Genomic DNA, 288,358 nt, shown 5'->3' with positions numbered 1-288,358 from the left:
GGACTCATTGCTGGCCACCTTAGAAGTCTCCAGTGCTTTCTCTCAAACCATTTTATAGTGATTTTGGAAGTGTGTTTTGGGTCATTGTCCTGCTGGAAGACCCATGACCTCTGAGGGAGACCCAGCTTTCTCACACTGGGCCCTACATTATGCTGCAAAATTTGTTGGTAGTCTTCAGACTTCATAATGCCATGCACACGGTCAAGCAGTCCAGTGCCAGAGGCAGCAAAGCAACCCCAAAACATCAGGGAACCTCCGCCATGTTTGACTGTAGGGACCGTGTTCTTTTCTTTGAATGCCTCTTTTTTTTCCTGTACACTCTATGTTGATGCTTTTTCCCAAAAAGCTCTACTTTTGTCTCATCTGACCAGAGAACATTCTTCCAAAACATTTTAGGCTTTCTCAGGTAAGTTTTGGCAAACTCCAGCCTGGCTTTTTTATGTCTCGGGGTAAGAAGTGGGGTCTTCCTGGGTATCATACCATACAGTCCCTTTTCATTCAGACGCTGACGGATAGTACGGGTTGACACTGCTGTACCCTCGGACTACAGGGCAGCTTGAACTTGTTTGGATGTTAGTCGAGGTTCTTTATCCACCATCCGCACAATCTTGCATTGAAATCTCTCGTCAATTTTTCTTTTCCGTCCACATCTAGGGAGGTTAGCCACAGTGCCATGGGCTTTAAACTTCTTGATGACACTGCCGCACGGAAGACACAGGAACATTCAGGTCTTTGGAGATGGACTTGTAGCCTTGAGATTGCTCATGCTTCCTCACAATTTGGTTTCTCAAGTCCTCAGACAGTTCTTTGGTCTTCTTTCTTTTCTCCATGCTCAATGTGGTACACACAAGGACACAGGACAGAGGTTGAGTCAACTTTAATCCATGTTAACTGGCTGCAAGTGTGATTTAGTTATTGCCAACACCTGTTAGGTGCCACAGGTAAGTTACAGGTGCTGTTAATTACACGAATTAGAGAAGCATCACATGATTTTTCAAAGGGTGCCAATACTTTTGTTCATCCCCTTTTTTAGGTTTGGTGTGGAATTATATCCAATTTGGCTTTAGGACAATTCTTTTTGTGTTTTTTTCATTGAAGACAAATTAAATGAAGATAATAATACCAAAGAATTTGTGATTGCAATCACAATCATTTTCAGGAAGAAACTGAGTATTATCTGACAGAATTGCAGGGGTGCCAATACTTTTGGCCAGCACTGTATATGCACTACTGGATCTATTATGAGTAAAGGATGACACTATGATCAATTTTGATGGTGCACTTATGTATACGTGTACTTGTGAAACCTTGATTAGGTCACCTACCATTTTTTTTTGTAGGTGTCTGTCTGTTTTTTGGTGTTTGCTTAAATTACTGTATATAGTTTTTAAAAAAAAATATGTAATAAAATAATTTTTTTAATCAAGACAATAGTTGTATTCTTTTTCTGGCAGGCTCCCCTCCTTTTTGGTCATGTATTTACCTCTGTGCCCTATGGGACATTGTAAATAACCTGGGCTATTTGAAATGTATTGGTAAAAGGTATGAATGGAAGACCAATGGGCGGGCTTTGCAAAGCCAATACCTGGTAATGGACAGCCCAGGACGCTCCCACTGCACAGGCGGAGTGAGACGTGACCCTGAGTTGGGCGTTCTCTGTCCGTTATCAGATAGGCTTCCAGAAAGGCCGAACTAAGCCAGCGAGTAATGGTAGATCTGGAAGCAGGGAGGCCTCTGCTATGATCCCGAGGAATTATAAAAAGTGAGTTCATCTGTCTGAAGGGTACTATCCTGGAGATGTAGAGACTTAAATCTCTCACCAGGTCCAGTTTCTTTAATGACCTATCCTGAAGATGAGAGGTAGACTGACAAAACGAAGGAAGTATGATGTCTTCATTGAGGTGAAACGAAGAAAACACCTTAACAAGAAAGGATGTGATCGGACACAGTACCACCTTGTCCTGGTGGACCCCCAGGTAGGGGGAACGGTAATAAAGAGCCGCAAGTTCGGACACTCGTCTGATTGAGGTGATGGCTACCAGGCAGGCAACTTTCCAGAAGAGGAAGGAGAGATTTCTTGCAGCGGATCGAATGGGGACTCCAGAAGGCTGTCCAGAACTAAGGCTCCACTCTGGGTTGATAAAGCGGAACAGAGGGTGTGACCCCTTGAAGGAAGGTTCTGATCTGCGGACGGAATGCCAGATTCTTCTGAAACAGAATGGAGAGTGCCAAGACCTGACCCATAAGATAACTGAGGGACAGGCCAGATTTAAGGCCAGACTGCAAAAATGCCAAAAGAGATGGCAGATCAAACACCATGGGGGCGGCTTGGTTGGCTTCGGAATCAGTGGAAGAAGTCAATCCATGTACGGTGGTAAATGCTAGATGAAGGCGGCTTCCTCGCCCTGATCATGGTCTGAATAACCTGATCGAAGAAACCAGCAGAATTCAGTACCGTGGCTTCAACAGCCATGCTGTTAAATTGAGCGACTGAGAATTCTGGTGGAAAAAGAGGGCCCTGCAAGTGGAGATCTGGAAGTTTCCACTGAGTCTGCAAGGAGATTGATTACTTCCGTGTACCAAGATCTTCTGGGCCAGTCTGGGGTGACGAGTATGACTGGCACTTCTTCCGCCTTGATCTTCTTGACCACTCTGGGAATTAGCAGCAGAGGAAGAAACAGGTATGGGAGAACTGGGACCAGGATATTGCCAGTGTTTCGGTGGTGACTGCTAGGGGATCGCGAGATCTGGATACAAACTGGGGAACCTTGTGGTTCAGTCTGGACGCCATCAGATCGATGTCTGGAGTTCCCTATTTGAGGCAGATGTTGTTGAAAACTGACAGGTTCAGGGACCATTCTAGTCACCTCTGACATCTCGACTGCGAGTTCCTCCTTGGTGGTTGATGTATGCCACCACCATGGCATTGTTGGATTGGACTCTTATCGGATGGCCAAAGAGAACGTTCTGACAGTGAAGAAAAGCAAGGAAGATTGCTCTGAGTTCCAGAATGTTGATGGAAAGGGACGATTCCTGAGCGTTCCATCAGACCTGGACTGTTGAGTCTTCAAAAACTGCTCCCCAACCGAGCAGACTGGCATCCATTGTTATGACATTCCAATGCACTGGCTGAAACAATCTTCCACGACGGGCGAGGGGGAGCATCTCCACCCATTCCAATGACTTCTTGATCTCGGAAGGAAGTGTGACAGCTGGACCAAGGGAGCGAGTGGAACCCAGCTGTAGAGAGCATGTGTGGGCCTGAGCAAATGGAACTGCTTCCATGGAGGCTACCATCTTGCCCAATATACATGTAGAACTGGAGAGAGCATGGGGAGGGACCTCTGAGAGCACGAATCACCCGCAGTAGGGCAGAAAGACACTTGCCTGTGCGGTATCGAACAGCATTACCAGGAAAACTCTATTGGGCCGGGATGAGAGATGACTTTGAGTTTTTGATGATCCAGCTGTGATGAGAGAGGGTGTCCAGAGGGATCTGTAGACTCTCCTGACATGCTGAGGGAGATGGAGCCTTGATCAGAATGTTATCCAAATAAGGATGATGAAAATACCTCTTCTTTGAAGAATGGCCATGACAGTCGCCATTATCTTCGTGAAAACCCTGGCTGCTGTGGCTAGGCCAAAAGGCATCGCTATGAACTGAAAGGGAGCTTCCTGAACTGAGAAGCGGAGGAACCTCTGGTGAGATGAGAAAATGGGTATGTGCAGATAGGCATCCTGAGTGTCCACCGGGCTTAGGAACTCCTTGGGCTGAATTGACGCAGACGAACAGGAACGGGAATGAGGATGCCTGCTTTGTAGAGAAAATCGATAGCCTTGAAGAGGCCGGGATTGAGAAAGGGGATCTTTGTAGGGACTCGAAAAAAAATAAAAGTGTGGGAGGGTGGAAAATTCTATTTTGTAGCCGTAGGAGACAATGTCCCGGACCCCAGCGTTGTCAACTACTGAGAACCACTCGTTCCGGACCTAAATAAGACAACCGTCCATGCTGAGAGGCTTCCCAGGTGGGTGCACCCAGTCATGCAGAAGAGAATCTGTTGGATCCAGGCCTGGAGGACCAACGCTGGTGGATTCTTCAACGCCAGGAGAGGGCTGACCTGAAGGAGGCTCCTGTCTTTTCCTGGTGGACCGGAGATTTGTCTTGGTTGCTGGTCTGGACTGAAAATTTCTGAAAGGAAACTGAACTGTGCGTCTCTTGGGAGTCAGGCTTATGGTCATCTGTTGCGGAAGCGAAGTACTCTTGCATCCAAAATCATTTTGTCTAGAGCTTCACCGAAAAGCCAGGAGCCCTGGAAAGGGAGACGGGTGAGGGACTTCTTGGATGTAGAGTCTGCGTTCCATGCCTTCAGCCATAAGACCCTGCGGATAGTGACGATGCCGCAAGGCCTGAACAGGCAGCTGCGTAGAAAGAAGCCTAAAGGAGGAACTTCCCTGCGTGTCCAATCTGATCAGCTAATTCAATAGCGGGAGCGCCAGACAGAATACCTTGGCGATGTAGTTTTGCCCATGCCAAACCGACTTGGATACCCACGTTGCTGCAAAGGACGGAATCTGCTACCTCGGAGGAAGATTTGACAAAAGCCTCTGTGTTCCTGTCGGAGGGATCCTTCAGTGAAGCCCTATCAGCAACGGGAAGGATGGTGTTAGTGGAGAGTCGGGAGACCGGGGGTCCACTGAGGGAGTATCTGCCCATTTCTGTAGCAGGTTGGACGCAAATGCATACAAGACCTCCATACGTTTTCTTCTCTGAAGACGCTTTTCCGGGTGCTACTATTCCCTGGTAAAGAATCCGTTGAATTCTTCATGGTTGGCAAAAGCCTGGGATAGGCACTTCATCTTCGTGAAGAATACAATCTGCTCAGAGGGTAAGGTCTACACGTCCTTTACGTTAAGGGTCTGATTAACAGCCTGAATCAGACTATACACCATGTTGCGTAGTTTTGAGATTTGTTCGGAGTCCAGATCGGAATCTGACTCTGAACAGGAGTCTAACTCCTGAGCCGCCGAAGCGTCAGAGGAGGGAGAGTGAGAGAGGGATGATATCCTAGAGGACGTTGGAGGTAATGGAGAACTGGAAGATGAGCTAGTGCAGACATGCTTTTTGGAACTTCTGTGTGATACATCATGGCGGATTTGGGAAAGCGGAGGGTTTGGAATGCCCAATGAAGCGGACGGGACCCCGTGGGGGTAGCAGGATTGGACAGTCATTCTACAGAGACAATGGTCTGGGACACCTTGGTTAGGTCGGCGACTGATTGAGAGAGAGCAGCAGCCAACTCGGAGGAGGCCGCACGCTCGTTGCGGGTTGTTGGAGAATAGCGTGGTGGGGAGGCTGCAATCTGGGCAGAGGGACGAGGTCTGACCAGAGGGAAACTTCCTGTTACAGGAAAAACATGCAAAGTGCAGGACAATAGCCCGAGGATGGAAGCGAGACTCCCTGGGATTAGGCATAGAGGTGAAGAAATGTGCAGAGAGAGCGTTGCTGAGGATAGAGAGCTGCCACCCGGTGACAGAGCGTTCTCGGGTCCGATGCCCTTGTGAAACTGGAGACAATGGTGGATCAGCGGTTCCAAGCGGTGAGCTGCTGGATTCATGGGAGGTGCAGAGCCTGCAGTGGTAGTGGAAGAGCCGGCGACCAGAAGATGGATCCGGGAAGAGGAAGAGGCAGCGTCAGAAAGCATGTGCAGAGCTTCCGTGTGTCCAAACGAGAGGCGCGTCCTGATAGGTTGAGACTGGTGGGCAGAGGGACGCAAGAGAGCCGACGTGTGCGATTGGCTAGGCTGCTGGGGGCATTTTCTGGTCACTGGAGAAGGTCCAGACCAAAGTCGGGAGCTAAATTTATAAGCGAGGCTGCCAGAGAACCAGGGTGACGCGGAGGCCGCAGCTGATCTGGGAGAGGAGACTGAATGGCGGAACGGATAGGAAAACCTTCCCAACAGACCATGCCAGGTAGAAAAATTTTTAAGGAAAGGGAAAACTAGGGACTTTTTCTTTTTTTTTGATAGGAGCCTCCCTAACTGCTGCTGATTAGACTGGGATGATCTCTGTTCGATACCTGTCCTGAAGATCACGAATCCTTCTTCACAGACCGGTAATGGAAGACGGACTTCAGACGTCCAGGACGCTGACTCGTGGGCGGCTGTAAGGTAATGAATCTATGTTCCCTTCTTGCTCCGTCTTGATCTGGGGAACGAGCGGGCAGGGGAATGGTGGCAAAGACCATTTGCTGGGGAGCATCACAGACTCTTGCTGTGTTAGAGTCCTGCCTCGTAGACCAGAGAGGATACAGTAGTGACAACGCCACACTGTGCTCTTGGTCTCTAGGTGGGAAATCAGTGACACAATTCCACTCTGTCGCTCTCACAATCCGTTTCTTTAAGAAAAAGGGAAATCATTAATTAAAACAGTAAAACATAAGGTAGAAACCTTACTGTGAACAGACCCGTGTCTGCCTCCTACTGACACTAAGCTAAAACTGATTAGCTCCCCATTGACTTTAATGGCAGAGTCAGAGCATGTCCTATTCTCAGAGAAACCAAGGAAAGGTATTCAAAAAGGGGCCACAACAAGAATTCCAAAATTATTCAAATATTTATTAAACAATAAGTCAAAACATAAAAATAACACAAGACAAAGACATATGAAAAGTGATAAAAAGAACAGCTCAGGAGGGGGGAGGGGTGTGCCCCCACAAAAATAGTAATTGATTCCTCTAATAAATAACTGTAATATTATACCACTTCAACGATGTGTGTGTAATGATGGCCACTCATTTTTTTTTACTTAGCTGCTTTTTTCTTGCCATAATACAAATTCTAAGTAAAGAAAAACGAGTGGCAATCATTACTTTAAGAAATGAAGGTCAGTCAGTCCGAAAAATTGGGCAAACTTTGAATGTGTCCCCAAGTGCAGTTGCAAAAGCCATCAAGCGCTACAAAGAAACTGGCTCACATGAGGACCGCCCCAGGAAAGGAAGACCAAGAGTCACCTCTGCTTCTGAGGATAAGTTTATCCGAGTCACCAGTCTCAGGAATCGCAGGTTAACAGCAGCTCAGATTAGAGACCAGGCCAATGCTACACAGAGTTCTAGCAGCAGACACATCTCTACAACAACTGTTAAGAGGAGACTTTGTGCAGCAGGCTTTCATGGTTAAATAGCTACTAGGAAACCACTTCTAAGGACAGGCAACAAGCAGAAGAGACTTGTTTGGGCTAAAGAACACAAGGAATGGACATTAAACCAGTGGAAATCTGTGCTTTGGTCTGATGAGTCCAAATTTGAGATCTTTGGTTCCAACCACCGTGTCTTTGTGCGACGCAGAAAAGGTGAACGGATGGACTCTACATGCCTGGTTCCCACCGTGAAGCATGGAAGAGGAGGTGTGATGGTGTGGCGGTGCTTTGCTGGTGACGCTGTTGGGGATTTATTCAAAATTTAAGGCATACTGGACCAGCATGGCTACCACAGCATCTTGCAGCGACATGCTATTCCATCCGGTTTGCGTTTAGTTGGACCATCATTTATTTTTCAACAGGACAATGAGTCCAAACACACCTCCAGGCTGTGTAAGGGCTATTTGACCAAGAAGGAGAGTGATGGGGTGCTACGCCAGGTGACCTGGCCTCCACAGTCACCATACCTGAACCCAATCGAGATGGTTTGGGGTGAGCTGGACCGCAGAGTGAAGGCAAAAGGGCCAACAAGTGCTAAGCATCTCTGGGAAGTCCTTCAAGATTGTTGGTAGACCATTTCCGGTGACTACCTCTTGAAGCTTATCAAGAGAATGCCAAGAGTGTGCAAAGCAGTCATCAAAGCAAAAGGTGGCTACTTTGAAGAACCTAGAATATAAGACATATTTTCAGTTGTTTCACACTTTTTTGTTAAGTATATAATTCCACATGTGTTAACTCATAGTTTTGATGCCTTCAGTGTGAATGTACAATTTTTATAGTCATGAAAATACAGAAACATCTTTAAATGAGGTGTGTCCAAACTTTTGGTCTGTACTGTATATATGTGTGTATGTATATATATGTGTGTATATATATATATGTGTGTATATATATATGTGTATATATATATATATATATATATATATATATATATATATACAGTTATATGAAAAAGTTTGGGCACCCCTATTAATCTTAATGTTTTATTAAAATTGGTGTTTTCGCAACAGCTATTTCAGTTTGATATATGTAATAACTGTTGGACACAGTAATGTTTCTACCTTGAAATGAGGTTTATTGTACTAACAGAAAATGTGCAATCTGCATTCAAACAAAATTTGACAGGTGCATAAGTATGGGCACCCTTATCATTTTCTTGTTTTAAATACTCCTACCTACTTTTTACTGACTTACTAAAGCTCTCTCAGAGATTTAACCTGTCATTTTCCACTGTGAGGAACATAGTAAGGAAATGGAAGAACACAGGGATTGTACTTGTTAAGGCCAGAAGTGGCAGGCCATGAAAAACATCAGAAAGGCAGAGAAGAAGAATGGTGAGATCAGTCAAGGACAATCCTCAGACCACCTCCAGAGAGCTGCAGCATCAACTTGCTGCAGATGGTGTCACTGTGCATCGGTCAACTATACAACTCACTTTGCACAAGGAGAAGCTGTATGGGAGAGTGATGCGAAAGAAGCCGTTTCTGCAAGCACGCCACAAACAGAGTCGGCTGAGGTATGCAAAAGCACATTTGGAGAAGCCAATTTCTTTTTGGAAGAAGGTCCTGTGGACTGATGAAACCAAGATTGAGTTGTTTGGTCATACAAAAAGGCGTTATGCATGGCGGCAAAAAAACACAGCATTCCAAGAAAAACACTTGCTACCCACAGTAAAATTTGGTGGAGGTTCCATCATGCTTTGGGGCTGTGTGGCCAATGCCGGCACCGGGAATCTTGTTAAAGTTGAGGGACGCATGGATTCCACTCAGTATCAGCAGATTCTTGACAATAATGTTCAAGAATCAGTGATAAAGTTGAAGTTACGCAGGGGATGGATCTTTCAGCAAGACAATGATCCAAAACACCGCTCCAAATCTACTCAGGCATTCATGCAGAGGAACAATTACAATGTTCTGGAATGGCCATCCCAGTCCCCAGACCTGAATATCATTGAACATCTGTGGGATCATTTAAAGAGGGCTGTCCATGCTCGGCGACCATCAAACTTAACTGAACTGGAATTGTTTTGTAAAGAGGAATGGTCAAAAATACCTTCATCCAGGATCCAGGAACTCATTAAAAGCTACAGGAAGCGACTAGAGGCTGTTATTTTTGCAAAAGGAGGATCTACTAAATATTAATGTCACTTTTCTGGTGAGGTGCCCATACTTATGCACCTGTCAAATTTTGTTTGAATGCAGATTGCACATTTTCTGTTAGTACAATAAACCTCATTTCAAGGCAGAAACATTACTGTGTCCAACAGTTATTACATATATCAAACTGAAATAGCTGTTGCAAAAACACCAATTTTTATAAAACATTAAGCTTAAGATTAATAGGGGTGCCCAAACTTTTTCATATAACTGTATGTGTGTGTATATATATATATATATATATATATATGTGTGTGTATATATATATATATATATATATATATATATATGTGTGTATATATATATGTGTGTATATAGATATATATATATATGTGTGTGTATATATGTGTATATACAGTACAGACCAAAAGTTTGGACACACCTTCTCATTTCAAGATTTTTCTGTATTTTCATGACTATGAAAATTGTACATTCACACTGAAGGCATCAAAACTATGAATTAACACATGTGGAATTATATACTTAACAAAAAAATGTGAAACAACTGAAAATATGTCTTATATTCTGGTTCTTCAAATTAGCCACCTTTTGCTTTGATGACTGCTTTGCACACTCTTGGCATTCTCTTGATGAGCTTCAAGAGGTAGTCACTGGAAATGGTTTTCACTTCACAGGTGTACCCTGTCAGGTTTAATAAGTGGGATTTATTGCCTTATAAATGGGGTTGGGACCATCAGTTGTGTTGTGCAGAAGTCAGGTGGATACACAGCTGATAGTCCTACTGAATAGACTGTTAGCTGATTTTTTCTTGCCATAATACAAATTCTAAGTAAAGAAAAACGAGTAGCCATCATTACTTTAAGAAATGAAGGTCAGTCAGTCCGAAAAATTGGGCAAACTTTAAAAGTGTCCCGAAGCGCTACGAAGAAGCTGTCTCAAATGTGGACCGCCCCAGGAAAGGAAGACCAATAGTCACCTCTGCTTCTGAGGATAAGTTTATCCGAGTCACCAGCCTCAGAAATTGCAGGTTAACAGCAGCTCAGATTAGAGACCAGGTCAATGCCACACAGAGTTCTAGCAGCAGACTAATCTCTACAACAACTGTTAAGAGGAGACTTTGTTCAGCAGGCCTTCATGGTAAAATTGCAGCTAGGAAACCACTGCTAAGGACAGGCAACAAGTAGAAGAGACTTGTTTGGGCTAAAGAACACAAGGAATGGACATTAGACCAGTGGAAATCTGTGCTTTGGTCTGATGAGTCCAAATTTGAGATCTTTGGTTCCAACCACCGTGTCTTTGTGCGATGCAGAAAAGCTGAACGGATGGACGCTATATTCCTGGCTCCCACTGTGAAGCATGGAGGAGGAGGTGTGATGTGTGGGGGTGCTTTGCTGGTGACACTGTTGGGGATTTATTCAAAATTGAAGGCATACTGAACCAGCATGGCTACCACAGCATCTTGCAGCAGCATGCTATTCCATCCGGTTTGCGTTTAGTTGGACCATCATTTATTTTTCAACAGGACAATGACCCCAAACACACCTCCAGGCTGTGTAAGGGCTATTTGACCAAGAAGGAGAGTGATGGGGTGCTGCGCCAGATGACCTTGCCTCCACAGTCACCAGACCTGAACCAAATCGAGAAGGTTTGGGGTGAGCTGGACCGCAGAGTGAAGGCAAAAGGGCCAACAAGTGCTAAGCATCTCTGGGAACTCCTTCAAGATTGTTGGAAGACCTTTTTCGGTTACTATCTCTTGAACTTCATCAAGAGAATGCCAAGAGTGTGCAAAGCAGTCATTAAAGCAAAAGGTGGCTAATTTGAAGAACCTAGAATATAAGACATATTTTCAGTTGTTTCACACTTTTTTGTTAAGTATATAATTCCACATGTGTTAATTCATAGTTTTGATGCCTTCAGTGTGAATGGACAGTTTTAATAGTCATGAAAATACAGAAAAAAAAGGTGTGTCCAAACTTTTGGTCTGTACTGTATGTGTGTATATATATATATATATATATGTGTATATATATATAGACGGATTTTGGTAAGACCTTACCTGTAAAATCCTTTTCAGCGAAGGAAGGAAGGGAGACACAGATCCATTACTAGTGGGTAGGGGGAGCCCCACAGGATAGTTCACCTCAGATTAGAAAAAGTGACGACCGGCCCCTCCAGCTTAGGCTCCTCCTACTCCCATGTCCTTCAGTCCGTACACAAGCTAAGGAAGAGCAGACCACACCAGCGGAACAACACAACCCCTTCCGAAAATTCAGAAATGCGAGAGAACAGGTTATGCATATAACAGAAAAAACACACAGTCCCAGGCACTACTCACTGGACCTGACAACTGCGATGAGCTGGCAATGCTGGAACAGAGCCCTAGCGCGCCGACCCCAGCCCAGATGACCGCCATCAGAGAGGAGTCGCGCCGCATCTGGAAAACAATAATACACTTCTGTCATGGGAGGGTGCTGTGTCTCCCTTCCTTCCTTCGCTGAAAAGGATTTTACAGGTAAGGTCTTACCAAAATCCGTCTTTCAGCAGCAGAAGGGAAGGAAGGGAGACACAGATCCATTACTAGTGGGACGTCCCAAAGCAGTCCAGAACTCAAGGGTGGGAAACAGTGGCAGAATCGCCAACACCCCAACAACTTAGGCAAGCGCGCAACAAGCGCCAAAAACGAGATAAAGAGATAACCTAAACCACCGCCGCCTGCAGGACCCTGCGTCCCAAGGAAGCATCGGCGGAAGCACTCACGTCCACTTTATAAAATTTAGTATAAGTGTGAACGGAGCGCCAGGTAGCCACCCGGCAGAGCTGCGCTGCCGAGGCCCCCTGACGAAAAGCCCACGACGAACCAACAGCTCTCGTGGAATGAGCTCGAACCTTAACCGGACAAGGCTCGCCCTTGAGCCGGTACGCCTCCAGGATAGCCGAACGTATCCACCAAGCTATAGTGTCCTTGGAAGCCCACTGACCACGCCGACGACCAGCAGGATTCACAAAAAGAGAGTCCGACTTCCGAAACCCTTGCATGATTGTAAGATAGAACTTGAAAGCCCGCACCACATCCAACGAGTGCAAGGCCCGCTCCTTTGGACTCTTCGGTTTCGGACAGAGGGAGGGCAACACGATGTCCTGATTGACGTGGAAACGCGACACCACTTTAGGCAGAAAATTGCAACGGGTACGAAGCACCACGCGATCCGAGTGGAACTCCAGAAAAGGGGGCGAGCAAGGCAGTGCCGCCAACTCAGAAACCCTTCTCAAGGAGGTGACCGCCACCAGGAAGGCCACCTTCCAAGAAAGCAAGTAAAGCGTAGCTGAATCCATAGGCTCAAACGGCCCATGCTGAAGAGCCTCCAAGAATAGATTGAGCCGCCAAGGAGCCACAAACGCCCTCTGAGGCGGAAACTGACGTGCAACCCCGCGAAAAAAAACGAACGCACATCCCTGCACGAGGCAATAGCCTTCCGAAAAAGCACGGATAGTGCAGATAAGCCAAGAAGTTGTGAATGGAAAAAACCCTCGGGTTCCTTGACGATCCAGAACACCATGAATAGAAGGCCTCCCAAGTTCTGTGATAAATCCTAGTCGTAGCTGGACCTCTGGCCGCCCGCAAGGTGGCAATGACCTCAGCCGAAAACCCACGACGGGTCAAGATCTCGGTCTCAAGTGCCACGCCGTCAAACGAAGTGACTTCAGGTCCGGATGGCGAATGGGCCCTTGGGTTAACAGGTCCGGGCGAAGAGGCAGTGGAAACGGAGGCGTCGCCAGAAGAGACACCAGCGTTGAATACCATGCCCTCCGCGGCCAATCCGGCGCCACCAAAATCGCCGAAATTCATTCGAGTTTGATCCGCCGGATCACCAGAGGAAGTAAGGATACCGGCGGAAACACGTAGATCAGCTCGAACTGGTCCCACGGGGCCACTAGAGCATCTACCGCCACAGCCTCCGGGTCCCTGTACCTGGACATGAACGTCGGAATCCTGGCGTTCAGCCTGGATGCCATCAAGTCCACTTGGGGAGTCCCCCAACGGGAGCACAGCAGTGCAAAAACTTCCGGATGAAGACTCCATTCTCCGGGATCCACCTGCTCGCGACTGAGGAAGTCTGCCGTGATATTCAGCACTCCTGGGATGTGAATCGCGGAGATGGCTGGAATCCTGGACTCGGCCCATACCAGGATCCGAGAGACCTCCATCATGAGTCTGGAACTCCTCGTCCCGCCCTGATGGTTGATATACGGACCGGCAGACCACTCAAAGGGACTGTCCAATGTCGGAGGCAGAGAAATATCGCTCTCAACTCCAGGATGTTGATCGGCAGAGACGACTCCTCTGACGACCAGACCCCCTGAACCCAGAGATCGTTCCAAACCCCCCCCCCCCAGCCAGTCAGGCTGGCATCGATGGTAATGACCGACTACCGTGGGAGGAGGAAGGATTTCCCCAGGGATAAAGCCTCCGGACGTAACCACCATCCAAGAGACTCTCGCACCCTGCGGGAGATACCGACACAGCGATCCAGCGAAGCCGGCGATCGATCCCAACGGGTCAGAATAAGATCTTGGAGACCCCGGGAATGAAATTGTGCAAACGGTACCGCTTCCGTTGCCGCCACCATCAGACCCAGAAGGCGCATACACTTCCGAAGGGACATCGCCATCACCGACCTCATAGCCTGGACATGGTGACGAAGGTTCGCTTGTTTTTCCGGAGGCAGGGACACCACTGCCCGTACCGTGTCGAAATGCATCCCCAAGAACAGGATTGACTGCGACAGCTCCAATGACGACTTCTTCCAATTGACCAGCCACCCGAAGACCTCCAGGTGCTGAAGGGAGAGATCGCGAGCTGTCACCGCCTCCTCCGCTGAGGGCGACACAATCAACAGGTCGTCCAGGTAGGGGAGAATCGTAACTCCTTGCCTTCGAAGGAGCGCCATGAGCGGCGCCAGAATCTTTGTAAAAACCCTGGGCGCCGAGGCCAACCCGAATGGAAGGGCCACAAACTGGTAATGGGCCTGACCTATGGCAAAACGCAGGAAGCGCTGGTGAGCCCTGCCGATAGGGACATGCAAATAGGCGTCGCGGATGTCGATCGACACCAAGAAATTGTACTGCGACAGGGCCGCCACAACAGAGCGAAGAGACTCCATACGGAATTTCCGGGTCCGGACATGAAAATTCAATTCTTTGAGGTTCAGAATGGGGCGAAACTTGTCCTCCTTTTTGGGGACCACAAAAAGGTTGGAGTAAAACCCCCTTCCCCGGTCCTCCGGCTGAACCGGAACCACCACACCCTGCTGCAGAAGAGAGTCGACCTCCCGCAGCAGTGCGGCAGCCAGCTTGGGCTCGGACGGGATGCGTGACTGACTAAACCTTTCCGGGGGTCGAGAATGAAACTCTATGAAATAGCCTGCCGACATAACCCGCGTCACCCAGGCGTCCGATACGTGGGACGCCCAAATCGACCCGAATTGTACCAGACGACCTCCCACCCGAGAGCCCTCGAGAGGGTTCCTGGCGTCAGTCCGCCTTAGCGGGCTTTTTGTCAACCTCCCGTTTGTCCTGACGGAAATGTTGTTTCCAGGGTGTACGGGATTTCTGGGTGGTCTTCTTTCCGGAAGACGAGGGACGACCCGATCTCCAAGAGGGCTGACCGAACCGCCCCCTGGGCCGAAAGGACCGACGACCACTACCGGCACTCGACTTGCCAGACGTAGAAGCCACTGCTTTCCGCTGCGGCAAAGCCGTATCCTTGGCCTTGGCCTTAGCAATCAGCTCCGTGAGGTCCGAACTAAAAAGCTGACCGCCCTTGTACGCCAGACTCAGCAAACCTTGTTTGGATACTGCGTCCCCAGTCCACTGTTTAAGCCACAGTGCTCTCCTGACTGTGACGGCCGAGGATTGAGCCCTGGACAGAACCGAAGTAGTATCCAGCACGGCGTCCCTGCCATATCGGGCCGCCTCTTCCAACAGCTGGAAGAGCCTTTCCACCCCAGACAGCGGAGTCCCATCTTGCCACGCCGTCCGCAGCTGATCCAACCACCGCAGAGAAGCCTCACCAGCCCACATGGCCCCCAAGGCCGCTCGGAATCCATGACCCGCGGCCTCGTAGATGGACTTCGCCGCTAACTCCGTCCTTCTGTCCAGCGGATTCTGTAGACTCGCCTTCCCTTTAACAGGAAGCAAAGAGGATTTGCTCAGCTGAGATAATGGCACGTCCACTTCAGGAGAGGGGACCCAATTAGCGATCGTCTCCGTGGAGCAGGGATACAGGGCATCAAAAAACCGCATCCCTTGGAAGCGTTTATCCGGACACAGGCGTACTTTCTCCACCGCCTCGTTAAGTTCATCGTGCGCCGGCAGCGTTGAACGAGCCCAACGCGACTCCTGATACAGCCGGGCCGACTTGCCAGGGCGCCTCGTCACCTCTTCAGACAGCTGTAACGCTTCCCGCATAGCCCCAATAAAAGCGTCCACACGGCCCGAAAGCGAATCAGATCGACCCTGCCGATCCTCTTCATCAGAATCGGAGATCTCACCAGCAGAATCTGTCGGTGATTCCGAAGCCTCCGACGCACTGCGCGGAGGAGACAGCGCCACCACAGGCCTGTGGCGCTTCTTGCCTCGTGACGCCGGTTGGGACTTAGCTGATACCCAATGACCCAGAAGATCAGACAGACTGTCAATGGAGCGTGTGAGCGCCCCCACTTTAACATCACTGAGACCCCCGACCGGTGTCGAACCTGACGCCGTCGAAGACCCCGGCATATCAGATGCGCGTGACCGATCCTGAAGCGGACCGGGAGAGAGGTCCGTGCCTGGTCCCTGAACCGACATGCCCTCACACAGTTCCCTACGATGGGTACAGTAACCGAGGATGTGTGATTCCGCTATCACAGCCTGTTCCTACGCAAAAAATCACCAAGCACTGAAGGGTTAAAGCTCCTCCTTAGAGGGAGAAGAGCTACCCCAGCTGCCTGCAGAGCAAAAGTTAACCTAACAGACTAGGGTGATGCACCCAGAAGCATTCACATCCAGAAAGGGTTAACTGCCCTGATGAGGCCAGACCCCGTTCAGAAGGGGTTAATGCTGCTGACCACTCAATACACCTTTGCCTTAAAAGGACAGAGGTGTGCGAGTCCCAGAGCCTCCTCAGCAGAGAGGTAGCATCGCCGGATATAGCACACCCTGTCTTCCTTAACAGGCCAGCAGTAAGGTGCTCTGCGCTGCAATAGTGAGAAAAAAGAATCTTCTGCCTTAAAAGGCAGAAGTGCCTCACCAGCTGGCTGCTGTGACTGCTCTTCCCGGTTCTGGTGGTGTAGAGAGCGGGGAGCAGGGAGCAGGAGGCGCTGCACGTGTAATGGACGCCGGCAGAAAGACCCGGAAGAAGAAGGGGCTGGGTCAGCTCCAGCGCGCGCTTTCCGGGCGCTTCCTGCCTGAGGCTAGGATGACAGGCAGCAGAGAGGCGCGAAGCCACGCCCCCCGCCGCCGCATACTAAAGGAGCCTGCGGCTCCCCCGTCCCTGCTCCCCTGCTAACACAAACGCCGTGTGCAGTGGGAATATCTCCTGCAAGGACAAAACAGCAGTCACCACTTGTACAGTAACAGTGCCGCCGCAGCCGCTGAAGCACTCAGACTTGAAAGCACTTACCCAGCTGAGCGCCACAGGGACCCCCAGGGATGTGTGGCGCCGTGGCCCTTTGCTCCCCCCAACGGCGGAGCGCGCAGGGACCCCACAGAAGCGGTGTGCGTCTCCGCCAGGGAGCGCCCTGTATCCCCCGGGGCCGGCAGGCTTCTGCGGGGACCTCCTTAGGGGGTACGCAGATCTGCCAGGGGAGGGTCAGGGGTCCCAGCAGTGCCGAGACCCCCTGAGACCTCTAGACCACGGGGGGTCCAGGTCTCCGGAAATGCTAAAATAAAAAAATCTTTCTGAGGAGCTGCAAAGGCAGCGACTATCCTCTGCGACCTCAAATTTTAGACTGAAGGACATGGGAGTAGGAGGAGCCTAAGCTGGAGGGGCCGGTCGTCACTTTTTCTAATCTGAGGTGAACTATCCTGTGGGGCTCCAACTACCCACTACTAATGGATCTGTGTCTCCCTTGCTTCCCTTCTGCTGCTGAAATATATATATATGTGTGTATATATATATATATATATATATATATATATATATATATATGTGTGTGTGTATATATATATATATATATATGTGTGTGTGTATATATATATATGTGTGTGTGTATATATATATATATATATATGTATGTGTGCGTGTGTGTGTGTGTATATATATATATATATGTGTGTATATATATATATGTGTGTATATATATGTGTGTGTATATATATGTGTATATATTATGTGTGTGTATATATATATATACAGTTATATGAAAAAGTTTGGGCACCCCTATTAATCTTAAGCTTAATGCTTTATAAAAATTGGTGTTTTTGCAACAGCTATTTCAGTTTGATATATGTAATAACTGTTGGACACAGTAATGTTTCTGCCTTGAAATGAGGTCTATTGTACTAACAGAAAATGTGCAATCTGCATTCAAACAAAATTTGACAGGTGCATAAGTATGGGCACCCTTATCATTTTCTTGTTTTAAATACTCCTACCTACTTTTTACTGACTTACTAAAGCACTTTTTTTGGTTTTGTAACCTCATTGAGCTTAGAACTTCAAAGCCAGGTGTATGCAATCATGAGAAGAGCTACTTAAAGTGGCCACTTGCAAGTTGTTCTCCTGTTTGAATCTCCTCTGAAGAGTGGCATCATGGGCTCCTCAAAACAACTGTCAAATGATCTGAAAACAAAGATTATTCAACATAGTTGTTCAGGGGAAGGATACAAAAAGCTGTCTCAGCGATTTAACCTGTCAGTTTCCACTGTGAGGAACATAGTAAGGAAATGGAAGAACACAGGGACAGTTCTTGTTAAGGCCAGAAGTGGCAGGCCAAGAAAAACATCAGAAAGGCAGAGAAGAAGAATGGTGAGATCAGTCAAGGACAATCCTCAGACCACCTCCAGAGAGCTGCAGCATCAACTTGCTGCAGATGGTGTCACTGTGCATCGGTCAACTATACAACGCACTTTGCACAAGGAGAAGTTGTATGGGAGAGTGATGCGAAAGAAGCCGTTTCTGCAAGCACGCCACAAACAGAGTTGGCTGAGGTATGCAAAAGCACATTTGGAGAAGCCAATTTCTTTTTGGAAGAAGGTCCTGTGGACTCATGAAACCAAGATTGAGTTGTTTGGTCATACAAAAAGGCGTTATGCATGGCGGCAAAAAAACACAGCATTCCAAGAAAAACACTTGCTACCCACAGTAAAATTTGGTGGAGGTTCCATCATGCTTTGGGGCTGTGTGGCCAATGCCGGCACCGGGAATCTTGTTAAAGTTGAGGGACGCATGGATTCCACTCAGTATCAGCAGATTCTTGACAATAATGTTCAAGAATCAGTGATAAAGCTGAAGTTACGCAGGGGATGGATCTTTCAGCAAGACAATGATCCAAAACACCGCTCCAAATCTACTCAGGCATTCATGGAGAGGAACAATTACAATGTTCTGGAATGGCCATCCCAGTCCCCAGACCTGAATATCATTGAACATCTGTAGGATCATTTGAAGAGGGCTGTCCATGCTCGGCGACCATCAAACTTAACTGAACTGGAATTGTTTTGTAAAGAGGAATGGTCAAAAATACCTTCATCCAGGATCCAGGAAATCATTAAAACCTACAGGAAGCGACTAGAGGCTGTTATTTTTGCAAAAGGAGGATCTACTAAATATTAATGTCACTTTTCTGGTGAGGTGCCCATACTTATGCACCTGTCAAATCTAAAACTGAAGATGGCTGACGCCGTCCAGGGGTGTATACTGCATGGGAGGAGCCAATGTTAATCTTTTTCAGATTAAGCATAGTGTCGCCTCCTAGTGGACAGCAGCATAACCCATGGTCCTGTGTCCCCCAATGAGGCGACAGAGTAATTACTGTGTCCAACAGTTATTACATATATCAAACTGAAATAGCTGTTGCAAAAACACCAATTTTTATAAAACATTAAGCTTAAGATTAATAGGGGTGCCCAAACTTTTTCATATAACTGTGTATATATATGTACATGTGTGTATATGTGTGTATATATATATATATATATATATATATATATATATGTATATATATATATATATATATGTATATATATATATATATATATATATATATGCACTGCTCAAAAAAATAAAGGGAACACTCAAATAACACATTCTAGATCTGAATGAATGAAATATTCTCATTGAATACTTTGTTCTGTACAAAGTTGAATGTGCTGACAACAAAATCACACAAAAATCATCAATGGAAATCAAATTTATTAACCAATGGAGGCCTGGATTTGGAGTCACCCCCAAAATTAAAGTGGAAAAACACACTACAGGCTGATCCGACTTTGATGTAATGTCCTTAAAACCAGTCAAAATGAGGCTTAGTATTGTGCGCGGCCTCCATGTGCCTGTATGACCTCCCTACAACGCCCGGGCATGCTCCTGATGAGGTTGCGGATGGTCTCCTGTGGGATCTCCTCCCAGACCTGGACTAAAGTATCCGCCAACTCCTGGACAGTCTGTGGTGCAACGTGATGTTGGAGGATGGAGCGAGACATGATGTCCCAGATGTGCTCAATCGGATTCAGGTCTGGGGAACGGGCGGGCCAGTCCATAGCTTCAATGCCTTCATCTTGCAGGAACTGCTGACACACTCCAGCCACATGAGGTCTGGCATTGGCCTGCATTAGGAGGAACCCAGGGCCAACCGCACCAGCATATGGTCTCACAAGGGGTCTGAGGATCTCATTTCGGTACCTAATGGCAGTCAGGCTACCTCTGGCGAGCACATGGAGGGCTGTGCGGCCCCCCAAAGAAATGCCACCCCACACCATTACTGACCCACTGCCAAACCGGTCATGCTGAAGGATGTTGCAGGCAGCAGATCACTCTCCACTGTGTCTCCTGACTCTGTCACGTCTGTCACATGTGCTCAGTGTGAATCTGCTTTCATCTGTGAAGAGCACAGGGCGCCAGTGGCGACTTTGCCAATCCTGGTGTTCTGTGGCAAATGCCAAGCATCCTGCACGGTGTTGGGCTGTGAGCACAACCCACATCTGTGGACGTCGGACCCTCATACCACCCTCATGGAGTCGGTTTTTAACTGTTTGTGCAGACACATGCACATTTGTGGCCTGCTGGAGGTCATTTTGCAGGGCTCTGGCAGTGCTCCTCCTGTTACATTTTGCACAAAGGCGGAGGTAGCGATCCTGCCTCTGGGTTGTTGCCCTCCTACGGCCCCCTCCATGTCTCCTGGTGTACTGGCCTGTCTCCTGGTAGCGCCTCCAGCCTCTGGACACTATTCTGACAGACACAGCAAACCTTCTTGCCACAGCTCGCATTGATGTTCCATCCTCGATGAGCTGCACTACTTGAGCAACTTCTGTGGGTTGTAGAGTCCGTCTCATGCTACCACGAGTGTGAAAGCACAACCAACATTCAAAAGTGACCAAAACATCAGGCAGAAAGCATTGGTACTGAGATGTGGTCTGTGGTCCCCACCTGCAGAACGACTCCTTAATTGAGGGTGTCTTGATAATTGCCAATAATTTCCATCTATTGTCTATTCCATTTGCACAACAGGATGTGAAATTGATTGTCAATCAGTGTTGCTTCCTAAGTGGACAGTTAGATTTCACAGAAGTTTGATTTACTTGGAGTTATATTCTGTTTAAGTGTTTCCTTTATTTTTTTGAGCAGTGTATATTATATATACACACATTGTAGTGCGGCGGTGTTCATACTGTGCGGTAATGGGGCAGTGACCCAAGGAAACTTCAACTTAAATGTCTTTTATTTGCAAAGCTCACAACTTAAATGCAAATGGTGTCCTCCGGATCGCAGCTGGGTGCTCCAGACAGTCCGTATAAACTGGGTGCCATGGGTGACAGCCGCAATGTCTTGCTCTAAGGTGCGTCAGTTGCTTTGTCTTCACAGGCCTGCATTATGACTTTACACAAGCTTGCTGTGCACAGAGCCTCCTGCTCTGAAGCTTGCAAACAAACCACTGATGCCCCCAAACCTTTGCTGCAGATTTTTAAATGAGTACTGTGGACATGAGCCACATGCAAGACCTGGGCTGGATGGTGTGGACCGCCCCACTGCCATCCTGTAGTCCACTCCAAAAATAAAAGTCCATGTCGGGTTTTACCAAATCTGCCTTGGTCAAATAGTTTGACCAAGTCCAAACTTACTTTTACTCTGCAATGCACTCCAGCGGGTTCAATATGCTTCTGTGCGCATTTTGGAGGATATACAACCCCTGGCAAAAATTATGGAATCACTGGGCTCGGAGGATGTTCATTCAGTTGTTTAATGTTGTTGAAAAAAAGCAGATCACAGACATGGCACAAAACTAAAGTCATTTCAAATGGCAACTTTAGGGCTTTAAGAAACACTAAAAGAAATCAAGATTAAAAATGTGGTACTCAGTAAGGGTAATATTTTTCAGACCAAGCAGAGGGAAAAAACTATGCAATCACTCAATTCTGAGGAAAAAATTATGGAATCATGAAAAACAAACACACAAAAGAACACTCCAATACATCACTAATATTTTGTCAGGCCCGCTACTCTAAGTGAATCCACTACTGCTTGTACCGGGGACAAGTGGGTCTGCCAATCAGTACTAAAGATGAGAATATTATCCAAATATGCGGATGCGTACTTCTGATGGGGCTCCAAAACTATGTCCATCAGCCTCTAGAATGTAGCCGGGGTTCCGTGTAACCCACAAGGCAAGACGACAGTGATAGAGGCCCTCCGGTGTTATAAAGGCTGTCTTTTCCTTCGCCGATTCTGTTAGAGGCACCTGCCAGTAACCCTTGGTGAGATCAAGCGTGGTGAGCCTGCCCCAGTCTCTCAATCAGCTCGTCCACCCGGGACATTGGATAAAGGTCAAATTTTGACACCTCATTCAATTTTCTGAAGTCGTTACAGAATCGTAACGATCCTTCTGGCTTCGGAATCAGCACAATGGGGCTAGCCCAGGGTTCCCCAACTCCAGTCCTCAAGGCCCACCAACAGGTCATGTTTTCAGGATTTCCTTAGTATTGCACAGGTATTGCACAGGTGATGGAATTATTGCCTATGCAGGTGATGCAATTATCATGAGAAATACTAAGGAAATCCTGAAAACATGGCCTGTTGCTGGGCCTTGAGGACTGGAGTTGGAGAACCCTGGGCTAGCCCACTCACTCCTGGATTCCTCGATTACTCCTAGTTTGAGCATTTGTTTTACCTCGGCTGCGATGGCTTGCCTCCGGGCCTCTGGCACACGGTACGGTTTCATTCGCACCCTCACCCGAGGCTCGGTGACAATGTCATGTTGGATGACAGAGGTGCGGCTGGGCAGTTCGGAGAATACGTCCGTACTGTGCTGCACTAATCTCAGAGTTTCCTGCTGCTGCTTAGTGAGAGCATCACTTAATTTTACCTCTCCTCCGGCCTCGTCCCTGGCCGGCGACAGAGGGTTCCCAGACGGTACGACCGGAGTCGCATCCGCAATCAAACATTCCCGGTCTTTCCAGGCTTTTAGCAGGTTCACATGATACAGTTGTTCCGGATTTCTCTTTCCGGGTTGGTACACTCTGTAATTTACCTCCCCAACCTTCTCCCAGACTTCATATGGCCCTTGCCACTTGGCCAAGAGCTTACTCTCTGTGGTGGGCACTAACACCAACACCCGATCCCCTTCTTTAAAGGACCCGACTGTGGCTTTTTTTATTATATGTGCGACTCTGTGCTGCCTGGGCATCCATTAGATCCTCTTTTACTATAGACATGACTGCCTCGATCCGGTCCTGGATACTAGCCACGTGCTCAATTATACTCTTACGTGGAGTCGACTCCTGTTCCCACGTCTGTATGGCTACGTCCAGCAGACCCCTAGGGTGCCTGCCGTACAATAGCTCAAAGGGTGAGAACCCCATGGAAGTCTATAGTACCTCGCGGACAGTGAACATCAAATAGGGCAGTAACATGTCCCAAACCCTCCCGTCCTTGGAAACCACCTTTTTTAACATGGACTTGAAGGTTTTATTGAACCGTTCGACTAAACCGTCAGTCTGTGGATGGTACACTGACGTGCACAACTGTTTTATTTTTAGCAGCTTGCACAGTTCCTTCGTCACCTTGGAACAGTGAAACCCCCACTGTTCCACTGTTTAGGCACATCAGGGGCTCTCCAAACGTGACATGGCGTCCGCTAATTATTCAAGAAAATTTTACATTCAAAAAGTCAAATGGCGCTCCTTCTCTTCCGAACCCTGCCATGCGCCCAAACAGTGGTTTCCCCCCCGTATGCAGTATCGGCGTGCTCAGGTCCATTTTTTCCTGTTACCCTTACAAAAATAAAAAAAATTAGGTCTAAAGTAACATTTTTGTGAAAAAAGTTAAATGTTAAATTTTTTTCTTCCACATTCCAAACGTTCCTGTGAAGCACCTGAAGGGTTAATAAACTTCTTGAATGTGGTTTTGAGCACCTTGAGGGGTGCAGTTTTTAGAATGGTGTCACTTTTGGGTATTTTCTGCTATAAAGACCCCTTAAAGTCACTTCAAAAGTGATGTGGTCCCTAAAAAAAAAAAAAAATGGTTTTGTAAATTTTGTTGGAAAAATGAGAAATCGCTGGTCAAGTTATCGCTGGTCAACCCTTACAACTTCCTAACAAAAAAAAAATGTTGGTTCCAAAATTGTGCTGATGTAAAGTAGACATGTGGGAAATGTTATTTATTAACTATTTTGGGTGACATATCTCTCTGATTTAAGGGCATAAAAATTCAAATTTTGAAAATTGCTAAATTTTCTAAATTTTTGCCAAATTTCCAATTTTTTCAGAAATAAACGCAAGTGATATCGAAGAAATTTTACCACAATCATGAAGTACAATATGTCACGAAAAAACAGTCTCAGAATCAGGGGGATCCGTTGAAGCGTTCCAGGGTAATTACCTCATAAAGTGACAGTGGTCAGAATTGTAAAAATTGGCCTGGTCATTAACGTGCAAACCACCCTCGGGGGATACAGGGGTTAAAGGTATTTGAGGGATCAATTACTATTTTTGTGGGGGCATACCCTCCCCCTCCTGAGCTATTATTTTATCACTTTTAATATGTCTTTGTCTTGTTTTTATGTTTGATTTATTGTTTAATAAAATATTGAATATTTTTTTTTAATTATTATTGTTTTTGAATACGTTTCCATGGGTTTCTCTTTGAATTTTTTGGTATTTAGGGCTTACTATTGCCATTTCCTTCTTTTTATAGGAATCATCATCATGTCTGATTCTCATCTGTTTTGTGGCTCAAAGTCTCCCTGACAAGAGACCCGGTCTATTTTTTAAAGTGATGCATGTTTTCCTCAATGAAAGTACGGGTCTGTCTGAAGTCTGGGCGTAAGGCTACATTCACACGTCCGCATTACACGCCCGTGTCTTCCCCAGGCTCGGAGCTTGACCTCTGCCATTTCTGTGTGATACCTGCTGGCCTCGTGTGTCTGCGCAGCACAGTGCAGCAAGTAATACTGGATCCAGACTGTCCCACCTCGTCTTGTGCCTTCTCTTGGCTCTTCTACTTTTGGGATTTAATAAAGTCTTGTATTTTATTTTCCTATTAGCCTTACATTTTGTGTTTTAGATTTATGTGTCACTAAAAAGCAATCCCCCTTTCGGTCTCATAAGTGGCCCCCCGTGTGTATTCACATTACATAATGCTTGTGAGACATCTGTGCCAACCAAAATCCCACTTTGCACTGATGAGGAGCAAAAACTCTGGAACCTTCCTTTATGCAGATAAGTGGTTTTGGTGACCGATATCCTAATGCCAGTAGGTAAATGTATTTAATTTTTATTTAAACAGATCCAAGCCCATGAAGCATGATCCCTTTGGGGGCAGATTGAGCACATAGATGCCATTTTAGTTGTACATCTTGGCATAGATTTTATTTGCTTTTACTCACGTTACACATTTGTGCAAATAACCGTATTTACAGAGCAGGCCCGGCATAGGCCACAGTTTCTGACTTATTACAATGACCGCTTTAATTATTAGAATATCCCTTGCCTTCAGCTCACAGTCCAGTAATCTGGCTCCCGGGCACGATCCTGAAGCCGGAGCGTGGCGCCCACCCTTGGAACGTCTGCTGCGTTACATGCAGTAAGTGTCTGTGGGTTACACATTTCTTCTGGTGTTGATAAGCAGGTCCCGCTGCAGTCCTGCATCCTTGGTTGCGGCCGTCCTCCCCCCGGGGGCATCCGTGATCAATGTCAGCTTATTGAATACACCGCGGCCAAAGTATTCCGCCACCACATTGAAGCCGTCATTGGCGCACTTTACCTTTAAAAGAAGAAAAAAAAATAAAAAATTACTCGTGAATCAGGTTTATAAAGATTCTTTCATCCCACATTTGTCTCCTGCACGTTAGATGAATGTTCTGCGGTCACGAGAGATCTTATATCCAAACACAAGATGCAAAAAAATAAAATAAAATACTCGGGGAATATTTCTTTAACTATTTTGCACCGTTTTGCTTTCTTTCACTGCACATTGATGGCTGCAGAATGATTTAACTGAGAATCTGTCAGTGAGCTTTTTCCGATAGCGAGTTGGTTACACCTCGTTAGGTGTTTAAGACCATAGACCACATGAAAGTTGCGCTGAACTTTGATTTGATCATACATCAATTAGGAGGTCCAAAAATACAGCTAAAAAGTCACAAACTCTCCCATCAGAATGAGCTCACTTACCGTTTCTCAGTTAACTCATGCAGTAAAGGAAGACAGAGAGGCTATTTAAATTAAAGGGGTATTCCCATCTCCAAGATCCTATCCCAATATGTAGTAGGTGTGATAATAGCAAATAAATCCAATTAGAAATGTAGTATAGTTCTTCTGATAAGCTATGTCGCTTTCCTCTTATGAAGCTTAGATATCCATGGATACGACTACTAACAACTGTCACTATAAGAGTGGTCGTAACCATGGATACCTAAGCTACTGCAATGCCCTGCACATGGAGTAAGTGACATAGCGAATCAGGAGAACTATACTACATTTCTAGTTGGAGGAAATTGCTAATATTATTATTATTATTACACCTACTACATATTGGGATGGGATTACCACTTTAAGTTAAACAAAATAAAGATTTTTTTTAAGGAGCCAGTGCAATTATTATTTGTATATGGGTTTTATTATTAAATTGTTGTTTTTTTTTTGGGGATGAAAAATTTCCAATTTTGCATTCACTCATGAACACAACCAACCATACACACAATTAGTAGTGCAGATTATATATAGCACATGGTAGTGACCCAACCTGGTGCTGGAAGTGGTCGTACAGGTCCTTCTTCTCTTCCTGAGCCCGGATCATATCGAGGACTTGCCGGTTTTCGGGCAGACAGGTGGGGCAGTCCGAGTCGCTCTCCGCGTAGCTCTCAAAGCAGTGTTGGTGGAAAGAGTGGCCGCACAAGAAGTGGACGGACGGCAGCTCCAGAGCGCTGCTACAGATGCTGCACTTGGTCTTCTGGAAGATCTTGGGGCTTAAAGACGGAGAAACACAAATATACACAGGTCCATCCGCTGCTCCAAAATTCCCATGAGGCCAACCCCAGGTCCAAAAATTCAAAGGCTGTAGAATATCTACTGCTTACTGAGCTGCACATAAGCCGGGGGGAGTTATTCACTTTCACCAAACTTTTGCTCACAGGCTCAGTCAGATGTAGAAAACCAAACGGAGCTTCACTGCTCCTCCAAGTCCAGCACGGAGTCTCCACCGCTGCCCTGGTATCATCACATCGACAGCACTGCAGCCAATCCTCAGTGATTAGCTGCAGCCGAAACATCAAAGACTGGGGCAGCGTCTTAAGAGGAGACTATGTAAAGCGCAGTTTGTTTTTCTACACCCTTTAAAAGGAAAAGGGTCTAAAAAATAAGTCAAGTTTCCACAGGTGATAAATCTATGATCTCTGGGGTTACACTGATCGTGAGGGTCTTATGTCTCCTGTGTAAATGAAGCTGCGATCTCTCATCCCTGTATGTGACTGACGGGGATAGTTCTGTGCTCGCCGTCTCCGTCAGTCCCATAGACATTGTATGGAGCGGCTTTGTGCATGTACGAGCATCGCTTCATTCACATAATGGACCTTCTCCGATCACACATTTAGGTTTTAAATAAATAAATAAATATATATAAATATATATAAATATATATATATATATATATATAATTTATTTTCATTGGGACAACCCCCTTTAAGAGAACGCTCCCAGCAGTCAGACCGCAGCCGATCAGACGGTGACAGCCCTCCACTCCTGCACTCAGATTTGGTTCTGACCTGTTGTGCAGCTCGTGGATCTCCTGCCGGATGCGAGCGGTGTCCTCCCGGTACTGCTGGACAATCCGCTCGTCCTCCTCTGACTGCTGGCTCAGTTTCTGCATTTTGTTGATCAGGTAGTCTCTGATCACAGACAGGGTGGCCGTTGAGTTATGTGCCAGGGTCTGTACCACTGCAAAAGAAGAAGCAGATTACTGCACGAGACGCATCTCCTGCTGCACCGACGTATACGGAGGGAAGAAACGTACCAGCGGGAACGAAGAGAGCAAGCTGCAGAATAAACCTGTGCCGAGGCTGAGAATCTGGATATCAAAGCCATACACCTTATATCTGCGGTGCTCAAGGCTCGGTACTGGCCGCACAGGGGGTACGCCGGGGCAAAACTAAGCTTCCCTGGCAACAGGCAGGTGGGGCAAGTGGAGTTTGGTCCAATCTTGCCTCCAGAGCCCAATGTATACAGAGGGTGATTACACATGCTGCACATAGCGGGATCAGGTCTGTGGCCACTACCTGTATTTAGTTAGGTCTGGGAGGAGAGCACGAGCGAGCAAGCAAGCAGGCAAAAGATAGCGAGCGAGAAAGCAAAAAGAACGAGCGAGCAAAAAGAACGAGCGAGCGAGCAAAAGAGCGAGCCAAAGAATTTCACCAAAATGAGAATTACCTGTGACTTACCCAGCAATGGAGGCATGAGGTTCTTGCTCTCGATGTGCCTCAATACTGTGGCAATGTGCTCCTTGCAGTCTTCCTCCTTGCGTGCAAAGTAACTGAGCGCCTGCTCCCACAAGCAGCTCTCCTGCTCCCCGTACTGCTTGCAGGCCTCTATTACCTCCTGGTACTGATCGTTTTGCATGTGGTAGTGCATGATCTGCTGGAAGCTAAGAAAATGGGGAGAAAAAAAAAAAAAAATCAGGGAAGTAGATGACGTGCGCTTTTGGTGACTCCAGCGACGTGGAGGGCAGCGCTGTGTGCGCATTATATACTCACAGCTTGCCCTGCTCGTACAGATACAGCACGCCTTTCTGAAAATTATGCATCTGGCACAGGACGAGCGCTTTATCAAACACGGTTTTAAAGCGCCCGCTCTTCAGGAGCGTCATAGCGTCGTTCTGGAGCTGCTGCTTTGCCTGCGCGAGAAAAAAACAGTGATTTACTTGTATCATGAAGATGAAAAGTACACAAGTGTGCGTACCGTTATGCGTTTCCAAAGATTTGCTGCCATTAAGTCTAAATGTCCGAAGGTCAGAATCCAGAGGATGCTGAGTTGCCAACATCTACAATACTCGCCCACAATACCAGCAGCCCCGGTGAGTTACCTGCGGGTCGCGCTCATGTGCCCAGTTCTGTAGACGCAGCTCCAGTAAAGTGTCATAAACTCCTTGGGGAGAGTCGCTCTGCACCTTCGTCATATGCTCCAAGAACGTCTTCAGTTCACAGGGATTGTTGGCAAATATTGGGATGAATTCTTCTGGGTTCGCCTACAAGACAACGGTACGGACTGCTGATTTTTTTTGTTACTCGTTTAGAAAATCCTCCTTTTCTCCCTTGTTTCATTGAAGGATGGAAACGACTACGATAATCCTGCCAAGATGCAGCAGGTGGTACATGGTTCACAGGGCTCTGGTCTGGTGGCCATGGACTACTCATGAGGCTGTTGGATAAGGGTCCTGCAAAACATTTTGCTTGGCTCTAACATCTGATCCCCAGCATCCTACAGAAACTTGTGAGCATGCGGATGAGCAGACGAGCGCATCAAGACCAAGTAGTGGATTTAAGCCGCAGAGGACGGATGACCACAAGACTAAGGGACCTGGAGTGATAGGGCATCAAGAGATCCACATGGCTGATCCATTGGAGACATGGCCTCCTTATAGTTCGTCCTTGAAGATGACAGACGAGTCGGACTGGTGGAAAAAAGACTGATACAGATAGACCCGAAAGACCTTCAGGGGGTGTGGGGGGTATCCACCTGGATGGGAAGGACCTTGGGCAGACCGCATGGAGAACAGTGGGAAGAACTGGCAATCTAGACCCTTGAAGGATAGAAGCGACCAGAAAACTAGGGGCTGTCGCCTACTAATAGGAAGCCAGAGAGAGACTTAAAGGAAGCAACTGCATGGCTCAAGGGCCAGGTCAAGATCTTAAGATATAACCCCCTAGAGCATACATGTCAAACTCTAGGTGGCTTTATTTGGCCCACGACACCAGAACCACCACCCCTATGTGGGCCCATTATACTGTACGGAGGACTATGGAGGGGGGGCATTATACAGTACGGAGGACTATGGAGGGGGGGGCCCCCATTATACAGTACGGAGGACTATGGGGGGGGGCCCCCATTATACAGTATATTGGTTGGCCCGCAACTTTGTCCACGTTTTTCATTTTGACCCTCTGTGTGTTTGAGTTAGAAGAAAAAGAAAAGTCCTGGGGAGACGATATATAAGAGAGATGATTATTTACTGAGATCAATTTATCCCAGAGAAGTAACTGCTTGCCTGGCTCCAACTGATCACTACAGATATATGGGCCGTAAAAACCTAGAACGTCGCTCTCAGGCCACAAGAGGGGCTGCTCTGCTTAACCTCCCCTGGTCCAGCGCCGTCTCTCCACCACTCCAGTCTGCAGCAATGAAGTCACGTCGATAGCGCTGCAGCAATTCACTAAGCTCATGCGACACAAGCTGCTGAGCTTTCTGATTAGCTGCAGTGCCGTCAACAAGAGGAAGCCGCTGCAACCGAAGAGATAGATCTGGGTGCGCCGAGTAATACCCAGTTTGCTCTCTTACACCTGACTATGCCTGTGGGCAGAAGATCGCTGAAAAAGGAAAACTCCTTTAACCGCTTCCCGACCGCCCACTGTAGATAAACGTCCGCGCTGCCTGGGCTCTGTGCAGCGCGGACGTTTAAAAACGGTGGGTGGTCTCGCAGTGCTCAGGACCCCCTGGGTCCTGCAAGCGCTGTGAGAGCGGTGCAGAGCGTTAGCTCTGACAGGGAACATCATCGGGACCTGATTAGATCAGGTCCCAGTGATGTTAACCCTTTGCTGTCTTCTATATGCTGTGATCTATAGTGATCGCGGCATATAGGAGACAGCAGGAGGAGAGGGGGTCGTCCACTTACCTCTCTGACGACCCCTTGATTGCTTTCAGGACCTGGCGTTGCTATGGCAGCTGGAGGTCACATGACCGCCTCCAGCTCTGCCATATATGGTGTCCTTCCTGTCTGACTTCAGCCTGTATGTAGCTGATGCCAGACAGGAAACTGACTGAAAGAGTCAGTGAAGATCTCATGTAATGTAATATATGTCTATTACATTACATGAGATCAGGGATCAGAAAAATAAAAATTAATGTCCCATACAGGGACTAAGTAAAAATGTAAAAAAAGTAAAAAAAAATATTTTGAAACTGTTAAAAAAAAAATACAAAATAAATAAAAATAAATAAATAAAATATTAAACCGATAAATCCATATAGTTATGCAAAAATAAAAAAAGTACACATATTTGGTATTGCCGCGTTCGAAACAACCCGAGCTATAAAACTGTCACACTAATTAACTCCTTATGTGTACATCGTAATAAAAATAAATAAAAAACGGAGCAAAAAACTATGCTTTTTCCTCATATCGCCAAACAAAAAGTGGAAAAGAATGCGATCAAAAAGCAAAATGGAAATAGAAATGGTACCGCTGAAAACGTCATCTTGTTCTGCAAAAATCAAGCCACTATACAGCTCCATCAGCCAAAAAATAAAAAAGTTATACCTCTCAGAATAAAGCAATGCAAAAAAAATATTTTTTCTTTAAAATTGTTTTATTGTGTAAAAGCGCCAAAACATAAAAAATATACAGTAAGTGTAGTATCGCTGTAAATGTACTGACCCGAAGAATAACGCTGCCTGATCACTTTTACCACACGCAGAACGGCATAAAAAAAAAACCTCAAAAAACAATTCCTGAATTGTTGGTTTTTGTTAATTTTACCTCCCAAAAAAACGGAATAGAAAGCGATCAAAAAATGTCACGTACCCACAAATGGTACCAATAAAAATGTCAACTCGTCCCGCAAAAAACAAGCCATCACATGACTCTGTCGGCCGAAATATGGAAAAATTATAGCTCTCAAAATATGGCGATGCAAAAACTAGATTTTGCAAAAAAAAAGCGTCTCTTAGTGTGTGACAGCTGTCAGTCATAAAAACCCGATATAAATCTGGTATCTCTGTAATCGCACCGACCCGAAGAATAAAGTAATCTAATCAGTTATATCACACTAGGAACGGCGTAAAAAAATAAATAAAACCAATTCTTCACCTGCTACTGATTTGTTTATTATGTCTCCCAAAGATCCCAGTAAGGCTCTGCCAACATTTATCCTGTGCTCTGCGCTGAGCACTTACGCCAGAGTTTCCATGTAAATCTCTGAAATATGTGATTCAGCCGGAACCCATGACGGAAGATTCCCTGTAATGAGGCAGATATAGGCCACTGTGGATGCCGTCTGGCCTGTGATCCCACGGTGTCGTTTGTTTTAGGCGTGCATAAAAGTGCGGTTGGCCACAGTTTTGTGCACTTCTGAAAAAAAGGACACCGCTAAACAGAGGCCAGATGGAGTCCAGAGTAACTCTGCTGCCTCATTACAGTGAATGGATCCCGCAGGGGTTTCATCTGAATTACATCACTTAGAAATTTAGATGGAAACCCCGATGTAAGTGCTCAGCCTAGAGCGCCGGATAAATGTTACGTAAAATGTTCCCAATAAAAGCTTCAACTCAGTCCTCAAAAAAAGCTAGTCCCCACTCAGGTCCGTCATCTGTTAAAAATATAAGGGACTTCCAAGTTACTGGTAGCAGAAAGGCTCTGGAAAAGCGAAATGGCCCTTGCCCCCCCAAAGAAATTCAGAAAATTTTGTGCTCCCAAATCCAAATGCCTATTCTACAATAATTTGTTCTCCAATTGTCAAATAGCACTCCGTCCCCCCCAGATCTCGCCGTATGGCTGAGCGGTACGATACAGCCACATATGGGGTATTGGCACTTTTAGAAGAAATTGTGTGACACATTTCGGCACCATTTTTACCCATTGCCCTGTGTGAAAATGTAAAATCTGAGGGTAAAACATTTTTTTGTGGTAAAAATATAATTATGCTTTTTTCACTGCCCAATGGTATAAATTTAAAAATTAAAAAATACTCACTACTTCCCTAGATGAATTCCTTGAGAGGTGTAGTTTACAAAATGGGGTCACTTGTGGGGGTTTCTGCTGTTTCTGCATGTCAGCGACTCTTCAAATGTGACATGGTGTCTGCTGCCTATCCCAGCCAACATAGCGCTCCTTTCTCTTCCGAACCCTGCCGTACACCAAAGCAGTGGTTTTCCCCCACATATGGGGTATCGGCGTACTCAGGAGAAATTGCACAACAAATTTCATGGTGCAATTTATCCTATTACCCTTATGATAATGCAAAATTAAGGGATGAAAAACGTTTTTGCGGGAAAAATGTGAAAATTTTATTTTTACAGCTGATTATTATAAACTTCTGTGAAGCACCTTGGGGTTCAAGGTGCTCACCACACATCTAGATAAGTTCCCTAAGGGGTCTAGTTTCCAAAATGGTGTCACTTGTGGGGGGTTTCCACTGTTTAGGAACATCAGGGGCTCTCCAAACGCAACATGGCGTCTGCTAATTATTCAGACAAATTTTACATTCAGAAAGTCAAATGGCGCTCCTTCCCTTCCAAACCCTGCCGTGCGCCCAAACCGTGGTTTTCCCCCACATATGGGGTATCGGCGTGTTCAGGAGAAATTGCACAACAAATTTAATGGTGCAATTTATCCTATTACCATTATGATAATGGAAAATTAAGGGATGAAAAACGTTTTTGTGGGAAAAATGTGAAAATTTTATTTTTACAGCTCAATATTATAAACTTCTGTGAAGCACCTTGGGGTTCAAGGTGCTCACCACACATCTAGATATGTTCCCTAAGGGGTCTAGTTTCCAAAATGGTGTCACTTGTGGGGGGTTTCCACTGTTTAGTCACATCAGGAGCTCTCCAAACGCAACATGGTGTCTGCTAATTATTCAGACAAATTTTACATTCAAAAAGTCTAATGGCGCTCCTTCCTTTCCGAGCCCTGCCGTGCGCCCAAACAGTGGTTTTCCCTCACATATGGGGTATCAGCACGCTCAAGAGAAATTGCACAAAAAATTTTGGGGTCTATTTTTTCCTGTTACCCCTGTGAAAATAAAAAAAATTGGGTCTAAAGTAACATTTTTGTGAAAAAAGTTAAATGTTAATTTTTTTCTTCCACATTCCAAAAATTTCTGTGAAGCACCTGAAGGGTTAATAAAGTTCTTGAATGTGGTTTTGAGCACCTTGAGGGGTGCAGTTTTTAGAACGGTGTCACTTTTGGGTATTTTCTGTCATAAAGACCCCTCAAAGTGACTTCAAATATGATGTGGTCCCTAAAAAAATGTTTTTGTAAATTTTGTTGGAAAAATGAGAAATCGCTGGTCAAATTTTAACCCTTATAGCTCCCTAACAAAAAAAAATTTTGGTTCCAAAATTGTGCTGATGTAAAGTAGACATGTGGGAAATGTTATTTATTAACTATTTTGTGTGACATATCTCTCTGATTTAAGGGCATGAAAATTCAAAGTTTGAAAATTGCAAAATTTTCAAAATTTTCGCCAAATTTCCGATTTTTTCACAAATAAACGCATGTGATATCAAAGAAATTTTACCACTATCATGAAGTACAATATGTCACGAAAAAACAATCTCAGAATCAGGGGGATCCGTTGAAGCGTTCCAGAGTAATTGCTTCATAAAGTGACAGTGGTCAGAATTGAAAAAATTGGCCTGGTCACGAAGGCAAAAACAGGCTCTGGTGCGAAGTGGTTAATGACAGCAGATATTTTACCCGACTTCCTCCGCCCGACTGGGGAAAGTCGGTGCAGAGCTCCTTCAGCATCTGGGTCGTCTCGTTGGGCACGTGGGACATGAGGATTTTCCCGTAACACTTCATATTGCTCTCCGCTTGAGGAAAGGGGAGACGTCCGATGTATCTCAGAGCTTCCTGAAAGTTCTGTAAGAGAAATGGAAAGCTATGTCAGGTCTTCCTGACCATAACCCACAGTATATGCTCCCTTTGCAGACAAGTCTATAGAGTCACCTTAATGTCCTCCAGCTGGATCTTCAAGTACCATTCATGATGGGCGTGCTTTTCTGCCAAATAAAGGGCATGCGAGTGGTAGCCAGCTTGCCGAAGAACTTTAATTGCTATTTCCACGTCAAAATGGACTTCCCCCTCGCTAGCCTGGCAGCAAAAATGGAAAAACACAATTATTTCACATCCTTACGTGCAGACGAGAAGCGGCCTGAAGCGACGGCGGCTTTACCTTGATAAATTTTTCTAAGCGGGCGCTGTCCTTCAGCTTCGTGTAGCAATTCAGCAGCAGCGTGGTGTGATCGGCGTTGGCCAGGGACTGTTGATGCAGGGCCTGCAGGTACGCCGTCAGGTTGTGAATGCGCTGGGCGTCGAGGAATTTCCGGATGACGTAGGAAGGCTCCAGCTTCCCGATCGTTCTAATGGAGAAGAAAGACAAGGGGTTAAGCAGCGGTAAATACTGGGTTTTTTTTCATCCCCTTCTTCCAAAAGTCATAACTTTTTTTTTTTATTATTATTATTATTTTCCAGAGACTTGTGCCACAGCAAAAGATCAGCTCCATGAAATTGCATCGTGGTGGTGGATGAACGCCGCCCAAATCAGCACCACACCCCAATCACGGCCAGCCTGAACGTCGCCCAAATCAGCAACGCACCACGACCACGGCCAGCCTGAACGTCGCCCAAATCAGCACCGCACCACGATCACGGCCAGCCTGAACACCGCCCAAATCAGCACCGCACCACGATCACGGCCAGCCTGAACACCGCCCAAATCAGCACCGCACCACGATCACGGCCAGCCTGAACACCGCCCAAATCAGCACCGCACCACGATCACGGCCAGCCTGAACACCGCCCAAATCAGCACCGCACCCCCATCACGGCCAGCCTGAACGCCGCCCAAATCAGCACCGCACCCCCATCACGGCCAGCCTGAACGCCGCCCAAATCAGCACCGCACCCCTATCACGGCCAGCCTGAACACCGCCCAAATCAGCACCGCACCCCCATCACGGCCAGCCTGAACGCCGCCCAAATCAGCACCGCACCCCCATCACGGCCAGCCTGAACGTCGCCCAAATCAGCACCGCACCACGATCACGGCCAGCCTGAACACCGCCCAAATCAGCACCGCACCACGATCACGGCCAGCCTGAACACCGCCCAAATCAGCACCGCACCACGATCACGGCCAGCCTGAACACCGCCCAAATCAGCACCGCACCCCCATCACGGCCACCCTGAACGCCGCCCAAATCAGCACCGCACCCCCATCACGGCCAGCCTGAACGCCGCCCAAATCAGCACCGCACCCCTATCACGGCCAGCCTGAACGCCGCCCAAATCAGCACCGCACCCCTATCACGGCCAGCCTGAACGCCGCCCAAATCAGCACCGCACCCTGATCACAGCCACCCTGAATGCGGCTGACATCTCTTAAGATGAGCGCCCTGTCTATATAAAGGAGATAGGATACCGTATATACTGCTGGATGGCTCCATCGTGGTCTCCTTTGCAGTACAGGTGGTCTCCATACTGCCGGAAGATCTCAGACAGCCCATCACTGTCCAAGTGTTGACCCTTCGCCAAAGAGATGGCCATAACATACAGATTCTTCTTGAACAGCATCTGAAGAAGCAAAAAAAAAATGTATCTGCAGCTCCGACTACAGTGCGACAACAGTTATCATGTATCCAGTCTTCAGAGAAGCTTCCAATAATGCTCCATAAATCTGACCGCTGCAATCAATCACATACCCCTGCGATCAGGTCACTGCAGAATGGGATGTAATCACTTTCAGCTTCAGCAGAGACTATAGGAGCAGCCTGCATACGGGGGACCACAGGGAAATGGGACTGATTTTTATGCCACCCATGCACCTTGTAGATTTTTTTTTAGAGACTGGACAACCCCTTTAAGACTCCCCAGAGAGATGATTGCACATCCCAGGAATATCACATCCTATTGGAAGGAGGCCGAGAAATTCAAGTCTAATCCATATGCACCGACAATCCATGTATACCAGGCACATTAAAGGGGTAGTCCCATAAACATATCACCTTCCACAGGAGGTGGGGGGGGTCTGACTGTCAGGACTCCAATAATCAAGAGAAAGGAGCCCCAGAACCCCTGTGTGAATGGAACGGTAGTGAGCACACGCTCTGCACCCTCTGGTCGCACCCGCGTCCCCCCCAGCCACCGTATGGTTGCATCCGCGCTCCCCAACACCAGCTGGTCACTCCCAGGCACCCACTAGTCGCACCCGCGCTCCCCAGGAACCGCATCCTACTGGTCACTCCTCGGCGCCCTCTGATCGGACCCGCGCTCCCCAACACCCGCTGGTCACTCCCCAGCACCCAGTAGTTGCACCCACGCTCCCCAGGAACCGCACCTACTGGTCATTCCCCAGCGCCCTCTGGTCGCACCCATGCTTCCCAGCAACCGTACCTGCTGGTCCCTCCCCAGCAACCGCACCCGCTTGCCCCTCCCCAGCACCCTCTGGTCACACCCACTCTCCCCAGCAACCACACCTACTGGTCACTCCCCAGCACCCACTGGTTGCACCCGCGCTCCCCAGCAACTGCACCCACTGGCCCCCTCCGGTCACACCCACGCTCCCCAGCAACCACACCCGCTGGTCCCTCCCGCGCTCCCCAGCACCCACTGGCCCCTCCCCAGCACCCTCTGGTCACACCCACGCTCCCCAGCAACCGCACCTACTGGTCACTCCCCAGCACCCACTGGTTGCACCCGCGCTCCCCAGCAACTGCACCCACTGGCCCCCTCCGGTCACACCCACGCTCCCCAGCAACCACACCCGCTGGTCCCTCCCGCGCTCCCCAGCACCCACTGGCCCCTCCCCAGCACCCTCTGGTCACACCCACGCTCCCCAGCAACCGCACCTACTGGTCACTCCCCAGCACCCACTGGTTGCACCCGCGCTCCCCAGCAACCGCACCCTCTGGTCACACCCATGCTCCCCACAGCAACCGTACCCACTGGCCCCTCCCCAGCACCCTCTGGTCACACCCAGCTCCCCAGCAACCGCACCTACTGGTCACTCCTCAGCACCCACTGGTTGCAGCTATGCTCCCCAGCGCCCGCCCCCACTCATCTCTCCCCAGAGCCCAGTAGACACTCCCTAGCAACCGCGCTCCCCAGCGCCCGCATCCACTGGTCGCACCCGTACCCCAGCGATCCATTCACACAGAACTTTGGGCTTTTCTTTTGGGAATCTCTGGGGGTCTCAGCAGCTGAAGCTCCGGCGATCACACATTTATCATCTATCCTGTCAGAGAACCACCTGGACTTTCCAATCTATTCCTCGTGTCCACACCAGCAACTGCTTATTATAATGGCTGCCGCAGTCAAAATAATGCAGCAGTTTCTAGTGGATTCTGTTCCAGGAAACAGTCTGCGCACCTCCAGCTTGGTCTGCGTGTCCTTCTCATGTAACGCCTGCAGAACTCCATCCCGTTTGAGGACATAGAGAGACCCCCACTCGGCCAGGACGTCCACCACATCATTGAGGACACAGCTGTACGCAATGAACTTGTTCCCCAGGTCATAGATGGTCAGCGTCTGCCTGTCGGGTGCATGGCTGTCTGTACGTCCAGCAAAATCCGATCTGTAACAAGGGGAAGGGTGCGACACAAGATCAGTGCAGCCGAACAATTCATTTTATTTTCATTTTTTGCATTTTAATGCACATAGACCCAAAATAAAACGGTGCATAATGCGGAGAGTTTTATCTTCATACCTTTCTCTGGAGACAATGACGAGATATCCGCGATACCAGTGCACGATCAGCTTCTGTCCTTCGAATGCAAAGCAGGGTCCCCTCTCGTCTGACTGGTAGAGATACACGCACTCATTGCCGGCCACCACAAACTGCATGTCCTGGGACGGGTCCGACAACGCGGAGCAGCGCAGGCCGCAGCCATGAGAGTCCAGCTCTGTGTACGGGTAATCCTTCTGACTGAGCTCGTAAGCCTGGAAAAGAAGGGTCCAGAGACACATACATGGGAGGCAGGAACTCTGCTCGCGCTGTGACCATGGCCGAAGCAAGCCAAGGACACTGGGCACGCAAGCCAGGGACAGAGAGAGAAATGCAAAACAAGACGGAAATCATTTTACCCTGACGCTTTCTGTGGTGACCACGAAGAGATGGGTGGTCTTGCCGCTTTGTCTGAAAGCCATGCCTGTGACTGGATAACTCCCCTCCTGCAGGACCTGCGTCTTACTATGTCTATCTCGGGTTATATCACCTTTGGTTAAGACGACGCTTCCATCTGTAAAACCTTCAGGCAAGAAAAAGACGAGAGACTGAGGAAATAGCGAAGCGAACGGTCAAATACCCAACACTAAGGGGCCGACTTGTAACGGGGCAGTAATGGCACATCCACAGAGTATTCCAGAAATGTCTAAGATGCGGCGGCCATCCTTCCCCCAAGCCAGGGCCACTACCTCTTCTCCCCAGCCGCCGCAGCCACCTCCCCCCACTCATCGGCTTCCTCTCCCACCCTGGCAGCCACCTCTCCCCCACTTCCCCGGCGGCCGCAGCACCACTCCCCCACCCTCCAGGCCGCAACACATTAGAAGCTGGGATTGAGGGACCCCTTGCTGAAGAGAGGTGTGGGTCCCAGAGGTAATAACCGCTTCTAGGTTCACAATAGAAGCCCCCCTAAAAAAAGATTCAGATGTGGTCCCCACCAATCCATAGACTTCAATTCTAGCGGAGTCCATTATTTAAGCCAGACACAATAGTGTAGACAAGTACGTCACTGCCAATGCAAGCAACGCAAAGTCTTCAGAGGAAAGGGGGAAATGGCGCCTTGCACAAAAGCATTCTTCCTTTCTACAACAGTCTCATGTTTGGTACTTACCGATGGCCATGAAGTTGAGGTTTTCGTGGACGGTGATGCACGACACGACTGTCGGCTTGTTACCGGGAATAGCAGGAAAGATCCTTGTGCACAGCGGGTTTCCTCCATCGCGCTTCTCCAGGTTCCAAACTTTGACCTGGGAAAAAGGAAGAAATTTTAAAACTGATATGAGGAAGAAAAAAAGACCTGTACTTATTACGTGTCTCTTATATAGCGCCATTAATTCCACAGATGCTTTACAGACATTATCATCACTGTCCCCATTGGGGCTCACAATCTAGATTCCCTATCAGTATGTCTTTGGAGTGTGGGAGGAAACCGGAAAACCCGGAGGAAACCCACGCAAACATGGGGAGAACATACAAACTCCTTGCAGATGTTATCCTTGGTGGGATTTAACTCCAGGGCTGCAAAGCAACAGTGCTAACCACTGAGCCACCGTATAGTACTAACCACTGAGCCACTGTACAGCCCTTAATATTCAGGTCCCGTATAAAAATCATATAATCTCTTTCTGTTCTAGTAAAACAAAGTCACTTCAAGCGTGCGGTAAATACTGTTGGTAAAAAAAAATAAAAAATCCAATGTAACAGAAGTGCAAAGGAAAAAATAAAAAATCCAATGTAACAGAAGTGCAAAGGAAAAAATAAAAAACTTTTTGGTCACCTACTTCCTGGAAACAGAAAAAGAATATAAAAGCATAAAACATAAAATACAATTTCTGCACTTACCACAGGGTTCACCCCATCCTCGTCCTCGCCTACAGAGACCAGGATGTTGTGCTGCTTCAGCTGGTGGAGGTGGGTGACGCGGAGCTTGTAAGCCTGGAAGGAGGAGAGCTGCAGGGAGCGCGGCAGGAACCAGATCTGGCCGGACATGTCTGATTCTCAGCTAAAGACACAAACCATAAAGAGACTGGAAACCGAAGCAGGAGCCTAAGTGCAGCGCCGACTTTATTGTTTATGTTTGGTCACCATTAGATATAGGCACGGTCGCACTTGCCACAGTGTTTATCACCATTAGTCCGGCCAGGATCTGGGGATTGTATGTTGTTTGCTCCCCGACCAGTTAAGTCCCTGCATTACTAATGAATAGGAGGGTGCATGTGTGGAGCCCCTGAGGGTTCGACCGCCACAGGAATGCTGCACTTCTTTAATGCAGTGTGGTGTTCCTCCTCTGAGGTAAGGCCAGTGTGATGGTTGTGACCTAGCCTTTTGCATCCAACACCACATTTCTCCACCAGAGGGAGCTAGTATGCACTAGGTGCTGCTCCCCTGGTTACAGGGAGACTGGGGAACACAAAGTGGTAGGAACCAGTTAGTGGGTGTGGGTGGAGGAACAACTAGTTGGTGACACTTCAAATCTAGTAGTTAATAGAATGCCATCTTTGATCTTGGTTCTTCTGTGGTCCATCAGTCTAGCCTTTGCTAGTCTGTCGGCTGTTACTGTGCTGTCAAACTACTGTGTGTAATGTGACTTCCCTCCGGGAGCGCAGATCCTGTGTGGGCCTGCACCGGCATGGGACACAGCTCTCGTACCCCGATCTTTGGGACGAGAGGTAGGTTGCAGACAAGGAATGTCTCAACCCGGCCGAGGACCAGGATCAAGAAGGCCCGGGAGCTTTAGAGTGTGGCTCCCTGGCAAATGGGTCCCGGGGAGGATGCAGACGGAGCGGAGCTCGCCACCTGTCCTCGCCTACCTGATCTATTCAGAGGGATTCCGGCTGCAAGAGGGGTACCGGCCCCTGACACCCGACCTCGTACGCTACGTCCAGGACGGGAAAGCCCGGTTAGGCCCTGAGGATCCCGCCGTGTGTCGGATGGAGAGGAATTGCCACCCGAGCCATACACCTGAGAGGAGCTCAGAGGGAGACCCGGCCTATCCACACACGCACAGACGGGAAAGGGTGAAGTCTGTAGTGCAGGAACACTCTGGTGTAGGGTCGCTACCGAACACTAGACTTCCTCGGAGGTAGTCGGACCCCCATCCCTGGTGGCCGCAGGACTCCGCGAGGAAAAGGGAGTCTCCTTCCCGCTAACATCTCTGAGTGAGTAAAGCCTTGGAAGTTCACCCCTATGGCCTCCGGACTGTTCATTATGCGCCATACCACGCGACACGGTGCCCGTACTCCCCGCGCTACTACCCCCCTTCCATCCTGTCCCTCTGCCCTGAGGCCTTGCTCCGCCTGTGGGGAGCAGTGAGAACTTTAGCCGCCATGACACCAGGCCTCAGCGGACTGTAGCGGCGCTGGTGGCCCTTCACCAGGCACCACAGGTGGCGTAGTCATTAATCAGCCACTCAACCCGGAATAGCCCACACCATCTCTTTCTAATGTGACGGCCCTGAGCACGGGTCGGGCCCGGGCCACGGCTGCATCCCATCTCTTCAACACGGGGCCCGACACAGAGTCCCCCAACACCCAGGGTAAAACACGGGCTTTCTGAGTAGAGGCGTCACACATGTGCAGCGGGCATTTGTGCCCCCGCCAATCAGAACTCCTCATCACAGCGGTTGTGACAGAAAGGGCAAGCGAGGTCCGGATCCCAGTGATCGCACATTTATAGGTGTAAAAAAGAAAAACCCTTTAAGCCCAACCAGGGTAAGGAACGGAGCTCACGCCATACAGCTCCGATCGCCCCAGAGACCCCTTTATAGCACCCGCTATATCACAGAAAGAACATCCCAGCAATGCCACAGTTTTGGTGCACTGCCCCCTTAAAAACATAAAAACATTGAATAACTCAGGAGCAGAATTTCGTTCTTTCTACAATTTCCCACATCTTAAATGTATTCCCGCTTATCAGCCCGTTATACGGTGGGATGAGTGCACGCTGGGAGCAGTAGTCCCCCCTCCCCCTGTGAAGCAGGAAACTACACAGACAAGGTAAAGGATACCCCCGAACAGCAGGCTGCCGCGGCCGGAGTCGCACACCGTCAGCCCCGGCGGCAGTGTCAGCGGTGTCCCGCCCTCCCCCGTCAGCCGCACCGGTTCTTTCTCAAAGAAAGCGAATCTCCTCCACTGCAGATACGCCGCCATCTCTCCGTTTTCGTTCACCCCGGTCACATGACATGGATAACTACATGCCACGTGACAGGATGAGCTGTCAGAGTGCCCATCAGGTCTCTTCCGGTCGCACTGCCGCCATCTTTACTGAGGGCAAGGTGCCCACAACCTGACTGGTTAAGGTGCAGATGGAAGGAACTTCAGTATGATCGCCAGTTTTTATTTTGCCACGCTCCCTGGCATGGCAACATTCAGCAATGTTTTCTCTTAGGCCCTGAGCCCATTAATGGCCTCCTTATGAGAATACTCCCGCTCTGATGAATGCCATACAGTGAGATCTGGAACCTATAGGCTCCCACATTGGAAAAAAAATGTATAATACAGTCTCATGGTTTATACTATAACATTATATGTTTGGAAGAAGTCAGGATTGGTACGGAGCGGGATCTCGTGCTGAACCCGATCCATACCCCGGTGCTGCTGCCTGTGTCACACAGCAGACACCCTCCAATAACTGCGGCCCGTGGAGCCAGGTCTGACCGCGGCATCTAAGTGGTCAGACGGGGGAAGGGGGTCTCAATCACCACCAGGGATACCAGGTATTAGCTTCTCATATGGGTTAGAGTGTTTTTGGGCCCTGGAGGCTCCAGTAGCCCCCACTACAATAACACCCCTAGGGCTGCAATCGCACCCAAGCCTTGAACGCTATAGGGGCCCAAAAAGTCCCTGAAAAAACTAATACTATTTAAAACTGGACTTTTTTTTTCTTAAAAGCATTTACTTTGGGCAAAAATCATTTTTGCAATTTGGTTTCATTACAAAAAAACAACAAAATGTTGCACCATCTGCCTTCTACAGCTGCTGTGTTACCCTATTTATTCCTGGCTGCAGAATGAGTTAACAGAGATTTGGTCAGTGAGCTCACTATGACTGTTTAATGGGGGAAGTCTGTCTATTTCTGAGTTCTACCCAGCGGATTTATGACAACATCAAAGATGAACTTCCAGCAAAACAAAGAGCCTGTAAAAGCCAAAATGGTGCAATTTTTTTTTTAATTAATCCAAAAGGATAAATGATTTTTACATGAATTTAAGGGGAAAATAAAATATTGTCCCCAAAGGTGGACAACACATTTAAAGACTGTGGGGTCCCTGACGGACATTTTACATTGTATTTAATAGGCACTTTCTTTTTTCTTTTTAAACGGCTTTCAGCTCGATCTCGAGTCATGGAGACTTGATGGATGTAGGAAGATGGATCTTGTGCAGCCTAGATAGGTCCACCAGAGTCTTCTCCGCCATTATCTTGATAGCATCAAGCTATCGGGTTACTGGTCTTCCTCTTTGCCTTGTTCCTTCCTGACCATGATGTCTTCTCCAGTGATCACTCTCTCCATATGATGTGTCCGCAGTAGACAAGCTGTAGCTTGGTGATCTTCGCTTCCAGTGACATGTCTGGCTTGACTTGTTCCAAAATTGATTTTGTTCTTCTTGCCATTCATGGTATTGATAACATCCTCCTCCAGCACATTTCAAAGATGTCGATTCTTCTTCAGTCTCACTTCTTTATCCTCCATGTTAAGACCAAACTACATAAGCCGCGTCGTCTTTGTCGTCAGTGAAATGTCCCTCGATTTGAAGTCCTTGTGCAGTGACTACATTGTTCATTAAATAAACACTTCTATTGCTACATTACATAGCAAAATGTAGGTCCAACTTTGACCATTTTTTTTAATAACCGGAATAAAATTACACTTGGTTGTTCAGGAGAGCCTGAAAGTATGTGGATAGGTATAAAAAAAATTGTATATATCTATATTAAAAAGATATATGTATTTAAAAAAATAAATATTTTTAAATACATACAGTACAGACCAAAAGTTTGGACACACCTTCTCATTTAAAGATTTTTCTGTATTTTCCTGACTGAAAATTGTACATTCACACTGAAGGCATCAAAACTATGAATTAACACATGTGGAATTATATACTTAACAAAAAATTGTGAAACAACTGAAAATATGTCTTATATTCTAGGTTCTTCAAAGTAGCCACCTTTTGCTTTGATGACTGCTTTGCACACTCTTGGCATTCTCTTGATGAGCTTCAAGAGGTAGTCACCGGAAATGGTCTTCCAACAATCTTGAAGGAGTTCCCAGAGATGCTTAGCACTTGTTGGCCCTTTTGCCTTCACTCTGCGGTCCAGCTCACCCCAAACCATCTCGATTGGGTTCAGGTCTGGTGATTGTGGAGGCCAGGTCATCTGGCGTAGCACCCCATCACTCTCCTTCTTGGTCAAATAGCCCTTACACAGCCTGGAGGTGTGTTTGGGGTCATTGTCCTGTTGAAAAATAAATGATGGTCCAACTAAACGCAAACCGGATGGAATAGCATGCTGCTGCAAGATGCTCTGGTAGCCATGCTGGTTCAGTATGCCTTCAATTTTGAATAAATCCCAGTGTCACCAGCAAAGCACCCCCACACCATCACACCTCCTCCTCCATGCTTCATAGTGGGAACCAGGCATGTAGAGTCCATCCGTTTACCTTTTCTGCGTCGCACAAAGACACAGTGGTTGGAACCAAAGATCTCAAATTTGGACTCATCAGACCAAAGAACAGATTTCCACTGGTCTAATATCCATGCCTTGTGTTCTTTAGCCCAAACAAGTCTCTTCTGCTTGTTGCCTGTCCTTAGCAGTGGTTTACTAGCAGCTATTTTACCATGAAGGCCTGCTGCACAAAGTCTTCTCTTAACAGTTGTTGTAGAGATGTCTGCTGCTAGAACTCTGTGTGGCATTGACCAGGTCTCTAATCTGAGCTGCTGTTAACCTGCGATTTCTAAGGCTGGTGACTCGGATAAACTTATCCTCAGAAGCAGAGGTGACTCTTGGTCTTCCTTTCCTGGGGCGGTCCTCATGTGAGCCAGTTTCTTTGTAGCGCTTGATGGTTTTTGCAACTGCACTTGGGGACACTTTCAAAGTTTGCCCAATTTTTCGGACTGACTGACCTTCATTTCTTAAAGTAATGATGGCCACTCGTTTTGCTTTACTTAGAATTTGTATTATGGCAAGAAAAAAGCAGCTAACAGTCTATTCAGTAGAACTATCAGCTGTGTATCCACCTGACTTCTGCACAACACAACTGATGGTCCCAACCCCATTTATAAGGCAAGAAATCCCACTTATTAAACCTGACAGGGCACACCTGTGAAGTGAAGACCATTTCCGGTGACTACCTCTTGAAGCCCATCAAGAGAATGCCAAGAGTGTGCAAAGCAGTCATCAAAGCAAAAGGTGGCTACTTTGAAGAACCTAGAATATAAGACATATTTTCAGTTGTTTCACACTTTTTTTGTTAAGTATATAATTCCACATGTGTTAATTCATAGTTTTGATGCCTTCAGTGTGAATGTACAATTTTCATAGGAAAATACAGAAATTTCTTTAAATGAGGTGTGTCCAAACTTTTGGTCTGTACTGTATATACATACATGTTTTTATAGATATTCTAATATATACATTTTTTTTACATCTATAAAGAAAAGGATTTAAAAAAATATATATTTTTTTAAATACATATACATTTTTTATAGATATTGAAATATATACAATTTTACATCTATATTTTTGTATATCTGAAAAAAAAGTGTATTTACAAAAAAAATTTTTTTTTTTATTTACAATTTTTTTCTTCTACCATTATATATATATTTTTTTCTCCAATAACCCCCCATGACAGCACCAAAGGAGGATGTCACCCCACCCTAATAGGGACAGGAAACACAAAGAGGTTAAATAGCCCCTCCCTCATCCTCCCTCCACTGTTTTTCCTGTCCCTATTGGGATGAAGAGGTCATCCAGGGTGCTCTGTGCCGGCGGCCGACACCCAGTATACCTTTAAGCCGGGCAGCTGGGACCGGGCAGTTTTTTCTCCTCCTCCCCTTATGCTGCTCCCGTCTCCTCCGGGACTCGGGACCCCTGTCCCCACAGAGTCCACGCCTGCGGGTAAGGTCCGGTGGGTGTAGGGCTGGAGGCCTCCTCGAGCTCTCCTGCCCCGCTCCTCCCCCCTCTCAAGGCGGCCTCCGGCAGTCTCCATAGCGGAGAGATGCGCGCTGGATCCCGGAAGTGACGCGGACCGCCAATAACGTCACTTCCGGTGTGCGTTCCACCCTGGAACGCAGTAACTTGGAAACGGCTGGAAAGTGACGTGGGACACCAGAAAAGGGTCCCTTAAGTCACTTCCGGTCTGTTTGGGCTCCCAAGAGAGAGAGAGAAAGAGGAAGGAAGAAGGAAAAGGAAAAAAAAAAAAAAAAAAGCGAATAATAAATAACCCCGCAGGTGATCGCAGGTGTTCCTCCTTCACCAATTAGACCAAGGGGGAGGAGCCTTACCACCCCCCTCCCCAGGGGAAGAGGGAGAGCGCTGAGTCCAGTCGCCTATATAAGAGCCCTGGACTGAAGACATCTAAGGTAGGACCTAATCCTTTTTGTATTGTTACATTGGATGGTCAGGAATCTATCTTCTCCATGTCTGCGGAGCCCAGCGCAATTCCAGTCCCAGTAAGTCTGGCATTGGGGGTCCTTTCCTAGGTGCAGGTTAGAATTGATACATCAATTACCCTTCTCCCTCTTTTGTAGGGGGACAAGGATCCTGCACCAGGAAATAAATCTAGCCGAAAATGTGCTATATGTTTAAAAAAAAAAAAAAAAAAAAAAAACTATCTTCTTCAAGCAAAAAATATTTATGCCAAAAATGCACAGAGAAGATTTTGAAAGAACAGCCGTCCCTCATAGATGAGATCAAAGGGATAGTCCGTCAGGAGGTTCAGTCTTCATTGGCCTCCTTTTCCCGATCCACTTCTGATTCGCCTCCAAAGGCAAAAAAAGAGGAAAATTTCCCTGGAAGTAAAAGAAGACTCGGACTCCCAGGACGAGATATTCCTTCCAGAAGACCCTATAGAGGAAGGTGAACTCAGTCCAGCAGAGGAAGGTCTGGAAGATAAGAAATATTATTTCTCAATGGAATTTATGGAAGACCTCCTCTCAGCAGTAAGAAGAACGATGGAAGTGGAAGAAGAGAAGCCCACTAGATCAGTCCAGGAAGAGATGTTCGGTGGTCTCCGCTCTAAGAAAAAGATGGTGTTCCCAATTCATAAAAACATTCAGGATCTAATCCTGGACGAATGGGAAAATCCTGAAAGACGACTGAATACCCCAGCGGAATTGAAAGACAGGTTTCCCGTAGGTGAAGAAACCTCAAAATGTTGGACCAAGATACCTAAGGTCGATATTCAGGTGGCAAGAGTTGCTAAAAAGACAGTATTGCCATTTGAAGACTCATCGTAACTAAAGGATCCTCTGGACCGCAAGATGGACAGCCTTCTCAGAAAATCCTGGGAGACATCAGCAGTCCTTCTGAACACAAACGTAGTCTCCACGTGTGTTGCACGGTCCATGTCAAGATGGCTGAACCAGCTTGAAGAGCACCTAGCTATGGGCACATCTAGAGAGGAGATACAAGCTTCCCAACCTTTACTGCAGAAAGCCACTGATTTCCTGGCGGATGCTTCAGCGGAATCTGTGAGGGTAACCGCCAGGGCAGCAGTCCTATTGAACTCCACAAGGCGAGCACTATGGCTGAAATCGTGGAGTGGTGACGTGGCTTCTAAAATAAAACTTTGTTCCATTCCCTTCAGGGGAGAATATATGTTTGGCCAGGCCCTTGATGACCTCCTGGAGAAGGCGGCTGATAAAAAGAAATCCCTGCCTGAACCCAGACACTACAAGAAGACCCCCTTTCGCCCCCCTCGGGAACAGAATCCCCAGTACAGGGGGAAAGGCAAGTCCAGTCGGTGGAGCTACCCCAAAGGGGGGAAAGATAGGAATATTTTTTTCCCAAAAGGACAGCCACAACAGAAGCGGTGACGCCAGAGCAGTGGGGGGACGAATCATGAAATACCTTCCCCAATGGCAAAAGATCTGCTCAAATCAATGGGTCTTGAAGGTAATTCAGGAAGGGGTAAAGATCGAATTCTCCTCATATCCTCCAAGAAAAGTAAGGATAACTCGTCTAACCTCCCCAAGATTAAGAACCGCACTGATGTCCGACCTAAAAGACCTACTATCCATGAGAGCTATTTTACCAGTCCCAAAAACAGAAAGACACACAGGCCACTATTCACACCTGTTTATGATAAAAAAAAAAAAAAAACGGCACCTACAGAATAATAATAAATCTGAAACCCTTAAACCAATACATCATCTACCGAAGATTCAAAATGGAGTCCATCAGATCAGCAGTTCCCTTGATAGGACAAGGATATGTGATGGCAACCAATGACTTACAGGACACATACTATCACGTCCCTATACATCCAACATACCAGAAATTTCTAAGGTTTGCGGTGGTTCAAGAGGATCAAACGTTGCATTTTCAATTCAACGTATTGCCGTTCGGGATATCCTCAGCACCAAGCATATTCACCAAAATTATGTCAGACGTAGTGACTTCAATCAGAAAAGAAAAAATCTGCATCATTCCCTACTTCGACGATTTCTTACTAGTAGGTCCCTCGGTGGAATCACTCCAGGAAGATCTGCAGAGAACAATCCAAATCCTGACCACCCTAGGGTGGTTGATAAATCATCAAAAGTCAGACCTGGTCCCTGCCACAGAAAAAACATTTCTGGGTGTTCTACTAGACTCCACCAGACAAACCTCCTTCCTACCGGAAGACAAACAGATACTCTTGAGATCCAAGATATCGAATCTGAAGGCCCTGAACAAGGTGTCCCTAAGGTCTGCCATGTCAACCCTCGGCTCCATGACAGCCTGCATCCAATCCATAGCCTGAGCTCAGGCTCACACCAGGGTGTTGCAAACCCATATTCTTGCACAGTGGGACGGATCCCCAGACTCCCTAAACAGAAAGATCATGATCCCTCATTATGTGAAGACATCCCTGTCATGGTGGCTCAGCCCAAAAAACCTAGAAACAGGGGTTCCATGGTCTCGGTTCCCTCTGATAACAGTCACGGTAGACGCCAGCAAGACGGGATGGGGAGCCGTCGTGGCTCAAACCCCCTTCCAAGGGGTCTGGACAGAAGAAACCAGCAGGAGATCCTCCAACTTCCAGTTAAAGGCAGTGGAGGAGGCACTCAAAATGTCGGCTCCAATCATTACGGGCAAACAAGTAAGAGTCTATTCAGACAACATCACTACCGTAGCTCACCTGTCCCATCAAGGGAGTACAAGGTACGATAATCTAAAAAGTATCTAGACAAGAATATTCTTCTGGGCAGAAGGACATCTTCGTTCCTTATCAGGTCTGCACATAAAAGGCTCAGACAACATCCAGGCCGATTTTCTGAGCAGAAGGAATATCCATCCTGGGGAATGGGAGCTGGACTCAGACATTTTTCACATGCTGACCAGACAATGGGGTCGTTCGGAGGTGGACCTCTTTGCAAGACGCCAGAACACCAAGGCAGAAAAATACTTCTCCCTAGATCCAGACGATGTATGCCTGGGGATAGACGCATTCGCTCACCCGTGGCGTTTCCATCTGGCTTACGCCTTTCCCCCAATTCCATTGCTAGCCAAGACCTTACAGAAAGTAAGGACCGAGGAGGTCAAGATAATTTTGATAGCCCCACTTTGGCCCAAAAGGAGCTGGTTCTGTGCACTAGACAGTTTAAGCATAGAGGGACCCCTCGTTCTGCCAGCAATCAAGAACCCTCTCCATCAGGGTCCAATACTCCATCCAGATCCGGAGAACTTCCATCTAGCGGCCTGGCTTCTGAGTTCACAATCCTGAAGGCCAAAGGACTCTCAGACCAAGTAATTCATACCCTACAAAAAGTAGGAAACAAATCACGAACTCCATATACAGCAAGATATGGAAGACCTTCCTAACATGGAAGAAACCAAATATACCAGATCTTCGGCATCCTGACATGCCCCAGCTCTTGGATTTTCTACAAGAAGGGCTGGAGAAGGGCCTTAGACCCAGCACCCTCAAGGTTCAGATCGTGGCGCTGAGTATTTATTTCGACCAGAGCCTAGCCGAACACAGATGGGTAAAAAGGTTCATGACAGCAGCTACTCGCCTGCATCCCAGAATAATTAACAACGTTCCATCCTGGGATCTTAATATCGTCCTTAAAGGTCTGACACTACCACCGTTTGAACCTTTGGCCTCAATAGAGCTGGATAAATTAGCCTGGAAAACAACATTTCTAGTAGCGATTACCACTGCCAGGAGAGTGGGAGAAATCCAAGCCTTCTCAGTGAATGATACATATCTGAGAATCCTGGATGATAGGATTATTTTACAACTGGACCCATCTTTCTTGCCAAAGGTAGTCTCAGACTTTCATAGGTCTCAAGAGATAATTCTTCCTTCCTTCTGTCAAGACCCAAAAAATAAAAGGGAAGAATACCATACTCTGGACATAAGGCGGGTTGTTCTTCACTACCTCCAAAAGACAGAAGCCTGGAGGAAGGATCAGAACCTCTTTATCCAGCCATTTGGTCAGAATAGAGGGAAGGTGGTCTCAAAGGCTATCATCGCCACTTGGATCAAGAAAGCAATTGTGGAATCATATCAGATCCAAAATCTCTCACCAGAGAAACTGAAAGCACACTTTACTAGAGCCATATCCGTCTCCTGGGCAGAGAAGGCTAGCGCTTCCCTCGAGCAGATATGTAGAGCAGCTACATGGTGCTCGGTCCATACCTTCACCAAGCATTACAAACTTAATTTAATGTCCATTAAAGACTTGGCCTTTGGGCGAAAAGTGCTTCAGGCCATTGTCCCTCCCTAAACATGAGTCTTTGGTACTCCTCCTTTGGTGCTGTCGTGGGGGGGTTATTGGAGAAAATAGAATTAGACTTACCGGTAATTCGGTTTCTAATAACCCACCACGACAGCACTGGTAATTCCCTCCCAGGCTTGGTTAGCCAATCATTTACTTTGAATAAATATAATTTGAAGCATCCATACTTGTGTGGTCCTTTTATAAAAACACTGGAGGGAGGATGAGAGAGGGGCTATTTAACCTCTGTGTTTCCTGTCCCTATTAGGGTGGGGTGACATCCTCCTTTGGTGCTGTCGTGGTGGGTTATTAGAAACCGAATTACCGGTAAGTCTAATTCTATTTTTTACTTAAAATGCAACATTTTTTCAATTGGATTACATGGCAACTTTTGCACCGTTTGACTTTCACCAGTTCTTTATTTCACGGCACGTGCACATTTCAGTTTGCAATCACATGAGAATCCATCAGTGAGTGTAAGGGTGCAGACAGACGTATTTCTTGTGTGACGGTAGTGCAGACTGGCCGACGGCTCTCCAGACCAGAGCGTGACGTATTTCTATGCAGCTGTCACGCTCAGGTCAGGGAGCCGACAGTCAGTCCGAGGATTGTGATCCTCTCACGAGAACTATGGCCGTCTGTCTGCCCCCTAACTCTTATCTTTCTCTGAACTTATCTGTGCTGATTTACAACCACATCAAAGTTCGGTTCATCTTTGATGTGGTCCTAACTGTAAAACCAGGAGGTACAGAAGAAGCCGCTGTACTCAAAGATGAAAAGGAACAAAACTGAGGCCAAGATACAAGTCAATAGAAACAGATTTATTCCACTCTGTACAGATCAGTACAACAAGGTCTACTATTACAACACTAATCACAAGTCTACATGGACGCCGTGTCATCTGCCTCCGAGGAATACTTGTAGTAAATGCTGGCTGATTGGAGGTGACGGTACGTGTGATACGAAGTGTAACTGCTCGCATGCACTACTGTACGGTAGAATACAGAATGGTCTAGAAATACTGAGGGTCTTCAGGACATGTGCACCACTAATATGTGGAATTTCTGCTGCAGATTTTTTTTTTTTTTTTTGGGGGGGGGGTTACAGAAAACTAATGCAAAGAGTAAAATACGCAGAGAACATCTGCAGCGAAAATGGACAGCAAATCGGATTTTCAACACAGCAGCGTGTGGCTGAGATCTCACCAAATCTAATCTGCAACGCGCCATTTATTTTCCTGCCTGGATAATCGCTGTGTATCCGACAGGTGTGAACGCGCCTTTACCATTAGATCTGACTGAATCTATCTTGTATGACATTCAGTTCACTGCAGATGTCACTCGACAGGAACGACTTTACGTTTCTTCGTCAATTTTACAAATTTAAAAAAAAAAAAACCCTGAGAGAAGAATTTACCCCCCCCCCCAAATAAAATATATATATAAAAAAAAAAGTACACTATTGTCACATCTACTATTAGAAACATGATTCATATAGAAGATGTTAATACTTACATAATAACAGATAAAGAAAAAGGGTTTAGATCATATTGTGCTTAAAACTGGACCAGATAGGACAGAGAAATTGTTTAGAAACTTTGGATTTTCTGCAGGCTCCACTCAGGTGTATGGGGAAATAAGCGTTTTGTTTTTTTAATTATACTTAAAAAAGGGAAAGTTCACATTTAACAAGTATGGATTTTCACATACACATTAGAGGGATCTTTGGCTCTAAGCCACTAGATGGGCACGTCCCCCCCCCCGTTCTGCTGCTCAGTGAGGATACCAGTAGGGGAACCCACCTACTGATCTAACAGCAATCACTTGTCAAGACTAGAAACCCCCTTTTAATTTAGGAGCATTAGGGCAGCCATGTCTGTAGATGGCTGAGTTTGCAGCTTTCAGGATGAGCCTTGACCTTTACATACAAAACTCATACTAAAAGCCATGATAAAAACCATCAGTTGTTACTAAAAAGGAAATTATTTTTTTTCTTTTATCCCCACCTAGTCCAATGGAGAAATGGTAGCGATAAAGTGAACTTCCCCTTCAAGTCAAACACTGGCGATCTACAGATATTCACAACGTGACTGGATTTTACACACTGCGTTACGGCTGCAATTTCCGTTTCGGACCGCTTGTCTACTGACCCATCCTTTATGTATGAGGCGGTTGGAATTGCTGCAGTAACACAGACTGTAAAATATGGCTGCCTTAACGTCACCATCTTACAAAAAAGTCCTAATTATAACCAATATGTAGCTACATGAATAGGCCACAACAATTTTTTTTTCCTTTAACAAATACAATATTTTGAATAAAATTATTTAAAAACCCCCATGTTTCTTAAAAAAATAGGTTATACAGGACAGGTTTAATGCAAGGTTTCATGTAACCTTGTATTAAACCCAAGGTAAGGACATTTTCTTTTAGATCCCAATTATAAGACCTGGTCACACAGATCAGCCCCCTCACAGGTGAACACGTTTAATAGTGAGAGTGGCGCCATCGCGGCTCTTTCCTCTGATGAGAGCTGCGACCGTCGTGGTAGTGCTCCTCCTGGCCGCCCCTGTAGTAAGAGTCTCTGCTGCTCTGGTAGTCGTCGCTTGGATAAGGATGAGAGGATTGGCTCCGGATTTTTCGGTGGCTGGAGGAGGAATCGTGACGTATTGGTGCAGAGTGAGAGGAGCTTTGATTATATGGACTGTAATAGGGTGGGTAGTTTGCTGTTGAGGAGGAGGAGGAATAAGACATTGTGTCTGTGCTGGAACCATGAGATGATCCTTGTCTGTAATAGCTATTCACCTAAGGGGGAAAAAAAAAATAGGGTAAAAAAAATTAAACTAGTATCAGGTTAGGTGTCTCAAGTGCAGTGCCCACTCCATTGTTTATATTTGGTCACCATTAGATATAGGCACGGTCGCACTTGCCACAGTGTTTATTGCCATTAGTCCGGCCAGGATCTGGGGATTGTATATTGCTTGCGCCACACAGTTGCTCCTCGACTAGTTAAATCTCTGCATTACTAATGAATAGGAGGGGTGCATGTGCAGCGGGCATTTGTGCCATCCTAATCCACTGTACCCGAGCATAACTCTGGCTGCAGTACTTGAGCTGTTGCAGTAAAGACACATTCTCCATGGAAAAAATGGAACGCTGCGTCAGCCATTATTACCATTCGGTGACTGTCACCAAACATGTCACACCATTGCTCCTTCCCACATCCAGGACAGGCGCCAGCAGTATTGATGTACTTACAAGGTGAATGGTCTTGTTACACTTCTATGTTGTCCCTTTAGAGTAATTTAAGTATAGCCTGCCATGAAAACTGAATGACTGGCATCTTTGTGTGAGAGTCTACCATCCCTGGAACAGGAGATCTCGGCAAGTAATGTAATGAGCGACAGTGAGTGCATCAGGCAACGCTCTTAACCTTCCACTGGACCAATCGGGAGAAGAAAAGTACCAAAATGTAACCGTCCCTTCATCAGCATCCTCTCCCATCCCCTGCTCGTACATTATAAGCTACGTTCCTTTAACATTACTATTAAACGAAAAACCAAACTAAACAATATCAATTATAATATTTCTCTCTCAGGTGTCTTGATGTCAAGCCATAAGTGGGGATAGCAATCGAAGAGTCACCCACCATTGCTTGTCTGTGAAGCCCATCTGGAGAAGAGTACGGTTTCTGATAGCTTTGAACAGGAGGAGAGTGGTCGTATCTCATATCGGAATTGTAGTCATATCTAGAAAAAAATATACAAATTAACATGTCAAACGTTCTCCAATTGTAGCCAACGGCACGGCTGTGTGTCAGAGGAAACAGGCCGGGAAGGAGGCGTTGTCTGAGGTCGGCCTTGGCCCATCCATCGGAGTTGGATCGCACTCGGACGGCTTCTCAAAGAAAGTTTTCTCTGAAACACCAGAGAGATTTACTGTAAAACAAACAGCTGCAATAACAGGAGCTGGCCTCTGATTCATGCCGCCTGTTTTCACTTTGAGTCTGAGCCAATTTGCTGACAATCATAGGACATATTATATGGGGGCATCACTCGTTCGCATAGTATCTGTCCCTGCTGGTAATGCCATGTTCTTATTGGTTCCTCTAACTTCATCTTACCTGTTGCCATTTGATGGTGAACCATTTCCAGAATAGTTACCGCTTCCTTGTGGGGAGGACGCTGCGCTATTTGCTTCTTGAGAGGCGTGACTGCTTCCTAAAAACACAAGATTAAAAATCGATTGCAATAGCAGATGTAGGGCATGATAGACACCTCACAGTCTGCGGTAGTTTGGAAGGTGCCACGAGATTGGCCAATGTGGCTCAAGATGTTGAGCAGGACGCCACAAGAGTATCGTGTCTGGTTAGCTCTAATTGCGGCAGCTTAACCCCTGAGATGCTGCAGTCTCTAGCTTCTAAGTGGTCAAACAGAAGGAGGCTATCGGTAACCTGATCAGCCCACCCGTATGGTTAGGTCAATGAAATACATACATGATATTTGTCTTGGAAGGAGGGGATTTAATTGGAACAACAACAATTGATCAAAAGAAAGGAAAGAGTAACTTCTTGTGAGACGACAGTCCACAAATCGCTGGCCGCGTACCTGATCTGAACTGGATTTTCAGAGGCCGTCCAAATAGTTTGACTCCATTTAACAGATTCATCCCATAGGGAACAGATTCTTCATGCTTAAATTGTACAAAAGCAAATAATTTTGGAGTGCCATCTTTGTCCTTGGGGATTTTTACATTTAATGCAGGACCAGCCTGGAAAAAGAAAACAAAATAATTACTCAGAGAAAGTTCACATAACGTAAGGCCGGTGCAGTGTGAAGCTCAGGCGCCGGCGAAACGGCTCCCCACAGCTCAGCGCCGGGCTGTCAATCACCACGACATCAGCAGTAAATCTTGGTCAATAAGCGAAAAAGAAGCCGCCGCTCTGTCGACATGACGCTAGCAGAAGCCGCCGCTCTGTCGACATGACGCTAGCAGAGGCCGCCGCTCTGTCGACATGACGCTAGCAGAGGCCGCCGCTCTGTCGACATGACGCTAGCAGAGGCCGCCGCTCTGTCGACATGACGCTAGCAGAGGCCGCCGCTCTGTCGACATGACGCTAGCAGAGGCCGCCGCTCTGTCGACATGACGCTAGCAGAGGCCGCCGCTCTGTCGACATGACGCTAGCAGAGGCCGCCGCTCTGTCGACATGACGCTAGCAGAGGCCGCCGCTCTGTCGACATGACGCTAGCAGAGGCCGCCGCTCTGTCGACATGACGCTAGCAGAGGCCGCCGCTCTGTCGACATGACGCTAGCAGAGGCCGCCGCTCTGTCGACATGACGCTAGCAGAGGCCGCCGCTCTGTCGACATGACGCTAGCAGAGGCCGCCGCTCTGTCGACATGACGCTAGCAGAGGCCGCCGCTCTGTCGACATGACGCTAGCAGAGGCCGCCGCTCTGTCGACATGACGCTAGCAGAGGCCGCCGCTCTGTCGACATGACGCTAGCAGAGGCCGCCGCTCTGTCGACATGACGCTAGCAGAGGCCGCCGCTCTGTCGACATGACGCTAGCAGAGGCCGCCGCTCTGTCGACATGACGCTAGCAGAGGCCGCCGCTCTGTCGACATGACGTTAGCAGAGGCCGCCGCTCTGTCGACATGACGTTAGCAGAAGCCGCCGCTCTGTCGACATGACGTTAGCAGAAGCCGCCGCTCTGTCGACATGACGTTAGCAGAAGCCGCCGCTCTGTCGACATGACGTTAGCAGAAGCCGCCGCTCTGTCGACATGACGTTAGCAGAAGCCGCCGCTCTGTCGACATGACGTTAGCAGAAGCCGCCGCTCTGTCGACATGACGTTAGCAGAAGCCGCCGCTCTGTCGACATGACGTTAGCAGAAGCCGCCGCTCTGTCGACATGACGTTAGCAGAAGCCGCCGCTCTGTCGACATGACGTTAGCAGAAGCCGCCGCTCTGTCGACATGACGTTAGCAGAAGCCGCCGCTCTGTCGACATGACGTTAGCAGAAGCCGCCGCTCTGTCGACATGACGTTAGCAGAAGCCGCCGCTCTGTCGACATGACGTTAGCAGAAGCCGCCGCTCTGTCGACATGACGTTAGCAGAAGCCGCCGCTCTGTCGACATGACGTTAGCAGAAGCCGCCGCTCTGTCGACATGACGTTAGCAGAAGCCGCCGCTCTGTCGACATGACGTTAGCAGAAGCCGCCGCTCTGTCGACATGACGTTAGCAGAAGCCGCTGAATCGCCGCCAGGCAGGTAGTAAAAGAAAAAAAATTATATACCACGTATTGGAAACACGGATATATGAAGGAGGCCTTAGGCTATGTTCACATGCTGCTTTTTTTTTTTTGCAGCCAAAGCCGTATCACTTAGTAAAAAAAAAAATGCAGGCTTTACAGACTTTTTCAGGATCCTAAAATTCAGCTTTGCTTCTACCTTGAAAGCATAATCAGTAGTGATGAGCACAAGAGCTCATTACTCCAGGGCGCACGAATATCATGTTCACGTCCCGGCGCACGCATGTTAGACAGCCACAAAATGCAGGGACTGCCTGTGTTTGGCAGGCAATCCCCGCATGTTTTTTTTTTTTTTACAGCAGTGAAACATGCGGCTGCGGGGACTTGAGCGTGTCACTCGAGCACCCGCGATACTCTGTGGATACTCAAGCAATGAGACACGAACTTTAAACACATTGCACTAATTTCATTAAACTGTACTTGGAGGCAGGAGAAAGAAAAGGATTTAATAGAATTTGCATAAAAAAAAAATGGATTAAATTTGGGGAAAAAGAAGTGTGTTTGCCGTCCTGCTATATCGGCATTTATTCACCAAAAACTGACGGCTGCACTCATTGCTTTCTATAGGTGAAAAGACGCTGCGAAAACAGTGGAAGAATGGACATGCTGCAGGAAAAAAAAAGATAAAAACAAGTGTGTGCATGAGATTTCAAGTTACATTAAAAAACGCAGTAAAAAAAGCAAGGTGTGAACATGGCCTAATTCCCTTGCAGTGCCTCAGCCATTGTGCTGTCCCCAGTGCTCACAGTACAGTACACTCTGCCATCTTGTGGACAGTAGGAGAACAGCCACGTTCTGCATATACTCGCATTAGTCAGAAGTTGGCAGCTCTCGGCGCACACGCCCGCCATCCTTACGGCACGTTACAGACAGCGCCGGAAACCGCAGCCATCCCTGCCCCGGTACAGTAAAGGCTTCCGGACCTGCAGGAACAGCTCGAACAGCAGCTCCTCCGTAGCTCTCGGGTCCAGATTCCCCACGAACAAGGTCCTGTCCGCCTCCGCAGCCCCCATCCTGGCCCGCCAACAACAGAATGACGACACCGCAATGCGCCGTTGACGGCCGAGAACCACGTCACTTCCTCATATAACCACGCCCTATGACGAAGGAGGGGGCGGAGAGCTCGTTGTGGGAGGAGTTTGGAACAGAGCGTGACGATTGTAGCTAGGCAACAAAGAAGCCAATCAGGTGGCTGCTTACATTTCCAAACATTTCCTGGTTTAAAGTAAGAGCTCGGTTCTGATTGGCTGCAGCCTGCTGCCCCCTTCTTCCTAATTTTTCATTTTTAGTGGTTGATATAGTTCTGAAACCCGTCCCTGTGTTACCTCCCTGCGGCTGGAGACAGTTTGATTTTTTTTTATCACCCTAGGGGTTAATTAATTTTATATTTTGATAGATCGGACTGTTACGATGTCAGATACGCTTATTTTTTTATTGTTTTAGTTTAGATTTGAGAAACTTTTACTTATTTTTTCGGTTATATTTTTATTTTTTTTCTATTTATCTTTACTTTATTATTGTTATTTTTCATCTTATACATTTTTTAGTCCCCTAAAGAGACTTTAATATATATATTTTTTACAATTAATATTATATAATAATTAATGTTTGATAATATTTTATATATTTTTTTACCATATTTTTTGGATTATAAGACGCACCAGACCATAAGGCGCACCTAGGTTTTAGAGGAAAATAGAAAAAAAATGTAAGCAAAAAATGTGGTCATGATGCCCTGTTAAGGGGGAGGGGGTCTGCTGCTGACACTGATATAGAGGTAATGTTCCCCAATTCTGTTAATATCCCCCATCTTGGTATCCTGTAATACGTGGCCCTCATCCCCATCCTGGTATGCATGGCACCCCAATCCACCATCCTGGTAAGCATTGCACCCCTCATCCCTCTTCCTGGTGTTTTGCACCCATCCTGGTATGTATGGTACCTTCATTCCTCATCCTGGTATGTATGGCCCCTTTCATCCCTGTAAGTATGGCCCCCCTCATCCTGGTATGTATGGCCCCCTTCATCCCTGTATGTATGGCCCCCTTCATCCTGGTATGTATGGCCCCTTTCATCCCTGTATGTATGGCCCCCCTCATCCTGGTATGTATGGCCCCCTTCATCCCTGTATGTATGGCCCCCTTTATCCCGGTATGTATGGCCCCCCTCATCCCGGTATGTATGGCCCTCCTCATCCCTGTATGTATGGCCCTCCTCATCCCTGTATGTATGGCCCTCCTCATCCCTGTATGTATGGCCCCCCTCATCCTTGTATGCATGGCCCCCCTCATCCTTGTGTGCATGGCCCCCCTCATCCCTGTATGCATGGCCCCCCTCATCCCGGTATGCATGGCCCCCCTCATCCCGGTATGCATGGCCCCCCTCATCCGGGCATGTATGGCCCCCCTCATCTGGATATGTATTGCCCGCCTCATCGCGGTATGTATGGCCCTCTTCATCCTTGTATGCATGACCCCCCTCATCCCTGTATGTATGGCCCCCCTCATCCCCATCACGCTTCACAGAAAAAAATAAACAATTATACTCAACTCCTCTCTCCTCCATCGCTGCGTCCTGCTCTGTTGCCGATAGGGTTCTCACTGTGTGACCCGCTCATGGCGAAACTGCCGTGCCCCCTCACATAGTGGGATGCTGTGCCAGAAAAGTCACTGCTCCCCACGCCAGGACTGCATGCGTGGGGAGCAGTGACCATTTATTCTCCCTAATAGTGCGCATAATGTACCCGCAGCGCGGCTCCGGCTGCAGCCGGCGGTCACATGTGCCCGCTATTAAAGACCATGAATATTCACCACACCCATGGGTGTGGTGAATATTCATGGCCTTTAATAGCGGGCACACTGACAGCCGAGCGCAGCAGGAGCCGCGCTGCGGGTACAGTATGCGCGCTATTAAGGAGAATGAATGGTCACAGCTCCCCACGCATGCAGTCCCGGCGTGGGGAGCAGTGACTATTTCGGCACAGAGCGGGACACAGCGCTGGAGGAAAAAGGATGTGAGTATGATTGTTTATTTTTTTCTGTGCAGCGTGATGGGGATAAGGGGGTGCCAAGCATTCCAGGATGAGGGGGGCCATACATACCAGGATGAAGGGTGCCATACATACCGGGATGAGGGGTGCCATACATACAGGGATGAAGGGTGCCTTACATACCAGGAGCTGTAGCCGATAGGGTTCCTTGCCGAGTCGATTGGCCGCATCGGCACCCTGCCGCTTCCTCCTATACACAGCGCTATCTTCCTCGCCGAGTCGCTTGGTCGTACCTGCACCCTGCCGCTTCCTCCTGGACACAGCACCGCACTCAGCTTCCTCTCCGTGCCGTAGATTTATAATGGAGCAGTTAGATGTACAACACCTATCCAAGTTCCTGGTATGGGAAGATCACATCCTCCATCCCAGCAATCAGTGGGGGGTCCGAGCACCAATCTAATAATTATCACCAGGCCTATAATCGTGCACAGGTTCATTCCCCCCTCACACCCCTGTACAGGAGCGGACATATCATAACCTGGAACCAAAAAGGCAAGAGGGCCACATCCGGCTCCAAAGCAGGTGAATTATGCATTGTGATGAGCTATTGGACTGCAAAGGGCTCATCTACTATTCTTGTACAGGGGCCCTTTTCTGTCTGTGTCACGGTCTTGATGTGTTTTTAATTCTAATATGGGTGTAGCAATAGGGTATTTTTTAGCGCGTTTCCACTGTAGAAACTTTGCCGGGAGATGAAGTGCGCTGACGCGAGATTTCCGGGGGCGCTCCCGACGTCACAGGGACAGAGTGCTGCTATGGGAGGTGATTCATAGGATAATGAAGTGCGGAGGCGGAGTGATCTTCAGGGCAGCGTACTCCCCAGAGCCTGGATGAGGTCATTTACATAATTGGATAAAAGCAGGTTTCTCAACAACAAGGCATCTGATATGAGCCAAACAGGGAGGATTTTTTTCATCGGTCTACAACCTGTATGCCCATATTAATAGGGTACATAGGGCAAATATGGTGACAGATTCCCTTTAAACAGACTTAAAAATCTTCTTTGTTCATTGTGACACTTATTATTGAGCTTTCCATAAAGTATCGATTTACTGTCACAGTAATGACCCGGGCAGAATGTGCAACAAATAAAGTAGTATGATGCATCGCAGATCTGATCGGCAGCCGTCAGTATGACTGCAGTCGGTAGGTACACCGGCGTGACTGCAGTTAGTAGGTACACCGGCTACCGGCGTGACTGCAGTTAGTAGGTACACCGGCTACCGGCGTGACTGCAGTCGGTAGGTACACAGGCTACCGGCGTGACTGCAGTCGGTAGGTACATCGGCTACCGGCGTGACTGCAGTCGGTAGGTACACCGGCTACCGGCGTGACTGCAGTCGGTAGGTACACCGGCTACCGGCGTGACTGCAGTCGGTAGATACACCGGCTACCGGCATGACTGCAGTCGGTAGGTACACCAGCATGACTGCAGTCGGTAGGTACACCGGCTACCAGCTGGACTTCCTGAAACTATGGGAAGTAAGGCATCTACCTTATGGATCCACGTGACGGCGTAGTGCAAACTACCATAAATTTACATGGCGCTATCTTTAAAGGGATCCCGCCAACGCCAGCTTATTCCCGATCCTAACAGCCCCCTTCTCTTGCATTTGGACTTTACAGTCATGTCCGAAAGTGTTGAAATTGTTCCAGAAATTGAAGTTTTTCTCCCAGAAAATCATTGCAATTACACAGGTTTTGTTAAACACATGTTTATTTTCTTTGTGTGTATTGGAACAATACAAAAAAAAAGAGAGAACAAGGCAAATTGGACATAATTTCACACAAAACCCCCAAAATGGGACGGACAAAATTATTGGTACCTTTCCAAAATTGTGGGTAAACTACTTTGTTTCAAGCATGTGATGCTCATTCAAATTCACCCATGGCAAGAAACAGGTGTGGGCAATATGAAAATCACACCCGAAACCAGATAAAAAGGGGAGAAGTTGACTTAATCTTTGCATTGTGTGTCTGTGTGTGCCACACTAAGCATGGAGAACAGAAAGAGAAGAGAACTGTCTGAGGACTTGAGAACCAAAATTGTTGAACAATATCAACAATCTCAAGGTTACAAGTCCATCTCCAGAGATCTTGATGTTTCTTTGTCCACGGTGTGCAATATAATCAAGAAGTTTACAACCCATGGCAGCGTAGCTATTCTCCCTGGATGTGGACGGCAGAGCATAATTGATGAAAGGTTGCAATGCAGGATAGTCTGGATGGTGGATAAGCAGCCCCAATCAATTTCCAAAGAAATTCATGCTGTCCTGCAGGCTCAGGGTGCATCAGTGTCAGCGCGAGCTATCCATCAACATTTCAATAAACTGAAACGCTATGGCAGGAGACCCAGGAGGACCTCACTAACACAGAGACATAAAAAAGCTAGATTGCGGTTTGCCAAAATGTACGTAAGCCAAAATCCTTCTGGGAAAGTGTCTTGTGGACAGATGAGACCAAGATGGAGCTTTTTGGAATGACACATCATTCTACTGTTTACCGAAAACAGAATGAAGCCTACACAGAAAAGAACACAGTACTTACAGTCAAATATGGTGGAGGTAGTTCAAAGATGTTTTTTGGTTGTTTTGCTGCCTCTGGCACTGGGTGCCTTGACTGTGTGCAAGGCATCAACAAATCTGCAGATTACCAAAGGATTTTGGGCGGCAGTGTAGTGCCCAGTGTCAGAAAGCTGGGTTTGCGTGCTAGGTCAAGGATTTTCCAGCAGCAGATGACCCCAAACATACTTCAAGAAGCCCCCAGAAATGGATGGAAACAAAGCGCTGGAGAGTACTGAAGTGGCAGCAACGAGTCCGGATCTAAATCCCATTGATCACCTGTGGAGAGATCTTAAAATTGCTGTTGTGAGAAGACGCCTTCAAATGTGAGAGACCTGGAGCAATTTGTAAGAAGAGTTCAAAATTCCAGGTGAGAGGTGGAAGACACTGATGGTTATAGGAAGCGATTGACTGCAGTTATTTATTCCAAAGGGGGCAACCAAATATTAAGTTGGTGCCAACAATTTTGTCCGGCCCATTTTTGGGGTTTTGTGTGGAATTGTCAAATTTGCCTTTTTTTCTCTGTTTTTTTTGTTGTTGTTTCAATACACACAAAGGAAATAAACATGTGTATAACAAAACATGTGTCATTGCAATCATTTTCTGGAACAATTTCAAGGGTGCCAACATATTTGACCAAGACTGTATATATATTTATCATTATTTGCAAGAGCACCGTCACCATCGGTTCCTTGCAACCCTCTCGCAGGTGTGCGCCCTCCCTGGCCATGCAGGTGTACTCCCATGTGCCTCCCTGGTCATGCAGGTGTACACTCCCCTGTGCCTCCCTGGTCATGCAGGTGTACACTCCCCTGTGCCTCCCCGGCCATGCAGGTGTACGCTCCCCTGTGCCTCCCCGGCCATGCAGGTGTACGCTCCCCTGTGCCTCCACGGCCATGCAGGTGTACGCTCTCCTGTGCCTCCCCGGCCATGCAGGTGTACGTTCCCCTGTGCCTCCCCGGCCATGCAGGTGTACGCTCCCCTGTGCCTCCCCGGCCATGCAGGTGTACGCTCCCCTGTGCCTCCCCGGCCATGCAGGTGTACGCTCCCTTGTGCCTCCGCGACCATGCAGGTGTACGCTCCCCTGTGCCTCCCCAGCCATGCAGGTGTACGCTCCCCTGTGCCTCCCCAGCCATGCAGGTGTACGCTCCCCTGTGCCTCCCCGGCCATGCAGGTGTACGCTCCCCTGTGCCTCCCCGGCCATGCAGGTGTACGCTCCCCTGTGCCTCCACGGCCATGCAGGTGTACGCTCCCCTGTGCCTCCACGGCCATGCAGGTGTACGCTCCCCTGTGCCTCCCCGGCCATGCAGGTGTACGCTCCCCTGTGCCTCCCCGGCCATGCAGGTGTACGCTCCCCTGTGCCTCCCCGGCCATGCAGGTGTACGCTCCCCTGTGCCTCCACGGCCATGCAGGTGTACGCTCCCCTGTGCCTCCACGGCCATGCAGGTGTACGCTCCCCTGTGCCTCCCCGGCCATGCAGGTGTACGCTCCCCTGTGCCTCCCCGGCCATGCAGGTGTACGCTCCCTTGTGCCTCCCCGGCCATGCAGGTGTACGCTCCCTTGTGCCTCCCCGGCCATGCAGGTGTACGCTCCCTTGTGCCTCCCCGGCCATGCAGGTGTACGCTCCCTTGTGCCTCCCCGGCCATGCAGGTGTACGCTCCCTTGTGCCTCCCCGGCCATGCAGGTGTACGCTCCCTTGTGCCTCCCCGGCCATGCAGGTGTACGCTCCCTTGTGCCTCCCCGGCCATGCAGGTGTACGCTCCCTTGTGCCTCCCCGGCCATGCAGGTGTACGCTCCCTTGTGCATGCTCGGGGAGGGAGACTGTTGCATGCATGAGACCTGCAAGGAGTTATCGTGCAGTTACAGTGTAGCGCCTCCATTCTCCTCAACACATATAATGTTCCTGGACGCTGACATACTTGGGGGCCAATAATCAAGCTCCATCTTCCTGTAGATCATTCATCCATAGGGTTGCTATGGCTCAAACTGGAGCCAAAGGCCATTAAAACAAATCCTTAAAGGGGCAGTCTGCTGAACCAAGTTGTCAGCCATCCCTCCCCTTATAGTGTGCGGTGCTGCCCTCACTGCTGTTCACTATGGAGCCGCCATTGCCGCACGCAGCGCACATGTTCCTTATTGCAGCACTGGCTCAGCCTGTTTCGCCCACGTTGCATCAGCCCCGTCCGGCAGATGCAGACACCTTACGAGTCACCCGGCAGCGCCACTTTAAAAGCCCCACCCATGTGTCAGACACTTCGTGACGTCACGGCATCGTGGACAAATCAGCTACTTTGATGGAACGTGGACCAATGGGAATGTGGGGGCCGGACAATTGTCTAAAGCCTGATTGGCTGGATGTCCGCGCTTGGTTGACGCTGTGGCTGCCGGTAAATCCACCAATCAGCGTGCGCCGCGTTCAGGCCTGTGCGCGACACTGTGCGGGCTCTGCAGGGTGACTGGTGGATATACAGCCCGGAGCGCCACAGACCGGACACAGTGCGCCGAGCCGGGGACACAGGTGAGGGGAGCGGCGGGGACAGAGGCCGCTGCATGCGGGATGGCCTGCACTGATGATGAGGGATCTCAGTCCTGTACACTGCACTGATGATGAGGGATCTCAGTCCTGTACACTGCACTGATGATGAGGGATCTCAGTCCTGTACACTGCACTGATGATGAGGGATCTCAGTCCTGTACACTGCACTGACGATGAGGGATCTCAGTCCTGTGCACTGCACTGACGATGAGGGATCTCAGTCCTGTGCACTGCACTGACGATGAGGGATCTCAGTCCTGTACACTGCACTGACGATGAGGGATCTCAGTCCTGTACACTGCACTGACGATGAGGGATCTCAGTCCTGTACACTGCACTGACGATGAGGGATCTCAGTCCTGTACACTGCACTGATGATGAGGGATCTCAGTCCTGTACACTGCACTGATGATGAGGGATCTCAGTCCTGTACACTGCACTGATGATGAGGGATCTCAGTCCTGTACACTGCACTGACGATGAGGGATCTCAGTCCTGTACACTGCACTGACGATGAGGGATCTCAGTCCTGTGCACTGCACTGACGATGAGGGATCTCAGTCCTGTGCACTGCACTGATGATGAGGGATCTCAGTCCTGTACACTGCACTGATGATGAGGGATCTCAGTCCTGTACACTGCACTGACGATGAGGGATCTCAGTCCTGTGCACTGCACTGACGATGAGGGATCTCAGTCCTGTACACTGCACTGACGATGAGGGATCTCAGTCCTGTGCACTGCACTGACGATGAGGGATCTCAGTCCTGTGCACTGCACTGACGATGAGGGATCTCAGTCCTGTACACTGCACTGACGATGAGGGATCTCAGTCCTGTACACTGCACTGACGATGAGGGATCTCAGTCCTGTACACTGCACTGACGATGAGGGATCTCAGTCCTGTACACTGCACTGACGATGAGGGATCTCAGTCCTGTACACTGCACTGACGATGAGGGATCTCAGTCCTGTACACTGCACTGACGATGAGGGATCTCAGTCCTGTACACTGCACTGACGATGAGGGATCTCAGTCCTGTACACTGCACTGACGATGAGGGATCTCAGTCCTGTACGCTGCGCACTGACGATGAGGGATCTCAGTCCTGTACGCTGCGCACTGACGATGAGGGATCTCAGTCCTGTACGCTGCGCACTGACGATGAGGGATCTCAGTCCTGTACGCTGCGCACTGACGATGAGGGATCTCAGTCCTGTACGCTGCGCACTGACGATGAGGGATCTCAGTCCTGTACGCTGCGCACTGACGATGAGGGATCTCAGTCCTGTACGCTGCGCACTGACGATGAGGGATCTCAGTCCTGTACGCTGCGCACTGACGATGAGGGATCTCAGTCCTGTACGCTGCGCACTGACGATGAGGGATCTCAGTCCTGTACGCTGCGCACTGACGATGAGGGATCTCAGTCCTGTACGCTGCGCACTGACGATGAGGGATCTCAGTCCTGTACGCTGCGCACTGACGATGAGGGATCTCAGTCCTGTACGCTGCGCACTGACGATGAGGGATCTCAGTCCTGTACGCTGCGCACTGACGATGAGGGATCTCAGTCCTGTACGCTGCGCACTGACGATGAGGGATCTCAGTCCTGTACGCTGCGCACTGACGATGAGGGATCTCAGTCCTGTACGCTGCGCACTGACGATGAGGGATCTCAGTCCTGTACGCTGCGCACTGACGATGAGGGATCTCAGTCCTGTACGCTGCGCACTGACGATGAGGGATCTCAGTCCTGTACGCTGCGCACTGACGATGAGGGATCTCAGTCCTGTACGCTGCGCACTGACGATGAGGGATCTCAGTCCTGTACGCTGCGCACTGACGATGAGGGATCTCAGTCCTGTACGCTGCGCACTGACGATGAGGGATCTCAGTCCTGTACGCTGCGCACTGACGATGAGGGATCTCAGTCCTGTACGCTGCGCACTGACGATGAGGGATCTCAGTCCTGTACGCTGCGCACTGACGATGAGGGATCTCAGTCCTGTACGCTGCGCACTGACGATGAGGGATCTCAGTCCTGTACGCTGCGCACTGACGATGAGGGATCTCAGTCCTGTACGCTGCGCACTGACGATGAGGGATCTCAGTCCTGTACGCTGCGCACTGACGATGAGGGATCTCAGTCCTGTACGCTGCGCACTGACGATGAGGGATCTCAGTCCTGTACGCTGCGCACTGACGATGAGGGATCTCAGTCCTGTACGCTGCGCACTGACGATGAGGGATCTCAGTCCTGTACGCTGCGCACTGACGATGAGGGATCTCAGTCCTGTACGCTGCGCACTGACGATGAGGGATCTCAGTCCTGTACGCTGCGCACTGACGATGAGGGATCTCAGTCCTGTACGCTGCGCACTGACGATGAGGGATCTCAGTCCTGTACGCTGCGCACTGACGATGAGGGATCTCAGTCCTGTACGCTGCGCACTGACGATGAGGGATCTCAGTCCTGTACGCTGCGCACTGACGATGAGGGATCTCAGTCCTGTACGCTGCGCACTGACGATGAGGGATCTCAGTCCTGTACGCTGCGCACTGACGATGAGGGATCTCAGTCCTGTACGCTGCGCACTGACGATGAGGGATCTCAGTCCTGTACGCTGCGCACTGACGATGAGGGATCTCAGTCCTGTACGCTGCGCACTGACGATGAGGGATCTCAGTCCTGTACGCTGCGCACTGACGATGAGGGATCTCAGTCCTGTACGCTGCGCACTGACGATGAGGGATCTCAGTCCTGTACGCTGCGCACTGACGATGAGGGATCTCAGTCCTGTACGCTGCGCACTGACGATGAGGGATCTCAGTCCTGTACGCTGCGCACTGACGATGAGGGATCTCAGTCCTGTACGCTGCGCACTGACGATGAGGGATCTCAGTCCTGTACGCTGCGCACTGACGATGAGGGATCTCAGTCCTGTACGCTGCGCACTGACGATGAGGGATCTCAGTCCTGTACGCTGCGCACTGACGATGAGGGATCTCAGTCCTGTACGCTGCGCACTGACGATGAGGGATCTCAGTCCTGTACGCTGCGCACTGACGATGAGGGATCTCAGTCCTGTACGCTGCGCACTGACGATGAGGGATCTCAGTCCTGTACGCTGCGCACTGACGATGAGGGATCTCAGTCCTGTACGCTGCGCACTGACGATGAGGGATCTCAGTCCTGTACGCTGCGCACTGACGATGAGGGATCTCAGTCCTGTACGCTGCGCACTGACGATGAGGGATCTCAGTCCTGTACGCTGCGCACTGACGATGAGGGATCTCAGTCCTGTACGCTGCGCACTGACGATGAGGGATCTCAGTCCTGTACGCTGCGCACTGACGATGAGGGATCTCAGTCCTGTACGCTGCGCACTGACGATGAGGGATCTCAGTCCTGTACGCTGCGCACTGACGATGAGGGATCTCAGTCCTGTACGCTGCGCACTGACGATGAGGGATCTCAGTCCTGTACACTGCACTGATGACGAGGGATCTCAGTCCTGTACGCTGCACTGATGACGAGGGATCACCAGTCCTGTACGCTGCACTGATGATGATGGGTGACAGTCCTGTACGCCGCACTGATGATGAGGGATCTCATGTCCTGTACGCCGCACTGATGACGGGGGATCACCAGTCCTGTGCGCCGCACTGATGACGGGGGATCACCAGTCCTGTGCGCCGCACTGATGACGGGGGATCACCAGTCCTGTGCGCCACACTGATGACGGGGGATCACCAGTCCTGTGCGCCACACTGATGACGGGGGATCACCAGTCCTGTGCGCCGCACTGAGGATCAGGCCTCAGTCACTAGGTGAAGATTGAAGTGTTTTGTGCCACTTTACAATAAGGTGGCCATCTTTTCCCCTGGAGACTGTCAGCACGTTCTTGCTGGCCTCTTGGGCCTCTTCCAGTCTGTGGTCTCAGGGACTTTGGATTTTCCGCTCATGTATACCATTTACATTGTGCAGGTGTATATAATTTGTGGCGTGACCCCTGCAAGATGGACCCTCGGACGTGGACGCTGTGTGCCCTCCTCTCAGTTTTCCTGGTGGTCCTGCTCCCCTCCACAACAGGTAAGAGAGTGTGGCGCCCATGTTATTGCTGCAGGTAATATCTCTGATGCTTTACCCATGTGATGTCGTAAAGGCTGACCATCTCCCCCATCCGCTGCAGCCAGACTCCTCCAGGCTTCTGCAGTGTCCTTGTACCAAAGATTGTATCCTGTGCTGATTTTTTATTTTTTATTTTTTTGATTCCTTAAAAATGTTGCACCATTTGGATTTTTTTTACAGGCTCTTTTGTTTCCTTGCTCATCGCTAACAGCGGACTGAGTTAACTGAGGATCCATCAGTGAGCTCTTTCTGGCGGAGAGTTTATTGTGTTTTTTTCCTTTAATCTGCTTTTCTGAGCTTCTCTTAGCAGATTTAAAGACCTGAGGAATGTTAAAGGTGTTCAGCCCCGGCTGCATTTTTTTAAAACTGGAACGCCCCCTTCAGAGCCGCTAAGCTCACTGGTTTGTTGCCACACTGTCAACGTGACGTTGCAGTGTTAGCCACGGACTGCACGTTGATGACATCCGTGTTCTGTCAGGAATTTTCTCGGACCCATTAACATCTTAATTTTGATGCAGATCTAAAACAGACAATTCTCCGTGATTTTTTTTGCATACACATAGTGAACAGCTCCATAGATTATAATGGGAATGTGCTCTATCTTTGAAAACCCTTCATACGTGGGAAACTGACTTCTGGATAAGGCGTAAGACGTCCAGGATGCTCACTGACAAATTCTCAGTTAACTCATTCTGCAGCCTGCAATGCACATGGAAACAAAGAGCCTGTAATAGCCAAATTAAGCAAACTTTTTAATGGATCCCAACTACAAAAATAACTTTTAGCCCCAAATTCATGCATTTAAGTACAATAAAATATCTCTGAAGGTGACCATATCCTTTAACCCCTTAACGACCTTGGGTTTTTCTGTTTTTGCGTTTTCATTTTTTGCTCCCCTTCTTGCCAGAGCCATAGCTTTTTTTATTCTTTGGTCAATATGGCCGTGTGAGGGCTTATTTTTTGCGGGACGAGTTGTACTTTTAAACGCCATCACTGATTTTACCATATCGTGTACTGGAAAACAGGAAAAAAAAAATCCATGTGCGGTGAAATTGCAAAACAAATGCAATTCCACGGTTTGTGTTTTTTGTGTTTTTTTTTTTTTAACCACGTTTATTGAATGCTAAAACTGACCTGCTATTCTTATTCTGCAGGTCATTACGAGTTCATATACACCAAACATGTATAGGTTCTTTTTTATTTAAGTGGTGAAAAAAATCCAAAGTTTGCTAAAAAAAAGAAAATGGCGCCATTTTTCGGGGTCTGGGGCCGGGTGAGGGCTTATTTCTTGCGCGTCAAGCTGGCGTTTTTATTGATATCATTTTGGGGTAGATTCAATGTTTTGATTGCGCGTTATTGCATTTTATTTCAGTGTTGCGATGACCAAAAAAAACGTAATTCTGGCGTTTAGAATTTTTTTTATCGTTACGCCGTTTACAGATCAGACTAATTATTTTTTTATATTGATGGATCGGGCGATTCTGAACCCAGCGATACCAAATATGTGTATGTGGGATTTTTTTTTTTATTATTTATTTTGAATGGGGCGAAAGGGGGGTGATTTAAACTTTTATTTTATTTTTTTTAAATATTTTTAAAAATATTTTTTTCCACTTTCTGCATGCTTCAATAATATCCATAGGAGACTAGAAGCTGCAGTTATCTGATTGGCTCTGCTACATAGAGGTGATGAGCAGATCGCCTCTGTGTAGCAGAAATGCTCACTTACTATGAGTGCCGACCACTGGGTGGCGCTCATAGCAAGCGCGACATGACAACCACAAGGGTCTGCTGCAGACTCCGTGTTGTCATGCCCACCCATCTGTGACCCGTGATCATGTGACGGGGTCACCGATGGCGGGGCTAATGCCGCGCTTCCATGGCGGCGGTGTTAAATGCAGCTGTCAAAGATTGACAGCAGCATTTAACTGGTTAACAGCCACTGGTGGATCGCGTTTCCACCCGCTGCTGTTGCGGGCACATGTCAGCTGACATGTGCCCGGTTCAGCACGGGCTCGGTGCCAGAGCCCGTGCTGAATCGGGGGTGATGGCCTAGGGTGTACTAATACACCCTAGGACATTAAGGGGTTAAAGGAGACCTGTAGACAGGTAAAAAGTGCCCAGTTTTTGCTACTATATTATTCCTGCAGATCCCCTGACTACTGTTTTTTTCTTTTTTTCAATCCGCCGTATGGTTCCAGAGATGTGAGCCTTTTTTATTTTGCTGCTACTAAGGGGGTGTGGCTTACAGGATCATATGGGGTGTGGCTTAGTAGTTTTACATAATTACTACGAGCCACGCCCCCTTAGTAAAGATCATAACAGTAGCACTAAATAAAAAGGTCCTTATCTCTGGAGCCGTATGGCGGATTTAAATAATACAAAAAACAGAAAACTCAGGGGATCAGTGGAAATAAAAGAGCAAACTCTGAGCACTTCTGATCCGGTGACAAGTCTCCTTTAATTAGTCAAGAGTAAGGGGAAGTGAATGGGGAAGCTGGTAGATACATGTAGGAACTACTTTTATTACGGAGACTCACTTTGAGACTTTTAAGGTTATTTCAGAGTGTAATTTCCACACCCGATAGGTCCCGTGTACCCAAAGCTAAACCTGTGTGTGTCAGATTAGGAGTCGTGTAGTCCTGCTGGCTCCAGTAGCAGCAGGTGTCCTGGTTTGGCAGTTTTCCCGCCTCTGATCACACAGGATGTCCGTGTTGCTCCTGTATAATTTGCAATCAGTGTTTGCAAAGCTCATGGAAACAATGCAGTGTGGTTTCCTGTCCTCGTGCTGTTACTGGCACAGTGATCACTAGCCTTAGAGCGCAATCAGACGGCCGTATAACGCGGACCACGATCGCTTCCTAGTGCACGGACTGGCCGGCGGCTCTGCTGACCCGAGCGTGACAGCTGCATAGAACTACATGCTCGGGTGAGCAGAGTCGCCGGCCAGTCCATGCACTGCGATGGGATCGTTGTCCCTGTTCCACCCTTATTCTGAGACTCTTGCGGAGAGCTGAATGATTCTTTTGGCCCGGAGAAGTAGTTGTGTTAATGAAGGGTTTGTGCACTCGTGTTCTCAGCAGTAATGGCGCCGAATAAAACGTTTCTATTTTCTGCAATCGCAGATTATTCCTGTTATAAAGTACTAGTAGAACTTCCCGACTTCACACAAGTCTTTTTAGTTTACCTGTTTGCAAAAAATATTTCTCTTCCGAAGTGCCTGAATTTGGTACAGATTGATTCAGACATTTGGCTGTGCATAAAGAATCTGAATGAATGAACTATTCTCATTGAATACTTTGTTCTGTACAAAGCTGAATGTGCTGACAACAAAATCACACAAAAATCATCAATGGAAATCAAATTTATTAACCAATGGAGGCCTGGATTTGGAGTCACCCCCAAAATTAAAGTGGAAAAACACACTACAGGCTGATCCAACTTTGATGTAATGTCCTTAAATCAAGTCAAAATGAGGCTCAGTATTGTGTGTGGCCTCCACGTGCCTGTATGACCTCCCTACAACGCCTGGGCATGCTCCTGATGAGGTTGCGGATGGCCTCCTGTGGGATCTCCTCCCAGACCTGGACTAAAGCATCCGCCAACTCCTGGACAGTCTGTGGTGCAACGTGACGTTGGTGGATGGAGCGAGACATGATGTCCCAGATGTGCTCAATCAGATTCAGGTCTGGGGAACGGGCGGGCCAGTCCATAGCGTCAATGCCTTCATCTTGCAGGAACTGCTGACACACTCCAGCCACATGAGGTCTGGCATTGTCCTGCATTAGGAGGAACCCAGGGCCTACCGCACCAGCATATGGACTCACAAGGGGTCTGAGGATCTCATCTCGGTACCTAATGGCAGTCAGGCTACCTCTGGCGAGCACATGGAGGGCTGTGCGGCCCTCCAAAGAAATGCCACCCCACACCATTACTGACCTACTGCCAAACCGGTCATGCTGAAGGATGTTGCAGGCAGCAGATCGCTCTCCACGGCGTCGCCAGACTGTCACGTCTGTCACATGTGCTCAGTGTGAACCTGCTTTCATCTGTGAGGAGCACAGGGCGCCAGTGGCGACTTTGCCAATCCTGGTGTTCTGTGGCAAATGCCAAGCATCCTGCACGGTGCTGGGCTGTGAGCACAACCCCCATCTGTGGACGTCGGACCCTCATACCACCCTAATGGAGTCAGTTTCTAACCGTTTGTGCAGACACATGCACATTTGTGGCCTGCTGGAGGTCATTTTGCAGGGCTCTGGCAGTGCTCCTCCTGTTCCTCCTTGCACAAAGGCGGAGGTAGCGGTCCTGCTGCTGGGTTGGTTCCCTCCTACGGCCCCCTCCACGTCTCCGGGTGTACTGGCCTGTCTCCTGGTAGTGCCTCCAGCCTCTGGACACTACGCTGACAGACACAGCAAACCTTCTTGCCACAGCTTGCATTGATGTGCCATCCTGGATGAGCTGCACTACCTGAGCAACTTCTGTGGGTTGTAGAGTCCGTCTCATGCTACCACGAGTGTGAAAGCACAACCAACATTCAAAAGTGACCAAAACATCAGCCAGAAAGCATTGGTACTGAGATGTGGTCTGTGGTCCCCACCTGCAGAACCACTCCTTTATTGAAGGTGTCTTGATAATTCCCAATAATTTCCATCTATTGTCTATTCCATTTGCACAACAGCATGTGAAATTGATTGTCAATCAGTGTTGCTTCCTAAGTGGACAGTTAGATTTCACAGAAGTTTGATTTACTTGGAGTTATATTCTGTTTAAGTGTTCCCTTTTATTTTTTTGAGCAGTGTATATTATATATACACACATTGTAGTGCGGCGGTGTTCACACTGTGCGGTAATGGGGCAGTGACCCAAGGAAACTTCAACTTAAATGTCTTTTATTTGCAAAGCTCACAACTTAAATGCAAATGGTGTCCTCCGGATCGCAGCCGGTTGCTCCAGACAGTCCGTATAAACTGGGTGCCATGGGTGACAGCCGCAATGTCTTGCTCTGAGGTGCGTCAGTTGCTTTGTCTTCACATGACTGTGTTATGACTTTACACAGGCTTACAGTGCACAGAGCCTCCTGCTCTGAAGCTTGCAAACAAACCACTGACACCCCCAAACCTTTGCTGCAGATTTTAAAACCTTTTTTTATTTATTTATTTATTTATTCTTTTCTTGACACTTTTGGGTTGAGAGGATGAAGCTTTTATTCTATCCTCTCCCCCATAATTGAAAAGTTGCTTGAAGTTCTCATATTGAGCTAAAGTTTTTAGTGCAAAGTCTCAGGCTGAAAGTTGTATCATTGGGCAGCGAGACGGCGCATCTTGGTGTAGAGGGACCATCAGGCAGCGTATCTCATGTTGAGGGGCGGCGAGGCTGAGAACTATAGTAGCGCCATACAAAATACTACAATGTGGGAAAAAAACATCGGATCGTGAGGGAGACCTTCTCCTTAACTTGTCGGCTTCTCCCCAGCATGAAATCTCCTCTTACCCTGAACAATGGCTGTCTCTCCTCTGCATTACTCGTGGAGATGTGATACTTCAGCTTTTTTCATTGCCCTACAATAGATGCTCCCCCGGGGCTCGGAAATCCATCCGCGTGGTGACCCCCTGATCACTGCACCGGCTTCAATAAAGAAAGGTTTATCTCAACAGGACAACCCCTATTTAAAGAGAACTTGTCAGGCTTTTTAAGGCCACCAAACTGAGGACACTTCTGGATAGGATAGAAAAATATAAGTTCACTTATTGTGTCCTGATTGCAAATGTAAATCCTGTTACTGAGAAAATCCACTTTGAATAGTTATGTAAATGAGGCTGAAGGTGCACTGGGGGCGGGATGATTCTGGCTCCTTCTCACTATTCCTCTGGTGCAGATTTTTGACAACCTGATGTTCTTCTCTCCAGACTCTGTGGCCGTCATGTCTGTGGATCTGGGCTCTGAATGGATGAAAATTGCAATAGTAAAACCCGGAGTCCCTATGGAAATTGTATTAAACAAGTAAGTCCTGTCGGCCAGAAAGGAGGGAGCGTTTAATTTAGTAGGACGTGGGGGAGATCTTGCTTGTACGTTTTTTACATTTTTGGCGTTATGTGCTGCAGTTCTGAAAAAAAAAATGGGGTCTGTTAGACTGTGCTCTAATCAAGAGCTGCATTCATAGTTCTGCAAGCTTCACAGCAGACTTCCAATTTAATGTTTTTGTTAACCTTTTATTTCTCAGGGAGTCGAGGAGAAAGACGCCTTGTGCCGTAGCTTTAAAAGATAATGAGCGTCTCTTTGGGGACAGTGCTGTAGGGCTGGTAAGTGACTTGTATCCGTCAGGCGCAAGGAAAATTATTCTTAAAGGGATGAGTGAAAAATAAAACTAGTGATGTTTACTCGCACAGATGCCATTATTGCTCCTATCATGCATTTTTGGATGGGGTCGTCCTCTGAAGTACAGACTAGCAGGGACCGACTAAGTTTTGTTGTGTCCTTTATTCTCCGCAGGCAGCTAAGAATCCCAAGGTGACGTTCCGTTACTTCCAAGACTTGATCGGAAAGCGGGCAGAAAACCCCCAAGTTGAGAGTTTTAGAAGCCGGTTCCCTGAGTACAGTGTTGTCAGGGAGGCCGAGCGGGGCACGGTTCTTTTCAAGCTGTCGGAGTACGTACTTTTTTTTTTTTTCTTCTGATAATAGAAGTATAATGGTGGTATATTTATGGGAGACTATAACTCTCAGCATGCTCTGACAGCCGCAGGCTCTCTTGCCTGTGTGCACTCACTTGCTTGCAGTTCTTCTGATCCTTCTTTGTATTTTATGCTTTCAGAGAACTGTTGTATTCTCCTGAAGAACTTCTAGCCATGACGCTCAACTACACCAGAACTCTTGCAGAAGAATTTGCAGGTAAATTGTAAATAAATTACTATAATATTTTTTTCCTGGAGTAAGCCTGTGAGCGTCCCCACCCTCCTCCATACTCCAGTGTATTACATATAAAATTGGATCTATTGCAAGGTATTTTATTAATGACTTTAACTCTTTAAGGACATGGGCAATTTTAATTTTTGCACTTTCATTTTGTTTTCCTCCTCTTCTTTCAAAAACCATAACTTTTTTTTTTTTTTTATCCTTTGTCATAACCATACAAGGGCTTGCTTTATCTGGGATGAGTTGTAGATTTGAATGACCGCATTGGTTTTCTCACCATTCAAAGCAACTCTCATCGGTGTTTGGGTTTCATTCGTACGGCGTTCATTGCTTGGTAAAAATTACTGGGTCATTTTTTTTTTTTTTAAACAAAAGTCTGTCTAGTTTTTGTAATTGGGTTTCTTTAGAAATATTGCAATTACTGGCTGCAGAATGAGTTAACTGAGAATATATAGGCAAGACAAATTAATTAGTTTTTTACCCCAGTTATGATTTTTTTTTTCAATCACTACATTTTTTTAACCAATAATACATGCAAAGTATTTATTATTAATCATAATAATTTATTAATTTATATTTTATTTTTTTTGTATGTACAGTACAGACCAAAAGTTTGGACACACCTTCTCATTTAAAGATTTTTCTGTATTTTCATGACTTTGAAAATTGTACATTCACACTGAAGGCATCAAAGCTATGAATTAACACATGTGGAATTATATACTTAACAAAAAAGTGTGAAACAGCTGAAAATATGTCTTATATTCTAGGTTCTTCAAAGTAGCCACCTTTTGCTTTGATGACTGCTTTGCACACTCTTGGCATTCTCTTGATGAGCTTCAAGAGGTAGTCACCGGAAATGGTCTTCCAACAATCTTGAAGGAGTTCCCAGAGATGCTTAGCACTTGTTGGCCCTTTTGCCTTCACTCTGCGGTCCAGCTCACCCCAAACCATCTCGATTGGGTTCAGGTCTGGTGACTGTGGTCATCTGACGTAGCACCCCATAACTCTCCTTCTTGGTCAAATAGCCCTTACACAGCCTGGAGGTGTGTTTGGGGTCATTGTCCTGTTTAAAAATAAATGATGGTCCAACTAAACGCAAACCGGATGGAATAGCATGCCGCTGCAAGATGCTGTGGTAGCCATGCTGGTTCAGTATGCCTTCAATTTTGAATAAATCCCCAACAGTGTCACCAGCAAAGCACCCCCACACCATCACACCTCCTCCTCCATGCTTCACGGTGGGAACCAGGCATGTAGAGTTCATCCGTTCACCTTTTCTGCATCGCACAAAGACACGGTGGTTGGAACCAAAGATCTCAAATTTGGACTCATCAGACCAAAGCACAGATTTCCACTGGTCTAATGTCCATTCCTTGTGTTCTTTAGCCCAAACAAGTCTCTTCTGCTTGTTGCCTGTCCTTAGCAGTGGTTTCCTAGCAGCTATTTTACCATGAAGGCCTGCTGCACAAAGTCTCCTCTTAACAGTTGTTGAAGAGATGTGTCTGCTGCTAGAACTCTGTGTGGCATTGACCTGGTCTCTAATCTGAGCTGCTGTTAACCTGCGATTTCTGAGGCTGGTAACTCGGATAAACTTATCCTCAGAAGCAGAGGTGACTCTTGGTCATCCTTTCCTGGGGCGGTCCTCATGTGAGCCAGTTTCTTTGTAGCGCTTGATGGTTTTTGCAACTGCACTTGGGGACACTTTCAAAGTTTTCCCAATTTTTCGCACTGACTGACCTTCATTTCTTAAAGTAATGATGGCCACTCGTTTTTCTTTACTTAGCTGCTTTTTTCTTGCCATAATACAAATTATTCAGTAGGACTGTCAGCTGTATATCCACCAGACTTCTGCACAACACAACTGATGGTCCCAATCCCATTTATAAGGCAAGAAATCCCACTTATTAAACCTGACAGGGCACACCTGTGAAGTGAAAACCATTTCCGGTGACTACCTCTTGAAGCTCATCAAGAGAATGCCAAGAGTGTGCAAAGCAGTCATCAAAGCAAAAGGTGGCTACTTTGAAGAACCTAGAATATAAAACATATTTTCAGTTGTTTCACACTTTTTTGTTAAGTATATAATTCCACATGTGTTAATTCATAGTTTTGATGCCTTCAGTGTGAATGTACAATTTTCAAACTCATGAAAATACAGAAAAATCTTTTAAATTACAGACCAAAAGTTTGGACACACCTTCTCATTTATTTTTGGTTAGAAATAGTTATTTAGTTGCAGTCGGGTTTCTTTAAAATTTTTGCACCCCTTGCCTTCTATGGCCTCTGTGCTGCACTTTCTATTACTGGCTGCAGAATGAGTTAACTGAGCCTCCGTGAGTGAGCTCTTTCTGATAGTCCAAAGGGAGAGTTTCTCTCTCTTTTCATTGTTTTTCATTGCGTTTTTGTGATCTCCGCTGATCTATGAACACAGACCACATTAAATTTGAATGTGTATGGAAATAAAGAGCCTGTTCAAGTCAAATAGTGTACCTCTTCTTTTTTTTTTTTCTTTTCTTATGAAACCGAACTGCAAAAATGATGCACAAAAAAAAAAAAAAAAAAAAAAGTTCCCAGAAGTGGACAATTCCCCTCATACACATACAAAATAATCTTGCCGCCACCAGTCTAATGTTCCGTATATACTCAAGTATAAGCCGAGGTTCCTAATTTAAAAAAAAAACGGGAAAACTTATTGAACAGAGTATGATCCTACGGTGGGAAATTCAGCAGCTACTGGTAAATTACCCGTCCTGGTACGCATTGCTCCCTCATCCCCCAATCTTGGTATGCATGGCGCCCCTCATCCCCCAATCCTGGTATGCATGGCGCCCCTCATCCCCCAATGCTGGTATGCATGGCGCCCCTCATCCCCCAATGCTGGTATGCATGGCGCCCCTCATCCCCCAATGCTGGTATGCATGGCGCCCCTCATCCCCCAATGCTGGTATGCATGGCGCCCCTCATCCCCCAATGCTGGTATGCACGGCGCCCCTCATCCCCCAATGCTGGTATGCACGGCGCCCCTCATCCCCCAATGCTGGTATGCACGGCGCCCCTCATCCCCCAATGCTGGTATGCATGGCCTCCCATCACTGCACACATAAAAAAATAAACACTTATACTCACCTTCCTTCCTCACCTCTGCTCCAGCGCTGCGTCCTGCTGCCAGCAGCTCATGTCAGCACCTGAGCAGCACATGGCGTCACAGCCATATGCTCTCACACGCTGATGTGAGCTGCCGGCATATTCACTCCTCTCCACGCCGGGGCCGTGGAAAAGAGTGAATATGCATTCTCTTTAGTAGCAGGCACTGTCAGCAGGAGCTGCGGCTCAGCGCTCCTCTGTGCCCGCTACTAAAGAAAATGAATATTCATTCTTATCCACGCCCATGGGAGTGGAGAAGAGGGAATATTCATTACCCTTTAGCAGCGGGCACACGTGGTAGCTGCAGCATCAACTGCTGCGTGTGCCCCGCTTCTCTGTCGCTGCAAACCCCCCCTTCACTATCCACCAACGGAACTTCTATATACTTGGGTATATACCCGAGCATAAGCCAGGGGGGGGGGGGCTTTTTCAGCACAAAAAATGTGCTGAACAACTCGGCTTATACTCGAGTATATACAGTACTCCAATTGTGGCCGGACAGCCATGTGGCTGTTGGATCTAGAACTCTGTATTTATCTACTGTCTTTTCTTTTTAACCATCGCAAACTTGAAATATTTCTATTCGGCCCGCTTTCTGTTACTCTAACCATTTCTGTCTCGTTGATTTTTAGAGCAGCCCATTAAGGACGTGGTGATTACGGTACCTGTCTTCTTTAACCAGGCGGAGCGCAGAGCCGTGCTCCAAGCCGCCAAGCTAGCCGGCCTTAAGGTGCTTCAGCTCATCAATGATAACACTGCAGTGGCTCTGAACTATGGCGTTTTCCGAAGGAAAGATATTAACGCCACTGCACAGGTTTGTTTGCACATTTTATGCTTTCAGGGTACATTCCCGTGGAAATTGCACGCTGCAAATCTGCTGAAACCCACAGTAGCCACATTTCCTGAATTCTCACTCATGTGACTTTTTTCAGCTCAAAGGGTCAAAAGCCTAGAAACTTTGCAGCCTGCAGCAGTTTTTGTAGCTGTGGATTTCACTGCAGAAAGTTTGATCTGTTAAAGGCACACTTACACTTTATGTATCAACGATTTGCATAAAGACAATGTATTTTGGTCCAAAATTGGGTTGGTTCCCATCAGAGGAATGCGTTGCTGATTTTCTTTTTGAGAGATTTGGTTCTGACTTTGTAACTCTACAGCCCTCATGGAGGTGTGACTGCATATTCCAAGGGAACTTGTCACATTAAATATCCAGTCATGGCTGTCGTCATCATGTTATAGAGCAGGAGGATAACATGATGATGGCAGGTAAGAGTCAGCTCTTCCTGCTCTATAACATGATGATGGCAGCTAAGAGTCAGCTCTTCCTGCTCTATAACATGATGATGGCAGCTAAGAGTCAGCTCTTCCTGCTCTATAACATGATGATGGCAGCTAAGAGTCAGCTCTTCCTGCTCTATAACCAGGTTTCTTATAATGGTAATGATTTACTGAATGTGTTGGAGGATTACAATTAAATGTGAAGGTCTTACTGTTAGAAATTGTTTGAACCCCCTTTCATTGTACATCTGCCTTGTGTTACAGAGCATTATGTTTTATGATATGGGATCAAGGAGTACAGCATGCACTATCGTGACTTATCAGACTACAAAGACCAAGGAGTCAGGCATTCAGCCACAGCTTCAAATCCGGGGTGTTGGGTAAGAAATGAGTTATCCTTTAAAGAAATTGTGTTGGAAACTTGACAAACAAAATAAATTGGTACATGCTGTATGCCAAATTCTTCTTTAAGACATTTGTTAGGCCTTAACATTTTGGAAAGATCTAGAAAAAAGGGGCAAGGCTAAGAGGATGAGTTGAATGCAGTGGCAGGTCGCTCCTGAATCTTGACCTTCCATTCTAAGTTTACTATGCTGAAGACATGGAGAAAACAGAGCCCACGCTACGTCTGTGCCTTAGACGACAGTGGCTGAGCGCTGGGCTATGTCTGTGCCTTAGACCACAGAGGCTGAGCGCAGCACTACGTCTGTGCCTTAGACCACAGTGGTTGGTCCCTGCACTGACAAGAGTCTCCATGTTTGACATGGGCGTTAACTTGCTTCGGATGGAAAACTTCTTTATCACCTATTGAATGGATAGGTGGTAACTGTTAGATTGGTGTGGGTCTCCTCATTGGGACCCCAATTGATTTCCAGAATGGGGAATTTTGTTCTCTTCTGCCCGCAAGACCACAGACTGGAAGAATTGACTGGAGCGCCTCCATTCAACTCCTCTTGGCACTGAAGTCCTCCATGTCTTCAGTGCCATAGAGAATGTGGGACACCACTTTCTTGGCAGGGAAGGACGTGGGACACAAGTCGTCATTTTCAGATATTCCCCTGGTGTGACCCATATTGATCTACAGGCCCCCATACACGTTGGGCAGCTATCGGCAGAATGGCTTCCTCTCCTGACTCCTCCATACACAAGAACGCTTAGCTTGGCCAAGCACTCTTATGTTCTCTGAGAGTTGCGGCCAGACTCCTCTAGCGGTGAGCTTATCTTCCAGAGAACAAAAGGATCAACCACCATAAATCCAACTCTAGTTAGGAGGCCCCCATACACAATTGGAGTGTTGGCCGATCCTTCTGAAATTAGCTGGTTTGGCTGACTTTTATCAAACCAGAAATTCGTTCCAAGCAAGTTACCACCTATCGATTGCATATCCGACCATTAGGCCACCCGCTGATCCAAGGACAGGGGACTTGTGTGCAGCCAGGCGTCGAATGGAGTAGTTATATTTAACTCTTCCTGGCTGTAGCCTTGTGTCCAGAGGAGAATGGGGAACACGCGTTACCCCACATTCTGGTGATTGCTGGGGGTCCCAAAGGTGGGACTCACACAGATCTAACAATTATGACGTATCCAGCGGTTACATGATGATTTATGTAGATTAGATTATCCCTGTAATGTATTCCCTATCTTTTTGGGGATAACATTTCTCTAAACCACTAGGTACTTGCACTGTTTGGTTTTCACTTTCAACAAAGTAGATTTTTCTTTTTTTTACCCAAATTACTTATAGGTTTGACCGATCTCTTGGTGGCATTGAGATAGATGTGAGGCTTCGAGCTCACTTAGCCAAGCTTTTCAATGAACAAAAGAAATCCAAGAAGGATGTTCGAGAGAATCCCCGGGCGATGGCCAAGCTCTTAAAAGAGGCTAATCGCGTGAAGACCATCCTAAGTGCCAACAATGATCACATGGCACAGGTACCATAGTGTAAACTTTGCAAAACAACCATATATTAGACGGTGAATTAACAGAATCCAAACCCTGGTCAAATGGCCATGTCAGCAATCTGAGGTCTTTGGATGAGAACCACTTCTTATATGACGGCATCTGCAGCTCTCCTTTTGATTAAACATCCTGGTGTGATGTCACACCATAACGATGACGTCACGCCTGTCACGGGTGTATCAAGTGTGACAGACAATCGCTGTGGATCCGGCTGTAGAAGGCCACTGCGCTTGGCATTGCAGATGCCTTCGTGATTCCCTCATCTCTGTAGTATAGGTATATCCTTCTTCCTTTAGGACCCAGCAGCGACCTCCACCTTCTGCTAATTGACACACCCTTGCTTGGTAGATAAAAACTCTGTGTCTCCAGAGAGTGGAGTGATAGCCGGTGATAGTTCTATGTTCCTCTGTAAATGTCTGGAGTGCTAGTAGTTGGCTAGTTTCTTCTTTGACTTCCATTGGAGGACAGTTGGTGTTCTCTCTGGTGTCTTCTCAAGCTAAGTGTATCCTCTTTGTTTGTTATCTTGATGTATTTAGTTTTGTAGTGGGGCCTGACTAGTGCTCACCCTGTCCTCTCCCTATCTAGGGCCAAGCTCTAGGGACATTCAGGGATTAGGTTCCTGCTCGGCGATGGGTGAGGAACCTGTATAGGGACAATAGGGTAGTCAGGGTGATATTAGATCTGCCTAGGGGTTTCCACTCCCCCTTTCCCTGTTTGTTGGGCCCCCTTCCCACTCTTCCCGTCGTTGTACACTTCCTTCCCTCACCTTGCGTGACAAAGCCAGGCCGGCTACTCAAAAGAAAAGCTGCAGATACTGTGAGGTAGGAGGCTGTCACAAATGACTGACATGACCGAAAGACCAGGTCCTGGGAATCGATTCGGACCACCTCTCATATTCACGCGTCAAATGTTTTTTTGGTGCACAGATCGAGGGTCTTATGGATGATATTGATTTTAAAGCCAAAGTAACGCGTCAAGATTTAGAGGAGCTGTGTGCAGATATCTTCGAAAGGGTTTCTTCTCCGGTGCAGAAAGCTTTGAGTAGTGCCGAGATGAACATGGTGAGGATAACGCATGAGCAATGTATTTCACATTCGTAATTTTGTATACGTATATTTTTTTTCCAGTGTTTGAGTCTGTTTTTGTGTTGATAGGATGAAATTGATCAGGTCATCATAGTGGGTGGTAGCACTCGTATTCCCAAAGTTCAAGAGCTGCTCCTTAAAGCCGTGGGCAAGTGAGTATGTCGCATCGAAATTGCCATTTTGATGACCTCTAAGTTGGTTATTTTTCCTTTTCTACAATGAAGGCCACCAGCTGGTGCCTGAGAATGAGGGTTTCAGAAACACTAGGTGATGGTGTCATTCAACACTGCAAAAATTAAGCTCTCATATGGCAATGTCAAGTTAGTTTCTAAAAGGGAGGGGAATAACAAAATTCCAAAAAATGAAAATTGGCCACTGGGGATAAAACTTAAAACCTATCCAATCATATTAATTGTCAATATAAATAACAATTTTGTCACAGGGAAGAGCTTGGGAAGAACATAAATGCGGATGAAGCTGCTGCTATGGGAGCCGTTTATCAGGCAGCCGCTCTGAGTAAAGCCTTTAAAGTGAAGCCGTTTGTAGTCCGAGACGCTGCTATTTTTCCAATACAGGTAAGACTTATAACTTTGATGGGTTACAGTGTGAGGAAATGTCTTTCAAAAGCTTATTCTTGCTGAGTCTTCACGAGTGCACGGCTCCTATGTCCCAGCTTCTTACTTGCTGGTGGCGGTGCACTCCCTCCTGCTGCTTCAGAGTAGCGCAGGGGCACTTAAGCTGTCCAGGTTGGCTGGCTTCAGAGCAGCGCTGGCAAACTTTATTGCACAGATCTTGACACTGCTGCACTCTTTGCTTAGGAATCTGGCCACCTCTGTTACACAGCAGCGGTGGCCAGTAACCTAGACAATGGGCTGTAAACTATAGAATTAAAAACTCCTCCATTCTTAAGACCAGGGAGGATTTTTAATAAAAGGCAAATTGCAAAGATTACCAATTTATGATGATGAGAAAACTCTTTTAAGTGATTTCTTCTATCAGGTGGAGTTTACTCGAGAAGTGGAGGAAGAAGATGTTAAAAGCTTGAAGCACAATAAGAGGATTCTCTTCCAGAGGCTGGCGCCCTACCCCCAGCGCAAAGTGATCACCTTTAATCGATACACCGATGATTTTGAATTTAACATTAATTACGGAGACCTGAGCTTCCTGGACGCCGAGGATCTGAAGTAAGACCTTGGATATGGAAATTCCTAATTGTTACTTGCATTTGCATTGCAAGAGCGCCATAGAAATGTCAGTCGTGATGAACGTGCCACTTTTTTTTAAATTGCAGAATTTTTGGATCACTGAACCTGACTACTGTTAAACTCAGTGGAGTTGGGGAAAGTTTTCAGAAGAAGGCCGACTATGAGTCAAAAGGTATCAAGGCTCACTTCAATATGGACGAAAGTGGAATACTCAGCCTGGACAGGGTAAGGCCAACGAAGGGAGAAACCTTTAAGAATGAGAGGTCTTTTCATGCACACATAGCGGATGTTTTTGGAAAATCTGCTGTGTAATGCAGAACAAGCGAAGTAGATGAGATATGAAGTCTCTTCTAGTCGTAGTGCGAATGTTTCCTCGCGGTCTTTGAATTCCATTTGTTCTGTGGATTTTCGTTATGGATTATAGATAAAATTAATTTTTGAATTTTTCTCCAATCTGTTTAGGTGGAAGCTGTGTTTGAGACGCTGGTAGAAGAGAAGCCAGAGCAGGAATCTACATTAACGAGTAAGTGACACTTCGCCTGCATGAACCAGATCATATTTCTCAGATTAATAAGACAAAATATGATGAGAAAGAAAAGGGTGGTCCAGGTGTAGGGGAAAATAATACTGGCTACAGAATGTCTGTTTGTTTGGGGTATTTTTTCATGGTCTTGTACATTTATATTCTTTTTTCATGTGCTGTGTATCTTTTACTTCTGCCTCTTCAGAACTAGGAAATACTATATCAAGTTTGTTCGGAGGAGGAAGTTCCACTACGGAGAGTAAGGAAAATGCCACAGAGAGTGTCCAGGTAAGACTTTATCACCCAAACATCATATTCAGATCTACTTATGTGGCATCTTATAAAACGACCAGCATATATCTGTATTTCTGGGCTGATTCCCATGAATGTCATTCTACGCTGTGTCTCTTTACTAAAGTTTATGAAGTTTGGCCTCGGACCATCCTGTTTCAAATTTTTTTAAATGTATTTTACAGGAAGAAGAAGAGGTGCCAACTGAGGCCACTAAAGAAGAAGATCAAGAGTCAACAACACAAGCGAGCAACCAAAAGGATTCAGACGCTAAAGCAGAGGACCAAAAATCAGAAGAGAAAAAGGAGAATGAAAAAGAGAACAAGGTGACCCACAAAATGCACTTAAATGGTTCATCCATGACTTTGATATTGAAAGCCTATATCAGATTGATGGGCGTCCGAAACCTGGCACCCTCATTGATCAGATTTCAGGGGGTCCGAAACCTGGTACCCCCATTGAGCAGATTTGAGGGGGTCCGAAACCTGGCACCCCCCAATGATCAGCTCTTTGCAGGTCCTATGGCGGTTGGATGTTCAGAGCCTGAAGATCACGGCGCTGTACATTGTGTGCAGCTCGGCTCCTATTCACGTCAAGAGGAGCTGAGTTGTAGTACCAGAGAATGGCCACTACACGTCGCTGTGGTGTCCGGGCATTTTACACTCTGTAACTTCAGTGGCTGCCAGACCAGATGACGACTGACTGTAGGAAGTGTTGCATGTCAGACCCCCACAAATCTCCTCTAAAGAATAGGCCATCACTTTCCAAAGTCCTGGACAACCCCCTTAATACTCGTTTACGGAGTTGATTTCCAAAACGATCAGCTGCTGGATTGTTACTAAAAGTCTATGGTCTATTGACTCTGGTAGGACACTAAGGAGAAAGAAGAAACGGCAAAAGATGCAGAATCTGCAAAGCCACCCGAAGAAGAGGCTAAAAAACCCGCTGCTCCCAAGAAGCAGAAACTTGTCGATGAGATCGGAGCCGATCAGACCATTAATGATATACCAGATCTTAATGAAGAAGACATGAAGAAATCGGTTAAAAAGTGAGTATATTATTAAGAAAAGATCTGAAGAGAGTGAAGTGCAGGGTTACTCTGTTATCTTCATACCCTCAGCCCCTTAGAATGGACACGTGATCGTTTACAGAGAACCGAAAACCCCTTTAAATGTTTCCATGATTTGTCCCTAAGTTGGTAAATTGGAAAGAAGTCTTAACTACCTGTCCTCTTAGAGTAATACTTGGGATGTAACATCCTCTGAATGTGACTATGAAGAGTAATCTGTCTCCTTGCCTCTAGGTTGCAGGAACTCACTGAACGAGACTTGGCGAAACACGAACGAGAAAAAGCTGCAAATAGCTTAGAAGCTTTTATTTTTGAGACGCAGGTATGAAACCTTTATTTACATGCGAGTGGGATTTAAAGGGGTTGTCTGAGCGTATATTATTGAAGACCTGTCCTTAGGATCGGTCATCAATGCCAGATTGGAGGAACCCCAACTGATCAGCTGTGTTTAGCTCTGTACTATTCTCAGGTACTGGGAGCTGTTCTGCAGCCCCTGGCAGAGCCTGCGACACATTGAACGGAGCTGCCTCTTCAGCCCCGTTCGTTTCTTACATTGTGAATATATGTTAATTTATGATCTTCCTATAATATGGTGTCCTCTTATTGCCTTAGGATAAACTAGATCAAAGTGAGTTCCGTAAAGTGTCTACAAAGGAGCAAAGGGAGGAGATCTCCAGCAAGCTTAGCCAAGCCTCAGCCTGGCTAGAAGATGAGGGATATACAGCAACTACTAAGGTACTTGATTAAAAACGGGGTGAAATGGAATATTCTGGTTGTGTCTTATTATTCTAAACATTTGAATCATTTTTTTGCAAGGGTTTCCTTAAAAAAAATAATGCTAGACCATTTTTGTTTTCTACAGCCTCTTTTCATCACAGTACATAGAATGAGTGAAGAGTGAAATTCCCCAGTAAGTGGCAGAATCTGTGACCCCCCCCCTACTTATTTAGGATCACTTAAATTAACTTTTAAATGGTCAATAAATCTTATTAGATATAAAAGATACAAATCTTCAGAAGAGCTCACTAGATTCACTGGTATCTCATTTTCCTGTCTGCTATGTACTGTGATACATAAAGGATGTAGAAGCCAAATGCTAAAGGAAACCCTTCTGTGAAAAAATGCTTTTTAGCCAAACAATATATGTGTTTAATTAAAAAATATCTTGCATAGCTTTTTTTTTTTTTTTTTCCCTTTAAGACCTGGAACTTCTAATATAATTTGAACCTCTTTATAGAGCATAAAGGGCATTCATGATTTGAATGTAGTTAGTCATTAGAAGAGGAAATTCCACACATCCATCTGTAGATAGTGTAAAAAAGTTATTTTGTTGTAGATCCATTAAAAAATGACAAAACACATACAAGGGGATATAAAAAAAAAAAACTGACGCGTTTCGAGTGGTTAACCGCTCTTAATCATAGCATAGTAGTTAGTCATATTAAAAGGGAATTTGCCCATTACACCCATCGAGTTGAAGCGAGCAGGTACAAGTCGCTCCAAAGCTACTCTGCACATTTTCTCAGTGTTCCCGACTCTTTTTAAAACTTAAAGTGCTGCAGTTTTTCAGATTCTGACGAGGACCTACTGTCACTGGTTCCTGCTGTCCACGGACCCAATATGACAGGTTCAGGTTAAGGTGGAATTTTCTTATGCAAATTATTTTCATCCATCGATCACATTTATTGCAGGAGTTGAAGGACAAGCTAAGTGAGCTGAAGAAGGCATGCAAGTCATTATTTTTCAAGGTTGAAGAGCGGAGAAAGTGGCCAGACAAACTGGCGACTCTGGATAGTTTGCTCAATCATTCTTCTATTTTTCTGAAGTAAGTGAACTGTATAGAAGTATATTTTACCAGTGGGTACTGAGAGCACTCACTATAATTTATTGGGGGCTTCATACTGCTGAAAAGGGCACTTGTCTGTGCTGATTGGCCAAGGAGCTTGGGCATACTGTAACCCCTCTACCAAAAAATCAGGGTCACATGTAGAGATGAGAGCATCAACTTTGTACAAACTATATATTAGGGTCTCACCCTCCCGTCCATTCGCCCTGCTCTCCACTGTGTACACAGGACCCCCCCATACTCTATACATTAGGGTCTCACCATCCCATTCATCCCACCAGCCCTTCACTGGGTAGACAGGACCCCATACTCTATATATTGGGATGTCACCGTCCCGTCCATCCCACCCCTGCCCTTCACCAAAAATTCAGATTTGCCAGGATCCCAATTTTTTTTTTGCTATGACTATTTGCACAAATTCCAGCAAAATGGCAGCAACAAAGTGGTTGAGAGTATGATTTTTTTATTTTTATTTAAATCTCTGCCGAATTTACACCCTCTGTAGTCACATTCCCACGGTGCGAAATCTCTTCTGATGTCTTATCTAATTTTTACATTTTTTTCCCCTTTCTCTTTAGGAGTGCTAGAATGCTCATGGATGAAGACCCCATATTCACAGACGTGGAGCTAAATACACTGGAAAAGCTGATTAATGACACCTGGGTAAGAAAAGAGAGATTTTCAGGGAATCCATGAAAGTTTGACTATAAATGGCATGAAATGACAAAATAACCGTTACTTCCCCCTGCCATTCTAGCACCACGACTCTGTTGCTCCCACCCGTCTCTTAAAAGGGCTGCCTGAATGAATCTATTGGTAACTTGCTGATCGCTGAAAGTTCCGCTGCTGCGAACACTGCTCTGAAATTTAGAGCAGAAGTTAGATGGTTGATAGCAGTTTGTATTGAATTTATTAACCTTTTTTCTACATAGATATGGAAAAATGAAACACTAGCAGAGCAAGCCAAATTACCAGCCACCGAAAAACCAGTCTTGTTGTCTAAAGATATTGAGCAAAAATTAGCGGCATTGGACAGGGAAATCCAGTACCTGCTAAACAAAGCAAAGTTTTCCAAACCTAAGCCTAAGCCCAAGCCGAAGAATAACACCACAAAATCGGATAATGGAGAAAACAATACAACAGAGACTGGCGAGAAAATTATAAAAGAAGGCACGGAAGGTAAGCGACTATAAAAACATTCTTTTTGCATTCTGTTAGGACTCTTTCTTTATTTCTTTCCACCTTTAGGCTCTGTTCATGTTGGTGCCATGGCTAATATAATGGATCTCATTAACTGCCTCTGACTTCTAGTGAATGTATAGACTTATATTTTATTTCTTTTACGCAGAGCCGCCCAGTGAACCTGAACCTGCAGCGGAGCCTCCAGCCGAAGAGAAGGTCCTAGAACTGGCCGGTTCTGAAGCAGGTAATCCGGGGCATGCACAAGAATTTTAATGCTCTGGTCACATTGTAAGTTTGTGAGTATGTAAGTTATGTATCAATGAATTTGCAGTGTATTGAGCAGGAGTAATGCAAGTAGACTCTTCCATAAGGAACAGGTGTTGTTTCAGGGGCTTGTACTGATTGTTTGTTTTATGGCATAACACGAATCTAAAAAACCTGAGACATTTGGAAAAGACGGTGAACTCTGGTGTAACAAGTCCGTTCATGAAATTGTTCCCCCATCACCTGTGAGTGATATTATTGAGAGGTGGAAGCAACCGCAGCAACTCGGCCACAAAGTGGAGACCCTGTATCATTACAGAGTGGGGGGCCGAGTGCTGAGGAGCAGAGGGCAAGAAAGTCACCACTGCTCTTCTGACCCCATAACTGCATAGTCCAGACCTCCTCTGGTATCAGTACAAACACTGCGCCCCCGCCAGGAGCTCCATGGCCGAGCGGCTGCATGCAGCCGTACATCACCAAGCACAATGCCGAGCGTCAGATGGAGTGGTGTAAAGCCGCCACCACTGGACTCTGGAGGAGACGTGTTTTGTGCAGTGACTGATCGCACTTCTCTATCTGCGTCTGATGGAGGAGTCTGGGTTTGGTGATTCCAGGAGGACGTTACCCCCTGACTGCATTGTGCCGCTGTACAGATGGTGGAGGAGGATAATGCTATGGGCTGTTATCAGGGGTCGGCATTGGGCCATTAGTTCCAGTGAAGGGAAATCTTAATTCTTCAGCACAAGACATTGTGGACAATTGTAGCTTCAGCTTTGTGGGAACAATTTGGGGATCTTCTGGATGAAGAGACAAAAATTTCCACAGACTTCCACAATCTTGTAGAAATCCTTCCCAGAAGAGTGGGAAATGTTATATCTGCAGAGGAGCGACGCCATATTAATGTCTATGCTGACATGCTGCAGATGTCTAATCCGCAGCACTGGTCAATATACGCTGTGGATATTCTCTGCCCCGTATGCATTAGTTGTCCAAAAATTCTTATGCACAAAACTGGTACCATAAAATGCAGTGAATGTTCTCTAAGGACTCCAGAAAACTGCATTGCCCTCTATTATGTGTCACATTGTTCCATTCATCCGTGGTCATTCCATTCTAATTGTTTTTCTTTCTCCATTTTCTTTGGTTCTTCGTTGTTCTAGAATCGACGACGCAGAAATCCCCAGAAGAGAACGAGAAGACTGAGTTATAACTCTGTGACATCCTCCATCTACGTTGGCACTCATATTTATTGACATTACTTTTTTTGTAATGGACCCTGAACGGATTCAGACAAACTGAACTTTTATTTTTGGTTACTTTTTTTTTTTTTTTCCAAAACTAAAAAAAAACCTTAAAAAAAAAAAAAAGACAACTGTTCTTCAGATGTATATTTCTGTCCTGTCAGAGCCATGTTAGAAAGTTTTTGTTACCTTTTTGTGTGTTTTGTGTTTTATTTAACTCTGGGTGTACACAGGAAGATGCAGCATTTTTTTGCTGGAAAAATTTAAGTCTCAATGATTTTTTGTGCTTCAAGATTGTTCAACTAACTTCTTCCCTTTTTAAGCAAAGGCCATAAAAAATTGTTCTGGTGTCACAGAGGAAACATAAAGTCTACCAATGAGACTGGCCTGATGTAATTACTAATGACATTACACCAAAAAGAAAAGGCTGCCATTATAAAGAATGTGTCTGTGTCTTAAACTTCTCTCTCCAGATGGTTAACGGTGATAAGAAATATTGCAATAACTTTCCGGTTAGTGTCTCCTCTCTTCAGCTGCTTTCTAGTATTACAGCCTTAGTTTCCTAAAAGTTCATCTGCAAGGATGGGATAAGTGGGGACTAGCGCATTGTCTGTTTGTCCAAGTTCTTTGGGTGACTTATTAAAGAGTTGATCAAACGGAAAACTTGGCAAAAAAAGCAACTAACGATGCCCATGAGTTCTGGTCACCTTTGCTTGCACATATTCACATTTTGCTTGCGGTGTCTATTTGGTGCGTGCGCTGAGAACGCTCTCTGTGCACTTGCCAAATGTTTCCATAGGGTCCCATGTTCTTTCGGTATTTGTGACGCTGGTAAATCTTTTCATCAGCTGTAGAGATGACAAAATAAATTCGCAGGACCCTGGTTCGGTGGTCAGGAGGGGACTCCTACCTGCCGATCCTTTTTTTTTTTTTAAAGTAAGTGGCTTGGCATAACGCACACACGACATTGCACCAAGCCACATAATTAAAGAGGTTGTCCACTACTTTTACATTGATAGGTCATCATTGTCTGATCGGCTGGGGTCCGACCCCCGGATCAGCTGTTATTGGATCCTGCATATTGATTCCCTCATCTCTGGTCAATTAATCTATGGGTGGGGGGAAATATCTGTATATCATGTGATCTACTTTTAACTTTTGGAAACTTTGGGCTGTGGATCTCTGGTATGCTTTAACTGTAACATCCATTGAAGGTATATGTTATATCCCTTGCAAACGACTTGTGAATAGACCCAAAGGAACCATCGTGCTATTAGCAGTTCCTGGACCCCTTTAGCTTCACTTAAGGATTTCTATTAAAGAATGTTGTCTAATAGTAGTAATAATAATACAAAAACATTCACCTACCTATGCATTAGATAACAGTAATCTATCAGAGTCCACCAATCCTAAGAACGGGGGGCCCGACGATCCCTCTGTGAATGGAGTGGTAGTGAGCATGTGCGACCGCACAGTGACTGGAGCAGCGGACGCAGATGCTCACTACCGATCCAGTCATACAAGGGACTTTAAGACCCCTGTTCTTGTGATGGGTGCGGTCACCGTGATAGGACGCCATATACACTTGCTGTGTCCTGGGTATGTTCTGGTGAAGATGCTGTAACTACAATTTAGGTGAGGCGTATTCTGCTTCTTGCATCAATCGCCTATTTTTTCTGCTACAAATCTAATATCCGGTCTATTTATATTCTGTTCATATTTGGTTTTGGCACTTAAATATCAGAACACACTTTGATTTTTTTTTCTCCCCTTACAATTAGATAAAACTTGGCTTGTGGTGAGCGATGTCCTTTCCAGTTCATACTTGTGCTACACGTGTACCCGTGACATAACCACTGTCATGTAACACATGGGTACAATGTTCGTCAAACTTCGTAGCCTCTTTCATAGAATCTGTGTACATTTTTTTTTCTTCTTAGATTTGCTGTGGATGTTTTTTTTTTCTCCTACACCAGTCACTTGCTGCCTAGATCTGTGGTACATGGCACTTTTTAGTTAGTTGTGATACAGCTCGATAGTCGAGCTTTCGTCCCAATAATGGCAAAGCTTGGAAAAAAAAACAAAAACTTCTCTAAAGTTTAGCAACGTTTTTGCTGTTTTGTCCTGACTGATCCAATTTCTTTTTGACCTCCTAAAGATGCCTTTTTGAGCTCCAAAATAGGTAGAGGGCTTTATATTCTGGCTGCTTTGGCTCCTTTCATCCCTATGAAATATCTCTGCTTCTACTTCTTTCTGTGTTTTTTCATCCTGCTCTGTTCCATAGTAACTTATCCTGCCTCATGTTTGTACTACAGGGTCACACTCATTTTGATGGTTGATCTTATTTTATTTTTTTGCATTCGGTAATTTGCTGATGTTATATTGTAATGAACAGGTTTTTAAAAACTCCCTTCTCTCAGTGGGGATGATTTACTTACACATGTGTCTTACACTGGTTTGTGCTACAATAATTTTAGTGCAAGTTTAAATAAATCTTTTGGGAGCGGTTGTGTCGCCTTCACACTCCCTCCAACCATTGCCACCCGCTTTTTCTGCCATTTTTTTGAAATTTTGTGAAAAACTAAACTAGTTGCAAGTTTAAAAAAAATCTTTTTTTTTTTCTTTTAATTAATATCTAAGCCGTTCTATGCAGGTTTTTTTTGTATTGTAGAAGCGGGGCAGCTTGTCGTAGATCCAAATTGGGAGATATATGAATGTATTTCTTGCCAAAGCAAAGCTGCATTGTAATCCGCAGCCACTTACTGCAATACAAGATGGTGTCCGTCCCCCCGTCCCCCCCCCCCCCTTGGCTGAGTGAAGTCTAGGAAGGTCTTAATTTTGGTTTGTTTCCTTTTGAGTGCATTGTAATAAAAATATAAAAATGACAGTCCTGGCTCCCAGACAGTGTAAGGTTCTCATCAAGTGTCCCGAGACGGTGGAGAAAGTTCTCGCTGAATAAGCCAGGATCCTCCTGTTAAATTGCGTCCAGGGTTTTTTTTTTTCTCCAGAACTGTGCTGTTTTACCATTTGCAGAATTTAGGAAAACAAAATAATAAAGTTCTTTATATTTCTGAAAGTGAGACTGTGTTATTAAGAATCTCTCTGACCCCTGTCTGTTTGCTGCTACCGGGGGACACTTTCTGTGGATTTTTTTTATTTTTATTTGAATGCATGTATTTTTGACTAAAGTATTTATTTTGCAATAAGTTTTTTTTATGTGATGCCACGAATGTCAGTTCCCTGCCCCTAGTCTTATACTTACCAGCCGCTGTCTACAGCTGTTCACGGTGTCGCTCCGGTTCTGCACCGCCATCTTCAGACCTCAACTTCTGACTGACCGAAAGTCTGAGGGGAACGGTCACGAGTTCTCAATGTAAGTCTATGAGGGTCTCGTTCTGGCTCTCATAGCCTTACATTGAGTTGTGATTTCTGGACCGCCCGGCAAACACTAGAGCAATCTGACCAGTCACAGACTTAGGGAACGGCATCGATAAAAGATGAAGATGGCGGCTAGTAAGTATAAGACTAGGGGCAGGGAACTTAGATTAGTAGTGCCATGATAAAAAAAAAAACAAAGTCGCTGGAGTGGTGCTTTAAAATATTAGCCTGTCTGGCTTCTACAGTCTCTATGTATCATAGTACATAGCCTAACTCATTCTGCAGTCTATATGAACAGTCTTTTGATGCAGAACATCCCAAGTTTTTGAGGGGGATTTAGACAGTTTCCTCTCAATTTCTGCACCAAAATAAAAGCCCACAAAAAAAAAAAAAACCCAGTGTGCACTGATACCATCCTGATAGGTATTGTGATACATAGAAGCTGTATGAAAGTACATGTATTTATGTAAAAACATTGCCTCTGAAAGATTTGGAAGCAACAAGCATTTTTTGTTGTAATATTTCTTCGTTTTTGGGGGGTTTTTTGGTCATCGGGGAAGAATCGCCAAGCTACGACTTTCCTACTTTTGGATACATCGTACTTAGAGAGCAATCATTGGAGAAGGATGTCATGGTCGGAAGAATAGAAGCAACAAGGTGAAGAGGAAGACCAGCAAGATAATGGCGAAGACCCTGGTGGACCGGTCTAGTCTCCATGGCTCGGGATGAAGACCGAGGCTGTTACATAATAATGGAAAATTGCAATGTTGAACAAGTGCTGCCTTTCCCACATTCTCTGGCCCATGAATATTAAGCAGTGCTTCCCTCAGAAATCTATTTATTTTTATTAATGTCTTCTTCAAATAGACAATTTTTTTTTCAGATTTCAGTCGGTATAAGCAGAAGTCGCAAATTGGACTGCCTACTGAGCCCGTTCTAGTCAATGGTCCGATTCAAATGAATAATTAAAAAAGGGGTTCAAAGGCAGGATCACCGAAAGTTTCAGTTGTCTGAACATAACCTTAGAGGGATTGTCCCATGAACAACATAGATCACCTCTCCACAGGGCAGGTTATAATTGTATAATCATTGGGTGTCTGACCACTGGGACCCCATCTACCACCAGAACTGGGTTTGTGAAGTCCTCTGTAAATGACGTTAGTGATTATGTGCGAACACTGCACCATCAACTGGCTACAGGAGTAATAAACAATCTGTAGGGCAGTGGTTGCACATGAACATCAACTTTTCATTCAACAGGACTTAAAGAGTCCTTTGTTCTCGGGATCAGTGGGCTCTCAGCAGCCGGATCTCCAGGGAACATATGTTTATCATATGGAGAGGCGATTTTTTTTTTTTTTTTTGTGGAACTACCCCTTTAAGATCTAGTCCAGCTAACAAGAAAAAGAGGCTCAGTGAAGGAACGATTTTCTGTGATTTAAAAGTACTCTAAAGCCTCCAATTGTCCCGATAAGATGTGTGTAATCTTCTGAGGTCTCCTAGGACTTTATCCAAACTCTTTCAAGCTTTTTAAGGCGAGCACAGCCTTGATAATGTCCAAGTGACTTCATCGTTTATGGGTTAACGGATGGAAACCATCCCACGCTACTATCTGTATGGTTTCTTCAGTGGTTTATGGATTTCTCGCCCTATCCCTGGTTAAGATGGGACTTCCTCTCATTATCCGGATTCACCACGTAATGGCTGCTGCATTTCCTGCCTTGGCTTTTATACAAGCTATGATAGGCTCTCCTGATTGGTTGTGGTATGTCATGTGATGTGATAGCTGTAAGGCATTATGGGGAAGCCTGGAAGTCATGTGATCCTTCTCTGGCTGATATAACCTTCTGCAATGTGTAAAATGGCGGTGGCTATTTTGGTTAATTCACGCCAAGTGTCCAATATTGTTTAAATTTGTTGGGTTCATTAAATTCCTAAAATGTAAAATTAGTTTCTCTGATCATTAGTGTATAAGGCACGCACGATAACATCCCGTTCCAGTTAATCGACTACGTTCTAGTGACCAAAGAATGGGACGTCGTCGCTTCCTGTACTGAAGCAGCAGCGGATCCTCTGCGGTTGAAGTGGTGTCTATTTTTGGGGGGTTTTAGCGTTTTTTTTTTTCTTTTTTTATTTGTGCCAAATTCAAAGTCAATTTTGATTCAAAGTCAATTTTGCCTTTTCTTGTTTGCTTTTTTTTTATTATGTTTGCATATATTTTTTTTTTTTTTCCCCAGATTTTTGTGGCTATCATCAATTGTCACTTTCTAAAAAGTTGAATTTTTTTTTTTTGCACAAATGTATTCCATTCCTCCCTTTTAAGTGATTTTTTTGCCTACCTGAAATTTTTGCGCGAAATAAAACTGGTTAAAAAGAAAAATAAATGACAAAATATGACTAAGGCTCATAGTGTAACGGGTGCTGGAGACTAACAGGGGCAAGGAACTAGATGGGGTTCATAGTGATTCCCAAAAAATGTCTATAGTGGTGTTGGAGACTGTGGGTCTTTGATAATTAGGATGGGGAGAGGTCTTGGGTAAGATGGCGCTGGAGACAGAGCGATGGCAGTGAGCTTAGACGTTAATAAACTTCTGAAGTTTTTTTTCATTTAACCATTAAATTATATATATAAAACATCTGGGTAACATCTCCGACCCTCAGAATCACATTACCGGGTAATTTTTACCTCACGATAAAAACAAAAGGCCAAAAAAAAAATGGCGGAATTGAATTTTTTTTTTTCTCGTTTTACCCCGCTTGTATTTTTTTCTCCCCGGTTTTCAGTATATTATATAGTAAAATGAACGGTGTTATACAGAGGTACAGCCCGTACCGTACATAATGATGGAAAAATGAAAAAAAAAAAAAAAGAAGGGAAGTCATGGAAAAAGGGGAGCGACAGACAAAAAAAAAAATGAAGGAAAGGGTTAAACTGGAAAATGTTTTTGTGTTTTTTTTTTAACAAGAACTGAAGTTTTTTCCAGTCAGTGCTAGTGTGGCAAATTCACTAGTGTTTTCTCACAGGCCCCCACAGAGAGGACCGTGGGCCCGGAGAGGCGGCACCGCTCTGTACACTGAGGACATAAGACGGAGGAAGCCGGGCAGGACGTGAGGAGAGGCTGGGGCACGGCTGCCGGTAAGCACCGAGTATAGGCTGGAATAACGGCCATGTACAGGGCTGGGGAGGAAGACTAGGCGGGACAGGACATGACAGGGCTGAGGCGACGCCCCGCTCTACAGTCCGGGTCACACGGTGTCTGCCGCAGTGTTCCCGGGCGACCAGGGAGCCGCCATGTTCTGTCGCAGCCGCTACGTGTAACTGCGAGACCCTGGCACAGCTGTCAGCACAGCACATGATGGGGGTCGCAGATCCCCCTCCCTGATCCCTGGAAGATTTCCCCCCTCCAGTTGCTGGCAGATCCCTCCCCCGGTCGCTGGCAGATCCCCGCAGTTTGCTGGCAGACCCCCCCCCTCCCCCTCCCGGTTGGTCGCTGTCAGAGATCCCCCGCAGGGGTGGCTGTCAGAGATCCCCCGCAGGGGTGGCTGTCAGAGATCCCCCGCAGGGGTGGCTTTCAGAGATCCCCCGCAGGGGTGGCTGTCAGAGATCCCCCGCAGGGGTGGCTGTCAGAGATCCCCCACAGGGGTGGCTTTCAGAGATCCCCCGCAGGGGTGGCTGTCAGAGATCCCCCGCAGAGGTGGCTGTCAGAGATCCCCCGCAGAGGTGGCTGTCAGAGATCCCCCGCAGGGGTGGCTGTCAGAGATCCCCGCAGAGGTGGCTGTCAGAGATCCCCCGCAGAGGTGGCTGTCAGAGATCCCCCGCAGAGGTGGCTGTCAGAGATCCCCCGCAGAGGTGGCTGTCAGAGATCCCCCGCAGAGGTGGCTGTCAGAGATCCCCCGCAGAGGTGGCTGTCAGAGTTCCCCCGCAGAGGTGGCTGTCAGAGATCCCCCGCAGAGGTGGCTGTCAGAGATCCCCCGCAGAGGTGGCTGTCAGAGATCCCCCGCAGAGGTGGCTGTCAGAGATCCCCCGCAGAGGTGGCTGTCAGAGATCCCCCGCAGAGGTGGCTGTCAGAGATCCCCCGCAGAGGTGGCTGTCAGAGATCCCCCGCAGAGGTGGCTGTCAGAGATCCCCGCAGAGGTGGCTGTCAGAGATCCCCGCTGCTGGACCAACTTTAATCATCTCATTTTTGATGGTATGCTAGAAAAAATGATCCCCAAAATCGTGAGACCATGAAAGCAACACCTTCTCTGTTTTCTTTTTTTTGTGTGCTTGGATGCCTTCTTAGGCCCCGCACACATCCCCGTGAGCAAGTGGGGAGAAGCCAAATGTCACTCCACTGAGACCTAAAAAGTGTCCCTCATTTTTTTTATTCTAAATACAGGTAATTTCATTATATCAGTTTGCAAATATTTTTGAAAATGGCGACTTATTGAAACATAACCTTTAAAACATAACGGACCCCCCTTTACCTCGCTGCACTTTTGCGCAGTCTCTACGGTCGGTCGTTCTGCAGAATTTCCCCATCAACCTTTATACAGATCAATACAAGTTCCCGCTGTCCACAAACAGGTTGGACAGAATGTGCCGTCCCCGCTGTCCTGCCAGAGGCGGCTCCTCTCCTTTTTCTACTTTTTACCTTGTTTTTAAGATTCTTACTTTTTTTTAGTCTTAAAAGGCACAATTTACAGAACTGTAATGGGGGTCCCGAGCCCACTATTCCTCCCCACCACAGTGATGAGAAGTTTGAGCAGAGCAAGGCAATATCTTAAGAGCTGCCAGCAATCCTCACTGCACCCCAAATGGGATATGTTCAGATATTTATCCCCTGTCCTGTGGGGAGATGGTAGATGTGGATCGAGGAAATCCTCTTTAATGGGTTACTCCCAAAATATCAAGTTACCCCCTATCTGTCTTATAGGAAATAACTTGCTGATCATCTGTATCCCCACCGATATCGAGACCATGGAGTCTGCAGCTTCTTTCTGAATGGAGCAGAGATGCACATGCTCAGCCAATGCGCCATTGTCTATTGGACTGTAGAGTACAGAGCTCCACTACTTCCGGCAGTACCATAGACAATGAATGGAGCAGAGATGCGCATGCTCAGCCACTGCACCATTGTCTACAGTGCTGTTGAGTACAGCACTCTACTTCTTGCTGCAGTCCCATAGACAATGAATGGAGCAGAGATGCGCATGCTCAGCCACCGCACCATTGTCTACAGTGCTGTTGAGTACAGCACTCTACTTCTTGCTGCAGTCCCATAGACAATGAATGGAGCAGAGATGCGCATGCTCGGTCACCTCACCATTGTCTATTGGACTGTCGAGTACAGTGCTCCACTATTTCCTGCAGTCCCATAGACAATAAATGGAGCAGATCCTGCACCACACGGGGCAGGTTCAACTCTAATTGCTGTCGTTTAACCACTTAAATGCCACTGTCAATCTCCTGAAGGCATGATTTAAGTATGATCCTGGTTGGACATTGGGACGACCTCACCCCTTCCCCAGCATTGTGATCACAAGTTGTTAAGGGTGTTGCAAGCCCCTTGGATGCCCCCATCGAAATCATCTTTGTGCTGCGCTTTATATAAGTTCATGATTTTTACCATATTCATTAATAACTGAAGTATTGCTATATATAATACAAGCGATCAAACGATCACAGGTTCAAGTTCCCTATAAGGGCTAACAAAAAAAGGGAAAATAGTAAAAACAAAAGTTTTAAAGATATTTAAAAAAAGTTAAAAGTTTAAATTAGCCCTTTTTTTCCCAATTCCAAAACTAAGAAGTTATATAATAAACATATTTGGGTATAACCGCATCTGTAAAAGTCCAATCTATCAAAATCTAAAATTATTTAACCCACAAATGTATATGCCATAAAGAAAAAAAAAAAATTGAAACGCCAGAATTGCCTCCTTTCGGTCACTGAATCTTCCCATAACATGACACAAAAAACTGATTTACCCCAAAATGATATAGAAAAAAAACCCACCAGCTCGCTGTGCAAAAATCACGCTCCATCAACAGAAAAATACCAGTTTTGGGTCTCAGAAAATAATGACGCAAATAAAAAAAATTTTTTTTTTTCTTTAAAATTTGGTGGCGGATTCATCAAGATTGGCGTTTCTTATTCCAGGCTCGAAAAATATACAATGCACCAAGTTCTAATAAATTTGACGTATCCAAGGCCAGAATCAGAAATGTGCAATAATTTACATCACTTTATAGCATGCAGCAAATATATAGTCAGCTGCAGTGTCCTGTGACCGGCAGGAGTTAATGATCCCAGCGGCCTCTCATTTTTGCCCTTTTGCTATTTGAGAAGGGCGGTGTTCCAGCCCCTGGTGCTGCACAGATCAGCAGCTTTTATATTTAGCTTGTGCAAGGCCACAAAAGTGATCTGCAATGTCTGAATGAATGGAGGGGTGTCAGGGGCAATGTGTGCAGGTGCCGAAACTTCAGCAATCCTGGGAATTTCTGTCTGATTATTCTACATCACAAAGAGACATTTTGTAGTACCCCTTGTAGCCAGAATGGAGCAAAAATCTTGTATCCTAAGTGCCCACGATGCAGAAATTCTGCATATTTTTTCCGCTTTTCCCTGGCAGGAAAAACGCATGCGGATTTTACATGCGTTTTTCCTGCCAGGTAGAAGCGTTTGTGAAGCGTTTTTGCATGCATTTCTGCATGCGGGTTATCAAGCGCTTTTCCAAACGATTTTAGCATCACTTGGAAAAGTGCTTGACAACTTGGTCACACTATATAAATCCATGCAACCGGCATATATAGTGTGACCAAGTAATAGTTAAAAAAAAAGAATAGAAATGGTAAGAAATAAAAAAATAAAGATTATACTTAACTTCCGATGGCCCCCGGTCTTTTCTCCGCTGCATCCGGTGTGTTGTATCGGTCGTGGTGGTGTGACCTGTCACATGACTCATTGACGTCGTGGCAGGTCCTTCACACCACAGCGACCCATACAACAGACCAGACGGAGCGGAGAAAACACTGGGGGCCATCGGAAGGTAAGTATAATCTTTATTTTTTATTTTAAATTCTTTCTTTTACAGGTACTATGGTACCCGTGTCTGGAGGAGAGTCTCCTCTTCTCCAGGCCTGGGTACCATCCGCACATTAAATCGCATAATATCCGTGCGTGCAAATGTGCTGACACGGATAATATGCGTTTCAATGCAAGTCAGTGGCGGCAATTAAGCTGAGTGTCCGCAAAATTAATGGACATGCTGTGTATTTTTCCGCAATGATAATCCGCAGTGAAAATTTCCCCAGCATGTGCAGAGCACATGCGGATTATCATTGGGGACCATGGGGCACTTATTACCAAACCTTTTTTAAGCATTTTCGCTGCGGAAATTCCGCGGCAAAAACGCTTGAAAAACGCATAGTGGGCACGCAGCCTAAGGCTATGTGCCCACGATGCAGAAATGCTCTGGATTTTTCCTGAGCATTTCCGCATCTCCCTGGCAGAAAAAAACGCATGCGGATTGTACATGCGGATTGTACATGCATTTTTCCTGCCAGGGACATGCGGATGTGAAGCGTTCTTCACATGCATTTCTGCATGTGGGTTGACAAGCACTTTTAGCATCACTAGGAAAGTGCTTGACAACTAGGTCACACTATATAAATCCATGCAACCGGCATGGATTTTATATAGTGTGACCAAGTTAGTTAACAAAAAGAATAAAAATGGTAAAAAAAACCAAACATTATACTCCCCTTCCGATGGCCCCCGGTCTCCTTCTCGGGTCTTCCCGGTGTGTCGCGGTGGTGTAAAAGGGCCTTCCATGACGTCATTTAGTCATGTGACAGGTCACACGACCGCTGGACCTGTCACATGACTGAATGACGTCATGGAAGGTCCTTTTACTCCATTGCGAGCCAGCAGGGAGCCAAGACGTACCAGATAGAAGACCGCGGGCCATCATAAGGTGAGTATAATGTTTTTTTCTTTATTTTAAATTCTTTGTTTTACAGGTACTATGGTACCCGGGTCTGGAGAAGAGTCTCCTTTTCTCCAGACACGGGTACCATCCGCACATTGAATCGCTTAATATCCGCATGTACAGATGTAGTCATGCCGATATTAAGCGATTCAATGCAAGTCAATGGCGGCCAAATTGCCGCGATTCCGCAAAATAATTGGTAGTGCTGTGGATTTTTCCGCAATGACAATCCGCAGCGGAAATTTCCGCAGCATGTGCATAGCACATGCAGATTATCATTGGGGAACATGGCAGACCTTCTGCCAAGCATTTTTTAAGCGTTTCTGCAGCGCAATTGCCGCTGCGGAAACGCATAAAAAACGCATAGTGGGCACACAGCCTTAAAGTTTTCACTTAGTTTTTTAAAGTAGAGATGAGCGAATAAATTCTATGGACCTGTATTCTGCAGCCGTCGGACAGGACCCCTTCCAAACCCATCCTATCTCCCTGGCTTTTCTTTGAGTAAGTCGGCCCGGTATGACCAAAGCCGTGCCAGCTATTCCAAAGAAGACGATTTTGTCAGGTCGGAGGCTATCCGAAGGACTTCCGTCTGACGACCACACAATACTGATGTGGCTGCTAGACCGATGTATTCACGATTGGTGCGAGTCTATACCTTGCAGGATCTCCCTGTGCGGCTTTTGATTAGCTGGTCTGGTGTGACGTCATCATTGCGGCATGACGCACAGATGACGTCACTCCAGCTCGGTTAATCAATAGCCGTGTCGGGGATCCTGTGAGATAAGAGATTTGCGAGCCTCATATCCAGCGGCCAGAGACTACTGACCTGGCCAGTGTCCTGTGAATCGATCCGCCCATCTCTACTCAGCAGCCTATTAATCACTGCAGAAATGAGCCTCATGAATACACTGGACTCCTAAGTTATGTGTCCTGTGTTTGCTTATAGCTCTCCAACTGGTCAGATTGCACTTTTTTTTTTGTCGCCAATTTGGCTACTTAGAGTACAGGCCTGTAGCTGTAATATGCTATCCTTGCATAAGAAGGCAAGGGAGGCTCACAGACTTGCTGTTCTTCTTCCAGTAATAGCGCCACCCATAGGCTGTGTCTTGTATTACACCTCATCCTTATAAATGGTGCAGAACTACAATACCAGACACAACCTAAGAACAAATGGAAAGCAAAATAACCAGCACGCAGATCAAAAACAGGCTGGCCCTGCAAGTTGGATCGGTCCTCCTGTGAACATTGCACCCCTAATTGTTTACACACGGAAATTAACTATTGCAGCTCGTCCCATTCATTTTTTTTACTAGTTTTAGATGTCAGGTTTTCGGCTCCTTACCTGAGGATCTGGTTCGGCCTGTCCTCATCGGTCAGAGTTCAGGCCTTGTAAATGGTGTTTTTCGGTTGCAGTATGTGTACAGAGGGTATAACGTCTGCCCGTAGGAAGAAAAACACCTCCTGGAATTTGTCCTTCTGCTCATTCACTTTTACAGCTCGGTTTACTCTTATGTTTTTGTTTGTGCCTTAGATAAAGTCAGGGAACGTTTCCCTGCTAAAGAAACCGTCCTCCTTTTTAATGGCGGACTTGTTAATGATAAATTCTCAGTTGCAAAGATCATCAAATATTTACACTGTTTTGCTTTATTTTTGTGTAAGAGGAGAGAACCTTCCTTGAATGCTTGTCCCGATGCTGCCTATGCAGAGCTCAGCGATGTATACGAGTTGGTCATCTGCTGGTGCGCTCTGCATAGGCAGCGACAGACTTGGCAAAGTTCTTGTTATATTAAAGTGAGCTTTGTCATCTCAGTCGCTACCACCGATGACAAATTAATTTCATCATCAGCACTCTGCATAGGCAGCAACCAAGATGAAAAATGATTTGAAACTCATGAGTCATGATTCAATGCTATCTTCATTCATTGCTAAGAGCTGTTTTATGGAGTTTTTTTTTCTAACCACCGTAACTAGGGATAGTGTAATAAAATGGATACCTTTAAAGTGTAATGAAAAAAATAAAAAAAATAAATAAAAAATAAAATAAATAAAAATATATATAACACACACACACACACACATATATATATATATATATATATTAATGTATATCGTTGTGTTAATAACGAGTTCAAGCGCAACCTCTAAGCTGATCTGACCGATTTCAACCTCAAATGTTAATTGTGCACTTATTTTTTCTTATTATAACACAATAATGTGTTATTTATTTATTTATTTTTATTTTATTACACTATCCCTAGTTACGGTGGTTAGAAAAAAACTCCATAGCTCTTAACAATGAATCTATCAATATAAAAATACCTTTTTTAAAAAATTTTTATGTAAGAATTCAGCAAAAAAAAAAAGAGGGTCAAGGGACAAACTAATTACATCAGTATTTTCTTAAAATACAATACATGTGCCTGTGGTATAAGCTGTTCAATGTCGTATCAATGAAAAGGATCTTCAGGCATTTGAACATTGCCCCCATGTCCCAGAGGTCAATTGAACCTCAGCAAGCCCGCAGGTATAAATATATCTGCGTATTTGACGGACTCCGTTCAAGTCAGTGAGTCAAATACGCTGCAAAAACGCACAAAAGAATGGTACCCCGGCTGGGGAAGAAGACTACTTCTCCCATCATCCGACCGCCGCTCCCGATGATAACAGCAAGAGAGGGGCAGATGAGGGGAGAAGTAGTCTCCTCAGCCGAGCTAGCATCTGTGCGTGGTGTAAAAAAAGAAAAAAGTAAAAATATACATTAAAATAACAAATACCATATTCTCACCTGTCTGGCATCCTCCCGATGTCCCCCAGCGACCTGATCACCTGACGGCCAGCAGTACACTGATGGGAGCACGCTCGCTCCTGGCAGTGTACATCGCTGTGCTGCCGGGACTGAGTTCACCGGAGTTCATCAGCTGGAGATCAGCTAATGAGCTCCAGGATCTCACTTTATGGCACTGGTGCTGTGTGGGAATTTTCCCACACAGCACTGATGCAGTAAATGAAGTCACTAGAGCTGATCAGCTGATGAATTCAGCCAGCAGGGCAGCAATGTACACTGGCAGGAGTGATTTATACTCCTGTAAGAAGTGTACAGTGCTGTCTTCTACAGCAGTCACTTCAGTGATTGATGTGACTCCTGTAGAAGTGACCCGGATCGCCGTGGGACACTGGGATTACGTCATGACGGCGGACAAGTGAGGGATATGGTTGTTTTTTATTAATTTATTTTCTTTACCGGAGATGAGGGATTTGGGTTTTAGACGAATAATAAATAAATTATTAAAACCGTGTGTAATTTAATTTCAATTAACTTCTTTATTCTGGCCATGTCTTTATTGAAAAAAGCCTAAAAAAACCTTGCTACGGGGTTAGTAATGGGGGCGTCTTACAGACGCCTCTCCATTACTAACCTGGGCTTCATGTCAGCCGCCAATACAAGGCTGACATGAACCCCAACCTTAAACTAGGGATTTGGGGGGAGGGTATTCATTTTATAGGTGGGGAAGATAGTGCAGATAGTGACCTGGGCACAAATAAAGATATTGGGGGTGGGGTAAGAACAGTCAATAAAGTAAGAAGGAATAGAGGTACAGAGAGATACATAAAATGCATGTACACTAATGCCAGAAGCCTCACCAACAAAATGGAGGAATTAGAATTAATTTTGTTGGAAAATAATTATGACATGGTAGGGATATCTGAGATATGGCTGGACGAGAGCCATGACTGGGCAGTTAATTTACAGGGCTATAGTCTGTTCAGAAATGACTGTACAAGCAAACGAGGGGGGGGGGGTGTTTATATGTAAAATCATCCTTAAAACCTGTCTTGCGGGCGGATATAAGTGAATCTAATGAAAATGTAGAGCCCCTGTGGGTGGAGATAAGGGGAGGGGGAAAAAATAATAAATTACTGATAGGGGTTTGTTATAAGTCTCCAAAAATAATGGAAGCGGTGGAGAATATCCTCGTAAAGCAAATAGATGAAGTAGCGACTCAAGGAGAAGTCATTATTATGGGGGACTTCAACTACCCTGAAATACATTGGGGGACAGAAACATGTAGTTCAAGCAAAGGTAATAGGTTTTTGACAACTATGAGAGACAATTACCTTTCACAACTGGTTCAGGACCCAACAAGAAGGGGGCACTGCTAGACCTAATATTAACCAATAGGCCAGACCGCATATCCAATATACGAGTTGGGGGTCACTTGGGTAATAGTTATCACAAAATAATACGTTTTCATGTAACCTTCAATAAGGTGTGTAGTAGAGGGGTTACAAGGACACTAAACTTCAGGAAGGCAAATTTCCAACGGTTGAGAGATGATCTTAGTGCAATAAACTGGGACGATATCCTGAGACATAAAGCTACACAAAGCAAATGGAAGACATTTATTAACATCCTGAATAGGACCTATGGGAATAAACATGCTAGAAATAGGAGGAAACCACTATGGCTAAATAGAGCTGTAAGGGGCGCAATAAGTGACAAAAAGAAAGCATTTAGAGAACTAAAGCAAGTAGGTAGTGATGAGGCATTAAATAAATATAGAAAATTAAATAAATTATGTAAAAAACAAATCAAGGCAGCAAAGATTGAGGCAGAGAGAATCATTGACAGAGAAAGTAAAAATAATCCCAAAATATTCTTTAACTACATAAATAGTAAAAAACTAAAAAATGATAGTGTTGGCCCCCTTTAAAATAGTCTGGGTGAAATGGTGGATGAGGATGAGGAAAAAGCCAATATGCTAAATGATTTTTTTTCAACCGTATTTACACAAGAAAAACACATGACAGAAAACATGATTAGTGATAACAAAAATTTTCCATTAAATGTCACTTGCTTAACCCGCAGGAAGTACGGCGGCGTCTAAAAATCACTAAAGTTGACAAATCCCCGGGCCCGGATGGGATACACCCGCGAGTACTGCAGGAATTAAGTAACGTCATAGATAGACCATTATTTTTAATCTTTAAAGATTCCATAATAACAGGGTCTGTACCACAGGACTGGCGTATAGCAAATGTGGTGCCAATATTCAAAAAGGGGACAAAAACCGAACTTGGAAATTATAGGCCGGTAAGCTTAACCTCTACTGTGGGTAAAATCCTGGAGGGTTTCCTAAGAGATGCTATACTAGAGTATCTGAAGAAGAATAACCTCATGACCCAATATCAACATGGGTTTACGAGGGACCGTTCCTGTCAAACAAATCTGATCAGTTTTTATGAGGAGGCCAGTTCTGGACTGGACCAAGGAAATGCAGTGGATGTTGTGTATATGGACTTTTCAAAAGCTTTTGATACGGTTCCACACAAAAGGTTGATACATAAAATGAGAACAATGGGGATAGGGGAAAATATATGTATGTGGGTTAAGAATTGGCTCAGTGATAGGAAGCAAAGGGTGGTTATTAATGGAAAACACTCAGACTGGGTCTCAGTTAACAGTGGGGTACCACAGGGGTCAATATTGGGCCCCCTTCTTTTTAACATATTTATTAATGACCTTGTAGGGGGCATACAGAGTAATATTTCAATATTTGCAGATGACACTAAACTCTGCAGGGTAATCAATACAGAGGAGGACAATTTTATATTACAGGAGGATCTATGTAAACTAGAAGCTTGGGCTGATAAATGGCAAATGAGCTTTAATAGGGATAAATGTAAGGTAATGCACTTGGGCAGAGGAAATAAAATGTATAATTATATGCTTAATTGTAAAACACTGGGCAAAACTGTAACTGAAAAAGACCTGGGTGTATTGGTGGACGACAAGCTCACGTTTGGTGGCCAGTGTCAGGCAGCTGCTGCAAAGGCAAATAAAATAATGGGATGCATTAAAAGAGGCATAGATGCTCATGAGGAGAACATAATTTTACCTCTATACAAGTCATTAGTGCAACCACACTTAGAATACTGTGTACAGTTCTGGTCTCCTGTGTATAAGAAAGACATAGCTGAACTAGAGCGGGTGCAGAGAAGAGCGACCAAGGTTATTAGAGGACTGGGGGGTCTGCAATACCAAGACAGGTTATTACACTTGGGGTTATTTACTGTGGAAAAAAGAAGGCTTAGGGGTGATCTTATTACTATGTACAAGTATATGAGGGGACAGTACAAAGACCTTTCTACTGATCTTTTTACTCTGAGGCCAGAGACTGGGACAAGGGGGCATCTTCTACTTCTGGAGGAAAGAAGGTTTAGTCATAATCACAGACGCGGATTCTTTACTGTAAGAGCAGTGAGACTATGGAACTCTCTGCCGCATGATGTTGTAATGAGTGATTCACTTCTAACATTTAAGAAGGGCATGGGTGCCTTTCTTGAAAAGTATAATATTACAGGTTATATATACTAGATTCCTTGATAGGGCGTTGATCCAGGGAACTAGTCTGATTGTCGTATGGAGTCGTGAAGGAATTTTTTCCCCAATGTGGAGCTTAGTGTTTGCCATATGGTTTTTTTTTTGCCTTCCTCTGGATCAACATGTTAGGCTATGGGTTGAACTAGATGGAATTAGTCTTCCTTCAACCTTAAAACTATGTTACTATGTTATTACCCCACTCGCCACCGCTACACGGCAGTGGGAAGAGCGGAGGCTAAGCTCCAGATTTGGCGCATCTTATAGATGAGAGGGGTGATATTAAGACCTGCGGAAGGGGCTAGTATCCATGGACAAAATACGCTGCGTCCAAAGCGCTGCTGGTTGCTGATTGTGAGGGTGTAGCGGCTAACGAAACAGCTGTGAGCTGTTATTAATAGCCAGGGAACATGTTTGCCTAATGGCACCTTCCTATGCTAAAAATAGCAGCTCTCAGCTGCCCCAGAAATTACATGAATGGGAATGCTAATGAGATTGGGTTTAGCTGACAACTAGCCCTTTTGTTTAGTGATAGCAAGGTGTCAATCAGACCCTTTCATTACTAAACCTAATTAAAGTAAATAGTTAAATAAACACAGACACAGAGTAAAACACTTTATTTGAAATACAACAAACACATTCTTTAATCATTTCAATTAACCAATATGCTCACCCTAGGTCTAATAGTAATCCAAGGGTTAAAGTGATGCCCCACTTTTCTTTTTTAAAATATTTTTATTTAGCTCCAAAAAGCATTCATTGATGTACAAAAACGAATAAAAAACGCATCAAAATCGCGGCAAAACGCACATTTTTTTCTGCAGTTTTTTTCCTGCTAAGGGAGGCAGAAACCTTAAAGGAGTTGTCCACTACTTTTTCATTGATGCCCTATCCATAGGATAGGGCATCAATGTTTGATTGGCTGGGGTCCCGCACCCGGCACACCCGCCGATCAGCTGTTATCAGTGTCGGCGGCCAGAAGTGCTTAGCTGCGGTGCTCAGCTGTCCATCTGTACTGGCCGCTGCGGGGTACTGCACATCCACCTCCCATTGAATTGAATAGGAGGCGGATGTGCAGTACCCCGCGCCGGCCACTACAACTTGACGGCCAAGCACCGCAGGTAAGCACTTCCGGTCGGGTGCGGGACCCCGGCTGATCAAACATTGATGCCCTATCCTATTGATATCCCTATCATGAATGTGAAAGTAGTGGACAACTCCTTTAAGGAATTTTCTGCATTCAAATCCTGAATGTGGGCACATAGGCTATATACTCAAGAGATTTAAACCCATCGGGAACTGTGGCTGACAGCTCTGCGTGTACACCTGTTTGCATATGAAATGTATATTGCCTATGGCACCATACATACTATTGTGTTTTTATTTCATTTGCATATACAAAAATCATTGGTTTCAAAATTGATGTTATGTACATTCGCTTATTGCATAGGATTTCTATTATCCATGAATTAATAAGCATTTATTTGACTTCCTTGTATTCTGGACCCTCTTTTTCTGGTGTGTTTTTTCATGCACATACTTCTAGCTTGTATATATTCAAGCAATTCAAACCCATTATGAACCTCTGTCTACATACTTGTTTGTTTTTACACACAGGCATTCAGCTTGTATATATACATTCAAGTGTTTTAAATGCACTGGGAACTGTGGCTGAAAGCTCTGTTTGCATATTTAATTAAATTTTCTCCTTAGTATTGTGATCTTATTGCCTGTGGTGTGTGTGTGTATATATAGATATAACCCCATTTTCCCTGTTTATTTGCTATGACTAAGGGCTCAACTATGCCGCCAGAAACGCGTTAGAACCGGTTAATCCTCTCCCCCCCCCCCTTTTTAATGAACTAATAAATTTGTTTTTTTTGCTATTTTACCTGTTGAAGTGCCTTTTTTCTTTTCCATCTCAGTATCTCATGGTTGTCTGTATTCTCAATTCATGGGTAAAATGTACAGGCTTTTTCCCATTACTGAGATAGGCGATGACAATTGGTGCTCATGAAGTTCTATGGAGAACTGCAGCAGGATGTCAGTGTCGGCCTCTAGCTCCTCCCCTCTCCATCGAACTTTTTAAGCACCGTGAAAATCTGTCTGCACTGAACACAAATGTTTACCCATGAATTGAGAATGAAAGAGGCAGATTTCTGTGATTAAGATATATTACAAAGTTTCTTATTTTCATGAAATAAAAAATAAAACAACGATAATTCTAGAAATCGTGGTAAACGTATAATTTTATTAATCTTTCGGTGGAGAGTCTGGGACCCCCGGCGTTATTCCATTGTATATGGGGAGCTATAGTCTTGCGTTCTTGTGCGCGGAGTTGCTTCCTTGTGCTCGGTTCATGGGCGATTGTTTTTGTCTTCTCTTTTGTTTCCCTGATTGTTACATACCCCTATTTCATATATATGTTAGTTACTATTGTAAAGCGATCTTTTTACATTTCTTCTACATGTCTGGCTAAATTCTCTCCTTTCTTCCTGTCCCTGCAGGGCAACTTGTGCACAACACCTGAGAGTTAATCATTGGCCCAGAACAGATAAAACAGCCTCCACCGACCTACCGGGAAGAGGACAAGGGAGCAAACTCACAGCTCAGCAGAGCGAGAGACTGGCGGCAGCTTTCCCCTCCTCCGACTGACTGTCTCGTTTTACCACCTTGGGGTCTTGAACTGCGGCTTGGCATATGTGAGCTGCGCTGATCTATATATATACAGTTCTGCAACAACGGGGCTCGCTCTGCCATCTGTCAATGAAGCCGTGCTTGTAAGTCTCTGAGATACGAGGCAAGATGGGAGCACAAGGGCAGGGATATGGCTACTACCGGACGGTCATCTTCGGGGCCATGTTCGTGGGCTACACACTATATTACTTCAATCGTAAGACCTTCTCTTTCGTCATGCCGTCTATAATGCAGGAAATAAAACTGGACAAGGATGATTTGGGTAAGTGGAATTGCAATACAATGTAAATCTCGCTGTATATGACCGCTCATGTACCTGCACTGTAAATACAGAGTGGGCAGGATTAACTGTAAGCATAAAGTGCAGAACTACACTTTTTCTGCTTTTCTGTCCATTTTAGAATAAAAAATTAGAATGAAGGATAAAGAGCCAATCTTTGGGAAAAGGGGGAGGCACATGTCCTTATGGCCCGCTCTGTCATATAGAAATGTGACTTTTGCAGCCGATGTTATTGCAGTGCTGCTGTACGATAAGAAACCATGCTGAAGAAGGAACTATGTGCGGATTCTCAATGAAAAGCTTTTTTGGCTAGATACATGTCCTCGAGCTGTATACAGCAACAAGGCCACACTTACATAAAAGTATTTTCTGGCGGTTGCTGTTTGTGTGTTCAACAGAGCGGACCCGGACCAGTGAAAGTCAATGTGCTATTGTGTACATGTAGTGTGTACATGACAACCAGTGGTCCATGAAAACATCACAGCTTGCACAAGTCTTGTGCTTTTCGCAGATGAGACAGTACTAGTTGCGGCTCTTGCATCCATCTGCTACCTGCATGAAGCTGTGAATGGACCCCGTCACGTCTGCAATTTGCCACATGAAGTCAGCAGCCAACACTCCACACTCTCCCAACGGCCCCATATACAAGAACATTTAGTGCAGCCAAGCGTTCATGTGTTTTCAATGGAGAGGGCGGAAAAAGCCGCTGCCAAACGTCTCTGGCAGAGAACAATAGGGTCAAGTGTTTAAGCACCAATTTGGCGATCCTTCTCTCTCTTTACGTCATCTGTTGGGAGAGTCTGGAGGCCCCCAGAACGCATTACACAGTTGACCGAAACCAGCGATGTTGGTGGTTCTGGCGGACTTTAGTCTGTTGTGCATGAGACCTTCCCTGGATAACAGTATTTTTAGAGTAGAATGTGTTAATGTATGTGGTAAGAAAGGGAAGGAAATGGTTACATCCTAACAATATATCATTATCGCAGTAGACAGTTCATGTAGAATATTTTTCATAACTAAATTTTACTAATACCCGGTATTACTTGCTTAGAAATTCATGTAACATACCTGCCATGGCCCCCGTGCTGTTCCTTTGATTCTTGCCTTGTGTCCAACTAGTGTGTCCATGCTCAGTCCCACTGCCTGGATCCTCTTGTCCATGCTCCATAGCTCAGTCCTAATGTCCGGATCCTTTATCCATGCTCAGTCCCACTGTCTGGATCATCTCGTCCATGCTATGTCCTGCTGTCCGGACCCTCTTGTCCATGCTCATTCTCACTGTCCGGATGTCTGGATGATCTTGTCAATGCTCTGTCCCACTGTCTGGATCCTCTTGTCCATGCTCCATAGCTCAGTCCTACTTTCCAGATCCTGTTGTCCATGCTCAGTCCTACTGTCCGGATCCTGTTATCCATGCTCAGTCCCACTGTCTGGATCATCTCGTCCATGCTCAGTAGCTCAGTCCCACTGTCTGGATCCTCTTGTCCATGCTCCATAGCTCAGTCCTACTGTCTGGATCATCTCATGCATGCTCAGTCCCACTGTCCGGATCCTCTTGTCCATACTCAGTCCCACTGTCTGGATTATATCGTCCATGCTCCGTCCCACTGCCTGGATCCTCTTGTCTGTGCTCAGTAGCTCAGTCCCACTGTCTGGATCCTATTATCCATGCTCAGTCCTACTGTCCGGGTCCTCTCGTCCATGCTCTGTTCCGCTGTCCGGATCCTCTTGTCATTCTCACTGTTCGGATGTCTGGATCATCTCGTCAATGCTGTGTCCCACTGTCTGGATCCTCTTGTCCGTGCTCCATAGCTCAGTCCTACTGTCCGTTTCCTCTTGTGCATGCTCATTAGATCAGTCCCAGTGTCCAGATCCTCTTCTCCAAGCTCAGTAGCTCAGTCCTACTGTCCGGATCCTCTTGTCCATGCTCAGTAGATCAGTCCCAGTGTTCAGATCCTCTTCTCCAAGCCGCACATGGAACAAATTTCCTTTACTCCGTCTCGAGCAACCAGCACATGATGAGGTCGAGGCAAGTGCTCCTGACTTCACTGCACGTTCTCCCACTCAGCAGATACTAGATTGGCTTCTGCTGACTGATACTGTAGTTACTGCCCGACCTATAGGGGGAAATTAACAATCCTTCATACAAACCCTCTAAAAATTAAAACACATTAGTAAATGAACGCCACTATACCTGCTATATCACCCCCTGCCATGGGCAATTTATTTGCCCGTATGTAAAAAAAAATAAATCTTAATGTCCCGAGCACAGATCCTCAGTATACTACTTGAATACTACTCTTTGGATACAGCCTTTTACTCTGCTTTCAATACAATAAAGAATTGCACTTTTAAGACCAGTGAACCATAACTTGCACAATACCGGTATCTGAGGGGTGATATGCTTCAGAAAAGTCCAAGTATTTTCCGTCTTTTGTCAGATTCGTACTCATTAGTGTAACCAGGAGCCAGGACACTATTACAGTTCAGTCTACGGTCACGCCTGCGTCTGTCGAGCTGACGGGTGCGCGAGATCTATCACAAAGCGGACACTAATGGGTCCTGACAGATCCTGCTGGTCCATCATTTCATAAAGTAATAGCGCCTCATTCATCACAACCTCCAATACTGATGCGAACACAACCTTATGCTAAAGTGTCCCTTGTCTGTGTGACATCCATGTGCCCCAATAGGGCATATCGACAGGTCTGTAAATGAAGATTTTTAGGATTAGTGGCCTACTTTCATATGCAAATTCTGTATTAAATTAAATATCTAGATTAATAAATGTGTAACCAGCAATGTATTGTCCGCAGGTCTCATCACCAGCAGCCAGTCCGCAGCCTACGCAATAAGCAAGTTTATCAGCGGGGTCCTATCTGACCAGATGAGCGCTCGATGGCTTTTTTCATCGGGACTCTGTTTGGTGGGTGTAGTAAACGTCCTTTTCTCCTGGAGTTCAAGTGTCTCTGTTTTTGCCATCCTCTGGTTTTTTAATGGTCTTGCACAAGGACTCGGCTGGCCGCCCTGTGGGAAGGTTCTTAGGAAGGTAAGACTGTGCGGATAATTAAAAAAAAATTGTAAAATTATTGTCAAGTCATTCGTTTATGATTGAGAATATGAGCAATATTCAAACGTCCGGCTGACGGCTCTGCAGGAAACTGAGTTAACAAATGAATGCCTTTAGGGCTATGGATACCATTATTGTTTGCAAATGTTTGAGCTTAAAGGGATTGTGCCACTATTTTTATTATTATTACAGCGCCATTTATTCCATGGCGCTTTTACGTGTGAAAGGGGTATACATAATAAAAAACAAGTATAATAATCTTAAACAATGCAAGTCACCGACTGGTACAGGAGGAGAGAGGACCCTGCCCGTGAGGGCTCACAGTCTACAAGGGATGGGTGAGGATACAGTAGGTGAGGGTAGAGCTGGTTGTGCAGCGGTATGGTGGAGCGAGGGTTACTGCAGGTTGTAGGCTTGTCAGAAGAGGTAGGTCTTCAGGTTCCTTTTGAAGGTTTCCACGGTAGGCGAGAGTCTGATATGTTGGGGTAGAGAGTTCCAGAGATGTGGGGATGCACTCGAGAAATCTTGTTTGCGATTGTGGGAAGAGGGGAGTAGAGAAGGAAATCTTGTGAGGATCGACGGCTACATGCAGGTAAGTACCGGGAGACTAGGTCACAGATGTATGGAGGAGATAGGTTGTGGATGGCTTTGTATGCTAGGGTTAGGGTTTTGAACTGGAGTCTCTGGGCAATGGGGAGCCAGTGAAGGGATTGGCAGAGAGGAGAGGCCGGGGAATAGCAAGGGGACAAGTGGATTAGTCGGGCAGCAGAGTTTAGGATAGATTGGAGGGGTGCGAGAGTGTTAGAGAGGTCACAGAGCAGGAGGTTGCAGTAGTCGAGGCGGGAGAAGATGAGAGCATGCACTAGTGTTTTTGCAGATTTTGCAGGGAAATATTTTTGAGTTGGAGTCGGCAGGAAGTGGAAAGCGCTTGGATATGTAGTTTGAAGGCGAGATGAAAGTCAAGGATTGCCCTGGTGCTGCGAGCTTGTGGGACTGTGGAGAGTGAGCAGCCATTGACTTTCATGGATAGGTCTGATGGGGGGGTGTTGAATAATACTCTTTTACATGAACTGCCAGGTAAAGTCAGTGTTAAGGGTTCAAAAAGATGGACAAAATAAATGCTCCAGAGGGCAGGATATCTAAAAAGAACCCCAAAGTGTTTATTAGATACAACAGCAGCCATGTTCAGACCAAGTATGTGTGCCACTAGCCCTATATTTCTGGCTAGATCAGCTGCTGCATCATTTCCAGCTTGGTCCTCTAGGGAAAAAATAGAATTTTTCTGTCACCCATGACGGCACAACGAGAGAGGGGATCCGCCCTTCAAGGACAGGAAACCTTCAAGATAAAAAGGGCGGCACCTCTCTCCCGCATCATTGGTTTCCTGTCCTTGATGGGGGACCTTCCTTCTCGGCGGCGACAGCAGCAAGTTCAGCCTACCTGGGCCGGGGCCGGTCGGTTGTGGCCGGGCACAGTCTCTGCTGCGGCCGCTCCCGTGGTTCCTGGAAGCGCCGCGGGGGGCGCCGACATGTGGTCTCCCCGCGTGCGGGCTGGGGTTTGCGGTACCTACACAGCATGGTAGCCGGCAAACCCTGCATCCCGGATGTGACGTCACGGGGCGCGACCGGAAGTGACGAAACCGGAAGTCCCGCCCCGATGACGCTCGCTGGGACCTCTGACCCCCGGATGTAATTTTCGGGGGAGGTACCAGAAGCTGCGGGGACACCGGCCGGTGATCTCCCTGGCACAATAAGGGTACTTAAGGGTAGATCACCGGCCAGGCACGGACGCAGTGCACTGTAATGGCCTCACAGCAGCCCTCCCCACCGCATCAGCAGCTGCAGCAGCAGTCCATGCTGCAGCTGCAGCAGCCCGTGGAGATGGAGCAGCCGCGGCAGCCTCTGCGCCAGAAGCGCACCCAGGAGCAGCGTCCACCGCAGAGCAGGAGCAGTGGGCGTTCTGGGACTCGCAGCACCAGGGATTCAAGATCCAGCCGGCATAGCTCCTGCAGGATCGATGATTCCGCGGTCTCCCGAGGAGAAGTGTCAGATACTGTCCTGCCTCCCGTTCCGGTACCCTGTCTTTATCTACTGGGTGGTGAGTGAGCTACGTGAAAGTCAACGTATTAATGTAGACTTTTTTCTGTTTTGTCTCTCTCTCTCCCTTTCCTTCCTCCTTTATATGGTCAGGATGTCCCTAAAAAATGTACAGAGTATGTGCTCTGTGTGAACGGGGTCTGACTAAAGACTGGCCCAAAAGATTATGCCAGCCATGTATTGAGGAAACTATTTCGGAGGGAACCCCGGATTTTTCTTCAAATGTAAAAGCCCTTATTAGGTCTGAGGTAGAAAAATTGTTTGTTGTTTTCCCAAGCATCCCAGGCCCATAGAGCAAAAACCCCACCCACCCTTTTAGACTCTGAATCTGACCAGGGAATGCTGGATGACTCCACTGACTCTTCCTCTTCGGATAGTGAGGCAGGCACAGGTCATTGTTTTCCCCTGGAAAGTGTGGATAGCTTAGTAAAACCCGTCAGGTCCACAATGGGGTTAGTTGACCAGAAGGCAAAAAAATCAGTACAGGATATTATGTTCGGCACCTTGGATCGGAAAAAACATAGAGTTTTCCCGATTAATGATAAGGTGCAGGGACTTATCAGGAAGGAGTGGGATAGGCCAGAGAAAAAGGGTCCCCTTCCATCCTCCTTCAAAAGGAAATATCCCTTTAATGAGGAAGATGCCGCCTCCTGGAATAAAGCCCCGAAGTTGGATGTTGCGGCATCCAAAGCTTCTAGAAGATCTTCTCTCCCTTTTGAAGACACAGGGATGCTGAATGACCCACTGGACCGAAAGGTAGATACCTTCCTTAAGGGTACTTGGGAGTCATCAGCAGGGGCATTGAAACCAGCCATAGCAGCAACCTGTACTGCAAGATCCCTTATGGTTTGGTTAGACAGGTTAGAAGACCAGGCTAAGAACGACAAGTCACAAGACTTCATTCTGGCCTCTCTACCAGTATTGAAAGGAGCAGCGGCCTTCTTATCTGACGCCTCTGTGGATTCCGCCAGATGAGCAGCAAGATCTGCGGCCCTGTCTAATGCCGGCCGTAGAGCAGTCTGGCTGAAATGTTGCCCGGGGGACATACAAACGAAGGGAAAGCCATGTTCTCTTCCGTGTGAAGGAGGTTTTCTTTTTGGTGCCTCTCTTGACACAATTCTGGAGAAAGCAGGTGACAACAAAAAAGGATTTCCTAAATCTTCCTTCTCAACTTTTAAGCAGGCCTTTCGGAGGATGAAATTTGGCCGCAGAAGGACATCCACAGAACAATCTAGATGGGAGGATCGTTCCAGGAAAGGGAAAGGGTTTTTGTTCGGCGGGCCCTCCCAGGATAGTCGCAAACCCCCAAAATGACACTCTATCCCAGGTGGGAGGGAGGCTCTCTCTCTTCCTTCCAGCCTGGGAAAGGATCCCTTCCAGCAAGTGGATCCTCAATTTAGTAAAATCAGGTTTAAAACTGGAATTTCTGAGGAACCCACTAGAGAAATTTATCCCGACTGCCTTAAGATCCTCTCTACCAGAACAGCGGGCACTGGAGGAAGAGATTTCAGGTCTCCTGCAAAAGAACGTCTTGCTGGAGGGTATCATCACAAGAAGAAAGAAGAGGGTTCTATTCCCCCTTGTTCCTTATAAAGAAGCCGGACAATTCATACAGAGTCATCCTCAACTTGAAAGGCCCAAACAAATTCCTGAATAATTTATCATTCAAGATGAAAACAATAACATCAACGATAAGCTTTCTATTTCCCGGCTGCTACATGGCAGTGTTGGACCTAAAGGATGCGTATTACCATGTGCCAGTCTATCATGACTTTCAAAAATACCTCAGAGTAGCCGTAACTCTACAGGGAGTTGTCAAGCACTTCCAGTACAGAGCTCTTCCCTTTGGCCTAGCAGTGGCGCCCCGCATATTCACAAAACTTATAGCGGAGGTTACGGCTCATCTCAGGGAGGAGAACAGATTGATCATTCTGTACCTGGACGACTTCCTAATAGTGGGCAAAACTTACGATCACTGCCTAGAAAAATCAAAATTGATCCCGCATACAACTCAGATCTTTTTAGGCCTTACTCTGAATTTGGTTCGACAGGAATGCCGCCTGCCAGAACAGAAAAGAGAGAAAATAAAAAATTTAGTCTGGACAGCCATAACAGACCCAGTAATGACTCTCAGGGGGGCCATGTCTCTGTTGGGGTCCCTCACTTCCTGCATCCCAGCAGTGTGCTGGGCCCAATTTTATTCAAGAGAATTACAATGGGACGTCCTAAAGAACAAAATCGCTGGAGGGCAAGTCCACACTCCTACAAAATGTAATTCAATCACTGTATTGGTGGTTAGAGACAAGCACATTCCAGACAGGCGTCCCCTGGTTTCCCCAATTTACCAGAGTGATTACTTTTGATGCCAGCCCCAGGGGGTGGGGGGCACACCTAGACAACCGCCCGATACAGGGGACTTAGCCAGAGGAGGAGAGTCTGGAGTCTTCCAACATGTGGGAACTACGAGCATTAGAGAAGACACTAATCAGCTTCTTACCCCTTCTACGAGGACATCACATAAAAATTCTGTCCGACAACCAGGTCACGGTGGCATATGTAAACCACCAGGGGGGAACTCGCTCAAAATCACTAATGCAGATTGTGGGGAGGATATTTTCTCTAGTGGAAGGAAAAGTTCTCTCTTTAAAGACCCTTCATATCAGAGGAGAGGACAACTCGAAGGCAGACTTTCTAAGTCGCAGGCCATTATTGCAGGGAGAATGGACTCTAAATCACTCAGTCTTCCGCCAGCTAGTGGCTATGTGGGGGTCTCCAGAGGTTGACCTGTTTGCGACTCGTCAGAACAGCAAGTTAAAAAAGTTCGGCTCACTGAATCCCACGGAAAACCCTTTAGTAGTAGACGCCTTCCAGTGCAGATGGGATTTCAGTCTGGCCTATGCCTTTCCCCCAACTTGCCTAATTCCAGCAGTGTTGAGGAAGATCCGGGAGGATCAGGCTCAAGTGGTCCTCATAGCCCCCTTCTGGCCCAAGAGACCGTGGTTCTTTTGGCTAAGGAGCATGTCAGTCACGAACCCCTGGATTCTTCCAGAGATTCCCGACCTTCTTGCTCAAGGTCCCATATTCCATCCTCAGGTGAAAAGATTGCACTTAGCGGCCTGGAACTTGAGAGGTCATTGCTAGAGGGTCGGGGTTTCTCATTGAATCTAGTTACTACTCTTCTATGTAGTAGGAAACCAATCACTACTAAAATTTACAGTAGAGTCTGAAAGAAGTTCTTGTCATTTCATGGATTCTCCCTGGGGTGGGGGGGGGGTTCCCATGACGGACATTTTGGAATTTCTTCAAAGAGGGCTGGAAAAAGGCCTAGCGGTTAGGACCTTAAAGGTCCAAATCTCTGCCTCAGGGGCCTTGTATAATTATAATCTGGCCAGTAACAAATGGATTTCCAAGTTCGTGAGGGCATGCAGTAGAGCCAATCCAGCCCCTATAATAAGGGTCCCTTCTTGGGATTTAAACATAGTGCTAAACACTTTAACAGGTTCTCCCTTTGAGCCCCTTAGCTCAGGGTCCATAAAATTACTCACCCTAAAAACAATACTTCTGGTGGCCTTAACAACAGCACGGAGGGTTAGTGAGTTACAAGCTTTGTCGGCAGATCCACCTTTTACCTTAGTGCTAGACTATAGGGTAGTTTTGAGACCAGACCCTGCTTTCCTTCCTAAGATTGTTTCTAAGTTTCATATGTCTCAGGAGATAGCCCTACCTTCCTTCTGTCCTGAACCTAAAAATAGCAAGGAGGAAAGATTTCATACCTTGGATGTCAGGAGATGCCTTATACATTATTTAGCATCCACAAGCTCATGGAGGAAGGATAGGGCTCTATTTGTCTCCTTTCAGGGCTCCCAAAAGGGATCAAAGGTCTCAAAAGGCACTCTATCAAGGTGGATCCGGGAAGCCATCATGATGGCCTATACGGGATCAGGCAAAGATCCTCCTAACAATCTGAAGATCCACTCTACACGGGGCATAGCTGCTTCCTGGGCAGAAAGAGTGGACGTGCCCATTGAGCAAATATGTAAGGCGGCCACATGGTCATCTCCGTCCACTTTCTATAATCACTATAGACTTGACCTTTCTGCCTCCTCTGATATCACATTTGGGAGTGTAACATACTTGGCGGCGTCCTTGCATGGTGGTCCATCTCCCACTGTGCAACAGCGCGCACTTGATCTCCAGTCCAGAATGTCTCTCTGGCTTCCCTCCTTGCTGTCTGTTTGTCTGTTTTGGCTGCATAGGGCGACGCCCGCTGAACTTCCTGTTTCTTGTACCTGCTGCGGACACGCCCCTGTTGCACCTTCAGCCTATTGCTGTCCATCTTTGGGTATTTATACCACCTTCTTCCTCAAGATGGCGCCTGAGCATTGTGTCCTGTCAGTCGGCTTTTTGTCTCTGACATGCCAGGTCCTATCCTGTTTTCCTGCCTGTTTTCCAGTTCTGTGTCTGAACTGTGGTCTGTTCTTGTGAACACGCTTCTTGCCTGTTCTTTTGCCTTCTAGGGGCCGTATTCCTAGATCTGCCTGTCTGTGCCTTGCGGTATCTGTTCCCGTCTGAACAGAGTCCTGTTTGTGTCTCTGTCTTGCAGTATCAGTTCCCGTGTCTGAACTGAGTCCTGTCTATGTCTCCTGCCTTGCGGTATCAGTTCCCGTGTCTGAACTGAGTCCTGTCTGTGTACTCTTGCCTGCTGCCTTTCCTGGAGGCTGTATTTCCAGGCCTGTCTGAACACGCTCCTTGCCTGTCCTCCCGCCTTCTAGGGGCCGATTACCTAGATCCGTTCCTGTATCTTGTCTGTCCTGTCTGAACACGCTCCTTGCCTGTTCGTCCTGCCTCTCTGGGGGCCGTATTCCCAGACCCGCTCCTGTATCCCGCTGCAGTGTCGGTCTCTTCCGTACACTCAGTTCCAGTCTGAACTCTCTCCTATCCTTTACCTGTTTTGCCTCTATGTCCGTTCCTTTCCTTTTTCTGCAGAGTCTGAACTCGTACCTAACTCCTGCTTGTTGTCTCTGTACTCCCGTTTGTGAGTTTGTGGTCCACTTGCTACTTCACTGCAAATACCCTGTGGGTATCTGGCTCTGCCTTTCCCTTCCTGTCTGTTCCGTGTGAACAGAGCCCTGTCCGTCCTGCTCTGACTCCTTGCTCACTGCTCCGGCAGCCTTGCTCTGCTCTGACCCTTTTGCTCACTGCTCCGGCAGCCTTGCTCCGCTCTGACCCTTTTGCTCACTGCTCCGGCAGTCCTGTCCTGCCCTGCTTCTGCCCGCTGCTCCGGCAGTCCTGTCCTGCCCTGCTTCTGCCCGCTGCTCCGGCAGTCCTGTCCTGCCCTGCTTCTGCCCGCTGCTCCGGCAGTCCTGTCCTGCCCTGCTTCTGCCCGCTGCTCCGGCAGTCCTGTCCTGCCCTGCTTCTGCCCGCTGCTCCGGCAGTCCTGTCCTGCCCTGCTTCTGCCCGCTGCTCCGGCAGTCCTGTCCTGCCCTGCTTCTGCCCGCTGCTCCGGCAGTCCTGTCCTGCCCTGCTTCTGCCCGCTGCTTCCGGCAGTCCTGTCCTGCCCTGCTTCTGCCCGCTGCTCCGGCAGTCCTGTCCTGCCCTGCTTCTGCCCGCTGCTCCGGCAGTCCTGTCCTGCCCTGCTTGTGCTCGCTGCTCCTGCAGCCCCGTCCTGCTCTGTTCTTGCCCACCGCTTCGGGCGTTCCCTCTCTGCTGTGGTTGTCTACCGCATCTGCGGTTCTGTGACCCAATCTGTACTGGGTCTTAACCTTTCTGTGCTCCAGCACGTCCTTTCGGCCAGTACCTCCCTGCCTGCATACTCGCCTGTATCCACCCATCTGCATACCTGCCGTGTTTGCTTACATCCACCAGTCTGTGCCAGCCTAACCTGCCTGTTCCAGTAATCCCAGTGTGGGTCAACCCCCGTGTCCGGAGTTTGACCTGGAGTAGCACCTGGTCCCTCTGCCCGGTTTCTCCCTGGTGCACTGGCGTCGTATGCCGTCGTGCCACCTTGGTCGGATCGGCCAGATACTTAGTCACGCCCCTCCAGGCACTCTCCGGTCCATGGTCCAGTGGAACCACAACACCCGCACACGCCAGTCAGTCCGGGCGTGTGCATAACAGCATGCTCAGGCCATGGTTCCCGTTGAGCCCCACGGCCTTCGCTCTCTGAGAAGTTTTCCAGCGAATACATGCATTAAAAATAAATAAATAAAATTTATTTTTTTTCTCAGCTGAGTTCCAGGCGAATTACGCACCCGTCCAGATGTATCTATCTGCTCTCGTTCCTGCGGATCCGCCACGTTACTATGGGGATCCAAGACAAAGTCGTGCATTTGTGGAGCAATGCATGCTACACTTCAAGTTCTACCCTCTATGTTTTCCCACCGATCGGGTTAAGGTGGCATTCATTATGTCTTACCTGGCGGGTGATGCCTTGGAATGGATCAACCCCCTATATGAAACACAGGATCCGATCCTCCTGGACCTAATGGCCTTCCTGGTGGCCTTTCTAATGGTCTTCGATGATCCTAACCCGGAGGCTCCTGCTGAAGCTTCACCTCCCAATATCCCGGAGCAGCCCCGATGGGTAATGTGTGTGGGTAGCGCAATAGTCCTCCAGCCCAATGAGACTACTGCCCACCCAGAATCCTCACAGGGTGACTACGCTTTCCGGAATACTTCTCCCAACCTCAAGAGGCAGTCCAGACGTGCTAGACGTAGAGGCAAGCCGTCACGCCAGGGTCTGTCCTCCCTGAGACCTCCTGACCCCAACCTTGAAGTCCCTACTGAAGCTTCATCTCCCTGTATCCCGGAGAAGCCCCAACGGGTAATGTGCGTGGGTAGTGCTCCGGTTCTCCTGCCCGAAGAGACTTCTGCCCATCCAGACTCCACACAGGAGAACTTCCTGCACCCGGCATCAGATGCTTCACCCACTTTAACCGGTGTGCATGTCCAAGGATGCTCCAAAGCTGTGGTTACCTCTGAGTCTGTGCACCTCTACTACCTGGCGGAGGACCCCCTGTTGCCTCCTGAATCCTCCGGGATACCACTCGATGACAAATGGAGAGAGACTTCTCTACACTCGGTACTCGATACTTTGTCCGCTTCGTCCTGTGAGCCTGACAATCGGTACCCCAAAGTGGTAGTTACCCCCGAGTCTCTACACCCCTCCGACCAGGCGGAGGACCTCCAGTTGTCTCCAGAACCCTTCGGGGTGCTACCTGGTAGCGAAAGGACAGAGACTCTCCTATACTCTGTACCTGATACCTCGCTCGCTTCGTCCAGTGAGTCCAACCTAGTGTACTCCGAAGCAGAGGTTACTCCCGAGTCTCTACACCCCTCCGACCAGGCGGAGGACCTCCAGTTGTCTCCAGAACCCTTCGGGGTGCTACCTGGTAGCGAAAGGACAGAGACTCTTTTTTACTCTGTACCTGATACCTCGCTCGCTTCGTCCAGTGAGTCCAACCTAGTGTACTCCGAAGCAGAGGTTACTCCCGAGTCTCTACACCCCTCCGACCAGGCGGAGGACCTCCAGTTGTCTCCAGAACCCTTTGGGGTGCCACCTGGTGGTGAATGGACAGAGACTTTCCTATATCCTGGATCTGATACCTCGCTTGCTTCGTCCAGTGAGTCCGACCTTGTGTACTCTGAAGCAGAGGTTACCCTTGAGTCTCTACACCCCTCTGACCAGGCGGAGGACCTCCAGTTGTCTCCAGAACCCTTCGGGGTGCCACCTGGTGGTGAATGGACAGAGACTTTCCTATACTCGGTACCCGATACTTCGCCTGCTTCCTCCAGTGAGTCCGACCTAGTGTACTCTGAAGCAGATGTTTTCTCTGAGCCTCTGCACCCTTCTGACCCGGCGGAGGACCTCCAGTTGTTTCCTGAATTCTCCGGGGTACCACCAGATAACAAAGAGACAGTGACTTTTCCTCATTATGTACCTGATAACCCGTCTATTTCTTCCTGTGAGCTTGACAAGATGTACCTCGAAGCAGAGATTACCCCCAAGTCTCTGTCCCCCTCCAACCCGGTGAAGGACTTCCAGTTGTCTCCTGTACCCTCTGGGGTGCCACCTGAAAATATGTGGAGAGAGACTTCCTTGTGTGCTGTTCCTGGTACTCCACCCGTTTCGTCTGTTGCTAAGGATGGCTGGATAGGAGGTAGCATCCTAGCTAACCAGATGAGATCAATTTTTCCTGTGGACAGTGGAAGTGATCTCCTTGAAGTGAACGACTGGTCCTCGAATTCCCTGCGGAAGATTCTGGCAGGCCTGAAGAAGAGGGGGCGTAAGGGGGGGGGTACTGTAACATACCTGGCGGCGTCCTTGCATGGTGGTCCATCTCCCACTGTGCAAGAGCGCGCACTTGATCTCCAGTCCAGAATGTCTCTCTGGCTTCCCTCCTTGCTGTCTGTTTGTCTGTTTTGGCTGCATAGGGCGACGCCCGCTGAACTTCCTGTTTCTTGTACCTGCTGCGGACACGCCCCTGTTGCACCTTCAGCCTATTGCTGTCCATCTTTGGGTATTTATACCACCTTCTTCCTCAAGATGGCGCCTGAGCATTGTGTCCTGTCAGTCGGCTTTTTGTCTCTGACATGCCAGGTCCTATCCTGTTTTCCTGCCTGTTTTCCAGTTCTGTGTCTGAACTGTGGTCTGTTCTTGTGAACACGCTTCTTGCCTGTTCTTTTGCCTTCTAGGGGCCGTATTCCTAGATCTGCCTGTCTGTGCCTTGCGGTATCTGTTCCCGTCTGAACAGAGTCCTGTTTGTGTCTCTGTCTTGCAGTATCAGTTCCCGTGTCTGAACTGAGTCCTGTCTATGTCTCCTGCCTTGCGGTATCAGTTCCCGTGTCTGAACTGAGTCCTGTCTGTGTACTCTTGCCTGCTGCCTTTCCTGGAGGCTGTATTTCCAGGCCTGTCTGAACACGCTCCTTGCCTGTTCCTCCCGCCTTCTAGGGGCCGATTACCTAGATCCGTTCCTCTATCTTGTCTGTCCTGTCTGAACACGCTCCTTGCCTGTTCCTCCCGCCTCTCTGGGGGCCGTATTCCCAGACCCGCTCCTGTATCCCGCTGCAGTGTCGGTCTCTTCCGTACACTCAGTTCCAGTCTGAACTCTCTCCTATCCTTTACCTGTTTTGCCTCTATGTCCGCTCCTTTCCTTTTTCTGCAGAGTCTGAACTCATACCTAACTCCTGCTTGTTGTCTCTGTACTCCCGTTTGTGAGTTTGTGGTCCACTTGCTACTTCACTGCAAATACCCTGTGGGTATCTGGCTCTGCCTTTCCCTTCCTGTCTGTTCCGTGTGAACAGAGCCCTGTCCGTCCTGCTCTGACACCTTGCTCACTGCTCCGGCAGCCTTGCTCCGCTCTGACCCTTTTGCTCACTGCTCCGGCAGCCTTGCTCCGCTCTGACCCTTTTGCCCGCTGCTCCGGCAGTCCTGTCCTGCCCTGCTTCTGCCCGCTGCTCCGGCAGTCCTGTCCTGCCCTGCTTCTGCCCGCTGCTCCGGCAGTCCTGTCCTGCCCTGCTTCTGCCCGCTGCTCCGGCAGTCCTGTCCTGCCCTGCTTCTGCCCGCTGCTCCGGCAGTCCTGTCCTGCCCTGCTTCTGCCCGCTGCTCCGGCAGTCCTGTCCTGCCCTGCTTCTGCCCGCTGCTCCGGCAGTCCTGTCCTGCCCTGCTTCTGCCCGCTGCTCCGGCAGTCCTGTCCTGCCCTGCTTGTGCTCGCTGCTCCTGCAGCCCCGTCCTGCTCTGTTCTTGCCCACCGCTTCGGGCGTTCCCTCTCTGCTGTGGTTGTCTACCGCATCTGCGGTTCTGTGACCCAATCTGTACTGGGTCTTAACCTTTCTGTGCTCCAGCACGTCCTTTCGGCCAGTACCTCCCTGCCTGCATACTTGCCTGTATCCACCCATCTGCATACCTGCCGTGTTTGCTTACATCCACCAGTCTGTGCCAGCCTAACCTGCCTGTTCCAGTAATCCCAGTGTGGGTCAACCCCCGTGTCCGGAGTTTGACCTGGAGTAGCACCTGGTCCCTCTGCCCGGTTTCTCCCTGGTGCACTGGCGTCGTATGCCGTCGTGCCACCTTGGTCGGATCGGCCAGATACTTAGTCACGCCCCTCCAGGCACTCTCCGGTCCATGGTCCAGTGGAACCACAACACCCGCACACGCCAGTCAGTCCGGGCGTGTGCATAACAGGGAGAAGGGTTCTGCAGGCTGTGGTCCCTCCCTTACATACCTAGTTCTCTGTAATTCTCTCTTTGTGCTGTCATGGGTGACAGAAAAACACGTATATTACTTACCGGTAATGTGTTTTTTCAGAACCCATGACAGCACCTTTACATTCCCTCCCGATCACTATAGTGATCATCTTCCAGTTGGTGGGTGTTGAGTATTCACATGGGTGAAATTCGTTTATGGTTAATAAAATTATGTGCTCTAACCGGAGAGTCCTCTCATGCTCTGTAATCCACTGAGGCGGAGAGAGGCGCCGCCCTTTTTATCTTGAAGGTTTCTTGTCCTTCAAGGGCGGATCCCCTCTCTCGTTGTGCCGTCATGGGTTCCGAAAAAACACATTACCGGTAAGTAATATACCTGTTTCCTCCATAAAGGCCCGCATACACACTAGACTAACGGTGGCCGAACCAGCCGATATTGACCTGATTGACCGACACTCTAATGTTTATGGGGGCACCAGCCGACTGATGGTCGAGGAAGATGTCGATCGGGCATGTCCGATTTTTAACAGAGATGTCTGTTGGCGGCTTTCTCATAGAGAGCACAGGAGAGCTCTGCCAAACAAGGGCTCCTGTGAATGGGAGAGACGACCTATAGAAAAGCTCTTGGAAGCGCTGCGATTCTCGCCTAGAAGACAGACCACCGCTGATGGACTGCAGAGGCTGCTGGTAATAACCTAGGCAACAAAAATTCTTGAGACCAGAGAGAATTTTTAGTAAGCGATAAATTGCAAAGTTGCTCGTTTTTACAAGTAATTTGCAATTTTGAATCGATTTAATAAGTTGAAGTTTAAATTCTTTTTAGGTTGTGCTTTTATCACGTTGCTTAAGGTGTACAAATACACTGCTCAAAAAAATAAAGGGAACACTGAAATAACACATCCTAGATCTGAATGAATGAAATATTCTCATTGAATACTTTGTTCTGTACAAAGTTGAATGTGCTGACAACAAAATCACGCAAAAATCGTAAATGGAAATCAAATTTATTAACCAATAAAGGCCTGGTTTTGGAGTCACCCCCAAAATTAAAGTGGAAAAACACACTACGGGCTGTGCTGCCCTCCAAAGAAATGCCACCCCACACCATTACTGACCCACTTGCCAAACCGGTCATGCTGTAGGATGTTGCAGGCAGCAGATCCATGTGCTCACCAGAGGTAGCCTGACTGCCATTAGGTACCAAGACGAGATCCTCAGACCCCTTGTGAGACCATATGCTGGTGCGGTTGGCCCTGGGTTCCTCCTAATGCAGGACAATGCCAGACCTCATGTGGCTGGAGTGTGTCAGCAGTTCCTGCAAGATGAAGGCATTGAAGCTATGGACTGGCCCCTCCGTTCCCCAGACCTGAATCCGATTGAGCACATCTGGGACATCATGTCTCGCTCCATCCACCAACGTCATGTTGCACCACAGACTGTCCAGGAGTTGGCGGATGCTTTAGTCCAGGTCTGGGAGGAGATCCCACAGGAGACCATCCACAACCTCATCAGGAGCATGCCCAGGCGTTGTAGGGAGGTCATACAGGCACGTGGAGGCCACACACAATACTGAGACTCATTTTGACTTGTTTTAAGGACATTTCATCTGAGTTGGATCAGCCTGTAGTGTGTTTTTCCACTTTAATTTTGGGGGTGACTCCAAATCCAGGCCTCCATTGGTTAATAAATTTGATTTCCATTGATGATTTTTGTGTGATTTTGTTGTCAGCACATTCAACTTTGTACAGAACAAAGTATTCAATGAGAATATTTCATTCATTCAGATCTAGGATGTGTTATTTGAGTGTTTTTTTGAGCAGTGTATGTACAAAGCAATGAAAGGTATAGTGTAATGCTCCAATGTTTCCTTCACCTTATTTTCCTCTTTACTCCCCAGTGGTTTGAGCCATCACAGTTCGGCACGTGGTGGGCCGTGCTGTCCTGCAGTATGAACCTCGCAGGGAGTCTCGGTCCTATCATCGCAACGCTAGTAGCCGCTAGTTACAGCTGGCGCAGCACCTTGTCCTTCTCTGGTGTCATCTGCGTCGGAGTTTCGGTCCTGTGCCTTTTACTCATCAAGAATGAACCATCCGACGTGGGGCTCAAGAACATTGATCTGGGGCCCAAGAAAGGGAAGAAAGGTGATCACATCTGAAGTTCTTTCCTGCTGTTTATAACCTATAGAAAGTCTGTATAACTTATTAGGCTGCGATCACATCGCTTTTTTAGTTTCCGTTTATCTTATACACTGGGAAACGCTCTATAGTTCTTCTGATTCGCTATGTTGCTTACCCCATGTGCAGGGCATTGCAGTAGCTTAGATACACAAGTGGTCAATATTGTTGGTATCCCTCGTTTAATGAAAGAAAAAAAAAACCACAATGGTCACAGAAATAATTTGAATCTGACCAAAGTAATAATAAATTAAAAATCTATGAAAATGAACAAATGAAGGTCAGACATTTCTTTTCTGCTTCCACCGAATTAAAAAAAAAAATGAAACTCCTGAAATAGGCCTGGACAGAAATGATGTTACCCCTGAAAATAATGTGACAAAAGCGACATGTTAAATCAAGTTGTGTCTACAATCTTGAAATCAGTCAGTGGGCCTGTATATAGGGCTACAGATACTCACTTTGCTGTTTGATGACAGTGGACTTCATGGGAGATGACCAAGGAGAACCCCATTGTTGAAAAAAAATCATAAAATAGCCAGAGTGGAATTTGCCAAACTACATGTTGACAAGTCACAAAGCTTCTGGGAGAATGTCTTATGGACAGATGAGACAAAAATGGAAGTTTTTGACAAGGCACATCAGCTTTATGTTCACAGATGGAAAATTGAAGCATATCAAGAAAAGAACACTGTCCCTACTGTGAAACATGGAGGAGGCTCTGTTATGTTCTGGAGCAGCTTTGCTGCATCTGGCACAGGGTGTCTTGAATCTGTGCAGGGTACAATGAAATCTCAAGACTATCAAGGGATTCTAGAGAGAAATGTGCTGCCCAGTGTCAGAAAGCTTGGTCTCAGTCACAGGTCATGGGTTTTGCAACAGGATAATGACCAAAACACACAGCTTATAACACCCAAGAACGGCTAAGAGGAAAACATTAGACTATTCTGAAGTGGCCTTCTATGAGCCCTGACCTAAATCCTATTGATTGAGCATCTTTGGAAAGAGCTGAAACATGCCGTCTGGAAAAAGCAACCTTCACACACGAGACAACTGGGGCAGTTTGCTCATGAGGAGTGGGCCAAAATACCTGTCGAGAGGTGCAGAAGTCTCATTGACAGTTACAGGAATCGTGTGATTGCAGTGATTGCTTCAGAAGGTTGTTCAACAAATTATTAAGTTAAGAAGAGCCATCATTTCTGTCCAGGCCGATTTCATGAGCTTAATTTTTTTTTTAAATTCTGTGGAAGCAGAAAAGCAATGTCTGACTTTCATTTGTTCATTTTCATAGATTTTTAATTTATTATCACTTTTGTCAGATTCAAGTTATTTCTGTGCCCATTGTGGGTTTTCTTTCATTAAACAAGGGGTACCAACAATTTTGACCACGTGGTATCCATGGTTACGACCATTTACAACTGTCACTATATGAGTGGTTGTAACCAAGGATACCTAAGCTGCTGCAATTCCCTGCACATGGGGTAAGTGACTTAGTGAATCAGAAGAATTCTACTACATTTGTAATTGGAGGTATTTCCTAATATTATCATTATTATTATTACACGTCTACTACATATTGGGATAGGATCTTGTTGATGGGAATACCCCTTTAAACCTACTTTGTGTGTGGGCAACATTCACTTAAGCTACAGAACCCCGTGGAGGTTACATCATAGGTCTTTATGAAAGAGTAGCTAAAGTACCTTTTGGTCATTAAATGTGTTTTTTTTGTTTCCCCAAACTTCAATTTATTACCTATCCATGTGAAAGGGGATCACTTCTGATTGCTGTGGGGTCCCAGAACAGGATCTGGATCCTTGAAACTGTGTTCATGTTCATCCACTGCTCTATTCATTGTCTGTGGGATTGCCTGAGAAAGCCCTTAGTTTCTAGCAGTTGCACTGACAATGAATAGAGTGGAGGCAGAGCATGTCCACCTCTCCGCTCAATTCACCTGGTAGGAAGTTTGTGTAACTTTTCATCATACAGTAATTGAGGACTCTCGTATTGATGTGCTGCCGTGAGCATAGGTCATCAACACCAGACTGGTTGGGCTCTAACACCCGACACCCTCACGTATCCGCTATTTGCCGCTCCTGCTGCGGCGTGCCATTCACCATGTACACTGTGTAGTGTTCATACTCTGGTAATGCAGCCCAGATCACATTCACTTTAATAGGAGCTGATCCGCATCATGGAGGATCAACCTCTGCACAGTGTACGGAGAGGTGGTGTTCTGGGTCCTGACCGATCTGATATTGATGACCTATCCTAAGAACAGACTATGTATACAAAAGTCCTGGACAACCCCTTTTAAGAAACAAATGCATGGGGAGAGTTTTGCACCTTTCCATTTTGGAGATGGATAGTGGTACTGGAGTGTTCAAAGTAATAGCAGTCCAATATGACTAACCAGATTAATCACAGTTTTTGGTATAAATTATATTACCACAAGTCAAACAATTTACCAGTTGGTCCAGTAGATTGTAAGAAAGCCACCAGACTCCACATTCATTATCTGCGGGTTTTTGAGTCTGTGTATTTAAATAATTAATTGTACGGGGTGTGTTCATAATAATAGCAGTGTGGAGTTCAATTAGTGAGGTCAATCATTCTGTGAAGAAACAGGTGTGAATCAGGTGGCCCTTATTTAAGGGTGAAGCCAGCACATGTTGTACATGCATTTCTCCTTAAAAGCCTGAGTAATATGGGTCGTTCGAGACATTGTTCAGAAGAACAGCGTACTTTGATTAAAAAGTTGATTGGAGAAGGTAAAACTTATAAAGAAGTGCAGACAATGATAGGCTGTTCAGCTAAAATGATCTCCAATACTTTATAATGGAAAGCAAAACCAGAGAGGCGTGGAAGAAAACTGAAGACTACCATTCAAAGGGATGGGAGAATAGCCAGAATGGCAAAGGCTCAGCCAATGATCAGCTCCAGGATGATCAAAGACAGCCTCAAGTTACCTGTGAGGACTGTGACAGTTAGACGCCTGTGTGAAGCTAATCTCTTAGCAAGAAGTCCCCGCAAAGTCCCACTGATTTAAAAAAAAAACAAACAAAAAAAAACGACATGTACTGAAGAGGATACAATTTGCAAAAGAAAACATCAACTGGCCTAAAGAGAAATGGAGAAACATTTTGTGGACTGATGAAAGTAAAATTATTCTTTTTGGGTCTAAGGGCCGCAGATAGTTTGTCAGATGACCCCCAAACTCTTTATTCAAGCCACAGTACACCCTGCAGACAGTGAAGCATGCTTGAAGCATGATATGGGCATGTTTCTCTTACTATGGTGCCGGACCTATTTACCACATACCAGGGATCATGGACCAATTTGCATATATTAAAATACTTGAAGAGGTCATGTTGCCTTTATGCTGAAAAAGATATTTTGTGCTTTAATTCATGGTTTTGAACACACTATTATTTTGAACACTACTGTAGATATGCCACAAATATAAGAGCTGGGATGACCTCCAATGTAATGTGTCATTCAGCCCTCATATCCGTTGTCTCCTGTTGCTTTTTCTTCTCGTTGGATGTTGCTTTTTCTTCTCGTTGGATGTAACTTCTGCCTTCTGATGCTGTTTTACACCAGGATCTGCAGACGAGACGACTCTGAAAGAGTTCCTGCTGTCTCCCTACCTCTGGCTGCTGTGCACTGGCTACTTGGTGGTATTTGGGGTGAAGACCTGCTGTACAGATTGGGGGCAGCTCTTCTTGATTCAGGACAAGGGGCAGTCCGCACTGATAGGTAAGTGATGGATATGTCCGTCAGTCTGCTGCATATATCAATGTTCTGAGGAGCACATGCACAAGGCACATTCATTCATCCCGCTCCATCCAGGAACGTGACAGAGGTATCCCCCACTAGACCTAGGCAGTCCATCCTCTGAGCGTTAAATACAGCAGCCTCACATACTGTATATATCATTTCTTCCCTAAGGTTTCTTATTAATTGCTCACAGGTTGCAAAACTGGAGCAATTTGAAGTCAGAATGGATTTTGATCCAATGATTGCAAATACGTCCAGATTAAGTTCTTGAAATGTCAGACACAGAAATACAAAATATATTAGAAAATTGCAGAACTGCTCATTAGACAGCGAGTAAGCTTCATCTACATTGGAGGGGAAAGATGTGAATCCTGCATTATCATTCACTCTGAAAACAGCTAACTTCTATTGTTGCTAAAAACAAGACAGACTGCCAGCTCACTGAGGGATCAGATTACTGTAGCCCATTGAAGTCTATGTAGGGGGAAAGCAGAGTGAGATGCAGAGTGAATGAGAGAGGCATGGAAACACAATAGACCTGCGCTACTGCTTTCTAGTAAGCGTTTATCTCACCGGTGCTGGATTCACAGCTACACTGCTCAGTATTGCTCTATAATTTCCTCCATGCTGCAGTACAGAGACAGGAGAGCATGAATCCCTCATGTCTGTGTGTGCAGTGTAAGGCTAGAAATATTATTCCTGATCAGTAGCTCTGTCCCGTCTCCTCTTGTACACGGACCGCGGAGTTATTTCTCTCGTTGTGCCGTACGGCTAACAAGAATCAGCGCAGTAAATACGTAATATTGAAATATTTCCAGGAAGAAGTCAATATTAATTAGATGATCTATTATTGTGTCATCATACGCCGGCTCCTTATTGACATTTTTCCATCTTGTCTTTTACAGGAAGCTCTTACATGAGCGCTCTAGAGGTCGGAGGTTTAATAGGAAGCATTGCCGCTGGATTGCTGTCTGATCGCGCTGTGGCAAAAGTAAGAACTGTGAATGCAGCCGTATCTGTTTTTCCTAAGCCTGGTGAACAAGTCTGATATACAGGTTCCAGAATACTTTGTATTGCCACAAAGTAATTTTTCTTTGTAGTGAAAATATTTTAATTAGACTGGAATTGCCATGTGGGACGGCCGCTACGTCCGGCATGACATGCGCTTCTATTTACGGGTGGGAAATAATAAGGCAGATCAATGTGTTTTTTTTTTAATTACTGACACTTGTATTAACTGGTTTATTTTATTTTTTTGGATGACGCTCTTTCTGCGGTCTCCGTTAGTCGGGTTTGAGGAACTATGGCAACCCCCGCCACGGTCTACTTCTATCTATGATGGCCGGGATGGTTGGGTCCTTGTTTCTGTTCCGTGTTACTGTCACTCCGGGATCGTCCAAGGTAACGTGAAACTTTTGCGGAACTTTTACAACTTCCAGATAAGTCGTCCCTCATTATCCTTCATACAATTCCTGCTCGTTCTTCTGTCTGTACCTTCATGCTTTCATCTTTTAATATCTGCTGTTCACATTCTCCCAGGTGGACGGGATCTTGTCTCTTGCTCTCCGGCCTCTCGCTGAGATGTCCAATCTGAATGAACAAGAGGTTTCTGTCTTTCTTTGAAATACTCTGTCTGTCCTTACTGATCTGACCAAAAGTTGTAAATGTTTGCTTCTTCCTTCCGGGCATTTAAGTTTGGCTCATAAATTGTGTTACACCTATTGCAGGGCCGGAGGGGGATTCTTTCTCTGGTGTTTTTGCAATCTCTTCATCATTCACCACCTCCTTGCAGACGTTTGTCCAGATTGTTCCTATAAAAAAATATTGAGACCCTTTTTTAGGGCATTTTTTTCACTCAAATGCATTTACTCGTTTTTTTGGTTGGGTCTTGATAAAACTTTTCTAGAGTCTGTCTTTTTCAGCCTCTATGTATCACATAAAATAGCAGGCTGTGAAATGAGCTACCAGTGAATCCATCAGTGAGCTCGTTCTGGAGGCAGGGTCTGTAAATACTTATTTTTCTTCTCTGAAACCATCTTCTAAGTTGATTTACGAGCAATTGAAATTTGGATTTTGACTTGATTTTAGAAGATCATTACAGGGTTGCTCGCAACTTGTCTTCAGGAGCGCGCTTCCTGCTTTGCGGAAGGGGCTATGATTGACAGTTCGGACCAGTGGCATGGTGGCCCAGCTGGTGTGCACTGTGCGCTCTCTCTTGCTGACAGCAGAGGCAGCTTTGCCTTTTCAAACATTGATAGAGCATGGAGGACTGAAGCCTGCAGGATTAAAAGAGCTTGTAAGTGCTGCGCTTGTAGAAGGAAAGAGCTTGTAAGTGCTGCGCTTGTAGAAGGAAAGAGCTTGTAAGTGCTGCGCTCATAGAAGGAAAGATCTTGTAAGTGCTGCGCTCGTAGCAGGAAAGAGCTTGTAATGGCTGCACTCGTAGAAGGCAAGAGCTTTTAAGCGCTGTGCTCATAGCAGGAAAGAGCTTGTAAGGGCTGCGCTCGTAGAAGGCAAGAGCTTGTAAGGGCTGCGATCGTAGCAGGAAAGAGCTTGTAAGGGCTTTGCTCGTAGAAGGCAAGAGCTTGTAAGCGCTGCGCTCCTTGCCTAGGAGACTGCAGAATGAGTTACCAGTAAACTTTGGTACAAATTGATGCACACGTCCCATTCCTTTGGCCACGATTTTGATCAGTCTGTGTTACGTCATGCCGCAGCGATGATGATCAAAAGAAGAGCAGGTAAGAGGCTGTACTTCCGCTCTTGCACAGTCGTGGCAGACGGAATGACACATGTGAATCGATTTGCACCAACTCTAGGTACCACAAATCTATGTACAGTGATACATAGAGGATGTAGAAACCAGACCGTTGAAGATATTGGGAAAAATTATGTAGCACATATGCAGATTTTGCCACAAGTAATGTCCCCTGTGTGTGAGCGTCTTCATGTTTGTGAAACGTCTTACACTCTATTATTCCCCATCAGTCTATTACTTGGCCTGACGCAGAGGACAGTACACCCCAGAGATATGGGGGTCGCGGTCTCAAGAGTCTCGTCACTTTATATGTTTTGTCTTCTCAATCGAAGATGTGATCTGTGGATTTATGTCACTAATCGCATAAATATTAACTCTTCCATCGTTTCATCGCCTTTGTATGATATTCTTAGGTGTGGATCCTGATTCTCGGAGCCATCTTTGGTTTTTCCTCTTATGGCCCCATTGCTCTGTTTGGAGTTATCGCTAATGAAAGCGCCCCTTCCAATTTCTGCGGCACTTCCCATGCAATTGTGGCGCTGTCCGCTAACAGTAAGTACAACAGGGTCACTGTTCATATACCATTAGAGTGTAAGATAAAATCTTACTCTGTTTTTATTATATTTTTCCATTTCATTAAAAGGGTATTCCCATCTCCAAGATCCTATCCCAATATGTTGTCAGTGTTCTAATAATAATATCATCAAATACCTCCAATTAGAAATGTAATGTAGTTCTTCTGATTCGCTATGCCTCTTACCCTATGTGCAGAGCATTGCAGTAGCTTAAGTAACCATGGTTACGACCACTCATAAAGTGACAGTTACTTGTTAGTGGTCATAACTATGGATACCTAAGCTTCATAAGGGATAAGAAGCGATATAGCGTATCAGAAGAACTATACAGCATTTATAATTGGAGGTATTTGCTAATATTATTATACCTACTACATATTGGGATGGGAATACCCCTTTAACTCATAAAATGAAAGGAGCTTTTATGTAAAGAGGGATTTTGGTGAGATATTCTGCACGGTTGGGGTAAGTCTTTGTTATTAAAAGGGGCCATGACCAAGGGCATAGATTTGAGGACAGCCTTAATCATTATTAAAGCAGTTTGGTTCTCTACCAGATGCCGTTCTTGCTGGTTATCAAAGGGGGCACCATGTTGCGTTTGTAGAGCCCCTGTGTGCCTAAACATTGGAGCTCCCCCACAAGTGACCCCATTTTGGAAACTAGACCCCCCAAGGCACCTATCTAGATGCATAGTGAGCACTTGGAACCCGCAGGGCTTCACAAATTGATTCGTAAAAATGAAAAAGTGGAAAAAAAAAATACTTTTTCATTTTTACGAATCAATTTGTGAAGCACCTAGGGGTTCCAAGTGCTCACTATGCATCTAGATAGGTGCCTTGGGGGGTCTAGTTTCCAAAATGGGGTCACTTGTGGGGGGTTTCCACTGTTTAGGCACATCAGGGGCTCTACAAACGCAACATGGCGTCTGCTAATTATTCAAGCAAATTTTACAATCAAAAAGTCAAATGGCGCTCCTTCCCTTCCGAGCCCTGCCGTGCGCCCAAACCGTGGTTTTTCCCCACATATGGGGTATCTGCGTGCCCAGGGTAAATTGCACAACAAATTTTGGGGTCCATTTTTTCCTGTTACCCCTGTGAAAATAAAAAAAATTAGGTCTAAAGTAACATTTTTGTGAAAAAAGTTAAATGTTCATTTTTTTCTTCCACATTCCAAAAATTCCTGTGAAGCACCTGAAGGGTTAATAAAGTTATTGAATGTGGTTTTGAGCACCTTGAGGGGTGCAGTTTTTAGAATGGTGTCACTTTTGGGTATTTTCTGTCATAAAGACCTCTCAAAGTGACTTCAAATGTGATGTGGTCCCTAAAAAAATGGTTTTGTAAATTTTGTTGGAAAAATGAGAAATCGCTGGTCAACTTTTAACCCTTTTAGCTCCCTAACAAAAAATTTTGGTTCCAAAATTGTGCTGATGTAAAGTAGACATGTGGGAAATGTTATTTATTAACTATTTTGTGTGACATATCTCTCTGATTTAAGGGCATAAAAATTCAAATTTTGAAAATTGCTAAATTTTCAAAATTTTCGCCAAATTTCCGTTTTTTTTCACAAATAAACGCAAGTGATATCGAAGAAATTTTACCACAATCATGAAGTACAATATGTCACGAAAAAACAATCTCAGAATCAGGGGGATCCGTTGAAGCATTCCAGAGTAATTACTTCATAAAGTGACAGTGGTCAGAATTGTAAAAATTGGCCTGGTCATTAACGTGCAAACCACCCTCGGGGGTTAAGGGGTTAAACTTTGCCACAACAGTATCTCGGACCTGCCTGGTGTGTTCCTTGGTCTTCATGATGCTCTCTGCACTTGAAACAGAACCCTGAGACTATCACAGAGTAGGTGCATTTATACGGAGACTTGATTACACACAGGTGGATTCTAGTTATCGTTACCAGTCATTTAGGACAACATTGGATCATTCAGAGATCCTCACTGAACTTCTGCACTGAAAGAAAAGGGGCTGAATAATACTGCACGCCCCACTTTTCAGTTTTTAATTTGTTAAAAAAGTTTAAAATATCCAATAAATTTCATTCCACTTCACGATTGTGTCCCACTTGTTGTTGATTCTTCCCAAAAAAATTAGAATTTTATATCTTTATGTTTGAAGCCAGAAATGTGGCAAAAGGTAGAAAAGTTCAAGGGGCCAAATACTTTCACAATGCACTGTATTAATAATAATAATAATAATAATAATAATAATAATAATAATATTATTACACCTTCTACATATTGTGATGATATCTTGGAGATGGAAATACTCCTTTTAACCCTCTACTTATTGCTGGTCCTGCATTCACAACTCTGCAGGCTCCCAATCAGAAAATTCTACTGGTCAGGAAGGGGAAATCACATGAAGGATTTGCTCATAAAGTCTCGGTTTCTCCGTTAGAAGCTTCCCTTGGGCTTCAATGCTCTGTAGACCTCCTCAAGAAGAAGAACTAATGTAGATGGAGAATATCTAATTTTTATACAACTGTATTTTTCTTCGCAGTCGGAGGATTTCTGGCCGGACTGCCTTTCAGCACAGTCGCCAAATATTACGGCTGGGACACAGCTTTCTGGGCGGCGGAGATGACCTGCTTAGCGGTGACCATTGTCTTCTTTCTGCTGCGGAACATCCAGACCAAGATGGGACGCCTGCCTAAGAAATCTGATTGAGACGCACTTCAAGAATCCTCCCCTAACTACCTGCAAGAACGCGGAAAGACTAATCCGGAGGAAGGAGGAGGGGATGACTCTGAGTTATCAGTAGCGCTCATTTCTGAGTACCGCAGGGTATTGGCCGAGTGCTGCGCCAAGCAAGTAATTTGGCCTTTCCAAATTCAGTCTCCTAAATCCTCCAATTCCTCTGTTCACGAAAGAAAAAGCGTCGCCTAGCATTTCAGATTAAGATACTACTACAAACACTTGGGACTTACTCCTGGAAATCTAATTTGCAATAATTAAAGGGGTTCTCCAATTTTTAGAAATCCTCAATCCTTTTGACAATTAGTGGATTCCCTCGAAACCTGTATAAGCATTTAATCTCCCTGCAGCTCCCCCGCAGGCATAATTAGGCATTACATGGGGTCCTCCAGGGAAGGAGACTCTCTTTTTTAACAAATCTCCTCTCTGGCCCTCTATTAACTCAGAAGTCCCTATTGGGAAAATGGATTTTCTAAAGTGGAAAACCCCTTTAACGTTTAATATTAATGTGAAATCGTGCAGTCCATCTACATTTCATGCAAGAAACGTTATCGGTCCGGTACTGACCTCGTCATAACACTGCGTGCAATATGGCATTTACGGACATGAAGAAAACCGTAGATCATCACCCATGAGGCTCATCTCCATAACACGGTCGTATTAATAGAGTTGCTCGTGAGACATCAGAAAATACTTTTGGGAAACGGCGGACAATTTATAGAAGGATTTAATTTATATCTTCAGCTCGCAGTTCTGCACTTTTTTTTGATTACTCCTGGACCTAATAGAAGGACATAGCAGGAACGTATTACTAAATGTCTGTATTATTACACTATTACTAGTCTCCAGACATTACATGTGAAGATTACCCGTACTGCCATACTAGTTTCATTTCTTAGAGAAGGTGTCATTGGAAAATTATCTATTGTTCAAATCAGTTTTTTATGTTAAATATATATATATATATATATATATATTTTTATTCTGGATATTTTTATTTATTTTTCCAATCCCTTTCTATATTTAAAATAGGAAAAACAAAATCTTGCAATTTTCTCACTGGCTACTAGACCTCACATCAAACTCCTATTCTCTTTTTTTTCACATGGACATAAGCAGCAATAGAAAGACGCAGGCCCTATTTGTTTGTGTAGAATCGTTATTTGAGCATGCTCAAATCTGGGGAAAGGTCATGGTGAAGGAAGGAGGAGGGGGTGAGCTGTGACATCACCTATTCTTTATGGTGGATCCTGTGTTATCTACTGTATATAGAGGTGTTATCAGTCATTGTATAGGAGGAGGAGGAGGTGAGCTGTGACATCACCTATTGTGAATGGTGGATCCTGTGTTAGCTACTGTATATAGAAGTGTTATCAGTCATAGTAATTCTGTCTGTGATGATAAAGAAACTGATGGAAAGTCTTTTGTGAAGAACAGGAAGTGTAAGTCTAGTATTAAACCTAGTGGCCAGTGTGAAAATTGCAAGATTTCTATTTTTTTTTCTTATATAATGTAATTTTTTTCCTTTTTGTAATTTAAAAATTATATATATATGTTTAATATGAAACATGATTTTAAAAAATGGGTCATTTTCTGATTTTTCTTTCCTTTTTTAACGTGTTCTGGTTTCAGCAACTACATATGTTTTATATAATGAAAATGTATTATACAATTTACAGATGTCCTCTAACCTCTGTATCAATTCCACAAGATTTTCAAGATTTGTGAGTGAAGCCATCCAGTAAAAAAAAATATAGTGAATGAAAATCTGTCCACGGACACAAGACAGCGCTCAGATCCGCATAGCGTAACAGTAATTGGCTACAGTGGAGATCTGGACACATGGGAGGCATTCATACAAGCTGCTTTTCTTTTCCCACCAATTTTACTAAAACCAACAAAAAAGCTACTTGTCCTTTCTACAAAAACTACTGTTTTCTCTGCAGCAGATCTAGCAGAGCTCTGAATGCTGAGCCCTGTATAACCCCGCCCACACACCTGATTGGCTGATTTCTGCTTATGCTGAGTGTACACAGAAAGCAGCCAATCGGTGGTGGGGACGTGGCTGGACTAGGAGGCACGAGACACCTAGTCCTATAGTGATAATCTCCTGCTGATAAAACACTGATTTTAATGAAACAGCAAAACACAGCCCAAGTGACACATCACTGGAATCAGAGTCTCTGCCCCTACATCATGCTGGTCTCAATTACCTAACAAAAAAAACACTGACTGATTCCCTTTAAGGGTATGTTCACACAGAGCTGATTTTTTTTTTTTTGTGTGTGGAATTTTCGCACTTTGCCTTCCACCACTCGGTGTACACGCCCTGTGGGAACATACCCTAAAGTATCATGTCTAATCGTATATTATGGTCTTACACCAGGGACTTTGTGTTTTGTTTGTTGTATTTAAGTAATACTGATGGACATGGGCAGAAGGCGCCTTCCTATATGAAGTGTTGGACTTTTTACAAACCTGAAAAAATACGATATTCTAATATAGTTTATTCCCTGGACTCTGCACATTGTGGAGGTGATAATTATGTAACTGGAGAACCAAGAGCCGACCGATAAATACTGAGTAAACTGCACATGGAAGATACTGGAGCGTGGGAGATGCCCCTTATATAGGGAGCGCTAAGTACATTAAGTCATGAAAATAACTTTTTTTTTTTTTGCTCTTGTTATAAATTCTGATAATAAAGAGTGCAGAAATGTGAAAACAAAGAGGAATTGATTGGTCATTAATGCCAGCAGATATCCATGAAAGTATTGGGACACCCATCTTATTCATTGCATTCTGGATTCGCTTTCAGTCCTGTTGCCCCCTGGTGTATAACCTCCGACCCCTCTCGCCCCCGGTGTATAACTTCCATCCCCCCGCCATGCTGTTTCCTTTACTAACATGTGACAGATCAGACGGTGGTGCAGAGATCACTGATACCAGCGCGGTCCTGTAATAGGAGCCACCGGGGTAACAAGTCCGTCCGTGACATTTCTTCCTCCTGAATCTTCCCCATCACCTGTGAGTGATATTACTGAGAAGTGGAAGGAACCGCAGTGACTCAGCCACGAAGTGGAGACCCCGTAACATTACAGAGCGGGGGGCCGAGTGCTGAGGAGCAGAGGTCAGAAAAGTCACCACCGCTCTGCTGACCCCATAACTGCAGAGTCCAGACCTCTGGTATCGGCACAAACACTGAGCCCCCGCAGGGAGCTTCATGTCCGAGCAGCTGCTTGCAGTCGTACGTCACCAAGCACAACGCTGAGGGTCGGTTGGAGTGGTGTAAAGCCGCCACCACTGGACTCTGGAGGAGACGTGTTCTGTGCAGTGACTGATCGCACTTCTCTATCTGCGTCTGATGGAGGAGTCTGGGTTTGGTTTATTCTAGGAGGACGTTACCCCCTGACTGCATTGTGCCGCTGTACAGAGGATGGAAGAGGATAATTCTATGGGCTGTTATCAGGGCTCAGCTTCAGTCCCTTAAGTTCCAGTACACAAAATCCATAGACATAATTGGGGGAGTGTAGTACTGCAATTAGACCACTAGATGGCAGCAAGGCTCTAGAGAAGTTGGTGAAAGTCCAATGCAGGAAAGTTGCTACATCTCTTCCCAGGAATTAACTAAACGCTCAAGTACCCGGCCGATTTCTGCCACAAACAAGCAGCCATCAACCATGTGCTAGTCAGTCAGCGCTTATTTAATGGCCTACAGAAGTGTATAAGGACAAAGCAATTGTTACTACGATCGTTCTGTCCCCATATAGTTTGCATGCTGTCAGGTGGCTTACAGCACAGATAGACACCAACCAGGAGGTCACTGAAAAATCAGCTTACAGCTCCAATTAAATGCTATGGATGGTGGAGGGTGAGTTACCAAGCAGACACAGACAGGCAGTGCTGCAGCTTGACAGCTGGATTCACAGCTACACTGCTCAGCACTGCTACATAATGATTCTACTACTTCTGAACATGTTCTACACAGAGACAGGAGAGCAGGAATCCCTCTTATCTGTGTGTGCTGTGTATGGCAGACATCATATCAGCTAGTCTCCCCCCACTAGCTCAGAAGGAAATTAAAATTAGAGATGGAGAATAGTAATATTCGTCAATTGCACACACAACAGATTATTATCAGTTATTAGTACATTAGTGTTATCAGTCATTGTACAGGAGGAGGAGGTGAGCTGTGATATCACCTATTGTGAATGGTGGATCCTGTGTTATCTACTGTATATAGAGGTGTTATCAGTCATTGTACAGGAGGAGGAGGTAAGCTGTGACATCACCTATTGTGAATGATGGATCCTGTGTTACCTACCGTATATAGAGGTGTTATCAGTCATTGTACAGGAGGTGGAGGAGGTGAGCTGTGACATCACCTATTGTGAATGGTGGATCCTGTGCTATCTACTGTATATAGAGGTGTTATCAGTCATTGTACAGGAGGAGGAGGTGAGCTGTGACATCACCTATTGTGAATGGTGGATCCTGTGTTATCTACTGTATATAGAGGCGTTATCAGTCATTGTACAGGAGGAGGAGGTAAGCTGTGACATCACCTATTGTGAATGGTGGATCCTGTGTTACCTACTGTATATAGAGGTGTTATCAGTCATTGTACAGGAGGAGATGGAGAATAGTAATATTCGTCAATTGCACACACAACAGATTATTATCAGTTATTAGTACATTGGTGTTATCAGACATTGTACAGGAGGAGGAGGTGAGCTGTGACATCACCTATTGTGCATGGTGGATCCTGTGTTATCTGTCATTGTACAGGAGGAGGAGGTGAGCTGTGACATTGCCTATTGTGAATGGTTGATCCTGTGTTCTCTACTGTATATAGAGGTGTTATCAGTCACTGTACTGGAGGAGGAGGAGGTGAGCTGTGACATCACCTATTGTGAATGGTGGATCCTGTATTATCTATTGTAAATATGTGATATCAATACACTTGGTAACATAATCATAAGAAGCCATATATCCTAAGATTCTTATAAGGGTTAAATTACTGTTGCATCATTTTGCTAAGTGACAGCCAAGGTTACGCAGGAATGGCGTGAAAACAGTGCAGAACGGCCAAGTTTCAGCCCAGTTTATGGCTGGGCGTCAAAATTGCTTTTTATTCACTGTGTACATGAAACCTGCTAAATGATGGCTTGGAAGACTAAGTAATTATGTTGGCTCTCTTTTCACACTCATTCTTCTATGTTAATCAGTAAAAACAAATCTGGGTCCTGACGATGAAGGATATGTGAGCGAGAGCACAATAGCACTACGACCCCTTTCTTCAGACAACCTTCTGCTAGAGACCCTGGATTATATTCCTTCTCTCCTATAATGGAGCAGAAACATCACTGTGGTGCAGAAATGATACATGGCAAAGTAAAGGTAAATTGCTGCAATCCTTCCTTTGCAACTTTATAACTTGTCTATTGAAAAACGGAGTATTTGCAAAGTCTGTAACCTTTATCTCTTCTGTACCATTTTTAAACTGATTTATCAAGTGCATAAAGTGAAAGGGGTTATCCGAAACTGTTATTTTTGCGTATAGGGCTAAGAAGAGGCAGGTACTTGCTAGCTACCTGCCTGTTCTGCCTGACGCTGCTCATGCTGGTGATTCAGTGCCTTCCGCTGACGTCATGTTGACAGAGCAGAGTCTTCTCTTCCCTCTCCTCTGTTGATGGAACGTCTCTGCCGATGTCATGCTTACTGACAGCCAGCTCCCTGCTGCCTAACTGCGGGGATCCAGTGTCATGCCAGTGACTCGCACAGGTGGAAAAGCTCCACCCTACTCACTGCGGTTACCGCTCTGCTTTCCCCAGTCATGGCCTGTCTCACTGAGCTGCCTCTTGTACAGCATTTCCAACACTGCTGCATCTTCCTGCTGTTGGTAAGTCTCCACCTGACTACAGGGAGGCGCAGTCACTTTCTGCAGGTATTTAACCCCAACGTGTCCTGCAGAGGTAAGATCCTCTGGCCTATCACCAAGCATCAGGGGATCTATTAGGCAGCTCTTCCCACCACTCCTTGCCTGATCTAAGATTCTAGTTCAGTTTCTATCTAGATTTCTGTAAGGTGCTTTCTTATATTGTCTCTCCTGTTTTCTGACGTGGCTTGCCTACCCATTTATCCTGACTTCTCCACTCCTGACCATGCTTTGTATATTGAACCCGTGCTGCCTGCCCTGACCCTCAGATTGTCTGACCACGTCTTTGCCTCCGTCCACCTGTACCTCGTACCCATGTCTCTGACCCTCCGATCAGCTGCTGCCCATGGAGTAGTACCTGCAGACTACCAAGCCTATCCTCACCATCAGAGGCTCTAGTGAATGCCTTGTAGTCACTTAGTCATGCCCCTCCAGGGTAAGCCCAGTCCGTGGCTCAGTGGGTCCACACCCACCAGCGTTACATCCAGCTGTCAAACAGCATGACGTCTCCATCGACAGAGCAAACCGGAAGAGGAAGAGCGGCTCTGTTGACGAGGATGAAGTAAAGAAAGGGAATGGTCGGCTGTGCCAGCAGAGATCGTCCTCGTGCAGAACAGGCAGGTATTTAGCAACTACTTGCCTGTTAGTTCTTATCCCCATACAAACCGCTCTATTCAATAACTCCTGGCTGCAACTAGGGAAAAGCGGACAAAAGTCCACCGTGCATGCACAAAATGTGGCTTGATATGATGTACCCGGCCAGAGGGACGTCAAGCAGACCCGGAGAGGGACCGGCCAGCATGATTTCTCTAAAGAACGGCTCTACCACTGCATCACTGGACGCCTATCACCGTCCTCATTTTACTAATTCCTGTTATCAATTAAAACAGAATATTATTTCTGCATTATCTTCATATTTTTTCTTTCATGTAACATTTTCTTAGATTTAGATATTTTTAACCGGATCAATAAAATAAATTTGTGGACAGACGGAGATCAGCTCAGGTTGACCGTAGACTCCATCGATATTGAAGGTATAAACACTTTTGATCAGAGACTGGTCCGCGCAACGCCGTTCTCTTCCATGATGGATGAAGACGGCAAAGGGTTAAAATCACGTCAGGCAAAGAAGGGGGCATGTTGATTTTCAGGAGATGAAGGGGGTATTTTATTTAATTTGTTTAGCGACATTTTCACCTTTATTTGCATTGACGTTAAGATTTTTTTTTTTAAACAAGTGAAAAACTTATGGTTTCATCAGAAGGAACTCGGCGCTTAAGTATCAACTTCTTTTCTTTGTTCCATGCCAGGTAACATCCTTTCTTTAATGATGACTCAAAACACATATTTCGATGCCCTTCTGAAAATTCCTGCATGTAGAAAACCAATCCGCTGGAGTCTGATGGGATTTCTTGTGGCAATTGACCCTCCTGTTATTAAAAAATTACTAAATCAGTAATCGTCATAAATAAAGACGCAAAGTGGCAAGATTTATAATATTAAATACGGCTGGATGATTGAGAAAATTAATGTAATTAATTCGATAATAATGTCTGTAAATTGTCTGAATTGTAAAGCGCTGCGGAATATGTTGGTGCTATATAAATAAAAAGATTATTATTATTAATTAAAGGGAATCTGTCAGCAAGTAACGTCATCACAATAAATTACCTGTAATTATGATTACTTCTAAACCTTTATATTACAAATCCGAGTCTCCGTTCTCTTATAATCCATCGGCAAAATCTTATGCAAATGAGATCACCCGTGGAGGGACTTGGTCCTGCTTCTCCAGCCTCTTCCTCCTCCCTGCGCCGGCCTCCTCCTGGTGATTGACAGGTCACTCTTCAGTTCGACATCCTTCGGCGGCCAAGATCTAGCACAGACACCGTCACTCCATGGGCAGCACATGTTCAGTAACATCCTGATGATGGTTAGAGAGCCGGAATATACATCTGCACGTGCGCCGCCCCTGGTAATAATGGTGCTTGCGTGGGATCTCAGTCTCTGTGACCTGCTTCTCCGCCTGAGATCTCGCGCAGGCGCCATCATTTCTGGCGACGGTGCATGCGCAGATGGATTTTCCAGCTCTTGCAACATCATTGGGACGTTACTGTGCCACCCGATGAGATGTTGGCAGGGGGGAGCAGGTCACAAATAAGAGTGACCTGTCAATCACTGATTGGAGGCTGGTGCCAGGAGGAGAAAGAGGCCGGAGAGCTGTAAGTGCAGACCTAGCTCCCTGCACTTGCGAGCTACTTTGTATAAGAAGTCGCTGAAGGATTACAAAACAAAGGAGACACAGAATTGTAATATAAAGGTGTGACGACACAGCATTTAATCTTAGTTATGCCATGCATATATTTTCAGTAGGCCAAGAGACATAGACTATTGTTCGTCTGAACTTTGACTCTTGATTTGATGTGTTTTTCTTCGGTGGGTCAAGAAACATTGACTGTTGTCTGAACGTTGACTCTTGAATTGATGTTTGTAAATTGCTGAATGGCTGTAAACTCTTTCTAAAGACAGCCGGGCCACAGGACGAGAACACCCACTGACCCTCGTGTCTTCACAAAGGGTATGAAAGTCATCATCATTACCGGTACTTTACTATGAAGACATTATTTTTGGGGGTATAAAAACCTGCTGACCGGTTCCCTTTAAGTGAAGTAGAATTCTGATAAAAATTGCAAAATTGATTATTGCATATCCGCTGTACTGGAAAAAGCCCCAACAAAGATCAGCAAAGCAGAAATTCGCGCAGACACTTCCTACCCCAGGTCTTGACCGCTTCCACAATTTATTTAACCCCTTAATGACATATGACATACAGGGTACGTCATATGCCATCTCCCTGACTATCTATCCTAGCCTGCATCTTTGCCGGCAGATGATGGCTGCTTTATTCAGCCATCATCTACCTATAACAGCTATGTGGCTGTTAACCTGTCAAATGCTGCTTTCAATCTGTGACAGCAGCAATGACAGCGTGCCACCAAGGGGGGCGCATTGTTTTATGTGCCCATGATGTAATCGCGGTACTACAATGGGTTGCCATGAAAGCCAGGGGTCTGCTGAAGACCCCTGTGCCTCTCATGACTGTTTTCCTGTGAAAGCTAGCCAGTGATTTTTAATATATACAACAATGCTGTGGTATTGCTGCATTTAGTGCAAGGTTCAAGTTCCCCAGGGGGACTAAGAAATACTATGAAAAGAAAAAAAATGTTTTAAAAAATATGAAAAAAAAATAATAATATAAAAGTTGAATTAACACACCTTTTCCTTCATAAAAAATAAATAAAATAAAATAAAAAAATACAAATATTTGCTGCATTCGTAAAAGCATCTCTCAAAATATCTCTCAAAATATAATTTTGCATCTCTCAAAATATCAAACAAATTGATCCGATCAGTAAACGATGTAATGGGAAAAAAGATCAAAAAATGCCCAAATTGCGTTTTTCTGGCCGCCGCAGCAACCCATAAATTGTAATAAGAGATGATCAAAACATTATATCTACCCCAAACTGATGTCAATAATAACATCGGTTTGGGGCGCAAAAAACAAGCCCTCACCAGCTCCAGATCCTGAAACATAGTGATGTGAAATGAGAATGAAGTAACACGTGTGCTCAGCTCTCACCGTAACTTTCACTGTGTCGCTTTCTGCGTTATTTGCTTCCAAGATGTAATTTCTATTTGCTATTTTGCAGCTGATGATCACCGGCAATCCACTAATATTTTCACCATCCTTTCTGTATTTGTGTATGTAAAATCTGCCCTGCTCCACTAAAACGGAAACATGATGTTAACAGACTTCACAACATTTTTCCAGTAAGACTGCGTTCACATTTTCTCTATATCGTATTGTTCCTAATGCCCATAGGCGGATTATAATGAGGGCAATCTGGGCTACCGCCCGGGGCTCCAGGGGGTCCGAGGCTCTGGGGGGTCAATGGCCAGATTGCCCTCATTATAAAATGTGCGGTGCCGTGGCACATACCGGCAGTCAGAGGCGGGGGGCCCCTGGACCACTCCCCCAGCAGCGGCGCATGGACGCTGCTTCTTTTTCGGCCGGGCCAGCACTGCACCTGTTAACTTCCCTGTGTGCTGGCCCGGCCGCATCACAGCTAGGAGACACGGCCCTGTGCGCGGCCGTGTCTGCTAGTGTGACGTCACGCAGTGCGCACCCTGCACTGCTACTTGTGTGTGTGTGAGTGTGTGTGTGAGAGTGTGTGTGAGAGTGTGTATGTGTGTATGTGTGCAGGCAGATATCATTGTGTGATGTCTGTTTATATGTATTTGTGTGTTTCAAATGTGTTTATGCGTGTATGTATATGTCTGTATATGTTTGTGTGTGTGCGTGACTGCGTGCGGCCTCCCGCTGTCTCTGGGAGGGCGCCGTGCGCCCTTCCGCTGTGTATTGATGGCACCGTGCAGCCTCCCGCTGTGTATAGATGGCTACGTGCGGCCTCCCGCTGTGTATAGATGGCTACGTGCGACCTCCCGCTGTGTATAGATGGCTATGTGCGACCTCCCGCTGTGTATAGATGGCTACGTGCGACCTCCCGCTGTGTATAGATGGCTACGTGCGACCTCCCGCTGTGTATAGATGGCACCGTGTGGCCTCCCGCTGTGTATATATGGCTACGTGCGACCTCCCGCTGTGTATAGATGGCACCGTGCGGCCTCCTGCTGTGTATAGATGGCTGCGTGCGGCCTCCTGCTGTGTATAGATGGCACCGTGCGGCCTCCCGCTGTGTATTTATGGCTATGTGCGGCCTCCCGCTGTGCATAGACGGCTACGTGCGGCCTCCTGCTGTGTATGGGAGGATTGTGGCAGCTCATATTGTGTGTATGGTCTCATACTGTATATAGGGGATGTCAGCATACTTAATTGTGCTCAATATTAAGTCATACAATTAATGTAAAAAAAAATATTATAATTAATATATTAATATTGTGCCAAATTAATTTCACGTGAACTATCACATGATCTATCACAGTGGATCATGTGACATGTCACGTGATACATCAGGTGTGTGTGTGTGGGGGGGCCCGCGCCTTCTAAACTGCTCAAAGCCCTTGCTACTCTTAATCCACCCCTGCTAATGCTTATTGATTACCTCGGTTATTTAGTCTTCTTCACTATTCTTTCTGGAAAAAATGGAACCCGACAAACCTATTTTATGTCAATAAGATCCATCAGGAGTCATCGGGATCTAAACATATTGGCTCCTTCCCCTGTAGATGGGAGGTGAGCTGCAATCTACTGTATATAGAGGTGTTATCAGTCATTGTACAGAAGGAGGAGGTTAGCTGTGACTTCACCTATTGTGAACGGTGGATCCTGTGTTATCTACTGTATATAGAGGTGTTATCAGTCATTGTACAGAAGGAGGAGGTTAGCTGTGACTTCACCTATTGTGAATGGTGGATCCTGTGTTATCTACTGTATATAGAGGTGTTATCAGTCATTGTACAGGAGGAGGAGGTGAGCTGTGACATCACCTACTGTGAATAGTGGCTCCTGTGTTATCTAATGTATATAGAGGTGTTATCAGTCATTATACAGGAGGAGGAGGAGGAGGTGAGCTGTGATATCACCTATTGTGAATAGTGGCTCCTGTGTTATCTACTGTATATAGAGGTGATATCAGTCATTGTACAGGAGGAGGTGAGCTGTGACATCACCTATTGTGAATGGTGGATCCTGTGTTATCTACTCTATGTAGTGGTGTTATCAGTCACTGTACAGGAGGAGGAGGTGAGCTGTGACATCACCTATTGTGAATGATCCTATGTTATCTACTGTGTATAGAGGTGTTATCAGTCATTGTACAGGAGGGGGGGGAGGTGAGCTGTGACATCACCTATTGTGAATGATCCTGTGTTATCTACTGTGTATAGAGGTGTTATCAGTCATTGTACAGGAGGAGGAGGTGGTGAGCTGTGACATCACCTATTGTGAATGGTGGATTCTGTGTTAACACCTCTATATACAGTAGATATCAGTCATCGTACCGAAGGAGTAGGAGGTGAGCTGTGACATCACCTATTGTGAATGGTGGATCCTGTGTTATCTACTGTATATAGAGGTGTTATCAGTCATTGTACAGTAGGAGGAGGAGGTGAGCTGTAACATCACCTATTGTGAATGGTGGATCCTGTATAATCTACTGTATATAGAGGTGTTATCAGTCATTGTACAGTAGGAGGAGGAGGTTAGCTGTAACATCACCTATTGTAAATGGTGGATCCTGTATAATCTACTGTATATAGAGGTGTTATCAGTCATTGTACAGGAGGAGGAGGAGGTGAGCTGTAATATCACCTATTGTGAATGATGGATCCTGTGTTATATGCTACTGTATATAGAGGTGTTATCAGTCATTGTACAGGAGGTGGAGGAGGTGAGCTGTGACATCACCTGTTGTGAATAGTTATACTGTACAATGATAATATTTCTATATACAGGTTTTACTTTTATCCTGAATTCCCAGAAACTTGAGCATTTTGTGGATGTGATTGTGTCCTTTTGTAGCTTATTTCTGCTCAACGCAGGACGTGCAGAAGGCTGATGGTGGTGCCAAATTCCCACTTATCTAATATGTCATCAGTATCTAAGTACATCACAACCCCAACCCCAACATTCACCCCTTTCGTACCTTTACTATCCCCATCTGGTGCAAAAATAGCGATGGACTCTTCCGGTTTGGCAATTAACAATTCATTTAGGGCATTTTTTATAAACCTCCGAAATCCACCGCTCACTTTGAAGGCGTTTACTACATCTGTAATTACACAAAAAAATGACTAGACACCAATACTCTGCTTAGGATCCGTTCACATTACATGAGACGTTTACGTTCATATACTGAAGACCAGATACATACCAAAAGTTTCCAATATTCGAAACTTAAATTATACATATATTTCATTTCAATATGGGAATAGAAGGAATAAAATTGAAATCAAATTGTTACCATGTGATGTTGGTTGTTCCCATGGAACATGGTCTGGAATAAAAAAAAAAGCAAAAAAATACACAAATTGCCAAAACATTACTAAAATCTCCATAGCTTAAATGATGGTGCAGAGTCTCTGCAGGAGTATGGCAGTAAAGCTCGGATGATACCTTTAGTGGGGAATGTAAGGAGGGACTATAGTGAAAGCTGCCAGAGGGGGAAGGAGACTGATTCATCCTACAGAGAAATTGCAACTTACCTTGAGACATCCTTCTTCTATCCATCTTCACAAAAATCTAAAAAAAAAACAATATAATTATGATTACTTGCTCCATGTGTGTAGACAGGTGTCCTCACTATTGAAAAGGAGCTTGTATGACTGAAGACATAAGGTACATTAACACTGTACATTTTTTTGCATTTTGGGGGAGAAAACTTTTGCATTTTGTAAAAAAAAACACACCTTGTGAGTGTATTCAAAGGGTATGTGCAACAGGTTTTTTTTGGATCAGGTCCTGTTTCAAAAATGCCTGAAAAATCGCTCAAAAAACACCATTCACATGTTTTGTCTTTTGAGTGGTTTTTTTTCCGTTGCAAATTTGGAAAAACACCAATGGAAAAAAAAAGTGTATATCACTTTTTTTGGAGTGGATCCTGGTGGAATCGGCTCTAAAATACTTTAGGTAGTGACTAAGGAAAAGGCAGCAAAAAAACAATTCTTCCGAAACTCTTCAAACCACTTTAAGGAATGAAAAACTCCTTAAAAAACTCCTCAAAAAAGGAGGGTTTCCTGATCTTCAAACCACTTTAAGGAATGAAAAACTCCTTCAAAAACTCCTCAAAGAAGGAGTGTTTCCTGATCTTCAAACCACTTTAAGGAATGAAAAACTCCTTCAAAAACTCCTCAAAGAAGGAGCGTTTCCTGATCTTCAAATCACTTTAAGGAATGAAAAACTCCTTCAAAAACTCCTCAAAGAAGGAGTGTGGCGCCCAGCTGCGCTTGGTACCACAGATCCTAGAAGTGTGCATTAATGGAATCCTCCACAAGAGGCCCCCATAAACATTCACACATCTCCACCTTCCACCTCAGACCAGCAGAGGGAGCCCGTTAAGGATATTAATAAGGAAGGTGGAGCTAGGCAGTGAGCAGTTCCTCTGGAGAGTTCAGCAAGTACAGACCTGAATACAGAGTCGAGCTCAGTCTAGTCTGGAGTCTACAGAGAATCAAGTCTGCGAGAGGTCAGCCTGCAGTGTAGTCCAGTCCAGACGCAGTTGTAGCTCAAGTAAGTGAGCCCAAGGTGTGCCGACGCCTGTAAGAGCGGTGAAGAGCGGCAAGCTGCCGTTAGTGTGAGTAGCCTAGTGAGGGCCCGAGCGTGGCTGAAGGCGAGTGGAAAGTGAGTAGCAGTGGGGGCAGAGGAGCTTACCCAGCTCACCCCGAAACATATACCGGACACCGAGTCCGAGCTTACCGGGATCTCTACGACCCAGTAAGGCATAACCGGAATCCCTGGAGAACTACAGGTCCCAGGCTCACCAGAGAGCTGATACGTAACAGAGCCAGGAGACACATAGGCCCCGTAAGCTGGGAGCGTGCACTCCAAGAGAAGGCCCTACCACTACGTCAGCCGGTGCAGGACAGAGGTAAAGTTAGGCCTAGCTTCAGGCAGGTCAGAAACTTCTCCGTACGCTGCCCTGAGGCCTAGCTCCACCTGTGGGGAGCTATACCATCGAGCTGCCTTATCACCGGCCTCAGTGGGCTGCCGCAGCGCTGGTGATTCTCACCAGAAACCACAGGTGGCGTCACGAACTTTCATAAAATTAACAAACAATCCCCTTTTAAAAGCTGACCGCAGGGTATGGGCCCGGGAGCCGACCACCGCGACATCCTCAAGGCCAGGCAAAGGCCCGGGTACCGAGTCGTCCCCATCCCTCTGGGCGAGTCAGGAGCGTTTCCTGATCTTCAAACCACTTTAAGGAATGAAAAACTCCTTCAAAATCTCCCCAAAGAAGGAGCGTTTCCTGAAGTGATTTCCACTAGAAAATTTTTCCTTTTTGAAAAGCTCAGTGTGCACATGTGCATGCGACGTTTTTTTCAGACAAATCCTGGAATCCTTCTGAAAAAGCGCTGCGAAACCGCTGCAAAAAAAAATAAACCTATTACCCAGCTATGTAAAAACAACATTGCTGTGCACATCTTAAATCTTTCAATGCTTCTTTTACCCACTTGAGGGTTCGGAAATGGCGAAAGTGTTAAAAGAAGTCGCATGTTCATTCTGCTAGTTATAGTTTAAGTAAAAAGAAAAGATGAATGGAACCGCTGCAAAGGAAATTGCTAAACCAACAACGAAGCCGATTTAGAAAAAGCATCTTCGCCTGGGAAAACTTTTGGCGGGTGCCCATTAGTTCCTGCATACTGGCAGTTTACATCGCTCTCAGGAGACAACCCATTCAAATAATAGTAATACCCTTTTTATCGATACCAAACTTTTTGTTTTAGTTGGGATTTAGTTTTTTTTGAGTTTATGCAAACTGCTAACACATTAGTAGTTTGTCAGCAAGTTTAGGTTTCGTCATCTCTAGCTTTCTTGATGGTAAACATTTCCCCAGAAGGGATTAGCTCATACATCTGCTCCGTACCGTAGTTGTGTAATAATAAAAAATGCAAGTTGGCAATATATAATATTTGTCCTCAACAATTCTACTCTGTATAGAACATTGGGGGAGATTTTAAGGTAACATTTCCTTAATTTGCTCCAAATAACCGGAGTACAAACCTTGCTCCACATTTATTATGTTTATTTTAGGGGCGAGGCTTAGCCTAAAAGGGGTTTTGGCTTAGAGGAGAGGGGTATGACTTAAAATATTAGAACATGCACCAAGATTGACTGCGGCTACGTCATGAATTCATTTCCAACTAAGGAACCAAAGCCGAGATTGGCAGACAAGACCCTGCTACCAGAATGAGCTCACTGACTGATTCATTGGTAGCTCATTCTGTAATCTGCTATGTACTGAGATACTTAGAGGCTGTAGAAGCAAAAATGTTTAATGTAACCCTTATTAAATAACTTTTTTTTTTTTTTAATAAAAGTTAAATAAGCCCCTTATCCTTTAAGGGGTTGACTATGTTTTAGTACCACTTACAGCACCTTCTCTGTCTTAGGGCTCATTCAGACGTCCAATTTTTCATGTACGAGTGCTATCTGTGTTTTTCACGGATATCTCTCGTACCTGTGACAGTCTGTGGCACCATCCGCACGTCCATGATTTTTCGCAGACCGAGTGGTCTGTGGAAAATCACGGAGACATGTCCAATTTTGATCCGAGGGGCAGATCAAAATCTGTCATGCAAGTCAATGGGTTTATTAAAAAAATCAGACTGAACTCGGATGACATCCGAGTTCAGTCCGGTTTTCACGGACTTTCAGAATGGAGAAGGTGGAGATTTTTTTTTCATTTCTCTATGTTTGAGAAAATCGGATGACACTCGGACCACACTGATCAAACTCTGATCAGAGTAATCGGTCTGTTTTTCCTCGTACGTGGAAAAATCGGATGTGTGAATGAGGTCTTACATTGCTAAGAATGAGTGAAAAGGTTACAAAAAATAGTAGAAAAAATATCTCTACATTTAGAATATGACACATTGTGACAACTCTCTGTGAATATCTAAAATAGTTTGCTAACTTATAGTTCTGTATAAAACTACAGATAAAGCTCTGTTCACATTTGTGTGTTAGGGGCAAAAATACCACTCAAAATAGTGTAGCAAGTTACGCTATAGCAGGTAAAATCTCTTGTATCAGGATGGAAATCAGATTGTCATTGGGGTCCGTTGCAGGAGTCCAATAATTTTGTTGTTCGGGTCATCTAATGGCTTAAAAAAACCCTCATGTGAACTGAGCCTAACCGATCATTCTCTATAACCATGAATGTAAGCAGAGCTTCTCTTACCGTAATCTGGGATCTTGTAGATCTGAATGAATGGAGACACCTGAGGATGATCCTCTTTATATAATGCTCCTAGAAAAGTTATTAAAAGCCACCGTATGACTTACTGTTACAATGGATTGTGCCAAATTTCTAAAAGGAGGGATTCCTTCCTTTTTTTCTGTATATGATATCTAATATGAATAATGGGATTTTCCAAATTATGCAATAAGCTTCTTAGTAGTATAACAACCCAGACTGTACGATACTACATTGTGAACCGTGTCTGGGATCTTCAGGCTTCTGTAAAGGAGATGAGCTTTGGCTAGATAGAAACTGAATGAGGAAGCAGCAAAGAATAATTTATTGAAGCCAAAAGGGTCCACGACCCCATTATCAGTATTTGGTCAGTATTTTTTCTCAGGAGTGGGAGCCAAAATCAGGAGTGGAACAATCAGAGAAAAGGTATAATAGAAACAAGTCACCAATTCTGTATTTATCACCCACTCCTGGTTTTGGCTCCCACTCCTGAGAAAAAATACTGACAGAATACTGATAGTGGGGCCGTGACCTAAGTGTGAAGTAGGGGCAGATCCTGGATTACAGCAGGTTCACGGCTGCAGATGAATTTTCCACTGTATTTATCGCTTCCTGCTACAATTTATGCATTAAATACCAGGATTTAATCTTTATAAAAACTGCTTTATACACTGCTAATGCTGATAAGAGAAGGAGACAGAGAAAACCATTGTTTTCCCTGTCCAGGGCTGGCTTTAGGGAGTGGTACATATGGCGGCTTTCCCAGGGTCACGCTGTCCACTGTGTATTATTTCGCTGTATTTGATGTTACTATATGAGAATATTGTTTGGATCCTGCACACTATTATTATGGCTAAAACCATGGGAAAACTGTCAAAAGGTGACAAAAGTCAGGGAGGACCCCTGTTTTGTTAATCCTCATTAAATATGGCTCAACTTAGATTTTTACATTTTCACAGGGAAATCCTGAACATCACAGAAATTTTTGCAGGTCTGCTACTGAAAATAGAAAGGGGCATATTTATGTCATCGTTACTCAGCCCGTAACCTTTTACATCATTTGTCCCAAGTCATTAATTTCAAAAATGAAACTTTCTTGGGTGTATAAAGTAATAAAACGTCATATTAAACAAAAAAACTCATAATCACTTAGCCCCAATATGTCCTGTATTTCCAGAGAAGTACTATCAGTATCCAATCTCCCAAATTGAAAGACACGTGTCACCTTTCCCCCCCAGGTGTCTCCCAGCCTTCAATCATTTGCAAGGTATTTAGCTAGCTAGTTGCTTGAAGTCGGTGTCAGTTGGAACTCTACTTAGCTGGATGTGGTTGCTTAGCTCTGTGTCTCTTGCCTCTGCCACTGTTGCTGGTCCTAAGATTTGTCGTGACTATTCTTGTGGATTTCCTCTTCTGCTTTTGACGTACCCTCCTGGTATCTGACCCCGGATTTCACCCCTGACTATCCAATTGTTGTATTAGCTGGTTTTGTCATACCCTCCTGGCATTTGACCTTGGATTGTTTCGTTACCACACCTTTGATTTACCCCTCTGTACTACGAGCCCTCCTGGTATCTCACCTTGGAACTCGTGACTACCTTGTCTCACAGCTTGACTGGGAGAAGTGACTCAGCGTCACAAATGTCAGATGAACCTGTCTATATGGATTGGTGCTCTCAAAATATGTAAAGAGGCGCAGACGACTGATGGTCGGGGGAGATGTTGATGGCGCATGTCCGATTTCGGACTGCCGATCACATGTTCTTCTTGAGATAAGCCACCGGCCGATGTATTTCTCATAGAGAACATAGGAATGCTTGGCCGAACGAGTGCTCCGGAGCATCGTTCATTCGACAGCCACTTGATGTGTAAGGCCAGCCTAAGGAGCTGATTCATTAAGCCTGGGGTAAGTCTTAATGAGGGACATGCAGGGATAAGATGTGCCAAATTTATTGAGGGTGGCATATCTTATCTGTGGTGTGCACCCTGGTGCACCTCACCAGAAATGTTACTCCAGTCATGAACTGGAGTAACATTTCTAACATAAGAAACACCGCCAAGTCATGAATTTGACTGATGGGCGTAGCCATGCCCTGCCCCGGCTCCTTTCCAACTCTGGCCATTTTTGTAGAGCTGCCCAAATATTACAAAATTTGTGCATAACTTCCCATTGGGCAAAGATTTTGCAACTTTTGAAGATGTTCTACACCTGTTTTCCAACATAAACACTTTGATGAATCAGTGTCATGTCCATTTTTTTTTGCATTAAAGGGGTTGTCCCATGAACAATTCCACAAGATAAATGATAAATGTGTCCCTCTCAATCACAAGAATAGCGGTCCCAATTGAAGAGGCAATGAGCATGTGCGACCACTGTTCCATTAACTCGGAGTGGTTGTCACACATGCTCACTACAGCTCTATTCACAAATGGGATTTTGTCCTCGCTCCCCCCCCCCATTCATTGGTTCCAGGAATCAGTGAGGGTCTCGACAGCTAAGATTTCCTAGATGATACATGTTTATTAGGGAACTCCTTAAAAAACTTCCGGGACTTGTCTTTACCTTTTTGTTACTTAACAGCCAGAATGCATTGGGCAGTTGTAAAATATGGAGGTAAAAACGGTCAGTAGGCGGTTTTGGGATTATTTACAAGAACAGTGGCTCTGCCGGGCATGTTAGTTTCAGGCAGCTTGATTTTAAAGGGTTATTATTATCAAAGAGCATAACTTATTGATGGCTAGGGATCCAACTTGGCTATTCCTTTTCAAACAGGAGGAAAGTTATCCAGCTCACCCTCATCAGATGTCCTTGTAGTTCGGAGCACGAGACATCTTTGCCTGGATGCATCAACGCAGAAAATGGACGTTCCGGCTTCACGAACAAACAAAGCTTCTTTATTTGTGGTTAAATACAAAGTCCAAGATAGTGGTTAAAACTAAGGTCTGATAAATAGCACGGCTAAAACATTGTGCATTGCAGAGTTAGGACATCTACGGGTTTCAAGTGCTCTTAGTCGTGATGTGTCTCCCTTTCAAACCACAACCAATGCCTTGATGCAGAATTGCAGTGATATGATGCATCACTGTGGTCTATGCTGAAATATCATGCCTGTACCTTGCATTCCTAGCCCAGCGCATTCGCAGTTCTGTCTCTGCTGTGGGCGCCAACCTCACTGGCGCGAACAATGGTGCACAGGAGCATTGTGACAAGTCCAACCTAATCTTCCGGGAGGTGATTGTTGCTCCTACTATAAAATGGTGACATTGATCGCCTTGTGTAACCCAAAATTGGAAGTAACTGCTACTATGAAGTTGAGCCGGACAGTGTACATCTAGACTATAGCCCCCGTCTCACATAGCGAGATCGCTGCTGAGTCACGGTTTTAGTGACGCAACAGCGACCTCACCAGCGATGTCGCTATGTGTGACACTTTGCAGCAATCAGGCCCCTGCTGTGAGGTCGCTGGTCGCTGCAAAGTGTCCTGGACCATTTTTTGGTCGTTGCCCTCCCGCTGGTCAGCACAAATCGCTGTGTGTGACCAGCGGGAGCAGCGATCAGGCTGGTAACCATGATAAACATCGGGTTACTAGAGGCGCGTGTGCCCCTAGTAACCCGATGTTTATCATGGTTACCAGCCTGCTAAAGTGAGCGGTAACCTCCCGCTCACTGTAGCAGAGTGGTAACCATGATAAACAACGGGTTACTAGGTGCGCGTGTGCCCCTAGTAACCCGATGTTTATCATGGTTACCACTCTGCTATGTGAGCGGTAACCTCCCGCTCACCGTAGCAGAGAGGTAACCATGATAAACAACGGGTTACTAGGTGCGCGTATGCCCCTAGTAACCCGATGTTTATCATGGTTACCAGCCTGCTCCTGCTTCAGCAGGCTGGTAACCAGGAGCAGGACATCGTGGAAAGATTCTTTCCACGATGTCGCTGCTCCCCTGATCGTTGGTGAGCCTGCCTGTTTGACAGCTCACCAGCGACCACATAGCGACGCAGCAACGATCCCTGACAGGTCGTATCGTTGTCGGGATCGTTGCAGCATCGCTAAGTGTGACGGGGCCTTAAGGTCAACATGTTGTTATGATCTGCAAACAAGTACTAAGGAAAGAAGGGGAAAGCTCTCCCTACAGTAAGACTAAGCTGAATCCCTACAATGTAGCAGGCTGCCTGTTCCTAGCGAACAGACCCACCTTAGTCCTAGGCTAGTCTGAACGAAGACCTATAGAATAAAGGGAAGGGGTCCCTAAATGAACTAAGGACTAGAACAAAAATGGGACACCTCCTGAACAGAGAAAGTTGTTGCAAAACACAAAAGATAAACTGACATAAAGGTACTAGAGGTCCCAGAAGGACCAAGCAAACTGACAGAGAAAGGCACAGAAGCACCTGGCTAGCAAAGCAGTCAAACAACACTCAAGTACAGCACAGCCAAAAGGGCAGAGCTGGAATATAAAGGCAGATGGTCACGTGACCGCAAAACACAAGATGGAAAAAACAAACAGGAGGGTTCTAACACCAGCAGTCATGTGGTCACTGGATGTAGGAAGGGAGCAGGAGCTAGCGGGTCCCAAGAGGTTGGATTTACACTAATATTCCAGCTCCAATTACAGGGAAAAAGAGATTGTAATAAAATATATTTAAATGTCCCCCCCTTCCAAAATCTTTTCTGACTTTACGGGGGGAGGGGCACAATGTGTGAAATAATTGAAAAATAAATAAAAAATACATAAATAAATAAAGTAGGTGAATAAATAACAAAAATAGCCATTAACAATCCAAATCTCTGTTACTAACACTGCGCCCATGAAAAAAAAAAAAACAACAAAAAAACATGCCCGAAATATAAAGGTAATTGTTACAAAGATACAAAGAGGGGAACATATGTTAAAATGTATTTAAGTGGTCCTTTGTGGTTATAAAAAAAAATGTAAAAAACATACATATGTAATTCATTTTCCCACTGATATCACCTGATGTAGTAAAAAAAAATATTAAAAAAAATGAAAAAAAGACTATGAAAATAACAAATATTAATCCTCACGTATCATGAAAAAAAAGTCTAAAATTATTTGAATATACGAATGAGAAATTTTTTTACAGTTCTTCTAACCGCATGTATGAAAAAATCTAAAAATGTAACTGTTCAGGAACAAGGGTCCTGAACTAGTTAAGTTTGTAATTGTAATTTTACGTTGTAATTGTATTTCTACCTAATTTTGTATGAAAAAAAAAATATGCTGAGAGGCGTTTTACTGACAACTCTACTCGTCATGTTTCTTTACTGTCTGGGGGATAGCTAAAAGGGGATTAGTTATTGCAACTTTGCGATGAATCAGCTTAAGTTTCTATTTTCGCGTATTGACTAATACAATAATGTTTATTGGACGTTACATTTCACAAAATAAAAAAAAAATGTCTAAATATAGTAATACACGAGGGATATATTAAGGCGAAACTATTATAAATCATCCAAATATACAAACTGACTGACTATATTTGGAAATAGTCATTTAATTTACTAAAATGGGTAATCGGACTTTATAACCCATCTTGTTGTTGTGAATGTTTCTGACAAAAATGTGTTAATTGTATTTGAATTTTAAAATTTTATCCACAAATTCCAGATTTTCAGGACTTTTGTCAATATTTTATCTTCAGATATTTGTCAAAATGTCTTCTTCTGGTCCAGCACTTATGAGAAGGATTTAAAGTTTAATACAAAAAAAAATTCTAAAAAAATATTATTTTATAAAAGATTAAATATAATCTTTTATGAAAAAACTATTTTTTCACCTTTTATTTCTATTATTTTTTTTTAACAAACTTCAACTCCTTCTTAAAAAATATCTCCCACTACAGGGCACTGTTGTGGTGTGGCATTTAAGGAAGTAAAAACTGACTATTAATAAGGACATACAAAAGGAAAATTCTTTGTGACACGCACACTTTGTGAGGTAGACAGTAACATTTCTGAATTGTTGGGAGTTTTCTTTTGTTTCTTTAAAACACAATTATTCCACCTTCACAAAAAGGATTGCAAGAGAAATGAAGAAAAAAAACATCTCTGATTGATAATAATTTCAGATTTTTTTTCTGTGACTTGTTTCTGCTTTCTAGTGCATTAACAATGAAGAAAATAAAGTGTATTTGTAATTCAAATGCAGTAGGACAGATTCAAACTTGACCATATCATTGATCACTCTCACAGAGTCTGGCACTACTGCTGGCACCTCTCCTATTGCTCTATCCCCCAATCAATGAAATCTCTGTATTATTCACAGACTACTACACTCATTTTCTTAATTGCTGACGTTGTACAACACATTACTATCTGTAGTATTTGTCCAGTGTTTTAAAGCTTTCTCTTTCTCTATTTATTACTGGGCTGTGAGCTCTGATATCCTCTCGCTATCATAAATAACTCTAAAATGGCTGCTGCATTCCCTGCCTCGGCTTTTATACAGGCTCTGACAGTGATAGCTTTCAGGGCATTATGGGGAATTTCTTGTGGCTTCATTTGTGGTCATGCCAGCCTTCTATCGTTGATGCGATCTTCTGCAATGTATAAAATAATAGCAGACATTTTTTTGGCAATCCATGCAAATTGGAATGCAAATTGTTTGAATTCACCAGGATCATAATATTCGACACAAATTTGATTTGCATTAAATCAATTCTCTCATCTACTGTATAGTCAGTGGACCTCTAAATAATTAGTCAAGATATTACTCTAATGTCACTGGAGGGTCAAATCTACCCACCACTTCCTATCCAGGTCTTCACCATCGTGGCTACTTACCTATACTATTAGATTCACAGGTGAACTCAACGATCGATAGTATGAAAAACTGTAGAATTTTAGTTGTGTAAATATATCCATTATCTCATATTTTATTTATTCTTGCCAAAGTCAACCCAACCCCAAATCACAGCATTACTTTTTGTTACATCATGTTTATAAGTCAAAGCATGCCTATATATTGTATACAAGCAAAAAATGGTGGCTTAAGAATCTGATATTACTTTGGTTTACGTGCAAGAATGAAATACTGAGCATCATAATCAGCAACATCCATCTGTGATTTATCCCTACGTGGAGAATACACCGTTTTTTCAATCAGGTACCCGGCTTCTTTGAAGGCCATCTCCAGCTCTTCCTTCTTCGTGGTCATAGAGACAAAAGGTATTTTACCAACATTATAAAAAGTAGCATTCAGCACACTTGCAATTAAAAGGTGACCTCCGGGTTTTATCAAGTTTTGGAAATTTTTCAGAACTTCACAGAATGACTTTATATCTTTACACGGGGCTTCAAGGCAAAGACAAGACAGGAGACAATCCACCGGTGGCACAACGACAGGGTCGTAAGGGTTTCTTTTCAGGGCGTCACATTTCAGGACTTCTTTCACCTTACTGCGGAGTTTTTCTGCCTTTTTCTCATAATTCTCCCTTCAAGCATAAAAAAAATAAAGTGTTATATAGTGTAACTTGTATGTTATAGAAGTGATAGCAGATACCAGACCAAAATATGAGATTAAGCGGGCTCATGGAGACAATCTCAATCAATATTTCCTAAGAGAGCGATACAGAGAAGGTGCACCACTTGGGCACCTTCACCAGTGGAATAATTTGAAGCTTTTAGGCCCCAATGCATAATCTCCAATAGGGCCCCAAACGATCATGGATCTTATAGTATAGTTTAGTCTAGAGAATACATGTCAAACTCTGGCATGTGGGCCAAATCTGGCCCACAGGGTGGTTTTATTTGGCCTGCGATACCAGACCCACCACTCCTATGTGTGGCCATTATTCTGTATAAAGGACTATGTGGTGCCCATAATACTGTATCGAGGCCTATGTGGGACCCATGATTCCATATGGAAGACTTCGTGGGCCCATTATACTGTATGGAGAACTATGTGGGGCCCATAATACTGTATGGAGGACTGTGCGGGGGCCCATAATACTGTATGGAGGACTGTGTGGGGTCCATTATACTGTATACTGATTGGCCCGAGACTTTGTCCAAGTTTTTCATTTTGGCCCTGTGTGTTTGAGTTTGGCACCCCTGATCTAGAGGGACCTTTTTTGCCCCACTTTGCCCGGGTTCAACTACAACCTCTGCAGCCACTGTAGTTATGTCCTTGCTCCTCACTGAGATTGTATAGTGCCTCCTTGAAAGGCTAATCATTTCAATGGCCGTCCTATTATGTACCAAAAATGTCTGGAGGTCCACAGCTGTCAGTATGCGGTGACTTGTGGTGTCCTCTTAGAATGCAGCCATGGAACCTCATCTATGACATTCATATGCCGTTATAGGACAAGTAAATAGAGTTCATGTTTATGATACAACCCCTTTAAATAAGTAAGAATTGTGAATTTTAATTATTATTGAAATTTCTACTACTCGGTCTCCCTCTTACTAGATCCTCCCCTCTCCAATTCATCCTAAATGCAGCAGCCAGGATCATGTTTCCTGTCCAGCCTCTACACCTATGCCTCCACCCTGTGCCAGTCATTGCACTAGTAGCCCATCCAATACAGAGTCCAATATAAACTTATCTCTCTCACCCACAAAACTATCCACTGTTCTGCACCACCCTACATCTCCTCCCTCACTCCCTCATCTCTGTCTACTACCCTACCCGTGCCCTCCATTCCGCTAATGACCTAAGGCTAACATCCTCATTAATCCGAACCTCCCACTCCTGTCTCCAAGACTTCTTGCGAGCTTCACCAATTCTCTGGAATGCACTACCCAGGACAATTCGATTCATTCCCAATTCCCGTGATAACCTGATTTGCAAAAGCTGCCACCAGCTCTCTGCAAATCTCACGCATGCGCGTGGCTTTCTTCACTCTCGTCATTGTGCCCCTCAAGCTGGGTGTATGCTTCCCGGCTTCAGAGGTGCACAGCGTTTGACTGGAGGTGCAGAAGACACCTCACATCCATGGAGGAGCCGAAGAACAGCCGGACTCAGTAAGAACAAGAAGAACAGCAGGTGCAATGTGAGTGAACAAAACATGGGTGAAATTTGCAGAGCTGGCGATGACGTCGGCTCTTGGTAATTATGTTATCACGCCCAGAGGGGCATGATAACATGCTGAGTGGGACTACGAGTCTGGGAAAGCAAACGCCCCATCGTCTAGTCAAAGGGTCCATTTGCATATGATAAATGGACTTTAAAAATACTTTTTCTAAAGATCTGTTTGTGTCCAATGAAATAAAGAAACTTTTAGGCAGTGAGTTCAATCAGTAACATACAACTGCTGGTGGTTTAGGGCCATGGGGGACTGTCAATTTCTCTTTAAATATACTAATGAGGTGCCCGATGCACCCTTGGTATGGCTAAACATTTGCACCTTAATTCCAAATTGTTTTCCATCTATCTCTGACTACTGTAAAGTCGGAGCTGTCAATCAAAGACGAACAGCGTCAAGATAGATGTGAAACAAGTAGGTGGAAAGGTGCACGGGATTTTTCGGCTATGACAAGGGTGCATGGAGCATTTTATTAGCATATTTAGATAAAGAATGTTTTTTTTGGCAATGGATTTGAACAATAGAGGTATGTCTCTTTCAAGGTTCTCTTTTTGGTTTGAACAGTCAGGGGTATAAACTTGAAAAAGGTATTATTACCCGTTTCCTTCCAGCTCACATACAAATTTGATGACGTGAGTCCAGTCAAAAGCGTCCGGATCCTTTTTCAGCCACTTTTGCAATTCGGCACGATTTTGCTCAAGGAAATCCGAGACAATGATTTTATCAAACACTTCACAAGCCGAGAAGAGGTGATAAATGGTGGGTCCAGAGCCAAAATCAAGCAGAGTGTCCCCTCTAATGCCACCTTGCAAGACAACACAGCAAGGAAAATATCAGGTTAAAAAGTAATATTATGAGAAATAATTTTTTTTTTTACCTTAATAAAGATGCCGGTCTGGTGCTGAAATGCGTCGGTACTAATAAAATCCTTATCTGAAGCTCTAAAGCTCTTCATTTCCTACAGCGCAGCCTGTCTAAGGTGATTCTATCCATTCTGGTAAATTATGAGAAATTACACATAGGGGGCACAAACCAATTCTACGTAAGGGTAAGGGAGGGGGTGATGACCTGTGTAAGGACCATTCAGTTAGCACAGATAACACAGGGAACTGTTCACTGTCAATGGATTTTACTTCTGTATCTCAGATCCAAGATTCTGTCTTTATCTCTCTTGTGTTTCTTGGGGCCCATTGTTTAGTTATATGCAAAAATAACCTGACCCTAGTACACCAATTTTTTATTTTTGCTTCTATGTGTTTCCGCGGCGCCATTTCAGATTTCGGATTATCATTGCGGAAAAATCCGCAGCACAACCATTTCTTGTGCGCAAACGGGGCGAAATCGCTGCCATTCACTTGCACTGGACCGCATAACATCCGCATGTATACATGTGGATGTTATGCAGTTCAATGCGCGGATGGTACGCGGGTCTGGAGAAGAGAAGACTCTCATCCGACCCGGGTATCATTAGTAAAAAAAAGAATTACAAGGTAAAAAATAAAAAAAAACATTGTACTTACCTCTCCGGTGGCCCCCAGTCTACTCTCCGGTGGCGTCCTCTGTCCTCGGCGTCCCGCGGTGTTCTGAAAGGATCTGCGCTGACGTCATTTAGCCATGTGATGGTCAAGCGACCGCTGACGTTGGCGGTCGCATGACCTGTCAGCTGACTAAATGACGTCAACGCATGTCCTTTCAGAACACCGCGGGACGCCGAGGACAGAAGACGCCACCAGAGAAGGAGACCGGGGGCCACCGGAGAGGTAAGTTTAAGTTTTTTTTTTATTTTTTACGCTTGAATTATTTTTTTACTATTGATGTTGCATTTAAAGCAGCACAAGTTGGTCACACACTATAAATCCATGCCAGTTACATGGATTTATATTGTGTGACCAACATGACAAGCACTTTTCCAAGTGATGCTCACAATCACTTGGAAGAGCGCTTGAAAAAACGCATGCGGAAATGCATGCAAAAACGCTTAAAAAATGCTTCTCCCTGGCAGAAAAAAACGCATGTAAAATCTGCATGCGTTTTTTCTGCCAAGGAGATGCAGAAATGCTCAGGAAAATTTCTGCTTCATTTCTGCATCGTGACCACATAGCCTTATTGTTGTCTTTTATTAGAAATTTGCTTCTTGTGTTTTATTAGAGATTTGCTTGTTCGTCAGTTCAGACTAAGGAATCAATGTTTCTATTCAGTGACAGTAAGCAGAGGAAGCAGTGTGGGCTGGATCTTATGCATAAGGCCAGACCTAAAATTGGTAATCAGGTAAAGCACTCATTCCATTAATCTTGTTAGTGTCTCAGAGGCCTCAACCATTGTTCTCCCAGTTCCTAGTCCCGTTGTGTGGATGGGGGTAGTAGACCCAGTGGAGCCGTCACCACAGGGGGTCCCTGTGTTTCCCGAGGGCTGACCTTAATTCCCGGGGGGGCGGCCTGGGGCATTTAGGACACAGGACACTGACGAGAAAATGGAGGGGTTGTTGCTGGCTTGAGTGGGATACACGTTCTACGGTCATGATATTCGTCGTCTGGAGGAGCATGGGGTGTGACTTCAGACTATAGCGGCAGCCACCAATGCACAGTTAGCTTTGGGGGGGGGGTGTTTCCCGAGGGTTCGGTTTAATTCCGGGGAGAGATTATTTCGGACACTGACGAGAATTTAGGACACAGGACACTGACGAGAAAATGGAGGGGTTACTGCTGGCTGGAGTGGGATACACATGCTACGGTCATGATATCTATCGTCTGGAGGAGCATAGGCTGTTACTGCAGACTATACCGGCTTGAGATACAAAAGCTGTGGGCCAACCAAAAGTTGGGAGACAGTGGGTATCACCTAGTATGGGGGCAGTGGAACTATCAGCTCCAGGATGGGATCTTGTGGACTGGGGATATTGCATTGTGACTATTTACCTGGAATTGCTGTAAGACGGTGGACGTAAGGTATAAAAATAGTTACATAGCTAACCTTCCTAGATGATTATTACAACGCACAACCTCACATCTTCACAAATACCTTTAGGAAGAACTAGAATATTGGCTACATGCCACTTTGCCCAACTTGGTTGCCCAGTGCACAAAACTCCTTACATCCATATTGCAAAATCTATTTCAAAGTCTTCGCAGAGGAGTCAAGACTTTTGCAGCAATGATGACCAACACCATATTGATTCCCATGAACGTTTCAACAAACACAGACCAGCGTGATGATTGAGTATCTATCACCAGTGTCGCTCGGCACGCCAAGTACCAAGAGCAATGAGTGAGTTAGAGACTCATTACTGCTGCTGGCTGTAGCCTTATGTACTAGCGAGAGAACAAGGAAGATTATATAAACGTTTCCCAAATCTTTTCCGTTCTATCTGCTAAAATTTCTTTAGGGAAAATGTTGACAAAATAGTATAGGTCAAATAACAGATTCCCACACTTCTAGCTCAAAATTCTTCTTGAAATGCACTTAAAATATCAATCTCGCCAGTTATTTACAAAGTGTAAGTGTTGATGGATCCATTAGCACATATTGCAATGTGTGCTGCCTTATTTTAAAAGAATGTGAGAAGAATATCAGAAAATGTAAATCATATTTTTATCTTAAATAGATTTTTGAAAATTGTTGGATGTTTCTTTCTCAATTTCGCATATCATTATTAAAAAACAAACAAACAAACAAACAAAAATCTTATAATTTTCACACTAGTAAATAGGCCAAATGCTAAACTCATACTTCCTGTTCTGTACCGAAATATATTCATCAGTTTCATTATAATCAGAGATAGGATTAAAATGAAAGATAACAGTTCTGTATACAGTAAATAACATAGGATCTATCATTCACATGTCACAACTCACCTTCTCCCCCTCCTGTACTGCTCTATATACAGTGGATAAAACAGCATCCACCATTCACAATAGGTGATATCACAGCTCACCTCCTCCTCCTCCTGTACAATGACTGATAACACCTCTATATACAGTAGATAACACATGATCCACCATTTACAATATGTGATATCACAGCTCACCTCCTCCTCCTCCTGTACAATGACTGATAACATCTCTACATACTGTAGATAACACAGGATCCACCATTCACAATAGGTGATGTCACAGCTCACCTCTTCCTGTGCAATGACTGATAACACCTCTATATACAGTAGATAACACAGGATCCATCATTCACAATAGGTGATGTCACAGCTTACCTCCTCCTCCTGTACAATGACTGATATCACCTCTATTTACAATAGATAACACAGGATCCACCATTTACAATAGGTGATGTCACAGCTCACCTCCTCCTCCTGTACAATGACTGATAACACCTCTATATACAGTAGATAACACAGGATCCACCATTCACAGTAGGTGATGTCACAGCTCACCTCCTCCTCCTCCTGTGCAATGACTAATAGTAAGCCTAGTGGCCAGTGTGAAAATTGCATTTTTTTTTTTTGTAAATGGTGATATGAAATGACTCCACCAATCTAATATTTATGCCCAGAGGATATGTAATACTGCTTAGGGCTGGAATACTCCTTTATATATAGTTTACAGCCAATACATTTACTTACTAAACTATTGATATGAACGATCATTACAAGCTACATAAGATAATTAAACAATTTCAAACAACTGACATTTTGGAATGGAATTGAAAAACAAAGTGAAAATAATGACTTACCTTTAGTGAAAGTTTCATGTAGATTTCGTATCACAAACTCCGTCCATTCTCCATAAAGCAGTCCTTCCTTTGGCTCGTAGTATGTCTGTAAGTAATCTTTGGCGTCAAATTCATCAACATAGGCTTGCGGGGAACTTAAATGGACGGCCATGTCTGTCCTCAGGTTCTCTGTTAGATGCTTTAAAGAATGCAAGACGCAGATATTAACCCTTTCCCATAAAAAATGAGATATCTTACTAATTAAATAGCATTTCCACCAGAGTCTCCTGTAAGAGTTCCCAGATTTTTTTCTGAGGTCTCTTGAGTTTCTTACAATTTCTGCTCAGCTGTTTGTTACAAAGTTTCTCTTATCACAGATAACCCCTTAAAATAATATGGCTTGCCAGGAAAATGGAAGCTGTTCAGAAGAAGCTGTTTACTTTTTGCGCTTGCTGCACATTCATAGTTTATCCTTAGATGACCCTTCTACTTTTATTCGTACCTTGCTGTGGATTTGTATGCATGTTAGTTTTTTAGAGCATAAGACCCATACTAGCTAATAGCACTGGTTGAAACTAACAAATCCCTGTAGGATGCATTATACTAGAAATGGTTGGTGAAACACCAACTTACGAGGAAGAAGTGTTTAGGTTTACCCATAAATTCCGACAGTATGGCCACCTGTGCTCCAGATCTTCCAAAGATACTTTAACTTTTTGGTCTTGTTTTACTTTCTGTGTAGTCCCTGTTAGACCAACACAAAAGAAACTGCTCCCACTTGGGACAACATTAGGACACGTGAGCGCCCCTTTGGTCCTTTATCCTCTGCATCTTTATTCTGTATATTTTACCCTTCCCTCTAGGTGAGTTACATTATCATATATGATTGCAACTGCTTGAAGATCTGTGGTTTTGCAAATGTTTTACCTCTAGGCAACCCCTTCAATAGCTATAATGCCATTGGGTTGAGCGAGCATAACATATCTCTATCAAAAAACAAATTGAAATACTTTGTAGCAGAATTGTTATAAAATTTACTTGTGAAAGTGTATTTCCTCCTCACTTGGTGGGGATGGGAAAAAGTCTTGGGGTCTCCCATGATAATTTGCAAATATGTACTTAGATTGCTGTATAAGAAAGAGCAAGCTTCTTTCTAGTACATGGTTGTAACTCCATGTGATAAGTTTTCCAAAATTCTATCATAATAACATGTGCAAAAAAAAAAGTCTACTCACCACTTATAGATTCCAGGTGTATGGAACTCTGTCCTGATCCAACGTATGCCCACTTAGAAAAAAACAAAAAATTAGTTCCTGCTCCCAGATAAAATTTCTATGCTTTATTTGTAAAAGCTTAAAATTGCATGGCACTAGGCTGTCAAAAATTGCGATACAAAAGAGAAAAAACAACGCGTTTTGACCGCGAACTGCAGTCTTAATCTGAACTAATTTCTCTCCAAGCATGCGAAGATTAAATATGCAAATAAATCAATCATAAGTAGTAAAAAACATCTATAATATAACAGTAGATGAGTCCCTCTGTCCGAAGCCTCTATAGACTGTGCAGTCTGGCTCCAGACAGAAGAACGGATCCAGCTGTTATAGGTAAGAGGAGTGTATGGCGCCAGAGATCGCGGTATACGTAGGCACTGGACATACTTAACTGACCTGGAGGAGTGTTGCTGCGGCGCCTCTGTTCTGGCCGGAGGCCGGGGGCGGACTGCGGCGTCGGAATGAGGGATGAGGGGGACAAAACATACCAGGATTGGGGATGAGGGGTGCCATACATACCAGGATAGGGATGAGGAGTGCCATACATACCAGGATTGGGTGATGAGGGGGGCCATGCATACCAGGATAGGGATGAGGGGTACCATACATACCAGGATAGGGATGAGGGACCATGCATACCAGGATTGGGGAGGAGGGGGTACCATGCATACCAAGATAAGGATGAAGAGTACCATGCATACCAAGATTGGGGATGAGAGGGGCCATACATACCAGGATAGGGATGAGGGGCCATGCATACCAGGATAGGGATGAGGGGCCATGCATACCAGGATTGGGGATGAAGAGGGCCATACATACCAGGATTTGGGATGAGGAGGTCCATACATACCAGGATAGGGATGAGGGGCTATGCATACCAGGATATGGATGAGGGGTACCATGCTTACCAAGATAGGGATGAGGGGTACCATGCATACAAGGATATGGATGAGGGGCCATACATACCAGGACAGGGATATGGGGTGCCATACATACCAGGATTGGGTGATGAGGGGGGCCATGCATACCAGGATAGGGATGAGGGGCCATGCATACCAGAATACGGATGAGGGGCCATGCATATCAGGATTGGGGATGAGGGGGCCATGCATACCAGGATTGGGGGATGAGGAGGCCATACATACAAGGATTTGGGGATGAGGAGGACATACTTACCAGGATAGGGTTGAGGGGTGCCATACATACCAGGATGGGGATGAGGGGTACCATACATACCAGGATAGGGATGAGGGGCCATGCATACCAGGATTGGGGAGGAGGGGGTACCATGCATACCAAGATAAGGATGAAGAGTGCCATGCATACCAGGATTGGGGATGAGAGGGGCCATACGTAGCAGGATAGGGATGAGGGACCATGCATACCAGAATTGGGGATGAGGAGGGCCATACACACAAGGATTTGGGATGAGGAGGTCCATACATACCAGGATAGGGATGAGGGGCCATGCATACCAGGATATGGATGAGGGGTACCATGCTTACCAAGATAGGGATGAGGGGTACCATGCATACCAGGATATGGATGAGGGGCCATACACACCAGGATAGGGATGAGGGGGGCCATACATACCAGCATACGAATGAGGGGCCATGCATACCAGGATTGGGGATGGAGGGGTGCCATATACCAAGATGGGGGATTTTAACAGAATTTGGGGACATCTATAAAATAACCAGGGATTTGTCCTTCTGTCCGAAGCCTCTATAAACTGCACATGCGTGACGCACCTGCACAGTCCTGCTCCAGACAGAAGAACGCATCCAGCCGTTACAGGTAAGAGAAGTATATGGCGCTGGAGATCGTGGTATGCGTAGACACTGAATGCATACTGCGAACTCCAGCGCCATAAGTACATACCTGACACGAAGGAATGTTGCCACAGCACCTCTGTTTTGGCCGAAGTCCTGGGAAGGAGTGTGGTGTAAGAATTGGCACCATTTTAGTAGAGACACATTGGCGCCGGACAGCGCAGTATGGGCACACGCGTACTCTGGCACCACACTCCTCCCCCGGCCTCCGGATGGGGGCAGCACATAACAGGATGGGGGCTGCACATAGCATGATGCGGCAGCACATAACAGGATTGGGGATCAGGTTGGGGGCTTCACATAGCAGGATGGGGGCTGCACATAGTAGGATGGGGGCTGCACATAACAGGATAGGGGCTGCACATAAGAGGATAGGGGCTGCACATAACAGGATAGGGGCTGCACATAAGAGGATAGGGGCTGCACATAACAGGATGGGGGCAGCACATAACAGGATGAGGGCAGCACATAACAGGATGGGGGCTGCACATAACAGGATGGGGGCTGCACATAACAGGATGGGGGCTGCACGTAACAGGATGGGGGCAGCACATAACAGGATAGGGGCTGCACATAAGAGGATAGGGGCTGCACATAACAGGATGGGGGCAGCACATAACAGGATGGGGGCAGCACATAACAGGATGGGGGCTGCACGTAACAGGATGGGGGCAGCACGTAACAGGATGGGGGAGCATATACCAATAAAAATGCTCGCCACCCGGGCATAGAACGGGTTCAATAGCTAGTTACATTATAAAAGGTCCTGCAAGGGACACATGACAAACAACAAATACAGTTTGTTTTGAAAAGATCCTAACTAGAGATGAGCGAATCTAAGCTGTAAAGTTCAGAGTTCGTAACAGACACATCCTGAACTCCGAACATGGACTTCTCCTGGAAGTGTTCCGAGAGAGACATAGAGTGACTCTGCTTCCTTTGGTAGCCCCCGAGCCCGTTGGACTAAAGTTCAGTTTTACCCGATGGACCCGAACATCTCATCCCTAGTCCTCTCATCCCTAATCCTAATCCAAACAGCAATTCCAAAAATATATCCCATGGATACTGGGATAAATATCATGTGCCAAGAATCACCAGAAAAAGTCTTCTTTAATATTCACTGCAGGGTATTGTCAAGACTTTGAATATATATACAGTATATATATATATACATATATATATATGTGTGTGTGTGTGTGTATATATATACACATACAGTGGCTTGCGAAAGTATTATCCGCCCTTGGATTTTTACCTATTTTGTTACATTACAACCTGTGTGTTTAAATATTTTTGTAACTCGATTTGTGTGTGATGCATCAGAACTAAATAGTCTAAGTTGGTGAAGTGAGAAAAATATAGGCATAAATTAAATTTATGGGATCAAATAACTAAAAAGTGGCATTTGCATATGTATTCACCCCTTTTGCTATGAAGCCCCTAAAAATGTTTGGTGCAAGCAATTCTCTTCATAAGTCCCATGCTTAGTGACAGGACGTCCTCCTGTGTGTCATGTCTGTCACTATATACACTTTACCTTTTCTGAAAGGCAACAGAGGCTGCAACATCATTAAGCAAGAGGCATCACTAACCAAACAACACCATGAAGACCAAGGAGATCTCCAATCAAGTCAGGGACAAAGTTGTTGAGAAGTCCAATCAGGGTTGGGTAATAAAAAATAAAATAAATCTCCCAATCTCTGATGATCCACCAGAGCACTATCAAATCCATTATCATCAAATGGAAAGAACATGGTACCACAACAAACCTGCCAAGACAGGCTGCCCACCAAAACTCTCAGCCCGGGCAAGGAGGGCATTAATCAGAGAGGCAGCACAGAGACCAAAGGTAATTGTAATTGTAAGGCTCGTTTTGAGTTTGCCAAAAGACATGTGGGAGACTCCCCAAATGTATGGAGGAAGGTGCTGTGGTCAGATGAGATCAAAATTTAAACTTTTTGGCTACCAAGGTAAACACTATGTCTGGAGCCAAACCAACACAGCTCATCATCCCAAGAACACCATTCCCACAGTGAAACATGGTGGGGGGGGATGATTTTCGGCAACAGGGACAGAGAAAATGGTCCGAGTCAAGGGGAAGATGGGTGGTGCAAAATACAAGGATATTCTTGAGCAAAACCTGTTTCTGTCTGTCAGTGATTTGAGACTGAGGTGGAGGTTCACCTTCCAACAAGAGAATGACCCAAAGAATACTGCTAAAGCAACACTCGAGTGGTTTAAGGGGAAACGTGTAAATGTTTTGGAGTGGCCGATTCACAGCCCAGACCTTAATCCAATGAAGAATCTGTGGTCAAACTTGAAGATTACAGTTCACCAGAGGAAACCATCTAACTTGAATTAGCTGGAGCAATTTTGCCTTGAGGAATGGGCAAAAATCCCAATGGCAAGATGTGGAAAGATCATAGAGACTTAAAATAGATTCTTTAAAAGATAAGAAAGAAAGTGCTTGACAAAATTTCAACTCTGTAGACAAACAAAAATAATCTTCTCTAACAGAGAACATAGTTAAGGTTCTTGCCTTTCAGTAATCATTATTTCCCTTTTTTTCCTTACCTTGACTTTGCTTATTTTATTAGTTGGTATATTAAAATAAAATTTAGAAAAAAAAAAAGTCATGTTGTTAGTAACAGTGTCTCAGAGCCTCTTACCTCTGCTCCTTTGCTTTCTCCAGTCTGGGAAGGTTTAATAGTAAACTAGCTCAGGAACTGGTTTTAACATCGAAGTTTTTCTTTGCTTTTTTATGCTGCAGTAAATCAAACGTGTTTCGTGAGCAAACATTCCTCTTGATAAGAATGCTATGGTTTCCGTTGTTTACATTAGGAATTTTGGATTAGGATCTTGTCACACAGTTCCAACATAATTACAAATTGTATCCAAACTCGGACAATGATTTTTGGCTGTGATTTCATATAAGGATTTGAATTAGCTCATACAAAGAACAACCCAAAGAAAGTTCACTTCTCAGTCTAGTTCGAGATGTTCCTCCTGAGCTGAATTGCAAAAAGCGTCATTTACACACATGAACAAAATTGTTGATATCTTCGGTTAAAGTAACAAAAACTCACGGTGGTCTGCGAAATAACTTGAAACTGTCAAGTAATTTTCGATTTCAATTTACTGAATAATTAACTGATGAAAATCAGACATTATTTTGGAACTGCAGTTGAACAGAAAAGAAAAAAAAATGCAAAAGGCATGTGGGACAAAATGTAAAATCTGTTCAAAGAATGCAACTCATCGCAAAAGCTGCATGAGAGAACCAGTCTAAAGATAAAATTACTGCTACTAAAACTGTATAAAAGAGCCTCAGCAAAGAAAATGAGGTGCAGCAATACATAAATGCTGGAAATGATTGCACAACTGAGATCAGTGGGTGAGGATATAAAAGGCAGCCATCTTGCAGCCATATTGCTATGAAATGTAACTACAAGCACTAATAATCAGGACACTGTTAATGGTAGCAATTAGTGATGAGCGAGCGTGTTCTGTTAACCCTTTCAGCGAGCATGCTCGGGTGCTCGCCGAGTATCTGCAGCGTGCTCGGGTGTTATGTTTGAGTCACTCCATGCTCATGATTTGCTACTGTTTTGACAGCTTTAATACATGTGAGGAATGCCTAAGAAACAGGCATTTGTGGTGCCCCATGGGCCGGTTGCCACAGTAGTGTTGCCTCCTTCACCGGAGGTGATATTACGCTTGGAGGCAGGAGGAGCTCTCCACGTCAGGTAAACCCCACATGCACACACAAGTTCTGATCCCTTACCTGAAGAGGGAGCTCTACACCCTTTTTTAGGGAGCTGCCTTTTCTGGTTGGGGGGAGGAGTTAGTCAGTGAGTGTGAGAGGGAAGGGAGAGAAGGAGAGCGTTCTGGGGAGCAGAGCTCATGAAGAGCTCACCCCAGGCAGCGGAGCAGAGGACTCCAGAGTCCTGGGTTGTACAGGGATTGCATGTCCCAACAACCGAATCTGAGGGACAGAAAACTGCAAGTTTTCTGGCCACAAGCAGAAGCCCGGCAGCACAGAGGCATAGCTAGAGCCTGGAGCTGCACCCAAGACGGCAGTATCCATTATAGGTTCGCACCGCCTGCTAGTACGGAGCTTAGAGCAGGAGCGAAGAAGAGGGACTGCAGAGTAGCGGGGCCTGGTTGCCACAATACTCAGGGGAGTCGCTTACCCTTAGCGATTTCAAAGAGAGACTGCGCAGCCTGTTTGACGTTTACCCCTTGGCCGAAGGGCAGAAGGTGTTAGAACTCTCCTGTTAGGTTTTTTTTAGTTTGCTGGTCACATGACCATTTTTGCCTATTTAATCCGGCTCCGCCCTCCTGGCCTTGCTGGACTTCATTGTATTTACTACTCTTGAGCTAGCTTGGTGCTCTGTTGCCGTTCTCTGTTAGTTTTGCTAGGTCTTCTGACCTCTATGCTTTTCGTTGTGTGTTTGTCTTTGACTGCTACTATTTCTGCTAGGAGGTGTCCAACTTATCCCAGTCCCTAGTTCTTGTAGGGATCCCTCCCTCACATCTATAGGTCTTCGTACAGACTAGCCGAGGACTTTAGCGGGTCTGATCGCAGGATCAGGTTCCCCGTTACATCGTAGGGATCTAGTTTAGTTCTATTGTAGGGACAGATCTCCTGTCTTTCCTTAGTCCCTGTAGCAGATCATAACAGAAGGTCAGCATTCTAATCGATCAGCTAACTGGTGCCGCGCAGAGGGAAGTCAAGTCCTGGCCAGACACTGATAAATGGACAGTCAAGCACATCTTAACAAAGCTACAAGACACTTTTGATACCCGCACCATGGCAGAAATAAAAATGCGGTTCTTTGGCTGCAAACAAATTGTGCAGGACAGTGTGAGAGACTATGCCCTCAACCTACAGAAGGCACTGCGAGCCATTAAGCAGATTGATCCTGACAACATGCAGGAGGAGGACAGGCTATTAACAGAGCAATTTATAGAAGGACTGCTGTCTACCAGGCATAAGACCCAATTGCGTATAATGTCCTTTACAAAAACCAGACATGGAATTTTCTCAATTTAAGGACAAGGCAATCCGTGTGCTACGAGAGACGACCCCTAGCGACACTGCGCCCACTAAACGCCCAGCAATACTCTACCACCAGGAGGCAGTGTCTTTGCCCCAGAAACCCGTTGAGGCTGATGCCCTGACACTGAGTAACGAACCCTCTGCAGACTTACGACTACAGGTACAAGAACTAACTAGAAGTATGGCTGTGTTGGCAAGAACAGTGCTGTCTCTGCAAGTGTCTTCCCCTACAGAGAAGATCGAGCTGGTCTCAAGTCCGGATGACCTGCCGTGGCGACGACAGAAGAGGATCCCATCCACCCGCACCAAAGGAAGAGGCACCGACTGCTACGACCCGACGGGGCGGCCCATCTGCCGACGCTGCTACAAGGTGGGTCCCATCGCAAGGTGGTGTCCGTTAAACGAACGACCCCTGGGGCAGAGGGCCAACCCCCAGGAGTAAAGCAACCTGGTCCACACAACTGGAGGGACAAGTGCGTAGGGGGACGGCCGATCCTGCCCGTCGTGATTGATGGCATTCCATTGAACGCTCTCTTGGACACTGGTTCCCAAGTGACCACGATGCCTCATGTCCTTTACAAACGCTATTGGGCGGACACTGACCTTACCCATCGCCCTGATGATGACTTGACTATAGTAGCAAGTAACGGTCAGCCCTTGCCTCAGGTGGGGTATAAAGAGGTGACCATTAAGGTGGGGAGAGTAGAACTTGAATCACAGGCTATGATAATTCTGGATATTGATAAACGTGAATGCCATCCCATGATCACCCTAGGTACAAACATTATTGAAAACTGTCTTAGTGAGATAATTGTGTTGTTACAGCAAGTAGCTGAAACCGCCAACTCGGGACAACAGCGAGCTCTGCACAAAGAGATTAGAGCACTCATGCAAAGACTACAGGTAGAGTTGTCCGGTGGAGAGATTGGCAGCGTAAGGGTGACTGACCCATACCCCATTGTGCTACCCCCCAAGAGTGAAATGATATGGTGCAGGGCAGCCATGGGTATCAGATGCCAAGACTACCAGGCCTTAGTAGAGCCCGTTTACTCTGACAGCAGACCTACTATCCTGACAGCTCGAGAGGTGGTGGATGTCAGAAAGGGGAGGGTACCCATACGAGTATTAAATTGTGGGGAAAAAGAGGCCAATTTACCCAGGTACGCTACCGTAGCCAAGCTCTTTACTGTTAGTAATAATGCAATCCAGGCAATAGAACCCTTGGACCCGTCTGAAGCCACGGAGGACAGCGGCTCCTCGGGACAGTTGGAGGACTGGTGTCAGAAACTGCACATTGGTACTGATTCCACCCCTTCACATCAGAAAGATGGGGTCTACTGGGTAGTCCAGGAATACGAAAGGGTATTCAGTAAGAACCCCCTGGATTTTGGGCACGTAAAAGGGATCCAGCACCATATCCCTACAGGAGACCACCCCCCTATTAAAGAGAGATACTGTCCTGTCCCTCCGGCTCACTACCAGTGTGCCAAGAGCATGTTGCGAGAAATGAAAGAGGCAGGAGTAATAAGGGATAGTTGTAGCCCCTGGGCTGCCCCCTTGGTACTAGTCAAAAAGAAGGATGGTACCATGCGTATGTGCGTCGACTATAGGCAGATCAATCGCATCACCCATAAAGACTCCTATCCCTTGCCGCGTATCGAGTAGTTGCTAGCTGCCCTAAAATCAGCTAAATACTTCTCGACCCTAGATCTCACCTGTGGGTACTGGCAGGTTCCCGTTGCAGAGGCAGACAAGGAGAAGATCGCATTCACTACACCAATGGGCTTATGTGAGTTCAACTGTATGCCATTCGGGCTGTGCAACGCCCCTGGAACGCTCCAGAGGTTAATGGAATGTTGCCTTGGGCATAAGAACTTTGAAACGGTACTGTTATACCTGGATGATGTCATTGTCTATTCCAGAACCTATGAAGACCATTTGAAACACCTGGCTGAGGTATTCGAAGCCCTGTCCAACTTTGGTCTCAAGGTGAAGCCGTCCAAATGTCATCTCCTGAAACCCAAGGTACAATACCTAGTCCATGTGGTGAGCGCAGAAGGCGTGGCACCAGACTCGGATAAGGTCACCGTCATCAAGGACTGGCAGAAGCCAACTACCATTCGTGAGGTACGACAATTTCTAGGGTTGGTTGGCTATTACAGACGATTTATCAAGGGCTTTACCAAGATCGCCGCTCCCCTTCGGGACCTCTTGGTGGGCCACTCCAAAAAGGTGAAGACTAAGAGCCCTCTGATTGAGTGGGACGACAGAGTGGAAGAATCCTTCAATCGCTTGAAGCTAGCTCTCACGGGAGACGAAATCCTGGCTTTCCCCGACTACGGTCAGCCGTTTATCCTGTACACAGATGTCAGCAACGTTGGGTTGGGAGCCATGTTGTCTCAAATGCAGAAAGGCAAAGAGAGGGTCATCGCCTATGCCAGTAGGAAGCTTCGCCCTACCGAAAGGAACCCCACCAACTACAGATCCTTCAAGTTGGAGTTCCTGGCCATAGTCTGGGCAGTGACTGAGAGGTTCAAACACTACCTCGCCTCCTCCAGATTTACAGTCTTCACGGATAACAACCCGCTGACGCACCTGGAGACTGCGAAGCTTGGTGCCCTAGAGCAACGATGGATGGCTCGGCTGTCTAACTAGGAGTTTGTGATCAAATATCGGGCGGGAAGCAAGAATGCCAATGCTGATGCTTTGTCCCACATGCCAAACTTACCAGACATGGGAGAAGATTTGGAAGACCTCGAAGAAATTGAGATGCCTGCCTTCCACTGCCAGGGTGCTTCCCAATGCTCCCATTGTGTGAAAAACAAGCAGTCGGCCGTTCAAGAAGTCTCTTTCAACCTATTGCCCCACCATGGATGGGCAGAAGCGCAGGACAGTGACCCGGCCGTCTGCATGGTGAAAAAACTGCTGAGTCAAGCCAATTCGTCCCCAGGCCCGGATGCACCACCAGAAGCCTTGCAGCTGCGGAAGGAGAGAGCCAAGTTGTTCTTTTATGAAGGTAAATTGTGCAGAAGAACCATCAATCCCCGCACACACGAGCTGGTATGGCAGATAGTGGTTTCAAAGAAGGATGCGCCAATGGTCCTGGAAGCTTACCACAAAGGGCAGGACACTTCAGGTGGAAGAAGTTGGAGGTCCTGATCCGTGAGCGTTTCTTCAGGATGGGCATGAGAAGTTCCATCGAGAGGTGGTGTCGAGAGTGTGGCCCATGCAATCTAAGACGAAGAGATCGTGGTAGCCAGAGAGCTCCTTTACAACCCATCATCACAAGACAACCACTTGAAATCGTGGCCCTGGACCATGTGAAGTTGTCTCTGAGTCGGTTGGGATACACCTACGCCTTAACGATTGTCGACCACTACTCCCGTTTCCTAGTGGTTGTACCAGTCAAGGACCAGACGGCGAGGACAGCTGCTAAAGCCTTTCAAGAGCACTTCTCGACCTCATGGCTATCCTGAGCAAGTCCTACCAGACCAAGGCTCAGCTGTTATGTTCTGCTACCAGAGCTAAGGAAAGAGAGGAGATCTGTCCCTACGATAGAACTCAGCTTAATCCCTACGATGTAACAGGGGACCTGATCCTGCGATCAGACCTGCTAAAGTCCTAAGCTAGTCTGTACGGAGACCTATAGATGTGGGGAAGGAATCCCTACAAGTACTAAGGACTGGGAGGAATATGGGACACCTCCTAACAGAAATAGTAGCAGACAGACGAACAAACAAAATATATAGAACATAGAGGTCAGTAGACCAAGCAAACTAACAGAGCAAGACACAGAGCACAGGCTAGCTAGAAAGTAGATATACAATGAAGTCCAGCAAAGCCAGAAGGGCGGAGCAGGATTAAATAGGCCAACAAGGTCATGTGACCAGCAAAGGAAAAAAAACCTAAGAGCAAGGTTCTAACAGTACCCCCCCTTCTAAGAGGATCCTCCGGATCCCCTAGGACCAGGCTTATCAGGAAATCTCCTGTGAAACGCTCTGATAAGTCTGGACGCGGAAACATCATCCGACCTCACCCAAGAGTTATCCTCGGGACCGAAACCTTTCCAGGCCACAAGATACTGCAAACTACCTCTATACCGTCTAGAGTTAAGGATGCGAGAAATTTCATATTCCCCGTCCTCCACCACCGGAGGAACAGAGGCAGAGGCGTCACAATCCGATACAACAGCTTTTTTCAACAGAGAGACATGAAATACCGGATTAATTCTCCAGGAAGTAGGAACCTCCAACCTAACAGCAGATTTGTTGACAACCTGAAGCACCTTAAAGGGCCCTACAAACTTGGGACCCAATTTCTTTGAAGGAATCCTCAACCGCAGATTCCTAGAGGACAACCAAACCATGTCACCAACAGCGAACAAAACCTCCTGTCGTTTCCTATCAAAGTAGTCTTTAGATTTTCTGTTGGCCTCCTGAAGATTACCACGCACATCCGTCCAAACTCTCTCCAAATCACTGGAAAAATTCTCCTCCTCAGGCACGGCAGATCCCAACTTGGAGAACGACCCAAACGACGGATGTCTCCCAGAACAACAAAAAAAAGGCGAACAACCAGCAGAAGAAGATGTATGATTGTTCAGAGCAAATTCAGCAAGTGGCAGAAACTCAGACCACCCCTCTTGATTGTCTGCCACAAAACAACGCAAGAACTGCTCAACATCCTGGTTTTTCCTTTCTGTCTGGCCATTAGATTCAGGATGATATCCGGACGAGAACGACAAATGAACTCCCAACCTATCACAAAAGGCACGCCAAAAACGAGCCACGAACTGAGGACCCCTATCAGAAACAATGTCAGTAGGAACGCCATGAAGTCTGACAATTTCCTTGACAAAGGCCTTAGCGAGAGTTTTAGCGCAGGGCAGTTTGACGAAAGGAACCAAGTGACACATCTTGCTAAAACGGTCCACGACCACCCAGATGACAGTAAAACCCTCAGAGGGGGGAAGGTCAGTTATAAAGTCCATAGCCAAATGTGTCCAAGGAGCACTGGGAACCTCCAAAGGACAAAGCAACCCCGCAGCAGGAGTATGTGAGGACTTAGATCTAGCACAGATAGTACATTGACGCACCAACTTAATGACTGCCTTCTGCCATCCAGGCCACCAAAAACTGCGACCCACCAGTCTCTTGGTCTCAGAGATTCCGGGATGACCTGCCAACCGAGATTCGTGACACTCAACAAACAAATCTCTCCTAAAGGTCCCAAGCACAAACAACCTCCCATGAGGAGTGTTAGAAGGGGCATTCTCCTGTGCTTTAAGAATCTCATTTTCCAAAACGGAGTCCAAAGCAGCTATCACAACACCTTCTTGTAAAATGTTCTCCTCTTTCTCAGCACCGACTATGGGAGAAAAACTGCGAGACAAGGCATCCGCCTTAACATTCTTAGTACCAGGGATGTAAGTAACGGAGAAATTAAACCGCGAGAAAAACAGTGCCCACCTAGCCTGACGGGCATTCAGGCGCTTGGCAGCATCAAGATATATCAGATTTTTATGATCCGTAAGAACCTGAACGGGAAATTCCGCACCTTCCAAGAAGTGGCGCCAGTGTTCAAATGCGAGTTTAATAGCCAATAATTCCCGATTACCAATATCGTAATTCAGTTCAGTCTCCGAAAATTTTTTTGAAAAAAAGGCACAGGGATGTAATCCATCCCCGTTATCCTGAGACAATACTGCGCCAACCCCCACAGAGGAAGCATCAACCTCAACCAAAAACGGCCTAGTAACATCAGGCTGCATAAGGATGGGAGCAGAGGTGAACCTCTCCTTGAGATACACAAAAGCTTCAATGGCCTCAGAAGACCACTGAACCGCATCAGCACCTCTCCTGGTGAGATCAGTCAGAGGTTTGACAATACTAGAAAAATTTTTTATGAATTTTCTGTAGTAATTGGCGAAACCCAAAAACCTCTGTATCGATTTCAAACCAATAGGCCTAGGCCATTCCTGCACAGCCTGAACCTTAACCGGATCCATCTCAAAACCTTTGCTGGAGATAATGTAGCCCAAAAAACTAATTCTCTGTACAGCGAACTCACATTTCTCCAGCTTAGCAAAAAGCGAATTGTCCATTAATAACTGTAATACCTCACGCACGCTCCGCCAATGAGACTCCAGATCTGGCGAATAAATCAAAATGTCATCCAAATACACAACCACATTTTTACCGATCAAAGGTCTAAGGATGTCATTAATCAGATTCTGAAAAAATGCAGGAGCATTAGTAAGACCAAAAGGCATAACCAGATTCTCAAAATGACCCACAGGAGTGTTAAAAGCAGTCTTCCATTCGTCACCCTCCTTCATGCGCAACAGATTGTATGCCCCCTTAAGGTCAATTTTAGAGAACCACTTGGCCCCCATTAACTGGTTAAACAGATCAGGAATCAATGGCAGTGGGTAAGGATTGCGTACAGTAATTTTGTTAATCTCACGAAAATCCAGACAAGGACGTAAACCGCCGTCCTTTTTTTTTACAAAAAAAAATCCAACCGCCACAGGAGACTTAGAGGGCCTAATGTGACCGGCGGCCAAACTTGTCTGTATGTATTCCTCCAAAGCCTTCCTCTCAGGAATAGTAAGGTTAAATAAACGACTTTTAGGAAGAGTCGCTCCAGGGACAAATTCAATAGAACAATCATAGTCTCTATGGGGAGGCAAAACCTGCGATTCCTTCTCAGAAAAAACTCTCCAAAAATCCTGAATAGGAACAGGCAATTCTCCCCTATCCAAAGCTGCAATACGCCCGTTACAACACTTGTCATAACATTTATGGCTCCAGGATTTAATTTCACTGGTAGACCAATCCAGTACAGGATTGTGAAATTTTAACCAGGGCAATCCCAATATTACTGGAGAAGGCAAGTTATTCAACACTACCAAATCCAATTTCTCATGGTGAACACCATTAATAGTGAGAGGAAATTCACAGACCTTGAGAGTAATATTCTTCAAAGGGGAACTGACGCGCCCCTGGGCCTGCTGTGTCGCGCAGCGTCTCGCGCACGGGGGCTTACCCGGAACCGGATCAGATGAGGGTTGTAGTCTCCGAGTGGCGGGGACCCGGTCCGTGCCCAGGGAGTCAGACTCAGTGTGTGGCAGTCTTGATAGATGTTATTTGAGTGTCGACTACGCCACCCGTTGATTTGCAGCTATGGAGCTGTCGCTGCAGGACAGTCCGCTGAGGCCGGTGGATGGATGGTGCAGCGGGGATGGTATAACCCCCAACGGGAGGGGTATGGCCTCAGGGCAGCCGACGTGGATGATGGGGGTAGCAGGAACCACTCAGAGACGGTGCGGTGTAATTCAGGGTCTTTACTGGTAACAACGATAAACCCTCCCGGAGTACTTGCTAGCGAACGGGGCCTGGTCAGTCCTTGAGCAGATGGGATCTCCCCTGACCAGGCGGAGTTGTAGGCCTCCCAAACTGACTGTACTCTTCTGGCTACCTTGCTAGAAGCGGATATAAGTAGCCCACGTCCCTGAGTGTACCGTGTGGTGCTCACCCGTATGGCCGGTGACTCGGGGCCTTCTAATGGCTTCCGCTCCACGATGGCGGTGCTGGTCCCACGCGTGTGACCGTGCCTTCGGGTTTCTGGGCCTGAGGACCTGAAATCCCCTGCCGGTCGGCTTCTGCTGCTGGGTAAGAGTTAGTCCCCACAGCCTCGGACGCCGGGTCCGGTAAGAAATCTTCTCAGTCAGGGCGAGCTCTGCAGCTGCCAGCCCCTGACTTGTAGTAGTATCGCTCCCACTGAGCTTCTGCTGTTTCTTCCAATGCTGCTTCTCTGTCTCTACTCTCCTTGACTCCTAACCCTGCTTCAGCCCCGGGTTTATATAGGGGAAGTTCTTCCCCTCCCAAGACTGGGCAGGAGGTGTGGCATGCACAGGATCCCTGACCAAAGGACCTCCCACCTGCTCTCAGACGTAATATCTCTATCACTGTGGCAACCAGACCCCTGGGGTGTCACATTCCCCCCTAGTGAAATTTAGTACTCCGGGACTAAACATATTTTTAGAAAAACATAACAAGGTATAACAATAACAATACAATAAGAAAAACACATAAGATGGTTACGGCATGTCCGTAACCGGGTGCAGTCTTTGAAGAAAGCAAGGTGTCCATTTCACCAAAACAGGGAGACGTAACCAGGTAGGGGTCTGTCCTACCCCGAGTCCTTAACAGTCTCTAGTCCATCCTGGGTTACGCTCCAACTATGTACAAGGATTCCCGGTAATCCACCAAGGATTCCTAAAAGTAACTGGAAACACAAAATTATACACAAGCAACAATACACAGGTAAACATAAATAAAACAATTTATACACTTCAAATCCTCCAGCGTGCAGGTAACTGGCCTCTAGTGGCCCTAGTGGACCTACGGAGCTGACTGTCTGGCCCTGAACTACAGGGTGTAGGAGCTGTCAAGGGTAAACTGGGCAGCTGTCTACCGGCTCTTTGTCTCACTAGGGGTACGGCAGGCTCACTATAAGCAGAGGGTTGATCCTCCTGTTCTGCTTGTGTGGAGTCTTCTGCCTCCTGGACCGGCTGTTCTTCCAGCTCTACCTGTTGCTCCGTAGGTGCTTGGGATGCTGGTTGGAGGAAGGTGAGTACGGGTACCACAACTGCACTATTGACTTGAGTCCAAGACCGAGGGAAGTCCCCGAGCACAGTACTAACCATATCTTCCCTTTCCTCTACGGGTCGATGGTCTTCTTGTTCCTCTTCAGGGTTCCTCAGTTGTTCGGGACACTTCTTCAGGTGGTCCCGGGATACAATGGCTGTGGTTTCCCCTCCGTCTTTACTGATGGTACAAACCTTCGGGTTCTCGTGGCTTGAGGGCAGTACGGTGTACGGGTCCTTCTCCCACTGGTCGTCCAACTTGTGGAGCCGTCTCTTCCTCTTCAAGACCTGCTCTCCGGGTACCAGGGGAACAGCGGGAGCATACTGGTTGTAAGTTTTCTCTTGTCTTTCCCTAGCCTGACAGAGACTTCGCTCCACGCTCTCCTGTACTCTCCGGTACTGCTGCTGCCTCTCTGTGTCCCAGTCTGTTTCTGGTGAAGTGTCCTCGGGTGTCAGGACTCCCATTTCCAGGTCAACAGGTAACTTACCAGGTCTTGCCCTCATTAGGTAAGCCGGGGTACAGTTGGTGGAACCTACCGGGATGTGGTTGTATAGGTCCACCAGATCGGGCAACTTCTCAGGCCACAGATTGCGTTCTTCCAGGGGCAACGTTTTTAGAAGATCCATTACCACCTGGTTCATTTTCTCACAAAGTCCATTAGTTTGCGGATGGTAGGGTGTCGTCCTTATCTTCCGGCAGCCATACAGATTGCAGAATTCCTGGAAGACCTCCGCTTCAAAGGCAGGTCCCTGGTCCGTCAGCACTTGGTCCGGGTACCCGTGTGGACGGCAAAAGTGCTGCTGGAAGGCTCTAGCTGCTGTTTGAGCCGTTAAGTCCTTGACGGGGACGACAACCAGAAACCGGGAGTAATGATCCACGATGGTTAACGCGTAGACGTAGCCATTTCTGCTTGGGGTCAGTTTTACATGATCCAAGGCTACCAGTTCCAAAGGTTGCCGGGTGACGATGGACTGCAGGGGAGTCTTCTGGCTGGCGCGGTCCTTCCTTCTCAGGTTGCACGGGCCACAGTCTCTGCACCACTTCTCAATGGTTCCCCTCATGCCTACCCAGTGGAATCGCTCGCGCAGCAGGAACTCCAGCTTCTTCCACCCGAAGTGTCCAGCTCCGTCGTGGTATGCCTCCATCACCATGGCTGCGTCCCTCCGTGGCACCACTACTTGCCAGAGTAGTTCATGCGTCCGGGAGTTAACCATTCTGCGGCACAACTTCCCCTTGTAAAGGAACAGTCGACTCTTCTCTGCCCATAGTTGTTTGGCTTCCTCCGGAGCGTCTGGTTCAAGGCAAGCCTCCGGGCGAGTCAGCATCTCCTTCACCAGTCGGACGGCAGGGTCGCTGTCTTGCGTTTCCGCCCAGTTGTAGTGAGGTAAGGGGTTCAACGTAACAGCCTGCTTACTCCTTACCCAGTGGGAATACTGGATAGTCCCATGACGGTGGAACGCAGGGAGTTCAACTTCTTCCAGTTCCTCCGGATCTTCTCCTTCGTCCGGCAGGTTGGGCATCCTGGACAGGGCATCCGCGTTGGTATTGGAGCGTCCGGCCCGGTATTTGATTGTGAACTCGTAGTTGGACAGACGGGCCATCCACCTCTGCTCCAGGGCACCGAGTCTTGCCGTGTCCAGGTGTGTCAACGGGTTGTTATCCGTGTACACGGTGAACCGGGAAGAAGCGAGGTAATGCTTAAAGCGCTCGGTGACTGCCCATACTACGGCCAGGAACTCTAGCTTAAATGAGCTGTAATTCTCGGGGTTCCTTTCGGTGGGTCGCAGTTTTCGGCTGGCGTAGGCGATTACTCGTTCCTTCCCCTGCTGGATCTGGGACAGTACGGCTCCTAGCCCGATGTTACTGGCGTCGGTGTAGAGGATAAAGGGCTGGCTATAATCCGGGTACGCCAGGATTTCGTCCCCCGTGAGAGCCATCTTCAGCTGGCGGAAGGACTCTTCTTCCAGCTCCTCCCATTTGAAGGGCGGCTTCTGGTTCTTGGCCTTCCGGGACTGGCCTATCAGGAGGTCCTGCATAGGTGCTGCCTTTTTGGTGAAACCGGGAATAAACCTTCGGTAGTAGCCTACCAACCCGAGGAACTGCCGCACTTCTTTTACGCTGGAGGGGCTTGGCCATTCCTTAATTGCGGTGATCTTATCAGGGTCGGGAGCCACTCCGTCAGCGCTCACCACGTGTCCCAGGTACTGCACCTTTGGTTTCAGGAGGTGACACTTGGAGGGTTTCACCTTTAGGCCGTAACTCGCCAGAGCCTCGAACACTTCCGCCAGGTGTTTCAGGTGGTCCTCATACGTCTTGGAATATACGATGACAGGTACAACAGGACCGTCTCGAAGTTTCTGTGGCCCAGACAACACTCCATTAGTCGTTGGAAGGTTCCTGGTGCGTTGCAGAGTCCGAACGGCATGCAGGTGAACTCGCTAAGTCCCATCGGGGTGGTGAATGCGGTCTTCTCCCGGTCCGCCTCTGCTACAGGAACCTGCCAGTACCCGCTAGTGAGATCCAAGGTAGAGAAGAAGTTAGCAGATCTTAAAGCAGCCAATGACTCCTCTATCCTTGGCAAGGGGTACGCATCCTTGTGTGTGATACGGTTGATTTTCCGGTAATCTACACACATCCTCATGGTGTTGTCTTTTTTTCTGACTAAGACTAGTGGAGCTGCCCAGGGGCTACAGCTATCCCTGATCACCCCAGCCTCCTTCATGTCTCTAAGCATCCCCTTGGCGTGTTGGTAGTGGGCAGGGGGTACGGGTCGATACCTCTCTTTTATAGGAGGATGGTCTCCCGAGGGGATGTGGTGTTCTACCCCCTTGACTCGCCCGAAGTCTAACGGGTGTTTACTGAACACTCTCTCGTACTCTTGAACCACCCGATAGACTCCTTGTTTCTGGTGTGCGGGAGTGGAGTCAGTACCCAGATGTAGTTGCTGACACCAGTCCTCCATGTTTTTCTTAGAGCCGTTACCTTCCTCCGGGTGAGATGGAGGCAAGGGTTCCACAGATTGTATAGAATTTTGGTTAATGGTATATAATTTAGCTAGCGTGGCATACCGGGGCAGATACACTTCCCTCTCCCCGATATTTATTATGCGAACGGGCACCCTCCCATGGCGTACATCAACCACCCCCCGTGCTGTCAAAATGGTGGGCCTACTGTCCGAGTAAACTGGTTCTACCATTGCCTGGTAATCCCTACCTCTCAGACCAATAGCTGCCCGGCACCAAATCATCATTTCACTTTTTGGGGGCATGGCAATAGGAAAAGGGTCACACATTCTTACGCTACCAATCTCACCGCCGGAGAGTTCCACCTGTTGCCGTCGCATCAGTGCCCGGATCTCTTTCTGGAGCACCCGCTGCTCGCCGGAGCTGGCGTTCTTGGCAACCTGCTGTAAAAGGAAAATCACCTCTGCAAGACAATTTTCAATTACATTAGTTCCTAGAGTTATTTTTGGGTGACTCTCATGTTTGTCAATATCTACAATGATCAGTCCCTGTGCTGCCAGTTCGACTCTACCGATTTTGATGGTCACCTCTTTAAATCCGATCTGTGGCACGGGCTGGCCATTGCTGGCGATGATACTCAAGTCGTCGTCAGGGTAGCGGGTAATATCCGAGTCATTCCAGTACTGCTTAAAGAGCACGTACGGGATGGTGGTGACCTGTGACCCGGTGTCCAGTAGGGCACTCATGGGAATGCCATCCAGTACCACAGGCAAGACTGGACGTCCTCCCACATATCTGTCGCGCCAGTTCGATGGGCCTGGTGATCTTTTTCCTGGGGGTTGGCCCTCTACCCCAGGTTGTGCCCGTTTAAAGAACAGTACCTTGCCATATGTCCGGGTTGATTGCAGCGGCGGCAGATGGGTCGTCCGTCCTCGCTGTATCGGTCACTGGGTCTTCCTCTGGCCGGTGGGGTCCTCCTTGGTCGACGCCACGGGATGTCCTCCGGTCCGGATGCCAGCTGGATCTTCCCTGGGGTGGAAACCTGTAAAGACTGCACAGTTCGGGTTAGCGCAGCAACGCTCTTAGCTAGCTCTTGGACCTGATGGTGTAGGTCTGGAGCCGGGTCATTGTCCAAAGCCTGCGCATCAGCTCCCACAGGCCCTGCCGACAAGGGCGCCGCCTCCTGGTGGTAAGTAATAGCTGGGCGCCTGTGGGTCATAACGCCACCCGGTGCCGGTTCTCGGAGCACCCGGATGGCTCTGTCCTTGAACTGTGCAAAGCCCAGATGGGGATCCTGTAAGGCCATCGCCCGCAACTGAGTTCGGTGGGCATTACAATACAGTCCCTCTATAAATTGTTCGGTCAACAGCCTGTCCTCGTTTCCCACTCCATCAGGGTCGGTCTGCTTAATGGCCCTCAGGGCCTCTTGTAGGTTTAGTGCATAGTCCCTTATACTCTCATGCGCTCGCTGCTTGCACCCGTAGAATCTAAGCTTAATCTCGGCTGAGGTGCGGGTATCAAAGGTATCCTTCAGCCGGGTTAGTATCCCTGCGACAGTCTTCCTCCCAGGTGGCCAGGATTTTACTTCCCTTTTGGCTGCCCCGATTAGTTGGGCCACCAGGATGCTCACTTTTTGCTCTTCTGTGAGGGGGTACACCTGGAAGAGGCTATCCAGCTTTTCTCTAAAGTCATGCAGGGTATGTGACTCCCCTGAGTACTGGGGTAGCCAAGCGGCTCCCGGGATATAGGGCATGGTGAAGGGCATAACTGCAGCAGCGGTGGCGCTGGCGGGGGTTGAGGCAGTGAAGCTCTCCTCCGTATCCGACATCTTCCTCCCCCCTAGTGGACCGTGGCCTACCTTGCGATGATCCTGTTCCGTAGGCCGCGGCTCCGCAGTAGATCGTCAGGGTTGAGGACCTTCCGTCGCGCTCCGGTGACGTCGGCGTCTGCTGGGCTCCTTCCAGGACCTTACGCAACGTCCGGACGTGAGGCGGGGCTTCAGTTCTCGCGCGCTTTCGAAGTCCACGCCCCTCTTCTTCCCGCGCGGCGTCCTCAAGATGGCGTCCAATGGCGGGAAAACTCCACGGATGGCGGGAAGAAGGCCGAAGATGGCGCCGGATGGCGGGAAAACTTCGCGGATGGCGGGAAGAAGGCAGAAGATGGCGCCGGATGGCGGGAAACCTCACCACTGGTAAGTTTGAACAGTCTTTGCTTTTCAGGCACGCAGTACCCGGTGGTTGCGGGCACGAGATCCTGCCGACTACGCCAAAGTTGACGCGCCCCTGGGCCTGCTGTGTCGCGCAGCGTCTCGCGCACGGGGGCTTACCCGGAACCGGATCAGATGAGGGTTGTAGTCTCCGAGTGGCGGGGACCCGGTCCGAGCCCAGGGAGTCAGACTCAGTGTGTGGCAGTCTTGATAGATGTTATTTGAGTGTCGACTACGCCACCCGTTGATTTGCAGCTATGGAGCTGCCGCTGCAGGACAGTCCGCTGAGGCCGGTGGATGGATGGTGCAGCGGGGATGGTATAACCCCCAACGGGAGGGGTATGGCCTCAGGGCAGCCGACGTGGATGATGGGGGTAGCAGGAACCACTCAGAGACGGTGCGGTGTAATTCAGGGTCTTTACTGGTAACAACGATAAACCCTCCCGGAGTACTTGCTAGCGAACGGGGCCTGGTCAGTCCTTGAGCAGATGGGATCTCCCCTGGCCAGGCGGAGTTGTAGGCCTCCCAAACTGACTGTACTCTTCTGGCTACCTTGCTAGAAGCGGATATAAGTAGCCCACGTCCCTGAGTGTACCGTGTGGTGCTCACCCGTATGGCCGGTGACTCGGGGCCTTCTAATGGCTTCCGCTCCACGATGGCGGTGCTGGTCCCACGCGTGTGACCGTGCCTTCGGGTTTCTGGGCCTGAGGACCTGAAATCCCCTGCCGGTCGGCTTCTGCTGCTGGGTAAGAGTTAGTCCCCACAGCCTCGGACGCCGGGTCCGGTAAGAAATCTTCTCAGTCAGGGCGAGCTCTGCAGCTGCCAGCCCCTGACTTGTAGTAGTATCGCTCCCACTGAGCTTCTGCTGTTTCTTCCTATGCTGCTTCTCTGTCTCTACTCTCCTTGACTCCTAACCCTGCTTCAGCCCCGGGTTTATATAGGGGAAGTTCTTCCCCTCCCAAGACTGGGCAGGAGGTGTGGCATGCACAGGATCCCTGACCAAAGGACCTCCCACCTGCTCTCAGACGTAATATCTCTATCACTGTGGCAACCAGACCCCTGGGATGTCACAGAACCATCCACAGAAACCACAGCAATGGGGGATGATAAAGGTTCAGGTTCTAAATTGAGTCTTTCCACGAATCCCCCATCAATTACATTCAGAGTAGACCCGCAATCAACAAACACCCGAAATTCCATTAATTTTTTCTGAGCAATCGTGGAAGCAGCTAAAAATATACCCTTGGAATTTAAACAGGCAATACGGGCGTGACTGACCATTTTTTTTTCTTTCTTCATACGAAGCTCACAGCCTTTAATCAAATGACCAGATTTTCCGCAATAGAAACACAAGCCTTCAGAAAATCGACGGTCTTTTTCTTGAGAGCGAGGTGCCACCGATCCAATCTCCATCGGTTCACCACTGTTAGTACACACATTCTCATAACCAGAAACTGACATAGCAGAGGATTTGCTCTCATTAACCCTAGCACGCAGTCTCCTATCCACCCGTATAGCTAATTGCATAGCCTGTTGCAAATCTTCAGGTGTAGGATAAGCAATTAGCAGGTCTTTAACCCTTTCATTGAGCCCAGCAAGAAATAGACTTTTCAGAGCAGAATCGTTCCACCCTGTTTGAGTAGACCAACGACGGAAATGAGTACAATATTTTTCCACATTACCTGATCCCTGTTTTAAACGTCTCAACTCAGTCTCAGCTGATGCGACACGGTCAGGATCATCATATAATAGTCCCAAAGCAGAAAAAAAACTATCCACTGATCTGAAGCAGGTATCACTAGGTTGCAAAGAAAAGGCCCACTCCTGAGACTCTTTGCGCAAAAGTGACATTATGAACCCAACGCGCTGGGATTCATCCCCAGAGGACTTAGGTCTCAAACGAAAATACAATAAGCAAGCATTTTTGAATGAAAAAAATTCTCGGTGTTCACCAAAAAATAAATCCGGCAAACATACCTTAGGCTCCAAGAAATGTGCTCCAGGACAGTTACTCACGTGCTGACGGAGCTCGGCCACCTCCAGAGAGAGTCCCTGCAGGCGATGAACCAAATCCTGAACCGACACCATGATGGAACAGAAAAATCTTTCCTTAGAGAATTTGCTGGCTGGACTTACTGTTATGTTCTGCTACCAGAGCTAAGGAAAGAGAGGAGATCTGTCCCTACGATAGAACTCAGCTTAATCCCTATGATGTAACAGGGGACCTGATCCTGCGATCAGACCTGCTAAAGTCCTAAGCTAGTCTGTACGGAGACCTATAGATGTGGGGAAGGAATCCCTACAAGTACTAAGGACTGGGAGGAATATGGGACACCTCCTAACAGAAATAGTAGCAGACAGACGAACAAACAAAATATATAGAACATAGAGGTCAGTAGACCAAGCAAACTAACAGAGCAAAACACAGAGCACAGGCTAGCTAGAAAGTAGATATACAATGAAGTCCAGCAAAGCCAGAAGGGCGGAGCAGGATTAAATAGGCCAACAAGGTCATGTGACCAGCAAAGGAAAAAAAACCTAAGAGCAAGGTTCTAACACCAGCTTTTGAAGCGGAGATATTTCAAGAATTCTGCAACCAATACGGCTGTAAGAAAATTCGGACAACACCTTATCACCCGCAAACCAACGGTCTGTGCGAAAAGATAAACCAGGTGGTGATTGACTTGTTGAAAACCGTACCTCTAGAAGAGCGCAACCAGTGGCCCGAGAAGTTACCAGACTTGGTGGACCTGTACAATCACATTCCGGTGAATTCGACCAACTGTACCCCAGCCTACTAGATGCGGGCAAGACCGGGTAAACTTCCCATCGATCTGGACATGGGTGTCCTAATACAGTAGTACAGCCAGACACAGACTGGGACACTGAAAGACAGCTAAAGTACCGTAAAGTCCAACAGTGTGTGGAAGAGAGTCTATTGCGAGCCAGACAGAAACAAGAGAAAGATTACAATCAGTAAGCCCCTGCCGCTCCCTTGTCACCAGGAGAACAGGTGCTGAAAAGGAAGCGGAGAACTCATAAGTGTAACGGGTCTGAGAGGTGAAACCGCTGTGCAACTATACAAGGGGGCAGTCCTTGTAAGGAAGCAGGTGGCTCCCAGGGAAGACGGGCAGGTAGTCACGGCAAGTGACAGGGACAGTCTCTGGGTAGAAGGGCAGCGGGCTGGTGGCTGGTGAACGCTCCCAGGTGAGTGGGCGAGAGTCTCTGGACCGGCAGGTGGTCACGGCAAGTGACGGCAGAACCTCCAGGTAGACTAGCAGACAGGTAGCGGGTGGACGCTCCCAGGTGAGCGGGCAAGAGTCTCTGGACAGGCAGGTGGTCATGGCAAGTGACGGCAGAACCTCCAGGTAGACTAGCAGACAGGTAGTGGGTGGACGCTCCCAGGTGAGCGGGCAAGAGTCTCTGGACAGGCAGGTGGTCACGGCAAATGACGGCAGAGCCTCCAGGTAGGCTAGCAGGCAAGTAACAGGTGAGCGCTCCCAGGTGAGCGGGCAGGCTGGTCCATAGACAGACTGACAGGTGTCGGAGAGCAGACCGTCGGACCGCAGGCTTGCAAGCTGGTAAGCGGATATCAGGCAGGTATCAAGCAGGAATCTGGCAGATGACTGGCAGGTAACAGGCAGGAATCAGGCAGGTGACTGGCAGGTCACTGGCAATGGAACCTGAGGGCTGAAGCAGAGTGAAGGCTTTGCAACAACATTGCTCGGGCACCTCCATTTTGGAGGAGGTGCCTTATATATGGGAGGTCCTCCGGCAATTGGCCGGGGACTCCTTAGGACGGCGCGCGCGGTCCATTTAAGAGAGGGGGAGCACGCGCGCGCGCCCTAAGCACACTGCCGGGGAACGAGCGCGTGCCGGAAGCAGCGGGGAGAGAAGCACTGGAGGACGCCGCGCCAGGAGCGGGGAGGTGAGAGGGACGGCGTCTCTGCCTAGTACGGGACAGAGACGCCGATGCTACAGTACCCCCCCCTTTAGGCCCCCTCTTTTTTTGGCCAGAAAGAAATTTTTCAAGGAGAAGCGGGGAGTTGATGTTCTCCCTGGGTTCCTAAGTTCTCTCCTCAGGACCAAACCCCCTCCAATCTACCAGAAAAAAGGTCTTTCCTCTTACCCTCTTAGAGGCCAGAATACTCTCTACCTCAAAGACGTCATCAGCGGAAACCGGAGCAGGAGGGGCACCTGGATTATTGGAAAAAGAGTTAAAGACAACGGGTTTGAGGAGAGATACGTGGAAAGAGTTGGGAATCCGTAGGGTGGCCGGGAGTTTTAACTTGTAGGCCACAGGGTTAATTTGCCTGAGGACTTCGAAGGGACCGATGAATCGAGGGCCCAACTTGAAGGAGGGTACTTTGAGCCGCACATGTTTGGACGAGAGCCAAACCTTGTCTCCCGGACGGAATTGAGGCGGATCCAGACGTCTCTTATCAGCATATCTCTTCATCCGCTCAGAGGACAGAAGAAGAACGGACCTGGTACTCTCCCAAATAGTAGAAAATTTGCTGACAAGAGACTCCGCAGCAGGGTTGTCCACAGAAACGGAGACAGGAAGCGGAATCCGGGGGTGCTGGCCATAGACAATAAAGAATGGGGACTTGGAAGAGGATTCGCTCTCGTGGTTATTATAAGAGAACTCGGCCCAAGGAAGGAGGTCCACCCAATCTGAATGGTGGGCATTAACAAAGTGCCGGAGATAGCTGGTAAGGATCTGATTGATCCGCTCCACTTGACCATTGGACTGAGGGTGGTAAGCGGAGGAGAAGTCCAGGGTGACGTCCAGCAGTTTACATGTGGCTCTCCAGAAGCGTGAGGTAAACTGAACCCCTCGATCCGACACGATGTGGAGGGGTAGGCCATGGAGACGGAAGATATGGCGAATAAAGTCCTTAGCCAGCTCAGGTGCAGACGGAAGACCAGGCAGGGGAATGAAGTGGGCCATTTTAGAGAAGCGGTCCGCGACCACCCAAATGACAGTACACCCGGCAGAGACAGGAAGATCGGTAATGAAGTCCATAGCGATGTGTTGCCACGGGGCAACAGGTATGGGAAGCGGCAGGAGATGACCAGCTGGTAAGTGTCTGGGAATTTTGTTGCGGCCACAAGATGAACAGGCAGAGACGAAGTCTACCACATCCTTACGCAGGGTAGACCACCAGTAATGCTGGGAAATGAGTAGGAAGGTCTTCTTTTGGCCGGCATGGCCAGCTAGTTTAGAAGAATGACCCCAGCGAAGAACCCTCTCACGGTCTGGGGGCGCCACGAACGTCTTGCCGGGTGGAAGACGAGTCAAATCCAAGGGGGCCACATTCATCACCTTGGAGGGGTCGATAATGTGCATAGGCTCCTCCTCTTGGTCGGAGGACAGGAAGGATCGGGACAAGGCATCAGCTTTGACATTTTTGTCCGCCGGGCGGAAATGAAGGATGAAATCGAAGCGGGCAAAGAACAAAGACCACCGGGCCTGACGTGGATTAAGTCTCTGGGCATTTTGGAGATATGCCAGGTTCTTGTGATCCGTATAGATGATCACCGGGTATAGAGCCCCTTCAAGCAGGTAACGCCAATCCTCCAGCGCCAATTTAACGGCAAGCAGTTCTCGGTCTCCTATGGAGTAATTGTGCTCAGAGGAGGAGAAGATTTTAGAGAAAAAGCCGCAGGTTACCATTCTCCCGGAGGAAGACTTCTGGGTGAGCACCGCTCCGGCTCCAGAGGAGGAGGCATCAACCTCCAGATAGAACTGTTTGTTGCAGTCCGGACGGTGCAGCACATGGGCAGAGGAGAAGGCTTGTTTCAGGGAAAGGAAGGCCTCCTCAGCTTCGGATGACCATACCTTGGGATTTGCTCCCTTACGGGTGAGCGCAGATATGGGCGCAGATATGGGCGCAGTCCGTGACGAGAAGTGAGGAATGAAGAGACGATAATAATTAGCGAAGCCCAGGAATCGCTGTATCGCCTTCAAGCCCTCCGGACGGGGCCACTTTAGGACAGCAGAGAGCTTCTCGGGATCCATTCGCAAGCCTGTCTGGGAGATAACATAGCCCAGGAAAGGAAGAGAGGTCTGCTCAAAAAGGCACTTCTCGTATTTAGCATAGAGGTGGTTCTGCCTGAGACTAGGCAGGACCTGACGAACATCCCTCCGGTGTGTGGGAAGATCCGGAGAGAAGACCAAGATGTCGTCCAGGTATACCACCACGCAGGAGTAAAGAAGGTCACGGAAGATGTCGTTGACCAGTTCTTGGAAGACGGCGGGAGCATTGCAGAGACCAAAGGGCATCACACGGTACTCATAGTGTCCGTCCCGGGTATTAAATGCTGTTTTCCACTCGTCTCCCTGACGGATACGGACCAGGTTATACGCTCCACGTAGATCCAGCTTGGAGAAAATCCTGGCGCCTTTAAGACGATCAAACAACTCAGAGATGAGCGGAAGGGGGTATTTATTTTTAACCGTGATCTGATTGAGTCCTCTATAGTCAATACAGGGGCGTAGCGAGCCGTCTTTCTTTTTGACAAAGAAGAATCCGGCTCCAGCCGGGGAGGTAGATTTCCGGATAAATCCCCTAGCCAGATTCTCTTCAATGTACTCAGACATGGCCCGGGTCTTGGCTGCAGAGAACGGGTAGATACGCCCACGGGGAGGAGTGGTGCCAGGTACCAGGTCGATCGGGCAGTCATATGGCCTATGGGGTGGCAACGTCTCTGCTTCCTTCTTACCGAAGACGTCCGCATAGGGCCAGTAAGGAGCCGGGAGACCTGGTAAATTAGCTGGAGTTGGCGGAGGGCGAGCTGGGCGGACCGGAACCAGGCAGGTCCTATGGCAGTCTGGACCCCATCGGAGTACTTCACCGGATCGCCAGTTCAATACGGGTTCGTGTGTCTGGAGCCAAGGCAGACCTAGCAACAGGGAGTGAGAAAGTCCGGACAACACATGGAATGAGATCTCCTCAGAGTGCAGCATTCCCACCTGCAGGGTTATGGGTTCAGTGACGAGTAGGATGGTCTCCGAAAGAAGTCTTCCATCCACGGAGGCGACTGATAATGGTTCAGCCAGGGACTTGGTGGGAATACGGTATCTCTCTACCAGAGACTGGGAGATGAGGTTTCCAGCAGCTCCAGAATCCAGGTGGGCGAGTTCAAAGTGACGGTTTTCTCCCCAAGCAATAGAGACCGGTAAAGTCAGAGACGGAGAGGGCTTACTTTTGTCTAGGACGACCTCTCCGAGCGGTCCTAGACACTGGCGTTTCCCGGCTTCTCCGGGCAGGAACGGATGAAGTGCTCCATACTGCCACAATAGAAACAGCTTCCCTCGGCTCGGCGAGATTCTTGGCGAGATCTGACCATCTTGGTCTGGTCGATCTGCATAGGTTCAGGCGAGAGCGCCCGCGGAGTGACTGATTGAGAGGCAGGTCTCAGGGAAGTAGGAGCAGAGCAAGAAAAGTCTCTCTCCCAGGTAGTCTCTTTGGCACGTTCTTGGAACCGGATGCCAATCCGGGTAGCTAGTGACACCAGGTCATCCAGAGTGGTAGGAATGTCCCGACCAGCTAGCTCGTCCTTAATCCGACCGGAAAGACCCTCCCAGAAGACGGACACCAGAGCCTCATTTTCCCAGGCAAGCTCAGAAGCGAGGGTGCGGAACCGTATGGCATATTGGCCCACGGTGAGACTCCCTTGGCGGAGACGTAGCAGAGAGGAGGCAGAAGAGGTTTTCCGTCCAGGTTCATCGAAGACTTTCCGGAAAGCAGCGAGGAAAGACGGCAGGTCGGACACCAGGGGATCCCCTCTCTCCCACAGGGGATTTAGCCATGCCAGTGCCTCCCCAGTGAGATGGGACATGATGATGGCCACCTTGGCCCGGTCGGAGATGAACTGGTATGCCAATAGCTCAAAGTGCAGGGTGCACTGGTTTATGAAACCCCGAGCTAAAGTAGGTTCGCCGGCAAAGCGTGGAGGTGCCAGAAGCCGAGGTCCATAGTCGGGTACCATGAAGGGACTGGATTGCGGTACCGCAGGAATGGGCACGGCTGGACCAGAGGTAGACATAGACAAGTCACACAATGCGCCTAGACGAGAGTTAATGGACCGTAGATAGGACAGTACCACCTCCTGCTGAGTTTTCTGACGTAAGACTTCCTGGTGCAGATCGGAGATCTGGGGGCCACCGGGTTCCATGGACTGAGCAAACTGTAACGGGTCTGGGAGGTGAAACCTCTGTGCAACTATACAAGGGGGCAGTCCTTGTAAGGAAGCGGGTGGCTCCCAGAGAAGACGGGCAGGTAGTCACGGCAAGTGACAGGGACAGTCTCTGGGTAGAAGGGCAGCGGGCTGGTGGCTGGTGAACGCTCCCAGGTGAGCGGGCGAGAGTCACTGGACCGGCAGGTGGTCACGGCAAGTGACGGCAGAACCTCCAGGTAGACTAGCAGACAGGTAGCGGGTGGACGCTCCCAGGTGAGCGGGCAAGAGTCTCTGGACAGGCAGGTGGTCATGGCAAGTGACGGCAGAACCTCCAGGTAGACTCGCAGACAGGTAGCGGGTGGACGCTCCCAGGTGAGCGGGCAAGAGTCTCTGGACAGGCAGGTGGTCACGGCAAGTGACGGCAGAGCCTCCAGGTAGGCTAGCAGGCAAGTAACAGGTGAGCGGGCAAGAGTCTCTGGACAGGCAGGAGGTCACGGCAAGTGACGGCAGAGCCTCCAGGTAGGCTAGCAGGCAAGTAACAGGTGAGCGCTCCCAGGTGAGCGGGCAGGCTGGTCCATAGACAGACTGACAGGTGTCAGAGAGCAGACCGTCGAACTGCAGGCTTGCAAGCTGGTAAGCGGGTATCAGGCAGGTATCAAGCAGGAATCTGGCAGATGACTGGCAGGTAACAGGCAGGAATCAGGCAGGTGACTGGCAGGTCACTGGCAACGGAACCTGAGGGCTGAAGCAGAGTGAAGGCTTTGCAACAACATTGCTCGGGCACCTCCATTTTGGAGGAGGTGCCTTATATATGGGAGGTCCTCCGGCAATTGGCCGGGGACTCCTTAGGACGGCGCGCGCGGTCCCTTTAAGAGAGGGGGAGCGCGCGCGCGCGCCCTAAGCACCCTGCCGGGGAAGGAGCGCGTGCCGGAAGCAGAGGGGAGAGAAGCGCTGGAGGACGCGCCAGGAGCGGGTAGGTGAGAGGGACGGCGTCTCTGCCTAGTACGGGGCAGAGATGCCGATGCTACAATAAGCTGGATGACCAGTGGGAGACTGAGCCGTATACCATCTTGCCCTCGCACTTTGATAACAGTAAGGTTTACCTCATTACTAAAGATGGAGGGAGAACTTCTGCGGCTGTTTCTAGAGACCACCTGAAGTGTGCCAGGATCAACTGTGTGACAGAGGTAAAGGTCAAGACACTCCTCAACAGATGGAAGAGGTTGAAGGGAAGGTCCGCACCGCATTAGGAGAATTTCCTCAGTCTTGGACTCAGGTAAACCAGGCAGTGGTAGTACCAATCTTGACATTTCCACCGATGACTACACGAGAAACAACAGACGCCTTGGGTCCTCGTGAAAACCATTCGGCTTCAGAAACAGATGCCTCATCACCAGCGGATCAGGAGAATCTACCCCCTGCTAGCGGCGAATCTGTCGTGCCTATGGTGAGTCAAAGAGGTCGTACAAGACTACCAAGCCTACCTGTGCTACGTCATACTAACCGTAGTGTAGCCCAAAGTGAGCCTACCACAAAAGCAATAGACACCTCAGATCAAGAAAGGTCGACAGAACCACCAGTGTTACATAGATCGCAGGGTAGTACACTAGGTCAGACCCCAGTTCGTTACAAGCATGGTTTATAGAGTATTATAAGAGTTAGTGACGCGCCCCCTGGGCCATGTTCAAGGGATACCCGGAGCCGGATCTGTATGGGGGTAGTAGTCCTTGTGGCGGTGACTCGGTCCGTGCCCAGGGTGTCAAACTAAGTGTGTGGCAGTCTTTGTAGATGTTGTTTAAGTGTCGACTACGCCACCCGTTGAGTGCGGCTTTGAAGCCGCCGCTGCAGAGCAGTCCGCTGAGGCCGGTGGTATATGTGCAGCAGTGATGGTATAACCCCCAACGGGAGGGGTATGGCCTCAGGGCAGCAGGTGTGGATGATGGGGGTTGTGATGATGCAGGAAGGAGAGGCAGAGTCAGGAGATGCAGTTTCAGGGTTTTTACTCACTGATGTTGCTTTAGTCACTCTGGCCTTGAGTGACCACCCGAGCCGTGCTGCGTCCACCAGGTGCGGGACTCGGCTAACCCCCAGGCAGTTCCGGAGCGTGGTCCTGAGCTTCCCTCTCACTCTCTTTCTCCTGGCCGTCCCCACCAGGGATCCACCTCTGTCCAGCTCCCTCGGGCCTCTTAGTGGTTGAACCTTCTTTGGCTTCCCTGGCCCTACTCGTGGTGTGCCTTCCTGGTGGATATGGTGAGGGTCGTGGCAAAACTTGCCCACGACCTCCGGTTCCTGGTTAAGGGTTACTTCTGCCTCCGCCAGCTTGGGATCCGGTGCCCTCTTCTGCCAACCCTTCACCCTTTCTGGTCTGATTCTGGGATCTTAGGGTTCCCTCTGTCTCTGCTTCTCTGGGCCTTTCTTCCTCCTCTCTCTCTTCACTGCAGGCTTTGCTCTGGAGCTGGGCCCAGCCGGAGCCACAGCTCCCTGTCAGCCCTCCTGGCTGAGCTCCTCTGCTCTGCTCCTCCTCTCTCTGACTAAAGACCCTATTCTAAGATGGTGCCCACCTTATATACTCCCTCTATGTGTGAACCCAGGTGACCAGCACTCAATGGGCTCCTAGCTTTACCCAGACTACTCCCCCTATCTGTCCCTACACTACTGGGATGTTCCACCCCCCTCCCACTCCAGCCAGGGACAGACGCTGTCGTACCTGCACATATGCTGGTGGGAGTACCGTTGTTCTGTCCCCCGGAAATGGGATGTATGTAGTGCATGCAGCCTACTAAGCTCAGTTCCACACTCCATCCTTACCCGGGAGTGGAATACCACACCTCTGGGTCGAGGTGCAATACCCCTGTAGCAGCCGAGTCCTCAGGGTGCTACATTAGCAGATGTACATATTAAGTTAAAATGTTGAAAAACCTTGTGCCCACCCGGACTAAGTAGTGTAAGACTCAGTAATCACTACGCGTAAACTACCTACAGAGACTACTATATGAACTTCTAAGCTAAATTGAATAAGTGTACTTACTAACCTGTTAATGGTCAATTGGGCCATAGGACTAGGTGTGGCCAAGACAATGAAAAAAAACAAAAAAAAACAAAACAAAAGGGTGGTTCGCATCCAACCCTGACCTCAAAAAAACCGTCGGCGTGGCCGAAGAACCAGGTCACACCATGGTCTGTGTGCCCTGTAGCCACGCCCAGGGACGAAGTTTGAGGTGGTTTGGGGCGGTTCCCACCATGCTGCACTACAAACCTGTGAGGTGACGGCAGTACCCATTATAGGTTTGCACCCCCGGCTAGTACGGAGCTTAGAGCAGGAGTGAAGAAGAGGGCCCGCAGAGTAGCTCACAGGCAGCGGGGCCCGCAACGGAGAAGTGCAGCAGGTAGGCCTCCAAACCCACCTGACGGGGCGGACTCCGACTGCTTCCAGGCTGACCGGACCCTCCTGGACCTAGTGACCATTGCCCCGAACTCCACAGCTTTCTCTGCAGTAAAGGTAACTGGACTGCATTCCTCGTGTTCTTCTTCTGCACCTCCCCGCAGCTGTGCTACCACCGTGACTATCATCACTGCTGCCACCCTGCTCTCTGCACCCTGTTTCCCCTGCCGCCATCCTTCATATTAGTTTTCTCAGTCCCTGGGGGCCCGCTTCGCCTGTGGGAAGTGTTTCATCTCAGCTGCTATACCATCTATCCCCCCAGGGCCCACACAGCAGCGCTGGTCATCCCTGACCAGGCACCATAGGTGGCGTCATATAAAGACTACAAATCCCCTGTAAATACTCCCCTCATCTGCTTGGCCAGGGCCACGGTGCTGGGCCACTGCCACCGTGACCTCCCTGAAAGACTGCCGGCCCGGCTACCGAGTACCCTAGGCCCTCACAGCGGCTGCACATCCCTCACATGTATTAAAGCTGTCAAACAGTCACAAATCATGAGCACGGAGTGACTAAACATAACACCTGAGCACGCTCAAGATACTCGGAAAACACCCGAGCATGCTCGTAAATCTCGAGTAAGGAGCATGCTCGTTCATCACTAGTAGCAATCTATTAGCAAAATAATGGCATATTATATTATCACTAGTAACACTGTCGAAAAGAGACACTGCAAAGAAAATGAGATGCAGAAGTACATAAATGCTGGAAGTGATTGCACAACTGTGATCAGTGGGTGAGGATATAAAAGACAGCCATATTGCTATGAAGTTTTACTACCATCACTAATAATCAGGACACTCTTAATAGTAGCAATCTACTAGCAAATTGATGGCATATTTTATTATTGCTGGCATTTCAACAAACATTGCATATGTCAATAGTAAAAGTCAAAACAAGAAACTTATCTTATTAGGTAAATATGCTTCTTTCTGTCCTTGCATGCTTCTTCTTTGCCTCCTCCTGCCTACTGAAAGCACTATTCACTCTGAAAAATTGCTCATATCCTTTTGGCGAAACTATGACAGTCTACTGGCACACTGAGGTATCAGGTTACTGCTCCTATTAAAACCAAAGGAGACAGGAGGAGGCAGAAAAACAGATCTCTTAGTCAGCTTCTAACAAATGATTTATCTGAACCCCAGTGATGGAGAAGGAAAGGAAAGAAAACCTCATCTGTGAGTCAATCAATTCATCCTGACGTCTGGAGAAAACCTTCGCAGAACTAATATCTACCACTAATATTAGTAATATTCTTAGTAATATACAGTAATATTTAATAAGTTTTAAAGTGTTAAACATGAATTTGGAAAGATCTACTACTATTAGCAATTTTCATTACAATTTGTGCAAGCTATTTTTAGCTGTAACAACCCCTAAAGAGTAACTATTGTTTTAATTTTTTTTTTTTATTGTTTTTCTTATCAGAGAAATCTGCTTCTTTAACCTCATGGACTGATCTTTTTCTCTCAATTCATGGGTGAAATCGGTAAAATCTATATTCAGTGAAGACAGATTTTCCCATTATTGAGATAGGAGATGATAGTTGGTGCTTTTGAAATTGTATGGAAAAGGGAGGAGCTAGTGGAACACACAGACAGAGGGGGAGGAGCTAGTGGAACACACAGACATTCTACTGCAAGTTCTCCTGAAACATTACATTTCTCCGTAGAACTTTATAAGCATCAGCCGTCATCTCCTATCTCAGTAATGGAAAAGTCTGTATTCCCTGAAGACACATTTTACCCATGAATTGAGAATTTTGATCAGTCCAGGAGGAGAAAGAAGTAGATTTTTCTAACATATATTACAAAGGTTCTTATTTTTTCACGTGTACTATTGATTAATGAAATAAAAAAAAAACACAATTAATCTTTATGCAAAAGCAGCCAAGTTTATAATGAATGGATCGCATTCTGAAAAATTGAAGAAACAAGCCAATACCAAGAACAAAAGACACATGTAACAGTTTCTTAACACTTATGTTCTCAAAGTGGAAAAATATATTGGAGGCAATTTATGCTGCTAAAACAAAGTTGTGTGATACAATTTTTACATTTTTTTTCTCTTTGGTTACCAGCAGTGGTTTAATACATCTGACGCGCCCCCTGGGCCATGGGGTACTCGGTAGCCGGGCCGGTCGATGCTGGGGGATGTCACAGTGGCAGCGGCCCGGTCCGTGACCCAGGGCGGTCAATACAAGGAGAATAAAGAAAAGGGGAATAAAGTTTTTATAGATAATGTTCGTGACGCCACCTGTGGTATGCGGCTATATGGAGCCGCCGCTGCGGTGCAGATCCTCTGGAGCTGATGGTGACGCAGCAGAGTTGGTTCAGCTCTCCACAGGCAGAGCTTAGCTCCAGGGCAGTAAATGGTGATGTTATGATGTAGATGTTGCTGGTGCTGTGTAGTGCAGGGCTGGTGATGGCGCAGCAATTATTCACAGACACAGTGGGGTGCAGTCTTCAAGGATTTACGCACAGATATCACGCTGCTCCTGGTTACAACTGCCAGATTATAACCACCCACGTCGTCCTGCGTTCACCAAGGAAGGGGTTCAGCAGCTCTCTGGTATTTTAGGAGTACTTAAATGGGACCCCGTTCTGTGTTCCTTTCTCGGTCATTTTCCCTGCGCTGGCTCTCACCCTCCTGCCCTGCGCCTCACAATCAGAGTCCCAAGCCAGTAGCCTCGGATCTTGTCGGACGACCTGCAGTCCCCTGGACCCTATGCGGCCACCTTTTTGGTGATGTAATTGTGGTAATGGGCAGCTGCACCTTGAAAGCACAGTATCCTCCGGTTATCTAGCTGAGCCTGATTGTTCTCCACTAGTTTTGGGGCCGGTCCCCTCTGCGGCCTGATCCCTCCACGTCCGTGTGAATTCGGGCGCACGGGTGGCTTCCTGCACTCACTGTGCCCCTGGGATCCCCTCTGTCTCTGGAACCTTCCCTTTGCTCCCTTCCTCTCTCACTCTCTCTCCTGGGCCTCTCAGACTAGGCCCGCTCTCCTCTCTCCTCTCAACTCCTGCTCCAAGCACTGGAGCCAGGAGCCTGGACCTCCTACACTGCTCTCCTGAGCAGGACTGACTGTTTCTAGATGGTTCCCTTTCTTCTTATCCTCCTACTGACGGTGCTCCCCTGAACTACTTCTTCCACCCACTACATGGTTCCCCCTCTCTTGGTTCCCCCCCTTTAAACCAGGGACAGGGCTCAGCAGTGGATTTGTGCATCTTGCCCCTCCTGCTGGTCTGGAATGGTGTAGTGTTGGATGCAGGTGGGTGGGTCCCGGGTAATACTCCCTCCTTACCTGAGAGTGGGTGAGATGCAGTACCTCTGTGGCGACTGAACCCACAGGGGCGCCACACATCTACCTTGTGAAAGTGTTTTACAAGCCAAAAAATGTGGGGGATCCCTATTTTTGGGTATTTTAATACACTAATAGAACAAAGTTGGTGGGTTCTATAGTGGACACATCTCCTATTACCACATTCACCTATGAAATACACTGCTGTATGAAAAAGTGGAGAATTTTATTTATCTGAATTTATCCAGTATCTTTTTATTTTTTTCAGCCACAACCCAATGACAAATCACATAATTCCTGATATGTCAAATTATATATACAAATTAAGACATGCAGATATATTGTATACTAGCGTTTACCACCCCCCCCCCAAAAAAAAATGGCTGTTGGAGATTTTGCATTACTTTGGTTTACGTGCAAGAATAAAATAGTGAGCATCATAGTTAGAAATATCCATTTGGGAGTTATCAATCCGGGGAGCATATCTGGCTTTTTCGATCTGATAACCGGCTTCTTTGAAGGCCATCTCCAGATCTTCCTTCTTCGTGGTCATTGAGCCAAAACACTTTTTACCAACGTAATAAAAAGTAGAATTCAATACACTAGAAATTAAAAGGTGACCTCCGGGTTTTATCAAGTCTTTGAAGTTTTTCAGAACTTCACAGAATGACTTTATATCTTTACACGGGGCTTCAAGGCAGAGACAAGACAGGAGACAATCCACCGGTGGCACAACGACAGGGTCGTAAGGGTTTCTTTTCAGAGCGTCACATTTCAGGACTTCTTTCACCTTACTGCGGAGTTTTTCTGCCTTTTTCTCATAATCCTCCCTTCAAGCATAAAAGAATAAAGTGTTATATAGTGTAACTTGTATGTTATAGAAGTGATAGCAGATACCAGACCAAAATATGAGATTAAGCGGGTTTATCTCACTTAGACAATGTCCATCCATATATTCTAATAGGACGTTACAAAGAAAGTGCCCGAATTGCAACTAACCCCCCTCTCCCTAAATAGTAAAGTTACTTGAAGCTTGTGGGCCCCAATGAAAAATCTGCCTGACTGATCCACCTGTCCCCCAGTTATTCCCCAGCCTCTCCTCTCTGTTAATCCCTTCACTGGCTCCCCATTGCCCAGAGACTCCAATTCAAAACCCTAACCACGACGTACAAAGCCATCCACAACCTGTCTCCTTCATATATCTCTAACCTAGTCTCCCGGTACATACCTGCAGGCAGCCTCCGATCCTCACAAGATCTCCTTCTCTACTCCCCTCTTATCTCCTCCTCCAACAATCGCATACAAGATTTTTCCTGTGCATCCCCCCTACTCTTGAACTCTCTACCCCAACACATCAGACTCTCGCCTACCCTGGAAACCTTCGAAAGGAACCTGAAGACTCACCTCTTCCGACAAGCCTGCAGTAACCACCGCTCCACCATACTGCTGCATGACCAGCTGTACCCTCACCTACTGTATCCTCACCCATCCCTTGTAGATTGTGAGCCCTCGCAGGCAGGGTCCTCTCTCCTCCTGTACCAGTCGCCGCCACGTTTTGTTAAAAATCATTGTAGTTGTTTTTGTATGTATATCCCTTTCACATGTAAAGCGCCATGAAATAAATGGCACTATAATAATAATTAATAATAATAATAATAATGTCATGTGATCCCCGGGAGAGCCAGTGTCAACACTGCTGGAACAGCTTCTATGTTATAATTTTACAAGGGGGAAGCATAGGGATGGAAAAGGGTTTGTCCGAGTAGTGGACAACCCCTTTAATGGGAGGCACATACTGAGCTATTGGCTTAGCGTTAACTAAGTACTCTATGTTACTTATTTGTACTATTACTATTTATTCATTTACTTGTTATAGGGTACATGCTCACTCTGTTTTTTCTTTGGTTTTGTCTGTGAAATAACCACAGTGTGAACGTGCTCTTACACTTTGCACATGTACCAACTTATATCCCGGAGGGGTGCATGGATGGAGTCCTCCACAAGGGGCCCTCATAAGCATTCACACACCTCCACCTTCCACCTCAGACCACCAGAGGGAGCCCGTTAGGGATATAAATAGGGAAGGTGGAGCTAGGCAGTTCAGTCTGGAGTCTGGGAGCAAGACAAATACAAAGAAATAGTCGGCACTCCGTAGTCCTCGTTAGTAATAGTGGTGCACGTGGAGAGATTACAAGCATGGTGAAGAAATACCGGCACTCACGTGTATTCGATCAGTTCATTTATTCCACATGTAGGAAAACTACAACAAGACGTTTCAGCCCCTTGCAAGCCTTGCAGGCTTGCAAGGGGCTGAAACGTCTTGTTGTAATTTTCCTACATGTGGAATAAATGAACTGATCGAATACACGTGAGTGCTGGGATTTCTTCACTTTGCTTGGAGTCTGGGGGCAGTCTGTGAAAAGCTGAAGTCCAGTACAGTCTGAGAAGAGTTACCTCAGGGGACAGAGCCAGTTCCAGCTCCTGCAGTTGCTAGCCTGCAGCGGAGCACAGTCCAGACTCACCGAGCTCAGGTTAGTGAGCCTAAGGCGTACCGACTCTTTTGTGAAGAGTAGCGAGGCCTACTGCCCGTGTGAAGCCTAGTCAGGGCCCGAACGTGGCCGAAGGCGAGTGGAAGGAGAGTAACATAGGGGGCAGAGGAGCGTTACCAGCTCACCCCAAAACCATATACCGGACACCGGGTCCGCGTCTGCAAGGATTCCTTATATCCAGCAGAATCAACCGGAACCCCTGGCGAACTACATGTCCCAGGAATACCAAACGCTGACTGTTAAACTAGGGTCAGGAGCCACTGAAACCCCAGAAACCAGGGAGTGCGTACTCCAACAGAAGGCCCTACCACAGGATCAGCAGGTGCAGGACAGAGAACAAGTTAGGCCTAGCTTCAGGCAGGTCAGAAACTTACTAAGGAAAGGCAAGGAACGCAGAGGCCCCACACCCGCTCACTGGGGAGAGTCCTGAAATGCACCCTTCACCCTAAAGTGCCCTGGATCGTGCCTGAAACACCACCAGTAAAGGTACTGAAGTGAACCCGTTGTGTGTGCCTATCCTTTCCCTGACCCGGCTGGGTCTCCCTCTGTCCTGCATCCCTCCATCTACGCTGCCCTGAGGCCCCGCTCCACCTGTAGGGAGCTACCCCAACTAAGCTGCCTGAACAGCGGCCTCAGAGGACTGCCGCAGCGCTGGCGACCCTCACCAGAATCTACAGGTGGCGTCATGAACATTTTCCCTATCCCATATAAACTTTTCCCTTTTGTTTTGTCTTTTTACTGACCACCCTGGGTCACGAACCGGGCCAGCCACTGTGATAATCCCAGCAAGCAGCCATCGGCCCGGCTGTCGAGTACCCCACGGCCCAGGGGGCGCGTCAGCTCTGGCGTCACGAACAGGATTTCCGTGCCCGCTGCAACGACGGAGTGTTGTGCCCGTTGCCACCAGGTACTGTGCGCCTTTAATAAGAACTGTGTATTAAACTGTGGTGAAGATCGCCGCCATTACTGTGTTGCCGAGCGGGAAGAAGAAGGGCGTAACCGCGGGAAACTAAGGGGCGTAATTGCTGAAACCCCGGACACGCCCCACAACTCGACGTCAAACCAGGAAGCGCCAGGTCCTGGAAGGAGCCTCGGTGAGCACTCTGACGTAGGACGCAAGCGACGCAAGGTCCTGAAGCAGACCGTCACCTGCGGAGCTGCGGCCTACCGGAAGAAAAGAAAAGAAGGTAGGCCACGGTTCGCTAGGGGGGCACAAGAATGTCCGAAGAACAGCACAACGCCGAAGTACCGGTTCGCGACCCTGATAATCAATCCGCGCCCGGCGCTGAGCAGGCCTGATCAGCCGCTCAACCAGCAGGACTTGTAACCCCTGTCATACCCATGGCCCTACCGTACATCCCTGGAGCAAAGTGGCTCCCCCAGTACAGCGGCAAACCAGATACCCTGTCTGGATTCAAAAGGAAAATATGCGGTATTCTGGACATGTACTCTATGACAGGCAAGCAAAGAGCCGCTGTTGTATTAGGACAATTGACTGGTGCTGCGGAGCGAGAAGTGGAAACCTGGTCGGCCGCAGACCAGCAGTTAGTGTCCGCAATCTTTAAAAAGTTACAGACAGTCTTTGAGGATCGTACTGAGACGGACCTCCGGATGAGGTTCTACAATTGCTCTCAGTAACCGGAGGACAGTGTTCGGGACTATGCCTGGCGTTTACAAGGGTCCCTACGAGCTCTAAAATAGGTTAGTCCAACCAGCATCGATAAAGAGAATAAAATGCTGAAGGAACAGTTTGTCCGGGGACTGAGGTCTCCAGAGGAGAGCAGAACTGTGCGTTGGTGGTCCCTGGATCATCTAGATGCCACCTTTGACAACCTCAAGGACATGGCTATAAAAGGACTGCAGCCCCTGGAAACAAATGCTATCCAATGTTACCAGGGTGGGGCCACCCCAGTGCCTGCAACACCCACCTTGTCCCCGGTGGCTGCTAAAGCCAAGGTTCAAGCAACGTCCCCTAGTGAGCTGGACAGCCTGCGCTCTGAAGTGCTTCAGTTGAGCAAAACCCTGGCCACTGTACTGAGTGCCCTGCAGCTGCGGACGGAGCCCGAGGCCGAGGGAAGGATCCTGCTAGCCGACAGCCCTGAAGATGTCCCCTGGATGAGAAGGAGGATAACGCCACCCCCTGGGAGGACCAGCGACCAACGCCGCCCGCCGAAGGACCCAGTCTGCTACCGTGGCCACAAGACAGGTCACACCGTCCAGAGCTGTCCTTTAAACGAGAAAACCCTGGGGCCGAGGGCCGATACCCAGGAGTAGATTCCCCAGGCCCATCAGACTGGTACAGCAGGTTCGTGGGAGGAAGACCTTTCCTGTCCATTGTGCAGGACGGCATCCCGACACACGCTCTGCTGGACACAGGATCTCAGGTAACCATCATGCCTGACGTCCTCTACAGAAGGTTCTGGTCCTTGGACGACCTACGCCCGCCAGCTCCAAATCTTTCCGTGTATGCCTCAAACGGCCTCCCCCTTAACCTAATCGGGGTTAAGGATGTGGCAGTAAAGGTGGGAAGAGTGGAACTGAAGGACCAGGGACTAATTGTAGTAGAGACTAATCCTGATGATACAAACTTGTATATGGTACTTGGCACAAACATTGTTAGTAACTGTTTGGGAGAAGTGGTGTTCTTGCTCCAACAGCTAGCTGACACTGCAAGACCAGGCCAGAGGAGGGCTCTCCAGAAAGAGATCCGAGCCCTTATGTACCAGCAACAGGTAAAGCTAACAGGCGGTGAAATTGGTAATGTACGGGTAACAGACCCAGTGCCCATTGTGATTACCCCCATGAGTGAAATGCTGATTTGGTGTAGAGCAGCAATAGGTCTCAAAGGACGGAGCTACCAGGCGGTAGTAGAGCCCCTTAGCTCGGAACATAGGCCTACACTCTTAACTGCCAGAGGGGTAGTGGATGTACGCAATGGGAGGGTGCCCGTACGCCTCCTAAACTATGGGGAGGACGAGGTTAGATTACCACGCTACGCCACTGTTGCCAAAGTGTACACTGTAGATAACAACTCCATACACATGGCGGAGTCTTTAGCCTCACCAGACGAAGTGGAGGATAATGACCCCGGAACCCAGGTGGAGGATTGGTGTCAACAGCTCCATGTTGGGACAGACACCACTCCTGTCCATCAGAAGCAGGGTGTACATCGGGTGGTTCAGGAATACGCGCAGGTATTCAGTAAGCACCCACTTGACTTTGGGAGGATTAAGGGGGTTCAACACCATATCCCCACAGGCGACCATCCACCCATCAAAGAACGTTACAGGCCTATACCACCAGCACACTACCAGAAGGCAAAGGAGATGTTGCACGACATGAAGAAGGCAGGGGTAGTAAGGGATAGTTGTAGTCCCTGGGCAGCTCCCCTAGTTCTAGTCAGGAAAAAGGACGGAAGCATGAGAATGTGTGTAGATTACAGACAAGTAAATCGCATTACACATAAAGATGCATACCCTTTACCACGTATAGAGGAGTCCCTGGCTGCCTTAAAGTCTGCAAATTACTTCTCCACCCTTGACCTCACTAGTGGGTACTGGCAAGTAGCTGTTGCTGAGGAGGATCGGGAGAAGACGGCCTTCACCACCCCGATGGGACTCTGCGAGTTCAACAGTATGCCGTTTGGACTCTGCAACGCCCCCGGAACGTTCCAGAGATTGATGGAGTGCTGCCTGGGACACCGCAACTTCGAGACTGTACTACTATACCTGGATGATGTAATAGTGTACTCCAAAACGTAGGAGGACCACTTGAAGCACCTGGCAGAGGTATTTGAATCACTGTCTCAGTATGGGATGAAGCTGAAGCCCTCAAAGTGCCACCTGCTCAAGCGAAAGGTACAGTACCTGGGGCACATCGTTAGTCCAGAGGGAGTAGCACCAGACCCGGAGAAGGTCACTGCCATCCAGAAATGGCCGGAGCCAAAGAGCCTCAAGGAGGTACGTCAGTTCCTGGGACTAGTCGGGTATTACCGGAGGTTTGTGAAGGACTATACTAAGAAAGCAGTGCCTCTGCAAGACCTCCTGGTAGGACAGTCCGCGAAAGGCAGAAATCCCCCGTTCCAGTGGGGTAAGGAGCAAGCTGAATCCTTTAAAGTGATGAAGGAGATTCTGACCGGCGAAGAGATCCTAGCCTACCCTGACTACAGACAGTCAGAAGCAGAATGGCCGAGAAAAAGTGATCGCCTATGCAAGCAGGAAGCTCCGCCCGACCGAGAGGAACCCAGAGAATTATAGCAGCTTCAAGTTGGAGTTCCTAGCCCTGGTCTGGGCCATCACCCAGCGGATTAAGCACTACCTAGCCTCCAGTAAATTCACTGCCTTCACTGATAACAACCCCCTGACTCATCTGGAAACAGCCAAGCTAGGAGCCATGGAACAATGATGGATGGCTCGGCTGTCAAGCTACCAATTCACTATTAAGTACCGGGCGGGCCGCAAGAGCGCCAACGCCGATGCCCTGTCCAGGATGCCTCACCAGTCGGACACTGAAGAAGAAGTGGATGACCTGGAAGAGATTGAACTACCTGCCTTTCATTGGAATGGGATGGTCCACGAGCAACGAGCCTCCAGGAGGCAACGTGGTAAGACGTTAAACCCCCTGCCTCACCACAGCTGGAAGGAGACCCAGGACAGCGACCCGGTTGTCAGCCGTATCAAAGAGCTGAAATCCCAGGAAGGTTCCTCCTTGGAGAAGGACGCGTCTCTACAAGTCAAGCAGCTGTGGAATGAGAAGAGCCGGCTGTTCAAGTATAGAGAGAAGCTGTGCCGGAGGTACATCAATCCCAAGATCCATGAGATGGATAGTGGTGCCCAAGACAGACATCCAGATGGTGTTGGAGGCCTACCACGATCAAGTGGGGCACTTTGGCTGGAAGAAGCTAGAAACCCTGCTGAAGTGTCGGTTTTATTGGGTAGGAATGCGCAGTTCCATTGAGAGATGGTGCCGGAATTGTGGACCCTGTAGCCTCAGAAGAAAAGACTACAGCAGCCAGAAGGCACCCCTGCAACCCATCAAGACAACTCGACCTTTGGAGATCGTGGCCCTGGATCATGTCAAGCTGTCACCCAGCAGGTCAGGATATTCTTATGCCCTGATCATGGTGGATCACTACTCCCGGTTCCTGGTGGTCGCCCCCGTCAAGGATCTGACGGCAGAAACGGCGGTGAAGACGTTTCAGGCGTACTTCTGCAGGCCCCATGGACACCCGGAGCAGGTGCTGACTGATAAAGGCTCAGCTGTCACGGGCTCCACACTTTCCTTGTCTGCTAGGTTACTATTGTGTGGAGGCTGTCAGTCTGTTTTGGGTTTGCTGGGTTGTTTCTGCAATCATCTGTGTTCACTTCCCTTGATTACTCTTCTACTTAAGCATGGTAGCTCCTTCACCCAGTGTCAATTGTACACTTGGTATTACCTGTGTAGAACTGATCTCTCTGTGCTCTGTGCCTGACCCAGCCTGACTATTTTCCCTTACCTGGATTTTGACCATTTGCTTGTTATCTGACTACTCTTTTGTCTGCTCCTTTTGTACTGCGCCATCTTCCTGGACTTGACTTTGGATTGTTTGACCTCCCTATTTTTATCTAGTAAGTAGCTCTAATATTATATTTCTTTCAGTAATATTAGTCTTTTCTCTCCTCTTCTGAGACTGTTATTTCTGTAGTGACTCGCGTCACATCAGCCTTTGAGGCCGAGTTGTTCAAGGAGTTCTGCCATCTGTACGGGTGTAAAAAGATCAGGACTACACCGTACCACCCCCAAACCAACGGTCTCTGTGAAAAGATGAATAACATCGTCATCGACCTGCTGAAGACTTTACCACTAGAGGAGAGAAATCAGTGGCCAGACCTACTACCTGACCTGGTAGATCTGTACAGCCACATACCTGTGAGTTCCACCAATTGCACTTCAGCATATCTCATGCGAGCATGACCCGGGAAGTTGCCCATGGACCTGGAGCTTGGTGCAGTTGAACCAGAAGCAGATATGTCCACTGAGGACTGGGACACGACCAGGCAGGAGCAGTACAGAAGAGTACAGGCCTGTGTCGAAGACAGTCTCACTTGGGTGAGGGACAAACAGGAAGCCCACTACAATAAAAGTGCGCCCGCAGAACCCTTCACACCAGGAGAAGTGGTGTTAAAGAGGAAAAGGAGAAACCACAAACTTGATGACCAGTGGGAGAGAGAACCCTACACTGTGTTAAATTCAAGATTTGATAAGCAAAGACGGAGGAATAATGACTGCAACAGTATCTAGAGACCATCTGAAGTTGTGTCCAGACTTGCTAAAGCCCCAAGAAGAAGTGCCTCTCACCGTACCGGAGGAGCCTAAAGAAGCAGTACTCCATACTGACTTAGGAGATTTCCCGGCAGATTGGCCTCAGCTAGGAGGAGCAGTAATCATCCCTGTAATCACCTTCTACCCACAGCAAGAAGAACCTGCAAGTGCTTCAGAAGAGCCTGCTCAAGAAGAATCCCCGGAAGAAGGATCCCCGGTTGGAGCAGAGCAAGAAGGCCCAGCCAATGGTATATGTGCCAGTCCTGTAGAGAGGTCAATGCAGTCTTGTAGCCCCTCAACACTTAGAACTGACAGAATGGGAGGTAGTGCAAATACTAGTGCCTCACGCATCCCAGTACCACGTAGGTCGACACGAAACACACGAGGTCAGACCCCTGTCAGATACAGAGACTAAAGCAAGAAACTCTGACAGTGTAGATAGTTACCCCTGGGGTATTATATTGGGTATTTTCATGTATGTGTATTTTGAATTTGTGTTTTGCCTTATTAATGGACAATTTAAGTGATATGGACACTTCCCTTGTTATCCACATAAAGAACTCTGTGGCTGAGGACTATGTGCAGCCCAAAAACTGTTTACTATAAATACTTGCACTCCCTGGAGTGCCCCTTTAGGTGACCTCAGAAGAAAAACCTGTCTGGAGTGGCTCTACCGGAGGTCCAACTCAGGATCTCCATGCATTGCAGCCACCCCAGGGCCTACGTTGAGGGTTTGGGACAGGTCCCTCAAGCTACCAAGTACTCTACCCTGTGAGATGGACATCCTGTCTGGGAACCTCACTGGAAGAGACTTGAATTCTGAGGTTGCTTATTGAATTATAATTTATTGTTTCTAATGTTTTATTATGTAACGTTCAAGCAAAGTGCCTCCTGTAAAGGGAAGAGTTATAGTTATTGTTGTTTCACCTGTTGTAAAAAATTACTTCAGTCCGGGAGTACTGAGCTTTGCTAGGGGGGAATGTGGCGCCCTGCTGCGCTAGGTACCACAGATCCCGGAGGGGTGCATGGACGGAGTCCTCCACAAGGGGCCCTCATAAGCATTCACACACCTACACCTTCCTCCTCAGACCACCAGAGGGAGCCCGTTAGGGATATAAATAGGGAAGGTGGAGCTAGGCAGTTCAGTCTGGAGTCTGGGAGCAGTCTGTGAAAAGCTGAAGTCCAGTACAGTCTGAGAAGAGTTACCTCAGGGGACAGAGCCAGTTCCAGCTCCTGCAGTTGCTAGCCTGCAGCGGAGCACAGTCCAGACTCACCGAGCTCAGGTTAGTGAGCCTAAGGCGTGCCGACGCCATAAGAGCAGTGAAGAGTAGCGAGGCCTACTGCCCGTGTGAAGCCTAGTCAGGGCCCGAATGTGGCCGAAGGCGAGTGGAAGGAGAGTAACATAGGGGGCAGAGGAGCGTTACCAGCTCACCCCAAAACCATATACCGGACACCGGGTCCGCGTCTGCAAGGATTCCTTATATCCAGCAGAAACAACCGGAACCCCTGGCGAACTACATGTCCCAGGAATACCAAACGCTGACTGTTAAACTAGGGTCAGGAGCCACTGAAACCCCAGAAACCAGGGAGTGCGTACTCCAACAGAAGGCCCTACAACAGGATCAGCAGGTGCAAGACAGAGAACAAGTTAGGCCTAGCTTCAGGCAGGTCAGAAACTTACTAAGGAAAAGCAAGGAACACGGAGGCCCCACACCTGCTCACTGGGGAGAGTCCTGAAATGCACCCTTCACCCTAAAGTGCCCTGGATCGTGCCTGAAACACCACCAGTAAAGGTACTGAAGTGAACCCGTTGTGTGTGCCTATCCTTTCCCTGACCCGGATGGGTCTCCCTCTGTCCTGCATCCCTCCATCTACGCTGCCCTGAGGCGCCGCTCCACCTCTAGGGAGCTACCCCAATTAAGCTGCCTGAACACCGGCCTCAGGGGACTGCCGCAGCGCTGGTGACCCTCACCAGAATCTACAGGTGGCGTCACGAACATTTTCCCTATCCCATATAAACTTTTCCCTTTTGGTTTGTCTTTTTACTGACCACCCTGGGTCATGAACCGGGCCAGCCACCGTGATAATCCCAGCAAGCAGCCATCGGCCCGGCTGTCGAGTACCCCACGGCCCAGGGGGCGCGTCACTGTAATTTCTTGTACTTTGTACAGACAGAGGCCTGGCTCCTCTTTCTGAGCTGAGTATTTAATCGATATAGCTTCCTATGAATGGGTATCTCAGTCAGGACCTTGTCCTGCTTGGCCCTTATTCACATTGAGGTTGTTTGACGCAAAGTAAGGTTTCAATACTAGACACAGCATAGGACCATCCTAGTGGGTACATCTTGTCGCGGTGGGATGGCTTTTATGACTTTTTGATCAACGTAGCATTAACTAACTACCCTATGTTATTTATATGTCCTCTTACCATTTGCTTATTTACTTACTACAGGGTATATGCTCATTTTGATTTTTCTTGTGTTTTGTCTGTTAAAGGGCCACAGTGTGAACGTGCTCTTACACTTCGCACATATACCAGCTTATAGTCCGGCTCATTTCTTTGGTTGGGCAATGAATTATGTAGATTAACTTTGCTTTTGATCGAAAATATGTTTTTTTGAGGTGTGTACATGTGGCACCCCAGGGGTCTGGTTTTCCACAGTAATGTAATGTTATGTCTGAGAGCAGGTGGGAGGTCCTTTGGTCAGGGATCCTGTGCATGCCACACCTCCTGCCCAGTCTTGGGAGGGGAAGAGCTTCCCCTGTAAAAAACCCGGGGCTGAGGCAGGGAGAGTCAGACAAGGAGAGTGGAGACAAGAAGCAGCATAGGAAACAGCAGAGTTCCAAGGAGTCAGGGGCTGGCAGCTGCAGCGCTCGCCCTGACTAAGAAGATTCTTTACCGGACCCGGAGTCCGAGGCTGTGGGGACTAACTTCTACCCAGCAGCAGAATCCGTCAGGCAGGGGATTTCAGGTCCTCTGGCCCAGAAGCCCGAAGGCACGGTCACACGCGTGGGACCAGCACCGCCATCGTGGAGCGGAAGCCATTAGAAGGCCCCGAGTCACCGGCCATACGGGTGAGCACCACACGGTACACTCAGGGACGTGGGCTACTTACATCAGCTTCTAGCAAGGTAGCCAGAAGAGTACAGTCAGTTTGTGAGGCCTACAACTACGCCTGGCCAGGGGAGATCCCATCTGCTCAAAGACTGACCAGGCCCCGTTTGCTAGCAAGTACTCCGGGAGGGTCTATCGTTGTTACCAGTAAAGACCCTGAACTACACCGTACCGTCTCTGAGTGGTTCCTGCTACCCCCATCATCCACGTCGGCTGCCCTGAGGCCATACCCCTCCCGTTGGGGGTTATACTATCACGCTGCACAATCCTACCACCGGCCTCAGCGGTCTGCCCTGCAGCAGCAGCTCCCTGGCTGCACTCAACAGGTGGCGTAGTCATCAACTATTTACTACTAATAGACTGCCGTCTAGGTTGACTCCCTGGGCACGGACCGGGTCACCGCCACGAGACTACAACCCTCTACTGATCCGGCTCCGGGCAGGCTCCCGCATGCGCAACGCAGCGCGACACAGGCCCAGGGGCGCGTCAACTTTGGCGTAGTCGGCAGGATTTCGTGCCCGCAACCACCGGGTACTGCGTGCCTGAAAAGCAAAGACTGTTCAAACTTACCAGTGGTGAAGATTCCCGCTATCCGTGGAGGTTTCCCGCCATCCGGCGCCATCTTCTACCTTCTTCCCGCCATCGGTGAAGTTTCCCGCCATCCGGCGCCATCTTCGGCCTTCTTCCCGCCATCCGTGGAGTTTTCCCGCCGTTGGACGCCATCTTGGGGACGCCGCGCGGGAAGAAGAGGGGCGTGGACTCCGAAAGCGCGCGAGAACTGAAGCCCCGCCTCACGTCCGGACGTTGCGTAAGGTCCTGGAAGGAGCCCAGCAGACGCCGACGTCACAGGAGCGCGACGGAAGGTCCTCAACCCTGACGATCCACTGCGGAGCCGCGGCCTACGGAAGAGGATCATCGCAAGGTAGGCCACGGTCCACTAGGGGGGAGGAAGATGTCGGATACGGAGGAGAGCTTCACTGCCCCAACCCCCGCCAGCGCTACCGCTGCTGCAGTTATGCCCTTCACCATGCCCTATATCCCGGGAGCAGCTTGGCTACCCCAGTATTCAGGGGAGTCACATACCCTGCATGACTTTAGAGAAAAGCTGGATAGCCTCTTCCAGGTGTACCCCCTCACAGAAGAGCAAAAAGTGAGCATCCTGGTGGCCCAACTAACCGGGGCAGCCAAAAGGGAAGTAAAATCCTGGCCACCTGGGAGGAAGACTGTCGCAGGGATACTAACCCGGCTGAAGGACACCTTTGATACCCGCACCTCAGCCGAGATTAAGCTTAGATTCTACGGGTGCAAGCAGCGAGCGCATGAGAGTATAAGGGACTATGCACTAAACCTACAAGAGGCCCTGAGGGCCATAAAGCAGACCGACCCTGATGGGGTGGGAAACGAGGACAGGCTGTTGACTGAACAATTTATAGAGGGTTTATATTGCAATGCCCACCGAACCCAGTTGCGGGCAATGGCCTTACAGGATCCCCATCTGGACTTTGCACAGTTCAAGGACAGAGCCATCCGGGTGCTCCGAGAACCGGCACCAGGTGGCGTTGTGACCCACAGACGCCCCACTACCACTTACTACCAGGAGGCGGCGCCCTTGTCAGCAGGGCCTGTGGGAGCTGATGCGCAGGCTTTGGACAATGACCCGGCTCCAGACCTACACCATCAGGTCCAAGAGCTAGCTAAGAGCGTTGCTGCGCTAACCCGAACTGTGCAGTCTTTACAGGTTTCCACCCCAGGGAAGATCCAGCTGGCATCCGGACCGGAGGACATCCCGTGGCGTCGACCAAGGAGGACCCCACCGGCCAGAGGAAGACCCAGTGACCGATACAGCGAGGACGGACGACCCATCTGCCGCCGCTGCAATCAACCCGGACATATGGAAAGGTACTGTTCTTTAAACGGGCACAACCTGGGGTAGAGGGCCAACCCCCAGGAAAAAGATCACCAGGCCCATCGAACTGGCGCGACAGATATGTGGGAGGACGTCCAGTCTTGCCTGTGGTACTGGATGGCATTCCCATGAGTGCCCTACTGGATACCGGGTCACAGGTCACCACCATCCCGTACGTGCTCTTCAAGCAGTACTGGAGTGACTCGGATATTACCCACTACCCTGACGACGACTTGAGTATCATCGCCAGCAATGGCCAGCCCGTGCCACAGATCGGATTTAAGGAGGTGGCCCTCAAAATCGGTAGAGTCGAACTGGCCGCACAGGGACTGATCATTGTAGATATTGATAAACATGAGAGTCACCCAAAAATAACTCTAGGAACTAACGTAATTGAAAATTGTCTTGCAGAGGTGATTTTCCTTTTACAGCAGGTTGCCAAGAACGCCAGCTCCGGCGAGCAGCGGGTGCTCCAGAAAGAGATCCGGGCACTGATGCAACGGCAACAAGTGGAACTCTCCGGCGGTGAGATTGGTAGCGTAAGAATGTGTGACCCTTTTCCTATTGCCATGCCCCCAAAAAGTGAAATGATGATTTGGTGCCGGGCAGCTATTGGTCTGAGAGGAAGAGATTACCAGGCAATGGTAGAACCAGTTTACTCAGACAGTAGGCCCACCATTTTGACAGCACGGGGGGTGGTCAATGTACGCCATGGGAGGGTGCCCATTCGCATAATAAATATCGGGGAGAGGGAAGTGTACCTGCCCCGGTATGCCACGCTAGCCAAATTATATACCACTAATCAAAATTCTATACAATCTGTGGAACCCTTGCCTCCATCTCACCCGGAGGAAGGTAACGGCTCTAAGAAAGACATGGAGGACTGGTGTCAGCAACTACATTTGGGTACTGATTCCACTCCCTCACATCAGAAACAAGGAGTCTATCGGGTGGTTCAAGAGTATGAGAGAGTGTTTAGTAAACACCCGTTAGACTTCGGGCGAGTCAAGGGGGTAGAACACCGCATCCCCACGGGAGATCATCCTCCCATAAAAGAGAGGTATCGACCCGTACCCCCTGCACATTACCAACACGCCAAGGGGATGCTTAGAGACATGAAGGAGGCTGGGGTAATCCGGGATAGCTGTAGCCCCTGGGCAGCCCCACTAGTTTTAGTCAAAAAGAAAGACAACACCATGAGGATGTGTGTAGATTACCGGAAAATCAACCGTATCACACACAAGGATGCGTACCCCTTACCAAGGATAGAGGAGTCATTGGCTGCTTTAAGATCTGCTAACTTCTTCTCTACCTTGGATCTCACTAGCGGGTACTGGCAGGTTCCTGTAGCAGAGGCGGACCGGGAGAAGACCGCATTCACCACCCCGATGGGACTTAGCGAGTTCACCTGCATGCCGTTCGGACTCTGCAACGCCCCAGGAACCTTCCAACGATTAATGGAGTGCTGTCTGGGCCACAGAAACTTCGAGACGGTCCTGTTGTACCTGGACGATGTCATCGTATACTCCAAAACTTATGAGGACCACCTGAAACACCTGGCGGAGGTGTTCGAAGCTCTGGCGAGTTACGGCCTAAAGGTGAAACCCTCCAAGTGTCACCTCCTGAAACCAAAGGTGCAATACCTGGGACACGTGGTGAGCGCTGACGGAGTGGCTCCCGACCCCGATAAGATCACCGCAATTAAGGGATGGCCAAGCCCCTCCAGCGTAAAAGAAGTGCGGCAGTTCCTAGGGTTGGTAGGCTACTACCGAAGGTTTATTCCCGGTTTCACCAAAAAGGCAGCGCCTATGCAGGACCTCCTGATAGGCCAGTCCCGGAAGGCCAAGAACCAGAAGCCGCCCTTCAAATGGGAAGAGCTAGAAGAAGAGTCCTTCCGCCAGCTGAAGATGGCCCTCACGGGGGATGAAATCTTGGCGTACCCAGACTATAGCCAGCCCTTCATCCTCTACACCGACGCCAGTAACATCGGGCTAGGAGCCGTACTATCCCAGATTCAGCAGGGGAGAGAACGAGTGATCTCCTATGCCAGCCGAAAACTGCGACCCACCGAAAGGAACCCCGAGAATTACAGCTCATTTAAGCTAGAGTTCCTGGCCGTGGTATGGGCAGTCACCGAGCGCTTTAGGCATTACCTCGCTTCTTCCCGGTTCACCGTATACACGGATAACAACCCGTTGATACACCTGGACACGGCAAGACTCGGTGCCCTGGAGCAGAGGTGGATGGCCCGTCTGTCCAACTACGAGTTCACAATCAAATACCGGGCAGGACGCTCCAATACTAACGCGGATGCCCTGTCCAGGATGCCCAACCTGCCGGACGAAGGAGAAGATCCGGAGGGACTGGAAGAAGTTGAACTCCCTGCGTTCCACCGTCATGGGACTATCCAGTATTCCCACCGGGTAAGGGGTAAACAGGCTGCTACGTTGAACCCCTTACCCCACTACAACTGGGCGGAAACGCAAGACAGCGACCCTGCCGTCCGACTGGTGAAGGAGATGCTGACTCGGCCGGAGGCTCGACTTGAACCAGACGCTCCGGAGGAAGCCAAACAACTATGGGCGGAGAAGAGTCGACTATTCCTTTACAAGGGGAAGTTGTGCCGCAGAATGGTCAACTCCCGGACGCATGAACTACTCTGGCAAGTAGTGGTGCCACGAAGAGACGCAGCCATGGTGATGGAGGCATACCACGACGGAGCTGGACACTTCGGGTGGAAAAAGCTGGAGTTCCTGCTGCGCGAGCGGTTCCACTGGGTAGGCATGAGGGGAACCATCGAGAAGTGGTGCAGAGACTGTGGCCCGTGCAATCTGAGAAGGAAGGACCGGGCCAGCCAGAAGACTCCCCTGCAGTCCATCGTCACCCGGCAACCGTTGGAACTGGTAGCCTTGGATCATGTAAAACTGACCCCAAGCAGAAGTGGCTACGTCTACGCGTTAACCATCGTGGATCATTACTCCCGGTTCTTGGTTGTCGTCCCCGTCAAGGACTTAACGGCTCAAACAGCAGCTAGAGCCTTCCAGCAGCACTTCTGCCGTCCACACGGGTACCCGGACCAAGTGCTGACGGACCAGGGACCTGCCTTTGAAGCGGAGGTCTTCCAGGAATTCTGCAATCTGTATGGCTGCCGGAAGATAAGGACGACACCCTACCATCCGCAAACTAATGGACTTTGTGAAAAAATGAACCAGGTGGTAATGGATCTGCTAAAAACATTGCCCCTGGAAGAACGCAGTCTGTGGCCTGAGAAGTTGCCCGATCTGGTGGACCTATACAACCACATCCCGGTAGGTTCCACCAACTGTACCCCGGCTTACCTAATGAGGGCGAGACCTGGTAAGTTACCTGTTGACCTGGAAATGGGAGTCCTGACACCTGAGGACACTTCACCAGAAACAGACTGGGACACAGAGAGGCAGCAGCAGTACCGGAGAGTACAAGAGAGCGTGGAGCGAAGTCTCTGTCAGGCTAGGGAAAGACAAGAGAAGACTTACAACCAGTATGCTCCCGCTGTTCCCCTGGTACCCGGAGAGCAGGTCTTGAAGAGGAAAAGACGGCTCCACAAGTTGGATGACCAGTGGGAGGAGGACCCGTACACCGTACTGCCCTCAAGCCACGAGAACCCGAAGGTGTGTACCATCAGTAAAGACGGAGGGGAAACCACAGCCATTGTATCCCGGGACCACCTGAAGAAGTGTCCCGAACAACTGAGGAACCCTGAAGAGGAACAAGAAGACCATCGACCCGTGGAAGAAAGGGAAGATATGGTTAGTACCGTGCTCGGGGACTTCCCTCAGTCTTGGACTCAAGTCAATGGTGCAGTTGTGGTACCCGTACTCACCTTCCTCCAACCATCATCCCAAGAACCTACGGAGCAACGGGTAGAGCTGGAAGAACAGCCGGTCCAGGAGGCAGAAGACTCCACACAAGCAGAACAGGAGAATCAACCCTCTGCTTATAGTGAGCCTGCCGTACCCCTAGTGAGACAAAGAGCCGGTAGACAGCTGCCCAGTTTACCCTTGACAGCTCCTACACCCTGTAGTTCAGGGCCAGACAGTCAGCTCCGTAGGTCCACTCGGGCCACTAGAGGCCAGTTACCCGCACGCTGGAGAATTTAAAGTGTATAAATTGTTTTATTTATGTTTTTCTGTGTATTGTTGCTTGTGAATAATTTTGTGTTTCCAGTTGTTTTTAGGAAACCTTGGTGGATTTACCGGGAATCCTTGTATATAGTTGGAGCGTAACCCAGGATGGACTAGAGACTGTTAAGGACTCGGGGTAGGACAGACCCCTACCTGGTTACGTCTCCCTGTGTTGGTGAAATGGACACCTTTGCTTTTCTTCAAAGACTGCACCCGGTTGCGGACACGCCGCAACCATCTTATGTGTTTTTCTTATTGTGTTGTTATTGTTATACTTTGTTATGTTTTTCTAAATGTGTTTAGTCCCGGAGTACTAAATTTCACTAGGGGGGAATGTGGCACCCCAGGGGTCTGGTTTTCCACAGTAATGTAATGTTATGTCTGAGAGCAGGTGGGAGGTCCTTTGGTCAGGGATCCTGTGCATGCCACACCTCCTGCCCAGTCTTGGGAGGGGAAGAGCTTCCCCTGTAAAAAACCCGGGGCTGAGGCAGGGAGAGTCAGACAAGGAGAGTGGAGACAAGAAGCAGCATAGGAAACAGCAGAGTTCCAAGGAGTCAGGGGCTGGCAGCTGCAGCGCTCGCCCTGACTAAGAAGATTCTTTACCGGACCCGGAGTCCGAGGCTGTGGGGACTAACTTCTACCCAGCAGCAGAATCCGTCAGGCAGGGGATTTCAGGTCCTCTGGCCCAGAAGCCCGAAGGCCCGGTCACACGCGTGGGACCAGCACCGCCATCGTGGAGCGGAAGCCATTAGAAGGCCCCGAGTCACCGGCCATACGGGTGAGCACCACACGGTACACTCAGGGACGTGGGCTACTTACATCAGCTTCTAGCAAGGTAGCCAGAAGAGTACAGTCAGTTTGTGAGGCCTACAACTACGCCTGGCCAGGGGAGATCCCATCTGCTCAAGGACTGACCAGGCCCCTATCACTAGCAAGTACTCCGGGAGGGTCTATCGTTGTTACCAGTAAAGACCCTGAACTACACCGTACCGTCTCTGAGTGGTTCCTGCTACCCCCATCATCCACGTCGGCTGCCCTGAGGCCATACCCCTCCCGTTGGGGGTTATACTATCACGCTGCACAATCCTACCACCGGCCTCAGCGGTCTGCCCTGCAGCAGCAGCTCCCTGGCTGCACTCAACGGGTGGCGTAGTCATCAACTATTTACTACTAATAGACTGCCGTCTAGGTTGACTCCCTGGGCACGGACCGGGTCACCGCCACGAGACTACAACCCTCTACTGATCCGGCTCCGGGTAGGCTCCCGCATGCGCAACGCAGCGCGACACAGGCCCAGGGGCGCGTCATACACAATTTGTCGAAAAAGACTTAGGCAGTACTTATGGGTGTATAGTTTAATATGTTCCGTTGGATAATGTTAGTTTCATTGGGTTTTTTCTTTTATGTTTGGCACATTTGAGTAAGAAAAAAAAAGTGAAGGCAAGGATTTGGAAAAAAAATGACTAATGGTATGTGATTAAGGTGTAATACTGATTGCAAAGTTAAAGAGTAACCGTTGTTTTAATTTTTTTTTAAAGAAACTAATAGTGTGAAAATAAGCAAGTTTGTAATATACTTTATTAGAGAAATGTGCTTCTGTCTTCTCCCGGACTGATCTTTCATTCTCAAAACTCTCAATTCATGGGTACAATGTGTGTTCAGTGAATACATATTTTCCCTTTACTGAAATAGGAGATGACAGTTGGTGCTCATAAAGTTCTATGCAGAGCTGTAACTGTTATTTATGGAATACTTGCAGTAGAATGTCTGTGTCTGCCTCTAACTGCTCCTCCGTAGAATTTTAAAAGCACCAACTGCCAGCTCATTTCTCATTAATGGGAAAATGTCTGTCCACTAAATACTGATTTGACAGATCTTACTTATGAATTAAAAGTAAATGATTAATCCAGGAGGTGAAGGAAGCAGATTTCTCTGATAAGATATATTACAAAGTTGCTTATTTGCATGTTTACTATTGATTTATGAAATAAAAATGAAAAGAGATAGTTTAAGATATATTCTGGTTACCACTGCATGTTGTGGTTGCTTGATAATATATACAAATATAAAGTTTAAAACAGGTGTGGAATAAATGCTACAGAGTAAGAATGAAAATAGAAGTGTTTATAGTTTATTTTGAAAAGTAAATGAACTAAAGAGAAATCTAAATCAAATCAATATTTGGTGACCGCCCTTTGCCTTCATCAGTTCTTCTAGGTTCTTACTAGAGATGAGCGTTGTTCTACTCGAACTGTTCGCCAATCTCAAATTCGAGCTGTTTTGGGCGGTGTTCGAGCCGTTCGGCGAACACGAACAATTTGAGAAAAATTCGGCTGTTCGAGGTTATGTTCGATAACTGTTCGTGCACCAAAATCATAACTGGATTTTTTCTCAGTAATGATGAAAATTAATGTTAATACGCAGTTTGAGTGTACAGCGGGGTGGGGGGAGGGGCAGGGGATGGATCTCTGCAGGAATAATGAAGATCTCCATTTTTTTTTCTCTTTCCCGCATTTGCAGTGGGGAGGTGCAATCTGTCAGCCTATCAGCAGCGCACACACGGAGCGAAGTGCTTTTTTTCACACAAGCAAGGGCATGTGTCATTGGCAGTGTATGTCACATGTCCTTGCCCTATAAGACCAAGCCATTTTCCCCGTCGCCACCATTTTCTCACTGCTGCAGCTGCGTGTTAGACGGCACCGCTGTTGCTGTGTGCGCTATACCTTGTTAATTTCAAGCCAATTTTCGCACAAATCTACAGATAGCTTGGGAGTAGGGAATAGTTGTGATTGCAGTCCTTTTAAGGACTAGGTTACAGCATTTCCTACGACTTTTATCAGGTAGGTCTGTGCTCTTAAATAGATAGATTGTGGGAGTAAAGACTAATTGTAATTGCAGTCCTTTTCAGGACTAGGTTACATCAGTTCCTATCAGTTTTTGCCAGGCAGGTCTGTGCCAGTGCTGTGCAAGTTTTTTTCACAGCATTTGGCTGAATCTAGCAAAGCTAATCCTTTTTGCAAGATATACCACCTGTGTATAGAATACCAATTTTTTTACTGCACCTAGTGAAGTAAAATCTTTTGGGCATAGCATCATTCTATTAGTCCATCTATACTGACCTCCATCAGGTTGCAAATTGAATATAATTTTTTTCTGCATCTAGCTCTGAAAAAATATTTGGCCTTCTAGCAGTGTGTGGGACTTGTTCTATTAATCCATCTATACAGACCTCCATCAGGTTGCAAACTGAATATAATTTTTTTCTGCATCTACCTCTGAAAAAATATTTGGGCTTCTAGCTGTGTGTGGGACTTGTTCTATTAATCCAGCTATACTGACCTCCATCAGGTTCCAAACTGAATATAATTTTTTTCTGCATCTACCTCTGAAAAAATATTTGGGCTTCTAGCTGTGTGTGGGACTTGTTCTATTAATCCATCTATACAGACCTCCATCAGGTTGCAAACTGAATATAATTTTTTTCTGCATCTACCTCTGAAAATATATTTGGGCTTCTAGCTGTGTGTGGGACTTGTTCTATTAGTCCATCTATACTGACCTCCATCAGGTTGCAAACTGAATATAATTTTTTTCTGCATCTAGCTCTGAAAAAATATTTGGCCTTCTAGCAGTGTGTGGGACTTTCTCTATTAGTCCATCTATACTGACCTCCATCAGGTTGCAAACTGAATATATTTTTTTTCTGCATCTACCTCTGAAAAAATATTGGGCTTCTAGCAGTGTGTGGGACTTTCTCTATTAGTCCATCTATACTGACCTCCATCAGGTTGCAAACTGAATACAATTTTTTTCTGCATCTACCTCTGAAAAAATATTTGGGCTTCTAGCTGTGTGTGGGACTTGTTCTATTAGTCCATCTATACTGACCTCCATCAGGTTGCAAACTGAATACAATTTTTTTCTGCATCTACCTCTGAAAAAATATTTGGCCTTCTAGCAGTGTGTGGGACTTGGTCTATTAGTCCATCTATACTGACCTCCATCACGCTGCAAATTCAAAATAATTTTTTGTCTGCATCTAGCTCTGAAAAAATATTTGGCCTTCTAGCAGTGTGTGGGACTTTCTCTATTAGTCCATCTATACTGACCTCCATCAGGTTGCAAACTGAATATATTTTTTTTCTGCATCTACCTCTGAAAAAATATTTGGGCTTCTAGCTGTGTGTAGGACTTGTTCTATTAGTCCATCTATACTGACCTCCATCAGGTTGCAAACTGAATACAATTTTTTTCTGCATCTACCTCTGAAAAAATATTTGGGCTTCTAGATGTGTGTGGGACTTGTTCTATTAGTCCATCTATACTGACCTCCATCAGGTTGCAAATTGAATATAATTTTTTTCTGCATCTAACCCAGCCAATAGTTTTGGCCTAATACCACAGTTTGGCCACTCAGCTCTGCTCGGTTCCCATCCATTGTTTTTTTGTGCAAACAACTCCAGAGTTGTGAATTAGTTAACCACCAAAATGAGTGGAAAAAGGCCTGCTGCTGGTGGAAAGGGGAATAGGCGTGTTGGGAAGGGGAAAAAAGGTTGTGTCCGTGGGGTAGGTGTTAAAGCAACAGTAACATCTGCAGAAGAAAGACCATCTTCCAGCCAAACTAAAATGTCTACTTCTTTTAGCGGACAATGTGATAAGATCCCTTTCTTACGGCCACGCCAATCGCTACAAATTCCAGATGAGGCACAAAAACAGCAGGTGCTTCAACGGATATCAAGTGCTCCTTTAAGTGGGCTCTCCTCCACATCAACTTCAACATCACAAATACTCCAGTCCTCAAAGGTGTCACCCCAATCGCACTTGCTTCCTCACAGCTCCCAAATCTCCAGCTGCCCGTCTGAGTATGAGGTAGAACAGATGGTTGAGTCTGCAGAGCTGTTTACTCATACTATAGCCTGGGAATCAGAGGTCGACTCCAGCGCTTCTGTGAATCCAGACGAGGAAATGATCTGCACTGATGCCCAGAATCTTTATGAGTCGGATCCAGGACCTGACGCAGAAGGTTCTGACCATAATGTAGACCCTCATTCCCAAACTGTAACTCCTGTTGGTGGAGACAATGAGGAAGACGATGATGAGACTCAAATACCTGATTGGAGCGACAACTTTAGTTTTTTGTCAGGGCAGGAACAGGTTGGCTCTGAGGACGACGGGTGTGATAACGCACAGGGTGATGATGATGAGGTTGGAGATCCCACTTACTGTCAACCCACAGTCAGCCAAGAGATGAGGTCAGCAGAGGAGGTGGAGGAAGATGCTAGTGACGACGAGGTCAGGTTGCGCCTTCCCGGACAGAGACGTAGTACTGGAAGCACGTCAACAACTGCATCCTCAAACACAACTCTGCCTCTCACCACAAGTCGTGGTGGCTCTTCAGGTCGCATGGGTGCTAAGCCTTGCATAGCCTGGGCATTTTTTCAGATCGATAAAGATGACCCAACTCGTGTTATCTGTAACATTTGTCAGCAAAAGCTAAGTAGAGGCCAAAAAATACATAGTTTGAGTACTTCATGCATGAACCGGCACATGGACATGAAGCATAAGTTGCAGTGGGAAGCTCAGTGTGCTACAATGCGGCCTAGCCGGCCGGGCCAACCACCGTCTGCCATATCTTGTGCATCCGCGGCCTCTTCATCCTCTGTGACTGGGGGGACAGCAGTCACACCTGTTTTGGGGCGCAGACCTGCCACCTCTTTACCCGCAACAGCCAGCGTGATTGGCAGGTCATCATTTTCTTTGGAGGTGGTAACACCAGCTGGTGTTGAGCGCTGTCCGACATCGATAGCACCACCTTTGGATCAAGGTAACCTAACATGTCCGCCTGCATCTTCCTCACAGACCGGCAGTTTGCCGGGGACACCCTTATCAACCCCGTCTAAGCACAATAGCCAGCCCTCGGTCCCTCAGATGTGGACAAGTAAAAGACCATTTCCTCCTAGCCATGAGAAAGCTAAGAGGTTGAATTTCACCATCTGCAAGCTCTTGGCTACAGAAATGCTGTCTTTCCGCCTGGTGGACACAGAGGATTTTCGAGACCTTATGTCCGTCGCAGTGCCCCAGTACCAGATGCCCAGTCGGCACTACTTCTCAAAGAAAGGTGTGCCTGCGCTCCACCAGCATGTCGCACACAACATCACCGCTTCTTTGAGAAACTCTGTGTGTGACAGGGTGCATTTCACCACAGACACTTGGACGAGTAGGCATGGACAGGGGCGTTACATGTCGCTGACTGGGCACTGGGTAACTATGGTGACAGCAGGACAAGGGGCTGCTGTCCAAGTCTTGCCGTCCCCACGAGTTGTGCGTCAATCCTCTTTATGTCAAAGTTCCTCCACTGCTTCTGCCTCCTCAACCTCCTCTCGGTCTTCCACCTGCACCCAAAGCCTGTCTGGTCATGCCACAAGCTTTCTAACTGCGCAGAAGGGATCCTGCACACCTCCTTACTATGCTGGCAGTAGGGCTCAACGTCATCAGGCGGTTTTTACTTTGAAATGTCTGGGAAATGTGAGTCACACAGCTGAGGAGTTGTGGTCAGCTCTGGAGAACCAATTTCATGAATGGTTGTCTCCACTGGACCTGAAACAAGGGAAGGCCGTGTGCGACAATGCTGCAAACCTGGGTGCGGCCCTTCGCCGGGGCAATGTCACACACGTGCCTTGTATGGCTCATGTGTTGAACCTGGTTGTCCAGCAATTTTTAGCCCACTATCCCAGACTAGATGGCCTTCTGCAGAGGGCACGGTCGCTGTGTGCTCACTTCCGCCGTTCGCATCCCGCAGCTCAACGACTTACATCTCTACAGAAGTCGTTGGGCCTGCCACTTCACCGGCTAAAATGCGATGTGCCTACCCGGTGGAATTCAACTCTGCACATGTTGCAGCGACTGTGGCAGCACCGACAAGCCCTGGTGCAATACGTTCTGACGTATAGCCTGGGCCAACGAGATCCAGAGGTGGGGCAAATCACGCTGGAGGACTGGTCTCAGATCAGGGACCTATGCACCCTTCTGCACAGTTTTGAAATGGCGACGAAGATGTTTAGTGCTGACGATGCCATTATCAGCATGACTATTCCGGTGATTTACATGCTGGAGCACATGTTAAACAGAATTCGGAGTCAGGTGGTGGCACAAGAGGAGGTGGAGGAAGTAGAGGAGGAGGAGTTGTATGCGGAAGGGCTAACATCTGCAAGGTCCAGACGGTCGGCAGCACCAAGGCGGCAGGCATGTGAGGGTGGGGGAGATGGTTTTACCAGGGCGCATGGTAGCAGCCAAACTAGTGAGGAAGGTGCAGGAGCCCAGGAAGAAGTGGAGGACGAACTGATGGAAGACTCATCAGATGAGGGAGACCTTGATCACATTTCTGTTGTGCGAGGTTGGGGGGAGAGGACAGAGGAAGGAAGCATGATTGTTACCTCGCCACCAACACAACAGGGACTTGGTGCTCCTGGATGCGCAACACACATGAGTGCCTTCTTGCTGCACTACCTGCAACATGACCCTCGAATTGTGAGAATTAGAAATAATCCTGACTACTGGGTTGCCACACTGTTAGATCCCCGGTACAAAAGTAAATTTGCAGAAATTATTCCTGCCATAGAAAGGGATGCACGCATGCAGGAGTATCAGCAGAGACTGTTGCAGAATCTTACATGTGCTTTTCCACAAAACACCAGTGGTGCACGTAGTGAATCTCACAGTTCCAACTTGCCAACCGTGGGACCGTCAAGTGTTCAGCACTCAAACCGTAACAGAACCACAGTATCTGCTGGCAACATCAATTTTGCGGAATCATTTCACCACTTTTTTAGCCCATCCTTTGCAAGGCCACAGGAGACAAGAAGTCTGACACATAGTCAACGCCTAGAGACGATGGTACAGGAGTATCTCCAAGTAAACATTGAAGCCATGACTGTGTCACTGGACCCTTGCTCTTTTTGGGCTTCCAATCTGGATAAATGGCCGGAGCTAGCCACTTACGCCTTGGAGATCTTGTCATGCCCCGCAGCCAGCGTTCTGTCTGAACGTGTGTTCAGCGCTGCTGGTGGTGTGCTGACAGATAAGCGCACGCGGCTCTCCACTGATAATGTAGACAGACTCACGTTCATAAAGATGAACAAATCATGGATCCGAAATGACTTTTCTACCCCTGTGTCATCCTGGGGAGAGTAAAAGCTTGATGATTGGTTAAAATCACCCTACCAACCGTTTTAAGCTTTCAAATTACTAATCATGTTTATCTGTATCTTGGCTGGAAAATAATTTGGGCTTTGTAGCAGTGTGCAGCACTGATTCTATTAGGCTATCTATAATAAGCTCCACCAGATTTAAAATTACTAATCATGTTTATCTGTATCTTGACTGGAAAATAATTTGGGCTTTGTAGCAGTGTGCAGCACTGATCCTATTAGGCCATCTATACTAAGCTCCACCAGATTTAAAATTAATAATAATTTTTAGCTGCATCTAGCCCGGAAAATAATTTTGGGGCTCCGAGATGCGCAAGACACATAAGTGCCTTCTTGCTGCACTACCTGCAACATGACCCTCATATTGTCAGAATTCGAAGTAATCATGACTACTGGGTTGCCACACTCTTAGATCCCCCAAACTTTTCGATCAACCTTTTCATTTTAATAATTTTATTTTTGAAATTATAAGCATTAGCAGGTTATTAGAAACTGAAATCAAACAGTTTTCAACTCAAAACTTTATTCTAGGTGATGTTACATTTTCACATAGGACCCCTTGTTCGAAAGGAGCTTCTGAACTCTCTCGTCCATTGAATTTGTCAGGTTTTGGATGGTTTCTGCTTCAATTGTTTTGCATGAGGACAGAATACCCTCCCAGAGCTGTTGCTTAGATGTGAACTGCCTCCAGCCATCATAGACACTCCTTTTGATGATGCTCCAGAGGTTCTGAATGGGGTAGAGGTCAGGGGAGCATGGGGGTCACACCATAAGTTTCTCCCCTTTTATGCCCATATCAGCCAGAGATGCAGATGTTTTATGTGCAGCATGAGATGGTGCATTATCATGCAAAAAAATGATCTTGCTGTGAAATACACGGTTCTTCTTCTTGAACCATGGCAGGAAGTGCTGTTTGAGAAAATCCACATACATTATGGAGTTCATCTTTAGCGCCTTCAGGGATCCTAAAGGGGCCGACAATCTCTCTCCCCATGATTCCAGCCCAAAACATTACTCCACCTCCTCCTTGTTGGCGCTGTAGCCGTGTTTGCGTGGGGTGTCCATCAACCAGCCATCCTCCACTCCATCCATCTGGACCATCGAGCGCTGCACGGCACTCATCCGTGAACAGTTTTGAAATCAGTCTTCATGTAATGTTTGGCCCACTGGAGCCGTTTCTACTTGTGTGAAGTGGATAGAGGAGGTCGACAGGATGGCGTATGCACAGCTGCAAACCTCTGAAGAACCCTGCATCTTGTTGTTCGGGGGACGTTGGAGGCACCAGCAGCTTCAAAAACTTGTCTGCTGCTATGACAAGGCTTTTTTGCCGCTGCTCTTTTAACCTGACGTAATTGCCTGTAGGAAAGAGTCCTCAATTTGCCCTTATCAGCACGCACACGTGTGTACTGTGAATCAGCTACATACTTCTTGATTGCCAAGACACTTCATCCTGATCATCGCACAATGTTGATTGTAGTCATGCCTTGACCTAAACACTCCACAATTTGTTGCTTCTCAGCAGCCGACACATCCTTTTTCTTTCCCATTTTGGCAGAAAGTGTAGGCTGCTTAATAATGTGAGACAGCCTTCTTAAGTAGTCTTGCCTTTCATTGGACACGCCTGCCAAACTAATTAGCACAGGTGTCTGCAATTGCTTACAGTGATATAAAGAGCCCTGACACACATCACCATCAATGAGTTTAACTGACAAACAAACAAATTCTTCCCTTATCACTCCTAAACACTTTTTGCATAATAATTTGGAACACAGTGTACATGTGCTTTTCCACAAAACACCAGTGGTTCACGTAGTGAATCTTACAATTCTAACTTGCCAACCGTGGTCTGTATGGAGTTGTTTAATAAAGGGCCCAAAATTAAGATAACATAGATGGGAGAGGTCTCTATGAATAGGAATTCCTAAGTATTTGATACCCTGTGAGGGCCAGGCAAAGGGAAAGTTGGACTGGATGGAATCCTATATAGATTTGGGGAGGGAGACATCGAGGGCCTCAGACTTCGCTGCATTGATTTTAAAATTTGACCATGTAACAAAGTGATCTATTTCAGCCATAACAGCATGGATGGATATATGTGATTGAGTGATATATACTAGGACATCATCAGCAAATAGAGAGCACTTGTACTCGGTGCCTCCCACCTCAATCCACCTAATATTGGGGTTATGGCGAATTGATGAGAGCAGGTGCTCCGTCACTAGGATGTATAAGAGAGGGGACAGAGGACATCCCTGCCTTGTCCCATTGGTGATTGTGAAAGGTGATGAAAATGTTCTGATGCACCCCCTGGGCCTTGGGACACCCGGAGCCGGACCCTTTTTGGTGGATGCTGGTGGTTGTAGTCTTCGTGGCGGCGACCCGGTTCCGTGGCTCAGGGTGGTCAAACCAGTGGCGGAACTATTTATGTGGTTTTGATGTTTAAATGTCCGACTACGCCACCCGTGGATTGCGGTCAGAGTGAACCGCCGCTGCAGGGCAGACCGCTGAGGCTGGTGTTGTGGGTGCAGCAGAGCGTAGCATAACTCCCCACGGGAGGAGTATAGCCTCAGGGCAGTGTATGCGGAGGATGGGGGTGATGGTGCAGGGCAGCAGCAGTAACGACACGGAGTCAGTGATGCAGTCCAGGGCCTTTACTCACAGTTCTTATTATCCAGACCACGTCTGCAGGTAACGGCTGCCCACGTCGTACTGTGCTCACCAGGTGAGGGGCTCAGACAACTCCCAGATAACTTTGGAGCGCTTCACAGGACCCCCTTTGTGTGTCCTTTGTCTGGCCTTTCTTACCAACCCTTCTGTCCGGCTGCCTCGGGCCTCCTCTTGGTAAACTTGGCGCCAGTTTCCCTGACCCTATGTGGTGCCTTCCTAGCGGGTGTAGCGAGGGGCTGCGCCACATAAAATGTCACAGCCTCCGGTTTCTAGCTGAGGGTCGTTTCCTGCCTCCACTAGTTTCGGGGACCGGTCTCCCCCTTTGGCCTGACCCCTCCACGCAGGTGGATTCGGGCGTGCGGTGGCGACTCGCCCGTCCGCACCCCTGGCATCCCTTCATTCCTCGTTCCTGGAGCCTTCTCCGCTCCTCTTCCTTCCTTCTCCCTCTTCCAGGCCTGGGCATCTGTTACTAGGCCCGCCTCCGGAGCAGAGCTCATGCAGAGCCCCTGCTCCCTGCCACTTCTGCTCAGACTTCTCTGCACTGAACTAAGATGGTGCCCACCTTTTATACTCCCTTCTCAATGCACCCAGGAACTGCTTCCTCCCTGCTCCTGCACTACAGGGTTCCCCTTCCTCAGTGTTCCCTCCCCCCACTCCAGCCAGGGACAGGGACTGTCGTGCCCATCTCAGAGGCATATTTGTCGCCCTGCCCCACGGCAATGTGGTGTAATGCATGCAGGTGTCGGGTCCTGATCCACACTCCATCCTTACCTGAGAGTGAGATATCACACCTCAGGGTGAGGTGCAATACCTCTGTAGCAACCGAGCCCTCAGGGTGCTACAGTTCCATTTATCTTCAGCCTAGGTGACGTATTGTGATACAGGGCCATGATTTTGGCTATAAAAGGGTCCCCTAGACCCCTACCCCAAGCTTTTTAAGAGAATCATATATGGCGTGCCAGGAGACTCTATGGAATGCTTTCTCAGCATCCAACGAGAGTATCTAATTACAAATTTTTAACTGCATCTAGCCCAGGAAATACTTTGTGCCTAGTAGCAGTGTCTGCTAGTCAGCGGATTATCCCGGCTGTTAAGCAAACTACACCACCTGTAGTTTGGACACTTAATTTTTTCAAAGGAAATGCTTCGGGACCACGGGATACTCAGTGAAGAGCATCAGGAGGCACCCCAAGGCATAGGGGCTGGGACTGGCAGTAGGATGCCTTGCGGTGGACAGCTGAGCTCGATCCTTATAAAAGCTTTTTAACTGCAGCAGCTTTAGTGGACGCTACTGGAGCTGGAATTACGCGGCTGCTGGCATGAGACTTGCCCTCCAATAGATCCTTGTAAATGGATTTAAAGTGTATTCATTCAAATTAGAGAGACGATTTAAATTAAAAAGCTTAGAGCTGCCTCCACCACAGGGGGGCTCGCTCGACCCACCAGCGGACAGGCACCAGTATTGGGAGAGGGGGGCTGGCCGTCAAGGTTCACCGCGGCTCTGGCACAAACCCGGCGACACGGAGGTGGCACGGGCAGGAGCGGACTGAACGTGTCGGCTTCTCACTTTTTGGATTTTAGAAGGGCATGACATGCCTATATCTGTGTCTCCCCCTCCTTTTACTCCTCCACCTCTTTTCTTTTCGCATGACTATATGTACTTGTCACTTTTCCATGTGTTAGTTGTGTCTTCTGAGCAGTTTGTCAGCTTTTGGACACCTTTGAAGGTGTTTTCTATGTGTTTTTGTTTGCCTGCCATTGGTTTTAACGGTGTTCGAAGGTGTTCGACGAACAGTTCGACGAACAGTTCGGCGAACACACGGGTGTTCGACGAACCGAACCGAACTCGAACACTACGGGGGTGGCTCAACACTAGTTCTTACACAAAGTTTTTGAAGGAACTTGGCAGGGAGGTTGTTCCAAACATCTTGGAGAACTAACCACAGATCTTCTATGGATGTCGCTTGTGAAAGGCCCTCTGTCTCTTCATGTAATCCCAGACAGACTGGATGATGTGAGATCACGGCTTTGTGGGGCCGGATCATCACTTCCAGGACTCCTTGTTCTTCTTTTTGCTGAAGATCGTTCTTAATGACATCGGCTGGATGTTTGGGGAATACATTTGGAGCCAATCAGAAGCCTCCATGATGGTATTACATGATGGATAAGTATCTGCCTGTAGTTCTCAGCATTGATGACAACAAGAAATGGGCAACGTTGATGACCGTAGACATAATGATTGGCCAATGAAACTTGGTGCAGCAGATGAAAGTCACATCATGTTACTTCCTTGCAAAATTGGAAGATGTCCAGCAGTGTCATCAGCTCAGAACGAAAATGGAGCAGAAAATGTGGGTTAACTGCGCAGCTGATGAATAGTAGAAGGATCCAGGAGACCAAAGAATATTCAATGTGGTTTATTTTCAAAACCATAGATTTACCGTTTAATTTGGTATGTGTGATCTGTCCTGATGAAGAAGTCAGATGACTTTGAAACGCGCTGACAAATAAACCGCATTGACAAATAAACCGCATTGATCCTTCTACTATTCATCAGGATCAATTTTACATCTATATCCCTCGGCATCTTGCAGCTGCTGACATTTTGTGCTTCTACAGTGGTTGTGTCTTACACAACCCCATCATGTGAGCACCTATATGGCCCCTTAATTGTTCTCGCCAATCTTCGGATAAGACCCTATTGCATTTTTCGTTGTATCTCGTTTTTTCTACTTAATTAGCTCGGAACACGTAGAAACTAGTAGGACCCAGCTACATTCATCTACTGTTCAAAAAAATCTGGCCAGAAGTGATCTTCATGGAAGAATTTTGGTCAAAATTCATACCTTCTACATGGAAACAAAGGCAAGTGACTCAACTATGCACAAAAATATAGGAACTGAAGTGCAGAAAAATGGCAACAGCTGCTCTCGACTGAAAATGGGAAATATTTGGCTGTAACAGAATGCAGTTTTTTTGCTGAAGGGCTTGAAATTGGCACAATAATGAGGGTCTGCAGGAAAAGTGAAGCATGGTGGAAGATCTGACACATTTGGGTCTGTATTTCAGTTTCAGTAGTTGGGATTTGGTCAGGATTATTGGTGTCTTCAGTGCTAGTGATAAATACAGGCAGACACTTATCAATCATGGAATATCATCAGAGAGGCATCTGGTTCCAAATTTATTCTGTATCAGGAAAAAGACCCCAAACATCCAGGCAATGTCATTAAGAGCTACAGGTGCATCTCACTAAATTAGAATATCATCAAAAAGTTACTTTATTTCAGTTCTTCAATACAAAAAGTGAAACTTCTATATTAAATAGAGTCATTACACACAGAGTGATCTATTCCAAGTGTTTATTTTTGTTAATGTTGATGATTATGGCTTACAGCCAATGAAAACATAAAAGTCATTATCTCAGTAAATTAGAATACTTTATAACAACAGCTTGAAAAATGATTTTAAAATCCAAAATGTTGTCCGACTGAAATGTATGTTAAGTAAATGCCCTCAATACTTGGTCGGGCTCCTTTTGCATCAATTACTGCATCAATGCGGCAATGTGGCATGGAGGCGATCAGCCTGTGGCACTGCTAAGGGGTTATGGAAGCCCAGGTTGCTTTGATAGCAGCCTTCAGCTTGTCTGCATTGTTGGGTCTGGGGTCTCTCATCTTCCTCTTGACAATACCCCATAGATTCTCTATAATAGATTCTCTATGGGGTTAAGGTCAGGCGAGTTTGCTGCCAATCAAGCACAGTGATACTGTTGTGTGTAAACCAGGTATTGGTACTTTTGGCCGTGTGGACAGGGGCCAAGTCCTGCTGGAGAATGACATTTCCATCTCCATAAAGCTTATTGGCAGAGGGAAGCATGAAGTGCTCTAAAATGTCCTGGTAGACGGTTGCGCTGACTTTGGTCTTGATAAAACACAGTGGACCTACACCAGCAGATGACATGGCCCCCAAACCATCACTGATTGTAGAAACTTCACACTAGACCTCAAGCAGCTTGGATTGTGGCCTCTCAACTCTTCCTCCAGACTCTGGGACCTTGTGGAGTGTGTCAATGACTGCCTTCTGGACATCTGTCAAGTCAGCAGTCTTCCCCATGATTGTGGAGCCTACTGAAACAGACTAAGGGACCTTTTAAATGCTTAGGAAGCCTTTACAGGTGTTTTTTGTTAATTATTTTAATTTACTGAGATAATGACTTTTGTGTTTTCATTGGCTGTAAGCCATAATCATCAACATTAACAGAAATAAACACTTGAAATAGATCACTCTGTGTGTAATGACTCTATATAATATATGAGTTTCACTTTTTGTATTGAAGAACTGAAATAAATTTACTTTTTGATGATATTCTAATTTAGTGAGAAGCACCTGTATATTGAGGGTAAAGATGAATAAGGAGTCCTAGAAGGGATAATTCAGCCCCAATCTCTCATCATCCAGTCTGTCTGGGATTAGATGAAGAAACAGAAATATCCGCACAAGCCTCATACAAAGAAGATCTGTGGTTAGTTTGCCAAGATGTTTGGAACAACCTCTCTGCTGAGTTCCTTCAAAAACTGTGTCCAAGTACCTAAACGATCATGCTCACCAACTATTAGATCCCTGCTCAATTTGCAAGTTTTTTTTAAGTCACTTTTAGTTTTCTATATGGTATATGTACCCATTTTTTGCACCAAATTCATTAAACGCGTGTTAAAAATTCTGTACGAAGTCAAAACGAATCTTTAATTTGCCTTTTTTGGCATCTTTTTAGCTCAAAAAGTCACATGTTTTGCAACATTCCTCAAAAAATGACGCAAAATTTTCTTCTGCACATAAAATCACTCCAGGGGGGAGGACTGGAGTACATTTGCAGGCAAAAAAATTTTACTTTTTGAAAATTCACAAATGATGAATCAAGCCAAAATATCTGTAAACTGTGCCCATATTAGTGAACTAAAAAGAAAAAAATAACACAGATCAACACATAAAGCAGGTGGAAAGGAAAAGATGAATATGGTGCAAACAAAAAATACAGGAGCAAAACATGCAAAGCTAGACAAAAAAAGGCACAAAAGCCATAATATATTGGCCCCTTAACTCACACCGGGAGTTTTGGGACACTGTGAAAATGGTGCTTCCTGCAGTGAGAGCTCAATGTTGATAAATGCTGTTCACAGAAAACCCATTAGTAACATAGTTATGGGTCCACAGAATCATAAGTGGATGCTGCGACACATAAGGAGATACCACTCTGAAAACTATATGAACAAAAAAAGGGAGGAAAAGGAGTATATAGTATAATCAGAATTTTTTTTTAAGTACAATGCAAAAAGTCACATGTAGTAAAACAATTTAAGAACAGGACAGATGAAAATGAATAGCAGCCATATAGGGTTTGCTAGCTTCCACAGTTATTTGACCAATATTGCTCAGTAAAGTGAAGACTTAAGGTGCCAGCCGACCTGTTGGCTAGATCTTTAGTAAATATATACTGGGACGTGTGCAGGCAAACCATCCACAAGGGAAGTAGTGCGTATAAGACATAATTCCAATTGCTATATTCTTACCTAAGAACAAAAACTGGGTTGGGATGAACCCCCACTGGCCCCCGACGCGCGTTTCTCATAGATAAGTCTCAAGGGGAGGTATTTTGCTAGATAGAATGCATACATAAATAATTACTTATGTATCAAGTTGGTGTAAACTTACTTGCTTCCCTCCAGATCACATACAAATTTGATGATGTGAGTCCAGTCAAAAGCATCCGGATCCTTTTTCAGCCATTTTTGGAATTCGGCACGATTTTGCTCAAGAAAATCTGAGACTATGATCTTATCAAACACTTCACAAGCCGAGAGGAGTTGATAAATGGTGGGTCCAGTGCCAAAATCAAGCAGCGTGTCCCCTCTAACGCCACCTTGTATAATAACACAATATATAAAATATCATCAATAACATGCCAATCATACCTAAGGGTACGGGGGTTGTTCATATAGGGAAACATGATTTATATAAACCAAGATGTAACCAAGCGTTTTAGAGGTCAATGGCTTTTATTTCTGTGTCCCAGATCAAAGATTCTACCTTTGGCTCTTTTTTTATTTACCTATCGCAGGTCCGTGTCAATAGAAAAAAGTTTTCTGAGTTCAATGTAGAAGAACTTAATTCACCTGAGCTGACCTGTGGAAAGCCTTTAGGAGAAACCAGATGTTGACCACGTGCCACCTTGAATAGCTTGAGAGCACTGAGATTGTAACTCCGTGCACAAACCTCCCTCCAGCCATAATGCAAAATGTTTTATAGCAGTTGGGCACCGACACCATGTTGATGCCTATAGTTTTCGTCTGAGTGTTTCAACAAGCACAGATGGGCATGAAAAAGCAAACGCGAAACGCGCGTCAGGGGCATTTCCTGAGTTCCTCATGAAGGTTTTCTGACTCTCTTTTGCATATTGTATATTGTTATCTGTCATGTAATGGATGCACAATACACCAGCCATATTCCCAATAGAATTTTTTTGGGGGGATGGAGTATTATTTCAGTTATTTGTACTGCCTCTAGTTTAAACTACTAAGTTATATATTCTGTAGGACATTTGTGGCCCACTATTATAGATGAGGTTGACATCAACCTGGTTCAACTGGTTTTTCATAAACTCCATGAGAATAGGGTTTTTCTAACATTAGCAGCAGTATATACTTTTCTGAAATTCAATGTGTATTTAATATTTTCTGAGTCATCAGCCATGTGTGTGGTAGAAAAAGAAAGGGAAAAATCAGCTCACCCACCTAGAAGATCAACAGCACGGAGCCAGGAGTGCTGCCAGAGGAACAATGAGGAACCAGGAAGATCCAGCTGAACAAATCTTCTAAAATCCATATTTTATTGGGTCATGCAAAAAATATTAAAAGTCCACCTTGGAGAAGAATAGCAAACGCGTTTCGAACTATAAGTTCTTAATCATTGCATAGCAAAAAAACAGCAAGGAAGTGGTATTTATATGTCATGTCCTGCTATGCACCTGTTCTAAGCTAGGTTAATCAAAAATTTAAACACACATACCATATTAAAACCGTATAGCATAGAAACAATGCATATAAATGTGAATAATCCAAAAGAAAAAAAAAAAAAAAAAAAAGGAACATAAACATAATAATCTATAAATCATCACTCATAATGATACATCAAATCATGTCTGATATTTAAACCTGCTGGTACACGTGTATTTAAAGTATAAATCCACCAACTTTCTCTATTAAGGAGTTTTCTCCTATGATCACCCCCTGTATGAGGTTTCAACACTTTTTCTATGCCCGTTACTATAAATGTTGAAGTATCTCCATTATGGCATAACGAAAAATGTCTTGATGCTGCAGAACACCTGATACTTAATTTATTATGTGCATCTGATAAATGCCGTCTGATGCGTTTTTTCAAGGGAGTACACGTACATCCCACGTATTGGAGACAGCACTCATTGCATGAAATAATATATATGACATAAGTAGTGTTACAGTTAATAAAATTTTTTATGTTATATTTTATATTGGTAGAAAAAGATGTAAAAGTCGCTGCATTTTTAACATGGCTGCAGCAAGTGCAAATGGAGTGACCACATTTATAAAAACCGGTTGTGTGTAGCCAGGTACTAGAATTAGAAGGATCTTGTTTGTGAAAAAGACTAGGGGATAAAAGATCACCCAAAGTGGGTGCCTTATGAGCTGTGAACCTAACTGGAAGATATTTGTTAATAATATTTTTGATCATAGAAAATTGGGGGCTATACTGAGAGACAAAGGTGACCTGGTTGGATCCATTCACACCATCTGAAGGGTGATTGCTGAATTTAGGTCCAATCATATCACTCCTGTTTTTGGAGCTAACTATGTTGTATGCTCTTTTTAAAGTCCATTTGGGGTAATGTCTGGCTGATAGTCTATCTAGAACTTTTTTTGCTGCAACCTCATATTGTCGTGGGTTACTAGTATTCCTTTTTGTTCGTATTAACTCTCCTACTGGTATATTAATTATAGTCTTTTTATTATGACAAGAGGAAGCCAATAAGGTAGAATTTCTAGATAAACTTTTTCTGTAGGGTGTGACAGTAACGGTGTGATCAGTCAGAGTCAAAGTAATATCTAAAAAATCAATCGAATTAGATTGTATATTTTGGGTGAATTTAAGATTCATAGAATTATCCGAAATGAATTTGAAAAATTCATTTGCCTCTGACCTTGTCCCGTCCCATATCAGGAGCAGGTCATCTATATAGCGACCATACCACCTGATATGGGAAGAGAAAGGACCAGAGTCAGAGAAAATGTACTGTTTTTCCCAAAAGGCCATAAAAATATTGTCTATAGAGGGAGAGAAACCCGCCCCCATTGAAGCTCCGCATGTCTGTAGAAAAAATTGTTTATTAAAGGAAAAATAGTTGTGGCTGAGTAAATATTCGACTGAAAGCACCAAAAACCGTTGTAAATCTTCACTATAAGTGCTATAAGTATGGAGATGGTATGATAATATGGAGATCATTAATGTGTGTGGTATACATGGATAAAGACCTATGACATCACATGAAAGCCAAAGGGATGAATTCCCCCATTCAGTATTATCAAGAGATGCTATAAGATGTTTAGTATCTTTAATGTAACCAGGTAATTGTTTGACTAAAGGTTGTAGGAATATATCGACCCACATGCTGAGTTTTTCATTTAAACTACCAATACCTGCCACTATTGGGCGGAAGGGTGGGGGAAAAATACCTTTATGTATTTTAGGAAGGGAATGATATATGGGAGTAATAGGACATTTAACCAAAAGATCCTCTGCTAGTTTATCATTGATGACTCCCAATTGTATACCATAGGCTAATAAATTTTCTAATTCTTTTTTAAATTTAAGTTGGTAGTGCTTCATAGGTATTGCTGTCCTGTAACATATCTAGATTCATTTTCTCATATAGGCCTCCATCTAGGAGTACCACTGCTCCTCCTTTATCTGCTGATCTCACTATAAGATCGTTATTATTTTTAATATCCATGATAGCATCTCTTTCCAGTTTAGTCAAATTGGAAGCCAGTCTCACTTCATGTTTTAGAGATTGTTTTAGAGAATGCAAGTCCCTTTCAACAGCTTCCTGAAAGTCATCTAGAACAGCCGATCTTGGTTGAAGTGGATAGTAGTAAGGATTCTTGATGGTATATTTATGATTCAAATTGGTGCAGTCCTGTACATTCTCCGACTGTAATAATTGTAGATCAAAAAGGGATTTTTGATCTTCATAAGTCCCTATGTTCGGTATTTCTGAAGTCTCCGAATTAAATTGTCCCTGGTTCTGATCTATACTCATTAAATCAGTTGGTTCTTCAAAAAAATGACAACGTAAAGTCAGTGCTCTTGCAAATTTACTAACATCCATCATGGTTTTGTATATGTCAAATTCATTAGAAGGGGAAAAAGACAGTCCCTTAGATAAAACAGAAATTTGGGATTCAGACAATATATAACTTGATAAGTTGATTAGCGGGCATTGTATTTCTTCTTGTACCTCAGCGGGTACGATATTTGTTCTTTTGTGTTTTCTGCCCCCTCGTTTCCTCCTCTTCCGTTTTTTGACGTTATAGTAGTATTGGGTGTGTTCACACCCATGGAACTTTTATTGTTTGCTGTATTGCGTCTTGTTGCACTAAAAAAATCAGTTGAGGAGTCTGAAAGGTCATCTGAGGTGGTGGCTTCTGAATTATCCCAGGATGAATCTGATTCCAAAAAACTGACTTTTTTGCCAAAATGCCTGTAGGTGCTTTTTTTGTTATTATTTGGCGTGCCTCCCTGTCGGAGTATGGGTCTTTGGAAAGAATGTCTCGTTTTTAGTTTCCACAAGTAAACTTCTTTATTAGCATAGTCCTGTGTGTATCTATCAAACTTGTTCTTTTTCATTGCAACAGTATCATTTTCCAAACGAATAATTTTTTGTTTCATAGAGGCATTCCAATCATCATATGTTTTGTCCATTGGAAGTGTATTAATGAGTGATTTAATTTTTAAAATTTCCAGTTTAGTAGATGATAACTGTTGCTCATCAAAGGTTATTAGTAACTTCATCAATTGAAAAGAACAATTGTCCAAAATATCAAACCACTTCGTACTAAACTCATCATTAAATGCATGTGTAGCAAGTTTTCTAATGCGCAATCCCCGTGGTATCATATTTTTTTCCACGTAGGATTGCAGAGTAGTACTATCCCACCATAGTTTTGTCTCTTTAATGAGTAGTGTTGAGCCACCCCCGTAGTGTTCGAGTTCGGTTCGGTTCGTCGAACACCCGTGTGTTCGCCGAACTGTTCGTCGAACTGTTCGTCGAACACCTTCGAACACCGTTAAAACCAATGGCAGGCAAACAAAAACACATAGAAACACATAGAAAACACCTTCAAAGGTGTCCAAAAGCTGACAAACTGCTCAGAAGACATAACTAACACATGGAAAAGTGACAAGTACATATAGTCATGCGAAAAGAAAAGAGGTGGAGGAGTAAAAGGAGGGGGAGACACAGATATAGGCATGTCATGCCCTTCTAAAATCCAAAAAGTGAGAAGCCGACACGGCCAGTTCGTTCCTGCTTGTGCCACCTCCGTGTCGCCGGGTTTGTGCCAGAGCCGCGGTGGACCCTGACGGCCAGCCCCCCTCTCCCAATACTGGTGCCTGTCCGCTGGTGGGTCGAGCCCCCCCGCAGTGGGGGGGGGTAACATCTGCAGAAGAAAGACCATCTTCCAGCCAAGCTAAGATGTCGACTTCTTTTCGTGGACAATGTGATACGATCCCTTTCTTACGGACACGCCCATCGCTACAAATTCCAGATGAGGCACAAAAACAGCAGGTGCTTCAGCGGATATCAAGTGCTCCTTCAAGTGGGCTCTCCTCCACCTCAATTTCAACATCACAAATATTCCAGTCCTCAGAGGTGTCACCCCAATCGCACTTGCTTCCTCACAGCTCCCAAGTCTCCAGCTGCCCGTCTGAGTATGGGGTAACACAGATGGTTGAGTCTGCAGAGCTGTTTACTCATACTATAGCCTGGGAAACGTAAGTCTGCTCCAGAGCTTCTGTTAATCCAGACGAGGAAATGATCTGCACTGATGCCCAGAATCTTTATAAGTCGGATCCAGGACCAGATGAAGAAGGTTCTGAGCAAAATGTAGACCCTCGTTCCCAAACTGTCACTCCTGTTGGTGGAGACAATGATGAAGACGATGATGAGACTCAAATACCTGATTGGAGCGACAACTTGACTTTTCGGTCAGGGCAGGAAGAGGTTGGCTTTGAGGACGACGGGTGTGATAACACACAGGGTGATGATGACGAGGTTGGAGATCCCACTTACTGTCAACCCACAGTCAGCCAGTCGATGATGTCAACGGAGGAGGTGGAGGAGGATGTGACTAGCCCAGGGGATGGGGATGACTTGGTACCCGGGCCTTTGCCTGGCCTTGAGGATGTCGCGGTGGTCGGCTCCCTGGCCCGTACCCTGGGGTCACTCTTTAAAAGAGTGGATAATTGTTAATTTTATAAGAGTTTGTGACGCCACCTGTGGTATCTGGTGAGAAGCACCAGCGCTGCAGCAGTCCACTGAGACCCGTGATAAGGCTGCTCGATGGTATAGCTCCCCACAGGTGGAGCTAGGTCTCAGGGCAGCGTATGCAGGGGGAATGCAGGACAGGCGAGACCCAGCTGGGTCAGAGCAAGAACGGGAACGGACACGGTAGTCACTTCAGTACCTTTTACTGGAGGAAATTCAGGCACATCCCGGAGCACTGTAAGGTGAAGGGTGAATATCAGGATCCTCCCCAATGAGCGGGTGTAGGGCCTCCTGTTTCTTGCCTCTGCGTAGTAAGTTTCTGACCTGCCTGGAGCTAGGCCTAACTTTGTCTCTGTCCTGCGCTGGCTGACCTTGTGGTAGGGCCTTCTCTTGGAGTTCAAGCTCCCACTATGCGGGGCCTAAGCGTCTCCTGGCTCTGTTACGTATCAGCACCTTAGCCATCCTGGGACTTGTAGTTCTCCAGGGATTCCGGTTATGCCTTACTGAATCTAGTTAGCAGGAGCCTCGTGCTCCACTGCTGAACTATTAACTAAGTTCTCTAGACTAGACTGAGCTCCACTGCAGACTGACCTCTCTTAGGCTTCTCTACTGCAGGAACTCTTCAGAGGAACTGAACTGCCTAGCTCCACCTTCCCGATTTATATCCCTAACGGGCTCCCTCTGCTGGTCTGAGGTGGAAGGTGGAGATGTGTGAATGTTTATGGGGGCCTCTTGTGGAGGATTCCATCAATACACTCTTCTAGGATATGTGATACCAAGCACAGCGGGGCGTCACAGATGTTATTGACGACGAGGTTAGGTTGCGCCTTCCTGGACACAGATGGAGTACTGGAAGCACGTCAACAACTGCATCCTCAACCACAACTCTGCCTCTGACCACAAGTCGTAGTGGCTCTTCAGGTCGCATGGGCTCTAAGCCTTGCATAGCCTGGGCATTTATTCAGAATGATAAGGATGACCCAACTCGTGTTATCTGTAATATTTGTAACCAAAACATAAGTAGAGGCCAAAAAATCCATAGTTTGAGTACTTCATGCATGAACCGGCACATGGATATGAAGCATAAGTTGCAGTGGGAAGCTCACTGTGCTACAATGCGGCCTAGCAGGCTGGGCCAGCCACCGTCTGCCCCATCTTGTGCATCCGCGGCCTCTTCATCCTCTGTGACTGGGGGGACAGCAGTCACACATGTTTTTGGACGCAGACCTGCCACCTCTTTACCTGCAACAGCCAGTGTGATTGGCAGGTCATCAGTTCATTGGGAAGTGGAAACACCTGCTGGTGTTGAGTGCTCTCTGACATCGAGAGCACCAGCTTTGGATCAAGGCAATCTATCATGTCTGCCTGCATCTTCCTCACAGACCGGCAGTTTGACGGGGACATCCTACTCAACCCCGTCTAAGCACAACAGCCAGCCCTCGGTCCCTCAGATGTGGAAAAGTAAAAGACCATTTCCTCCTAGCCATGAGAAAGCTAAGAGGTTGAATTTCACCATCTGCAAGCTCTTGGCTACAGAAATGCTGCCTTTCCGCTTGGAGGACACAGTGGATTTTCGAGACCTTATGTCCGTCTCAGTGCCCCAGTACCAGATGCTCAGTCGGCACTACTTCTCAAAGAAAGGTGTGCCTGCGCTCCACCAGCATGTCGCACACAACATCACCGCTTCTTTGAGAAACTCTGTGTGTGACAGGGTGCATTTCACCACAGACACTTGGACGAGTAGGCATGGACAGGGGCGTTACATGTCGCTGACTGGGCACTGGCTAACTATGGTGACAGCAGGACAAGGGGCTGCTGTCCAAGTCTTACCGTCCCCACGAGTTGTGCGTCAATCCTCTTTATCTCGAAGTTCCTCCACTGCTTCTGCCTCCTCAACCTCCTCTCGGTCCTCCACCTGCACCTAAAGCCTGTCTGGTAATGCCACCTGCATTCTAACTGCGCAGAAGGAATCCTGCACACCTCCTTACTATGCTGGCAGCAGGGCTCAAGGCATCAGTGTTTACTTTGAAATGTCTGGGAAATGTGAGTCACACAGCTGAGGAGTTGTGGTCAGCTCTGGAGACCCAGTTTCATGAATGGTTGTCTCCACTGGACCTGCAACCAGGGAAGGCCGTGTGCGACAATGCTGCATCGCCGGGGCAATGTCACACACGTGCCTTGTATGGCTCACGTGTTGAACCTGGTTGTCCATAAATTGTTAGCCCACTATCCCGGACTAGATGGCCTTCTGCAGGGGGCACGGTCGCTGTGTGCTCACTTCTGCCGTTCGCATCCCGCAGCTCAATGACTTACATCTCTACAGAAGTCGTTGGGCCTGCCAGTTCACCGGCTGAAATGCGATGTGCCAACCCGGTGGAATTCAACTCTGACCATGTTGCAGCGACTGTGGCAGCACCGACAAGCCCTGGTGCAATACGTTCTGATGTATAGCCTGGGCCAACGAGATCCAGAGGTGGGGCAAATCACGCTGCAGGAGTGGTCTCAGATCAGGGACCTATGAAGTTTACGCGCCCCCTGGGCCGTGGGGTACCCTGAGCCGGGCCGATAGACGCTGGGGGTTGTAGTGTGTTCAGCGCTGCTGGTGGTGAGCTGACAGATAAGCGCACGCGTCTGTCCACTGAGAATGTAGACAGACTCACGTTCATAAAGATGAACAAATCATGGATTCGCAAGGACTTTTCTACCCCTGTGTTATCCTTGGGAGACTAAAACCTTGAGGATTTGGTAAAATCACCTCACCAACCGTTTTGAGCAACTGTGGGGCAATTGATGCCACTTAACCCTAGAACGCATGACCATAAAAATCTACACTTTCATATACCTGGGGCCTTTTAGGCTCGTGTGCAAATAACATGGAATAACTCAAACTCAAATGACAAACAACTATATACATGAAGAATACCTAGAGTTTCAAAATTCTAACTAAAGTAATCTTGCAGAAAATAGAAAACAATTAACAGGGCGGGCCTGCGAGGCCCCAGGTATGCGTTCTAGGGTTAAGTGGTGTCTGTGCCACAATTTTGGGAAAAAATGGAGACTCTTTTTGGAGTCCCCTTGCTGTGTCTTACGTGACGTTGGCATCGTCAATTCCAGTTGGGTTGGGTCGCTCCCCCCCCTTTTTAACTGTAAGAAACTAGATACACTATGGCTTGGGGTAACACAGATGGTTGAGTCTGAAGAGCTCAGAGGTCTGCTCCAAATCTTCAGTGTCTGCTAGTCAGCGTAGAATTTTTAACTGCATCTAGCCTTGGCAATACTTTGGGCGTAGTAGCCCAGCTGCGAAGCAAGCTGCACCGCCTGTGTATCTAATAAGAATTTTTAAATGCATCTAGCCTAGGCAGACTGTGGGGACCCCCAACCTAACCCAGACGCTCAGCCCCCCTACCGCCCCCCTTTCCTTGACAATACAATAATGTAACTCTTACAACTGGATGGGTGAGGATCGGTCACAGCTTTATTAACTCTTTATACTCATTCCATTAGAAAGGCATTTTATTTCTAAAATAATTCAGCTTGTTGCAGCATGCCCTGGGTCTCCACTCCGGCAAGTTGGCCAACAAGTGTAACTCTCCAACATGTCCTTTCTATTTCCAGGCCACGGAGGATCCTGCGTACTCGTATGCAGGACTCTGACCCCCACCCATCACTCTTAATGCTTGTTCCACTCCGTCCTGGAGTCCTGACAGGAATATGTCCAGTTCAATATTCACTAAGTGAACAACGTCGGGCCGTATGAGGCCTGCTTTATCTCCTTCCAGTTGTCGGTGTCGTACCACTACACCGCCTCTGTCTCTTCTAAATTTTGCCATCCGAATATTTGTTACCCGCCTTGTCCGTTCGATGGCCGTGATGTCTCGCGCACCTTGCCATACCGCTATCGGCACAATCTCTGACCATACTATCGCTAGTTTTGTGAAAAATTCTCTGAAGCGCTCAGTGTCTAGTTTCATTATTGCCATTAGTTATGCGCTGTTATGATGACCTAGGTTGTTTCCCCCGGCCTGTATAACTAAGATGACCGGACATCTTGCCTCTCTCCCTACCTTGATTACCTCCATTAGTACCTGTGGCCATAGCAGGCCTCTAATACCTCTCTAGTTGAAATATGTGTTATGAAACTCTAATTTCCTCCCGCCTGGGCAGACTTTCGCCCTTTTTTCTGCCCAATACATATACGAGTGGCCTATCACCCACACTGTTGGCTTAGCATCACCTGTAAAAGAAACAAACCACGTTAGGATAACAAGTCCGGTCTTATGTATCTTGCCAAACACGTGGATCGCCATCTCCCTATCCTCTGAACTTCCGTTTCTGACAGTCCTGCTCTTGCTGCTTCCGTGGCCGCGCCTATGCGGAATGAGTGTGTCCCGTAATCTTTGGGGTGGTTCCCTGCCGATGTTATGCATTTATTAAATATAGCTTGGAACTGGTATCTTGATAATGGCATTCCATCAATGTGTGATAGGAAGAAATTACTTTGTTATCTGATGGTTAGATATGTTTTTACTATTGTTACCCAACTCAGTGTACCGTTTGTGGGTTGTAGAAGTACCCAAGTGCCCCTGCCCGCTGGAACCGTTTTCGATTTGTGTATGCGTAGACGTATTGCATTATTGGCTATGACTACGTCCTGGTGTAATAAGCCTCCACTGGTGGTAATTTTGGATTGAGGGACTAATTCGCTTATGCATAGTGCCCTGAAGAAGGCGATCACAAATGCAGTAGACAGTAGAGTTGCTTCAAATTGTGAGTGTCATGTTAATGGTGTTAGGGATATGATGTGAGAAATCAGTTTTAGTGACACGGGACGGGACGTCTACACTCCTGACTTGGCTGACCCCTTTTCCACCCTTTTATGGATTGTCTGATGATGAACCTTTGTCACATCTCCCCAATTCAGTAGTTGGAAGTGAAATGCTACTCCGGTCAGACACCGCTGCGCTGACGCCCCTGATATGCCCCTCATAATTAGCTGGTGGAGAAATTCTATGGTGACTTGTGATCTGGCTTGTTCACATTGGTCAACCCGTCTGCCTGCTACTAGTCGTGTCCACTCTTCCCATGCCTTACTGTATGCTTGCCACGTCGACGGGGCAACTGACGCTCTGATTAATGGCATCAACTATTCGCCACTAGATCCCATAGGGAAGGTGGGCAACTGTTGCCCGATGGGTGGGCGTTGTGGAAGAGCTCTGTGAAAATCTGACAATTGAATTGTTATAAAGCGTTAGCAGCAGCTTTAGACCCCTCAGCATAGTGGCTAGCGCGGACCCATACATTGTGTTTTAGGCACAGGAATGCTAGCCTGGGTAGTAGGCCTAGCACTGGGGGAGACGATGATGCCATCTTATTAATGCAGTGCGCTAGGCTGGTGTTTTTTGTTATGAAACGTATATTTTTGTAAGCCAGGCGCGCGCCCCATATTTCTATTGCTACCACTATTGGGAAGAAAAATTATTTTTAGGGCTAGATGCAGCTAAAAATTATTATTAATTTAAAAGCTGGTGGAGCTTGGTATAGATGGACTAATACAATGAGTCCCACACACTGCTAGAAGGCCAAATATTTTTTCAGAGCTAGATGCAGATAAAAATTATTTTTCATTTGCAACCTGATGGAGGTCAGTATAGATGGACTAATAGACCAAGTCCCACACACAGCTAGAAGGCCAAATATTTTTTCAGAGCTAGATGCAGATAAAAATTATTTTTAATTTGCAACCTGATGGAGGTCAGTATAGATGGAGTAATAGAGAAAGTCCCACACACTGCTAGAAGGCCAAATATTTTTTCAGAGCTAGATGCAGACAAAAAATTATTTTGAATTTGCAACCTGATGGAGGTCAGTATAGGTGGACTAATAGAACAAGTCCCACACACTGCTAGAAGGCCAAATATTTTTTCAGAGCTGGATGCAGATAAAAATTATTTTTAATTTGCAACCTGATGGAGGTCAGTATAGATGGACTAATAGAGAAAGTCCCACACACTGCTAGAAGGCCAAATATTTTTTCAGAGCTAGATGCAGAAAAAAATTATATTCAGTTTGCAACCTGATGGAGGTCAGTATAGATGGACTAATAGAACAAGTCCCACACACAGCTAGAAGCCCAAATATTTTTTCAGAGGTAGATGCAGATAAAAATTATTTTTAATTTGCAACCTGATGGAGGTCAGTATAGATGGACTAATAGAGAAAGTCCCACACACTGCTAGAAGGCCAAATATTTTTTCAGAGCTAGATGCAGACAAAAAATTATTTTCAGTTTGCAACCTGATGGAGGTCAGTATAGATGGACTAATAGAACAAGACCCACACACAGCTAGAAGCCCAATATTTTTTCAGAGGTAGATGCAGAAAAAAAATATATTCAGTTTGCAACCTGATGTAGGTCAGTATAGATGGATTAATAGAACAAGACCCACACACAGCTAGAAGCCCAATATTTTTTCAGAGGTAGATGCAGAAAAAAAATATATTCAGTTTGCAACCTGATGGAGGTCAGTATAGATGGACTAATAGAGAAAGTCCCACACACTGCTAGAAGCCCAAATATTTTTTCAGAGCTAGATGCAGAAAAAAATTATATTCAATTTGCAACCTGATGGAGGTCAGTATAGATGGACTAATAGAATGATGCTATGCCCAAAAGATTTTACTTCACTAGGTGCAGTAAAAAAATTGGTATTCTATACACAGGTGGTATATCTTGCAACACAGATACGCTACTCCACTGACTAACACACTCTGCAATAGGCCAAAAAGGATTAGCTTTGCTAGATTCAGCCAAATGCTGTGAAAAAAACTTGCACAGCACTGGCACAGACCTGCCTGGCAAAAACTGATAGGAACTGATGTAACCTAGTCCTGAAAAGGACTCCAATTACAATTAGTCTTTACTCCCACAACCTATCTATTTAAGAGCACAGACCTACCTGATAAAAGTCATAGGAAATGCTGTAACCTAGTCCTTAAAAGGACTGCAATCACAACTATTCCCTACTCCCAAGCTATCTGTAGATTTGTGCGAAAATTGTCTTGAAATTAACAAGGTATAGCGCACACAGCAACAGCGGTGCCGTCTAACACGCAGCTGCAGCAGTGAGAAAATGGTGGCGACGGGGAAAATGGCTTGGTCTTATAGGGCAAGGACATGTGACATACACTGCCAATGACACATGCCCTTGCTTGTGTGAAAAAAAGCAGTTCGCTCCGTGTGTGCGCTGCTGATAGGCTGACAGATTGCACCTCCCCACTGTAAATGCGGGAAAGAGAAAAAAAAATGGAGATCTTCATTGTTCCTGCAGAGATCCATCCCCTGCCCCTCCCCCCACCCCGCTGTACACTCAAACTGCGTATTAACATTAATTTTCATCATTACTGAGAAAAAATCCAGTTATGATTTTGGTGCACGAACAGTTATCGAACATAACCTCGAACAGCCGAATTTTTCTCAAATTGTTCGTGTTCGCCGAACGGCTCGAACACCGCCCAAAACAGCTCGAATTTGAGATTGGCGAACAGTTCGAGTAGAACAACGCTCATCTCTATTAATGAGGAGATTCTCTAATGCTTTCAGGTGTGGGTGTAACTCTTGTCCTGCTTCTGCAGGTTGGGATGAGTTCAGACTGAATATAGATGCCGCTTTACTGCGTCTTTTTCTGTGGTCTTCATCATATGGAAAATCTGGCTTGCAATAAGCTCCATTTTCCACTTCCAAGGATAGTGACATTTTAAGACCCAAAGGAATTGTTTGTGGTAAAGTTTCCAGTAATAGTAAAAGACAATGGAAAAAAAAAAATATATATAACCACAGAAAAAATGAATGATGTTTCTATGCTATACGGTTTTAATATGGTATGTGTGTTTACATTTTTGATTAACCTAGCTTAGAACAGGTGCATAGCAGGACATGACATATAAATACCACTTCCTTGCTGTTTTTTTGCTATGCAATGATTAAGAACTTATAGTTCGAAACGCGTTTGCTGTTCCTCTCCAAGGTGGACTTTTAATATTTTTTGCATGACCCAATAAAATATGGATTTTAGAAGATTTGTTCAGCTGGGTCTTCCTGGTTCCTCAGCCATGTGTGTGGTTCCATGTTCTGTGTGATGTTTTTTATGTTATTTTAATAGTTTGTAATTAATAAAAAATAGTATTTTACTGAATTTGCAAGTGCTCCTAATATTGTAGGATAATTAACAGACGGACATGATGTTTGGCCGTCCATATAATATTGCCCATGTAGTGGACAATGGGAAATATGTGGATATACGTAAGAATACTGCAAAATGTTCAGTCTTTTTTGAAGGGAAAGTGTTCATCCGAATACGATGTACTGTTTAAATCAGGTTTTTATGCTATGTATTAACTTTTATGTATTTTTTGCAATAATGTTTTTAGGAAATCTTGCAATTTTCATAATTGTCATTAAGCCTAAAGCTAGACTCATATTTCCTGTTCTGTACAGAAGACTTTTCAGCAGTCTTATTGCCATCACAGACAAGATTAGAATGAAAGGGAACACCTATATACAGTAGATAACACAGGATCCACCAATCACAATAGGTGATGTCACAGCTCACCTCCTCCTCCTGTACAATGACTGATAACCCCTCTATATACAGTAGATAACACAGGATCCATCATTCACAATAGGTGATGTCACAGCTCACCTCCTCCACCTCCTGTACAATGACTGATAACACCTCTATATACAGTAGATAACACAGGTTCCACCATTCACAATAGGAGATGTCACAGCTCACCTCCTCCTCCTCCTGTACAATGACTGATAACACCTCTATATACAGTAGATAACACAGGATCCACCATTCACAATAGGTGATGTCACAGCTCACCTCCTCCTTCTGTACAATGACTGATAACACCTCTATATACAGTAGATAACACAGGATCCACCATTCACAATAGGTGATGTCACAGCTCCCCTCGTCCTCCTCCTGTATGATGACTGACAACACCTCTATATACAGTAGATAACACAGGATCCACCATTCACAATAGGTGATGTCACAGCTTACCCCCTCCTTCTGTACAATGACTGATAACACTTCTATATACAGTAGATAACACAGGATCCACCATTCACAATAGGTGATGTCACAGCTCACCTCCTCCTCCTCCTGTATAATGACTGATAACACCTCTATATACAGTAGATAACACAGGATCCACCATTCACAATAGGTGATGTCACAGCTCACCTCCTCCTTCTGTACAATGATTGATAACACCTCTATATACAGTAGATAACACAGGATCCACCATTCACAATAGGTGATGTCACAGCTCACCTCCTCCTCCTCCTGTATAATGACTGACAACACCTGTATATACAGTAGATAACACAGGATCCACCATTCACAATAGGTGATGTCACAGCTTACCTCCTCCTTCTGTACAATGACTGATAACACCTCTATATACAGTAGATAACACAGGATCCACCATTCACAATCGGTGATGTCACAGCTCACCTCCTCCTCCTCCTGTATAATGACTGATAGCACCTCTATATACAGTAGGTAGCACAGGATCCACCATTCACAATAGGTGAGGTCACAACTCACCTCCTCCTGTACAATGACTGATAACACCTCTATATACAGTAGATAACAGGATCCACCATTCACAGTAGGTGATGTCACAGCTCACCTCCTCCTCCTGTACAATGACTGATAACACCTCTATATACAGTAGATAACAGGATCCACCATTCACAGTAGGTGATGTCACAGCTCACCTCCTCCTCCTGTATAATGACTGATAACACCTCTTTACAGTAGATAACATAGGATCCATTATTCACAATAGGTGAGGTCACAGCTCACTTCCTCCTCCTGTACAATGACTGATAACACCTCTTTACAGTAGATAACACAGGATCCACCATTCACAATAGGTGAATATTCAGTTACCTGGGAAAGAAGTTGATGCCAGAGCAAATTTCAACTGATCCGAGGGGGTCCTCGGTATTAGACCCCCCACCAAACTGATATTGATGTGTTACGTTTTTCCCTTGTTTGAGGATGACTGATTCTTTTGCGTCCTACATATAAGAGGAGTTCCAGCAATCTAACACTAGTAACTAGTATATAGGTGATAAATAGGATTAGTTAAATTAGAATTAGAATTAGAATACGCTTTTAAACTTATTAAACTACTGATCTGAGTAATCGTAACTTTCTAAATGACATCATTGAATAGTTTCAATCAGTTTATTGTATGAAACGGAATAGAAAAATGAACACAAACAAAATATTTCTGTACCGTTAGAGAACGTTTCATGTAGATTTCTTAATACAAAGTCCGTCCATTCTCCATAAAGCAGTCCTTCCTTTGCCTCGTAGTACGTCTGTAAGTAATCTTTGGGGTTAAAGTGATCAATGTAGTTTTGCGGGGAGCTGTCACTGGTGGCCATGATGTTCTGTCCTTAGATCCACTGTTAGATGCTTTAGACCTGATAGTAATTATTAATGTTAACTCTTTACTTGCAAAAATAATATATATATATTGGCAGTCAAAGACAATTTCCATCAAAGAGTCACCTGTAAACATATGGGTTATAGATATTTAATATTTTACAATTTATTTTTCAGATATGAACCTTTGTAAGGCTATGTGTGTGGCGCCCCTGAGGGTTCAGTCGCCACAGGGGTACTGCACCTCAGATTGAGGTGTGGTATCTCCTCTCCGAGGTAAGGATGGAGCACCTCTCAGGACCCCACCTCATCACTCAACACTACACCACTCCTGTCCTGTGGGGGGCTTGTATGCACCAGGGTGCTGCCCCGGCCCGGGACATAAGAGATGGGGGGAACCAAAGTTAGGGGGAACCAAGTAGTGGGTGAGGGTGGAGGACACACCTTTAAGTTACATTTACTAATTCATATTTAATCAACGGCCATCTTAGGTTCAAGGTCTTTGATTGTGATCTTCATCGCTGAACGTGGCTTTCTGTTAAGAACCTGCAGCCTATTGAGGATACACGGTCCTCGTACTCTGGCCTTGAGACGAGGAGCGGGTCAGAGTTAACGGCTGCCTCTACCCGGTCAAGGTACCTACCTAAGAAGGACTGGAGGGGAGTAGAGGAGAGAAGCTCCACAGGCAAAAGGATCCCAGGGGATGCGGACTGAGTGGCGTACGCCACCTGCTACCCTCGTTCTGGCCAGACCAGAGGGACTCCTGCTGCAAGAGGGGACTGGCCCCCGATATCTGACTTTGCTACTTCATGTCTTAGTCAGAGAAGCTCCGGAGGCTTGGTGGATCCCACCGGGTAACGGACGGAGTGGAGTCGCCACCCGTACCCTTGTTCTGTGTATTGCCAGAGGGAGACCCAGCCTTGCAACACGCACCACATACAGACAGGAGAGGACCTAGTGGGACATTCTAGGAACACTCTGGTGCGGGGGTCCTGATTCATGCACCAGAACTACCCGGAGTGTGTTGAACCCCTTCCTGGTGGCCGCAGCGCACCGTGAGGAGCGAGGAGAAGCCTTGCAGCTGACGCCTAACAACGTGAGTAAAGCTTGGAAGACTGCATCCATTGCCTCCGGTCCTTTATTTCTGCGCGGCACCAGACAACACCACCCACTACGACTCCCCTGATTCGTCTTCTCTGCCCTGAGGCCCTGCTCCGCCTGTGGGGAGTAGTACCATCTGCTGCTGCCACGACATCCCGCCTCAGAGGACTGCTGCAGCGCTGATGGCGAATCACCAGACACCACAGGTGGCGTAGTCATTAAATTCCACTCGATTACCACCGTCCCTCCTAGCCCTTATTTTTGATGTGACGACCCTGGGCACGGGCCGGGCCTAGGCCACGACTGCATCCACACTACACCGGAGGCCTGGTTCCGAGTACCCCCATCTCTCAGGGTGGGCTAGGGAGTTGAGGAGAACCACCATCTGAGGCGTCACATGTGCACACACAGTTTTACACTACAAGTTTTTCAAGCAGATACTGCTTCAAGAAACTCTCCTTTTTTATGGAATCTTTGGAGGAGTTTTTCTATTCCTGAAAGAAAGACTTTTGCAAGAGATTTGTTTTCCTCTTTCAACCTTTTGATTGAACAGTCCCTAGTTTGGAGAAGTTTCCTTCAGGATCCACTTCAGAGAGGTGACATGTGCTTTCTTTTTTTTCCACCAGGAGATGGGAAAAAAAAGCTAAAAAAATACTCATGTGAACAGGACAGTGGATTTTGCATAAAAAAGTATTGGAAGAATTTTATGCAGAGTTTTTGAAGCAATTTTGGGGAGGATTTTGAAGAGGATCCACTAAAACAGTCCTAAAAAACTATATCTGAATGTAGCCTTAGGTTTTTTGCACACTGAGACTTTTTTCAGATTTTTTTTTTTAGCAGAGTGAAAGTTTTGGAGCGTTTTCCCACATAATGTTCATCATCCTGGGCTTCTTTCAGTAATAATGTCCAACATCCTGGGCCCCTTCCTGCTATAACGTACCCCATCCTGAGACCTTCCTGCTATAATGTCCCTCATCCTGGGCCCCTACCTGTAATAATGTCCCGATCCTGAGCCCTTCCTGCTATAATGTCCCTCATCCTTTGCCCCTTCCTGTAATAATGTCCCGATCCTAAGCCCTTCCTGCTATAATGTCCCTCATCCTGTGACCCTTCCTGTAATAATGTCCCCATCCTGAGCCCTTCCTGCTATAATGTCCCTCATCCTGTGACCCTTCCTGTAATAATGTCCCCATCCTGAGCCCTTCCTGCTATAATGTCCCTCATCCTGTGCCCCTTCCTGTAATAATGTCCCCATCCTGAGCCCTTCCTGCTATAATGTCCCTCATCCTGTGCCCCTTCCTGTAATAATGTCCACATCCTTGGCCCCTTCCTGAGATAATGTCCCCCACCCGGGGCTCATTTCAGTAATAATGCCCCCCTTCCTGCTATAATGTACCCCATCCTGAGCTCTTCCTGCTATACTGTCCCTCATCCTGTGCCCCTTTCTGTAATAATGTCCCTATCCTGAGCTCTTCCTGCTATAATGTCCTTCATCATGTGCCCCTTCCTGTAATAATGTCCCCATCCTTGGCCCCTTCTTGAGATAATGTCCCCCATCCGGGGTTCCTTTCAATAATAATGCCCCCCATTCTGGTGTAATGCAGTATACTGTCTCCTTCCAGTAATATACAATTCCTCCATTCTGAACCCCTTCCAGTAATAATTTCCCCCATCCTGCTGAAGGTAAACTATAAAGAATTACTTCTTTAGAAGTTTTGCTCATCTCTTTGATTTTTTTTCATGGGTGTGATGAGTTGGGCTCCTTGCAATCTGTATGATCAACCTATAGTTCTTGGATTATTCTATGTCATAAATACTGTGACAAATGTTAAAAATCACCTGTGTAAGTCCTGTGTACTTAGTCACTACATGGTTTTCTAAAGCCTGTGACCAAATATATATATTTTTTGCAAAATTCTCCTTCGCTCACTAATGAAGATTGAGTTGACATAACCCATTAGGGTGAAAGTAAACTGGATCTTGAAACGTTTGACAAAACTTTGACACATGCAATAATCTCAGTTAGATGTTAAGGTTTCTAACTTCAAGGAGCCATTCCTTCCTTTTTTCCTTACCTTACCTTGGTATTTCTCCTCTTGCAAAAAGGCAAAAAGTCTCAGAGTCTCTTACCTCTGCTCCTCCGCTTTCTCTAGTGTCGGTAGGTTTAATAGTAAATTTGCTCAAGTTTTTCTTTGCCTCTTATGATTTGGTGACTCAAATATATGATGGGTTCCGTAAGCAAACACGCCTTTTGATAAGTGTGTTACTGTTTCTTTGGCTTACAATTTTGATGAAAAAATGCAGTTTTACATCTATACATGTGATATTATGATGTTGTCACAGTGCCAACATATTTCGTAAATGTATCCAAACTTAGGCAATGAATTATGACTGTGATTTCAGAAAAGAATTTATATTAGGTCACGCAACTTAAAGAATGTTCTCTGTTCGGTCAAATATAGTAGTTGGAGTTGTAATTTGAAGTTTCAGGGCCTTATTGCAAAATATGCAATTCGTAATACTTGTATTTTTCTTATGTGGCAGAGAAAGGCCTTCAGATACCTCTTCTGTGCACACCTTTAACTTCACACCTGTAGAGATGTTGCAGAGCCCAGCAATGTAGCAGAGTTGAGTATATTAGAGGACTCAGTGTAGCAGAGCCCAGCGATATAGGAGAGTTGAGTTGGTAGGAGATCCAATGTAATGATTTACTAGAGATGACTCATTATTGTGATGTAGCAGAGCCAAGCAATGTAGCAGGGTTGAGTATGTTAGAGAACTCACTGTAGCAGAGCCCAGGGATATAGGAGAGTTGAGTTGGTAGGAGATCCAATGTAGTGATATTGTAGAGATGACTCATTATTGTGCTGTAGCAGAGCCCAGCAATGTAGCAGAGTTGAGTATGTTAGGGGACTCGCTGTAGCAGAGTCAGCGATATAGGAGAGTTGAGCCTGTAGGAGATCCAATGTAGCAATGTAGTAGAGATGACTCATTATTGTGATGTAGCAGAGCCCAGCAGTGTAGCAGAGTTGACTATGTTAGAGGACTCACTGTAGCAGAGCCCAGCGATGCAGCAGAGTTGAATATGTTAGAGGACTCACTGTAGCAGAGCCCAGCGATATAAGAGAGTTGAATTGGTAGGAGATCCAATTTAGCGATGTAGTAGAGATGACTCACTATTGTGATGTAGCAGAACTCAGAAATGTAGAGTTATTGAGTAGTTCAGGTGATTTACTGTCACAAAGGTAACAGAGACCAGCATTGTAGCAGAATAGATTTTGTTAGATGACTCACTATAGATATAGTAGAGACATTTGAAACAATTTCCTTTTATAACAAGAGGATTTAGTACTTAGTAGAGCAACCTTTTGCTGTTAAACCCGACTTAGTCAGACTTGAACCATATACAGACACCAACTTTTGGTGTTCTTTGGGAATTTTAACAATGGCCTCCAGTACACTAATATTCTAGGGTTGTCAAAAGAGTGGTCCAAAAAATTAAGAGAAGAGATTGATGCTTTGAAAAAAACAAGGAAAATGATGCAAAAAGATACAAATACATTTAATGTTCCGAGAGATACAGATGAAAGCAAAGGTCACAAGTTCAAAGTTACAGGAACATTGACTACACAACCTGGACGTGGCACAGGAAGGAAGATGTCACCAGCTGGCCACACATTCCTGAGGAGGCAGTTAGTCAAAAACCCTGCAGGAGACCTACAGAATATTTGTCTATTATTTAAATAATATTTTTATATCAAATCTACTTTTTAACAAAGGTGGGCATTGTTTGTGAGGCCCTGTTTTTGTGCCAAACAGCAATTGCTGTAATAATTACACATACGGCAGCACCAGCTCAGTATCGGGGTATCAGCAGGATGAGTAGTTTGTGTTGGTTGGCAATAGTTGGGGTTGGTGCTGGTAATGCGAGAAGTCAAATGTGTCTTTATTGTAATCTCTGCAGACGAGTCCTGGCTGAAGAAGTTGTTGTGTCGGTCTGGGCCAGATGGAAAACATGGGAAAAGTGGATAACTCCATCAGAAAAAACGTCAGCTGTAAGTCACTATCTATATAACTCTTATATGTTCTGCAGGACTGGTATCTACCACCATATGGTAACTGTATGGTGGTAATATCAGGGTTGGTCTTTGTATGGTGATTTATCTTCAGTAATAGCAGAGTCATCTGCTGAGGTTTCCCTATACCTACTATTAGGGGGCGCCTCCATAGTTGGTCCACCCAGATGTTTCACCCCACCCTCAGCTGAACCCCTAGCTACGCCTCTGAATGGATACATCTCATATTATCACATTCACATATGAAATCCACTGTTGTATGAAAATATGAAGAATTTTAGTCTTGTGAATTTGTCCAGTATCTTTTTATTTTTATTTATTTTTTCCAGCCACAACCCAACCGCAAATCACATAATTGCTAGTATGTTGAATTCTATATACAAATTAATACATGCAGATATATTGTATACTAGCATTTTTTTTTAAATGGGGTTGAAGATTTTGAAGAGTATCATAGTCAGAAATATCCATGTGTGACATATCCATCCGTGGAGTATACCCGGCTTTTTCGATCTGGTAACCGGCTTCTTTGAAGGCCATCTCCAGATCTTCCTTCTTGGTGAACATTGAACCAAAACATTTTTTACCAACATAATAAAAAGTACTATTTAGCCCACTAGAAATTATAAGGTGACCTCCAGGTTTTATCAAGTCTTTGAAATTTTTCAGAACTTCACAGGATGACTTTATATCTTTACACGCGGCTTCAAGGCAGAGACAAGACAGGAGACAATCCACCGGTGGCACAACGACAGGGTCATAAGGTTTTTTTTCCAGAGCGTCACATTTCAGGACTTCTATCACCTTACTGCAGAGTTTTTCTGCCTTTTTCTCATAATCCTCCCTTCAAGCATAAAAGAATAAAGCGTTATACAGTATAGTGTAACTTGTATGTTATAGAAGTGATAGCAGATGTCAGACTGTGACAAAGTCACTGGCAGAGTGCTGGAGGGGAGATATGTTTCACTGAGGCTATTAGCTTCAGTGATGTGAAACCTGGAAATCTTCTCCTGCGTGGTATGTGCAGAGAGGGTTAATCAGCCATATTCAAATGGGCCAGTTTTTTTTTGTGAACGACCATAGAGCGGGTGGGAGGTTGTTCACCATATCTCCACCCCAGGGTGTGGTCTGGGGTTTAAATAGCCAGCCCTTTGAGCCATGGGGTGTTCAGTTTCTGGAAATGCTAGCTCCAGAGAGAGGGGATTTTGCATTTGTTGTGCTAAACTTGAACCATGTGTGGTTAACCCTGAGTGGCCGGATATGAACTCTAGATTGGTTTATGCCGTTTTTAATAAACCATCCCGAATCATAAAGAGACAGTGTTCCGTGTCTACCTCCGTGTACAGCTGAGCAAGCCGCTCTACCACACAGACTAAAATATGAGATTAAGTGGATTTGTCTCATGTAGTCGATGTTCATCCATTTGTCCCAACATTTATTGGCAAGGGTGGGATGCTTGAATAAATGGTTAACCGAAAAAAATGAACTGTAGTATAAGTTGGTATGCATGCAAAACCTAAGACAGAAACCAAATGAACATATCCCCTGCTGTAAGTAAATAAGTAAAAGCAATAGTGCATATAAATAACATTAGGCAATTAGTAAACATTGTTTTTGATCCAAAAAAGCGTAAAAGCCATCCCACCAGTGTTAAGGTGTACTCAAATTTGGGATGGTTCTAGCCTCTAGTATTAAAACCTTATCGTGTGTCAAAGTGACGTTGAAGTGAATAAGGGCTGAGCAGGACCGAGTCCTGAACATGAGCACCAAACAAAATGGGAAGCTATATAAACGTAATGTTCTGTTCGGCCGTTATTCACACTGACAAAAAAAAACAGAGAAAAAAATACTTTATGTAAATAAAGACTCCCCCACACCATCCCTCGTTCACCAATTTATAAAAAAAGATGTTCCCACGAAGCTTCTCCAATGTAGTCAATGTTCCCCAATGTCTCCTGCGTCTGTGAATAGCAGTAAAGTGACCGCTATTCACAGGCGCCAGGTAGTGACGACAACTCTCATCAGAGCCACCGGCTCAACTCAGAGTGCAGCCTGACTGGGTGTGACCTATCAAGCATCATTTTCAGAACGAAGCTCCACAGGTTGTACTACAGAATCGGTGGACGTTGTGGGATTGCCATGGATTACGTCGGAGCTGTGGGGTTAATAAATTGGTGAACAAGGGACTGTCGCTTGGTGAACAGGGACTGTTCTTTTTTTTTCTTTTAATTTGCTGGGTTAGTAATGGGGGTGTCTGATAGACGACTTTCCATTACTAACCCCTGGGCTTGATGCCAGCTGACACTACACAGCTGACATCAACTCAAAAAAATATTACCCATATTGCCAGTGCACCAGGGCAATCGGGAAGAGCTAGGTAAAGTGCCAGAATTGGGGCATCTAATGTGGTGCCCCACTTCTGAGGCGGCTGCAGGCTCGTATTTTTAGGCTGGGAGGGGCCAATATCCATGGACCTTCCCAGCCTGATAATATCAACTAGCAGCTGGCTGCTTTACCTTGGCTGGTTATCAAAAAAAAGGGGGAACCCGACGTCATTTTTTTAAATTATTTATATAATAGGTTTAAAAAAAGTATAAAAACACCCTTTAGTGCCACATGAAAGGCATGTTCATTGGCTGTCTTACAAGCGCCAAACATGTGGGCCGGGGACTCGAGCATGGAACTTGAGCACCCGCGATACTCAACTGAGTAACAAGTGTGCCCGAGCACCCCGATGCTCAATCAAGTGTCGAGCAGCAGTGCGCACGCTGGCTCATCGCTTATAATGCAAATCACAATCTCCTATGAATTCCAGCTACAGGCTGACCAGTGGACCTCCGGCTGTTATGACAACCCATTGGTGCCCCATGATCACGCTATGGGCGTGCCGATGGGATCATGGAATGGCGCGCCCCCCTTCCAGTGCGCGTTAAATGCCATTGTCAGAGATTGACAGCGGCATTAAACAGGTTAACAGCTCCGCTCCTGTCCACCTGCAGCTGATAGTTGATGTGGGCTCAGCATACGAGGCCGCATTAAGAGCAGTGACATTACATACATAGGCAGATTATAATGAGGGCAATCTGGGCTACCGCCCGGGGCCTCGGGCCTCCAGGGGGCCCGGGGCTCCAGGGTGTCTATGGCCAGATTGCCCTCATTACATGTGCAGCGCTGCGGCACATACTGGCAGACAGTGGCGGGGGGGCCCCCGGACCGCTCCCCCAGCAGCGGCGCACGGATGCTGCTTCTTCTCCGGCCGGGCCATCACTGCAGCAGTTAACTTCCCTGTGCTGTCCCGGCCGCGTCACTGCTAGGAGACACGGCCCTGTGCGTGGCCGTGTCTCCTAACTGTGACGTCACGCAGTGCGCGCCCGGCCTGCAGTGCTGCACTGGAAAGGAGCAGGAGGACTGGAGCCGAGCCGGGGGATGGTGAGTCTGTGTGAGTCTGTGTGTGTCTGTGTGAGAGAGTGTGTATGTGTGTGTGTGTCACAGTGTGTGTGTGTGTCAGAGTGTGTGTGTGAGAGTGTGTGTGTGTGAGAGAGTGTGTGTGAGAAAGTGTGTGTGTGAGAGTGTGTGAGAGAGTGTGTATGTGTGAGAGTGAGTGTGTGTATGTGTGATTGAGTGAGCGTGTGTGTGTGTGTGCAGGCAGATATCATTGTTTGATGTCTGTTTATATGTATTTTTGTGTTTCAAATGTGTTTATGCGTGTATGTATATGTCTGTATATGTTTGTGTGTGCGTGACTGCGTGCGGCCTCCCGCTGTCTCTGGGGGAGGTGCCGTACAGCCTCCCGCTGTGTATAGATGGCTACGTGCGGCCTCCTGCTGTGTATAGATGGCGCCGTGTGGCCTCCCGCTGTTTATAGATGGCGCCGTGCGGCCTCCTGCTGTGTATAGATGGCGCCGTGCGGCCTCCTGCTGTGTATAGATGGCGCCGTGCGGCCTCCCGCTGTCTCTGGGGGAGGCGCCGTACGGCCTCCCGCTGTGTAAAGATGGCTACGTGTGGCCTGCTGCTGTGTATAGATGGCGCTGTGCGGCCTCCTGCTGTGTATAGATGGCTACGTGCGGCCTCACGCTGTGTATAGATGGCCCCAGCCGGGATAGAGGAGATGGGGGGAACCAAAGTTAGGGGGAACCAAGTAGTGGGTGAGGGTGGAGGACACACCTTTAAGGTACACTTACTAATTCATATTTAATCAACGGCCATCTTAGGTTCAAGGTCTTTGATTGTGATCTTCATCGCTGAACGTGGCTTTCTGTTAAGAACCTGCAGCCTGTTGAAGATACACGGTCCTCGTACTCTGGCCTTGAGGCGAGGAGCGGGTCAGAGTTAACGGCTGCCTCTACCTGGTCAAGGTCCCTACCTAAGAAGGCCTGGAGGGGAGTAGAGGAGAGAAGCTCCACAGGCAAAAGGATCCCAGGGGATGCGGACAGAGCGGCGTACGCCACCTGCTACCCTCATTCTGGCCAAGCCAGAGGGACTCCTGCTGCAAGAGGGGACTGGCCTCCGATATCTGACTTTGCTACTTCACGTCTTAGTCAGAGAAGCTCCGGAGGCTTAGTGGATCCCACCGGGTAACGGACAGAGTGGAGTCGCCACCCGTACCCTTGTTCTGTGTATAGCCAGAGGGAGACCCAGCCTTGCAACACGCACTACATACGGACAGGAGAGGACCTAGTGGGAAATTCTGGGAACACTCTGGTGCGGGGGTCCTGATTCATGCACCCGAACTACCCGGAGTGTGTTGAACCCCTTCCTGGTGGCCGCAGCGCGCCGTGAGGAGCGAGGAGAAGCCTTGCAGCTGACGCCTAACAACGTGAGTAAAGCTTGGAAGACTGCATCCATTGCCTCCGGTCCTTTATTTCTGCGCGGCACCAGACAACACCACCCACTACGACTCCCCTGATTCGTCTTCTCTGCCCTGAGGCCCTGCTCCGCCTGTGGGGAGTAGTACCATCGGCTGCTGCCACGACATCCCGTCTCAGAGGACTGCTGCAGTGCTGGTGGCGAATCACCAGGCACCACAGGTGGCATAGTCATTAAATTCCACTCGATTACCACCGTCCCTCCTAGCCCTTATTTTTGATGTGACGACCCTGGGCACGGGCCAGGCCTAAGCCACGACTGCATCCACACTACACCGGAGGCCCGGTTCCGAGTACCCCCATCTCTCAGGGTGGGCTAGCGAGTTGAGGAGAACCACCGTCCGAGGCCGTCACATGTGCACACACAGTTTTACACTACAAGTTTTTAAAGCAGATACTGCTTCAAGAAACTCTCCTTTTTTATGGAATCTTTGGAGGAGTTTTTCTATTCCTGAAAGAAAGACTTTTGCAAGAGATTTGTTTTCCTCTTTCAACCTTTTGATTGAACAGTCCCTAGTTTGGAGAAGTTTCCTTCAGGATCCACTTCAGAGAGGTGACATGTGCTTTCTTTTTTTTCCACCAGGAGATGGGAAAAAAAAGCTAAAAAAATACTCATGTGAACAGGACAGTGGATTTTGCATAAAAAAGTATTGGAAGAGTTTTTGCAGAGTTTTTGAAGCAATTTTGGGGAGGACTTTGAAGAGGATCCACTAAAACAGTCCTAAAAAACTATATCTGAATGTAGCCTTAGGTCTTTTGCACACTGAGACTTTTTTCTGATTTTTTTTTTTAGCAGAGTGAAAGTTTTGGAGCGTTTTCCCACATAATGTTCATCATCCTGGGCTTCTTTCAGTAATAATGTCCAACATCCTGGGCTCCTTCCTGCTATAATGTACCCCATCCTGAGGCCTTCCTGCTATAATGTCTCTCATCCTGTGCCCCTACCTGTAATAATGTCCCGATCCTGAGCCCTTCCTGCTATAATGTCCCTCATCTTGTGACCCTTCCTGTAATAATGTCCCCATCCTGAGCCCTTCCTGCTATAATGTCCCTCATCCTGTGCCCCTTCCTGTAATAATGTCCCCATCCTGAGCCCTTCCTGCTATAATGTCCCTCATCCTGTGCCCCTTCCTGTAATAATGTCCACATCCTTGGCCCCTTCCTGAGATAATGTCCCCCACCCGGGGCTCATTTCAGTAATAATGCCCCCCTTCCTGCTATAATGTACCCCATCCTGAGCTCTTCCTGCTATAATGTCCCTCATCATGTGCCCCTTCCTGTAATAATGTCCCCATCCTTGGCCCCTTCTTGAGATAATGTCCCCCATCCGGGGTTCCTTTCAATAATAATGCCCCCCATCCTGGTGTAATGCAGTATACTGTCTCCTTCCAGTAATATACAATTCCTCCATTCTGAACCCCTTCCAGTAATAATTTCCCCCATCCTGCTGAAGGTAAACTATAAAGAATTACTTCTTTAGAAGTTTTGCTCATCTCTTTGATTTTTTTTCATGGGTGTGATGAGTTGGGCTCCTTGCAATCTGTATGATCAACCTATAGTTCTTGGATTATTCTATGTCATAAATACTGTGACAAATGTTAAAAATCACATGTGTAAGTCCTGTGTACTTAGTCACTACATGGTTTTCTAAAGCCTGTGACCAAATATATATATTTTTTGCAAAATTCTCCTTCGCTCACTAATGAAGATTGAGTTGACATAACCCATTAGGGTGAAAGTAAACTGGATCTTGAAACGTTTGACAAAACTTTGACACATGCAATAATCTCAGTTAGATGTTAAGGTTTCTAACTTCAAGGAGCCATTCCTTCCTTTTTTCCTTACCTTACCTTGGTATTTCTCCTCTTGCAAAAAGGCAAAAAGTCTCAGAGTCTCTTACCTCTGCTCCTCCGCTTTCTCTGGTGTCGGTAGGTTTAATAGTAAATTTGCTCAAGTTTTTCTTTGCCTCTTATGATTTGGTGACTCAAATATATGATGGGTTCCGTAAGCAAACACGCCTTTTGATAAGTGTGTTACTGTTTCTTTGGCTTACAATTTTGATGAAAAATGCAGTTTTACATCTATACATGTGATATTATGATGTTGTCACAGTGCCAACATATTTCGTAAATGTATCCAAACTTAGGCAATGAATTATGACTGTGATTTCAGAAAAGAATTTATATTAGGTCACGCAACTTAAAGAATGTTCTCTGTTCGGTCAAATATAGTAGTTGGAGTTGTAATTTGAAGTTTCAGGGCCTTATTGCAAAATATGCAATTCGTAATACTTGTATTTTTCTTATGTGGCAGAGAAAGGCCTTCAGATACCTCTTCTGTGCACACCTTTAACTTCACACCTGTAGAGATGTTGCAGAGCCCAGCAATGTAGCAGAGTTGAGTATATTAGAGGACTCAGTGTAGCAGAGCCCAGCGATATAGGAGAGTTTAGCCTGTAGGAGATCCAATGTAGCGATGTAGTAGAGATGACTCATTATTGTGATGCAGCAGAGCCCACCAGTGTAGCAGAGTTGACTATGTTAGAGGACTCACTGTAGCAGAGCCCAGCGATGCAGCAGAGTTGAATATGTTAGAGGACTCACTGTAGCAGAGCCCAGCGATATAAGAGAGTTGAATTGGTAGGAGATCCAATTTAGCGATGTAGTAGAGATGACTCACTATTGTGATGTAGCAGAACTCAGAAATGTAGAGTTATTGAGTAGTTCAGGTGATTTACTGTCACAAAGGTAACAGAGACCAGCATTGTAGCAGAATAGATTTTGTTAGATGACTCACTATAGATATAGTAGAGACATTTGAAACAATTTCCTTTTATAACAAGAGTATTTAGTACTTAGTAGAGCAACCTTTTGCTGTTAAACCTGACTTAGTCAGACTTGAACCATATACAGACACCAACTTTTGGTGTTCTTTGGGAATTTTAACAATGGCCTCTAGTACACTAATATTCTAGGGTTGTCAAAAGAGTGGTCCAAAAAATTAAGAGAAGAGATTGATGCTTTGAAAAAAACAAGGAAAATGATGCAAAAAGATACAAATACATCGAATGTTCCGAGAGATACAGATGAAAGCAAAGGTCACAAGTTCAAAGTTACAGGAACATTGACTACACAACCTGGACGTGGCACAGGAAGGAAGATGTCACCAGCTGGCCACAGATTGCTGAGGAGGCAGTTAGTCAAAAACCCTGCAGGAGACCTACAGAATATTTGTCTATTATTTAAATAATATTTTTATATCAAATCTACTTTTTAACAAAGGTGGGCATTGTTTGTGAGGCCCTGTTTTTGTGCCAAACAGCAATTGCTGTAATAATTACACATACGGCAGCACCAGCTCAGTATCGGGGTATCAGCAGGATGAGTAGTTTGTGTTGGTTGGCAATAGTTGGGGTTGGTGCTGGTAATGCGAGAAGTCAAATGTGTCTTTGTTGTAATCTCTGCAGACGAGTCCTGGCTGGAGAAGTTGTTATGTCGGTCTGGGCCAGATGGAAAACATGGGAAAAGTGGATGACTCCTTCAGAAAAAACGTCAGCTGTAAGTCACTATCTATATAACTCTTATATGTGCTGCAGGACTGGTATCTACCACCATATGGTCAATGTATGGCGGTAATATCAGGGTTGGTCTTTGTATGGTGATTTATCTTCAATAATAGTAAAGTCATCTGCTGAGGTTTCCCTATACCTACTATTAGGGGGCGCCTCCATAGTTGGTCCACCCAGATGTTTCACCCCACCCTCAGCTGAACCCCTAGCTACGCCTCTGAATGGATACATCTCATATTATCACATTCACATATGAAATCCACTGTTGTATGAAAATATGAATTTTAGTCTTGTGAATTTGTCCAGTATCTTTTTATTTTTATTTATTTTTTCCAGCCACAACCCAACCGCAAATCACAAAATTGCTGGTATATTGAATTCTATATACAAATTAATACATGCAGATATATTGTATACTAGCATTTTTTTTTAAAATGGTGGTTGAAGATTTTGCATTACTTTGGTTTACGTGCAAGAATAAAATAGTGAGCATCATAGTCAGAAATATCCATGTGTGACATATCCATCCGTGGAGTATACACGGCTTTTTCGACCTGGTAACCGGCTTCTTTGAAGGCCATCTCCAGATCTTCCTTCTTGGTGAACATTGAACCAAAACATTTTTTACCAACATAATAAAAAGTACTATTTAGCCCACTATAAATTATAAGGTGACCTCCAGGTTTTATCAAGTCTTTGAAATTTTTCAGAACTTCACAGAATGACTTTATATCTTTACACGTGGCTTCAAGGCAGAGACAAGACAGGAGACAATCCACCGGTGGCACAACGACAGGGTCATAAGTTTTTTTTTTCCAGAGCGTCACATTTCAGGACTTCTATCACCTTACTGCAGAGTTTTTCTGCCTTTTTCTCATAATCCTCCCTTCAAGCATAAAAGAATAAAGCGTTATACAGTATAGTGTAACTTGTATGTTATAGAAGTGATAGCAGATGTCAGACTGTGACAAAGTCACTGGCAGAGTGCTGGAGGGGAGATATGTTTCACTGAGGCTAATAGCTTCAGTGATGTGAAACCTGGAAATCTTCTACTGCGTGGTATGTGCAGAGAGGGTTAATCAGCCATATTCAAATGGGCCAGTTTTTTTTGTGAACGACCATAGAGCGGGTGGGAGGTTGTTCACCATATCTCCACCCCAGGGTGTGGTCTGGGGTTTAAATAGCCAGCCTTTTGAGCCATGGGGTGTTCAGTTTCTGGAGATGCTAGCTCCAGAGAGAGGGGATTTTGCATTTGTTGTGCTAAACTTGAACCATGTGTGGTTAACCCTGAGTGGCCAGATACGAACTCTAGATTGGTTTATGCCGTTTTTAATAAACCATCCCGAAACTTAAAGAGACAGTGTTCTGTGCCTACCTCCGTGTACAGCTGAGCAAGCCGCTCTACCACACAGACCAAAATATGAGATTAAGTGGATTTGTCTCATGTAGCCGATGTTCATCCATTTGTCCCAACATTTATTGGCAAGGGTTGGATGCTTGAATAAATGGTTAACCGAAAAAAATGAACTGTAGTATAAGTTGGTATGCATGCAAAACCTAAGACAGAAACCAAATGAACATATCCCCTGCTGTAAGTAAATAAGTAAAAGCAATAGTGCATACAAATAACATTAGGCAATTAGTAAACATTGTTTTTGATCCAAAAAAGCATAAAAGCCATCCCACCAGCGTTAAGGTGTACTCAAATTTGGGATGGTTCTAGCCTTTAGTATTAAAACTTTATCGTGTGTCAAAGTGACGTTCATGTGAATAAGGGCTGAGCAGGACCGAGTCCTGAACATGAGCACCCAACAAAATGGGAAGCTATATAAACGTAATGTTCTGTTCGGCCGTTATTCACACTGACCAAAAAAACAGAGAAAAAAATACTTTATGTAAATAAAGACTCCCCCACACCATCCCTCGTTCACCAATTTATAAAAAAAGATGTTCCCACGAAGCTTCTCCAATGTAGTCGATGTTCCCCAATGTCTCCGGCGTCTGTGAATGGCAGTAAAGTGACCGCTATTCACAGGCGCCAGGTAGTGACGACAACTCTCATCAGAGCCACCGGCTCAACTCAGAGTGCAGCCTGACTGGGTGTGACCTATCAAGCATCATTTTCAGAACGAAGCTCCACAGGTTGTACTACAGAATCGGTGGACGTCATGGGATTGCCATGGATTACGTCAGAGCTGTGGGGTTAATAAATTGGTGAAGGAGGGACTGTCTCTTGGTGAACAGGGACTGTTCTTTTTTTTTCTTTTAATTTGCTGGGTTAGTAATGGGGTGTCTGATAGACGACTTTCCATTACTAACCCCTGGGCTTGATGCCAGTTGACACTACACAGCTGACATCAACTCAAAAAAATATTACCCATATTGCCAGTGCACCAGGGCAATCGGGAAGAGCTAGGTAAAGTGCCAGAATTGGCGCATCTAATGTGATGCCCCACTTCTGAGGCGGCTGCAGGCTCGTATTTTTAGGCTGGGAGGGGCCAATATCCATGGACCTTCCCAGCCTGATAATATCAACTAGCAGCTGTCTGCTTTACCTTGGCTGGTTATCAAAAAAAAGGGGGAACCCGACGTCATTTTTTTAAATTATTTATATAATAGGTTTAAAAAAGTTTAAAAACACCCTTTAGTGCCACATGAAAGGCATGTTCATTGGCTGTCTTACAAGCGCCAAACATGTGGGCCGGGGACTCGAGCATGGAACTTGAGCACCCGCGATACTCAACTGAGTAACAAGTGTGCCCGAGCACCCCGATGCTCAATCGAGTGTCAAGCAGTAGTGCGCACGCTTGCTCATCGCTTATAATGCAAATCACAATCTCCTTTGAATTCCAGCTACAGGCTGACCAGTGGACCTCCGGCTGTTATGACAACCCATTTGTGCCCCATGATCACGCTACGGGCGTGCCGATGGGATCATGGAATGGCGCACCCCCCTTCCAGTGCGCGTTAAATGCCGCTGTCAGAGATTGACAGCGGCATTAAACAGGTTAACAGCTCCGCTCCTATCCACCTGCAGCTGTTAAAGGCAGATGATAGTTGATTAAATCAGCCATTATCTACCGAGAAAGATGCGGGCTCAGCATACAAGCCCGCATTAAGAGCAGTGACATTACATATGATGCACATGTACGTCATATGTCGTAAAGGGGTTAATTTTGCAAAGTGAATGAACAAAGAGAATTCTAAATCAAATCAATTTTTGATGTGACCGCCCTTTATTATTTATGTTACTCGTTTATATAACGTCATTAATTCCACAGCGCTTCACAGACTTAAGTATTCATTTCAAAACAACATAGAAGTATCAACTCTAGGTACTTGTACTTGCACACAGCTTTAGAAGGCGCTCATCAGGGAGGTCGTTACAAAATATCTTGGAGAACTGACCCCATATCTTCTTTTTTATGAGGTTTATGCAGATCCTTCTGTCTCTTTATATAATCCCAGACAGACTGGATGATGTTCAGATCAGTGCTCTTTGGGGGCCATATCATCGCTTCCATCCAACATCCACAGAAGATCTGTGGTTAGTTCTACAAGATGTTTGGAACAACCTCCCTGCCGAGTTCCTTCTAAAACTGGGTGCAAAATCAAGCAGCGTGCAATGCATTTGTAACTGAATGCACAATCCTCCCTCCAGCCATATTGCAAATTATTTTATAGCAGAGGGGGACCAACACCATATTAATGCCTATGGTTTCCGGCTGAGTGTTTAAAAAAACACAGACAGACAAAATGTTTTGGTGTCCACATAATTTTGCTCAAAAGAGTTTTCCGTGGTCTCATTGCCATTGCAGACAGGATTAAAATGACTGATAACACCTCTATATACAGTGGATAACACAGAATTCACCATTCCCAACAGTTGATGTCACAGCTCACCTCCTCCCCCTGCTGTGCAATAACAGATATAACACCTAACAGTGGCGTAACTAGAGTCTCATGAGTCCTGGTACAAAATTTGTGCCTGGGCCCCCACCTGCATGTTTGTCAGATATATGGGCCTTTGTAGCATTTCAGATCCTGTGTAAACATATAAACATATATGTTTGACCCCCATGTAATAATATCCCCCTTCCTGTAATAATGTTCCCCATTCTGTTCCCCTTTACTGTAATAATGTCCCCCATCATGGCCACTTCCTATAATAACTGTGGTGTCTGCCGGCGCCTCCGCATGGTTCCCCTCCTCACACCATGTGGGGATGCCGCTTACTCACTGCCCTGGCCACAGCAGTGTTCTCGGAAGCAATATGTTCCGGTGTCGCACCTAGTACATGTGTGCATGAGCTTCCCTTCCTTAAAATGGCGCTCTTGAGTTTATTTTTCGTGCATTACATTGCACCAAATCTCTATATATCTAACTTGCAGAAATGCATTGTAATTAACTTTGTGGAGATATGAATATATACATACTGTATATATTGTAAGGTTGCAGCTGGATAGGTTGTGGACGGGAGATATGTGTCCCCGAGGTGCCAAACTTCGGTGATGTAGGACCCGGAGAAGCAGGCTCCAGCACACATACACTGTGTTCCAAATTATTATGCAAATAATATTTTCTCAGATTTTCCCAAATTACCTATATGAATTGCAGTCATTGTAATTTTCCAGTCAAATAACTATTAGCGTACAATTGAAAGGTTTTTGTACAAACTGCCTATGATAACAGTATATTTTTTAAAAAATAAAATACTCAAACTGCACTCAAAATGCATGTTCCAAATTATTATGCACAGCAGAGTTTTCAACCTTTTCATTTTAATAAAGAACAAAAAAATGGTCATTTTTGAAATTATAAGCATTAGCAGGTTATTACAAACTGAAATCTAACAGTTTTCAACTCAAAACTTTATTCTAGGTGATGTTACATTTTCACATAGGACCCCTTGTTCGAAAGGAGCTTCTGAACTCTTTCGTCCATTGAATTTGTCAGGTTTTGGATGGTTTCTGCTTTAATTGTTTTGCATGAGGACAGAATACCCTCCCGGAGCTGTTGCTTAGATGTGAACTGCCTCCCACCATCATAGACACTCCTTTTGATGATGCTCCAGAGGTTCTCAAAGGGGTTGAGGTCAGGGGAGCATGGGTGCCACACCATAAGTTTGTCCCCTTTTATGCCCATAGCAGCCAGAGATGCAGATGTGTTATGTGCAGCATGAGACAGGGCATTATCATGCATGAAAATGATCTCGATGGTCCAGATGGATGGAGTGGAGGATGGCTGGTTGATGGACACCCCATGCAAACATGGCTATGGCGCTAACAAGGAGGAGGTGGAGTAATGTTTTGGGCTGGAATCATGGAGAGAGAGATTGTCGGCCCTTTTAGGATCCCTGAAGGGGTAAAGATGAACTCCATAATGTATGTTGAGTTTCTCAAACAGCACTTCCTTCCATGGTTCAAGAAGAAGAACCGTGCATTCCGCAGCAAGATCATTTTCATGCATGATAATGCCCCGTCTCATGCTGCACATAACACATCTGCATCTCTGGCTGCTATAGGCATAAAAGGGGACAAACTTATGGTGTGGCACCCATGCTCCCCTGACCTCAACCCCATTGAGAACCTCTGGAGCATCATCAAAAGGAGTGTCTATGATGGCGGGAGGCAGTTCACATCTAAGCAACAGCTCTGGGAGGGTATTCTGTCCTCATGCAAAACAATTGAAGCAGAAACCATCCAAAACCTGACAAATTCAATGGACGAGAGAGTTTAGAAGCTCCTTTCGAACAAGGGGTCCTATGTGAAAATGTAACATCACCTAGAATAAAGTTTTGAGTTGAAAACTGTTTGATTTCAGTTTGTAATAACCTGCTAATGCTTATAATTTCAAAAATGACCATTTTTTTGTTCTTTATTAAAATGAAAAGGTTGAAAACTCTGCTGTGCATAATAATTTGGAACATGCATTTTGAGTGCAGTTTGAGTATTTTATTTTTTAAAAAATATACTGTTATCATAGGCAGTTTGTACAAAAACCTTTCATTTGTACTCTAATAGTTATTTGACTGGAACATTACAATGACTGCAATTCATATAGGTAATTTGGGAAAATCTGAGAAAATATTATTTGCATAATAATTTGGAACACAGTGTAGTGCTGAGAGGTAGTTAATTGGCCCGGATTAAAGGGTCAGTTTTTACGAGCAGCTGAAAGAGCTGGGGGGGATCAGCTGCTCACTTACCTCCAGTCCAGGTCTTGGAAGGCTTAATTTAAGACAGCTGCACCTGTTTCAGGCTATCTGTGTGTTGTGCAAGGTGAGCAAGCCTTGCATGTGCTGCTCAGATTCTCCTGGAGGCAGAGAAAAGCACTTTATTTAAATGGCTGGGGCCGTGCTGTATGGACTTGTTATTTTGAGTTTTGTTTCTGTTATACCTTTTTTGTGCCAGAAAGAGGCTGTTATCATTTTGTTACCCTGACCGGTTTCTGGACATGGAATAAACCACCTGTTTGTTTGCACCAACGAACTGCATCCCTGTGTGAACCTGTGCCTACCACAGAGCCGACTCTCCACAAATTGGTGGAGAATGCTGGCTCGAATCCCAAGGGGCAGTGTGTCTGCTACAGGAAACCGTACATGTCCTTGGTGAAGGCTGCCAGCCAGCAAGTTTCGTCCGGCAGCATGGAGGAGCTCATAAAGCAACTGGTTTAGGCGAATATGCATCAGCAACAAGCTCAACAGGAGACGAATAAGATGTTAATACAACAGTTCCAGCTTCAACAACAAAAGATGCAGCAGCAGCGTCAGCAGCAGGAACAGATGAAGCTCCTGGCAGAGGCCGTCCGTGTCAGAGAACCCACACCACCTCCAGTCAGAAGAGACGAGACCAAGGTGAGGAAAACCGTGAGAGGGGCGTTGCAAAAGATGACTCCAGGGGATGACGTTGAAGTGTTCCTGGCCATATTTGACAGGGTGGCGGATCATGAGAGACTACCACCGAAGCAGCGGGAGGAGGTTCTAGTGCCATATCTGACCGGGGAACCACAAAAGGCGTACTTTGATTTGGCCTTGCAAGACTCTAAAGAGTATAGCAAGCTTAAGGCTGAGATCCTGGCGTGGCTGGGCGTAACCCTGGCAGTCAGGGCACAACGAATCCATCTCTGAGAATTCCACAGGGACAAACCTCCCCAGTCGCAAATGTTTGACCTTCTGCACCTAGTCCAGAAGTGGCTGCAGCCAGAGACTTGTTCCCCAGCCCAGATGGTCGAGAGAGTGGTCATGGATCGGTTTATCCACTCTGTGCCCAAGCCGATTCAGTCCTGTGTTGCCCAGGGAGATCCCTAAAATGCGGACGACCTGGTGGGCCTAGTGGAGAGGTACCGGGCGGTAGAGGGTTCCCTGAGTGTTCAAGCTGGTGTTAGGTCACCTTTCTGGGGTTCCCAAAGGGGGGGATCTCTCCCAAAAGAAGGGGACTAAATCCTCACTGGGTGGGCGTCCAAAGTTCCAGGAGGCCGCTGAGTCTCAGCTGGGTAATCAGTCCCATTCCATCCTCTGTTGGAGGTGTCATTCCCCTGGCCATAAAGCCGCCCGGTGTCCCATGAACTCTGAGCCAATGGACTGCAACATAGACCGGTGTTGCTCCTATTTTGGAGCGCGGTTCCTTAACATGGTGAGGGCCCTCAGGCATGCTCAGTGTCCTTAAACGGGGTACGAGTGACTGGACTGTTGGACTCAGGAAGTCTGGTGACCCTAATAAGTGCCACACTTCCTCATCGGCTAGTCCCTGGATCGTCAAAGACTTATTGCACCCCATAATAATTGGATGGGACTTTGTTTTTTTGGGATATGTGGAGGAAAGTGGGGATGCCTGGTTGCTCGGACTACAGGCAGATCGCCCCTAAAGAAAACTCGCCGCAGTCCGTAGTGAATGAGTTTCCCATGTGTGTGCTTGTTGGCGATGAGGATGAGGTAGCATCCCCTAAGACCAACATCCATGAGCTGGAGGTGTTCGAGGGAAACTTTGGAACTTCCCAACTCAGAGACTTAGCACTTAAAGGGGCATTTGAAAATGTTACAGTGTTAAATGGGGTGCCTCAGGAGCCGAGGGCAGATAGTCAGTTCCCTCATTTTGCTGTGAATGGGGATTTGCTGTATAGAGTAACCAAGCCAAGGGGTGAGGTAATAGAGCAGTTAGTGGTGCCAGGACCCTAGAGATGCAGGGTGTTAGACATGGCTCATTCCCACCTGGGCGCAGACAAAACTCAAGAACGGATCCTCTAGAGATTCTACTGGCCAGGTTGCTACAGAGAAATAATGAGTTATTGTCGTTCCTGCCCCAAATGCCAGCTAACCTCCCTGGTGGCCCACTTCTGCAGTCCCCTAGTACCGTTACCTGTCATTGAGGTCCCATTAGAAAGCATAGCAATGGATCTAGTGGGGCCCCTGGTAAAATCCACCTGAGGGAATCAGTATATCCTGGTGGTGTTAGACTTTGCTACACGGTATCCAGAGGCCGTACCACTTCAAAACTCCTTCGCCAGGTGTATAGCCTGGGAGTTAGTCCACATATTGACCAGAATGGGGTTGCCTAAGGAGATCCTAACAGACCAAGGAACTCCATTTATGTCGAAGGTCATGAGGGAATTGTGCAAGACATAGCAGATTGCACAACTGAGAACTTCCGTGTACCATCCCCAGACGGACGGACTAGTCAAGAGGTTTAACAAAACCTTGAAGGCAATGTTGAGAAAAGCAGTGGAAAAGGATGGCCGAGACTGGGACTGTCTGCTTCCCTATTTGTTGTTCACCATCAGGGAAGTTCCTCAAGCTTCCACAGGCTTCTCCCCTTTTGAACTACTTTTTTGTCCGACACCCTAGAGGACTCCTGGATGTGGAGAAAGAGTCCTGGGAAGCTGAGACCACTCCCTATAGGAGCGTGGTGGAGCACATTGCCCAGATGCAAGAGAGGATTGCCAACATGATGCCCATTGTGAAGGAGCACCTCCTCGAGGCACAAGAGGCACAGTCCAGAGTATATAATAGGTCGGCCAGGGTGAGACAGTTCAATTCAGGAGATCGAGTGCTTGTGCTAGTGCCCACAGTGGAGAGCAAGTTCATGGCCAAGTGGCAGGGCCCCTAGGAGGTGATAGAGAAAGTTGGGGAAGTCAACTATAAAATCCACCAACTGGGGAAGAGGAAGCCCTACCAAATTTACCATGCTAACTTGATTAAGGCATGACAACATAGGGAGCCCATGGAAGCTCCGTGTTTAGTGGCTGAGGCTGACGCCGATGTGAAAGAGGTCAAGGTGGCAGAGTCGCTGTCACGTCCCCAAAAGCAACAGTGCAAAGAGTTGCTACAGCGAAATAAAGACCTGTTTTCGAAGTTGCCAGGACTCACTCAGGTCATAGAGCATGAGGTACTCACAGAGCCTCATATTCGTGTCAACAGAAAACCGTACAGGATCCCAGAGACCTGCAGAGAGATGATCTCAAAAGAAGTGAGGCAGATGCTTAACCTGGGAGTCATTGAAGAGTTCAAGAGTGGCTGGTCCAGTCCCATAGTCTTGGTGCCGAAAACCAGATGGAGAATGGCGGTTTTGAAATGACTATAGGAAGCTGAACGAGGTCTCAAAGTTTGACGGCTACCCAATGCCTAGGGTAGATGAACTTATTGAAAGGCTAGGACCCACTCGGTACATCATCACCCGGAACCTCACCAAAGGATACTTGCAAATTCCCCTGTCCAAAGAGGCCAAGGAGAAGACGGCCTTCTCGACACCAGATGGATGTTATCAATACGTCAGGATGCTGTTTGGGTTGCAGGGAGCTCCGGCCACCTTCCAGAAAGCTATGGACCGGATCTTAGCACCCCACAAAAAGTATGCAGCGTCCTACCTAGATGACTTCATCATATTCAGCCAGGACTGGGAAAGTCATCTTGGCAAAGTGCAAGCTGTACTTCACGCTCTAAGGAAAGCGGGCTTTACCATCAACCTGAAGAAATGTGCTATGGGGATGGAGGAAGCCAAGTGTCTGGGCTACATGGTTGGTAGAGGAGAGATAAAACCACAAATAAATAAGGTCAAGGCGATCTTAAATTGGCTAAAGCCCCTCTCGAAGAAGCAGGTCAGGGCATTTCTAGGCATCGTGGGCTACTATCGAAGATATGTCCCTAACTTTGCCCTGATAGCAGCCCCGCTGACGGATCTTCTGAAGGGGACGAAGTCGGCTATGACTAAGTGGTCCTCGGAAGCTGAAGTGGCTTTCCAGGAATTAAAACTGGCCCTCTGTAAACAGCCAGTCTTGGTGGCACCCAATTTCTCCAAAGAGTTCGTGGTCCAGACGGACGCATCGGATGTCGGGCTGGGAGAAGTCTTGTCCCAGGAGACTAATGGGGAAGAACACCCTGTAATGTACCTCAGTCAGAAGCTGTCCACATGTGAGAAGAACTACTCCATAGTGGAAAAAGAATGTTTAGCCATCAAGTGGGCGTTAGACACTCTGAGGTATTACCTGTTAGGTAGAAGGTTCAGGTTAGTGTCGGACCATGCCCCACTGAGGTGGATGCGACAGAAGAAGGAGAACAATGCCCGAGTAACTAGTTGGTTCCTAACCTTACAAGATTTTAGTTTCCAGGTGGCGCATAGGCCTGGGAAACAACATGGAAATGCTGATGCCCTGTCAAGGGTCTATTGTATGCTGGCAGCAGGTGCCAAGCCCCCAGCTTAGGGCAGGAGGGGGGGTATGTAAGGTTGCAGCTGGACAGGTTGTGGATGGGAAGTATGTGTCCCCGAGGTGCCAAGCTTCGGTGATGTAGGACCCGGAGAAGTAGGCTCCAGCCCACATAGTGCTGAGAGGTAGTTAATGGGCCCAGATTAAAGGATTGGGTTTTACGAGCAGCTGAAAGAGCTGGGGGGATCAGCTGCTCAATTACCTCCAGTCTAGGTCTTGGAAGGCTTGATTTAAGACAGCTGTGCCTGTCTCAGTCTATCTGTGTGTTGTGCAAGGTGAGCAAGCCTTGCATGTGCTGCTCAGATTCTGATGGAGGCAGAGAAAAGCACTTTATTTAAACAGCTGGGGCTGTGCTGTATGGACTTGTTATTTTGAGTTTTGTTTCTGTTATACCTTTTTTGTGCCAGAAAGAGGCTGTTATCATTTTGTTACTCTGACCGGTTTATGGACATGGAATAAACCGCCTGTTTTTTTTCATCAACGAACTGCATCCCTGTGTGAACCAGCGCCTACCACAGAGCCGACTCTCCACAATATATGTATATGTATGCTGTATATGTATGTGCCCATACATACCTATTATCATTACTCCTTGCTAGTATTTTGCCATTTGGTGGCTATATTTGGTATTGTAATCTTATTTTCATTACTTTGTGTCTCTCATCAGCCTCCCCTTGCTTTCATTGTTTCTTGCATTCACTATTAACTTTTAAATTCTATTTTAATTGTGCAGTTGTGTATCACAATAAAATATTTATTATATTTGTCTGATATATAATTAAATTGGAGCAACACTTATATAATATGTTAGGCTTTTTCTGTGTGCTTTTATCTTCAATCATGCTCATCGTTATTGGCACCCAAGAAGTTTAAGTACATAATGTGGAATATCTCCTGAAAAAAATGAATCAAGTGAAAAAGTTTTTTTTTATAGAGCACCGATGTTAAAAACAACAGAGCAAATGATAAACAATAATTTAAAACAAAAAAGAATGGGAGGGAAAAGTAGAAAAGCCTAAAGCTTTCTGTGTCACTGGTATTGGCACCTTTTACATTAAGTTAGTATGGAAACACATTTTGACCCACCTGTGGTGAATCACAAAAGAGATTCACCTGTGATTAATTGTAGGTGCCCATGTGACATGAATTAGCCAATGAATGATGACTTCAGTGTTTTAAAAGTTCACATGGCAGGCCCTGTTCCTTTGTCACAATGGTGAAGACAAAGGAGCTGTCTGAGGACTTCAGAACTGCTATTATTAGCAAACACAAGACTTCCAAAGGGTATAAGGCCATCTCCAGAGAACTTGGCATCCCAGTTTCAACAGTGCGCAATGTTATTAAGAAGTTTGCCAAGCATGGAACCGTCAAGAACCTCCCTGAACGTGGGGGAAAGAGGAAAACTGACAAGAGATGTCTTAGAAGGTTGGTGCACATGGTGGAAAAAACACCATGTCAAAAATCCAAAGACCTGTAGGCCAACCTGGAATAGTCTGGGGTCATGGTTTCAACAACTACCATATGCCGCACACTAAACATGCTGAGCTTTATGGGCAAAGGCCAAGGAAGAAACCATTGCTGAAGAAAAGACATAAAAAGGAACGAATGATCTTTGCCAAAGAGTACCTTGACAAACCACAATCCTTCTGGGAAAATGTTCTGTGGACAGATGAAATAAAAATAGAGCTTTTTGGCAACGAAAAGCAACAGTTTGTTTACAGATGGCGCCATGGAGCTTATAAGGAAAAGAACACCTTACCAACAGTTAAGCATGGTGGAGGATCCATAATACTGTGGGGTTGCTTTGCTGCATGTGGTACTGGAGGCCTTGATCGTATCACAGGAATCATGAAATCAGAGAATAATCAAGAGATTTTAGAGCAAAATGTCCAAACCAAGAAAATTTGGTTTGAGTCAAAGATCATGGGTCCTCCAGCAAGACAATGAACACATTGAAAATTACACAGGAATGGTTGAAAAAGAAAAATATGTTTTAAAATGGCCAGCAATGATGCCTGACCTCAATTCCATTGATAATCTGTGAGGTGAGCTGAAATCTGCCAGTGAGAAAAAGATCCCTGCAAACATTCATGAGCTTGAACAAACTGCAAGGAAGAGGTGGAGAAAATTACAGCTGAGAAGTACAAGAAACGTTTGGAGGCTGCCGGCAATGCCAAAGGGTGTGCAACCAAGTATTAATTAGGGGTGCCTTTATTGCTGCACATGCTGTTTATTCTGTTTCTTCTTTGAAATTGCAACATGAAAGTTGAAAAACAATGTTTTATTGTTGTATTACTTTGGACCACTAATAAAAAAAATACTGAGGATATAACTTTGGTACATTTCTATTTATTTCTAAACATATTGTACTGTCTCTGAAAAAAAAGAATAGGTGTCAATAATGATGAGCAGCACTGTATATTGGAATTACTTTTTGAATTATAGGCTTATTTCACCTTTAATTACATACAGTAGTTGTTAGCAAAATACATCTTGCTTATTAAACTACTGATATGAGTAATCGTTACTCTGTAAATGACAAAATTAAAACTTTTCAATCAGTTGAAATTATTACATGAAAATGAAAAATGAATGTAAGGTAAATATTTACTTACCTTTAGTGAAAGTTTCATGTAGATTTTGTAATATAAAATCCATCCATTCTCCACAAAGCATGCCTTCCTTTGCCTCATAGTAAGTCTGTAAGTAATCTTTGGGGTTAAATTCATAAATGTAAGTTTACTGGGAGGTAATACTGTATGAGCGGCCATGATGTTCTGTCCTCAGATTCTCCTTTAGATGCTTTATAGACAGAACTTATCGTTAATTACTCATATTAATCATTTAATATAGTCCCTTCTAAAAATATGCACCAGTGTTCCAGACACTCAAATTTGTACAATTTCTTTTTCATATATGAACCTACTACTCTCTTTCATTCTTTGATGTATACTAGAAAGTGTGTTAGTTTTCAGAAAGTGCGTAAGGCTATGTAGCAGTGACTTGCTCGTTCCTGCGCAGAAGAACAATGAAACCAATGCCCATAGAAGGGTGCAAAAGGTAAGTATAATCGCGCTATTGCAGAGCTCAGGCGCAGAATTCCGGCTCCACAGCTGCATGTTATATGGCACTGTGAGGCTAATGGGAAGGGGTGGTAAGCAAATGAACATTGGAGGCAGGTGTTTTCTTCCAGGCACTTCACACCCTGGACTGCCTATTGAGAAAGCATAGATTTATGCTGCGAAACGCGCGTTGAGGCTCCTCCCTTTTACCACCATCAGCTGTTCAGTTCCTGTCTATCCCCCTTGTAAGGCCCTCTGCCCATTTTTACTTTATGCACTGCCATTTGTTACTACCTAATACTAATATCATCTATTCTGTGGCATATTGGATCTTTTCCTACCTGCACTGCACTTTGCTCTGCATTACCAATGGAACAGGGGTAGATTGCTGTTCAGCTGTGACTAGTGATGAGCGAGCATGCTCGCTACTGCTCGGTGCTCGCCCGAGCATCTCACTGCTCGGGATGCTCGGCGCTCGCCGAGTATTTCCGAGGTTGCTCGGCGGGAGCTTGGGTCTCCTCCCTGCATGTTTGGCGCTCTTTACAGAGCTAATGAACATGCAGGGATTACCTGCCACTCACTGTAATGCCGTAGCCATGTTGGTTGTGACATTACAGTGATTGGCTGGCCGCACAGCGTCATCAGGTCTATATCAGACCTGGCGCCGCCATGCTCGTCACAGTCACCCCGGAATCAGACAGTGTAGGGAGAGCTGCTGCTGGGCTAGGGAGAGATTTGCTTGTTTCTAGATAGTGTAGGTGTACCAAACTATATTAGAGACACATATCCATCTCAACAAACAGTCCTTCTGAGGACCAATCCATCTGCAGAGATGTCAGACAGGCAGTGTATATAGGCAGGCAGGTAGGGTATATAGCAAACTGCAGTGCATATAGCACAAGAGGCTCCATTCCAGCTTTGTCTGCTGCTGCTGTTAGATATTTCTAGAAATAGGCCCAGGTCTCAGGGGCCAGGAATAATTTTTTTTGAACCTTAATCCTCATTATTTGCTTAAAAAGCAACCCAGAGAACACCGTTGTTCTGCGCCATTTGCTTGTTGGCACTACAGAATACAGCCAGGTCCTTTCCATATTACAGCGCTAAAAATCCAGCTATTTAAAACTGTGGTTTGTCCGTCACACGGATCACATATAATTGTGCTGAAAATACTGCCATTTCTGGCCTCCATTAAAAATTTGTTTCAGTGTGTCAGTGAAGCAATTGACACCAGTTTGCTGTTCAAAATAGTTACCTACAGGCCAGGTATTTAAAACTCTGTTTTCTCCGTCACACGGATCACATATACGTTTTCAGAAAATACTGTAATTTCTGGCCTACATTAAAAATTGCTTCAGCGTGTCAGTGAAGCAATTGACACCAGTTTGCTGTTCAAAATAGTTACCCACAGGCCAGCTACAGTATGTAAAACTGTGGTTTTCTCAGTCACATGGATCCCATATACGTTTTCAGAAAATACTGCCATTTCTGGCCTCCATAAAAAATTTTTTTCAATGTGTCAGGGAAGCAATTGACAACAGTTTGCTGTTCAAAATAGTTACCTACAGGCCAGGAATTTAATACTGCGGTTTGTCCGTCACACGGATCACATATAAGTTCGCTCCAAATTCAGTCTTTTGTAGTGAGCGTGGAAGATATTTTCCTCCATTTAAAATGGGCAAGGCACGTGGCAAGGGACGGGGAACTGGACGTGATGATGATGGTGCATTCAGAGGCCGAGGCCGTGGGAAAGCTAAATTAGTGCACTACAAACACCCACATCTTCTCACTCGACCTTCCTGTCCCAATTAATAGGGGACCGCAGAATACCACTATTTAACACAGGGCAGTGTGAAAAGGTTATTGGTTGGATAGCGGATAATGCTTCTAGTCACTTAGCCACCACCACCCTGTCTTCCACACGGTCAAGTCTCAGTAGCTGTGAGTCTGGACCGCATATTCCTCACCCTGAATCTCCTTCCTCCCACCATGCCAAGTGCCTGGAGACAACTGATCCCACACTTGGACACTCCGAAGAGCTGTTCACTTTTCCATTTATAGATTCGGGCCTCTTGCCCGGTCCACTTGAAGCGGGGCAAGAGGAGATCGCATGTAGCGATGCCCAAATATTTGAGCAGCCACGGTCACACGAAGGCGACGGTGGGAAAGTGTCACAAGCGGAGGACGATGATGAGGCACAATTGTCAGAAAGTCAGGAGGAGGAGCAGAGTGCGGAAAT

General features: G+C 46.4%; 7 protein-coding genes and 1 long non-coding RNA gene across 14 annotated transcripts; 3 read left to right on the top strand and 5 right to left on the bottom strand.

Annotated features, from left to right (window-relative positions):
- Nucleotides 1-23,055: 23,055 nt before the first annotated feature.
- Nucleotides 23,056-42,928, bottom strand: VPS11 (VPS11 core subunit of CORVET and HOPS complexes). Its single transcript, XM_073657030.1, has 16 exons — nt 42,726-42,928; nt 40,562-40,710; nt 39,831-39,966; nt 39,082-39,245; nt 38,705-38,937; nt 38,368-38,572; nt 36,422-36,573; nt 35,174-35,360; nt 34,948-35,091; nt 34,696-34,860; nt 29,083-29,244; nt 28,754-28,893; nt 28,442-28,644; nt 27,770-27,941; nt 26,752-26,974; nt 23,056-25,770 (listed from the first exon to the last, which is right to left on the bottom strand). The coding sequence occupies exons 1-16, from the start codon at nt 42,865-42,867 to the stop codon at nt 25,606-25,608; spliced, it is 2,742 nt and encodes a 913-aa protein (XP_073513131.1). The 5' UTR covers nt 42,868-42,928; the 3' UTR covers nt 23,056-25,605.
- A 9,522-nt stretch (nt 42,929-52,450) lies between these two features.
- RBM7 (RNA binding motif protein 7) lies at nt 52,451-59,071 on the bottom strand. The gene is made up of 5 exons (XM_073657029.1): nt 58,882-59,071; nt 56,257-56,419; nt 55,773-55,869; nt 55,299-55,398; nt 52,451-54,454 (listed from the first exon to the last, which is right to left on the bottom strand). The coding sequence occupies exons 1-5, from the start codon at nt 58,969-58,971 to the stop codon at nt 54,137-54,139; spliced, it is 768 nt and encodes a 255-aa protein (XP_073513130.1). The 5' UTR covers nt 58,972-59,071; the 3' UTR covers nt 52,451-54,136.
- A 6,864-nt stretch (nt 59,072-65,935) lies between these two features.
- On the top strand, nt 65,936-92,329 carry HYOU1 (hypoxia up-regulated 1). 2 transcript variants are annotated; one of them, XM_073657027.1, is made up of 25 exons: nt 65,936-66,086; nt 70,097-70,201; nt 76,147-76,240; nt 76,461-76,539; nt 76,730-76,884; nt 77,049-77,125; nt 80,929-81,110; nt 81,839-81,954; nt 83,319-83,505; nt 84,460-84,594; nt 84,688-84,770; nt 85,061-85,193; nt 85,618-85,802; nt 85,910-86,048; nt 86,286-86,346; nt 86,552-86,634; nt 86,823-86,963; nt 87,507-87,685; nt 87,941-88,028; nt 88,319-88,441; nt 89,398-89,531; nt 90,131-90,215; nt 90,485-90,731; nt 90,901-90,978; nt 92,159-92,329. In XM_073657027.1, exons 2-25 carry the CDS (start codon nt 70,129-70,131, stop codon nt 92,206-92,208), a joined length of 2,907 nt encoding a protein of 968 aa, XP_073513128.1. In that variant the 5' UTR covers nt 65,936-66,086; nt 70,097-70,128; the 3' UTR covers nt 92,209-92,329. The 2 variants fall into 2 exon arrangements, with proteins under 2 accessions (XP_073513128.1, XP_073513129.1); XM_073657028.1 differs by having other exon boundaries at nt 90,901-91,022.
- A 6,268-nt stretch (nt 92,330-98,597) lies between these two features.
- SLC37A4 (solute carrier family 37 member 4) lies at nt 98,598-143,032 on the top strand. 3 transcript variants are annotated; one of them, XM_073657024.1, is made up of 10 exons: nt 98,598-98,753; nt 112,477-112,928; nt 115,763-115,995; nt 130,213-130,456; nt 134,093-134,248; nt 135,175-135,260; nt 135,557-135,670; nt 135,809-135,874; nt 137,435-137,573; nt 140,110-143,032. In XM_073657024.1, the coding sequence occupies exons 2-10, from the start codon at nt 112,775-112,777 to the stop codon at nt 140,274-140,276; spliced, it is 1,359 nt and encodes a 452-aa protein (XP_073513125.1). In that variant the 5' UTR covers nt 98,598-98,753; nt 112,477-112,774; the 3' UTR covers nt 140,277-143,032. The 3 variants fall into 3 exon arrangements, with proteins under 3 accessions (XP_073513125.1, XP_073513127.1, XP_073513126.1); XM_073657025.1 differs by lacking the exon at nt 98,598-98,753 and adding an exon at nt 99,632-99,996; XM_073657026.1 differs by lacking the exon at nt 135,809-135,874.
- Nucleotides 143,033-145,442: 2,410 nt separating this feature from the next.
- LOC141172618 (uncharacterized) lies at nt 145,443-272,351 on the top strand. The gene is made up of 3 exons (XR_012252498.1): nt 145,443-145,703; nt 263,818-263,908; nt 272,261-272,351. It is a non-coding gene; the product is annotated as an uncharacterized lncRNA (long non-coding RNA).
- On the bottom strand, nt 147,394-160,069 carry LOC141172617 (interleukin-18-like). 4 transcript variants are annotated; one of them, XM_073657019.1, is made up of 6 exons: nt 159,970-160,063; nt 153,469-153,505; nt 153,228-153,260; nt 152,910-153,035; nt 149,885-150,030; nt 147,394-147,671 (listed from the first exon to the last, which is right to left on the bottom strand). In XM_073657019.1, the coding sequence occupies exons 1-6, from the start codon at nt 160,021-160,023 to the stop codon at nt 147,471-147,473; spliced, it is 597 nt and encodes a 198-aa protein (XP_073513120.1). In that variant the 5' UTR covers nt 160,024-160,063; the 3' UTR covers nt 147,394-147,470. The 4 variants fall into 4 exon arrangements, with proteins under 4 accessions (XP_073513120.1, XP_073513123.1, XP_073513121.1 ...); XM_073657022.1 differs by lacking the exon at nt 159,970-160,063 and adding an exon at nt 157,164-157,467; XM_073657020.1 differs by lacking the exon at nt 153,228-153,260 and having other exon boundaries at nt 159,970-160,069.
- Nucleotides 164,073-176,799, bottom strand: LOC141172614 (indolethylamine N-methyltransferase-like). The gene is made up of 5 exons (XM_073657017.1): nt 176,660-176,799; nt 172,123-172,174; nt 170,909-171,086; nt 166,823-167,030; nt 164,073-164,632 (listed from the first exon to the last, which is right to left on the bottom strand). The coding sequence occupies exons 3-5, from the start codon at nt 171,057-171,059 to the stop codon at nt 164,203-164,205; spliced, it is 789 nt and encodes a 262-aa protein (XP_073513118.1). The 5' UTR covers nt 171,060-171,086; nt 172,123-172,174; nt 176,660-176,799; the 3' UTR covers nt 164,073-164,202.
- On the bottom strand, nt 206,753-262,092 carry LOC141172616 (nicotinamide N-methyltransferase-like). The gene is made up of 4 exons (XM_073657018.1): nt 261,984-262,092; nt 258,601-258,790; nt 242,415-242,622; nt 206,753-208,629 (listed from the first exon to the last, which is right to left on the bottom strand). The coding sequence occupies exons 2-4, from the start codon at nt 258,749-258,751 to the stop codon at nt 208,200-208,202; spliced, it is 789 nt and encodes a 262-aa protein (XP_073513119.1). The 5' UTR covers nt 258,752-258,790; nt 261,984-262,092; the 3' UTR covers nt 206,753-208,199.
- Nucleotides 272,352-288,358: the final 16,007 nt, after the last annotated feature.

The sequence above is a fragment of the Phyllobates terribilis genome, unplaced genomic scaffold (genome assembly GCF_046119375.1).
Source record: "Phyllobates terribilis strain yellow unplaced genomic scaffold, ASM4611937v1 Scaffold_12__6_contigs__length_324123572, whole genome shotgun sequence".
Classification (NCBI taxonomy): Eukaryota; Metazoa; Chordata; class Amphibia; order Anura; family Dendrobatidae; genus Phyllobates; species Phyllobates terribilis.
The sequence above is the reverse complement of the archived record's forward strand: the minus strand, read 5'-3'. Positions and strand labels throughout refer to the sequence as shown.

Bases quoted from the DNA above. Each gene is read 5' to 3' on its own strand.
- VPS11 (XM_073657030.1), bottom strand. From the start codon at position 42,867: ATGGCGGCGTATCTGCAGTGGAGGAGATTCGCTTTCTTTGAGAAAGAA. The intron at 36,574-38,367 runs GTGCGCAGACTG...TTGCTTCTTCAG, and splicing joins ACACGCAGACCAAGCTGGAG to ATGCTGTTCAAGAAGAATCT. The intron at 29,245-34,695 runs GTAAAATATCTG...GTTGTCTTGTAG, and splicing joins AGTCGGGCGGAGGAAGTCGG to GCGAACCCAGAAGAATTCAT.
- RBM7 (XM_073657029.1), bottom strand. From the start codon at position 58,971: ATGGGGGCTGCGGAGGCGGACAGGACCTTGTTCGTGGGGAATCTGGAC. The intron at 55,399-55,772 runs GTAAGATGAAGT...ATTTTTTTCTAG, and splicing joins TCACCATCAAATGGCAACAG to ATATGACTACAATTCCGATA. The intron at 54,455-55,298 runs GTGGGTGACTCT...TTTCCCCCTTAG, and splicing joins GGCTTCACAGACAAGCAATG to GTGAATAGCTATTACAGACA.
- HYOU1 (XM_073657027.1), top strand. From the start codon at position 70,129: ATGGACCCTCGGACGTGGACGCTGTGTGCCCTCCTCTCAGTTTTCCTG. The intron at 70,202-76,146 runs GTAAGAGAGTGT...TCTTCTCTCCAG, and splicing joins CCTGCTCCCCTCCACAACAG to ACTCTGTGGCCGTCATGTCT. The intron at 86,964-87,506 runs GTGACCCACAAA...TGACTCTGGTAG, and splicing joins AGAATGAAAAAGAGAACAAG to GACACTAAGGAGAAAGAAGA.
- SLC37A4 (XM_073657024.1), top strand. From the start codon at position 112,775: ATGGGAGCACAAGGGCAGGGATATGGCTACTACCGGACGGTCATCTTC. The intron at 130,457-134,092 runs GTGATCACATCT...GTTTTACACCAG, and splicing joins GCCCAAGAAAGGGAAGAAAG to GATCTGCAGACGAGACGACT. The intron at 135,671-135,808 runs GTAACGTGAAAC...ACATTCTCCCAG, and splicing joins TCACTCCGGGATCGTCCAAG to GTGGACGGGATCTTGTCTCT.
- LOC141172617 (XM_073657019.1), bottom strand. From the start codon at position 160,023: ATGCATCCAGGCAAAGATGTCTCGTGCTCCGAACTACAAGGACATCTG. The intron at 153,506-159,969 runs GTGAGCTGGATA...TTTTTTTTTTAG, and splicing joins TACAAGGACATCTGATGAGG to ATTTTTGTGAAGATGGATAG. The intron at 150,031-152,909 runs GTACGAAAGGGG...TTTCCGTTTTAG, and splicing joins ACCAGATGGGGATAGTAAAG to TGGAGCAGGGCAGATTTTAC.
- LOC141172614 (XM_073657017.1), bottom strand. From the start codon at position 171,059: ATGGCCGTCCATTTAAGTTCCCCGCAAGCCTATGTTGATGAATTTGAC. The intron at 167,031-170,908 runs GTAAGTCATTAT...TTGTCTTGCAAG, and splicing joins ACATGAAACTTTCACTAAAG to GTGGCATTAGAGGGGACACT. The intron at 164,633-166,822 runs GTAATAATACCT...TTATGCTTGAAG, and splicing joins TGTGAGCTGGAAGGAAACGG to GGAGAATTATGAGAAAAAGG.
- LOC141172616 (XM_073657018.1), bottom strand. From the start codon at position 258,751: ATGGCCACCAGTGACAGCTCCCCGCAAAACTACATTGATCACTTTAAC. The intron at 242,623-258,600 runs GTACAGAAATAT...TTATTATACAAG, and splicing joins ACATGAAACGTTCTCTAACG to GTGGCGTTAGAGGGGACACG. The intron at 208,630-242,414 runs GTAAGTTTACAC...TTATGCTTGAAG, and splicing joins TGTGATCTGGAGGGAAGCAA to GGAGGATTATGAGAAAAAGG.